The 243793-nt window shown below is 35.8% G+C and overlaps 12 protein-coding genes and 1 long non-coding RNA gene across 17 annotated transcripts in view; 7 read left to right on the forward strand and 6 right to left on the reverse strand.

Annotated features, from left to right (window-relative positions):
* The window catches only part of LOC112044906 (vesicular glutamate transporter 1), a 74925-nt gene extending 14870 nt beyond the window's left edge, over positions 1-60055 (reverse strand). Inside the window, exons 1-4 of one of the 2 annotated variants that reach the window (XM_052883710.1) lie at positions 59907-60055; positions 44514-44673; positions 43309-43426; positions 1388-1500 (exon numbers count right to left, since the gene is read on the reverse strand). In XM_052883710.1, the coding sequence (XP_052739670.1) occupies positions 1388-1500; positions 43309-43376 (181 nt within the window). In that variant the 5' untranslated portion in view covers positions 43377-43426; positions 44514-44673; positions 59907-60055. Of the gene's footprint in view, positions 1-1387; positions 1501-43308; positions 43427-44513; positions 44674-59688 lie in introns of both variants that reach the window. The other variant, XM_024080912.2, reaches the window with a different exon arrangement.
* Positions 60056-85814: 25759 nt separating this feature from the next.
* Positions 85815-109867, forward strand: LOC112056509 (piwi-like protein Siwi). 2 transcript variants are annotated; one of them, XM_052883712.1, is made up of 18 exons: positions 85815-85922; positions 86287-86584; positions 89946-90071; positions 91551-91710; positions 92695-92803; positions 92972-93097; positions 93520-93621; positions 94046-94264; positions 95998-96258; positions 97356-97498; positions 97582-97727; positions 98654-98765; positions 99600-99729; positions 100710-100947; positions 101074-101150; positions 101599-101771; positions 103817-103916; positions 105550-109867. In XM_052883712.1, exons 2-18 carry the CDS (start codon positions 86296-86298, stop codon positions 105712-105714), a joined length of 2676 nt encoding a protein of 891 aa, XP_052739672.1. In that variant the 5' UTR covers positions 85815-85922; positions 86287-86295; the 3' UTR covers positions 105715-109867. The 2 variants fall into 2 exon arrangements, with proteins under 2 accessions (XP_052739672.1, XP_052739671.1); XM_052883711.1 differs by lacking the exon at positions 85815-85922 and adding an exon at positions 86062-86180.
* Positions 109868-114085: 4218 nt separating this feature from the next.
* LOC112056510 (coiled-coil domain-containing protein 170) lies at positions 114086-138321 on the forward strand. 2 transcript variants are annotated; one of them, XM_052883466.1, is made up of 13 exons: positions 114086-114354; positions 118161-118250; positions 118377-119115; positions 119233-119405; positions 119921-120121; positions 120919-121062; positions 123092-123172; positions 124307-124411; positions 125019-125186; positions 129169-129419; positions 131662-131859; positions 134299-134480; positions 135729-138321. In XM_052883466.1, the coding sequence occupies exons 1-12, from the start codon at positions 114277-114279 to the stop codon at positions 134381-134383; spliced, it is 2313 nt and encodes a 770-aa protein (XP_052739426.1). In that variant the 5' UTR covers positions 114086-114276; the 3' UTR covers positions 134384-134480; positions 135729-138321. The 2 variants fall into 2 exon arrangements, with proteins under 2 accessions (XP_052739426.1, XP_023952719.2); XM_024096951.2 differs by lacking the exon at positions 123092-123172.
* Positions 115711-116576, forward strand: LOC112056511 (histidine-rich glycoprotein-like). Its single transcript, XM_024096952.2, has one exon. It carries the CDS (start codon positions 115747-115749, stop codon positions 116485-116487), a length of 741 nt encoding a protein of 246 aa, XP_023952720.1. The 5' UTR covers positions 115711-115746; the 3' UTR covers positions 116488-116576.
* Positions 138322-138377: 56 nt separating the features above from the next.
* Positions 138378-142600, forward strand: LOC112056512 (uncharacterized). Its single transcript, XM_052883469.1, has 3 exons — positions 138378-138538; positions 139213-139526; positions 142310-142600. The coding sequence occupies exons 1-3, from the start codon at positions 138496-138498 to the stop codon at positions 142391-142393; spliced, it is 441 nt and encodes a 146-aa protein (XP_052739429.1). The 5' UTR covers positions 138378-138495; the 3' UTR covers positions 142394-142600.
* Positions 142601-142840: 240 nt separating this feature from the next.
* Positions 142841-162499, forward strand: LOC112051328 (uncharacterized). Its single transcript, XM_024089929.2, has 2 exons — positions 142841-143161; positions 160656-162499. The coding sequence occupies exons 1-2, from the start codon at positions 143129-143131 to the stop codon at positions 162060-162062; spliced, it is 1440 nt and encodes a 479-aa protein (XP_023945697.2). The 5' UTR covers positions 142841-143128; the 3' UTR covers positions 162063-162499.
* LOC128198370 (uncharacterized) lies at positions 147004-160647 on the reverse strand. Its single transcript, XR_008251095.1, has 2 exons — positions 147432-160647; positions 147004-147082 (listed from the first exon to the last, which is right to left on the reverse strand). It is a non-coding gene; the product is annotated as an uncharacterized LOC128198370 (long non-coding RNA).
* An 848-nt stretch (positions 162500-163347) lies between the features above and the next one.
* Positions 163348-188097, reverse strand: LOC112051321 (uridine phosphorylase 1). Its single transcript, XM_052883470.1, has 9 exons — positions 187875-188097; positions 183666-183859; positions 182445-182568; positions 180300-180461; positions 176602-176787; positions 171001-171139; positions 170317-170510; positions 169576-169649; positions 163348-168989 (listed from the first exon to the last, which is right to left on the reverse strand). Exons 2-9 carry the CDS (start codon positions 183836-183838, stop codon positions 168881-168883), a joined length of 1161 nt encoding a protein of 386 aa, XP_052739430.1. The 5' UTR covers positions 183839-183859; positions 187875-188097; the 3' UTR covers positions 163348-168880.
* Positions 188098-189437: 1340 nt separating this feature from the next.
* LOC128198369 (uncharacterized) lies at positions 189438-191804 on the forward strand. The gene is made up of 2 exons (XM_052883467.1): positions 189438-189933; positions 190785-191804. The coding sequence occupies exons 1-2, from the start codon at positions 189659-189661 to the stop codon at positions 191668-191670; spliced, it is 1161 nt and encodes a 386-aa protein (XP_052739427.1). The 5' UTR covers positions 189438-189658; the 3' UTR covers positions 191671-191804.
* LOC112050769 (uncharacterized) lies at positions 189960-192342 on the reverse strand. The gene is made up of 2 exons (XM_024089113.2): positions 191810-192342; positions 189960-190745 (listed from the first exon to the last, which is right to left on the reverse strand). Exons 1-2 carry the CDS (start codon positions 191982-191984, stop codon positions 190102-190104), a joined length of 819 nt encoding a protein of 272 aa, XP_023944881.1. The 5' UTR covers positions 191985-192342; the 3' UTR covers positions 189960-190101.
* A 12510-nt stretch (positions 192343-204852) lies between these two features.
* On the reverse strand, positions 204853-213634 carry LOC112050076 (tetraspanin-13). The gene is made up of 7 exons (XM_052883471.1): positions 213297-213634; positions 213057-213224; positions 212126-212224; positions 210809-210934; positions 209818-209949; positions 207877-207977; positions 204853-204989 (listed from the first exon to the last, which is right to left on the reverse strand). The coding sequence occupies exons 1-6, from the start codon at positions 213354-213356 to the stop codon at positions 207903-207905; spliced, it is 660 nt and encodes a 219-aa protein (XP_052739431.1). The 5' UTR covers positions 213357-213634; the 3' UTR covers positions 204853-204989; positions 207877-207902.
* A 1771-nt stretch (positions 213635-215405) lies between these two features.
* Positions 215406-218896, reverse strand: LOC112050075 (transmembrane protein 177). 2 transcript variants are annotated; one of them, XM_024088209.2, is made up of 4 exons: positions 218655-218896; positions 217609-217745; positions 217042-217133; positions 215406-216379 (listed from the first exon to the last, which is right to left on the reverse strand). In XM_024088209.2, exons 1-4 carry the CDS (start codon positions 218672-218674, stop codon positions 215792-215794), a joined length of 837 nt encoding a protein of 278 aa, XP_023943977.1. In that variant the 5' UTR covers positions 218675-218896; the 3' UTR covers positions 215406-215791. The 2 variants fall into 2 exon arrangements, with proteins under 2 accessions (XP_023943977.1, XP_023943976.1); XM_024088208.2 differs by having other exon boundaries at positions 218540-218896.
* A 323-nt stretch (positions 218897-219219) lies between these two features.
* On the forward strand, positions 219220-241781 carry LOC112055094 (condensin-2 complex subunit D3). The gene is made up of 22 exons (XM_052883609.1): positions 219220-220056; positions 221370-221530; positions 222408-222527; positions 222683-222826; positions 223538-223631; positions 224674-224807; positions 225147-225335; positions 226101-226262; positions 226584-226724; positions 226948-227100; positions 227552-227733; positions 229421-229577; positions 230221-230350; positions 230753-230833; positions 231621-231755; positions 232358-232532; positions 233086-233235; positions 234546-234679; positions 235753-235968; positions 238566-238639; positions 239750-239887; positions 240694-241781. Exons 1-22 carry the CDS (start codon positions 219405-219407, stop codon positions 240907-240909), a joined length of 3738 nt encoding a protein of 1245 aa, XP_052739569.1. The 5' UTR covers positions 219220-219404; the 3' UTR covers positions 240910-241781.
* The last annotated feature ends 2012 nt before the right edge of the window (positions 241782-243793 follow it).

Genomic DNA, 243793 nt, shown 5'->3' on the forward strand with positions numbered 1-243793 from the left:
AGATGTAAAATTCATATTATATCTACTCTTATACTTATACTCATGATTAATAAATCACAATAAAGTAAAAAAGAAGCACGTCTTTTTTATAATTTCGATAATTTTTTAAGAACACAACAATACAAATTTATTTTTAATAATTAAATGTATTGAAATTATCTTTATCTATTCAGCCTACGTTATCCGATATAGAAATAAGAAATATGAAAAATATTATCTCGCTGTTTGTGATACGTATGTATCATGTAGATGCATTTGCTGATAAGAAAGCATGGATACAGACATAGAACACTAACTTAATTATAGAATTGGATACAATTTAGGTAAATGAGGATATCTAAAAAAAAATTGGGACTCTTGTTCTGGGCATCATATCAAAATCATTTAAGTGTTTATTGTTAGCAAGAATTACATAATTTAAATTCTAACAAGTATCACTAAATGGGCACTATTATCATTTTTTAAACGTCTTCATCTCAATTCGCGTATGTATTTTTTTCATGTTACTTCATAACTTCGTCATTTATTATCCAATTTTAAAAATTCTTTTTTTGTTGAAAAGAGTATACTTCCAGATTGGTCCCATTTCATTTTCATGAAAATCGGTTTTGTAATTTTGTTTTAAAATCATAATAACTGAAATACGTTTTTGAAGTCGGTTCCATTTTTATGTTAAAAAGATTTTATACATGTGTTACAGTGGTTGACGGTAGAAGCAGTTGATCACCTGAAGTTTTGTTTTATTTGTTTCGTGCGATCGTCAGACTATAAGCAAAGACGTTGTAGGACAGTTAGTGAGTGAAAGTCAACCTTCCCAGCGGGAGAAGCTTCATCAATGTTTTGGGTGGCTTTCAGTTAAAAATAATCCGTCTTTTTAGGCCGGCCGCATTTACTTGTTTTCCGTATTCGTTTTCCTAATGCGTTATTTTGATTTGGAATTCCGTTAGACTATCGCAGACTTTACATTTTTCTTCATTCGGAATGTAAATTACCGCAAGGGCTTGCATTCGTTACATACGCGCAGAATTTGTTCTCGAAAATGTACGTCATCTAATGTATTTTATATTGATTTCATGCATTCGATTTTCCGAACATGGAAAACGGATTCGGAAAACGAGTGTCTACGGCCGGTCAGCGTCGAATCGCCTGTGGCATTGTCAACTACACTGCCAGGCGTTTCGGATGGTTTGTGATTATATTTGTTGGTTGTGCTACTTGATCTTATCTCCTCTTTAATACTTGTCATTTGGGGATGGTAGAGAGGTGTATAACCTGATGTTGAGTGCAAAACTATCGCCTTTAAAAGCGGCAACACACAACAAGTACTATTCTATACTATTAAGTACTATTCAAATTAAAACAAAGCTTATAATATACGCGTATGTACCTATATGTCTCGGAGGTGGTCGCTCGGGAGACGGCGGTGTCTCGAGGTCCTCACCATCGTACATCTGATCGTAGCCCTTCTGTTCCACGTGAAAGTTTTCATACTGGGTGTTTCTGTAACAAAAATATCATTTATAATTTACTGGTACACTCCACTGGCTTGAAATATTCTTATTTCTAACCGGAATACATTTGACGTGATGTTAGGTATTCTTAAGATATTATCAACTACCCCATTCTAATGAGAAAACTATTCTTCTCTAAATTGTGTTAGTTGTTGTTGTGTAGTAATGTGGGTGACATTTTTTCTATGATTTATTAATACCGCGGCAATGCCCTCTTTCTTAAGTGTAAATCTTGATATTAAATCGAACGTATTTTAATTCCAAATAAATAAATAAATAAATATACTTAAACAATACACATCACTATTTAGCCCCAAAGTAAGCATACAGAGTAGCTTGTGTTATGGGTGCTAAGATAGTTGATATTATAATATTCATATACATTTATATACTACATATAAATACTTATATAATGTATAAATACAATTCCAATCTTCCCATTAAAAAAAAAATCTGTTAAAACTAATTAACTTCAACGAAGCAAGTATGAATGTTCATTATGTATCTATGAGTATAAATATAGTGATCGCTCAAGTGCATATTGTATTACGCAACGTGGGGAGCGCACCCCGCCTTGCCTCTTCACGTCTTATCCAGAAGCATCTTCGAAAATTGCAGAAAATGATGCCGTTTATGCCTCAAAACGATGAATTTATTAACACAAGAACCTAGTAGGTAAATTGATAATAAAAACGATAAACTAATGGTAAATGAATCTATTAAACTAATGTAACAAACATCACGTGTCTCAAACGTAAAGGAAAACATCGTGAGGAAACCTGCATATCAGAAAATTTTCTTAATTCTCTGCGTGTGTGAAGTTTGGTAATCCGCATTGGGCCAGCGTGGTGGACTATTGGCCTAACTCCTCTCATTCTGAGAGGAGACTTGAGCTTAGCAGTGAGCGGATAACGAATAAACATTATTTAACAATACAATTTTAAAATTATTAACAACAATTAATAGCCACAAAAATGTGTGATTGAATAATCAGTGACTTTTTAAAGAAAAACAATAACTTAGAAACACAAGTCACTGATTGTGCGTAGACTCTACGAGAATGCTACGCTTCTACGATCGAGTGTTTATATTCTTTATAATGTTGTCTCTCATATTTCATACTAGCTGCCGCCCGCTACCTCGTCCGCGTGAAATTTAGTTTTTCAAAAATCCCTTGGGAACAATAGATTTCTCCGAGATGAAAAGTAGCCTATGTGTTAATCCAGAGTAAAATCTATTTCCATTCCAAATTTCAGCTATATCGGTTTCTGTAGTAAATAATATATATAGTCATTAAGTAAATTTCAATAATTATAGTGTATTAGCGAGTTGCGAAGCTGAAGTGGCAATGGGTGGGTCACATAGTTCGAAGAGCCGATGGACGTTGGGGCCCCAAGGTGCTGGAATGGCGACCCCGCACCGGAAAGCGCAGTGTTGGGCGACCCCCCACTAGGTGGACCGAGGATATCAAGCGGGTTGCAGGGAGCCGCTGGATGCTGGCGGCTCGAGATCGTTGTGCTTGGAGGTCCATGCAAGAGGCCTATGTCCAGCAGTGGACGTCTATCGGGTGATAAGGTTAGGATAGTGTATTAAAAACAATATAATTTAGATAAAACATTATTTTTAAAAAAATGCATGCTATTTTATAGCAAATTGTATGCCAACATTTATTGTATCAAGATCTGTATTTAAGAATTTGCAAATAAAGGATTACGAATTATGTAATTGCGCTGTTAAAGAGTAACGAACATCCATACAAACTTTCGCGTTTATTATATTTGTAACTTGTTGCAGTGGACACACAAAAATGACATAAAATAATTAGATAAATTGAGTTAGTCGGCATAGTATCAAATTTTAAATTAATTCAACTTCTAAGCCAAACTATTGTGTTACAGACTGAAGAAAGTTTTGTACGGTCATGTCATAGCGTTAGAGAGGACAAAGTTAGTTACGAAAGTTGGAAGCTGAGTGAAAGTCGGTCAGCGCTAATTACTGCCCAAAATTAATTGTTGCTCCTTAGTGCATAGCATAGCCATGATATACCAGTACAAAGTCATTTCAGCGAAACTGTCAGGAAACCACTATGTGAATGTTTAAATGAGGTTTGCTTCAATTTGAGAAATTGGTATTTATTATTATAAATACGTTTTTCATATTTCTATCCTTTAAAATGATTTCTAAAATGTGAGTTAAAGTTACATTATTCTTTGATTCAGTCTATAAATATCACACTAATATTGTATAGGTGAAAGTTTGTGTATAAGTGTGTGTAAGTGAATATGTTTGACCTCCTTTGCGCGCTGCAACTACTGAATCGATTTGGCTGAAATTTGGAAATAGATTTTACTATGGATTGAGGCTACTTTTCAGCCCGGAAATTTTCATGATTCCCGCGGGATTTTTGAAAAACTGAATTCCACGCGGTGAAACTGCGGAGCGTCGGCTACTCTTTAATAAATTATTCTTTAGCTACTTTAGCATGTGTTAAGTATCATTCAAAAAAATTAAAGAAGAAGCCCCATTTTTCCCCAAGAATTTCAGCCAAATCACTTCAGTAGCCGGAATGTAAAGGAAGAACAAACATACACACTTACACACAAACTTTCGCCTTTATAATATTAGTATGATTAGTACTATTATTATACATGCTCACAAATACTTTTTATAGATAATGATCAGGTAGACATTTGATAACTTTCAAAATTATACGTTTTATGATGTAAAAGCCAGGGTGAAACAGTAATTATGGCATTTAGTGTGACGTCACATAATTACAGACAGCGTATAGGGTGCATTAGCGACACAATAGTTAAACGATCAAAGGGGAACCGCCTGATAACAGATAATCTGTGTTTTATTCTGTTTCCCTGCATGTATTTACGTGTATTTAATCATCATTGTTTTGTTTAGTACGAGTATAACTGCAATATTTATTTCTACATGATGTATCTACCTACCTACTTAATTGTGATTAAATCTGCCTAGATTTATTGCATACAAACATTTCTCCGAATCATTTCACCGCGGCTAGTTGCTTCTACTGGTGACAGAAGCGCTGGTTCATATTTTGCGCAAAGGATCATAGGGCCTAGTGGCAGTTTGATACTGTTACTATCGCGTTAACGTAACGCGAATTTCTAAGGAATTGAAACAGCGCCATCTAGTGGCACTACTCCACAGTTGTTTCCATTCTATATAAATTCGCGTTTATGTTAATGCGATAGTAACAGTATGAAAATATTTAAAACTCCCGCTAGTCACTCTGGTCGGCTGCCCAGCGCGAAAATGTAGGCAGTATTTTTGCCGTGGGCATAATTTGTATAATTGAATTTGGATGACTTAACTTAAGTTCCTTATTGTATTCTTTTTCTCTAATGATTTTATGGACGTGTCGTCGCCTGATTTATCAGGAAAGAGAAATAAGACTTTAACTATTGAGGTACTATTGAGAATTGATCAACTATTAACTCAGTAATCTCATTATCTACAGCATTATGAAGAAACCACAAAATACAATTGTAAAATCTTCGTAACCATCCTCTTCAAACTGACACCAGTGCTAACCAGTCTAATCATTGTAGGGCTTCCAAGGACGAATTCTATACTACTAGCAATCATACAATTGTTCAATATAATGATAAAGCCTAGATGTGACGTCACAATATGACTGCTGACGTGGCATCTCGTCCAGTCAGAACTAAACGCATTATCGGAGCTCGCGACAGGGGCGTCGAGCGTCGCGCGTCGTTTCCACTTGGTTATGCCTTTTATCCGACGATTCATTACAGCAGGGGGAGCGAACAGATAGCCACATTTATTACTTTTGTCAGCGGAAAAATGAATTTACACGCCAGTAACCTTGATTTTATGAATATTTTAATGCGTCTTTTCATCGCGTCGATTTGATGTCTTTTTTTCGTTTCTAAATATTATGGAAATATATTTCTAATTAACTAGCCACAGCGTATCTTTTATTTTAAGTGGTGTATGTATATTTTTGATAAACATATTGCATTTTTAAAGGATTATTATATACCGTTAAAGAACGACAGTCGCTAGGTAAGCCATGGGTATTTCCGAAGCTAAGACTCTGGAATAAGAAAACTTCTTTTTTTATTTCGTAGTTACATCTGAGATTGAAGTAAAAAGAATAGTTCTGTATTAGTCTTACTGATCTTTAAAATCCAAAATCCATCCAATTAAGAAAATCTAAATTCTTAAATTGACGTACGAAAATCTTCATCAATCGATTTCTAATAACTATCGAACCAATAAGCTCCCAGTTATAAAAAAAAAAACCAAAAGTAAAGTTTTTTTGAAGTCGGTCAAAAATATGAGCATTATCGCATAATGTGCCTTTATTCTAAGCGTACCTTGCTGGCAAAGTTTATTAAATTGGCGTCAGTGCCTCTGTATGTCAAAGTTGGTGGCTGGTAAACAACGAACAGTGACAGAAGGGAGAGTGCACTAATTCAATCACGACGCTTAATGGGTCTTTGTATTTTGAATACAGAATTGTTTATAAATAAAATTCATACACGAGGTTTAAACTCTGAGCTTAATTTTGAAGGTAGAAGCTGTTGTTGGTTAACTTTTTGTACATTTTCAAAATGCGTCAACATACAAAGCTCCAAGGCTCAATCGATTTTCATCAAACATGTTTAAGAACACTGGCACAAAAGTCACCAATCCAAAAAAGAACTAAATTTAAATCGCTTCATCCGTTCGGGAGCTATAGTGCCAAAGACAGACTGATAGACAGGCAGACACTTCACTTATAACACCCCTCTTTATGCGTTGGGGTTAAAAAGAAAAAAGTTTAACCTGAAAAATATAGTATCACATACCAATCTTTCTGTCACAGTATATTTAAAAATTACAAAAGGACACACTTTTTTTCTGACTTAGCAATTTCATAGGAAGATTTTTAAGTAACCGTTAAATAAAAACTCCTAATCATCTGAGCTGAGCTGAGCTCAAATCTCCTCTCAGAATGAGGGGGGTTAGGCCAATAGTCCACCACGCTTCACCGTTTGAGTCACGTGATATTTAATTTCTTAATATGTACCTAACTGAAAAGTTGGAGGTGCATGCCCCGGACTGCATTCGGACCAACACCCTCCGGAATCGGAGGCAGAGGTTATATCCACTAGGCTATCATGGATCTCAATAGCAACATCAGATTGTTTTATAAAAAAGGTAAAGTTTCTAACAAGTACATCGCCGGTAGCCGGTATAAAATTACCCCCATAATGCAGTTCAGTCGCAGGCTCACACCTGCATGCCTCATATTTTCCGTCGGCGCATTTTAATTCCATTTTCTTGCCAAGTACGTTCAAGCGAGCGTTTTAATTATCGGAGAATAACGCGAAATATCACGCTCCTGCAGCCTACGGCCCAGACATCCGGACTAATTCCCCTCATGTATCTTGTATGCTGTATCCATAGATGTATGTAGGGTATTCACGTCATCGCTACTATCTTTACTACTCGTATAAGATATTACAGATAATTTTTTAATCGACTTCCAAAAAGGAGGAGGTTTGCAAAAAGGAGGAGGTTCTATGCTGTATATGTATGATTTTTTTTTAAGTATGTCCAGCGATATTTCCGTCATTTGTGGACCGATTTTGAAAATTCTTTTTTTGTTCGTTTCGTGATAGTAAGGATAAAATTGAATTTTTAACAAAATTCTACTTCTCAGTTTTACAAAATTAGTTTTAAAAAACTCTGTTGATTATTCACACTATTAACTACTATGATTAGTGAAACAGGGTAATATTTGAATAAGACTATAAAAATATATAACTATAGTCTTGCCAGTTCATTGATGACACTCCCACGATATGCGTGCGACGGGGGGGGGGGGACAGACTGCGCGGGTGTGAAATCGTGCATGCGGGAAAATGAGGTGCACCAGTCGTGGATTATTCATTCATCGCTACACGCCGCCTGGCCCGCGCGGACTATCAGGAGTGTTACGAACGAAGTTGCCAAACTATAAATACATACACAGACTATATTCACAAAATCAGATATACGACTTTTTAGACAAGCATCTCAAGAACCTATACCTAAATAGATATTTGAAAACGTTTCTAAAACAAGTAGGTATAATTTAACTAATAGGGGGTATATTTTCTTCAAATTTGAAAGACATTTCTGGGCAGGACATTAAGAGCGAGAGGGGGCACTTTACGTATCACAATATGCACTTCAATACTCGCTATGAATACCTTTACACAGGGAGGTACTTTGTAAAATGTGATAGTTCGAATTTGAGTTTAAAGATTACCTATCACTACAATATTGGTTAATCATATATTCTGATAGTCGCACTTTAAGACAGTAAATTTCTGAATGAAAAAAGAACATTACGAAAACTGCGTTGAACGGATTTTGATGTAAATTACTTACGTTGTTCGTTAACCTATCTTTTATCTGGTTTTACTATTCAATTGGAGGAGAGTATTATATGATTTAAGTGAATAAGATGATATGAGAAGAATAACTAAGTTTAGTTGAGTAAAACTTTGAATAAATAACAGTAAATTTACACATTTTTTTTATAAAATTAATAGACAATTTTGTGTTGTTAAACAAGACTGGTAATAGACAAGTAGACTTGGTGTTACAAGTATGTGGATAATCAATAACAACAAATATCAACCTGAGGCAAATATGTCATTTATAAACCGTGCCCATTAGCTTGTCGCCTGGGTACCAAACATATCCATATAAACAAACTAGCTGACGCCGCGCGGTTTCACCCGCTTGGTTCCCGTTCCCGTTGGAATACTGAGATAATATATAGTCTTCCTCAATAAATGGGCTATCTAACAGTGAAAGAATTTTTCAAATCGGACCAGTAGTTACTGAGATTAGCGCGTTCAAACAAACAAACTCTTCAGCTTTATAATATTAGTATAGACTATAAACATCATTCGAGCCAAGTGTCAAGTTAATACGCACGAGCTATATGTCTCTGCACTAACAGTCACGTCTTTACACCGCTACCTGCTAGCAGTAAACAAGCATGGTGGTAGTACTTCCTATTACAAGTTTGAACACAAAAAGTTCTACTACTATTAACAAATGTATCATTATATTTATGACATCTTTTATATAAGTGGCTAAAATACGCCGATAGTACATTATTGGTTGCTTGCGTAACTGTACTAGTTAATGCGGTGAAGTTGTCAAATTGAATAAGTCAAAGCGTAGCTTGACATTGGTCCGTTCGTTTTTCATAAACACTTTAATTACATTACAAAATAAACATTTTAATTGCTATTTCTGTACGAATGACATAGGGTCATTCGTTTTTTGTTTAATTTTTCTTGTTTTTGTTTTTTTTACTGTTGTGTTTTGTTTCTTTTTAATTTTTAGGTATCTTCTTGTTTAGTGTTAATGGATTTGTCCATACTCACTTATAAATAAATAACAATTCTTCCTTCCAATGAAAGGTTCAATTTCTAGGACGAATTTTTCAAGTCACTCGTACAATTCCCTAATCAATACAGACTATAACAGGATGTTATAAGAATCCAAATAAAGGCATTTGCATTTTTTTTTGTTTACACTAAAATTTTCCAACCTAAAACACCGGCCCTGGTGAGAACTTGGGTGGAGGGGTAGCTATTACACCCCGGGAGTCACCCCCCGTAATTGATTTACAATTGTCGGTTGAATTTGTTTCCCGACCACCCAGTGATCGGGCCCGTAAATGTATAACCACCGTAAACCGTGGACGGAGTCAAAAAGTTAACGAGTTTATTAAATTACTAACGGACGCCCGCGACTTCGTCCGCGTGGAATTCAGTTTTCAGTTCAAATCACGCGGAAACCATGGATATTTCTGGGATGAAAAGTAGCCTATGTGTTAATCCAGAGTAAAATCTATTTACATTCCAAATTTCAGCCAAATCGCTTCAGTAGCCGTAGCGTAAAAGAGGAACAAACATACTTATTACACACTTACACAAACTTTCGCCTTTATCTTTATTATATATATATCTATAGTCTATAGTTATAATCAAATAAAAAACTGGTCAAATTCAAATCAAATAAAACTTTTGCTCAGTTTGAAACCATAAAATGGAAAAGGTTGTAGGATACTTTTTATTGCGAAAATAAAATAAGAAGGGGGTGAAATAGGGGTTGAAAGTTTGTATGGAAAGTCCTTAATTTTTAAAGTTAAAAATTTGTTAATAAATCATAAAAAAATACAAAATATAATGTGATTTAAATTTTTTTTAAATTCAACCCGTAAAGTGGTGAAATAGGGCTTGAAAGTTTACATTGATTCCCACTCGCGGGCGTCGGCTAGTTTAAAAATAAAACAGAACTATTCGCTTTATTTAAATGTAAATGAGGATGGACATGAGTTAGACTGAATAAGAACTTTAACTGAATTAATTAATTCTTTCCCCTTTAAAGCTTTTCCGTTCACTGGAACTTTGCGAAATACTTTCTAGAAATTTCTGAAGAGAATTCAAGTATGTAGCAGTTTTGTCCATAGGAAATTGTACGTGAATACTGTGTCTGTCAACTTAGGAGAGCCGCCTGGAGTGAATAAAACATGTAATAAATGTAAAAGCCTTATTAAGAATCTACGGAATACGCAGTAACGCACCTCGCAAATTATTTTACACACTCTAATAAGTAATAGGCTAGTTGACACTTTTGTAAAGGGGTTTTAAATTCAAATCATTAGCGTTCTACTAAATAAAAAAAAAAAAAAAATTTTTTGCGAGCCAAAACGCTGTCGGCCATGATGGTCAACTTTTTTTTCTTTTCCATGACGCCACGTTAACACTAAACCTTAACCAAACGGAGTGTTCGACAAAATAATAAGTTAGGTAATACTTACTTTACCGTTTATTCCTTTAGTGAGATCAAGTAACATCGTGACGTCACAAAATGGAATATAGCGTTTTTGACGCTTGGATAAATTAATTAAATAGACAAATTTTAAATTAAGTACGTTTATTCATTTTGTGACATCAAATAACATCGTGACGTCACAAATAGATTACAGCGTTTTTAACGCTTGGATAAATTAATTAAATACATAATTTTTAAATTAAGTACGTTTATACCTCTAGTGACACCAAGTAACATCGTGACGTCACAAAATGGACTACAGCGTTTTTGACGTTTGGAAAAATTTATTAAATATACAATTTATAAATTAACCTATGAAATGCTTAACTTTTATGAACTCGTAGCCAGCAATCGAATACTAGACCACATAAAGACAATAAAACTAGTTAATGAAAGAGGTTGTAATGTTGATACTTTTTAATTAAGAAATAACAGCGAAGCCAGAAACCTATCAATAAATCAACGCGGCTCGTACATTCTCACATTTCATCCGCGGACATAATAGAGTTATGACAAAAATGGCGATGCCTCCGAAGAAATATCACTCGGTGAACCCGAGACGCTTGTTAGCGTCTTCGTTTTTATTTATGGCCAGATTTATTTTATGGCCGGGGCTGAATACCGGCCGAATCGAACGGGACGGAAGTCTGTGAAGAAAACAATATTCAACCGATTTGGGGTGTAAACGGAGTAAATTGCTGTAAGAAACTGCTGATACTTAAATACCAAAGGCTTTTTCTTTCAAATAAACCTGTCATCACTAGTATCTATTGCTTGACATCTAATCACATTGTCATATATTAATTGTTATTAATATATCAATTGTCATATATCAATTGTCATTTATCAATTATTGTTATATATCAATTGTCATATATCAATTGTCATATATCAATTGTCATATATCAATTGTCATATATTATTTGTCATATATCAATAGTCATATATCAATTTATATTTCCAAAGTGGGGAGTATCGAATCCAGGGCCTATTTGTTTACCATATCTGAAAACCAAGTGCGACAGAAATTTATAATGATTTTCTTCGTTTTCTTTCTGGCTATGGCGCTTTGTACTGCCTATCGTAAAGTTCATTGTCCATTGTCATATTTTACATTAATGTTTTGAACAAAAACAATAAACAAGGAAGTAAACAAAACGAAGATGTTTAAGGATGTACAATAATAGAAGTTCAATTGAAAATTTAGAAAACCCCCGAAAGCCATGAAATTAACTATAATATAAGTGTCAGTCAATTCTTTCCATCATAGCAGAAAAGTTTAAATAGCGGTCCAATATGTGAGATATATCAAATAAAATTATTTACTAACTGGCTTAAAAAACCGTATCGAAATCGGTTCAGCCATTTGAGAGCTACGATTCCACAGTCAGACATCAACGTTAAACGTATAACATAAAAAGGTATTGTTTTTGAACACCCCCTAAAACTTTTAGTAGCTGTGGCTTACTAGCATTACTTAAATAAATATAAAACAAAATACAATATAACTTACAGTCGAAAAACAGCAAAAAGTGAAACCAAACAAACGAAACGTGCTTTCAGCCACCTTTCAGCGGAACAGTATTTCAAATTTTAATTTTATTTCTCTCGAACAACGGAGTTTATCAAATAGAAATATCATAAAAATGGAAAGCAAACAACACAGCGTGTATTTGCGATGATATTTGGTTCGGATTCTTATTCTCTTTGTCGGTAATCTGGCGGGAGGCGCGCCGCGCACGTTCCGGCTCGACCTTTATTGTTTCTTGAATTTCTACGATCGGTAGACATCCCTCCTATACAATACAAGTACGTATACTAACCGTGTACTGCGTATTGATTCTATCGCGTTTGACGATCAATTAATGGTTTTTTATTTTAGTTTGTTAACTAACTGGCGTGAATATAGTTAAGTAAGCTATTAAAATAGGGCACATATTGATTTTTTCTTTTTTTGAAAATCGTATTTTCATATGAATAATAGTCATCATTTAGTCTTGACGTTTTGAGACCCTAATTAGCTATCCTGACTGTCGTTTTGATGTTCATTATTTGTGCAATATATAATCCATACGTAGTAATGAAAAAAATACAATTAACCTGATTTTTTCTTTGTCCTCAAATAGAGCATTTCGTATTTTGTTTTACTGACATGAGACATCTTAAAGTATTTAGTAGTGAGCTGCTTCTGACAGCCCTGTCTAAGAAAGTACTACCATAATGTGTATACATTTGGTATACACGTTATACCTATATGCCGACAAACAGCAAAATATATATTTGGTAGTCTTAATGTAGGTTTATTCACTCAAACCCCCATTTTTAAACATGTCATCACTACATTATAACATAATAATATTAACACACTAATATTATAAAGGCGAAAGTGTGTGTATGTGTGAGTTTGTGTGTGTAAGTGTTTATGTGTGGCTACCTATGCGATTTAGCTGAAATTTGGGAATGGACATAGATTTTACTCTGGATTATCACATAGGCTTACTTTTCATCCCGGAAAAATCCATGGTTGTGAAAAACTGAATTCCACGCTTAGGAAGTCGCGGGCATTCGCTAGTTATTAAATAATGATAGAACAGGGTCGGTCGTGCTGGATCAGCTAGTAAACTAAACTACTGAAGTGCAAAATACTAAAATGTACGCAGTATAAAAATCTGCAAAATAGCTTCAGATCATTACTCTCACCCCTTGAGTGTACACAATTCGTTCGCACCGTGTAAACCATTTACACCCTAAGCCAGGGTATTTGCGTAATTGATATTTACAACTAACCTGGATTTCAAAACGCTTTTCGGGGATTAAGCGGGGATTTGTACGAGCTTTCGTTCCTTGAGAGTTCTCTTCAATTTATTTACAGTGTGCCTTACTTGCAATTGATTACTTTTGGAGTCTACTATATTTCCATACTAAGGTAATCTTAACATAAGATAAAACAAAGTATTTTTGCTTAGATTATATAACAGGATTTTCATGTAGCTTTCATCAATAGATAAAAGATAAATAGAAAATTTAATACATTTTCTTCAATGTAAAATTTAACATAAGCCGTGATAGCCCAGTGTATATGACCTCTGCAGCTAATTCCAGAGTGCGTAGGTTTAACTCCAGTCCGGGAAACTATGAACCCATATTCTGCTGCTGAGCTCGAGTCTCCTCACAGAATGAGAGAGGTCAGGGTCCACCACGCTAGCCCAATTGGCAGACTTCACACGCGCAGAGAATTGAGAAAATTCTCTGGTATGCTAGTTTCCTTACGATAAATGCACACAACTGAAAAGTTAGAGGTGCATGACCCGGACCGGATTTGAACCCACATCCTCCGGTATCGGAGTCAGGGGTCATATCCACTAGGCTATCACGGCTCAATAAGTACTAGCAATAAACAATTTAAAAAATCTTCTTTAAAAACATCAGATCATAATAAATCAAAAAAAAAACAGAACTCAGTAAAACTTGTTAAAAAATTGTGTATTCTTAACATTAAAGTCGGGCAAGAAAAATTTTAACTAATGATACGATTTTAAGAAGTCTGAGAGACGAAAACTTATAAATACACAAGGAAATGTAGTGTTATTGTCACAAATCCCAGCAAGGGATGCTAATTAAATGGCTGAGTTTTCCGGAAGTACTCCATTGGTGCGGTCTTAATTAGTGTGAAGCCGTTGCACAATAACCTCTAGACATCATAACATCTATGAAATATTAATTAACTCTGGTCTATTTTGGGGTAACTTTTAATAAAAGAAAGTATGGTGATGTTATAAAGTATTGTACACCAAGAAATTAGGCGTGCTTTGTTCGGTTAATGGTTCGTTTAGCTTAGCTAATCATAATTCTAAATAAATTGGTCTGAAGTATACCTATTTATGTCAATGTACACATGTCCACAAAGGAAAATATATGAAAATATTGTAGAATTACAAAAAACGACATCTTAATTTCAACATATTTAAAGAGGCCTAATAATTTACACCACGAAGCGAAGAACCACCATAAACAAAATCAAAAATCATTCATTTCGAGTAGGCTCAGTTTACAACCACTTTTGACACGTCAGTTGACTATTTGTAAAGATTCTACCACCGGTTCGGAAGGCTGGTTCTGTTGAGAAGAAACCGGCAAGAAACTCAACAGTTGCTATGTTGTCCTAATGTAGATTGGCAGCTTAGTATTATATTGTTTGTATTTATAACGATCGTTATGTTAATGATAATGACTAGGAACGGCATAATGTGGTCTCCGAGGCACAAGGGTGTAATACCAACAACTTCTCAACTCCGGGCTGAGAATTTTTAATGAGGATTTGTTGGAAGAAAGAAAAGTCTATACTACTAATATTATAAGCGCGAAAGTTTGATGGATGTTTGTTACTATTAAACGGCGCTAATACTGTAGTAATTTAGCTGAAATTTGAATCGGGAATAGATTTTACTCTGGATTAACACATAAACTACTTTCATCCCAGAAAAATCCATGGTTCCCGCGTTATTTGTGAAAAACTGAATTCTACGAGGGCGAAGTCGCGGGCGTCCTCTAGTATCATTATAAATATACAATCCGGGAACGCAATACCTATGTCTAAACATAGATCCAAAGCGTTTCACGTAACACAGATTTTTTCGCAACATAACTCTCAAAAAAAAGATATTGAAAAGAACCGAATATTGGCATAAATATGAACAACCACGAGGAAAAGATGACAATAAGTACGAGACTGGCAATTGGATGGCAGTCCCACGGGTACAGTCCCAATGATGTGCCTACAGATTGAAATCGTTACGTAAAGACAATTTTAATACTCGTAATTGTGTCACGGGGTACCGTTTCGTATCGATTTTCATCACAAATTTGGTGCTCAGCAAAATTATTTTTAACTTTACTTTGCTCACTTTAACTGATTGGTATTTTTATTAAAATAAAATTAATAATAATGAAATTAACTCAATAAACAAAACTGCCTCTTTCGTCTTAATAGTAGATAGTAGTTGTGTTTGGACTGTGAAATCTAGCCTATACCTAAGCCTGAGATGCCAAGCCAAATAAGTAGGTGCTCATATAGAAATGCTTCTAGTAGTATAACATTTTGTTTTTTTTTATTTTGGTGCCTTTTAACCGACCAGTAGATAGCACATGTTTAGCTTTTTATCTTAGTACATTTTTGTTTTTTACGAATCTAGTCCGTTGAATTTTTTCAAGTTACTATTGCATCAACTATTTCTTTAAAAAAGTTATTTTAACTTTCTATCTGAACCAAATTAAGGCTACTACTAATATCAACGTACTTAAATAATAATTTTGATACATTTTGACAGGCATCGTAGATCGCGAGTTTATCTAGTTTTGTGAGTTTTCTTTAATGTTTAGAAAACTACTTAATCAACAACCAAACGGCATTTTTGTTACAATAATTATAACCAATTTTTAGTGTAAATTACACATTAAACAGACAAGCCTTTTACGAGCAAAAAACCAAAACGTGATTAAAACGAAATTTTTGAATTGCTATTTACAAAAATATAAAATGGTAAGTTTGTTATAAGGCCGTGATAGCCCAGTGGATATGACCTCTGCCTCCGATTCCGGAGGGTGTGGGTTCGAATCCGGTCCAGGGCATGCACCTCCAACTTTTCAGCTGTGTGTATTTTAAGAAATTAAATATCACGTGTCTCAATCGGTGAAGGAAAACAATGTGAGGAAACCTGCATACCAGAAAATTATCTTAATTCTCTGCGTGTGTGAAGTCTGCCAATCCGCATTGGGCCAGCGTGGTGGACTATTGGCCTTACCCCTGTCATTCTGAGAGGAGACTTGAGCTCACCAGTGAGCCGAATATGGGTTGATAATGACGAGTTTGTTATTCAGAAACTGAAGTTGTTTATGGTAATCATTTTCAAACATTTGGTTCAGAGAATTAGTCTACAATATATTTTAAAGTTTAGGTATTGTCGTCATTCAACTTTTGCAATCCCCTTTTAAGACCCGAATGATATTACGTGTGTGCGTAGCATATAAATATGAACAGAGCATGACATTATTATTCACGTCACACGATAAAAGTGTACATCATTATGTTGATATATTAAAAGCTTGCATTTTTAGTACCTATCGTTGATAACGTTTTATTAGAATCATGGGAAATCACGGAATTACAATTTATATGGATATTGAAAACAAAATTACTTTTTTAAAATATTTACACCTATATTAAGTCAATATTATGTATTTTGTGTCTCAAAAACTGCTTCTTTGGTTAGCAAGTGTAGCTTCGGATCACGATATCGTGAGTTCGAGTCCTGAGTTGTGAGGTTTCTGTTTTCTAAGCAATTTTCAGTAAATATTTTTGTGCCTAGGAGAGCACGTTAAACAGTTTGTCCCTAGTGATCGTAAAATAGCTTAATGTTATCCTAAACCCACCAAACCGCATTGGAGGAGCTTGGTGGTCCCAAGCTCCATATCCTCTTTCCTATAATGAGGGAGGCCTGGCTCTGTAGTGGGCTGTTAGTAGGCTCTCTGACTCTCTCTATGATGATAATGATAATGATGAATCTATTTTTCTCTTTTAATGACATGGTTTTGCACTCTTAAGCAAAAAAGTCGATTTTCTTACTCCAGCGTGCTTATTTTTATGATATGAAAATTATTATTAATGACTCGTTGTAAAAACTCAATTTTCATTTTCTTTTTTTTAAAGAATATTTGCATATTTTTTTTTATATGACCAATATTCTCATTCCCCTCCAACTAGTTGGGAAAGACTGTAATAGGAGTGGGTACGATAATAGACCAACAGGGCGGGGATCGAACCACCACCCCTCGGTGATGAATCCGACCACTCTCACCGTCTTACCGTCGAGGCTCTAAACGAGTAACTCTTTACGAGTAACTATTATAAAAAAATCAACTTGAAACCTTTCCATGTAATGAAAAAAAAAAATTTTTTTCGAGGAAATGTGATTTAACAACACAACACACTCATTGAAATAAAATAACAATAGTAATACAAATAAAATAAATCTCACAAAACAAGTTGGCAACTTTTCTCCCTGCTAGTTCAATCATAAAAACAAATTGGCAACGCTGACAACGTAATACCGTCCCTAGGGCACCCGCGTAGGGCTGACTACGGCCACGATCACATACTACGATCACGAAGGCATAAAACTTAACTATGACTTGATATACCGTAACAAGGGTCGGGAAATTACTTGACAATTGAGGACATTTCGAGAGGTAATTGTGACCCTTATTGTAAGAGTACACAAAATCACATATTCAATGTATTTTTCCACTAGTTAATTAGCGTCAATAAATAACTCTAAAAATACGCTACTGAAATTGCTGATTAGATATATTTACACGTCCAATCAGTCGCTAGAATGTAGGTAAATTCATATTCTTTTCTCTCATATATTCATATCATCTAGAGGAAAACATACGTGATAAATTTGGTGAGTGAATCAATTTTCATGCATCGACCAAGCTATATACGAGTATATAAATAAATTAGTAATTTTTGCATCTCTCGCAGATTTTGTTAATATTTAAATAGATAACTGTCTTTAGTCTAAAAAGTAATTTCTTGAATACTTACATTAGACGACGCCAAAACATATTTCCTCGGGGGTTTCTTCACTTTGAATCAACAGGTTATACTAGAAATCACACCCTTCGGTTTCCTTAACAATTTACCACCTTATTCCCTACGCGTAGGGTATCTATTTCAATTACAAATCCCAGGGGTAAAGCAAAACAACCTGTGGAATTACTTAAGTATATTAAATAAAATGCTTTTGAAAAGGAGAACTCGTCGGATTTGTATTACATTTTCAGGTAGAACTGTTTAGTGTGAAATTCTGTATTAGTTAGCTTCGTCGGTTATTGGTATTGTTTTATTACTGTATTTTTCACTGTTCTAAGTAACACTGCGAGAAGACACTTTGTTAAATGGTTGAGTAATTTATCGTGTTAGATCGCGAGCGACGGAGCCGTAGTGACGTCACGGGAGCTGATATCAAACTAGCCAGAAATGCGTGCCACGCTCCCTCTGTCCTCACTCGCAGTGATATTCTGCAATAATTTCATTTTCTCTCTTATCTTTAAGATAGTATTTTATAATTGAAACTGACTGATATTTGTTATGACTTTTACGACTTTATGTTACATTTTTGTTGTAAAGAGCTCGATATGTTATTCATAAAAGATACTTAAACATTTTTTTAAACTTTCATAGCTGTAATAACGCTTTGTTTTGTTTAAGATACCCGTGTGAACACACAAAACTAGTTGACGACATTTTATTTTTTGGTCAGAATTTTGTCGATAAATCCAAATTTTGTTGTCTGTTGTTGTTAACAAAAATATTCTTTGTGTTAATCTTCTCTTAATTACTAACTACAATTCATTTAAAAGTACTTAATTAACAACTTATTAAACAACCAAACACTAAAATACAAATATTTATTTGCATTTTAAATCCTACGGAATAAGTCATTCAATGCAATTCAATAAATAATATTGGGATAAATTATTTCTAGTAATATAATTTTTATGACGTTTTCCTACCAAGCAATATAATAATTACGTAAAAATTTGCCGAATCGCGCAACTGATTGATCTTCTATTCCGTCGGCACCCAGTTTATCACGAAAGCTGCGGGTGGGAATGAAACGACAATAGCTGAAGAAAGGGAAAAACAAAGAGATTTCATTCGAGATCAGCAATCTTATTAAGGAAAGGTTCCTGTAAAGGTTTAATAGTCATTTTCTATCAGATGTTATCTTGTTTTATGGTGATCTCATTCAATGAACTTTTCTTGCATTGCTACAGTAATATACTTGATTGCTTTTTGGACTTTATTTGTTTGAAATTTATAGAAGTGTACCTTTAAGCAATGATTAAAATAATATGATGTACAATAAAATTATTATCAATGGTTAAAATGCTTTTCACTTTAATTTCACTCTACGAAGTTCTATGAACAAATAAATTTTCTATAAGCTTAAGGTCTAGCTATAATTGAGTCTATTGATTTTAAGTATCAACTGTTATCTATAATTATAAAAAATATTTAGTTTAACTTAAACAAAAAAAAAACGGCTGGTTGAGCCGAATCGAAGATTTTCTGTTTGTTGTTACTAACAATATTCTCAAAAAACACTAGAGAATAGAAAAATCATAAATAGTTAATTTTGTTTGAGAATTCAGAAAAGTTACAATACAAGAAAGTTTCAGTTGTGTGCTTTTTTATTTATCATAAAAAAATCAAAAAAATGATAAAAATATTAAAAAAAAATCTATTGTAAATGATGAAAATTTTTCGCAATATTTTGCAGAATAGCGTAGAAAGTCTTGCGAGTGCTCCAGATTCACAGACAATGCCCCAATTTATATCCAACTCACTTACTAGAGCCAGGCGAGACGGGATAGTGGGCGAAAGGGATGAAGGACTTCTATTTCATACTGTTCATTACTTTAGCACACGCTATATCTGAATCTATACATACTTTTATTAAAACTGTAACAGATCAAATTTTTTACATTGAAATTTTTTGTTGGAGGGCAATAAATATCGATACTGAAGTCCATTTTAGTATGTCTGTCCGTCTTTTTGTTGACTGGACAAAATAAATCAAAATTCACTCAGTAGTTTCAGTTTACGCTGAAACTACTGAGTGAATGTAAATGAAACTTGGCATGGTTTGAGACCATGATATACGAAGGATATATAGAATTCAGAAGGGTATGTCAAAGGGCTGAAATTTGTAAAAATTGGTATGTGTACAACCAGAAAAATACTGTACTTCAAAATTTTTCAAAAGTGTTAATTAGAGTTTGAAGTTTTTTAATGTAAATTGTTCATATTTTGAGTTATTTTTTGTTAAGTGATTAGTGGACTACTTATTATATATAAAACATGCGAAATATGAATAGAAGGGGGTGATATAGGGGTTGAAAGTTTACATCGACTTTCACGCGGACGAAGTGTAGACATATGAGTCTGCGTTATGACTGATGCTATTCAGACACGTGTTTATAACATAAAATAATTATTTAAGCAAGTTAAGCAAGCGTCACTTTCGATTACTGTCGCTATTATCTTGTAGGAGTTTGTCTGGGAGAGATTGCTATAGCGATAACAATGTCTTTGCCCGCTAGAAACATATATAATTTCTTTCCTCGTAGCTTTAATTTTAAGTTTTCGACTTTAATTATCACCATTAAATAATGACATAACTTGACGTTTCGAAAGTGCTTGTAAACTTAAGCCTAATTTTGTTTTACAACCCACTATTTAGGGGTAGGGTAGGATAGAGGAGGGTAGGGATAGGATAGGGGTAGGGTAGGCGTAGGGTATCGATCGATCAATTTTCACGCGGACGTAGTCGCGGGCGTCCGCTAGTGAAATTATAAATGTGAAAGCTGCTATATTTTTATTTTCGATATTGTTATCTTTAGTTGTGTTTCGGCTACACCGGAACAGCTGATCAAATTTGAATAGTCAACATTGTCTTGTCTGTGTGTCTGTGTATTTGTTTGATTGTTTTTGTTTAACTAAACCTACTGTTTGTACCACAGTGACTGTAAAAAACTCTATATTAAGCTAAATCCAACAATCAACATGTTTGTTTTTATTAAAAAAAAAGTATGCCAAAAAGAAAATTAATGCGAACACGTGGTGATTATACTTACATATTCATCATCAACATTAAAATCCCATATTCGGATCACCGTTGAACACGAGTCTCCTCTCAGAGAGAGAGGGGTTAAGCTAATAGTTCACCATGCATGCTGGCCCAAAGCAGGTTGATATACATTTTTCAGGCGAAATTCTTTTAAGTAATCATAATAAAGTGATTCAGTATTCTTGCAATACTCCAGTTCTAAATACAAACTTTCAAAATATGCAAAGCACATGGATTCTCTATTTAGTACAAGACCCGAATATTTCGAACAATATATATTAGTAAAGTTATGCAATTAAGTTAATAGACGTATACTCGTACCAACGATATATAGGAAGAATGTTAAAAAACGCCACAAAGCCAATTACATTAAAACATTCGGTCGGGACAAAGAGCGGCAGAACAATGGCTCCTGCGAGAAGCCCGCGATATGTCTTTCAATGCTTTTAACTTTCCACTGATGGCGTAGCGAGGGAAAAATGGTGACGGCCGCGACAAATACCCGTGACGTAGTGATGTGCGGCGGTTTATCGACTGTTATAAATCTAACTATAATAAATTATTTTTACGGTGAGCGTAGTATTAATATTTATTACTATTAATACTATGCTCACTGGTTCAAGGCTTCTTGAAGTTTACTCCTTAAGAATCGATTTTTCTGATATAGCCCCCGATATAATAACTCCACGGTAAATGGGCTGGACTCAGCGAAGGCTGGACTATTATCGATCCCACTGCTAACACAATCTTTCTTTTCTTATCGAGGAACGGGAAAATTTGAAATATTTAAAAGACATAGCATTTTAACCTGTTAAACTGGTATATGTTATATAGCTATACTTTTAAAAAAGGTTATAATTTATTTTCCAAGTAAAAACATAGAAATTTATAAAATGGGATATCGATAGTTACGCGTTGCATCCCTAATAAAGAAGTGAGACGTAACCAATGGGGTATCACGGGTTGGTTGCACCGCAAACTCATTTTATAAATCGTCCGTCCGTTCGCCCGGAACCACGCGTTAAGTCACCCTACTTCGATAATACACCCCCAATGCACTAAATTTTGTAAATATAAACTTTCATAAATGTAGAACGGAACAGTAAAACCATATGAAGAAAATACACAGAGCATGAAATACAACCAAATGCTTATTTTTAAAATGTGTTTTATTATTAGCAGTACTCGTCATCAACCCATATTCGGCTCACTGCTGAGCTCGAGTCTCCGCTCAGAATGAGACGGGTTAGGCCAATAGTCCACCAGGCTGGCCAAATGCGGATTGGCAGACTTCACACAGAGAATTAAGGTAATTCTCTAGTATGCAGCTTTCCTCACGATGTTTTTCCTTCACCGATTGAGACACGTGATATTTAATTTCTTAAAATGCACACAACTGAAAAGTTGGAGGTGCATGCCCCGGACCGGATTCGAACCCACACCCTCCGGAATCGGAGGCAGAGGTCATATCCACTGGGCTATCACGGCTCTCTTATTATTAGCAGTACAATAATGTTTTATTAGGGCTCCTGCATACGGGCCACCGGCTGCAACCACAAACGCCGCTACCGGCATATTTTCTGTAGTGTTCATACATTTTATATGGACTCGCCGCACATGGTTGACGCCGGTGGCAGCCACACGCTACAATCGTCGCTGCTCGCTTCTTGTGGCCCGCACCACTCGCGCGATTATGATCCTGCATGTATGGTTTAAATAAGTAGCAGCCACCGACCACAAGTGTCGATTACCGGCCACAAGTGGCTGTCGCGCGCTTCAGCTACCTTTGTGGCCCCTTTTTGCTTCTTGTAGTCGCGTGTGGCGCGTGTACGGCGACACTTACAGTAGGAATTTTATTAGAAAACATCAATATATAATAAGTGCAAGCATGTAACATGCAAGTGAGACATGTGACATATTTATTTCCAAAAAAAAATAAAAATAAAGAAGTAAGCAAATCATATTTATACATCTTAAATTAAATAAAAAATATGTATGATGTCATTGCTAACAAGTGTAATAAATGTTCTCGTAGAAAACGAAATCTCAATATCTTAATGTATTTTTTTGTAAAATTAAGGAAACCGGTAAACTCATTTCTATAACATAACCTATTTTTACATTTTTAACCCACTATAACCCTTGGTAGGAATAAAATGTTATATTACAAAAGCTCCAGAAAGTTGAGCTTGAATTTGAAATATAAAGATTTCTGTTCAAAACATAAATAGGTACAATGCAAATAAGCCACTAAAATCTACACTTTAAACCTTTGGATCTTTTATCCAAATTTTACTCAACTTTAGAGTATAAGGCATCAAACAAGAAAGTATTCCAATTTATCTCATTTAAAAGAGGAGTAGAAAAGTCCTCTCCTTTATTTAAAGGGACACTTAGCGACGGGCAACACGTCTTATTATTCTTTTATATAAACTACGGTCCGTGAACCACTCGCTTAATAGACAGTATCAGGCCAAAGATCTTAAGTAAATCAAATCGCCCCATGAATGGGGAATGAACCCGGGGCTTTTCACGGAGTTTTCTTCAGATGGGTATCACAATGGGCGGGGATCAAGGCAACTTATCTCCGTAGAGGCCAAAATGTTTCTTAATGCTTATTTAAGTTGCTCCCATTTTGTGATATCAAGCTCGTATATCCGTATTAGGAGCTATCCTCTCAAATTAAAGTGTCTAGACATTAATAATCCCTGTTGAAAAACTTGGAATGTTTTAAGCCACTTAAGTTTTCTTTTGTTAAATGTAGTTTGAAATATAAACTTAATATTAAGTTTAAGTTTTTATACATACTCATGCGATAAAATATTATTTATTTATTATTATTGAATAATCAGAATGGTTACTGAGTAAAATTATTAATTAAAAATTCAGAACTATATGAAATTGAATCCCCGTAACTATCGTAGCGTGTCTAGTTAGATTATTATATTCTACATTGCTCTTGCCAGATTTTTTTACTATACACAAATAATTCAATCTGAAATTCGTTTTTTTTTTTATTTTTATTTAAATATAAATGATTAAAAACTAAGCAATAAGTACGATAACAGATCAAACCCAAGATCTTATCTGTTATACGGCTAGCCCCTTAACAATAAACGTTTTGAAGCTTTAGGCTTTCAATCTTACTGAAAAATACATAAGAATTAAAATAACAAAGAAACACGGCTTATTGATCATTTCCGCGAACTCATCACAATAAAAAGCGTTATACATCCAACGCGGATTTAGTAGGAATCAAATTTACATTTTTATGGATCCTAAACACTCAATAAAACGACCGCAAATATAAAAGCAGCGAGATCTTACAAATCTGTAAACGCTGAGCGCTGAGTGAAGTGAGTGAGTGAGTGAAACCATACGAAACCCCTTTCAGTTGGGCGAAACATTTTACCGTTACTATGGGCTTTGAAAAACAACAATGGTCCACGCCATACGTATGTATGAGGATACGCAATATACTTTAAAAGTACGCCGATCATAGAGTAAGGAATATCACAGACATGCTTCTACTTGAAAGTTTTTGGTTAGCTTGTTATGTGTCGGTTTAATATTGGAAGTTAAATCTTACCAGTTTTTCTAAACTTGTGAGGGTGTTTTTCAACAACACTGGCATGAAACTTACCATGTACATTGATTATACATATATTTATTTATATGAAATCTTGTTTTAAAACATATATTTATATATTAATAAATGATTCTTTAAATGCAGTCAAAAAATAACTATGATTAGATCAAAGATTGTATGACCGATACAGACAGATACAAGGACAGTAAATTGAAACGTTTAATTTTTAACTAGTGCACATTTTTCGGAATGATTATTGTATGTTTATAAGTATAAAAACTCATTACTGGTTGATACTTACGAGTATATTTCCTAACTTTCTTGATATCTATTTTTGTTATAATAACAATTCTAATTTGTTTGTAAAAAACTAATATTTGTAATTTTACTTATTTTCAAAATCTTAATACTATTTGTCCAATTTGTTTTAATTAGCTTAACATCTCATGCAAAGTAGCTACATTAGGATGAATAATTTCGTAGTCCATAAATCTTTTTGCGTCGCCATTTGTTGTACTTTATCAAGTCTGTACAGAACCCCTCTCAGTTTGAGAGCCACGCTATTTTCATGTTTCGAGACTACAAATGGAAATCCATTTAAATACTGAAGCAACGTTTTAATACTATATCCTGTAATATATACTGAGATGTAATGTACAATTGGTACTCTGACAGGTTGATTTGCATTATGATCTTGCTAGGAGTACCGTGGACAGGCATTTTGTTCAGAATACAAATCTGATGTAAAAATATCGTTATTTTTCATTCTTATAATAATAATGACGTAGGCAAACTTTAAAATTTTAAAATGCAAGGATAGATAAAGGGATGTGTTTAATGGATAGTCGGATTTATTTGAATTAAAGAAAACTTTAAAATTAAATTAAATTTTATGTTAAGTTTAATTAGTCATGCAGTTCGACTCCTATAAGTGGGCTCATCAACACCTTGAAGTTATGGGAAATACTCCTCAGCACCCTGTATAGAAATTCTCTTTCTTCCCATGATATTCTCAGTAATAGTTCATTGGGAAGTCACTAAGTCAAGGAAGTCCCACACCCCTCTTATCTCGGAAAGCACGTTGGTTTTTACAGGGTCAAACATTATTATCGCCCTAAGCCTGTTAACCCGCATAGGAACAACGTTGTGGGTTCAGATTCCATATCCAGTGGCGTGCACAATATTTATAACTAAGGTATGCACTTTTTGTACAAATTAAACAAAATTGGACATTCATTCTTCAATACTTAAGACGTTAAGACTATTCATGGTAGGCAGCGCATTTATTCATGCACTTCAGCAAACCCCTATCCTATGTGAAATTAGCCGAGGTCCTATTTAAAATATATTTGTTTTTTTTACAATATTGTAAAGAATTCGTGATAAGTGATTTTTTATTTTTTTTTTCGTTTTAAAACTTTATAGCGAGTAGTATAAAACTTATTATGCATACTCTACCAGCTTAAACTTAAGGGATGTGGGCAGAGTTAAGTAGATCGTAGTTAGAAAGAGACGATAATGTAAATCAATTTAAAAGGAGAATTTATAAATACAACTTATTTGCACAGATAGTAAAAATAATTTTAATTTACAAAAAACACTTTATTACCTTGTTATTTTTAATTTATTCGGACTATTTTCTAAACAAAACTTACTTGGGTTATAACATGGCTTTGTTACGAGAACTATTTAAACATCTCTTTACATTTTAAAAAGTATTCATCCTTTATATGAATCCAACATATGAAGCCTACATGCAGAGAGATAAAGTAGCGTTCACAAAGAACTTCGTTAGTCCCAGTTGCGAGCGCGTCATACGGAGCCAGTCGCTAAGCACTCCGTCTGATCTTCAGGCTTCTCTTTGAGCAACTCAGTTGAGGGGCTTACATGAAATGGATTCGATTGTGCCAGCGATATAGCTTATTTGTTTGCCGTTGATCGACTACTGGAGGCAGGGGGTGCAATACGCGTATCGAAATGTAATTTAAATGGGGTGCACGTCTAGGAATATCAAGTTTGCGACGGTTTTATGTAATTACTAGCGGACGTCCGCGACTTCGTCCGCGTGGAATTTAGTTTTTCACAAATTCCTCGGAAACCATGGTTATTTCCAGGATAAAAGTAACTCAATTTCAGCTAATTCGGTTCAATAGTCGAGGATTGAAACAGTTACAAACATTCATATCATCAAAATCATCAGTTTTCGCAAATCTCTAGAAACCATGGATTTTTTCGGGATACAAAGTAGCTTATGTTTTAATTGAGAGTAAAATCTACTTCCATTCCAAATTGCAGTCAAATTGCTTGCAATAGCGGCGTTAAAGAGTAACAAACCAACATCCAAACATCCATACAAACTTTCACGTTTATAATATTAGTAGGATTCACGAGGCTTATCAACTGTTTTCTTTACTGCTATCTGCAGGCCTACTCACTAACTTTAGTCTATTAGCCACCTATTAATTAATCGCATTTTTCATATTTCGTACATTGTTAACGAAAATCTCAATGACAAACACAGTGTTTAGTAATTTTGATCAGCAATAGATTTATATTGAATACGAAATTACGTGACTTAAGAATCACTGACAATAGCTAGTTGGTAATTTTCGTTTCGTGTATATCCACTACAGTTATTGAAAGTTATAGGCCTACTGGAATCTAAATCAGAGTATTATTATTTATCACAACACAGTACCGTTTGCTAATCCACATTTGGCCAGCATGGTGGACTAAGCCCTAACCCCTATTCAGTGAGGAGACTCGTGCTCAGCAGTGAGCCAAATATGGGTTGTCAATGATACTGATGAAAACACAGTACTAGATAATTTTGTAGACCTATGCCATTGATATTATGATTTTCAAAATGATTTAATGGAACGATCAGATGACTCATTTTATATTTTTGTGGCATACCAAAAATCCTATCACAGATCTTGAGGGAATTGCCCAACAATACACTGAGTTTTAGTATTTTTAATATTTGTTTATTTAAAGTATTCGAGTACTGATACATTAAAGTTTGGAAACATGAAGCCCTCAGGGCATTGCAAACAAATTAATAGAGTTGAAATTAATGAAATATTAATTCTAAACATTCAATGCTAAATTGCAGCAGGAGTAGGAATAAAGGCAGTATTTTATACTTTCGGATTTCTACGTCGTTAAAAAATACTATTATTTTTTTTAATGTTTTTTTTCACCACAGTTAATGTTCATATGGATCCGAACATTTAACTTTTATACTGATAAAGAGTTAACTTATTGAATACGCTAGCCATGTTTCCTAGTAATGAAAAAACAAACTGACCGATAGATAGTGATAAAGTACTTACTAACACTAATAAGAAAATTATTGAGGCTACTTTTCTTCCAAACTCTCCCGGGAATAAATAAGTCGCCGGTGGAAACTATTCGAAATAAATTTCCAATCGAGCGTTAAAATTTCCTCATTGTCACCCGGCCAAAGTAGCTTACGTTGTCGCGCGATGCTCCGTTAGCAACAAAGGGTTGTGCTGATTGCTTAATGGAGAGTGAAGGCTGATATGCGAGTGATGAATCACCAGCGTGATTACTCGCCCATTATCTAAAATCTAATCTCGGGGGCGACAAGTTGCAGAAAGTTAAGTTGATGACGTAATTAAGACGTAAGCTTTTGAAAGCTTACCAGAAACAAAGTTATAATTTAATATAAAAACTTTTGGTTGGATATTTCATTCTGTAACAGAAACTTAAAAGAAATTGCGCTAATAAAATTTTACGTAAAACAAAATTTTCTTTACTCTAATATTAACGTCATAGTTAGGAAAACCTACCCTTACACGGGCCCACGACCTCTGTGTTGAGCCCTTTTACCGTTGAGTAATTGAGGGTTTTGAATCTAAATGTATATAGGTACAGAAATATATTATAGTCTGGTATAGCAAAAAAGCTATTTGTCCAAGGAAATAGGATTCTTGCAGGTGTAACCGCGGTACATAGTTAGTTAATTAACAACAATTGACAAAATCAAACAACAAACGACAATTAATAGCGTATTTATACAAGTTAATTTTAAGGACATAAAAGTAACTTTTACAAACAGATCTCGGACAGACAAACAAAACATTATATGGGATGGTTTGTTAGGTTAATATTATGATTCATATAATGGTTAATTTACTGCCAAAGATAGATCCAATAATAAACCCATAACGAGCGCGTCACCATTGGCTACGCCTGACGGATGTCTGGCGCCACACCGGTAGACTCGATGGCGTCTATTTATTTCGGGATCGGCTCCTTCGAGCGTCCGAATTATTACAGAGTAGCTCGTTATAGAGAGCTTTGCTTTTTTTATGTCTTACGCTTGTCTACTGTAGTGTTTGTGTATACTAAATACCTACCTACAACACTACATACACTATCTCATGTATATGTCAGTATGTCACCAGTGTTCGACCTGAGTGGTCGTGCGTGCTTGCCTTACTAGTGTAGAGATGAGCCAGTGTTTAGCCTCTCTTATAGTAAGGGCGACGAGTTGACAACCCTACATCTACAATCATGCCTGATGGAAAGCAGTGTCAAAAGTAGATACAGAAAAATCGTTAAACATGAAAAAATAATTAGTCCCGTTTTTTTTTTTTTAAAAAAAAACTCAGTTTGTAGATGAAAAAATTACGTTTCATTAGTTGAAACAACTATTCAAAATTAATTAGCAAGTATAAAATCAACACTTAAGTAATTTTTTAGCATGTGGCAGGACAGAATTTCTCTGAAGGTAGGGATTTTTGTATTTTGTACAAAAATCAATAACTTAAAAACCGTAAAATTTCAGCTAACATATATTGCATTATTTTAGTAGGCCTTGATGTCAGCAATCACCCTGTAGAGTATAGAGTATGTTGTACTATTTAAGGGACATTTTGTATATCAAGTCAATATGCCTACGCGCGTTTACTCACTCGCTCGTTAAACGCCATAAGGGGCAAACAGGCAGTAAGCCAATATTGACAATTAAAGTTTCTTAACTGACAAGTTTAGAATTGCACCAAACCTGCTATTCAAATCACTTTTTATAACAAAAGTATAAATATATGAAATTTCATGTTTAATTTCAGTGATGACTGAATTAAAAGGCTCTCTGACTCTGTTTTGTATTTATTTATACACTAAAAAAGCACAATGTTTGAACGTGCTTTGCACACCGGTATACATACAGGTTACAATAATACTACTAATAAAATAAATACACTAATATGATATATATGTTAGTCAATAAAGCAAAAACCACTAATCAAATTTTGATGAAATTTGGAATAAAAATAAATTAATAAGCTACTTTTAATCTCCACAAACCAAATAACTTCACACGTACAACAATCTTCAAACAACAAATAGCGTAATAGTAAAAACGCCAATAAAGGTGCCAAGGTTATAAATAAAAAAAATATAAATATATTCGGACAATACACACAACACTATCCAATATAGCCCCATATAAATAAAGCGTAGCAACTAGCTTACATTACTGATGATACTTAAAAGTATTTTAGGCAAATGAAAGTTCTGTGTGTAAATTGATCTGTGTCAATCGCCCAGCAGCCCCCCGTAATACCGCGCCGTCGCCACTAATGTTCTCGCTGTGCAAATATTTAACTTCGGCAAGACTTATTGATCACGACTCCGCAGTGCGATCATGACGGCTCGCACTCTACTCGCTTCCGTCGCGTGTGGAGTGCCTGTAAGCACCTTGCGCGTGCAATTTTCCTGTCTTTAACCACTCGTTGAGGGGTTAATAGACATTTCAACTAGGTTGAGGAGTGGATATGTATTTCAACTTTGTAGCGTAACATCCCTACGTCATTGGCATTCCTAGAACTCGTACGAAGCGATTTGGTTCTTCGTTTCTTATTCGCATGGCTAGGGTATGGAACTCTCTCCGGAAGCCAGTATTTCCGCATTCTTACAACCAGGGCATCTTTAATATGTAAATAGGCATATTCTAGGCAAGCGCATTCCACCTTAGGCCACATCTACACTTACCATCAGATCGTGGTCAACTTCAAGATTTGGTTTTGTAACATTATCTGCCTCGTTCATATAAGGATTTTAACCAATGCGGAAACACCTTATAGTTCTAGATTTGAATCAAAAAAAGCTCTGTATAGCTGCCGGGAGTTAAGAAGTCGGTAGTATTATACAATCGTGTTTTGGAAGACCAGATCATACTCATTAACGACGAATTAGCACTGACGACTGATTATGATATGGGAATGTTGGTCATATTAAAAAAAAATATGACAAATATCCTTTAAAAAAAATACATGATCTCAGTCAAATAATCAACTCCGCATTCAAATTGTTCCGCATTCAATTTTCCTGTCTTTTACCAATCGTTGAGGGTTGGAGAGGCATCTAACATTCGTCGTCTTTAATTTTTAGAAACTATAAGCCACACGTAACATGTGAATTTGTCGATTTCTTGGTTCTGATACAAGCTTTCATATTTCACTCTTGAAGATTTGATTTTATACCACACGGTATATTATTGGCGGTATATTTTTGACGGCCTCCTTGCCGCAGTGGTATGCGCGGTGGATTTACAAGACGGAGGTCCTGGGTTCGATCCCCGGCTGGACCTATTGAGGTTGTCTTAATTGGTCTAAGTCTGGCTGGTGGGTGACTTCGGCCGTGGTTAGTTACCACCCTACCGACAAAGACGTACCGCCAAGCGATTTAGTGTTCCGGTACGATGTCGTGTAGAAACCGAAAGGGTGTGGATTTCATCCTCCTCCTAACAAGTTAGCGTGTTTCCATCTTAGATTGCATCATCACTTACCGTCAGGTGAGATTGTAATCAAGGGCTAATTTATAAAGAATAAAAAAAACACTACTCTCCGCGTCGTCCGTCGATTTTTTTTTAGTATCAGAGTTATACGAAACATCGTAACAGAATATATTTGCAGTAGTTTAGCCGTGATAAGGCAGACAGACAGACAGTCAGACTTATAATAGCATTTATTATATTAGTATGGATGTTAAATTAGGTCAAGCGTCGACATTCGATCCGAGAGACGCGACACTCGATTGAATTTCCGGCCGGTAACGACGTTCCGCCGAAACGCCCGGAAATACCGCTAATGCATGCCAATTGTGTGCCGTCACTTTATTACTAAAATATTCAAAGGGAACGACGCTATTCTAATAAATAAATAAATTTGGACGATACACACAGCGTTATTTAGCCTAAAATAGCCTAGAGTAAAATAGTTAAATAGCTAGCAATTATACATATAATATCATCATCATCATCATTAACTAGTTTTATTTTCTTTATATAGCCGTGATAGCCCAGTGGATATGACCTCTGCCTCCAATTCCGGAGGGTGCGGGATCGAATCCGGTCCGGGGTATGCACCTCCAACTTTTCAGTTGTGTGCATTTTAAGAAATTAAATATCACGTGTCTCAAACGGTGAAGAAAAACATCGTGAGGAAACCTGCATACCAGAGAATTTTCGTAATTCTCTGCGTGTGTGAAGTCTGCTAATCCGCATTGGACCAGCGTGGTGGACTATTGGCCTAACCCCTATTATTCTGAGAGGAGCTTTGACAACCCATATTCGGCTTACTGCTGAGCTCGAGTCTCCTTATTTAATTTCTTAAAGGTATGCGTATGAAGGTAGTCACCACCCACTGAGGCCCTCAAAAGAGACCGACCATTTTAGGCCCAGCACGTTACAGAATAAAAAAGTGACGAAAAACCTTTTATTATCTTTTTTTTATTCTTTACAAGTTAGCCCTTGACTATAATCTCACCTGATGATGCAATCTAATATGGAAGCGGGCTAACTAGTTAGAAGGAAGATGAAAATCCACACCCCTTTCAGTTTCTACACTACATCGTACTGGAACGCTAAATCGCTTGACGGTACGCCTCATTTTTCGGTATGGTAACTAGCCACGACCGAAGCCTCCCACCAGCCAGACCTAGACTTATTAAGAATTAAGATGTCGTGTAGAAACCGAAAGGAGTGTAGATTTACATCCTCCTACTAACAAGTTAGCCCGCTTCCATCTTAGATTGCATCACCACTTACCAGCAGGTGAGATTGTAGTCAAGGGCTAACTTGTAAAGAATAATAAAAAAAAGCTGTTTCCGAATTAAAGAGTAGTGCAAGTGAAAAAAAAATATTTTACTAAGCAGCGTACTGTAGTTTCTTCAATTTTTCAGTGTAAGAGTAGGTCTGTAGGTCTTAGCAGCAGATCTCAATGATTTATACTTATAATTCACTTCTTTAGACTTCTTTGTGATTGATTTGTTTACAGACTATAGTTAAGAATTTAGCGGTGATAGATCCCCGTGTATCGGAGAGCAAGTTAAGCCGTCAGTCCCAGACAATATCAAAATATAGCGTTCACAGACATAAAAACTTGTATAATGAATATCATATTGTGCTATGAATACCATGCTAAACAACAGTTTTATATCTATAAAAATCACGAAGCTCTCATTATTCACATTTTGTGCTGAATTTAAGGTCACAAGCATCCATGGAATACCTTTGCTTCATAACATAATGATCATATTTCTAGGCATAGATACCCTACTTTCTTATAATGAAGGGGATTTTAACACATATTAAAGTTCCTCCTGTCTGAAAAAATTAAATCCGAAATTCATAGCGAAGATATTAAGTATTTTCTAAAATATTTATCCTAAATTATTATTTCCAGATGGCTGCTGATGTCCAGATGGGTAGACGTATTCTGGAGTGGAGACCGCGTACCAGCAAACGCAGACGCTCTCCAGCTACATGGTCCGACGACATCAAGAAGGTAGTGGGAAGTAGCTGGATGAGGAAGGCGGAGGATCGTGCGCTCTCCTCGGAGGATGTCCAGCTGTGGACGAATACAGGCTGTTGTTGATGATGATGATGATGATGATGATGATGATGATGATGATGATGATGATGATTATTTTTCAGTGGTCAACAGAAATGTTCGCCTTCCAGTGTTCGTATATAATTTTTTCCGCAGATTAAAAAGTCATCAATACATCTCTGTTAATGAGAGAGTGTAATTCCAGTACCTCCTTTGAAGTTGGAATTAATCCGGCGGCGGGCACCGCCCTCTTTGCATCCCGTCGGCCACCGCAAATTAAATTCTGTCCTTTTAGAGGATTCTCATTACACTTAACAATTAGTGCCGAGCTTCGCCGCTGAACAATAAATAAACAAAATTAATTACAAAAATATAATAATTTATTATTTCAACTCTACCTTCTCTCGACTTTACCTATATATTTTGTAATTGAAACGAACCGAAAAATTTTTTTTAGCGCACTTGATGACAGGTTCATTTATAATAGCCGCAGTATCACCCGCGTTGAGTTTCTTGCCGGTATCTTCTCAGCAGAACCTGCCTTCCGAACCGGTGGTAGAATCTTTACAAATAGTCAACTGGCGTGTCAAAAGTGCTTGTAAACTGAGCCTACTTGAAATAAATTATTTTTGATTTTGATTTTTTTGATTTTGTTTCAACTTACAAAGTTACGTGATACCAAAAGTTTGTTTAAACTTTTGGTAAAAAAAAATTCAAAATCGGTTCCTTAGATCCAGAGATTACCCCCTACAATACCACAAATTTTTGTCACAGACTTTGCAATGCAGTCATTATTTTTAAAACAGGAAAACAATAAAAATAACTTGAGTCGTTAAGTTATGTAAATTTTCTCAAATCTTGCTAATTTTCTTGGCACTAATTGCAAACTTGATATTATGAAAGGCAATGAGCAAGGCATTAGTCAGATTTAAAAGGAATGTCTGATATAAAAGAAGCACTTGAAAATGCTAACCATATGGCACATTTATTACAAACGTATGAGTAAATTAGGTTGGCAAAACTGAAGTATTATTCGTGTTCAAAAAAAACTGACATAAGTATTAATATTAAAAAAAGACATTTGAAAAAATGGGTAGTCAGTCTTAAAAGGTATTTTTAACTTAATGAGAAAATTAGGTTGGCAACACAAAGTAGGTGGAATAAAGTAGAGAAATTTAAAAAAAAAATAGCTTATATGAAAAAGTGGCTAGTCATCCTTAGCCATATTTATGACAATCGGGTTGTTTATAAGATTCCCGGAGCGCCCCCCAGGCGCCCGCCGAGGCGCCGCGCCGTCCCGACGGACAGACACTCCGGCTCCGATATATCGATCTCTGCGGATGACGGATACAGCTGTACCCCAATGTCGTCATACTAAAACTGTTTCAAGGATGCGATTGGTGTAAGTAGGTAAAAAGTTGTTGTAACACCGACTTAAACACCAAATTTTATTGTATGTCTATTAGTAAATATGTTTAAAAGATTATTTTATTTATTAATATTAATAGAGCTGTGATAGCCCAGTGGATATGACATCTGCCTCCGATTCTGGAGGGGGAAGGTTCGAATCCGGTCCGGGGCATCCTCCAACTTTTCAGTTATGTGCATTTTAAGAAATTAAATATCACGTGTCTTAATTCTTAAATCTTATTACAGTGTTAAATATTATAAAGAGGATAAAAAAGCTTGATATTGAATTGCACTGACTGTGAACTTAGTTCTAGATAAATTTGTAAAATGGTGATAAAGAATTAAAATGAACCCGGCTATTGTTGTGGGCTCTTCTCGGACCAAGGCAAATTTGGAACTTTAATTTTAAGTTTTCGACCAGTTATTATCATTACTTATATTGATTTTCACATTAATTATTATTAATGTGAAAATCAATATAAACTTTCAACTTCTATTAGGTATTATTTATATTACTCGAATTTTTTCGTTGCCAAAGTGAACAAAATAGCTACAGTTTCAATTACCGTGATATCTAAAGCAAGGAAAATTCACATTTGCCATTCTGTTTCTATTTAGCATCCCTTTAGCAGATATTAGCAAACCGTTTCACCAGCCATGTCTAATTGGCCGTCCCCACCGAAGCGGGACCACAAAAGGACTGCTCATTAAATTTAATCAAGCCTACAGGCTCCATAGTCACCGATCAGAAATGCAACACCGACTGTCAGTCAAAGAGCGAAGTCAGAATAGATCTGATGATCATGTTTCGTACGTTATCACACTAATATTATAAAGGCGATAGTTTGTGTGTAAATGTGAAAGTGTGTAAGTGTAAAGTGTGTAAGTGTAAAGTGTGTAAGTGTGTGTTCCTCTTTTACGCTGCGGCTACTGAAGCAAATAGGCTGAAATTTGGATTGAAAATAGATTTTACTCTGAATTAACACATAGGTTATTTTTCATCCCGGAACAATCCATGGTTCCCGCGGGATTTGTGAAAAACTGAATTCCACGCAGACGAAGTCGCGGGCGTGCGCTAGTTTAAAATATTCTAAAGAGATAAAATTTAATATTATGATGTATGTTTGATAGATCTGGCAATTTTTGAGTTAATTACTCTAAAACTACTCGACCGATTTAAAAAATTCTTTCGCCGTTAGAAAGCTACAACTCCGTTGAGTAACATATGCTATACATTATCCCTATATTCCTACGGGAACGGGAACTACGCGGGTTAAATTGACCCGACACATAGTGACATAAATAAAATACCACCAATGAACTGATGAAATAGGAATATTAGCATTCCAGTGGCCAGTAGTCTTTATGAGAATAAAATATGTATAAACAGTATACCTTTTCTTTTTTTTTATTCTTTACAAGTTAGCCCTTGACTGCAATCTCACCTGATGGTAAGTGATGATGCAATCTAAGATGGAAGCGGGCTAACTTGTTAGGAGGAGGATGAAAATCCACACTCCTTTCGGTTTCTACACAACATTATACCGGAAAGCTAAATCGCTTGGCGGTATGTCTTTTTGGTAGGGTGGTAACTAGCCACGGCCGAAGCCTCCCACCAGCCAAACCTACCTAAATTTAAAATATCTAAACTTTTATGGCTCATCCGGGGAAGTATTACTGACATGCTTGTTTCTGCCACCAAGCAGCATTGCTGTTATGGTTGACGGTATAATTACAGACACACTTTTGGATGGGACACAGGGCGGCACTTTGATGGACTTTTTTCTCGCATATCCTACAAAATGTTCCTCTATTGGCAAAGGTACAAGTATCTGCTAGGTCTATCAGTTATTTGTTACAAGAAAAAATATTTATAATACAAAAAATATAGTCTATTTATGAGTTATCCACCGTAAATAATGTAACCTAAGTCTCGAACCTCTATGACACGTATTTAACAACGACCAACAGTGATTTTTTAAGTAGGGTATGCTCGTACAAAATGGAAAATTCCTTCATCAATACGGGTTCATAATGAGTCCTCATGATAAGTAGTGCATATATTCATCTATGAAGTGCACGCCACAGCCAACAAGGTAGTTTTTTTAAGAATATTAATCATATTTGTTTCTATATGACCGTTTATGAGCCGCTGGATGCTCGCAGCTCGAGACCGCTTTGTTGGAAGTCCATGCAAGAGGCCTATGTCCAGCAGTGGACGTCCATCGGCTGTTAATGATGACTGTTTCTCCAATTAGTCGGTATATACTGTGTCAGGACAATAATACGACAATAATAACAGCAGGCGGGGATAGATCCACCTCTCTTACCTCTCACCTCTCGATAATGAGTTTTTCTACCGTGGAGCTGATTAACTAATAACGACCATTACTGAAAATGAAAATTTTCCCAATAAAAAGAAAATATCACAATATAGCAACTTCGCGAAATCCAATTGTTTTATGACTCTATAGGTATTATCAGGATAAAATAAAACAAAGTGGCAGAGAGCAATTAATTTAGGGGCTCATGCAGCTGCCTGGAGACTATGGACCAATCCGGTAATTGTCGTCGGCAATATTCAAATGGCGGAAACAATTAGCGTGAGTGCTGTATACGTTTAGTCTGCCCCAACGCCCCAGGCAAAAATGAATTTCACGTGATTAATCGCTGGGATGATGATTATTACTAATTTGTTATGTTTTTTGTAATATTTTAGACGCTTTTTTTATTCTTTACAAGTTAGCCCTTGACTACAATCTCACCTGATGGTAAGTGATGAATGAAGTGATGATCTAAGATGGAAGCTGGCTAACTTGTTAGAAGGAGGATCAAAAATCAAAAATCAAAAATTCATTTTTTTTCAAGTAGGCTCAGTATACGTCAGTTGACTATTTGTGAAGAACCACTGGTTTGGAAGGCAGATTCTGCTGAGAAGAAACCGGCAAGAAACTCTTGCTCTTTTTAAAAAAAATCACACAATAATATTATAATTAAAATTGACAACATTACAATTTCTTATAGTTTTACTTCCTGTGTGAAGGTGGAAGCTGATCCAACAAATTCACAATATTTGACAGGAGAATTTAATAAAGAAATCAAAATGTAACCCTTGAATAGACCTTGAGCAGTCCCAGAGGCTTGTGAGTCTGGGTGCAGGTTCAAGGGATCCCTTTGAACTAGCCAACATTCACATCCACTGTACAAGTTATTCTCCCCGGCAATCCCAAGTAATCCATGAAGGATTACACAACAAAGGATGTAGAACGATCGATCGATCGATCGCCACTAGGCCACTGAAGCCGACCTTATATCACCAGTCACTTCCACCCGATCGCTCCCACTCTTTAACTCCCACTCAACTCTCAACACCTAGCGGCGGCACGTGCCAACACGAGATAGTCGGGTGTCGTCATATTATTCTCACACTACTCTTTTCCAACTTTATATACTACATATGAATACTTATAAAATATATAAGTACACCAAGACTATTTGCAATTGACAAAACACTGTATCTAAAACACAAATTACTGAAAAATCGCAGTTTATTGTTATTAGTCCCCTACCTACTATTTGTTAGGATTAGTTAACAGTGTTTTTATTAATGCATTTCTAAGAGTATTTTTGAGACCTAAATGAATTATTTAGGTGCCAGTATTCAGTAACCACAAGCGAGGAACTCATTTATGGGTGTTACCACAGAATACCGTATCTGAAGATACGGTGAATTGGCATGGCTCGGCAACAACTGGACAACACACATGCTCAACACACACATTCCAGATATGGGAATCGCACCATTTCCCGCAATGCGGAAAACAGGGTAAGTAGCCACTGAATCACACGGCCGTCAAATAAAAACAAATCTTTTATCAATCACAAAACAATACATTTAAAATGAGTACGCTATTCGTTTGCATCGAACGCATAATCCTCCAGCAAGTTATATCTATACGGTGATATGAAGTCTCATAATTGACGGGAAGCTCCCCCTGTCAGCTTGTCGAAAATCTCTTTTGTGTACTGCGATAACGCTACAAAGCCTACTAATGTCTTTTAAGGACTTAGTGATTTAAACGGACTAAATAATGAACCAGCTACCCTTTCTCTCGCAACGCAATTTATGAGCTTAAAACGTTAGGGATGTCTGGTTGAAACAAATAGAGCACTGGATATATTAAATTGCAGGGATTTAACATTTAGTCGACTGCCTCGATAGTCCAGTTGTTTAACTTACCGACAGGGGTGTGGATTTTTATCCTCCTCCTAACAAGTTGGCCCGTTTCCATCTAAGACTACATCATCACTTACCATCAGGTGAGATTGTAGTCAAGGGTTAACTTGAATAGAATAAAAAAAAAACTTATGTACCTGGTTCCAGTTCTGTATAAACTACTGAGCTGTTCTTTCTTCTAAGAAATCAGTAAGTAAAAAGCCCGATGTTTAAAGCTCTCATGACTCGGAGAGCACGTTGTTTTGACTACAATGTTATTGATATGATAAATGATGATGCAATCTAAAATGGAAGCAGGCTAACTTTTTAAGAGGAGGATGAAAATCCACACCCCTGTCGGTTTCTACACGACATAGTACCGGAACGCTAAATCGCTTGGCAGTTGAAAGCGTTTGCGATCGTAGAAAGAGAATCGACGTGCCACTTGGCTATAGGGGCAGGTCTGGTCTGGTGGCTTTGGCCGTGGCTAGTTGAGTTTAGTGGAACGTTCCAGTACGATACCGCAAAGAATTCGTCAGTGGTATGGGTAGAATATACTAGTACCTTTTCTAAGTAAGCCCGCTTCCACCAGTCAAGGGAAAACTCCATTATAACCATATCGTGAATATTCGATTTACAGTTGAGCACGAGTCTCTTCTCAAAATGAGAGGAGTTAGGCTAATAGTCCACCACGCTAGCACAATGCGGATTGGTAGACTTCACACACGTAGAGATTAGAGAATTAAGAAAATTCTCAGGTATGCAGTTTTCCTCACGATGTTTTTCCTTTAACATTTGAGACACTTCATTTCTTAAATTGAGATAATTTCTTAAAATGCACATAATTGCAATTTAATTAAAAAATAAAAGTTGGAGGTACATGCCCCGGGCCAGATTCAAACCTATACCCTCTGGAATAGGAGACAAAGATCATATCCACTTGGCTAACAGAACATACTTGCCATAGAGTAAACATAATATGTACCTAATGCGATTAGCTTCATAGTCAGCATTGTAGACAGACGATTAATCACTATATTGTTTTATTTTTTCAAAAAAGGCCTTGTCTACCAAATCATAGCGGCTACAAACATCTCCCGGTGTGCATGACGTCACAAATCCGGATCTGTCAGTTTGTTATCAGCGCAAGGCAGTCGCGGCGGCTAGGGCTGCGAGCCGAGTAATCGCATTATTTGTGACTTTCACTCCATTGGCCACCCAAATACTCCATTTGGGTTTTTTGATAATTGTCGCTCATCTATATCTATATAAATAAAACCGGCCAAGTGCGTAAGGGGCCACGCGCAGTTTAGAGTATTAAACCCTTATTTAATGCACGAAAATACAGATAACGATACCGCACACAATGGGATAGATGATAAAAAAATCATCTTCTCTTTGCATTTAGGGAAGGAACCCCAAAACTTTTTTTACATTTATTTTTATCACTAGAAGTAATTAATATGCCATAAAACTAACACTTGTAAAATTTAGCAATTCTCGCAATCAGTTATTCTACCGTAAAAAGTTGTGAGATCCATGTAATACCAAGTCGATTATTATATATTCTGTCCGTAATAAAGAGATTTTCTGTTTCAAGTTATTACGTAATTAGCTAACCGAACAACATAAGTGATCGTATCAATGATATTAAAAATCTTTTATTAGAGGAAAATGCCTTTATGTCAATAATATGAGACTGCGATGTGTAGCAAAACCTAGAAAATGACCCAAGATTATTATGAACATACTACATGACCTTTTGTAAATAGATCATGTAGCGCTCATTTACAACTGGAACCGCAGTCCAGGTGCCACCATGAACAAAGCCTACACAACCTTGCAATAAATAAAATGAAGTACATCTATCACAGGCTGGAAATCCATCAGGGAAGTGTTAGGGTAGCTTCTAAGATTTGATTTGACCCAATGCATGTTTAATATATGCTTGTAATAAACATGAGAAAAGTGCAAACCCTGCACTACAAAGTATTCGCCGAAGACAAGTTCGAAACTCCACCCTGTAGCTTATTTCTATTGCATCACGTATTATCCGCTGTCGTCGATGTTATTGACGATCGACTTGCAGCTTCTTAGTTCGATTGTTTTATTGTTTTCTCTATTTTGGAACGAATTTATTTTAAGCGGCGTACAGTAAAATGATTTGTGATAGCCCAGTGGATATGACCTCTGCCTACGATTCCGGAGAGTGTTTCAGCTATGTGCATTTTAAGAAATTAAATATCACGTGTCTTTAACGGTAAAGGAAAACCATCGTGAGCAAACCTGCATACCTGAGAATTTTCTTATTTCTCTGTGTGTGTGAAGTCTGCCAACCTGCATTGGTTGTGGACCATTTGGCTTAACCCCTTTCATTCTGAGAGGAGACTCGAGCTTAACAGTGAGCCAAATATGGGTTAGTAATGATCAATGATGATGATAATGACAGTAGAGGGAACTGGCAGTAATTTTTACGTTACGCAAAAGAGTTGACGTACGAGGATTACAACGAGTATAAAAAGTTAATTTATACACTCTCTAAAATGTTTTACTTTTACGGAAAAAGCGTTAAACAGACGCTAAAATAATTTAAAGCGTCATCATCATCATTATTATCAGCCGATGAACATCTACTCTAGGCCTATTGCATGATTTTCCAAACGTAACGGTCTCAAGCCTCTAGTATGTAGGTTGGACCTATAATTTTGTATTTTAAATAGGAAATTTATAGTTAAAAAAAAAAATTGCAAAGTTTACTAGTTCTCCATAATTAATTAATTTCCGTGCGTATAGAATTATAATTGCAATTACTTAGAATAATTTCAGACTTGGTCGCTAACTATGGGCCTCATAAGAAGGCTCAGAGTCACGGAACGAGCTATGTTAGGAGTATCTCTGCGTGATCGAATCAGAAATGAGGAGATCCGCAGAAGAACCAAAGTCACCGACATAGCTCAACGAGTAGCGAAGCTGAAGTGGCAATGGGCGGGGCACATAGTTCGAAGAGCCGATGGACGTTGGGGTCCCAAAGTGCTGGAATGGCGACCCCGCAGTAGTAAGCGCAGTGTTGGTCGACCCCCCACCAGGTGGACTGACAACATCAAGCGAATCGCAGGGATTCGCTGGATGCAGGTGGCTCAGTATCGTGATGTTTGGAAGTCCCTACAAAAGGCCTATGTCCTGCAGTGGACGTCCATCGGCTGATATGATGATGATAGTGATGATGAATTTTGAACTTCTCGGCACACTGTGCTTATTTGACCTAATTTTTATTGAAAAACCCCTTCGATAACCCATCTGGCACAGTTAAAAATGTCAATTGGTTTATAATCGAGTATATACTGGATGCGATTCTGTATTCAATAATGACGACCTTTATTTTATCTCATTTACCATGTCAGAACGCAAATGACTGCCGACCGAAGCATTACAATCGCTGTGACGTCACAAAATGAAATTTAAACAACATGAAGAAGCTCTAATAGACAGGGAATCTATATTCATCAGAATTAAATGTCAGGAGAAAGTCTTTCCCACTCGAACTGAAAATGCAAGTTAAAATTCTCATTGCTTATTTTTTGCGGGGGTCATATTTTAAGTTATTCTCTATTAATCCATGGACTATTTCCGTGACAAATTTAGCATAGATATGTTGGCCAATATTGCTGATAGCTTTTTATGCTCCCTTCTAGAATAAGATCTGTAACAGCCAGATTCAATTGAGGCTTCATTTCAATTATTTTATTGGCACAAGTATGCCTCTCAACGTGAATGCTGATAAATTTTCCAAATTGTTGTTAATTCTACTCTAGGAACGATTAATTTTATTTTGTAACTTTTCCCTTAATACTGTTACAATTAGGTCCCCATGGCATACTCATACATGGTTAATTAAAATAAAACCCTATTCTAAAAAAATATTTAAAACTTTTGATTACAATCATTAAAGATCCAACTTTTATGCCATATTAGCTATTGCTCCAAATAGCTAATTCTAACGAGTCTTGCCATTTTTTTTTGTTGGCTGGTACTTTTAAAAAGAGCCTAAAATGTATGGAGCGTGAATGATCTCCATTGAGTACTTTTTTACCCCTAAAACACGGTGCTGTCAATAGAAAATGAAGCCACTAACCTGAGCAAAAGGGGTTTGTTGGCGAAGAGGCCAGAGGCCTTCTCTTTCGCGGCTTGGAGCCCCTGCATTTCGGAATGCCGATCTTCCTCATGTAATCCCACTCACACTTCGCTAACACCTGAAACATATATTAAAGATAAAATATTGCTTGACATTTAACTCCAAGTAGGTTGCAAGGACATAACTAATTTGAAATTCAAGACAAGAGTGAATAGGCAATATTTATTTCATTTGAACTTCAGCACTACTTTCCATTATACTACTGTTTTAGTCAAACGCAACATCTATCATAATGGCGCTGGATTTAGATGGCTCTGAACCGTGGTGTTTGGAAATGGAATTGGAAACCATACAAGAGGCCCAAAATCACCAGTAGACATCCATCAGCTGATTATGATGATGACATCATTTTCATCATCATTTACAGTCGATGGACGTCCACTTCTGGACATGAACCTCTTGCATGGACTTCCAACAAAGTGGTCTAGAGCCGCCAGCATCTAGCCAGCCAGCATCATTATTATTATTAAATTGTTATCATTATCTTAACCAATATTACAAAAGTAAATGTACGTTCAATAAAAAAAACTCTGATCTGACTCTGAGCATTCAAAAGAATGTTCAGTCACTTCGTGGACGAAGCTGTGGTCTGACAAATGCGTGATTAAATTAGAAATAAAATTCTTAGTAGAACCAAAGCTATCGACATAATATTATACTCTTGTGAGCTGCACAGTGCCAAATAGTTTGACGTATCCTTGGATGTTAGGCACTTTGGAAGCTTTTAAGGAACAAATTAAAATACAACCAAATACAAATATAAATTTGAATTTACAATCAAGCATACTCAGACTATAAATGAATTACACTTATAATTATAAAACGGTTAAACAATTTTCAAATATTACTTTTGGAAAAAATATCACATTCTCTAAAAACTTCATATGATTACGTAAGAGCACTCGGTAATCTTCTAGTAGTTTACTTTTAGAAAAATGAAAATCTGAAACCGGAATGTCAAAAAAAGTGTTACGTAATCCAAAGCATTGACTATACATACATATATAGATACATCTATAGGTGGTACCTGCGAAACTAGGTCAACCCGATCGAAATTGATAATAAAATCGCACCAAAAATAAAATCATATAATTTACAAAAAAAAATACAGTGTACTGATTGTTTTATTAAATTAATTTACTTACATTTTTTCTGTTCCTAGGCGTAGCAGGACCGCCGTAGCGTCTGTCGATCGTGTAGCACCCCGCGCGGATCTACGCCAGGTCTACGGCTGCGCGTAGCCTCGCGTCCCATTGGTCGATACTGCTACGGAACTAGACCCACATCCTCCAATAACAGCCTTCACTGTAAAAGGGGCGGGGTTTTTGTAACATTTCAGAAAATTTTCAGGAGGTCCAAAAGTACATAGAGTTGGTATCGACCCCATCAATGTTTCCACTTGGATTTGCAAGCAACGCCGACACTAAATGCAAAGCTTATGTCATTTAAAAAGAGCACAGAGATCTTTATTTATGGCTTATTAAATAATCACTTTTTATCGAATTTAACGTTCTATCTACTGGCAAGACAGCATTATTGCAATAATGAATAAAACTACTAATAATAACAAAATCAATGATATCCAGATTGAATCATTCGTAGTAATCTCATACTATTTTCATAGAAATGATACTAGATCATAGTTATTAAAATAAAATAATAACCATTCTCTTACAGATCAGGTATCCAAACATAAAGCATAAAATAAGTACTACGTAAATAACAATACAAAAATAACTATAGCAACACATAAAAAAAAAAATCAAAAAAACACTAACTACTCGTTATAAATAAATTCGTTACAGTTTACTTATTTTTCAATTTATATCAAGCACTACAGCATGCAGATATGAAGGATACGAGAAAAAATCACCACTGCACTGCACCGATGTAGGTTTGGGGTCATATGGCTAACATGTAACAATGTGAGATCTTGTCGTTTATGATGAATCAACTGGAAGTTATGTTCAGGCTATTGTAGTGACCGTAAACACTACGTAACATACTATTTCATTTAATTATAATAACTGCTCAACCAAATTTTATGAAAAATTTACGGGGCCAATCTGGAAGTATACTCGACCTAATATAGAACTCGCTGCTCTAGAAGTGCAGCTAGTTCTATATTAGAACGAATATCCAAAGCTGCTCTAATAGGATCTTACCAAATTTGGCTAGGCAGGAAGAACGACACGAGCAGAGAATGGGGAGTGTTGATCGACCGTCAAGGAATTGCTTAACCATACATCCTATAGTCACAAGTTCAGGACTCTGCTCGGAGTTTTTCTCTCTATGCGATGTACCCGGCACCCGCACGGTGAATCTATGGAATGCTAAGATATTCGTCTCACTATACCCCCTTACCCTTTCTAACAATGTTGAAAAAAAAGACAAAGTTGTTAGGTATCACATTGAAAGGATTCGACCGTTCCAGAGAAAGCGCAGACAGACAGATGAAAATTAATAATATAAATTTCACCTTGTGAAAATCATAGTCTTTAATTTCATGTTAGACCGAGTGCTGTGAGGCATCAAGTGTGCGAAATTCGAACACATTTTGTCTGTTTAGCATGCAGATTACGATTCTGTATGTTGCCAGGAGGTTTGCCTTTGGTGTCGAGTAGGATATGGACTGAACAAATCTTTTGTATCAGTTTTATTAAGAATATCCAATTTTTAAAGATGACATTACCACAATAATTGGCAATATTGAATTCTATCTAATCTATTAAAAACACAAGAATTACACAAGTTAAAGACAAGCATTTTTGAAATATATCACTACGAAACTTCTAGATGAATTCAAATGAAACTTGGTACAGTTTGAGTAACTACTACGAAGAAGGTTATGGGATACTCGTACTTCATGTCTTTAATGTCATGTCATGTTTATAAATAGAAAGGAGTAAACGCAATGCTGTCCTCGAAATTTGCACACTGAATACCTCACAGTGATCTATGTATATTTATTTATATATTAACTAGCAGACACTCGCGACTTTGTTCGCGTGGAATTCAGTTTTTACAAATCCCACGGGAACCATGGTTTTTTCCGAGTTGAAAAGTAGCCTGTGTGTTAATCCAGAGTAAAATCTATTTCCATTCCAAATCTCAGCCAAATCGGTTTAGCAACCTCAGTGTAAAAAAAGAAACAAACATACTTACACACACATGTTTACAAACTTTCGCCTTTGTAATATTAGTGTGATAGGGTTAGTTGCTTTCAGGCAAACACACCTTTCTTATACATATAAACAAAATATAGAAACATCAACATATTATAAAGCCGAATGTTTGTGTGTGTATGTTTGTTCCTCCTTTATGCTGGCTACTAGAGCGATTTAGCTGAAATTTGGAATGGAAATAGATTTTACTCCGAAATAACACATAGGCTACTTTTCATCCTGGAAAAATTCATGTTGCCCGCTGGAATTGTGAAAAACTGAATTCCACGCGGACGACGCCGCGGGCATCTACTAGTATCAAATAAAAACAATACGAAATACCACAAAGAAATAATAAATGAACATCGTTAAACATACACAAGTATCTAAGTATAAACCTCCTCAACTTTTATGACGATTAAAAACGAACGGTAAAAACAAAAAGGCATCGTTTATAGGAAATAAATTTATGCTGAGCGCAGACAAACGAACCCGGGTCCGCTGACTTCGCTAGAATCGGCCTGACTTCATTTCACGGATAGAGGGTTTCGCAAATGAAGTTTCCACGGTCCACCGGTCGCAAATCTGAATAATATTTTATCTATATAATCGTATTTTTGTAACGGATACGGCTTTACAAAAGGATTTTAGAATAGGGTTTTGAAAGTACTGATATTTTGAATCATAAATGGTAACTAGAGTTATAAAAGTAAAAAAAAAATTACTCTGAATTAATGAAACTTGAAATTGTACCAGAGTAAATTTCAGTTTATTTAAAGTTTTTGGGTAGGACTGTATTTTTGACGAGACAACGTCTTATAATTCGATGGATGGATTCGATTCGTATTTTTGACGAGACAACGTCTTATAGTTCTGCACACTCGAAAAAAGATGACGTCATGCGTCGTTCCCTCGCTCTAGGGTTGCCAACTTCTTATACAAGAAATAAAGTATTTTCTGGTCAATGATGATTATTTAACAGTATTTTAGAAAAACGAACATTTTCTTTTGAAAAATGGAACCATTCCATCAGTATTTTCTTATGACGTTGTATACTTAAGGATGGAATTTGGAAAAAGACAAGCCGTCCCAAAGAAAAGGAAATTCATACCACTTGATACATAGTTATTAATAACAATAATCAATATGTATTATGTATGGATTTTTAAAAGATAACCCGGCGGGAATCGGCCTATATGAACTCTTCGCCGCTGCTAAGCAGACGTCCGCTATTATGTAATTAAATATCACGTGTCTCAAACCGTGAAGGAAAACATCGTGTGCAAACCTGTTTAAATGAGAACTTTCTTAATTCTCTAAATGTGTGAAGTCTGCCAATCCGCAATGGGCCAGCGTGGTGGACTAAGGCCTAACCCCTCTCACTCTGAGAGGAGACTCGTGCCCAACAATGGGCAGAATTGTTAATGATAATGAGACGTCCGCTAAGATCGAATTTTGTAACAGGGCCGGATTAAGAAGTCTAAGGGCGTACAAAGTCGCGGGCGTCTGCTAGTCTATACATAAAAGCGTATAACATACGACGCAAACTAATCACACGTAAATTTCTTCAAGCTAACTTTGCTTGACAAACTGCGGCAACCCTCTCTGCCTTGATTAATGCATTCTTTTATAGGTTGAAAACATCGGCGGGGGGTAAAACGCAATCTAGTTAAATGCTGAGCTTGTATTTTGTTCCCTTTTTTAATTCACCACTATTCAAGAACCACACAAAATATTAAAGCCAAATATTATTAATTTTTGACAAAAGAAAACGAAAAAGATGCTAGATTTAGGTGAATTAAAAACGTGACCTGAAAAAACGCAGCAAATTCAAAAAAAAAACTTACAATGGTTAGTGAACATCATGCAGATTTTTTGAATTTGCTGCGTTTTATGAGGTCACGCTTTCGTTGGCGGAGTTTAAAAAAGTAGCACACTGTAGCTATCATTTAGAAGTATGTACCTATATACATACAATATACGAGTAATTTATGTAACCATACGTGAGCTACTTAGTCGTCTTTGTAACTCTTAACTTAACTTAACTTGAAAAAACTTTTCAAAATTTTGTTGGTACATCGTGAAAAAAATTATAAAAAAAATATCTAAAGTCATTTATTTCAAGTAGGCTCAGTTTACAAGCACTTTTGATACGTCAGTTGACTATTTGTAAAGATTTTACCACCGGTTGGGAAGGCAGGTTCTGCTGAGAAGAAACCGGCAAGAAACTCAACAGTTGCTCTTTTAAAAAAATCATACAATATTATAATTTACAATTGATGACATTATAATTTCTTATAGTTTTACTTCCTGTGTGAAGGTGAGGCCTTCAAGCATCTTTATTATTAAGGAACTCATCTTTGGTGTAGTAACTTCGACTAAGTAAATGTTTTTTAACACATTGCGTAAAGCAATATTTTATTGCTTAAAGCATATTTTTCGTCACCTACATTTAAAAAACAGATCTTTTAGTGCAAAACATTTAACGTACTACGATATGTATACATGTTTAAGAGGCGTCATTTCGCCTCAGCAAAAGTGGCATCGAACGAGCACTTAACAGCGTTCGACCACTTTGAAAAAGCGCACTCAGCGCTTATCGCCTTTCAACGTTACCACTTTAGAAGCTGAGAGGTATTGTCGGTAAGGAATCTTTACCCGAAAATATTTTCCAACCCCGATACAAAGATAAAAAATACTAAAATCAATGGAAAAATTAATTAGTATTTTGGATCGTTTTGCTTTACAATTTAGACTTCAGATATTTTTTGTATATTATTCGGGTAACAAAGACCCTTAAAAGTAAGAGTACTTGTAACTGTGGCGTTACTAATTAAACTTATTTTCAATAAAGTCCAATCAAATCAAAATATAAATTATTAAATAACGACATTTATATAAACATTAACGAAAGGAACAGCAAGGCATTTGTTAGTTAAAGGCAAGGCGCTCCTGGATAGGGTTTTTACTCACGCCGTCATGATAGAGTATTATCATCATGATAGAGTGTAAAGGAGTGACTGCAAGTAAAAGACAAATTTTGAACTCGTAGAATTAGGTTCAATATTAAACTTTACAAGCAAGCCCTATTCAACCCATACGATCTGCAACTGATTGGAATCTATTTATGGATAAGTATGAAAAACATATAATTCTATATCTACATCGGACCAATTCCTTTGTTCTAAGCAAATTAAACGTATAGTACTTGTATAACGTACTATGAAACGTATTGTACTTACTGTGTCGGGCCTGCTGGGACAAATATCCTTATAGACACCAAAACAAATCGTTTAATATGTTGACTTGGAAGTCCCTACAAAAGGCCTTTGCCCTGCAGTGGACGTCCATCGACTGATATGATGATGTTGACTTACCAAATGAACTAACTAAAATTGGTCATGCGGTTAGTTTATATTGCGTGGAAGTGGATGCGAGAGGCATACCAGCAAAATCTCTCTATAACCTGCTCTTTAACCTTGGGCTCACTAGAACTGCAGTATGTTCTGACGGGTATCCAAAACTGCTCTAGTAGGATAATACTAAATTTGTCTGGGCAGAGAGAGCAAAACGATCGGATAAGGGGAGTGTTAATCGAATATAAAGGATACTATAACCCTACACCCGTCGGTCAGAAGTGCCCGGTCTGCTCGGAGATTTTCTCGCTGCCACACAATGGACCCGGCATCCGCACGGTGAATCCATGGAATGCAAAACTAGTAAAATCTCTCTGTAACCTGCTCTTTAACCTTGGCCTCGCTAGAACTGCAGTACGTTCTAACGGGTATCCAAAGCCGCTCTAGTAGTATAACACTAAATTTGGCTGGGCAGAGGGAACAAAACGATCGGTTAAGGGGAGTGTTAATAGGTTTTAAAGGATACTATACCCTACACCCGTCGGTCAGAAGTGCCCGGCTCTGCTCGGAGTTTTTCTCGCTGCCACACAATGGACCCGGCATCCACACGGTGAATCCATGGAATGCAAAACTAGTAAAATCTCTCTATAACCTGCTCTTTAACCTTGGCCTCACTAGAAGTGCAGTACGTTCTAACATCCAAAGCCGCTGTAGTAGGATAATACTAAATTTGTATGGGCATCTAGTAGGATGAACTATCTTTGGCTGGGCAGGGAGAACTATACGATCGGTTATGGGGAGTGTTAATCGATTTTAAAGAATACTTAACCCTACACCCGTTAGTCACAAGTCTCGAGCTCTGCTCGGAGATTTTCTTGCCGGTGTAGCACCGAGATCACCCGGTACCCGCAAGGTGAATCCATGGAATACTAAGATATTCATCTCTCTTTTAAGTAAGCTATACAAGTACTAGTGAAAAACATATAAGTCAGTTTATTCGTTAGATATTATTTTTCCTTCAATTTAGTTTCCCTCTTTGACGTACCGCTCTGTCCCATTAGGTGGGATCATCCGCTTTCCGATATATTCTACCCACTTTGCCTTGCCTTAGCTTACGACTTTCTGTTTGGTTCTCAAACTTATGACGTGCTCTTGTTATTTTTTACTTTTTTTATTTATCGGTACCTTACTTACCCGACGATAAATGATGATTTAGATTTAGAGCCTCAATAGCTCAACGGTAAGTGCGGTTGGACTCATCATCGATGGGTGGTGGTTAGATCCTTGCCCCGTTGGTCTATTTTCGTACCCAATCCTAATACAGTCATTCCCGACTAGTTGGAGGGGAATGGGAATATTAGTCAAACTTAAAAGATATGTCAAATATTATTAATAAAAAGAAAGATGAAGCACTCTAAGATGTAAGCTGGCTATCTATACATCTGACAGTTTCTACACTGCATCATACTTAACAACGGAGAGAGCTCAGTGGTTATGACCTCTGCCTTGGATTCGGAGGGCGTAGGTTCGAATCCGGTCCGGGGCATGCACCTCCAACTTTTCAGTTATGCATTTGAAAAAAATTAAATATCACGTGTCTTAAACGGTGAAGGAAAAACATCGTGAGGAAACCTGCATCATCATAATTATCAACCCATATTCGGCTTACTGCTGAGCTCTAGTCTCCTCTCAGAATGAGAGCGTTTAGGTAATAGTCCACCACTCTGGCCCAATGCCACACACGCAGAGAATTGAGAAAATTCTCTGGTATGCAGGTGAAACAGAAAAACAGAAACCTGCATATGTGAGAATTCTTTTAATTATTTACGTGTATGAAGTCTGCCAATCCGCATTGGGCCAACGTGGTGGACTAACACCTAGCCCCTCTCATACTGAGAAGAGATACGTGCTCAACAGTTAGAAGATATGGATTGTTAATGATGATGATGATGATGATGATGATCATACTGGAAAACTAAATCATCTTTTGCCGATAGAGTGATAACATGCCACGGGTTGAACCTACCGCCTGGCCATACCAACTGAAACTTAGATTCAAATTGAGAACCTCCTCCTTTTTGAAGTCGGTTTAAAAATATAAAATACTAAATTAACCCGAGCTAGAATTCAAACCAAGGACCTCTGTTGGAGACTACAGATTACTAACTACCCTTGAGGGTTCGTCAAATATTTAAATACATAAGTATAAAATATTAATAAATATCTAAATCTTAGGTATTATATAATATTTATATTTACACACGAGAGTAGTTAATAAGCAATGGAAATAATATAACTTGTCTGATGACACCTCGCGACTTTTGCAGAAGCACCTTTTTCCACACGATTGCGTTGTACCACCTATACCGGGGGGTTGCATTCGTCCCTTTCTAACATACACAAAATCCGTTCTACCTGTCCTCGTCTCGCTTCTATTTATGACTTATTAACTTCTCTAAGGTATCATGGCAACCCGCCCGCTCACAAACGCTCTACGGATTTAATATAGGAAATTGTGAACTCAGCCGAAAGTCAGGAGCAGTTTATTGAATCTGAAGTTATAATACACCCTCTTTAATATTCATCATTAACTCAATAATTTAAATTGACAGACCATTTAAATTGTATCGCTTTTTTTTGGTTTGGTGCTAAATTGAGCATAATATTTCCATGGGCCACAAAACATTTTGACATCCTCATTTGCTCAGTTATTGGCGGACTAACTAAAAAAGAGGATTCCAAGATACGATACTGTGTCATGGGATCCTTTTTTTTGTTTATCTTTCTTTCAAGAAATTCTCAGTAATAGCCTGTAGGAATCGGAAAAATGATAGTGTTACATACACTCCCGTGTCTTGGATAACACCGTCGGAAAAGTCGTCGATTCCGGTGGTGGGCTAAGCTTCCTCGCCGTACTTGTACTAATAAGGAGATCATCAAAAATTACTGTTACTTGGTTTTTAACATTAGAACGAATACAACAGTAAATAAGTTTTACTGTTGACAATCCCAGCATAATGAAATTCATAAACTGTGCTTGTAACGTTTCAGTTTAAAAGTAAATCATATTGTAGTATTTACTAAATCGATACTTAAGTTTATTTTCCGATCTCGAACAGCAAACACACTACGTGACCGTCGCGATCCGGCGGAGGATCGCTGTGTTTGCCCGCAGATCGCTCCTTGGGGACGCGAATCGAACGGTACTCACGTTCTCGATGCAATAAAAATCAAGATACAGAACTATTAGAGCCTGCAATAGCCAGACACTCCTCATTTTATTATAGCTGAAAGTTAGTGTCTTGTAATTTTTTTTTTGTTTTTTTTTTTATATTAAGAAAGAATACATATTAGCTAACTTATCCTAATAACTATACAAATCATCGCCTATTGTAATACCGCGCTAGACAGCCAGGTTGATCCGTTGCGCAAAAAATGAGCCAGCCCTTTTGTCACCAGTCGAGGCAACTAACTAGCCACGGTGAAATAATTCGGTAAAATTTTATTTATTTATACGGATAGATGCAGTATTTACACTAATTATTATAATAGGTATATACATCACTGTAATTTTATAGCAATTTTACACAAAATTACAAAACAATATTTATCTAAAAAAGAAAAAAATTAAAACAACTAAGAGAGAAAATATACAATTTCTCGCATAATTGCAAGATATATTTGCACAATTTCATTCAATTATGTGCAAAAATGCTAATGTGTGGAGACTCGGACAACAGAACGTTTAGAGCGGTCAGAGCCGGTGGTATTGGAGAATGGGCCCGCGAATAACAAAATTAAAAAACACTTGGACGGTTGAGAATCAAGACACCGGCTTCGGTGGGAAAAATTCATTATTATTACCCTATTTTAGCCTCCTTACAGCAGATCTGGCTATTACAGGCTATCCATACCACATAATATAAAATTGAGATTTTCTCGCTTTCAAAAAGTTGTCAGTAACATAGAATATAGAAGTAAAATGGTGCAACAGTTCCGTGCTTGGAAAGCACGTAAGGTTTTGGATCAATTACTATTATCATTAATTAGTTGATTGTAACAGAGACAAATAATCCTAAGAGCACCAATCTATATCAAACAGCTTAGTTGGTCTAAGCTCCAACTGCGCAGAGTCAAGTTTCTTCCCTCAAGATAGGCTATACCTAAGGAAAGAGGCTTAGCCCAGCGGGTCACACACAAACACATGCCGAGAATGTGGCCGAGGAAGCCGAGCATGTTCAAGCTTCGGGTACGACTCATTATATCCGTTTTGATAGGCTTCTGTGTTGCCAAAGGAAAAGTTTCTAGTGCCTCGTAAGACACGAGAAGCAAAGGAAAAATTAGTCGTCACCCGAATTTTAATCGTGATCATGGATGGTTGCTGCCGACAGCCACAAATAACAAACAGAACTAGCTCATGTTTAAGGGCCCCGTATGGGCTCGAAACTAGTCCGTAATACTCCGACGTTGCATCACGTGAGTGAGAGAGTGAATCATCGTTTTATAATAGAGAAAAAATCGAAACGTTTACCGTAGCTACAGCAACTGATCACATTATTTGCCAACCGATCGCTCCTCGGGGACGAGCGATTTCACTCGCGGCGCAGTGATCTCAAGACGATTTCAACAAATCAGGAGTTTCAAAATTGCGCAGACTGTTTTATTCTGAGAATTAAAAGAAAAGAAAATCCATTTTTTACAATTTTAGTGATAGTTACTCCTGAACTAGCTTTAGGTTATAACCTAAAGACTGACCTAAGTGCCCGAGGGCACCCGAGTTTTTATGTTTTATCATTCATTACAAATTCCTCTTCATTTAATAGCCGACGCTCCGCGGTTTCACCTGCGTAGTTTCCGTTTCCGTGAAAATACGGGGATAAAATAAAGCCAATGACAGTTAAAAATAACTTGACTTTCTAGTGGTAAAAGAATTTTCAAAATCGGTTGACCAACAGATCCAGAGATTACTCTACAATAGGTACAACAAATTTTATACCTCTTTAAAATATTAGTATAGATTTCTCTTCTCAGCAGATCCTCTTCACGTAACGTTGATGAAGTCACTACAGACGGACATACATGCTGGTCTATTCACTATTTTGATATTTGATATCAACCTGTTAAAATAAGCAATCAATTGAGATATGTCATCTACCTACTGTATGATATCCACCAGTAGGCACCGGATGACATTTTGTTACATTAAATCTCAATTTCGTAGGTATACCTATGTCAACTAGCATACGTAAAAGATTAGCCTGACGATGTTCCAAAAGTGCTTGTAAGCCTACTCGAAATAAATTAAATATGAAAACATCAGATGCAGAAATTTTAAGAATGTTTATTTTTACAATATTAATTGTCTCATTCAGTTATATAGTCTCGCATATTTGACTGAGTTTTATGAGATAAAGTGCCGTCGGACCAACGAAGTACTTATTTCGTTTTACTGATAATGAGTACCTATTTTAAATACTCTACAAATTAATTTATCATACATTTGTTATGATAATGAGCATCGTAATAATTTGATCCCCTTAATCTAAATGAAATCGTTAACATTTACGATATCTCTACACACATTATGAAGATCCACTTTTTTTTAGGACAAACTGAATTTCAGTTTTTTCAAATCTAGTGGGAACTATTTATAATTTTTTTCGGAGACAAAAATGTATATTATAAATGTAGCTCAATAGCATTTTCTATCTACAAGTGAAAGTCACATTCAAATGGGTACAGTTGACGGAGAAAGAAATTTTAAAAGAGCTTGATTTTTCTTTAGTATCGTGTAAATGACTATTTACTTAGTAAACCTAGTTATTTTAATACCACTAACAAACACTTCAATGTTAATTATATGCTCGGACATATCAAAACAATTAATAACAAGGTACTAACATTAAGTCCAGCTTAAACGCACGTAATATACGGGAATATTTGTTGCATATCTATTATAATATAATGCAGGGTTTGTGCGGAAAGCGGTATTACGTCAACAAGGGTAACCAACTTTCAAACGTTAAATTGCGGGACATGAAAATGAAAATAATAATTAGTAGAGATGCGCCGAGTAACACTTTTGCCGAGTAACGCGGTTCAATCAAATTCCCATTGCGCGCGCGTAAACAAGTATTAATTCAATTCAAAATTGTTTTTTTCAAGTAAACTTAGTTTACAAGCACTTTTGAAACGTCAAGTTTGAGTATTTGTAGTGACTCTACCACCAGCTCAGAAGGCGCAGTCTCTTGTTGAGAAGAGCGACGAGAAACTCAACAGTTGCTCTTTTAAATCTTTCATTTTAATTTGATTGAGATTTTCAAAGATTTCCTAAATTACTAATAAATACTTTTTGATTAACACTGTTGTTTAATTATATGTACCTAAATAATGCTTTTCTTAAAAAAGGTATACTCGGCATTCACCGACCGAGTTATTCGGCCGAGTACGAGTATTAAAAAATCCGCCGAGTACGCCGAGTACCGAGTATCAACCGAGTACTCGGCCCATCTCTAATAATTAGCCAAAGATAATTTGAGAACCATATTAAAAAGTTAAAAACCACATATAGATCATTACATAATATACAAGGTAGATTAGGGTTTGCGATAATAGTACATTACCGCAGCTGCGGGCCAGAGAGGCATTGATGGATGAATGTGTGAATGTGGGCCGAAGCGAAGCCAAGGCACACATATGTAAGTCCATCAATGCCTAGTTGCGGCCATGGCTTGTATAGTACTTTTCTCAAATAATGCGCGGAAATTATACTAAGTAGTACAATTCAGAACTTTTGTTTGAAAATACAATTATTGAATGTACATTTCATAAAATTTAATGTGGAGTTTCCGATTCGAATAATTTGAGTTATGTTGGTTTGATATAATTCTAACGAGGTTGAAGTTTGTTGTATACTAGTGTCTTCCGCGTGATTCTGAATTTCAAAGTTATGATTATGATGATGAGTTTTTTACGCGCCGATATATTTTTTTCACTAAACAGCTTTTTATGTGCAAGATAGATCGAAATTTAAATTAAACCTTTGATAAGTTACCTCTATAGTCGCTCCGTTGCGGAGTAGAAGATCGTTCTATTTTTAAATTACACGACAAATATGATTTTACATATACTGATTTGGCCGCTAAACACTACAGATATGGATTTTCATACAACTATTGCCGGCCGCTGCTCGATCAGCAAGTTCGATTTATCTCGTAGAAGAATAATGCTCAAATTTCCAAGCATGTTTGAGAAAAAACGAATTGCAATTAATTGTAAATAATTTTCGTCACACAAAAATTCGACTAAGGTATAAGGCTAGCACTAACCAATTGCCACCGAAAGAAAATACGTCTCAATTTTTTTTTTACATTATTTATCTCGGCAAGCTTCCTGTCGATACCAAATATACTTTATTACAAAATGAAACTTAACATCATTGAACCATGTTGGGTCTTTATTTCCGAGATACGAGTGTACCTACTTGTATTCAGACTACCAATAAAAGTCAGAACTATGAAATATCTATGAACATGAAGGTACTCTACTTTTTATGCACAAAACTTTTCAGCATGAGGAAGTGTACAAGTGTACAATACTTTATCATTATTATGGTTCTTCTTGTCACTTCTTCTTCTTTAAGACCTTTTACACCTGTCGGTGCACAGGGCACCTAGCCGAAAAAAATTAATTGCTGCTGTACCTGGCGGCAACTTGGAGGGGAAATCTAGTCAGTGGCGATCACAATAGATCGGAAGCGGTCACCGTGGAGACACGCAGAGCCGCTATATCAAGAAGATAGGACAGAGGCCGAAACAAACTTTTTCCAGGTCTACTATCACGGACTGCCCTCTTGAGCGAGATCCAGGAACTTGTTACTTAACATGTCAATATTTCGTTAATATGGATGTCTGTATGAATTTAATAAATTTTTTTTTTCAAAATAGCGTGATATCGTAGATGTGCCTTAAAGTTTGCAAAACATTGGCATAATTAACGACTAATGTCTAGGACTTCCTAGACGGAAATGAAGAATGGCGGCCCTAGTGAATACTAAATACGTTTGTGCAGGTGAGCGGGCGGGCCTCGCTAGGCTCCGCCCAGCTCCCATTGTTTCATCGCTAACTCGATCGAAATTGAATAAATTAAAGGCAAATTTAATAACTCTATTAAGTTTCTGCCGACATAAACAACTCTTGACGTACTGGCGCGGACGTTATCTGGGGCGATTTTATTCAATTAGTTTCGGATGCTTAGCGTGGGGGTTGTTGAAAGCTTTTTATACTGGTTATCATCTATACTGTTTTGTATAGCAACCATTTTGTTTCCCCCGGGCTTTGAGCAATATTGTTCAAATTACCTAGTCAATCAATTCCAACATCTAAACCTAAAATAACCCTTTAAAAAACTTAAGGTAAGGAGACCGAGTATTTAGCACTGATCGACACTGACGAGAAAAATGCAGTCAGTAAAATTTTTGTCTGTCTGTCTGTCGTTCTGTATGTTTGTTATAGAAACAAAAACTACTCGACGGGTTTAAACGAAACTTAGTACAATTATTCTTCATACTCCTGGGCAGGTTATAGTATACTTTTCATCACGCTATGATCAATAGGAGCCGAAAAGTGAAGGGAAATGTTGGGATAAGTTACTCCATTTTTACAGCGTTACTACTGTAAGGCTGGATTAAAGAGGTCTAAGGGCGGACGAAGTCGCGGGCGTCCGCTATTAGTTTATAAATGCGGAACTATCATAGTGACGACATTGACTACGAAAAAAAACCGATAAATAAAATCTGGTACGCCGATTGAGATAATACTAACATAGTTTTTTAGATGAAAATTGTTACTAATCTTACTAACTCTTCTAGATAAATTTTCAATTCTATAGCGTAAACTGAAATAAAAAGTTATTTATTTATTTATAATAAAGTACTTCCAATCTTTTGCAGCGTAAAACAAGTCAAACCAGTTAGTGTATAAATATTTTAGAGCCATGCGAAAACATTGACAAAAATTGCACTCTTAAACTGCGAAAATCTCTTTAAGATCATGATTTAAGTTAATATCAGGTAAAATTTTATTCAAATCACACTATTGAATATGGATACAGTTTTCAAAAGTAAAGTAAGACTAATTGAAATAAACGAACTTTACATTGACTTTACAAGTACGAAAAATGCAGGCTTAAACTATTATTGGGCTAAAACATTTAACCAATGTATTTTATTCAAATAGGCCTACCATAGATCCCTAAAAACATTAAAGTTTACAAAAAATATATTTATTTTAGTGTAATTGACAATTTTTTATTTTAATCAATTAATTTATTAATTCAATATTATGCAGGAGTAACATACACAAATACCGTAAATGGTCACCATAATCAAAGTTTATCTTTCTGTTTTGTTTGTTTGTATTAAATTTGTGTACATAATATTATTGCAAAGTTTTCGCAATGATGTTAATACTCTGCAATTATTCCCTTCACATTTTTCTAGAAATAAAATACATGAAAATCTCACACAAAATTGACAAACTTGTAAGACTTTTGAATTAATTATGACCTTTTAATGTACATTATTATACAAGTATCATGCATGTGCCAAATCCGTCTAACTTTCCTTTAAAAAATTAGAATAATACATCAATCAGAAAATCACAGTACATGCAACGATCTTTCGTTCACTTGTTAACGAAATAAAATAATAATTGTGACATGCTATTTATTGAAAGGATTTAGATTGTGATGCACATCCATTTTACAATCCAATTCAAATTGTATTGATAAAAAAAACTCACCAAACTTGCATGTATACGAAACTCGAAGAAGGAATATCTATCACTAATTAACTAATAATATCATTATATAATTAACCTATCATATGTGCTAGATATGCTAATTTAAATTTGATATGTCTCATACTGATATTCATTTAGATTGGTTGTTGTATTGGATACAATTGTATGATGTTATCAGTATAACAATGCCAAGCGTTTGATTAGGTACATATACATACGTTGATACAGAGGTCTAGCCGGAGGACATCACTCTTAAGGATTTTATGCACTTAGAGGAACTTCGTACAGTTTATGAAACACTTTCACTGAGTCTGTTGATGTTTAGCAATGTTATGCTCTGCTCCTTGTAGCGATAGCACCCTTAAGAGTGATGCGCCCCCGGCGAACGCCACGTGACTGCCGGCTTTGCACAACCTTTGTGTTTACATCCCCCCACCCCCGCCCCGTTCCGCCACTTTTACACCCTCTCCCGCTGCGACCATATTTTTCCGAGAACTAAAACATATTATTTTCCTTTTAAAGAAAATGCGCTGCAGTAAAAACTATCAAATGTTTGAAATATGGACAGAACTGATTTATTTCTTTTCCACATCACTCATTGTCTATTTTAAGTGTCCACTACAAGGCCAGGCCTCCTTTCTTGTAGGAGAGGGAATATGGAGTCTATGCCCATCAAGCTCGGGTAATCGAGCCAATCCAATACGGGTTGGCGGGCTATTTTCTAGATATTTTAATATTCTATTGTTATTAATGTATCAACATCATCATCATCATCATCGTCATCATCATCATCATCATCATCATCATCATCATCATCATCATCATCATCATCATCATCATCATCATCATCATCATCATCATCATAAATTAGCCTATAGTCGTCCACTGCAAGAAGGGATTCCAAACATCTCGATCTTGAGCCGCCTGCATCCAGTGAATCCCTGCGACTAGCTTGATGTCGTCAGTCCATCTGGTCCACCAACTTTTTTATAATATCTATACTCTTTAATAATAATGTATAATGTACGTTATCAGTATATTCTTCACTTTATACAGTTTTTTATAGTAATAATTGACAAAACAAACAGATGGACCACCTTATATTAAATGGAAACCATCATCCATAACTAACTAACTAAACCACTACTATTAATAGTAATAGCGCATTTTACGACGTGTGCCTTAGTATTAACTTTTTGCTCTGTTATAGATGTGGTCCATCTGTTATCCATCCAATTATTACTATAAAAAATCTATATAAAGTGAAGAATACTCATAATGTAAAGAGTATAGCTATTATTGGAAATCGAAGTGTTCTCTTACTCTTCAAACTAGTATACAGTCATGATACTTTACATCAGTAATATTATATAGAGGTTATAATTCAGCATGTTAAGTCAAAACATTTTTTTTTAACTCATACTATAAATGATTGTTCCAAGTCCTATTACAGTAATGTAATAATGGTAAACATTTATGATTCTTTACAAAATTACTGGCGAGGATTCCAGTGGACTGGAAACTGAGATAAGGAGCTTTGCGCCATAAACTGTGTAGGGGGGACCGGGGACAAATGGCTCACCAGTAGGTAGAGTTTAATGCTTAATACAAAATATACAATTTGCTACATTACATACTATACTTTGTGATAGACAAATAGTAGAACTCCAAGTAGGCAGCGAAATTACATATGAATTATCTTGTTCTTTTAGTTAATTATCTTCTATCGGAAATCGGGTGTTAACCTTTATGTTAGGGATACTAGCACTGGATCACTGCTGCCCGAAATAGAGATCTGGAACTAATTTTAAGCCAATGGTAAATTCTTAAGCCAAGATGTAGATAAGTCTAAGATTACCCCTTACAACACCACAAACTTTACCTCGTTATAATATTAGTATAGACAATAATACGAAATGCTTATTATTTAACCTATTTTACATTTTTTGACGGCCTCTGTGGCGCAGTGGTATACGCGGTGGATTTACAAAACGGAGGTCCTGGGTTCGATCCCCGGCTAGGCTGATTGTGTTAATCTTAATTGGTCCAGGTCTGGCTGGTGGGAGGCTTCAGCCGTGGCTAGTTACCATCCTACCGACGGAGACGTACCGCCAAGCGATTTAGCATTCCGCTACGATGTCGTATAGAAACCGAAAAGGGGTGTGGATTTTCATCCTCTTAACAGGTTAGCCCGCATCTTAGACTGCATCATCACTTACCATCAGGCGAGATTGTAGTCAAACATCTTATCTATTACATTAATCTACAGGTATATAGACATTACATTTTTTATGGTTTGTAGCTTTCCATTACATTTCCAGTACGATGAAATGATAACATGCAGCATGCATCACTAATGGGTTTAAACCATAAAGCAAAGCTTTTACGATACTGCGATTATGTTATTATTATAAAATGTAACACGCAACAAACGTAACATTATTATAAAACAGATTTTAATTTCTATATTTAATTATTTACCATACATCTGTACGATTATTTATTACTAGCGAACGCCCGCGACTTCGTCCGCTTGAAACTCGATGTAAACTTTCAACTACTCCTACCCTGCCACTACCACTACCCTACCCCTACCCTATAACCTTACCCTACCCCTAAAATACCTAAGAAATTTTTTGGTGGGAACCCTATTTTTTTCCAAAATATAATTTATTTAAATATAATTTATATTTAATTTAGTTATTTGTGAATAATGTAGCTTTCGAATGGTGAAAGAATTTTTAAAATCGGTCTAGTAGTTTTTGAGCCTATTCATTACAAACATACAAACAAAGTTTTCCTCTTTATAATATTATTATAGACAAGCGGACGCCCGCGACTTCATCCACATGAAATTCAGTGTTCCAGAAATCCCGCGGGAACCATGAATTGTTTCGAGATAAAAAAGCCTTTAAGTTGCTCAGTAGCCACCAGTCCCATTTAAAGCGGTTCAATCTTTCCAGAGATTAGCCCGAACAAACAGAACGACAGACAGACAAAATGCGTGATGCGTATCGTGTAAAGAACTACAAGCACTTGAGAAAACATGATTAAGTATTTGAATTCTAAGATAGACACTTCAATTTTATTTATATGTATTGATTATTTACAATCTCTGTTTTATAAACTTACATGAAAACGTTGATAAAGCTTTTTACAGAAAAGCTTTTTACATAAAATGCTTATTATATTGGCCCTCTATACAGCTTTCTCATGGAAAACAGTAAAACATATAATTGCATGTATCAATTGGTACAGGTCTTGCTGGTGGGAAGCTTTGACCTTGGCTTGTTACCATCCTATCAGACGTACCGCCAAGCAAGATTTAGCGTTCCGGTACGATGTCGTGTAGAAACCGAAATGGGTATAGATCGTCCTCATCCTCATCCTCACATGTTGGCCCGTTTCATCAATATAGATTGCATCATCACTATACCATCAGGTGCCTGTCTGTCAAGGGCTAACTTTTAAAGAATATTACAAAATACAGGTTAGGAAAACTAAAATATACCTGCAAAAAGTCCTGTTGGTCTGAAGTCTGAAGCTAGAGCTACAAAAGTTGAGCTATTAAGGCGTAATATCAAAATAGAAAAAAATATCAACATAATATTATTTGATTGAATATTGTACGCCCCCTTCGGCACGGCAGGTGGACGAGCATTAACGAGGCAATCAAAGCTGATATTTGCGACTCTTCAAAGGCACCAATTAGAGCAGCTTAGTGTATAAGAAGCTTTACGTGGGATGCAAACGTGAATATAACTACGTGAATATAAGTGGCATGTCGATTCTCTTTCTACGATCGCTAACACATCGAAAACTAGAAAAATGTATGGGAATGACAGATCTTGATCACGTGACCTGTCGATAGCAAATATTTTTTCCATACATCTTTCTAGTTTTCGAAGCGTTAGCGATCGTAGAAAGAGAATCGACGTGCCACTTGGCTAGGGGGGCTGGAATATCTACCTACTGCTGTACTGTTTCTACTCCATAGAAGTGTACTTTGCCGATGCTTCAAAAAAATTGTTGTAATTATATTTCTTTTAAGCTTAATGTCATTTAATTTTAATTTTATTAATTGAACATTTGTATAGGTACCTATTAATGGTGAAACATTGTTACTTAATACATAAGAACATCTGTGTATAACTAAATTTAATGTTCCTTGCAAATAATTGATTCTGATTCTGATTCTGATTCTGCCTGCCTTGTAGTTAAAGTTGTTAGCCCGGCTACGATTTTGAGTTCAGGAATATATTTACCTGGCGGTCGCCCATGACTTCGTCCGCCCTTAGACCTCCTTAATCCGACCCTGTCGCAAAACGCGTTCTTAACGGACGTTTACTGACTATAAACTACCTCCCTAGCAAAATGTTTTATTAAGTGTTGTGTTTATAAGATTATTTTAAAAATTCTAACTATTTGGATATTTTATGTTATTTACATCATTTATGTCATTGTACCTAGGGAAGTCGCGGGCTTACCTAATTTCAGGTAAGGGTTAAGAGTCAGGACGTCATTGTAATTTGTGTACAGAGCTATTATTTTAGGTGTCAAAGGTACAGAGTTTTTTCAAATTAACAATTCTTATTTCCTTTTTGTACGTCAAGTGTTGTTTCATATTTCGTAATGAATGAGATGAGACTGTTTCGCTTTTTTAAATTAAAAAAAACTTCTTTATATTTCTTTCGAATTTGGAAGTATGTGGTGTTACACCACGTGCCTCGATGCTTGGTCCCGGTCATTATCAATAGCTAACATCTAATAGTGATCATTGAATAGTTAAAACAATATCACCCGCCAACCCTCATTGGAGTAGTGTGGTAGGTTTGCCATATCCCGATTTTGTCGAGACTCTCACTGGCCGATAGGTAATGTTATAAAAAGTAAAATAGGCTATATTTTATACCTGTTTGACAACAGGAACGGGAGCTACGCGAGTAAAACTCCAATCAATCAGTCAGTTGATGTAAATGGTAAATGTATCTTGCCAATCTGGCATGCAAATTATTTATTAAGTATGTGTTATTAAATTAATTCAAATTACAATTTCGTCATTTAAAAAATTACATCTTTACAATAATTTTATAAGTAAACTCCGCCGCTAGTTGTAAAATATTTTCTTTATCCAATCCCCCAATTAAAAACTCGAGCCCTTTTGAAATGAAATTATTTGTGATATTTCGTACCCCTTGACAGACATACATATTGAAAGTAAAACTGCCTGCGGACACTTTAATGTGAGCCGGTATTCATCACCATGGTATTGAGGACGAATGAATACCGATTATAATCTTTCTATCGTCCACAAAAATTGTACTCGTAGATGAAAGGAGGTGGGGTCCGATACAATTTTCCGGAAAGTATTATCTACATAAATGTGGCGAAATGAGGGTTAATGTTTTTTGATTGGTGGGTTCATTATTTTTTTTTTATTATTTAAAACTACCCGATAAACTAAACTGAACTATAATTCTAAAATATTGTTATTTAATTATTTTATTAAATATTGTTATTTTATATTTTTTATTAAAATATAGTTAAAAAAAATAATCGACTACTTTACTGTAATGGAGATGTACCTACCTTTTTGCATTCATATTTTGATAATAGCAATATTAGATAGAAATTTGAGCAAAATCAAATTGAAGCAAAAAAAAAAAAATATGTATACTCGTAAGTGTATATCTACTTTCATTACATAGGTGTGTATATCATACTTTATGCACTCCATCTTTATATAGATTCAATAAGTCCACGGTAAAAGGATGAGTCGATGGACGTTTGGGTCCCAAAGTGCTGGAATGGCGACCCCGCACCGGAAAGCGCAGTGTTGGTCGACCCCCCGCTAGGTGGACCGAGGATATCAAGCGGGTTGCAGAGAGCCGCTGGATGCTGGCGGCTCGAGACCGCTGGCTTGGTTTGGTCCATGCAAGAGGCCTATGTCCAGCAGTGAACGTCTATCGGCTGATAAGGTAAAGGGGTCAGACTCAACGTCATACACTTTTTAATTTGAGAAATAACTACATCATTTCATGTATTTATTTTCCGATCATTTGCCATTTTGTATCTTACATTAAGAAATTTATTTCATCTCATTCTTCACAGAAAGAGGTCATTAGTTCCATACTCACCCTCTGATCTATGGGAATATTGGTCACATATAAGATATGGCCAAATATTCTTTTATAGAAAAAAAATTAACTTTCACTGTACCAAACATAAGTACCTGCCTACTCATTCGATCGAATAAATGTCGTAAATACTATGTGTACAGCGTACATAAGTTTTGTTCACGCATCAATATCTATACAAATTAATATAGGTACCTATATGATACCATTCAGGTTAATTTCGTAGAAATGTATCCTACTACCTACATAATTTTTGGTTGACGAATTAATATACAGAAAATACGGGATAAATTGACGTATATTTTTGTCCTCGTCTTACTCAACTGAGCGGGGCCTGAACAACAGCCTCGTTACGTCGCTTCCGTCGGAAGTCGCCTCGTGATGCATTGTCGAGTTGTCGACGCCTCGGAGGGTGGACAGCGATGTATTCATTTTCATCGCAAACATTAATATATTCGTAACATTTTTCTGTCCCTTATTTGTAGAGGCTCATATCCTGTATTGGACTAACAATACACTCGTATCGTTGAGTTCTCAGCTTCGCACAGATATGGCCCTGATGTATTAGATTGTATTATTCCATTCTTAGCCAATAATATAATCATTTTCTTTGGCGTTACTCCTGTTTTCTTGTGTTGTGTGTTACTATTAAGACATGAATACTATTTCCTGACATTTTCGACAAAACCCAAACTAAATCAGATTTTTGTAGTAGTTTTTGGGCTTGGATTTTAGTAAATAAATACTTATTTACTAAAACCCTTATACTAAGCGTTGCGTTTAACCCTTATATTAAACGAAAAATGAGAAAGGCTTATTATAGTGTTAATGATTATATTAATGATAAAAAAGCTTGATGTTAAACTGTATTATACGACTGTGTGCTTAGTTTTAAATAAGTTTGCAAAATGGTGGTAAACAAAAAACAACCTTGCAACCTTACCACCATTAGATTAAAACAAATTATGACATAATCCTGACCTTTCAAAAGTGCTTGTAAACGAGCACTTTTGAAAGGTCTCGAGCCGCCAGCATCCAGCTGCTCCCTGTGATAATATCGTCCTGACCGAATTTCACAGTTCGGTCGATCTTCACATCAACAATCTACAAGAGATATTGCACAAGTGTGTACACAAACACAGTAACCTCTCATAATCGTAAAGTGGTTAGTATGGGTATCTGAACTAGAAATTCACGTTTCTGGGAGTGCAGTCTGAACTGACAGTGTCGTTTGCTAACTCTGTGTTCGCCTGTGCATAAGACAAAATTTTCTAAACAGTCTTTCGTTGTGCAAGCTTCTAAGTAGTTAGTGACTTTGGTTGCCGTATGTTCAAAGGGAGAGCACCTTTGAACATACGTCACTGAATATTTTTAAAAATGCCGTTAAGACCCACTATCTGTTGCAGTAACGACGAGACAAAGATCTGAATCTATTATTTATACTCAAGATGACTGCATAATAAATTCATTAGTATATTTTGTAAATATTCATTACTGAAGTATTATATTCATTACTGACTACTGACGACGCGCGGTCACACCCGCGTGGTTCCCGTTTCCGTAAGAATACTGGAATAATATATAGCCTATAGCCTTCTTCGATAAATGGGCTATCTAACACTGAAAGAATTTTTCAAATCGGACCAGTAGTTCCTGAGATTAGCGCGTTCAATCAAACAAACAAACTCTTCAGCTTTATAATATTAGTATAGATTGTAGGTATTTGTATAACATTGTTTATCTATTAGTATGTAAATTATTTGTATGTATGTATATACCATTACATAGCTGAGTATTTATTACATTAAATACTCAGCTACGTAAGTTGAGACCTAAGCAGTAATATTGTGATCCACAAAACTATTATTTAACAATTAATGTCAAACATAAGGGTCGTCTTAAGCTGTGCAAATAATAATTAGAGGAAATAATTACAGTTCTCAGAGGCTCTCCCGGCTGTCAGGGTATGGGAAAGTAATAATGTGGATGCATGCGAGGTGTCTTTTCGGTCCGAGCCCCCCGGGAAATCACGGTAAGCCGCGACGTCGACAACGCGGCTCAGCGGCTAAATCTGTCGATCAGACTAGTGATGTATCACTTGTCGATATTCATGTTATAACTTTATCGATAGTGATATTCTATTATGTTTTTTACCAACTTCAAAAAAAGGAGGAGGTTCTCAATTCCACGCGTATGTTTTTTTTATGTTTGTTACCGCATAACTTCGACATATTTTGTTAACCAATTTTGTAAATTTTTTTTTCTTTGAAAAAAGACCAATCTGGAAGTATACTCTATACTTCCAAATTCCACGACCGAAACATACCATCAGACCAGAACTGAATCAATATTGAAAATATAAAATTCTAAAGCGACGTCTTTCCGTACTGGGAGTTGCACCCAGGACCGCTTTGTTGAGAACCACAACCGCACAAATATTTTCCAGTTGTGGTAATCGAACTCATGGACGTTCACAAAGTCACTGCGCCAGGCGACCGGTCTATTATATCAAATAATTTATTGTACTTCTATTGCGAAGAGGATTTACAAGACGGAGGTCCTGGGTTCGACCCCCGGCTGGCCCGATTGATGTTTTCTTAATTGGTCCAGGGCTGGCTTGTGGGAGGCTTCGGACGTGGCTAGTTAACACCCTACCGACAAAGATATACCGCCAAGCGATTTAACGTTCCGGTACAATGTCGTGTAGAAACCGAAAGGAGTGTGAATTTCATCCTCCTCCTAACAAGTTAGCCCGCTTCCAACTTAAATTGCATCATCACTGACTGGTGAGATTGTAGTCAAGGGCTAACTAGCAAAGAATAAAAATAAAAAAAAACATACCGCTATCACATAGCACATCCCTACATAAACCGCGTTTGAATCCAGAGATCGCCGTGAATGGGATGTGATGAATCACGCCCGTTCACGTGGAACGATGTACAACGCATTACGGACGATAAGCGGCTAAAAAAAGGGATGGGAAGCGTAAATATACAAAATGGTAATGGTTATTTCTTAAAGCTTTAATATATTTTAACGAATTTCCTAACTTACCTGCTCGTATCAACAATCCAAGGAAAGGAAAGGGACAGGACTTGGTTAAGTTTAGCGTTTAGACTATCCAACACTTGCCTATATGGTCGTGGTAGCCTTAAGTATTTTAAGCTAAGAGAAACCAATCGTTTTTACACTACTTAATCATATTATATATCACACTAATATTATAAAGATGAAAGTAGAGATTCGAGAGCAGAAGCGACGGGCACAACCGTCGCTTCTGCTTCTGCCTTCAGGCCCCATCAGGCAATGCTTACGCGCTTGCCCAAAACCCCTGATGACGGCGCTGAGGTCCCATTACGAATGAGTCCTAGGCACTTACACAATCAGGAAAAAAAATGTGTAAGTGTGTATGTTTGTAATTTCTTTACATCGCAGCTACTGAACCGATTTAGATGAAAATTTAACCTAGGATTTTTATTTTATTTTATTGAAAAGACTTAACAATTATCTATCATATCTATAATCTCGCCAAACTGTACAGGCAGTTTTTTTTTCTTTATTTTAAAGAATATTTGCCATATATTTGATAATATGACCAACATTACCATTCCTCTCCAACTAGTCGGGAAAGACTGTGTGGGTACGACGATAGACCAACAGGGTCAAGATTGAACCACCAACCCTAAGGTTTGAGGCTAACCGCTCTTGCCGTTGAGCTATTGAGGCTTTAGAGTTTATTGGGGAGTATGTCTATGCGAGAATTTTTAAAATATTCTATGATCGTGGGAACAGGATTTCAATTTGTTAAATATTTTTAAAACTCAAAGACGTTGCCAATTTGTCACATCGCCGAAAAAATTAAAATAATGAAACCAATTATAAAACAAAATACCAAATACGTCACTGTCATGGACTTTCTTGTAAACGACTCGACTCAGCTCATAAGCAAAATGACAATTATTAGTGAAGACGGTCGGCGGACTCATAAGTCTTCATTACCCGAGCAAAAGTTACGGAAACTTTGAAAAGTCGATAATAATCAAGCTTTGCGATATAGTATCAGTCTTTCCCGCAGCTTTGCTCGCGTTAATGATGATTTTTTGAAGACTTTTAGAAGATACCTATAGTCAGATCGGGTAGGTATTTTAAACAATGTAAATAAACAAAAACATATGATTCAGGGGTGCTCAACATTTTACTAAAGCATTATTCACGAATATTGTCATGAAATAAAACTTCCTTTGATAGACAATTTTTTTTATATTTTATGTTCCTATAAACTGTTATTTATCGAACAGATAATATTTCACTTATATTTAGGGTTCCGTGGTCAATAAAGAACCCTTATAGTTTTGTTTTTTTATTATGTATAAGCAAGCACCGCTTAGCTGTACGCTAGATTGTAAGCTATGAGGCAGCCTTTGATAGAACGCGCTTGCCTAGAAGATGCCTATTCACTCTTGACTTGAAGATACCCATACCCATGTCCGTCTGTCCTTCTATCTGTAACTCAATTACTAATAGAAAACTGTAGCTTGACTATGAAAATTATGTACGCGATTATAGGCGTAAATTAAAAACTTGACAAGTAGTTTTTACTCGTTTTCTCGTAGTGTGGGTTATTGTTAGATATACGTTTTTATGTAGAATTTGATGAGTTTGTTAAGACACTACTTTTCAATTTAGGCCTCTATTTGTAAAATATTAAGATTTAAAGTGCTAATTTAATTTCGCACTAAACTAAATAAAATTAAAAACAGTAAACGAACAACAAATAACAATAATAAACAATAACAACGAAACGAGAACAAAACGAAATAACAAAAATTATAAGGGAAGAAAATACGCACAACAAACTGGATTTAGTTAACGAATACTGTGAAGTAGGAGTATTAGTCACAGACAAAAAATAAAGTAGTGTTCTGAGCTGTGAAGTGTGAACTGTCAAATCTCAAATCTTCTTTCACTTAATACAAAATCAAAAAATTAATCATAGTTTAAGGTAATTCTGCAATAAATGAAATATTTTATTCACATTATAATAAAAGAAAACATCATTTGAATTACAACTTCTTTCTTCTTTTGATATGATAATACGATAATACGATTTATAAAATTAATTAAAGCTCTTATTTAATTTTATAAATGCATATTAATATCCATAAAACTCAATCTTTGTTTTTCAAAATGGTTTGTGACTCATGTCTGCTTGGGGTATTTAAGGTTCTTTTTATGTCGTTTGTGTTGTATTTCTGCAAACTCTATTTAATTAACATAGAGGAATTAGACATGGAAATGCATCGCACCCAAATGCAGCAACAAAATTGTCTGTCGTTTTTAGAGGGGGACGAGGTAAACTCACACATCGAAAAAATTTAACAAGAATAAATAATAATTATAATCTGTACACAGAATATTCAATTAATGGATCAATGTTTTGCTGTTCGTTCGTTCGTTAGAAGAATAGAATCGATTTTTCTTGTATATATTGTTTTAATTTATTATTAATTATAATTATGTTTTTGACGACCTCCGTGGCGCAGTGGTATGCGCGGTGGATTTACAAGACGGAGGTCCTGGGTTGGATTCCCGGCTGGGCCGATTGAGGTTTTCTTAATTGGTTCAGGTCTGGCTGGTAGAAGGTTTCGACCGCGAAGGCGTACCGACAAGCGATTTAGCGTTCCGGTACGATGTCGTGTAGAAACTGAAAGGGGTGTGGATTTTCATCCTACTCCTAACAAGTTAGCCCGCTTCGATCTTAGATTGCATCATCAGTTACTGACTGAACATCAGTTACTGAGTGAGACTGAAATCACCATGAAGGGCTACCATGTAAAGAATAACAAAAATAAAATAGAAATATTTTCAAATTAAACTTCACGTCATCTTTTAGTGAATTAGAAGTTGTTGACCGTTTTTCATGCCATTGACTGACTGACTACTTACTACACAAACCGGAATTATTAGGGAGCTTTTTAGACGACGAAAACGATTACAACAATGAAACATCGATACAATCGATAACGCGTTAGATCGTTGGTTGTTTGACAGAGAGGTAACGTCTTGCGGGGCAGGTCTTTCTATAATTGGTCTGTGATAATTAATTTGTTGTATGTGAATCCGGACTCAAAAGGGCTAGAACCCAGAGCCGTAAAGCTTATTATTAAAAATAAAATGTATGTGAATCGAAACGAAAAGTGTCGCTTAAAAGAACCTTTTTGAGTAGTATTATTGTTGTGTAAAAAACCTAAAGTTGTGGACTATAGTTTTTTATTCCTTAGGGAAAAGTGTAATAAAACACGGGGACGAAGTACTTATAAATTTAAACCTAAGAACTTAACCCTACAGTTTCCAAAGTTTATATACCTACAAAATTAACAAAGTTTTGGTCCCATTAATAATTATGGATAATTTTGTAGTTCAACGACAGTGGGATAATGTTACCCTATTATAATCTATTCCTTTAATTTATCTTCGATATTCTATTACAAGGATCATCATCAATAACATATTTATATTTTAAAATTTTTTTGTTCATTTAAATGTAGGGGAGACCGGGTACAAAAGTAACATTTTGAACATTTACATTGATTTCTGGTTATAGGTGAATATTTTATAGAAATGAATAAAACCATTTAAACATCCCATTTATGGTCTTTACATCGGTATCTCAATTTTGCTTTTTATTGGTCATTTGATATGAATCACACAGACTCGAAAAAAAATGGGAAGTTGTTACTTCCGACCACGTAGGCAGGACGAAAGTAACACATTGTGGGTCAAAAGTAACAGGCCGAAAGGGTTAGTAAAGAAAACAGTATGACATACTAAATCAACATATTATTTATTTAAAGTCTTTGTATTCAAAGAAGTTGATTCAAAATGCTTAAAAACTAAAAAAAAAATATTTTAAGTTAACAAAACAAATTATTATTTCTTCTAGTAATGAGATCAGTAATTTTTTAACTTTATGTAATCATTTTTATAATCAGCATTTTATTAGCATCATCATCGACATATTCGGCGTGTGACCACATTTTGCACGAGAGACATTGAACCCACTGTTCACTTGGCCGGCTATTGCCAAAGGATTTTAAACAAAGGAGACAATAACAATCTTCGTTGTCTGAATTTCTTTCCTTCTCCCTTCTTTGTCTTTTTTCCTTTTCCCTTGCCTTTCGTACTCTTCTTTACTTTTTTCGTAACTTTTTCTTGCCATTTCAGTACCAGGTGGTAAAACCCTTCCCTTAGCTTTAATTTTTTCTAGGTTCTGTTCTTCCTCAATTGCGTTTTTTCGGGCGTGTCCGTCCGTCAATATTACTGTCTTACGTTTTTTACATCCTCTGCTTTCTGCAACTGGAGTATTTGGATCAACTTAGGTAGGGGTTGTTGCATCAAGAATAGTCAAAACGCCATTAGATAGAATTTCACTGTTTATTTGTAGAGGCCGATCAGTATTAGACGATCCTGTGAACACACAACAATGATAAGCAAAAAAAGTTAGCAAATCAGTACGGGGACAAAAGTAAAAATGTTACTTGTGTACCCATAGGGCTATGTTACTTTTGTACCCGACCACATTTCTGTTAAAATATAAAAGATAACCTTAAAATGAAATGTGCTAGAGCAAAATGAATTAAAATACTGTGTAATCAATCTAATCAAGAATCAACATACAAATATTCAGATTGGTTTCATTTTTAAAAGACTACGAAAACACTAAATAACAAAACAACAAAATACTTACGTTTGATGTGCGAAATCACAAAACGTCTTCTCACTTAACCAAGCAGCGCGAGGCGCGCGTGGCGACTGAACGCAAGGAAGGCGAGTACCGCCCCGTTGTTAACTTACGACATCGACGCGGTGTTTGACTGTTGGATATCCTTACAGAGCATTTGTTACTTTCGACCCGCCGTTACTTTTGTACCCGGTCTCCCCTACTCGTATTTCAATGCATGTGATTTTTTTTTCTTTTCAATTTGTATCTATATTCTTTTACCTATGTATAGCTGTAAAACTGTTTAACTTTAATTAGTATTATAATTATAAAGATAACCTTAATGTTTAGTGTTAACCTATAGGTAAGTGGCCAAACATTTTGCCTTGTTACCTATGTTATTAAAATATTATATAGCTTGTAAAAAAATTAAGGTTGTTGGTTAACCAAATAAATAAAAAAATAACCATTAACAATCTATTTTAATGATGCACTACAAGGCCAGGCCTCTCTCCTTATAAGAGAGGGGTTATAGAGCTTACATCCATGACGCTGCTGCATTGCGGGTTAGTGGGCGAGTTATTCAATCGAGTTTATGTCACACAGTTAAGTTTTACTTAGCAATATTTGAAAATGTACCTATATCGATATTTAAATAAATAAGAAATAAAATAAAAATCAACGATGAAATTATCGGTCCCGGTTATTATAAACACAATAATATTACAAAGAGGATTTAATGGGCTCCGAAACCACTAGATTTTAAAAACTCTTTCACTTATGGAAATCTACATTATCAGCGAGTAACGCCTGCGACTTCGCCTGGGTGATACCCATTCTATATTATAAGCCTCTAAATATCGCACATAACACCTTGCATTGATTTGTTAATTATTGTCATATTTCAATGAAAATACACAAAATCTTATAATCATCATATATATATAAAGCTCCCTCATAAATCAGAGTGGTTTATGGTGAAAACCACTTACGATTTAGCGTTTTCTGTAGTAAAAACTGCATGAAAACCCGTTAAGTAATTTTCATGAATTTTAGCGTTTTCTATGCTCTGTGGTAAAAACGGCATAAAAGTCCGTTAAGTAGTTTGTTTTATAATATTTAATATGTGTAGATGTATACATATTTGGTAATATTGCGATTATTATACCTTTAGAAACATAGAGTTGAAGCTTTTAATATAAACGCGCGCTATTTGCACAGCGTTCCATTAAAAGCGCGGGTAAATTGCAATAAATCCGACACAAAGCTGTTTGAAGCACGCATCAGCAATCACGGTCCATCATTATCATATTGGGCGATAGAAATGCGGAAGCAGGGATTGCCGGGAGGCGCAGCGATATTACTGTTTGCTCTCGACAAATGTTTGCCCGTCGGCCCGCCCCGGTACTTACTGGAGTTATATCAATATTTAAATTATTTCAAACTTTGATTAATTTGCAGACGTTATTGTTTATACTGATGTCGTCAGGGCTAATGCTAAATTATTGTATCCATTTTTTGACGTGACAACGTCTTATAATAGGGATGATGATAGTTTTTTAAATTGTATGTAAATTAAGAGTACGCAAAAAAGCAATTTTGTAAAAGGAACAGGGTATCTGCGATCATTACTTTCGGAGCTACAGGGATTTCAGATTTTCGGCGCTGCCGCGGATCTCTGAAAAACGCCCCATACAAAATGGCACGAACTAATGACGTCGTAGGCAATGTAATGATCGTTAGATTTGTATGAGCGTCCAAACAAAATTACTAATATCTTTGTTATTTGTGCGTTTATGTTTATAGTTCACATATTAAAAAATTTAAATGTCACATTTAATGTAAGGAAGCTATAACTGTGTGAATTTTCATCTAATTACGATAAAAGATTTTCAATAGATTTTGAAATTTTATAATCTCATTTATTTTGCAAATGACAATCTTTGCTTTTTATATATAAATTAGTTAACAATGACCCTATTTACCCGAATGTATCATAAAAATCAATATATTCAAACCTAGTCATCATCCCCATTCGATGGAGCCGGCTGCACACTCAAAACATGACGTCATTTATCGTTCCCTCGCTCAAGGGTTGCCAACTTTTTTTTACAAGAAATAAAGTATATTCTGATCTATGAAGATTATTAAACAGTAGGTATTTTAGAAAAACAAACATTTTCTTTTGAAAAATGCAACCATTCCATCAGTATTTTCTTATGACGTTGTCACGTTTAACTATCGTCATCTTTACAGACAACCGATTTAATTTTTATTCATCATTAACAACCCATTCTCGCTCACTATTGAGCACAAATACTTCTCTCAAAATGAGAGGGGTTAGGCTAAATCCATCATGCTGGCCTAATATGGATTTGCAGACTTCACAAACTTCAGAATTAAGAAAATTTTCAGGTATGCAGGTTTCCTCACGATGTTTTTCCTTCGCCGTTTGAGACATGTGATATTTAATTTCTTAAAATGCATATACCTGAAATGTTGTAAGCAGCGCCGGCCCGAAGTAAATTTTTAAATGGAGCGAGGTCCAATTATGGCTCCTCTCCTATTTGCTCCTAATAATATACAGATACCTATACCAAATTATGAGTGTAAAGTAGATCTTGACCATACTCTGGGGTGACCAATTGAAAATCAGGTGCAATACCGTCTACAGTTGACTAGGATTATCATTTAGGCGCTCTCTAGGAGTTGGCGCCTGGAGCGACTGTTCCGGTTGCCATATGGACGGGTCGGCCCTGGTTGGAAGAGCATGCTCTGGACCGGATTCGAACTGGAGGCAGAGGTGAATCCACTGCGGGCTATCACGGCTCTCATATACAGATATACTTTTTATTACGAATTCATAATTATCATCATCATCGTTAGCATTGTTCAAAAGTTAGCCTAGAGCAAGAGGTCGCAAGTTGTAGTACTGGGTTGGGATAATAAATATTGAGCATTTAAAAAATGAAAAAAAAAAATTCAAGAAATTCTTAGTAGCAACTCAGAGTCGGGAATTTTATTCAAAAAAACAAAGCCGTTTTAGTTGATCGCTATCACCCTAGCGTGCGAACAACTTTGTAGATGCAAGCACCATATCCTCGCCCATAAAGTGGAAAACCTTGCCAGGGCCTGATCCAGCAATTTTGCGGCCCTTTCCACACCACCACAGCAAAAATGCTTTTTTAGGGTTCCGATCGTATGTACGTATAGAAACGGAACCCTAAGTAAGATCTCTATCTTGCCGCACTTAATTTTTCCCGCTCTGAGCAAATGCCCCCCCCCCCCCTGTATTGTGGCTTCAATCTTGCCCTATATTGGGTCATTAGAAATAGACTGGTACTGATGACGATCGTGATCCCATTGTCTTCAATCTGAAACGTTCAGTATTGTTTTAAATATGCATTGAACATCTTACTCTCTAAACTGTGGCTATTAACCGGTTTAGGGCGTGAATGTTTTATGTCCCCCGGTGTCACGTCGCTCCCGAGGGAAGGGTACATACTAAACTCCACTAGCACTTAATTATGGGGAAGAGACGAAAGGACTGCGTTTTAATTAACTATACACAAAAGCTCTCGATACGTCGTTGTATGAAAATTGAAAACTATTAATTAATTTATTTATTCTACAATAATTATATATTATATATTCTACAATATAGAAATGAAAAAAAAGAACAATCATTAAATACTATACGAATTTGTGTTGTAAAACAGAGCTATAAATAAAAACCGTACATATTTTAAATTTAATCTTTATCTTACTTTTGAGTACTTATTTTTATTTAATTATTTACCTTTAGTTCATTTTAGTTGTACTGTATTATTATTATATCTATATTTATTTAGTTTCATCCTCTTAAATGAATAACTGAGTCTACAAACGATTTTTGTAGTATAAAAAGTAGCGTGAAAAAACAGACAAATGGTGTTGAAAATTCTCTACTTAACGCCATAACTAAATAAATTACTTGTCGACGCCCCGCGTAATAACTATACCTACTCGTGAGAACAGGGGGATAAAATATAGCCTATGACATTCACAAATAACGTGGCTTGCCAGTGGTAAATGAATTTTCAAAATCAGCTTAGTAGATCCAGAGATTACCCACAATAGCACAAACTTTACCTTTCTCTAATATAAGTAAGTATAGAAGTATACTCGTAGATTGTTATCTTAATACAAAAAAGCTCACGGACGGATTTTGCGAGAAGACAAGATTAAGGAGGTTTATGGGCGGACGAAGTAGCAGGCGTTCGCTAGTGTATTATAAAATATTGAATACACGCTCTGGTATTCTACTCGATAGAAGAAAAAGAAATACAATATGTACATAGTTGGTTAAGTGAACGATATCTGAATACAAAATCAGAAATATGTTTCAGTAACAAACGAAGGAAACTCTAACCAACTCACTTAAGACATCGGTAGCGTGAACAAAGTGCCCCGGAAAAGGGAATATTCTTTTAAGAATTTAAATAAATTTCACTATAGGGAGAGCAGCGTCCCGTTACAAAGAGGAAAGCGGGTGCTAATAAAAATGCCGGAATAAAAACGCGCAATTTTAAAGCAGTGTCAAATGGACATAAATCCCTACTTTAAATTCACTTCCTTGTAACAAATATGGCAATAAAGAGGGTTGGAAGTAAGGCAAAATAAGTACTTAACTATTATACAACATTCTTTAAAGATTAACTATTTGTTACTTAAACTAAAAACAAATAAACGAGCGAGATAATTATGTTACTTTATAAGTTTCCAATTTCTTTTAATTTAACCTAAACGTATATCTATCTTTAGTGACTCAATAAGTAGTATTAAGACCAGGTTTCCTTAAATATTATTGATCGATTACTTCTTCACATTTGTTTTTTGTTCATCTTTTTTCTATTTGTTTAGTAAGTTAATATTTTGTCTTATGAACGCAATGTATGTTGTGTTTGCTTCAAATAGGCACAAATACATGAGGATGAATATAAGCTATTTTTTAAATTTATGTTCGGTTAAGTTATTGTGCCAGTTTAGCAAACCAATAAAAAAAATATAAGTACTCACCAATAAACCTGGAATTAACTTATTTACTTGCAGCTTTATTGAATGCACTAGCTGACGCCGCGCGGTTTCACCCGCGTGGTTCCTGTTCCCGTAGGAATACGGGGATACTATATAGCCTATAGCCTTCCTCGATAAATGGGCTATCTAACACTGAAAGAATTTTTCTAATCGGACCAGTAGTTCCTGAGATTAGCGCGTTCAATCAAACAAACAAACTCTTCAGCTTTATAATATTAGTATAGATTGACGCTGAAATTCATAACGAAATGTCGTTGTCCTTCTTTTAAGATACATTAAATGATGAGAAATGTTGACTAAACCTACGTGATTGTTATAAGCATATCTTCAAAACTTACAAAAAAAGGCAATTCCGATAAGCAAGCAAGCTTTACAAGCTCACCAAGGCAAATAAAACTCGAAAACTCAATAATGGCTGGACGATCATCTCGTACATACCAGTGTATAGAGCACAAAATACGACCGACGGGCCCATATTGGCTTTGCCCATATTGCAAAAAGTCTCATTAAAATTCATTCAGCCGTTCCAAAGATTAGTCCGGACAGAATTGTGCTTTAGTATCGTCCAAATGCCGCTGGATGTTTGCGGCTCTTGACGTAGTGTTTGGAAGTCCATGCAAGAGGCTGCTATGTCCAGCAGTGGACGTCCATCGGCTGTTAATGATGATGATGATGAGCCTGTGCCTGAGTTCGGGACTTGGGTGCCCTGACACCCTTTCTAAGCCGTCGGACCCAGTCCCTTTATCGTAATAGTATTAAATGTTTTCGATTTTATACCTTGATATCGATTTCTTTTTTAAAAAATATTAAAATAGATCCAGTAGTTTCCAATTTAGTATTGGTTACAAACAAAAAGTCTTACCCTTTATAGTAATAATAAGTGTAGATAGTGTAGATGTAGAAGTGTAGGTTCGTACACGTGAAATTCTTTTTATCACAAATCCTGCGGAAACCATGTATTTTTCGGAATAAAAAGTAGTCTATGATATATTGCTGCTTAATCTTCCCTATCCAGTAAAAGTCTCTTTAAAATCAATTCAGCCGTTCCGGAGGTTATCCCGAACAAACAGAAAGAAAGCCAGACGGACAGACAAAAATTTGTGTGTAGGTATGTGTATTGATTAACCCATTTTAAATAGTTTAGTACTGCTAAAACCTCACGAACACTATCACAATGTCGAAAATAGTGCTACATTAGGACGCGGACCGCGGCGATTCGTCAAGGGGTCACGGAACCATTAATTTCTATAGAAAAAGTCCACTGGACGCTTTTACAGCACTTTCGATAACATCAAAACTACATTAGAGAGTTATTTTTCAAAGGACCTACGACCTGAAACCTGTATTTTGGAATACTTTGCTGTGGAAAGTATAGCATTGCCATTTGCCTCATTGGTACAGTGACTTAGTTATCTACGGAGCATGAGGTTCGAGACAATAAAAATTATATTTCACAACTCTATGAACCACAAGTAAAAACTGTGTTCTACAGTAGGTAAAAGGTGGCAGTAAGCAAATGAACGAGTTACTTTAAAATCTTTAAACACCTTTAGTGTGCTTACAAAAATTAAGGAATTCTCTCGATTTCACTGAGATTCAGATCAGATTTGGATATGATGACTTGAAAATAAAAAATAAATATATCCAAATCGATTTATGCGTCTTCGACTACTTAATCGCTGAACATTCATAAAAACAAAAGATTGCGACGAATTGAGTACCTTCTTCTTTTTTTTTAATCGGTTAACAATCACAATCTTTCGTATTTCTAATTTTAATTTGATTGAAATTTGAAATTTGAAATCTACATCTTCAATTTGACTATTGATGAAAATAAAATGATAATTTTTAACTGACACGATTTTTCAATCATACCTACGTACCTATATTGGACGTTCGAGCTAAGTTCCACTAACTACGAGTGACAAACAGGCTTTCGGTCTCCGTTAATTATAGACTAATATTCACCTTGACTTAACTTACGTAGTTATTTATCGTGGCCAAACAATAAAAAAACATTAAATTTATAACTGAAAATGTTTGGTCAACTTCCCTCATCTGTTATTTAAAAAAAACGCTCACTAGGTAAAACAGAACTGAAAATACACAAGTTGCCTGCTCCCAAGATGACTCAACTGTATGGTTGCCTAGATTTTAGTCCACTGTATTTATATACAAACTACTACGAGTATATTTGAATGCAAGATAAACCGAGAAAGCTGAATTTGAATAGGAGACCGCAAAGAAGCTTAACTTCAAATTCCCGATCAAGATTTCTTATGTGCATTTTCCGCCATCCTAAAAGAAGTTTTAAATCTAATTTTTACAATAACTCTTTTCTCCGTTGAGATACAATACTCCTTTGAGATAGGGGTACGGCAGGGGTAGAGTAGAGGTTGGAATAGAGTGGGGGGTAGGGTAGAAGTATTGTAGGGATAGGTTAAGTGATATGGTAGGGGCAGGGTAGAGTAGGCCAGAAGTAAAGTTCACATCGGTAGCGGGAAGGAAGGCCAGTGAATATAGGAGGTGTAAGTCCATAGGGCGCCGTGTATCGATGAAGTCGAACATCGTTATCTAGGGCTACCTGGATTTCATCCATGAGGATTTCCTCCTACAATAAAAAAAAATTTCGCTTGGGTATAATGCCCAGCCGTAGCCACGATCGGAGGCCCTATTACAAATCCCCGACCGAAGGCCGGCGTATAATTAAGTGCGCAGGCGAAGGCCGCGCGTTTTTTGCGCTAGGGTTAAATGCCCAGCCATAGCGGGGGGGTTACTATGAGCTCTTAGAGCAGGGCAGTAGTTGAACTGCACTGCTTATTTGTACTATGACATCCATAAAGCAGGTCAGATGCCTGGCTTTTTGCGTTGACGTTTCAAAAACCGTTCACCTTTTTTTGTATAGAGTTTCATACCATGACGTGTTATTTGACAGCGGCAAAACGTTTGTTGAACGGCAACTGCACGTCCGTTACGTCAAATTATACCATCCAACAAAAGTTACTAATTTATCAGCTTTTTCTGAATTGTTTTGTAATTTTGATTATTAACAGGAAATCTATTTACATACAATATACTAATGGGAATGATGACTAGGTTTGAATAAATAAGGTCAATGTTAACTAATTTATACATAAAAAGCAAAGATTGTCTGGATATTTGCAAAATAAATGAGATTATAAAATTTCAAAATCTATTAAAAATATTTTATTGTAATTAGATGAAAATTCACACAGTTTTAGCTTCCTTACATTTAATGTGACATTTTTTTTAATATGGGAACTATAAACATAAACGCACAAATAACAAATATATTAGTAATTTTGTTTGAACGCACATACAAATTTAACGATCATTACATTACCCACGACGTCATTAGTTCGTGCCATTTTGTATGGGGCGTTTTTCAGGGATCCGCCGCAGCGCCGAAATTCTGACCCTTTAAATCCCTGTAGCTCCGAAAGTAATGATCGCAGATACCCTGTTCCTTTTACAAAATTGCTTTACTATTAGCATACTCTTAATTTATATACAATTTAAAAAACTGTCATCATCCCTACTGTGGTCATAAAGTAAATTCTATATGTATTGTATTCATAAGTGGATTGTTACATTTTGAAGTAATGGTGTTATTTACTGGGTCACAAGGTCACAAGTACCAGCAACATCACTTTTAGACTTCTTTTTTTAGATGGGTGATGAATATGAAATTTTTTAACTTAGAGAGAGTGACTACCTACTGTATGAGTTGAAACAAGGAAAGGAACTGACATGTAGACAATAACAATAATACATTTTATGTTGTCTACGTAGTCTACCACCATAAAATTAAAGTAGGTATACAATGTTAAAGTCGGAGCAAGCTGAATTTGTAACTCAAAATAGTGAATTTCTTATTACTCCTACTTACACTAGATAGGTAGGTACTAATCAAAGAGTATAATAATTAAATGTGAAGTTAGGGCGTTATCGCGTTGGTAAGTACCTACTTCGTTAGGTAAAAAATAACTTGCAAACTTTGATTATATTTACCTACCTGCGATTGTAGTATAATAAGCGACGTGTATATAATCAAAGTATAAAAGTAAAACTGCAGTTTAAAATAAATATAAACTAAGAATCCTAATTACTAATCTCAGCTGCCAATCGCCATTAAATACGTAAAGTCCTAAGTAAACAACTACAGCATACAAATTGGGTTGAGGCCTGAGAGTTGCCCAAAAGACAACTGTCAATGTAATTTTAAATGAACGCGGTAAAATTACAAATACTTTCATCGACTGTCGTCTGAAAACTGTTCATATCTTCAAAGGTAATTTCAAACTCAAAACTTAAGGTTTTGATACTTTATCAAAACCTTAAATTTTATGAAGTTTACGTAATATGACAAATTGCAATAAATTATCTAGTAAAAGTTACACACATAAAATATACACTACCACAGAAAAATCAATTTTAAATTATTAAATAAATTATTAGGTTAAAGATGGAATGATAAGGAAGCTATATGGAAGTTTTTGAACGTTAGTAAATAACCATAAATAACAAAAGACAATGTCATTACAGCACTTAGACTATTAATAACTGGACTTGGTTCGCACCCAAATTCACCAACAAAAAAGTCTGTCATTTTTTGAGGGGGACGAGGTAAACTCACACATCGAAAACATTTAACACCATTAAGTAAATTCTGTGTCCATACACTACACACAACTATAAATTTGACTCGCAATACACACACGCGTAATTTTTACACACACTAACAAACACATTGCCACAGTAAAATATATACAAGCAGTATTGTAACTCGGCCGTATTTTTGAAATAAATACCTACAGCCGCGCGGTACGTAAATATGTGATAGGGCTGCCCGTCTCCAGCATTTTAATTAAATTTGCCAACATTGTGTTTTCATTTAGTTTTGAGATTGTAAATATACTTTTTTTATGTAAACAATTAAAATATTTTGTAAATTGTAGTAAAATAGGAAGTGATCAATGAAATGCATGTTGTTTTTTGATTGGTAGATTTAAATAAGGCTGATACTAATCAATGATCTTGAAGGATAGATCGTATTCATATGTTTATTTTGGTGATGCCATCTAGGTATTACCTCCACACTACGTGACCAAATAATAAAAAACCGGTCAAGTGCGTGTCGGGCCACGCGCAGTGTAGGGTACCGTAGATTATGTTAGCCCTTTAATCCCTTATGTAATGCACAAAAATACCGATAACGATACCCCACACTATAGAATAGACGATAAAAAATTCATCCTGACTTGGCATGTAGGGAAGGAACCCCAAAAAAATTTTTAACCATGTTTGGTCTATAAACTGAGCTAGGGCTTTTTTACTCGATATAAAATTATACAAAATATTGTGTTTACGAAAATGAAACATTTTCAGTTCTGTCTTACATTATTATAATATAAAATTCCATACAATCGATTTTCTCATTAAAGTGTTTTGTATTTAACACAGATTAATCAATAATATACAGTTGGAGCGTACGGAACATAACGGTGTCGTACCCGCTACGAATATGAAATTCAAAAACGAATACGTTCTCTTGTCAGTACGATACGAACCGTCGCATTAGTAATTTTCAATATTATTCAGGAAAAATGGCGTCATGTTTCTAAATATTTTAAAAACTATTCTCAAAAACTAAAGAAATAAGATAGAGTATTTTTTTTTTGATTATTATATCAATTTACATAATTGTTTTTATATATTTTTATATGCAAATGTCAAGGAGACGCGTGACTTTTGTTTTTTTTATCGGTTGCACCGGAACTCTGTGGTATTTAATAAACATTGTATAGTATAAATTATTTAAACTATACAATGTTTTGTATTGTAACTGACGATCTTTGGCCAGTGTTTATGTCTTGAATGTGTAACGATTACTATCAGATGAATATGATGTTGTCCTAGACCACCAGCCTAATACTAAACTCTCCAAGTCGCACAGGTCATGCACTGAATCCTCAAGGCAATAGGAAACAAAAATCGTAATTCATTAACAAATGTTTTTTATGGAAGTTGCAAAACTTACAATTTTTGATACAAGGTAATACGAAATCTGAAAAATATAAAATATAACTATAATTATAGAACATAAATTATTTATTAATTTATACGTTTTCGTTTATTTCTATGATATAGCGAAATAAATCAATTGTTCGCTATTCATAGATATTGTAAACAATACTTTCCCAACACTACGTATACGGTAAAAAAAATCTCGTGAAATAATTCAATTTTTTAAAGGATTGCCCATAAAACCACGTATTGTAAAGCTTTGAATTAGTCAATGGGCCTTTATTATTATTATATTGAATTAGTCAATTAGCCTTATTAAAAAAAAATACCTTTAAAATGCTCAACATCAACAGAAAAATCAAAGATTTTAGTACTTACTTGTGAAATGAAATTCCCCCGCCCTGAGTTCGAGGTGCGTAGGTATAGCTCGCTTTTCGACTTCTATTTATTACTATATATTTTTTTAAATTATGCTTTTAGAATATTTAACTTTGTAAATATTTGCGACCACCATTTGCTAGGCTTTTTTTCTTAGTCGTCATAATTAAAAAATCCAATACACCGTGCGTTCGTCACTGCGACACAGTCGTGACTGACAGCACCCCACGCACGCCCCGAGTTCGATTTGCGTAGGTATAGCTCGCATTTCGACCTCTCGTATGAAGTCAAACTACTGCTTGTATATATTTTTACTGTGGCGTTGCTTAGACTATCCACAGATTAAATACATAGAATATTCGATTACTGATCAATGTTTGGCTGTTTCGCCAAAAGAATCGATTCTTTTTATAAATTGTTTTTATTAAAAATTTGATAAAATTAAGGTTTAAATACTTTCAAATGAAATGTTACTCCATCTTTTACTAAACTACAAGTTTTTGGCCGTTTTTTAATGCCATTTAACTGTGTGTTTGTTAGTGTGTGTAAAAATTACGCATGTGTGTATTGAGAGTCAAATTTATAGTTGTGTGTAGTGTATGGACACAGAATATTTTTATTAGTGTTAAATATTTTCGATGTGTTTGTTTACCTCGTCCCCCTCAAAAAACGACAGACTTTTTTGTTAGTGAATTTGCGTGCGAAACAAGTCCAGTTATTAATGGTCTAAGGTTTATTAAGTCGCTCTATGGTATAGGGTCCATAAACTACTAGATTCCAGAACCGTAAATTAAAAAAAGAAATACTGTATTGATTTTGGTGTTTGTTTTTCATTTCCGGTTTTTTTGCTGCTAAACGTTGGCGTTGATACAACGGTAAGAGAAATTATTGATATATTTTTAATATTTTAGTATAACAATAAAAGTTTAGAAAAATGTTAAATCAATTTCTTTACTTCTATGAATTAATGTTACTTAATTTTATTGAAAACAATGTTTTCCAGCGACAAAAATAATAACTTTCTATTATTGCAATCCGCCATTTTTTAACAACATTCGTTTGCTTACCTTGCTATTTGAATACAAAACGAACTTATTACGAAAGTTCACGTTAAAAAATAAAAAAAAATAAAAGTAATAATTGTTTTATACTCTTTATGTTTCTATAAACAAAATTACGTCGTCTCAGTATTCCTGATGGAATCAATAATAAACCTGTACATTGTTTTGGTTTACACAGAAAAAAGAAATGTCCGAACGAGGGAAAGCAAGAGCACGTGGCCGTCCAGGCAGAGGCGACGGTGTGGGGCAACCGCCGAGAAGGCCTGGGGAGCAACTTCAGCAAACAAGCCAAGCCAGAGCGTCGGGGCCGCGCCCCCAGCCTCCGTCAGCATGGGGTGCTCCATCCGTGGCCCCGTCGGCCCGTGCCGTAGCCCCTACGCTAGCTTCAGGGCGGGCATCACACCGCAACCCTGCCGCACCACACGAGCATCCCGGAGATGTGGATATACAAGCCAAACTCAAAACGTTATCCATAGGTATGCACTTTTTTTTACTTTGTTTATATCAAGGTCATAATTCAAGGAATACAGGGGTTTACAACTTGGTAAGTATAATCGATTAATGCGAAATAACACAAAAAACATGTTATAACTTTTAACTATCAAGTTGGCAAATGAAATAGAAACACTACTTTCAAAAACAATTAAATTACATTACATTTTTTTATTTTATCTGTCACCTTATATCCTAATAAGGTTCGATATGACTGCACACTGAGCAAGGAGGGATGTACCCACACACCCTTCCTACTAAAAATAGGATAGTTTAACAACTACTAAACCAACGTTCACAGATATATTAAGCTAAGTCTGGAGTAAGTTTCAGACTTGTTTCATAAATATCCTTTTTTTTTCTTGGTTTATCTGCGATCAGTAACATAACTATAAGCAGATGTGTGCTGTCATAACTTTCATAAAGATGGACATGAGAAAAGAAGTACTGCTAAAAATCCTTTTCCTAGTTTGTATATGTCCACCATTTATTAAACACTGTTCTTTTGTTAGTAAAATTTTGTTATTGTTAATAATAAGCATAATTTTGTCAAATCTAAAGTTAGGTTGGTCAGAACATACAAACCTCAGGAGTCCGGCTGTAGGCTGGGCGATTACATATAATTGAAACACCAAGTTTCAATTATAACTTAAAGTTAGTTCAGGATAAGGGTACCTATTGGCTTTTAAAGTAACATTTATACATTATCAATAGATGCCAGCGGCGAGTAAATATTGTAAAAATCTAATGTTTGGTTAGACTAAATAAAACAGAGACCATGGGTGCCCTTAGTGCCACTTGGGTTAGGGTTTGTTTGTTGTTAAGTTAGGATTGGGGTATTGGGTTTTATACTCCAAGATAAGTATCAATGGACACCTGCAACATTGTGTTTTTGGAGAACTTTTTCTTACATGCGATTGCTTGCTTCAGATTTTTTGATGATTTTTTTTTTCCTAAGAAATACGTATTTTCGCGTGGTGGGATTAGTAGGGAGGGGGGTGGGTACTGTGGGATATCTCATATGAAAGTCTGCCAGGGTCCAAGATAATAAAAAAAAATTGAATGTTAACAAGAAAAGTCATTTAAGTATTTGTTATTCTTGTAAAAAGCCGTAGCCTGCGTTTTACCAACATAAGATGTGTGACATTATTTATTTTAATTTATGTTTAGAATAGTAAATACTCTTTATAGGTAAATCCAAAAAGTGTTTTGAAAGTTTCATATTATATTTACTAGCCTCCTGCCCAGGCATCCCACATTTTAGAATCGCTTTCATACCAACATAAGGTATAGTGGTATGGCCAGCCGGTTGTGTTGCCATTAGTTAAATTTTGTCTATTTAGAGAAATAGACACAAGAACTAAGAATTTCTGGACTCATCTGAAAAATATTCGGAATAAAAATAGCGCTTACCCTTCAGTCATGACCTTGAATTATAAAAAAGCAAGTAACACTAAGTCTATATGTGAATTATTTGCGACTCACTTTTCCTCAGTATATGAATATGATAATACAGAAGACAAAATGAAACAAGTTTGGTAAATTTCAACGACTATGATGAAATAGATAATCTTAATATCTCCCGCTCAACTATTTTTAAAAAATTAAAGAGACTTGACCAGTATAAAGGAGCTGACCCTGACAACATACCCCCAATATTTTTAATTAAATGCGTGTGGCCACTATCTTTTCCGCTTTGTATGATATTTAACAGGTCCCTGAGAGATGGTCAGTTTCCTGATGTTTGGAAAGAAACTAGAGTAGTTCCTATTCACAGGTCTGGTAAACAAAACGATGTTAAGAATTATCGCCCTATTTCCATTATATCGACCATGGCAAAAGCCTTTGAAGCATTACTTTACCAGCACATGCATTATCACTTGAAAAATACATCAGTGACAAGCAGCATGGTTTTATGTGCGAACGCTCCATAAACACTAATTTATTACTGCATGTAACAAATATTGCTGAATGCTTAGATAATGGTTACCAAATGGATGCTATTTATGCTGATTTCTTTTGACAAGGTAAATCACAATCTGTTACTGTCCAAGCTTCATGCTCATGGTATCTCAGGCACTTTGTTAATGTGGAGTAAATCATATCTTGCTAACAGAAGGTCAGTTGTGGTAATCAACGGATTTAAATCAGGAATGTTTATAGCTCTATCAGGGGTACCACAAGGATCCAATTTAGGGCCTCCCTTTTTCAATGTTTTTATTAATGATATATCCAAAATATTTAAAAACAGTAATGTAAGCCTATTTGCAGATGACCTAAAATTAACGAGAGTTGTTCGGAGTGAAACAGACATAAAATTGCTACAGGAGGATTTGGGTAGATTAAGTTGTTGGTGTAAGATGAATAAAATGTTTTTAAACATCGAGAAATGTCACCACATAAAATTTACAGGAAACAAAAATAAAATATTATCATTGTATGATATTAATGGCAAGCAATTAGCTGAAGTTGATACAGTTCGTGATTTAGGTGTTATTTTTGATAGCAAATTGAGTTTTGTACCCCATATAGATAAAACTTTAGAATTAGCTAATAAATCCTTGGGATTTGTACTGAGAAGTTCAAAAAACTTCAAGCACAAGTCAACTATAATAAGATTGTTTGACTGCTATGTTTGGAGTAAACTCGAGTATTGTTGCATCGTCTGGTCACCATATATAAATTAGGCAAATTTTCTCCCATTCCTCGGATGTCGGACCTATATAATGAGTGTGTGAAACATCAAAAGGATATAGATTTATTCCAAAATAATCTCAATAATTTTAAGCACTCAGTAATTGATGTACTGAATGCTAATACTTAATAATAATATTGTGACATCCTATAATGACTACTTAAAATTAATAATTTCTTCATATTGAAATTTAATATTAATAATAATTTCATTATGTAAATATTATTGTATTGTATTCTTAATGTATTGTAATTTTTAGATATAATTTTCTTGTTTATTTATTTATTTTTAATTTTATGTGACTTATTTTTTATTTTAATGGCTTTTAGTTTATTGTAATCCGACATTTTTAGATATTAATTTGCATTGTATATTTTGACATTTCATTGCTGAAAACTGTAGTTTTGACATATGTTATTTTAATTAGTGAATGCTGTGATAACCTGTAATTAGCTGTGCAATAACTTAGTATATTAATGTAAATTATTGACATGTGACATTGTATCAGCTGTTGGTTGTCCTTATTAAATAAATAAATAAGAAGAGTCACGAGATTTTTACTATCATAGTAAAGATATTAAAACTTCAGTGATTGTATGTGTTACAACCTGAAACTGTTACAATATACTGTCTTGTAATTTTTACAATAGATCCAGTGGGCGGTGCAGGAGGCGATCAGGGTAATCAGAGCCGTGGGTCTCACCGTGGAGGTGGACGTGTGCTGTCTGAAATGACCATATTACGGACTCGTCCAGTCACAGTAACTTCAAAAAAAGGTTTGCTCTTCACTTATACTAATGCCTAAGTATATAGCACATAGAACGCCAAAGTTAATGCTTTAGCAATAGAAGGACCAAGGGGGCAGGGCCCGCATATCCTCATATATGAAGATTTGTGCAAATGTGTTTGTATTATTTTAAAAAAAAATATATAAAACATCAGAAATATAAAATTTGGGGACCAAGATGAAAATTTACAAAAAAATCTTTTTTTAACTGCATCATGTGATACATCAAACAAACGAGCTCGGTAAGAGGGTCGTAAATATAAGTTTTTTGTAATTTTTAAATAAATAGTTTGAAGAAATAATCTCTTAAAGATATTCAAGAAAATAGACCAAGAAAATAGGCAAGATGAAAATTTCAAAAGAAATCTTTTTTTAACTGCATCGTGTGATACATCAAACAAACGAGCTTGGTAAGAGGATCGTTAGTATAATTTTTTTGTAATTTTGAAATAAATAGTTTTCAAGATATTCAAGAAAATAGACCAATTCACCCCCCCTCCCCCCTCCTTTTCTCCGAAACTACCAAACCAAAAATTTTAAAATACAGAAGTTATCTTCCTACCTGAGGATTTCTGGAGATTATTGAAACTCTTAAATTTTTATTAAATGATAAACCTTAAATTTTTTCTAATGTTTTTTAACTAACATGGTAAATCATTCAATATTGTGCTTACCAACTTGCATATTATTATTAAACCTATTCATTAAAACCAATGTTCAGTTTTGTTAATTTGTTAAATACTAAATATAAAAATAATGTTAAATTATAATGTTTTTTATAATGATATTGCATATTTACCAAATTCCGCCTCCGGCGATGTTTATTTCAATAAGATCTGACTGTAACCTGAATTCGCAATAAATAAATTTTGATTTGATTTGATTTGATAATAATTTTAAGGTTTAGATAAATATTTAACGAAACAAATAAGTCCATAAGAAACGAAAAAAATTATAGGTATAATTATTAACAATCTCAGGTCAGTTTTCAAAAACATGATAAAACAAGATAGATAATAACGTTTGGAACCATCGTCACGCGAGTTCTTTTATTGTCTAACAAAATACGCGAGGCGGATGACTATAGGTGCGAGGTTTATAAAGTGAAGTTTTAGAACACCTGAAATAGACTAAATTTGATATTGATTATAAAAATCAGACAAGTGCGAATCGGATTCGCCCACCGTAGAATTTTTTTTAATATTTACTTAACCGCGGTTGGACGTATACATTATCGTTCTTTGTAACATGCAACAAACGTAACAAATAAATCCAAAATTCACCATCTGTCGTAACTAAAAAGTGTGAAATAAATAAATTAATTAAACAAATAAAAAAACCTGACTGCATAAATTATAAAAAAACTGAAAAGAAAAAAAACAAGCTCAGTCCAGAAGTGTAGAAAGCAATTAGAAAACAGTAATTAGATAAAAGTGCAGCTGTTTTATATAGAAAAATTATTCTACAGGAGCTACTGGACAACCACTAAATTTGATGGCAAATTATTTCACTGTGAAGACCACACCTCAGTGGTCTTTGTATCAATACCATGTTGATATAACGCCTGAAGAAGACCGGACTGGAATAAAGAAAGCTTTGATGCGTATCCACAAAAACACATTTGGCGGGTAAGTGTTTTGTGTTAATTCATCTACATATTCTGTCTCTTGGTTTTTACGTACATTTGCGTTTTGTTTTTGTCATGACTTTACTTTTGGTAGTGTTCACGATGAGACCTACTCTTTGGCTTTCTGTTGCTATTTTTTTTTCCTACTTGAGCGTTTTTAACGGCGTCCGTGGCGCAATGGAATGCGCGGTGGATTTACAAGACGGAGGTCCTGAGTTCGATCCCCGGCAGGGCCGATTGAAGTTTTCTTAATGGTCTGGCTGGTGCGGAGGCTTCAGCTGTGGCTAGTTACCACCTTACCGCCAACCGATTCAACATTCCGGTACGATGTCGTGTAGAAACTGAAGGGAAGGATTTTTATCCTCGTCCTAACAAGTTAGCCCGCTTTCATTTTAGATTGATTGCATCATCACTTACCATCAGGTGGGTCAGGATAACGGCCTTTAATAAGCTACCCAGTAAGTTGCAAGCAATGCATCACCAAACTTTTAAGAATGAATTAAATAAAAGGTTGCTCGAAAAGAGGTTTTATAAAATTAATGAATTTATTAATTTCACGAAATAACATACATTAGCAATACAATATATTCATTTTCATCTTTGATCTATTTTTGTTTTTCATATATCATTTTAAAGTTTTGTTCTGTAAATAGTAAAATTTTATTTATGGTTTGCTAGTACAATGACAATAAATATTGTAATACAAATCTTAAAGTACATGAAAAAAATCTATCCAATGATATATCGCATGTTGTATTGGATTCAATATTTTCATTTTCCTGACAAGTCAAAATTTAAGACATTAAATTGCCCAGCGATCTAAATTCAACGCATTGGTACTTTTGAGCCATATCTGTACACTTTTTTATTAATCAGTCTACTCAATATTATAAATTGAGTAGACTGATTAATAAAAAAGTGTACTGACAGTAGTTTTTTATTATGAGTGACAATTCCGACTGCATATTTAATTTTTTTGTTATAGTTATCTATATGACGGAACGGTGTTATACACCGTCAAGAAACTTCATCCAGATCCATTGGAGCTCTATTCTGACAGAAACGACGGTGAAAGAATGAGAATAATGATAAAGGTATTATTATGATTATTTGTTGCTCAAAATACTTTACATTAACAACAACTCAATTGTTGAGAACATTATTACCCTTCTTTTTTTTTGTTTCTCTGATTGTTTAAGTGCCATTGACTCCATAATGGGACCTCAGCGGCGTCATTTTGTTAATAAATTTTTCTATTTCAGCTTACTTGCCAAGTGAGCCCCGGCGATTACCATTATCTCCAGGTTTTCAACATTTTGATCAGGAAGTGCTTCTCGCTACTTAATTTGACACTTATGGGTAGGGACTTCTTCGATGCAAATGCCAAGGTATTTATAACAAAAATATTTTTCAATCTATTTACATACTATAGCAGGCGCCGCGCGGTTTCACCCGCGTGGTTTTCGTACCCGGAAGAATACGGGATACAATAAAATATAGCCTATTATAGCACTCCTCCTTAGTGTAGCTTCCCAACAGTGAAATAATTTTCAAGTAGTTTCAGAGCCTATTTAATGCAAACAAACAAATAAATCTTTCCTTTTTATAATATTAGTATAGATTTAATGTTTTGTTACATAGTAGTGTTTAATAAACATTGGTTAAGATTGATGTTGTGACCAGTATGGGCAAAACATTCTCTAACTATCAATAACAATATGAAGATCAATCTGAGAATTATGGGTTAGACCAAATTTATTTTGGTTGCTCTGTTATCCATTCTTAAAGATAAATTAACTAATTGTTACAGGTGGATATACCAGAGTATAAATTGCAAATATGGCCAGGTTATAAGGCCACTATCAATCAGTATGAAGATAAATTGCTGATGGTGACTGAAATTGCTCATAAAGTAAGTAACTTTTTTTATAGTGGCTTATATAAATGCTTTATCATCATTATCAACCCATATTCGGCTCACTGCTGAGCTTGAGTCTCCTCTCAGAATGAGAGGGATTAGGCCAATAGTCTACCACACTGGATGCGGTGGACTATTGGCCTAACCCTCCAATGCGGATTGGCAGACTTCACACATGCAGATAATTCAGAAAATTCTCTGGTATGCAGGCTTCCTCACAATGTTTTTCCTTCACCATTTGAGACACGTGATATTTAATTTCTTAAAAATGCACACAACTGAAAAGTTGGAGGTGCATGCCCCAGGCCGAATTCAAACCCACAGCTTCAAGAATTTGAGGCAGAGATCATATCCACTGGGCTATCACAGCGAATGCTTTATACATTAAGTTTTTATTTATTTTTTCATTTATTTATAGGTACTGCGAATGGACACTGTTCTTCACATGCTGCGAGAATATATCGCGAAATCTCCTAACTACAAACCTATATTCACAGAAGAACTCGTATCAAAAATAGTTATGACCGACTATAATAAAAAAACTTACAGAATTGATGATGTTTCATGGAATGACAGCCCCCTGTCAACATTCAGGATGAAGGACCAAGATGTTTCTTATGTAGAATACTACCAGAAGGTGAGTTAACTCTATATTATACTTTTTTGTAGGAAATCTATCCTGACTGCTTTTACAATGGTGTATGTCTTTAGCGTCCGACCGAAGGTTCGGTTTTGGTCGAATTTCGGCCAAAAATCAAGTTTCGGCGGCTCGGCTTCGGTTTCGGTTTCGGTAAATCGAAACTGATTTCAGAAGTTGTCGTGCGCCGTTCGGATACCTCTGTATGTAGCAACAAAACTTAGTGCGTTATCGCGCGATGCAAACATTCTTTAGAGGTTTATGTTTTGATGGAAGTGATTATTTTTTATTCTTCTAAGTAAACAGAATAAAGAATAAATCCAGAATGAATGTTTACAAGCAGCGTGGTGAAGCCAATGAAACCCATAAAAAACAGTCGCGTCTCCTTCACGTCCGCATATAAAATTTATTCATAATTTGTATTTTAAAATTTAACACTAATTATAATTAAATTAATATAATAATCAATAAAAAAAAATATTTAAAAACATAAGATGCCATTTTTCTTGAATAATATTGAAAATAACTGATGCGACGCTGGTGTCATACTGACTCGAGAATGTATTAGTTTTAAACCGACTTCCAAAAAGGAGGAGGTTCAACGTTCAGCTGTAAGTATGTTTTTTTGAATTTTGTGTTTGGAGCGACTGTGACACCTTCATGTCCCGTGAATGAATAATTAGGTTAAATAAATGATTAAAACAAACTTAACATACTGTGTTTCCATTTTATGCCCTAATTAATGCAGAATAATGGGTAAAACGCACCAAACTTCAGTATTTTAAGGAATTTTATACTGGACCACGTGAGTTTCGGTTTCGGCCAGAAAAAAGTTAAGTCTCATTCCATTTGAATTGTTTATCAGTATTATACTCAGAAATATAGCAGTAAGTTGGTCCAGAAACTCAACTGATATACTCTTTTTTTTATAAAACGATACAGAAGAAAGAACGAAAAAACACTTCATTATACAGTGAACACTACAAAGAACATACAATGTAATAAATCTTATATTTTCTATAGTTAAAGTGGAGTCTTTATTCATGATTATTTTATTTATACTACAGCCGTACTGTTTACCAACAAACAAATTAAAAATGAGGGTATAAATCACACTAGTCGTTTCACATCTAACAATAATTATAATTAACTTGTTCTTCAATTAATGAAAATAAATTTGATTAATAAGCCTAGAACAATAAATTATGGTTAATATATTGTATAGTATAACATTTTATAAGCAAACCATAAATAATTTAAAATAAATAAGTTATGAAATGACATGCGTTTTCTACCTTCATTTCTAATTTCTTTGTTGGTAAACAGCATGTTTAGATTAATAAGCTAAATACGTAACTCAAAACACAGTCATACGACGTATACAAAACGTTAAATACACAACATTCATATTGCAAGCTATCACACAACAAACATTCGTTTAATATGCATACACAATGCACACACGCACATCTATCATTAGTAAAACAGCCAATAAGTATTAAATCAGTCGCAATAAAACCTTGTCAAAGTGCATACATATTTTTTTTAAAACATCTCCACTACCTGCAGGCGGAATTCAACCTTAACGAGTTCAACACAGCTTTCATCAAGAAAGGCTGTAGGGTATGCACATAAACTTGTTTCTGTAGTTGATTGCTATTTCATCTGCACATTAATTAGCTGTGTTCACTGTACATTGAGCAAGAGAAGTGAAAACTATAATTTTTTTCTAGAAATACAACATCAAAATCACGGACATGAAGCAGCCTCTTCTGATCTCCCGCTCGAAGCCCCGCGACATTCGCGCCGGAATGCCCGAGCTGGTGTACCTGGTGCCCGAGCTGTGTCGCCAGACCGGCCTGTCGGACAACATGCGCGCCGACTTCCACCTGATGCGCTCGCTCGACACGCACACGAAGATTGGGCCCTCCATGAGAATACAGAAACTGCTCAACTTCAATCGCAGACTCACGCAGACCAAGGAAATTGTAGAGGTGATTTTATATACATACTAGCTGACGCCGCGCGGTTTTACCCGCTAGGTTCCCGTTCCCGTAGGAATATGGGGATAATATATAGCCTATAGCCTTCCTCAATAAATTGGCTATCTTTATTTATTTTTTTTAAATTCATTACTATTGTGCAATCAGCTGCAACAGCTTTAAGCAAATTGCTTGTGGGTAATTGGCTATCTAACACTGAAAGAATTTTTCAAAATCTTTCGTTGAATCAAACAAACAAACAAACTCTTTAGCTTTATAATATTAGTATAGATTTATTTATTTCACTGGCAACACGCACGTTGCCAGTGAAATAAATAAATGACCTATGATTCTGAGAATTGGTCGCTAATTATGATAGGAGTATCTCTGCGTGATTAAATCAGAAATGAGGAGATCTGCAGAAGAACCAAAGTCACCGACATAGCTCAACAAGTTGCGAAACTGAAGTGGCAATGGGCGGGGCACATAGTTCGAAGAGGTGATGAATGTTGGGGTCCAAAAGTGCTGGAATGACGACCCCGCACTAGTAAACGCAGTGTTGGTCGACCCCCCACCAGGTGGACTGACGACATCAAGCGAGTCGCAATATCTTAGCAATCCGACGTAAAAAGCTTCAAGTTAAATTAAGGTATTCTTCAGTGTAGTTTATTTAAAAAAATTGTTCCTTAGCAGCCCAAATTTTTATTATTGAATTATAAAAGCAAGTAAATATATCGTCGTCGTCGTCATCAACCCAAATTCGGCTCACTGCTGAGCTCGAGTCTCCTCTCAGAATGAGAGGGGTAAGGCCAATAGTCCACCACGCTGGCCCAATGCGGATTGGCAGACTTCACAAACGCAGAGAATTAAGATAATTCTCTGGTGTGCAGGTTTCCTCACGATGTTTTCCTTCACCGATTGAGACACATGATATTTAATTTCTTAAAATGCACACAACTGAAAAGTTGGAGGTGCATGCCCCGGACCGAATTCAAACCCACACCCTCCGGAATCTGAGGCAGAGGTCATATCCACTGGGCTATCACGGCTCAATCACGGCAAGTAAATATATATGGTAAGATTATTTCTATACAATATTGTTGTTTCAGGAATTGGGTGCTTGGTCCCTCAAATTGGACAACGACTTGGTTCGCTTCAAAGGAAGGCAACTTCCACCTGAGAATATAGTTCAAGGTGGCAATGTCAAATATCCTGCAGGAGATACTACGGAAGGTTGGACGAGAGATATGAGGTAAAAATATCATTGTAATTTTTTTTGTTCCAAAAAAAAATTAATTTAATTTAAATTTTTAACTATCAATATGTGACTTGCAGATCTAAAAATCTATTTTCTCTCGCTCAATTACCGGCTTGGGTAGTGATTACCCCTGAGCGCCAGCGCAGAGATGCTGAAGGATTCGTGGATCTCATCATGAAGACAGGCAGCGGAGTGGGCTTTAGAATGCCTCGACCTGAGATTGGTATGATGTGAATCTTTTTAACCTCTTACGTAAAAAAGAGTAGTGTTAAAATGGGGATGATGACTAGGTTTGATGAATATATTGACATTTATGATACATTCGGGTAAATGAGATCAATATAAAATTTCAAAATGTTTTGCAAATCTTTTATCGTAATTAGATAAATATTCATACGGTTTTAGCTTCCTTACATTAAATGTGACATTTTTCAATATGTGAACTATAAACATAAACGCACAATTAACAAAGATATTAGTAATTTTGTTTGACCGCCAATACAAATCTAACGACCATTTTGTATGGGGCGTTTTTTAGGGATCCGCGGCAAATCTGACCATTTAAATCCCTGTAGCTCCGAAAATAATGATTGCAGATACCCTGTTCGTTTTACAAAGTTGCTTTACTATTAGCATACTCTTGTTTTATATACAGTTTAAAAAAAAACTGTCATCATCCTTATTGTCATGTTCAATTCTACTCAAATTTGGCACAGAGATATTATTTTATTAACCACAGTTTATCATTATATTATTGGAAACGGTTGCAAGATACTTTTTATTGCTGAAATTAGTATATATAGTGCTTGCGGAACTAGTCAGACTTCGCTTTGACTTATGTGCATATATTTATTCCCTACCTCTACACTAAAACCTATGCTAAGAGTCCATCACGAACAAACATCATAATTTATATATATATATATATATGTATATATTTTAAAGAATATGTGCCATATTTTTTATAATATGACCAATATTCCCATTCCCCTCGCAACTAGTTGAGAAAGACTGCTAGGAGTGGGTACGACAATAAACCAACAGGGTGAGGATTGAACCCACCACCCACCACCCTTCAGTGATGAGTCTAACCACTCACCGTTGAGCTATTGAGGCTATTATTTGTAAATTAAGATTTTTCTTTTTCAGTGACTATTCAACGTGATAGCCCACAGGATTATTCGAACATGTGTGAGAATGTGATTGCAAGAAAAAATCCTGCCATGATATTGGTTGTCCTCGGCAGGAACAACCCAGAAAGGTAAAAACGTAGACTAGACATGTAACAAAGAAGAAAAAATTTCAAGTTATATTATCATTATCATGGACGTCCACTGCTGGACATAGGCATCTTGTATGTACTTCCAAACAACATAGTCTAGTGCCGCCAGCATTCAGCTCCCTGCAACCCTCTTGATGTCGGCCCACTTGGTGGGGGGTCGACCAACACTGCGCTTTTCAGTGTGGGTTTCGTGTAGTACATGGAATAAAAGTCCGAAATATATAAATATCAAAAAATAAAAGTGCAGGATTTCTTTTAATCCTTGATTTAAATATCACGTATTTTTTTCAAATATTTCAAACGCCAAAAACACTGTCGTCCATTTTGTGACGTCACTAACACCCTTGATGTACTAAACTTCGAAATAATTGTTAACTAATATTTTTGTCAAACGCTCCATTTGTGTGGGATTTAATGTAGTGACGTCATGAAACAGTCTAACGGCCAGTTTCTTCATTGCAAGTAACAGTAAAAGTAACATCATAAATCAAAAGTGAAGGTCTTATTCACTGAAAAATAACTTAGTCTTAACTAGTCTTCTTTACTACTTACTACTTTTACTGTTACTTTAGCTTTACATGAAGAAACTAGCTGTAAATAGAGATTTTTATGGCTGACAGCCGTTTTGGCTCGTATTGTTAAAAATATATTTAAAAACAAATATTTCCATGTAATCAAAAACAAACAAAAACGTCTCAAAAAAATATGAAAAATTTTTAGTCTAGTAGAACGATAATAAACGATCTAAGAACATTAAAAAAAAGTATCAACTAGCCTAATATATGAGTGTTACACAAGTTGCGTATTTCACAGATACGGCGCCATTAAGAAAAAGTGCACAGTGGACCGCGCTGTGCCGACGCAAGTTGTATGCGGACGGAACTTGTCCAGCAAGTCTGCCATGTCTATCGCTACCAAAGTGGCAATCCAGATGTGTTGCAAGGTACATTTTTATATTTACAATATTTTATTAACCAACTTCAAAAAAAAAAGGAGTAGGTTCTCAATTCAACGCTTATGTTTTTTTTTTCATTACGTTTGTTACCTCATAACTTCGTCATTTCTTAACCAAATTGAAAAATTCGGTTCAGTAATTTTGTGTTAAAATGAAAATAACGATATGGCTCGTACTGTGGCGCTTGATTTCTAAATGCTAGGACATACTAAAACAGAAAAATTTGATCTTTTTAACAAAAAAATTTAACTGACTTCAAAATTATAAAAATAAACTAAAAAGCGAAAAATAACATCGTATGTGCTACCTTCTGATCACTTCAAGGCGGTGATGCATTAACTAAAGAGGATTAAATCATTAACTTTTAGGATGTAGAGACAGTTCTATCCCGTGGTTCTTTCAGAAACGGCTTTAATTTTTTTTTTATTTAATTTAAAATGTTCAAGGAACATATGTTCTAAAATTAATATTTTTTGGGGTAAAATGTGTCCCTCCCTTATATGCATCTTTATAATTACGACGAAGCCAAGTTTGACGTTATTTAAAATGCAAGGATAGATAAAGGGGTGTGTTCCATGGATAGGCGGAATTATTTGAATTACTTTTGAAAACATAAAACATTTAAATTTTTTAGTAAAAAAATTTATCAGTTCGGCTCCTCTAAGTGGACTCGCCAACACCTTGAACTTATAGGATATACTCCCGAGCATCCTGTATATATTATATCGTATTATAGTCTACTATATAAAAAAAAGTCGGGTTTTCCTTCCTGACGCTATAATTCCAGAACGCACGAACCGATTTCCACAGTTATGCATTCGTTGAAAGGTCTCGGGCTCCGTGAGGTTTATAGCAAAGAAAATTTAGGAAAAATTTCAACATAGGGTAAAGTAGTTGAAATTTTACATCGAGTTTCACGCGGACGAAGTCGCGGGCGTCCGCTAGTACTAATATAAATGTTCACTCAGCTCGGCGGTGCGCCTTGGACGGTGGAGATCCCGCTGCCGACGCTGATGGTGGTGGGCTACGACGTGTGCCACGACACGCGCAGCAAGGAGAAGAGCTTCGGCGCGTTCGTGGCCACGCTGGACCGCGCGATGACGCAGTACTACTCCAGCGTGGACGCGCACACCTCGGGCGAGGAGCTGAGCGCCCACATCGGCTTCAACATCGCCTGTGCCGCCAAGAAGTACCGCGAAAAGAATGGTAAGCGTCCGTTGTACAGATTCTGTATTTGCTCCTTGAGGGTATAAATAAAATAAAAGCGATCTGTTTTGTTCCTCAGAATAATGAGCTATTATAAGTTATGTATGTAATTAATTCTTGTTGCAGGAGTCTTGCCGGGACGTATTTTCGTTTATCGAGATGGCGTTGGCGATGGACAGATTCCATATGTGCTCAGTCAGGAGGTAACGAAAATTTATATGTATTCAAATGTGTACAAATTTATAATTTACCAGCTGACGCCGCGCGCGATTTCCCTTAGGAATATGGGGATAACATATATCTTATAGCCTCCTCGATAAATGGGCTATCTAACACTGGAAGAATTTTTCAAATCGAACGGATAGTACCTGAGATTAGCGTGTTCAATCAAATAAACAAACAAACTCTTTAGCTTTATATATTAGTATAGATTAAACAGGAAGTTAATTAAATAAATATATATATCAGAACTTTCTTTTTGTGATTTCAAGAGAACTTTGTTTTCACAAGTGCTAGTAATTAATTCTTGTCTGTCTTTCTGTTTGTCCGGGCTAATAGTTTGACCTCGCGGGAATTGTGCGAAACTGAATTTCACGTGGACGCAGTCGCTTCCTTCCGCTAATTTTATATTATTTTTGTTTCCATTGACAGGTGGCTGAGATAAAGGCGAAGCTTGCAGAATTGTATGGCACAACTGAAGTTAAGATGGCGTTCATTATAGTGTCGAAGCGCATCAACACGCGCGTGTTCGTCGACACCGGCCGCTCTGGCGAGAACCCGCGTCCCGGCACAGTCATTGATGACGTCGTCACATTGCCGGAACGGTCAGTATACTTTTCACCTTCAGTTAACCTTTAACCCTAAAGTGGACGCGTCTTTCTACACAACATCACAGTGTGCGCGTGGAGAGCGTTTTGCCGCTACTTTTCATTGACCCTTTTACAGGAAAACAGCAATTTTACAAATCGATACAGCAATACAAAACAGAACAAACACAGCAATACAAAACAGAACAGAAAAGGAAAACAGCAATTTTATAAATCGATTTTGTCAGGTATATTTAAAATACAAACAAATGATATAGTAACATATTTATTTAACTTTATTTAAGGAATTTTGGACTGTGTAATAATAAATATTTTTTTTTACTTATCCTACGTTTGCCCTTACTCAAACATATGGAGAAAACTAAACAAAACTTTAAATTTTCTACATCTACAGATACTTTGACATAACAGTCTACAGATAGGTATGTGAAACGTTCATTGCACAGTAACTCTTTGCTTCTGCAACATCCTTTTTTCGTGCGTTTTTTTCTTTGTTGAGCATATTATACTGCATTTATAGGTCTATTTAGAAGAACAACCAATGTAAAAAAAATCGAAATGAGATTTTTGTAGAAGCGAAAAACCATATCGACTTAAGGTCAAGCGGTATTAGCTGTTGAACTTTCTTTGATATTTGGATATTGTTTAATCGAAGTCAACATGGATTTTTGCTTCTAGTATAAAATTTATCAGAATTGACAGTGGCCGTTTTTCCGAATAACCCTTCATTTGCCTTTTTTATACTTAAACTGCATTTTAAGATGATGCTTGTATAATAGGCACAAAAGTCAGCAATTTGATTGAGTATATATTATGCTTCATAGAAGACCTGGTCATTTTTAGGCCTAGCTAGGAATATGTAAAATATTTAAATCCTAAAATAAATAGATTTTTTTAGTTTTTACAATGAATGCACCATAAAATATAGTCTAAATTTCAACTTTACAAAAAATATATCATACAATTTTTATCTACATCAGTAGGCGTGCGGTGAGCTATTTGCCGCTAGGCATTGCTTCCTTGTAACAACCTACTACTTACGCTGCCCCCTACGCACTGATGGTATCTAGCTTTCTACCACGTTGCGAAGGAATATAGGGGCAGCTACTAAAAAGCGCAAACGGACGTTAATTTTACACATTATTAATGTTGAGGGCGGCAAAATGCTCATGGCGCGCCGACTGTCAATACTTTAAAATGAGACCTTGTTATATGCACAAATGTTAAAAAATATTTATTTCAAAAATTGTGCTACACTTAACCCCTTAACACTATTGTAGTGCCTGATACTCAAACCACTGAGTCTAATTGTCACACCACTATGTCATATTTGGCACAAGCTTCCAAAAGGAGTTACAAACTCGCATTCCCACCATGGTCATTTATAGGCATTACCTTTCATGAATACAACCAAAACTATCTATATCTAAACTAATTAAAGAGGTAAAGTTTGTGGTACTGTAAATTTAGAAAATTCTTTTACTACTATGTTAGTTGTGAGACTCATGAGCTAATGCCGATAGTTTATCGTTTACTTTCGTATATATACTAGCCAATGAGGTGCAGATGTAGGGGGTCTTTTATATGGACTACTTCACTATCTTTAATATAAAAATAAATCGCTAAATGTGTTGCTAAGCGCAAATCTTGAGAACGGCTGAACTGATTTCGCTAATTCCTTTTATTCCTTACTAGCAGACGCCGAGCGGTTTCACCCTCGTGGTTCCCATTCCTATAGGAATACCGGGATAAAATATAGCCTATAGCCTTCCTCGATAAATGGGCTATCTAACCCTGAAAGAATTTTTCAAATCGGACCAGTAGTTCCTGAAATTAGCGCGTTCAATCAAACAAACAAACTCTTCAGCTTTATAATATTAGTATTGATAATACTTCTTGAAATAAGAGGATGGTTATTACAGAGAGTTTTTTTCTTTTGTAGGGATTTAGAAGAAGTGCACATAAGCGAAGTTTGACTTGACTTGACTAGGCTATAATATCAATGCTAAATGTGATAATTTATTCATTTTTTTCTGTTGCAGATATGATTTTTATCTAGTATCGCAAAATGTCCGCGAGGGCACGATTGCCCCCACATCATACAATGTTGTATACGACACATCCGGATTGGATCCTGATAGAGTAAGTTTTGTCTGTGCTTTATATTCTACTTTTCACCTATTTATCAAAATTAAGTTACATAGGCTAGATTACGAAATACTTCAGGCCGGTGTCGGGCAGCAGCGACATCGGCGCGAGTAATCTAGCACTGCGCTGACCAACCCGCATGCCCAGCATGGTCAGTACTGGGCAAAACTTAGTATGGACTAGAAAAACATTACACAGCCCCTAGTCCCCGGCAGCCCCGCTATTCCTGGCTCTGGCAGCGGTTACGGTAACGGCGGGGCAAGGGGTGTTAAGAATCTCCGGCAGGTAGACCCCCCACCAGGTGGACTGACGACATCGAGCGAGTCGCAGGGATTCGCTGGATGAAGGCGGCTCAGTATCGTGATGTTTGGAAGTCCCTACAAAAGGCCTATGTCCCGCAGCTGACGTCCATCGGCTGATATGATGATGATGATGGTGATGATGATGATGATGAATTAGTTAAATTGTGCTATTTGTTGACATGACCAATTTGAATATTTCATTTTGTTTTGGTGTGCAACTAATACAAAGGGTGGTAAAAAATAAATAAAGAATTCCCGGAACAGCTGAATGACATGGACCTTTTGTAGGGATTTCCAAACATTACTATCCTGAGCCGCCTGCGTCCAGCGAATCCCTGCGAATCGCTTGGTCTAGTCAGTCCACCTTGTGGAGGGTCGACCAACACTGCGCTTTGTAGTAATTAATGTTGTAATAATCTTTATAACACATTTGCTCGTAAAGTATCGCTTATTTCACCAATTTCAATATTACGCACATGTGCCGTAATGTAAAGTAAAATGCACATGTGCCGTAATGTAATGTAAAACCTTTGTCATCTGTCTAAAAACGATCGGTACTTTTTTAAATCTTGGGAAAGAGTTTTTATGTCAGAGAAGTGCTCCACATTTTATGAATAAAATTAACTTTGTGAGGTAAAATATAATAAAAAGCCATTTAATTCTTTAATTTTAATAATTTTGACCATTTAATGTCAACCATTTATTTGTATCAGAACACGAAAATATTAATTTAATTTATTAGTAATACTGGCTGTTTTTGGTACATTTGTCTAAAAAAAACAAACGCTGGTGTGCGCACTTCGTTATCTGTGCAAAAATTACAAGCGTATCAAAATAAAGCATATGTTCAATAGTTATCATATAGCAAAAACAGGCAAAGATGCAAATGTGTGTTCAAAATGTGTTTCTTCGAAAATGTGTAATAAAACGTCGTATGGCATACATGCACTTTGATAATTACGGCCTCTGCTTCCTTACTATAGCAATAACGCCTCTGCTGTAATTTTCAACTTATCGCACCTATTCATAATGTACTATTGTCATTTATACATAACTAGCGGACGCCCGCGACTTCGTCCGCGTGGAATTTAGTTTTTCACAAATCCCTCGGGAACCATGGATTTCTCCGGGATAAAAAGTAGCGAATAATTAACATCCAAATATCCATACAAACTTTCGCGTTTATAATATTAGTGGGATATACTTTTCCATGAAATTAAATATCACGTGTCTCAATCGGTGAAGGAAAACATCGTGAGGAAACCAGAGAATTATCTTAATTCTAATGGGTTGACTTTTCCATGACAAAACAATGATAATTTCAGATCCAGAGGCTGACGTACAAGTTGACGCACATGTACTTCAACAACTCGTCGCAGGTGCGCGTGCCGTCCGTGTGCCAGTACGCGCACAAGCTGGCCTTCCTCGCCGCCAACAGTCTGCACTGCTCGCCGCACGTCACGCTCAGCGAAACGCTCTACTTCCTGTAAATGTAAACGATACACCGTTTCTGTACCACCATTGTATAGGGTACACCTGACATGCGACCAACGACATATCTCATGAAGAGAAATAGATAGCGGCGAAAAGTCCTATCTCTTTTATACGGAGAGTCAGCGACAGTCAGACCTTCGTCATTTTTTATATAAAACCCGAAAGTTTGTCCTATCTCTTTTATACGGAGAGCCAGCGACAGTCAGACCTTCGTCATTCTTTCTATAAAAGCCGAAAGTTTGTCCTATCTCTTTTATACGGAGAGCCAGCGCAGCAAGACCTCCGTCATTCTTTCTATAAAAGCCGAAAGATTGTCCTATCTCTTTTATACGGAGAGCCAGCGCTGCCAGACCTTCGTTATTCTTTCTATAAAAGGCGAAAATTTGTCCTATCTCTTTTATACGGAGAGCCAGCGACAGTCAGACCTTCGTCATTCTTTCTATAAAAGCCGAAAGTTTGTCCTATCTCTTTTATACGGAGAGCCAGCGACAGTCAGACCTTCGTCATTTTATAAAAGCTGAAAGTTTGTCATCTCATGCTCCTACCATAGGTAAATACCGTAACTAACAGCGGAGTTTGGACCGTGGTGGCCTTGGTACTTTAGAGAGTGGAGTATAATTTCTCATAATATGCCGTTAAAAGAATTACGGTTGAGGATCTTTATCCTAGAAACCTGCTACCTCCCAAAGCCAACACAGTCCATACTCCATAATTGGCTACCGTACTTATGGTTGGAGCATGAGCTGACAAACTTTCAGTATTTATAAAATGATGAAGGTCTGGAGTTTACAGGCTATTGGGTTATTTCATTGTGCTGCAATATTTGTTGACTTTATACTTTCTCTTCACGAAATACAACTTTTGGTTGTATGTTGGGCTTACAGGATCTGAGGAACACTATTACAATTAATCACTATCAAGTAAATTTTCCAAGTCAAGTTTGTAAATAAAAGCTAGGATAACCTCTTTATTAAAATAAGGGGGAGGTCATCAACAACCACATTGTGTTACGAATTGCATGGTACGTTATCCCTTTCCAACGGCTAATAGAATGAAAAAAAGTTGACACTTTTTTTTAATGGTCATAAATACCTAGTTCATTATCGCTTTACTAGACTAAAAAAAAATCTCATATTTTTTTGAGACGTGATTACATGAAAATATTAGTTTTTAAATGTTTTTGACAATACGAGCCAAATCGCCTTTCGGCCATGACGGTCTATATTTCAACTGTTTCATGACGACGTCACTACAATAAATCCCATACAAATGGAGCGTTTGACAAAAATATTAAAATATTAACAACTAGTTCGACGTTTAGTACATCAATGGTGTTAGTGACGTCACAAAATGGACGACAGCGTTTTTGACATTTGGAAATTTTGAAATAATTCGTGATATTTAAATTAAGTTTTAGAAGGAATCCTTAACTTTTAATAATTAATATCGATATATTTCGGACCCTTATTCCATGTACCTACTACACGAAATTAATATTGTTTGTATTAAATTTGATATAAGTCAACTACCCTATTGCGTGCTACGTTATCCCGCTCCTAATGGGCCAATAGAATTGAAGAGTTTTCGTAAATATACTCAGAGGCACAATTATCCGCCCACTTTCATATACTTGCGTCATATTAAAGTGGGCGGATAATTGTGCCTTTGAGTACATAAAAGTTTGGCTTCTCATTAAAATTAAGCTACTCACGGAAAATTACCTTGATAGTAATAAATTGTACAAATTTTTCCTGATCCTAGTAGACTAACGGCCGTTTACAATAACCTACCCAAGATTACGGATAGATAGCTATCCTCGATTATTAGTAACAGTCAAAACTATCTTTACATAGTCAAACTATCTGTCAATAGGTTATTGAAAAGCAGATAAGAACAGAAAGATTTTCTTAAGCGAAATGGCGGATAGATGAATATTGAAAACGACCGTAATACTACAACACTGGTTAAGAGTTAGCCAGCTTTGAATTTAATTCACTTTCAGACTTTGGGCCATTGTGTTCCCTTATATCGTATTCTTTATTACTCCACAAAGGAAATCTTAAGAGTTTATTTCTGTTCTGATACATGTTTGTGTCACTTACATAACCCTATAAAAAATAATTATTTTCAGAATTTAATCTGGTTGAGATTAATGATTTCAGTATTTGGTGGTGTGACTATTCACAAATTAAGGATTATTGTTTTTTTTTTCTACTTGTCTGGATGAACACAATAATATGGTAAACATAAAAAATTAGTTGAATTACTATATCAGTAATAAACTGACTTGTTTGTGGTAAAATGCCACTCTAAAATATTGCCAACCATGACATTTGGTTCACTTATTAATTGACACTTTAATTAGTAAGTGTTCATCCTTAGTTTATAAGTACGAGAAAACCACCTGCACAAAGTGTGTACTGTACTAAGTGCATTTATTATTTGTTATGTTAGTATTAAAACTTCTTAGCTACTTTATATATTTTTTTTAATAATTTCGCTCAAATCGGGTAAAGCCTCTTGTAAACATTTACAAATTGAAGTAAACTTTGCAAGAAGCACTCGTTTGCACTGGCTTTTAACTGGAAATTATGAACAATGATTAGTACTTTTTTTTGATTAAAGCCTGAATGCAATATGCAGAGGGCCTTACCATAGTTTCATAGAAAAAGATTTATTTTTGTTTAATTTATGCCAGTGCAGTGATTTAGGAATATGTAATTTTGTTAATTAGTTACATAAATAAGGTTCCTATTTTTAAGTATTTACGGGTTTTCATTTGTTAAACATAAATTCATTCATAAAATTTACTAGAACGAATGGTGATCACCAGTTTCTCGCATTTCCCAGTACCGTGAGGTTACCATACCATAGTTTGCAATAGTTCTTTAAAGTTAATTTTAAATTTAAGAATAATCGGCCCATTTGTGAAAGGAAATATATCTCAGGTTAATTAGATCTGTTAATTTCTAATTTCTTTGCACCGTCATTATTAAAATTAATGTTTTAGTTTTGAGTTTAGAGCAGGGTGATCTATATATCTAAGTCTTTACACCATTGTGGTGAATTTCTAGTGGTTAAGATTTATGTGACTGTGATAGGGATAAATAGATATTGAAAATTGTATTTTGTGTCGACTTGCAGAAGTGTAATCGAGAAAATGTGTCATAATTTTTAAAGGGAAGAGTAAACCCCGTCTAAGTTGATGTTTGCCTTCAGTGTGTTCTTCACGAGGCGATTAGTGTGTAACATTAGTTTAAGGTTTTAGCCATCGCATAGCGGGCCAAAGCAATGCGCGTTTATTATTGTCTTACTACTAAGCATTAAAATGTGAACCTATACTGTACAATATATTCTATTTACACTTATATATTTATATAACACTGGCCACCGATTCAGAAATAATAAGGTTATGTAAATTATTTTTATCTGGCAACTCAAAACACACTGACACATGTTGTCTGTGTAGTATAGTAACAATGTTAAGCCGGATTTACATTTGTCTGACGTGTCGTGTTGTGACGCATCAGTTTCATACATTTTGTATGCGGCACATCAGAAACCATCACGACATGTCACAACACGTAGTGTAAACATTGCCATATAAAATGTATGATACCGATTCTGTTCTGATGCGTCAGACAAATATAATTCCGCCTTTAGAGGTGGCACTAAAAGTGATCGTAAATGGCAGCCTATAATGAATAAAACGACGTGAGGTGAAGCAAGTGAAAATAATAAATAATTTTATCAGCGGCGTTTCGATATTCCGTATACGTATTGTACCTACCGTTTTGCCATAGACGCTGTACAGAATATGTGCAGTGATTTAATGTTGTTATCGGTGTTAATAGTGTGGAATTATTGTATACCATGTACTTACATGACTAAGATTTGTGTACTGAGTGGTATCACTTATTTTATATATTTTAGACCATTGCACAATGTCTACTAGCCTCCGACAATTCTGTATACGACTCTTTTCGCTCTAAATCAAACAGCGTGACCGGCGACTTGGATAATGTGTAATCGGTCTAAAAATGTGTAGTTAAGAAAAGTATCTATTGCTTGTTGAAAGATTTCGTTTCTTGAAAATTCCATTTGTTTTACTGGAAGTCTCTTTTTTTTTAATAAAACTTATTTTTTTCATCTCGCTGTATTATTTTGGATTCCCATTTTCCTATCGACTTACAGCCAGTTTAATCATGTAAAGCTAAAGTAACAGTAAAAATAGTAAGTAGTAAAGAAGACTTTATTTTTCAGTGAATAAGACCGTCATTTTTGATTTATGACGTTACTTTGACTGTTGCGATGAAGAAACTGGCCGTTAGACGTAACACATTCACAATTAAACCAAGAAAAAGGAGTGACCACTTTAAAATACTAATTTTTAGGGTTCCAAACCTCGAAAGGATAAAACGGAACCCATATAGGATCACGTCGTCCGTCAAGACCGTGTTTCTCACGTGTAATCAAGCAGTTTATGTTATCAAACTTTAGCCCCCCTAGCCAAGTGGCAAGTAGACCGCTAACGCTTCGAATACTAGAAACATGTATGTGAATGACATTTGCTATAGCACACAATGATCAAGATCTGTCATTCCCATTCATTTTTCTCGTATTCAAAGCGTTAGCGATCGTAGAAAGACAATCGACATGCCACTTGGCTAGGGGGCAGGTCATGACCATAAGATCAGTCAGGTCTACTTACTGTCCCTTAGGGCTGTGTAAAATCAAGCTTCAAAGATACAGCCGTTAATACCAGCTACAATATTTCTAACCTATAGAGTACTATGGTACGTACTTCCCTTAAAGACTACACATTATGGGTGCTTTTCCACCAGAGATGACCTTGCTACGCTACGTTGCTATGCGTTGCTATTGCTATGGATGCGTTTGATATCCACCAATCATATTCATTGGTGCATATACTCGTAGCTTAGTACTGGTGGAAATGGATTCAACTATAGTCAGATCGGGTAGGTATTTTAAACAATGTAAATAAACAAAAACATATGATTCAGGGGTGCTCAACATTTTACTAAAGCATTTTTCACGAATATTGTCATGAAATAAAACTTCCTTTGATAGACAATTTTTTTTATATTTTATGTTCCTATAAACTGTTATTTATCGAACAGATAATGTTTCACTTATATTTAGGGTTCCGTGGTCAATAAAGAACCCTTATAGTTTTGTTTTTTTATTATGTATAAGCAAGCACCGCTTAGCTGTACGCTAGATTGTAAGCTATGAGGCAGCCTTTGGTAGAACGCGCTTGCCTAGAAGATGCCTATTCACTCTTGACTTGAAGATACCCATACCCATGTCCGTCTGTCCTTCTATCTGTAACTCAATTACTAATAGAAAACTGTAGCTTGACTATGAAAATTATGTACGCGATTATAGGCGTAAATTAAAAACTTGACAAGTAGTTTTTACTCGTTTTCTCGTAGTGTGGGTTATTGTTAGATATACGTTTTTATGTAGAATTTGATGAGTTTGTTAAGACACTACTTTTCAATTTAGGCCTCTATTTGTAAAATATTAAGATTTAAAGTGCTAATTTAATTTCGTACTAAACTAAATAAAAACAGTAAACGAACAACAAATAACAATAATAAACAATAACAACGAAACGAGAACAAAACGAAATAACAAAAATTATAAGGGGAGAAAATACGCACAACAAACTGGATTTAGTTAACGAATACTGTGAAGTAGGAGTATTAGTCACAGACAAAAAATAAAGTAGTGTTCTGTGCTGTGAAGTGTGAACTGTCAAATCTCAAATCTTCTTTCACTTAATACAAAATCAAAAAATTAATCATAGTTTAAGGTAATTCTGCAATAAATGAAATATTTTATTCACATTATAATAAAAGAAAACATCATTTGAAGTACAACTTCTTTCTTCTTTTGATATGATAATACGATTTATAAAATTAATTAAAGCTCTTATTTAATTTTATAAATGCATATTAATACCCATAAAACTCAATCTTTGTTTTTCAAAATGGTTTGTGACTCATGTCTGCTTGGGGTATTTAAGGTTCTTTTTATGTCGTTTGTGTTGTATTTCTGCAAACTCTATTTAATTAACATAGAGGAATTAGACATGGAAATGCATCGCACCCAAATGCAGCAACAAAATTGTCTGTCGTTTTTAGAGGGGGACGAGGTAAACTCACACATCGAAAAAATTTAACAAGAATAAATAATAATTATAATCTGTACACAGAATATTCAATTAATGGATCAATGTTTTGCTGTTCGTTCGTTCGTTAGAAGAATAGAATCGATTTTTCTTTTATATATTGTTTTAATTTATTATTAATTATAATTATGTTTTTGACGACCTCCGTGGCGCAGTGGTATGCGCGGTGGATTTACAAGACGGAGGTCCTGGGTTGGATTCCCGGCTAGGCCGATTGAGGTTTTCTTAATTGGCTCAGGTCTGGCTGGTAGAAGGCTTCGACCGCGAAGGCGTACCGACAAGCGATTTAGCGTTCCGGTACGATGTCGTGTAGAAACTGAAAGGGGTGTGGATTTTCATCCTCCTCCTAACAAGTTAGCCCGCTTCGATCTTAGATTGCATCATCAGTTACTGACTGAACATCAGTTACTGAGTGAGACTGAAATCAAGGGCTACCATGTAAAGAATAACAAAAATAAAATAGAAATATTTTCAAATTAAACGTCACGTCATCTTTTAGTGAATTAGAAGTTGTTGACCGTTTTTCATGCCATTGACTGACTGACTACTTACTACACAAACCGGAATTATTAGGGAGCTTTTTAGACGACGAAAACGATTACAACAATGAAACATCGATACAATCGATAACACGTTAGATCGTTGGTTGTTTGACAGAGAGGTAACGTCTTGCGGGGCAGGTCTTTCTATAATTGGTCCGTGATAATTAATTTGTTGTATGTGAATCCGGACTCAAAAGGGCTAGAACCCAGAGCCGTAAAGCTTATTATTAAAAATAAAATGTATGTGAATCGAAACGAAAAGTGTCGCTTAAAAGAACCTTTTTGAGTAGTATTATTGTTGTGTAAAAAACCTAAAGTTGTGGACTATAATATGTTTTTTATAAGGAAGGATGAGTGCTGCGAGCGGGTCTTAAATTTTTTCAAAAACTATCTTACGTTCAATTCCGAATCGAATGACACTCAACCATTTTTATAGGAGACGGAGAACTTTTTTCTTCTAAAGAGCACATGTGAATTAGAATAAGTAGATATTGGAAAAAAGTTGCGTAGTCGCCGCTCGACTCGAGAACGGCTGAACCGATTTGCCTAAAAATTGGTGGAGAGATAGCTAAGAACCAGAAGAGGGACAGGATACTTAGGGTTAGGGTAGGGGTAGGGGTTAAGTAGTGGTAGGGTAGACAGGGTGGGAGTAAAAAAGTATAGGGGTAGGAAATGCGTCAAAGCGAAGCTTGACCAAGTCCGCTAGTTATATAGATAAAGTTGTCAATAAGATAACTCAGAGCCTGTTAGAACTAGTAAGCTGAAATTTGGCACTGGTATGCAGGTATATTAATTACGTTCCAATAGAGGTAAAAAGAAAAATAGTTTTTGGGGTTCCTTCCAAATCGTATATGGTATGGGGTATCATTGGGAAGTCTGCTAACAAAATAGCTACTTTAACCACAGACGATTTCAGGCTAATTAAAGTATAAGTGACCCTAAAATATTTAATTTTTTTAGTTTTTCATCATCATCATTATCAGCTGTATTCGGCTCACTGTTGAGCACCAGTCACCTCTCAGAATGAGGTTAGGCCTTAGTCCACTACACTGGCTCAATGCGGATTGGCAAATTCACACTGGAGAGAATTAAGATTTCCTCACGATTTTTTCCTTCACCGTTTGTGACACGTGATATTTAATTTCATAAAATGCACATAACTAAAAAGTCGAGGTGCATGTCCCGGATGCTGGATTCAAAAACTGGCCAATTTTGCTTTGGCAGTTTTAGAATTATTGGTAAAGAAAATTATATCTAAAGGCCTTTAGATATAGTCCAATATTCAATAAAATCTCAAATTCAAAGCAAATTCAACCTTGAATAGAGTGCCAAGAAGTTGTGACATTTTTGTTGGCACTCATTGAGTCGGGACGTTTTTTGGTCGATGATTGTGCATCCACTTTTTAACAGCTGATCGATGATACTGACATGCACCTCGACTTACTACGCCCGCCAAATCAAAGACACGAGGTCATATTCACTCGGCTATCATGTATCACGTCTCTCTTTCTAGTTTCTTTTCTACTTTTCTAATTTTTATAAATCTATTTATATTTCTATATAACTAAACGAAGTAGGTACCTACCTACATACGAAATGTCGCATGGCAGTTAGGTGCATAACACCGATTCCTTGTTATAAAATCGATTGTTATGTTTACGTATGTTTAGACCTTAGCAACGCTGTTGTATCTATAGGTTAGCTTTGGTTACACATTTACTTCAAGGTCTCATACAGTTTTTTACTGAATATTCCACTGTTACTGTTAGAAATTTTCAAAAAGTGCAAGTTACAACGCCATGGAGGAAGAGAAAAGTAAAGAGGAGATAGAAGATTGGAAAATATACGAAATGTTACGAAGCAAAAGTCCAACTCAGGTAGGATAAACAAAACCTCTCTCATTACTGTTAACTAGTGCCTTCGTAACTACCTATTTATTATGATGGTTCGTTTTCACTTATTGATGTACCTACCCAAAGATTTTATCTTATTAGACATATCACTGAAGCGAGGTTGAGGCACAAAGGTGGCTAATTGTCTTAATTTCATTTAGTCGCATAGCAATCAACGAGTTATTTAAATAAATAATACCTAAATATAGTCTACAATTTTGAGTTGTATGTTCAGAAAGTGTTAAAACTATTATAAGTGCCTATAACTTACTATAACTTATTAAATACCTACTCAGTGGAGTACCTGAGTTTGAATCACTTTTTGCATTGATTTTGTATGCACGTACCTAACATATCTATAGTATAAAATATCGTTGGATGTACCTACATACCTAAAGGCTTGTAAAAAAAGCGAAAAGAAAGAAAGTGAAAACACAAGCTTACCTACCTACTATTTTAATGGCTTACTGCAGGGCTAGATCCCTAAAGTACCTACCTATATTGAATACTTATAGGGACCTTATTCAATGTAGGTACTTTTTTATCTAACATAGAAAGAGTTGAAAGTTTTTGTAGAAATAGGTTATATTTTGTTCTGCTAGGCAGCAAAATTGATTTTTATGGTAAGTGCGCGTAGGTAACAGGTAAGTATATCGAATGTCGAGCAATATGGAAGTTGGCACACCCCCCTGCCTCGGAGAACACGTATAGCTATCGGTTATGCGCCTGCCCCCTAGCCAAGTGACACGTAGATTCTCTTTCTACGATCGCTAACGAAAGATGTATGGGACATGGACATGACAGATCTTGATCACGTGACCTGTCGATAGGGGGGCTAATCTTTCACCGGTCGTGTCGGTCTGCCGTTTTATCGGTCTAGAGAGTGCACCTGTGCTTGCACACACTCTTGTGCACTATAAATATCTCCTGCGTACATGGTCTCAATGATATTGGACGCCGCGCCGTGGCCAAAAAAATTAATAATTTGGTCAGGAGGAAGTCAGGAATAATTATTATTAAAGTGTAATTATGGGGGAAAAGGTGAAAGTTTAGCTACATCGATTATGTACAAAGTTGTGTTATGTACAAAGTTGTGGACAAAGTCGCGGGCATCCGCTAGTATTTACTCTGTAATTCATACAGAAAGTGCAAAGCTATTGTTTTTTTTCTATAATAGCCGACAAATGCCTGCAATAGCGGTCTATTATTTAATTAAAATTAAAAATGGTATGCAACGGAAGTGGAAATCTGTTATCGTTCATTTACTTTTTCAACCTTGACAATACGTCGACATCAAATTTCTTAACCGTAGCGGCTGACTAGTATAAAACCGCAGGTCAAATTTTAATTCAGCAACAGTAACTTGTCTGATCAACAATGAGAAGCCTTCTGGTGTTGTGTGGGCTCGCAGCCCTCGTGGCTGTCGTATCCTCCAGGGAGATACGGGAGAAGAGGGACGCTGATCTAGAAGTAGCGGCTTCCCATCACCACGGGCATCACCATGGTCATCACGAGGGCGGTGGTCACGAGGGGCATGAAGGCCATCACCACGACCACGACCATCACGACCACAAGGGACACAAGGGACACCACGAGCACCACCACGGACACCACGGCCACCACGACCATCACGGCCACAAGGGACATCACGGTGAGCACGGCGGCCACAAGAAGCACCATCACCACGACGAAGGCCACCATCACCACCACGGCCACGGAGAGAAGGGTCACCACGGTCACGGACACGACGAGCACGGCCACTGGCACAAGGGCCACGACACGAAGGGCCATCACGGCATCGAGCACCACGACGAATTCAAGAAGGATAAGCATTTCCACGACCACCACGGAGAGAAGGGACACCATTCCCACCACGGCGGTCACCATCATGAGGGCGGTCACAAGAAGGGCGGTCACTTCCACCACGGCCACAAACACCACGGCCACCACGACCATGACCACGGCAAACACCACCACCACGAAGATGGCGGCCACCACCACCACCACAAGGGACACCACGGAGATCACGGCCACCATGAGCATCACCACCACCATCATGACCATGGCAAGAAGGGCGATCACGGTCACCACAAGCATTGGCACCACAAGGGACACTAAGCCAGTACCAAACATAATGTTAATCGTTGAATTTGTTAATTTATGTTTTGTTATGTTTTTGTTACCAGAAATAAAAAGTTTTTATACTTAATAAAGTTATCTTTATTATATACATAAATATACCTAGTATTTGTAGTTTATAACATTTAAATATGCAATTAAAATTGAAAAAAAAAGACATAGGTACATACCTACCACAAAACATCCTCCTTTTTAGAAGTCGGATAGAACTAAAAGCTAAAAGTAAACATGAAGTGGAAAATTTATCACTCCATTTTGTGAAATTAGCTACTTATTGCCTGGCATATTTTCATCAAATTACTTCGTTACTCGGTTCAACTTCCTCAAAGCTCGGTTCGTACCTTGCACACATTTCTCCGATTACAACTTCGAGTTACTTTGCTCATGCTGAGTTATCTCCGAATAAGTCAACACGCCAATATTATTTTTCAGGGTTTATAAATTTTTAGCATTCCTAACTGATTTATTCTCTATATAAAATCCCGACCTACTTATGTATCTACGACTAACCGGGTAAAAAGAAATATCTAGCTGAGTTTGTTTGTACTTGTCTTGTACTTTATAATATTATGTATTATGGCTGAGTCTCAATTATGGCGCTTTTCAAAGGCTTGATGATGATAATAGGGTTAACACTTATGCTCGTAAAATAAAATACCAAATTTTACCTCCTGAAAATGCTAGAAATGTCTGAAGTTTTCCAAATTCGAAAAATTAAAGCATAGGTAGGTATACTATAATATGCTTCTTTAGTTATTTACTCTATATTTAAACATAATAATTGTTAAAATATATATGTAATAAAAACAGGTAATATATGAAGAAGGCGACCTTATTAATTAGTCTTAAGAAAACATTAGGAAGTTCATCTTTTGGCGGTGTAATATCACTTAATTATCTACGGAATGAAAGTTATTTTATTACATGGGAATTTGTTTCTATCCCACTGATACAAAATTTTAGAGCCTTTCCTACAGGCACCGATTGTCACAAGTTTTCCTGACACAATCAATTTACATGCAAGCTATGTAATGATTGGAGGGTTACCATGGCTATTACGTAAATTATGAACTTATACTGTGTAGCGGAGTACCTGTATCCGTACCCAACAAAGAATCGTGACTGTTTGCTGCGGGCTTGGAATAGCTACCCCTATCACGCTATCTTATGAACGAAGGTACTCGGTCTTACTGTAATGCCTAGTCGTCTTTTGCACGCCACTGAAAAGCGTCCCCGTCTCCCAAAACAATTTCGTTCAAAATTTTTATCATGGAAGTGTGTAAGTTACTTACATAAATATTTACTATCGAACAAATCATAATATTTATAATAAAACAAAAAAAAGTAATTTAAACTAAGTGCCTACTTTTAATGGTGCCTAATACCTATATATAAATTGTATTACGAATGAAAGATAAAAAACGTCAACGATCAGTTTCCACTCAAAGGAGACGCTCGCAGAGAGTCGTTCCGCCCATCTCTTCTGCTTCTGCCTTCGGGCTTCGTCAGGCTATGCTTCTGCGCTCTCCCAAAACCCCCGGTTACCACCTGAGAAGCCTACGGTACTTACACAATCAGGAGAAGACTCAGATTGCAATTCCTTTTATAACTCGTAACGAGTATTGTTATTGATTTGCCTTACTGTGTTTTAGATGGAAGCAGACATAGATAATGACGTTGTGACAACTTTGAGAAGTGATTTAGCTGGACTACAGTATAAACGCGATAAATTAATTTCTGAAGTAAGTTTTACCCTCGTACTTTTTTTAAAGGTGTAAAATAGCAAGAGAGCATATTATTTTAAAATTACTTTAGTCATCTTTAATTTATGGAATCTAATATTAACTTAGCATTGCATAACATTGTAGAATAGCGATTTGAAGAACCAAATGTTGTCCAGAGATCAAAGAATCCTAGAGCAGCAAGTCGAGATTGATCATTTGCGTGAACAAAATGCGCGACAAAATGCAATTATATCGTCTCTCAAGAAAAAGATACAAGATCTGGAAGAGTTTCAACGTAACTTACAAGCTTCGCAAGGTAGAAGCGAATTGACAGTACAAACATTGCAAAGGGATAATCGTTATTGTGAAGAGAAAATCAAAGATTTGGAAAAGAAATTAAGATCTTTAGAATTGGAATGTCACAACGAGGAACAACAGAAAGAAAATGCTCGTTGTCAGTTTCACGACCTGGTCAGAAGACTGTCAGTTGCGCTGGATGCAGATTTCTGCGATACAGCACACACGCACTCGCCGGAGAGCCTTATAATCAAAGCTGCTGAACTTGTTCAGGAAATAACAAGACTGAAAAATAAATGTATGAACACAACAGAAAACTTGTCGACGATTGAACAAGATCTCAGGAGTTGCAGAGATTGTTTAGAAAGAACGAATGCTGATAAAGATATTTTACAAAGACAGCTTTCTTCCCAGTTGCTCGATATTGAAAGACTAAAACAAGAAAAAGAATCACTCTCAGTTTCTAATAGGGTCTTGGAAAGAGAGTTGCATGAAGCAAGAGAAAAACTATCACATTGTACGAAAAACCTAAATGTTGTTACTGATAACGTCAATCAAAATGAATCTATGATTATTCAACTGAAAGGTAATAAAGCCAACAAATTCAGTATACCTATTATTCATTTTACTATAATAGTACCTTAATTTAAGTTAATGTTGAAGCAAATGTTCGTTTCAAATCACTTATTTATTTAAATTACAGAAGACTTAAGGCATCGGGATGAAAAATACCAAAGACTGCAGACAGATTTTCGAAACACAATGGAATCAATTGCGATATTACTTAGTCTGCCGACACGTTTTGTAGAAGCACATGAAAGCACTATCAAAGACCGAATACGAGAACTTTTAAGTGATAATAAGGATAAATCAGTGGTAGGTAGAATTTACAAAAAAAAGGAAATATACCTGAATTGGGCATTACTATTTTCTAAAGTAATTAGCCGACACTTTGCGCTTTCACCCGCGTAGTTTACGTGCCCGTGTAAATACAGGAGTAAAATATAGCGTATTACACTCACAAATAATGTGGCTTTCAAGTGGTAATAGAATTTTTTAAATCGATTAAGTACTTACAAATGCAATACAACAAACTACCTCTTTATAACATTATCTAGTATAGAGGTATAGATAAAACCATGTTTACATTTAAACTATTAATACAGAAACGAGTTAGATATTAGATTTCAATAGATACCAGTTTATTTTCAAACAATACAAGAATTTTACAATTAGATTTTCAATCGCATCTCCCAGTAGGGGAAAACAATTTTAGGAAATGTACAGACTATATTGTTTCAATATCACATCTGAGCTGAAATGTTAAGTTATAGTAATTACCACAGAAGATAATAGATATAAGAGCTGCGGTAACTATAATTATTTTATAGCAATTGGAAGCTTTACGCGAAAAGTTAGGAATGGAATCCCAGCAACTCGGGAGGACGGCGCATCTGCATGACCAAGCCACGACTCGTGTCCGCATACTGGAAGATGAAAGGAACATGCTGGAAGGAAAAGTTCATAAACTGGAAGCAGAGCTCAACTCAATAGAAATATCACGAGATAATCTTCGGAAAGACAAGGCTAATGTAAGTGTGAATAATTTTTTTTCCAGAATTGCAAGACCTTTTAATGTTAATTTTTTTTAATTTATATTATCGTTTTCATAATTTATCAGCCTACTTTAACGGCTCATTAGAGGAGCATTAGGAGGCCTCCCTCTATATAGGAAAGGGGTTATAGAGCTTAGACCCACCACGCTGCAACAGTGCGGGCTACGATAATGTTAAAATAACGGCTTCCACTATCACTATCAGTTGTTCATGAATTTGTCCGGATCCGACAGCTCCGAGGTCCATTCCGATTATTATTTATCTTATCAGCCATATGAGATGCTATGAGAGCCGTGATAGCCCAGTGGGTATGATCTCTGTCTTCAATTCGGAAGGCGTAGGTTCGATTACGGGGCATGCACCTCCAACGTTTCAGTTATGTGTATTTAAAGAAATTAAATATCACGTGTCTCAAACGGTGAAGGGAAAACATCGTGCGGAAACCTGCATATATTAGAATTTCCTTAATTATCTAGATATCTACGCATGTAAAGTCTGCCAATCCGCATTAAGCCAGCGTGGTGGATTATTATTAATCTAATCACTCTCATTCTAAGAGGAGACTCTTGCTCAACACTGAACCGAATTTTGCCTGTTAATGATGAATAAACCATACCCATAAAATTATTTCAATATAGTAATAAATATTACTTTAATATTTTTGCAAGTTATTATTTCACCGCGGCTCGCTCGCTAAGACCACAAATAAAACATGGTAGACCTTTCCGTTGTGATCCCAACAGTGGATTCGTACAATTTATGTATTTTTCCAGTTCGTAGCGTTCCTAGAGAGACTGAGCCGTACTCTTAACATGGATGAGTTGACTCAAGACATAGGCATAGAACTCCACACTGACTCCATCATACACCGCGCCGAGCAGCTCGCGAGACTTGAGAGCGATAAAATTGTTGACAAGGTCAGTCTCAGTAGCGCACCGCGTGAAAGGAAAAAGATCATGAGATCAGCTTACATTCCTTTATGCTCAATAATTTTGTTTAAATTTATGAGACAGTTCTATATTGTAAAATGTTAAAGGGTATGCAGACAAGTACCTAATAAGGTTTGAAAACAAAACCGTATAAGGAATCTAGGGTTGTAATATGATCTTCCTTGCTGTGAAATAGGTATGATACGTATAATTTAATTTGAAAGTATTGAAAAATCGGAACACATACTATATTTAATACTGTATGACAAGGTTTCTCAAAGTGGGGTACGCAAACCCCTAGGGGTTCGCGACAAGATTTACGGAGAATGGTGGCTTGATAACTGATACCAAGTCAGAATTAAGGATAAGATTGTCCAAAATTACTCATAACATCGAATCCATTTGCAACAAGAAACAAGCACACCAATCACATTAATATTAACTTATTTTATACTTTTTTGTCATTAGTTAGTCGGTTTTAACTGGGGTTCGTGGAGCCGAAAGTTTGATAAACCCTGCTGTATGACGTTCACTTCCTACCCTGCTGTACATCCTGTCCTATGTACATATTTTTTTTACCGACATTGAACCCAAAAGCCATATGCCGAAAACCTCGATATATAAGCCAAAAACTTTGTGCTATACCAATTTAACTGCAGCTGCTACAATACAGATACCTACAATGCAGCTACAATACAGATACCTACAGCTGACAATCAGCTGTGACCTCTTGCTGGCAATTCGAAAGATTTTGCACAAAACGACGAAGATCTCGACATTGTTAAGGCAATCAAGCGGAACCAACAAAAAGAAAAAGTGTCTGTTACTAGATTGCACAAAGTACCTCGATACCTGATTACCACATTAATTCCTTTCATCTTCCTTCCGATTGCAAATATGCACCTACTATTTAAATAATTATTATTAGTTCATTATGTATAAAAACCTTAAGTTATAATCTTATGTACTACCTACATTACGAATCCGACCTATTCATAGAAGCTAAATATTATGTTTTGAGCAAAACAAAGTCTAAACCTACATTTCTACATCCTATCCAGTAGGAACTTGGTTCGTGATATTTTGACAAATAGGTCAATAAAATCACTATATCGATATATCTACAAATACAAACACCGTTCGCTTTTTGATACAAATAAAATTAGTACTAATGGATCATTATGGCCACCGCACACTGAGGGTGGAACAGCACGATTTTTTCTTTTCTAACTTAATTTAATTTATTACTTATCCAATATAAAATTGTTTGTCGCTGATCAACCTTGGACTGTCGCAGAACTGTTTTATCACACGAGCACGCTGGAAAAAGCACAGAAGATAAGAAGACGTCAGCATACTGCAGTATTATATTTTTTTCGACTGCAATCGCTAGTAGAATGAACGAATTCCGACGAATGTCGCAACATACTGAAGGAATCAGATAAGCTCGACTCGCGAAGATTTATGCTCGGGCAATCCATTTTCTTTTTTTATTAAATCTCTGAAAAACTTCTGCCGTCCACCATTGTGCGTTGGCCATTAAACTACTAGCATCAATCTCCACGGTTAAGGCCAGAATGAACCCTGAGAGGTAGTAGGATCGATTCCCTCCATTGGACTATTGCAGTACAGTCACCGTACGAAATCTTGTGTTTACGTACTGTACTAACACACAGTTCATACGACTAATTTTAGGGAACGGTAATCGTATCAAGAAAAGATAAGGCTAACTATCTCAAGATAAGAAACATTAATAAAGATGTCATAAAGGATCAGATACTCTTTTCTTACTTTTATTTATTTAGATTAAAATTTTAGATAAAAAATAATTCTTCATCCTAAAGATTATAAAATTTAAAATATATTTCCTATCTATTGTTATATTTGTCTTTTAATTATTGTACATACCTTTATTTAAAAGTATTTATTTGATTGGACGTACCTATGTATATATGTATAATTATTTATTATAAATAGTTTGTTTTTATTATACGTGTGTGATGTGTGTTTTGTATAGCTGCTATATTATGGATACTATGGGACCCTCCCGCGGCTGCGAAGGGAACGGTCTTTCCATGATTTGCCTTATCTCAAAGAAGTAAGACCCAGCGTAACTGTACACAAATAGCATGACATTACCTTAGAATATGCGACTCGTGCTTAAATATCGATTAATTCCCCGCAAATAGTTTGTACAAATGACACCTAACGATGTAGATATAGGTCGAAAGCACCGTAAGTGGTTTAACCTACCGAATTCACGCCATTTAAATATAATTAACGAATTAGTTGTTTTTATCAATAGTTATTTCTAATTAAAACTGAAGCCTGTTGTATTTGTTCCAAGAAATTAAAATGCAGCGCACTAATCACACTGATATTAAGGCGAATGTTTGTGTGTGTAAGTCTGTACATTTGTAAGTCCTTATCACCGCAACTACTGAACCGATATCTATGTCTGTTTACACACACACACACATACATAGGCTACTTTTTTCTCGGAAAATACACATTCTTGCGGGATATGTGAAAAATTGGTTTTATGCGATAGTACCTACATAAGTAGTGAGTAAGCATGAAGAAGATTGGTTATAATTGGTTATTGGAGAAAGGTAGATAAAATAGTAAAAAAATCCACGCGAACCAAGTTGGGCTTTGGCTATATTTTATAAATTCGAAATATAAAATGAAAATTTTTAGTAGCTTATTTACCATCATTAAATCAATGACAATCAAAGTTGTTTATTTTATCTTTCAGTTAGTGGAAAAAAGTAGGAATGCACCTTTCAGACTACATCACTAAAATACGTAAAGGTTGTGTCACGTAAAATGAACACTAGCGATAATATCAGTACATGCCAGTAATACAATTATATTAGCTTGAAATAATAGTTATTCAGAAGTTATTTGTTTAAGCTACGTATAATATTCTAATTTAGAAAAAAAAAGTATCATGTGTGTTTAACTTTAAACATGAATGTAGTTAATAGACAAAGAAATATAAACTCTTTAGTAGAAGATTAATTGTTTATTAATTGTCTATTCATAAACAATTAATCTCGATCATTCATTACGCTTTCAGATCGTTAGCGTATTTTTGCGTTGCATTTATTAGCAATAAGTAGGATCGAATAGTAAATAGTAATGCACTGATAGACGTATTTAATCGTAAAATTTAAATAAAACTTTTTTTTTTGTTTAAATACTATGTTAAAGAGGGAAACTATTTCAGACTGCTGTCGTGTATCAACTGCAACGCCGTATACGTATACTGAGAGAGCAGCTGCAGAGGAAAGACTTACATTTAGACTTGCTTCGAAGAAAATTAAGCGTTCAGGTACGAGTACATCACTTCGAATGTTTATTGGGTATATTCTAAATAAATTTTCATAATCAAATAAGACTAAACTTCCACAGTGAAACATGAAGTGTACTTTTTACCTGTCACTTACTATATTGTCAGTAAATAATAATAACAATTATTAGACTGTATTGTTTGATATTGATCTCGAACTCCCGAAGAATTCGAACTGAACGAAGAGCTCGAGACCAATAGGTACTAACTAATTCAATATTAGCTATATAAAGCCGATTAAATCATAAACTTTTAGGATTTAAAGACAGTTCTTTCCCGAGGTTCTTTCAGAAATGGCTTTAATAATTATAAATTGCTTGGTACCGCCTTAAAAGTGATCAGAAGGTAGCACATACGATGTTATTTTTCGCTTTTTAGTTTATTTGTGTGATTTTGAAGTCGGTTCAATCTTTTTGTTAAAAAGATTATATTACATTACATTTATCAATACAAAATACGAGTCGCAGTCGCGAGCGTGCGCTTGTAATATAACATACATAGGTAGTACCTATGTATATGTAGATTTTTAATATGAAAGAATTTATTGTCTATCTTAACATTAATTAATGAATATTGAACTATAATTTAGGATGAAAGTTCCCGAGTGCGGGCCGTTCTTCAAGCGGAGCGCGACGAAGCCGTGGCCCGCAGCAAGAAGCTGGCGCGACAGTGCGACAAGCTGAGCGTGCAGCTGAGCGAAGCGCGCGCGCAAGTACGAGATCTCAACGCGCAACTCGCCGATGCCGCCGAATACAAGGTACTGTCACATTGCACGGCTGCTGGGGCGACTGTGCTACATGTTGCGCGTGCAGCTAAGTAAACCGCGCGCGCAGATGCGAGATCTAAACACGCAACTCGCCGATGCCGCCGAATACAAGGTACTGTCAAATAGCACGGATCCTGGCGAGACTGTGCGACAAGTTTAGCGTGCTGCTGAATAAACCGCGCGCGCAGATGCGACATCTCAACGCGTAACTCGCCAACGCAGCCGAAGACGAACAACATTTGTGTCTCAGAGTGGTCGTAGTTACCTACTATCTATGCTACGATGCGATGCACCTATACCTACCTAAAATGTAACGTTTTAAATAATTTTTTTTCTCTGAAATAGTTCTACAAAAAAAATGTTCCATAATTAAATCGTCTTTATTGAAAACAAAATATGTAAAAAGATACTTAATTTGAGATACAAAAAAAATCAGATACAACAAGAATAACTGCGTAATAGAGACTAGCTTGGATAACCGTCATGCCTACTATAAGTGGATTTACTGGAATAATTGACTAGCAAGGTTAAAGTTATTTACTAGTTAGCTACAAACGTGATCATATCGAAAGATATTGTATACTTATTGAACTTACTCGATTGTTCCTTGAATTAAGTTTAACTAAAGATAATTAAGGAGTGTTTTATTCGAATTAGACAAGATGGTTGATGTACGAATTGAGAACGTAATAAATTAATATGCGTGAACTCGGAATTTTTAAAGAACGAAAGAAAGAAAAGAGACTTTATTTCTATGTTTTGTATATCACAATGCACTAATTGTAGTGTCTAATGGTCTAATCACTTGGACATGTCGAGACCATCCCGTGACCCTCGCCCCGAAAATAATTTAGGGGTAATACCGGGTAAATTTTGGGGCGGGTCACATCGAGTCTAGGACCTGTCGCGTTTTGCATGTTCTGCTACTCTATACTTTCGCCATTGAATTAGCACCCTGCACGTTTTATATCTTCAGCTCACCCAGAGGGCTTAGGCACTTAGTTACGTGGCAACCCTTTGAAAAAAAACCTCAATATATTTTTCTCTCTAGCCAGACCGCTAGAGAAAAAAATATGCTAACTAGAGGTATGATTCCTTATAATACCCTGTGCAAAGTATCAAATAATTACGTTTTGTACTTGGACAAATGAAGACCTTGAGTATTGAAACCTTTTGAAGCCACTATGGTCCAAACTCCGTGTGATAAGAGCATGGGCTTCAGCCTTCCTAAAATGATGTATGTCTGGCTATCGCAGACTCTCAGTCTATATCAATAACTAATAGGTTGGCATAATATCACGTTGTGTAGGAACTTGCTTCCCTACTTACATCCTACCTACACACTGACGCATTTTTAGGGTTCCATCGTCAGCCCATAGTTTCGCCATGTCCGTCCTTCCGCGGCTTAACGAAGAAACTACTCGTAATAGAAAACTATAATTTAGCATAAGTGTGTACATTAAATACATCGACATAGTCGTACAATACGTTTTGAAAAAGAGTGTTTTCTATTTTCCTGTTTATTATATTTATGTAAAGTGGTGATTATTTTTCACTCCTTTATCCCAAAGTAAGAGGTGTATTAGTATAGGTCTTTAAAACATACTGTAGGTGTGTTAAATCCAATTTGCAATTTGAGGATCTGTTTTGAAATATTAAAGTTTAAAGCGTTAAATTTGTTAAAATCGAGGTGCTGCCACCCTCTACCAGCTTAACGGTTGTTTATGGATACATGAAAAAAACATAGAAGTAGTGTAATCTACGCGTGAAATAATTAAAACAAAACCTATAACAGCTAAGTAGGAATTGAAATGTATAAAATTGTAAACGTCGACCTAACCACCAACCAAAAACTACCATTCTTAGTTGGCATTGGTGACATACAACTGCGGAACCCTGCATAACGCGTGGCGCGATACGCACTTGACTGTTTTTTTACACTGAAATACTACAACAGTCATTTTAGTATATGTCTATAATTAATATAACTAAATATAGTGCCTCGGACTGGTATGATAATAGTGAAACACAATTCCTGGTACATGCCGCCGGCGCAATTATAAACATTGTAATAGTGCGCTTCAATGAGGCCTTGGTTCGGATAATCGTATTATAGTTTTGTTGTTGACTAGTTATGCCCGCGGTTTTGCCCACAGCTTGCATTCCTGTAGGAATATAGATAAAGTAGTCCATTTTATATTCCAGACTACATTTATATAAAAAAAATCATGTGCAATATACCTACTTACTTCACGATGTGCTCATGGTTCTGCCCGCGCAGTTCGCTTTCCTTTAAGAATATGGGTAAAATAGTCCATTTTATATTCCAGACTACATTTATATAAAAAAAATCATCCATAAATCGTAAAAAATGTGCAACATAGGTACCTACTTCAATGGTAAATCGAGTTAAATATAGGTACATAAATATTCAATGCGTTTAGCCGTTCAGGAGTACCTAAGTTATTGAAATTATCTGGTTTTCTGTGTTTCGTAAGAACCTTCTAAAGTCTTAGAAATCAAAAAAATACAAATGAACTCAGTGAAGTTGTCAGTTATTTAGCACAAACAAAATATGATCTAAACTAATATTAAAAAGGTTAGATTTGATTTTATTGTTTGTTTGTTACATCAAACTATCAATTTGAAATATTTCTCCATTAAAAGCTACATCTTTATTGAGTAATCCTATTAAAAAACACTTCTCAAAAATATAATATTTCTAACACACACAAACAAACAGCGCCGTGTTATTTTTTAAAAAAGTAGGTAGCTGCACATATTAGCGATATTTAAGTGACTCAAATCAATTATCTAATAATTGAAATAGGAAACGTAATTATTGATAAATTATTTTTCATTATTTCATTTGGCCGAATTTATAGTTGCTTATTATTTAAACGCTACTAAAGTAATAAAATAGGTAAGTAGGTATACTTCCAAATTAAAATGTTAGTATAATTTGTTCTACCTAAATAAAATGTTTGCAACACCTGTCCAATGTTGCTTCAAAAACTTCCGAATTAATAAGTGTTTATTCTCAAAATTTAAAGGAAATCTTTATTTCAACCTATCGTTGTTTCAAAGGTGCCAAATAATAATTCGTTTCAAAAGTAGCATATAAAATAGGTTTATTTATAAATTTAAATTTTTACGTTTATTTGTGTTTGTATGTTTCTTATTCAATTACTCTAAAACTGCTGAACGATTTACATAAAGTAACATAGACATAGTTAATTTATGAACTGAACATTTGGTTAAAACCTTTGAAAATTAAAATCCAAAAGTTTATGACGTGATTTTCATCGATAGATTAATGGATGCTACAACGGTCCACGGTCATGTACTTATATTATACTATTTATACATTATACTTATATTATAAATGTATTAGTCTACAATATGTTTTAAAGTTAACGTATTTTCGCGTTTTAGCTTTAGTTGGCCCCTTAAGCAAAACTTTTATATTTAAGTTATGTATGTATTTTTTTAGTTAGGTAAATATTCTTATTAAACGAAAGAAATAAAGAAAACTAATAATTAAAAAATATATATATTAAATAAATCTAAAAATTATGTATATGGTACCAAAATGGTTTTTTGACGGTCCCCGTGATGCAGTGGTATGATCCCCGGCTGGGGCGGTTGAGGTTTTCTTAATTTGGTCTAGGTTTGACTGGAAGGAGCTAGTTACCGCCCTACCGGTTAAAAAGAACTTCCAAGCGATATAGCGTTCCAGTACGATGTCGTGTAGATACCGAAAAGCGTGTGGATTTTCATCCTTCTCCGAACAAGTTAGCCCGCTTCCATCTTAGACTGCAACATCACTTACCATCAGGTGAGATTGTAGTCAAGGCCTAACTTGTAAAGAATAAAAAAATACTACTTTTTAAGAAAATTGCTTTAAATCAATAAATCCCAACTAAATATGGATATTACTGTCAACTAATTTGGACTGTATGAAAATCAACAGATAACATCACTCGAGCGTGCGCGCAAAATTGAAGAGCTACAAAAGAAACTAGACGAAGCGGAACTGCTTCGTTCGCGCTACAACCGCAAAGTGAACGTTCTGAAGGATCAAGTGAGAGCCACCGGGGAGACCTTCGAGCAAGAAAGGACCAGCACTGAACACCAGATCACGATGCTCAGAGACGACCTCGCAAGAACAAAGGAGGCCCTCGCTGAGTGCCAAAGGAGGGAAGCCCAATTGCTCAGCTTTAGGTGAATCTAATAAATATTTTTATATACGTAGGTACACATAAAAATAATTATTTATAAAAAATCGGATCGGATACGGAAGGAAGTGATTCTTGAGACGACGCGTATTGTAAGGAGTTTCCTCAATCTGGAACCCTGGCCGCAGGTTGCTTGGGCACTCAAATAATAATAATATTTTATTTAAAGGTAAAAACCCAGTGTAAAACAAACATAATAATAATACAATAATACAAAAATAGTAATTAAAATTAACATTACACTAATTTCATTATCTAACTAGTATAGGTATCCGTATTATCTATACATACTCGTATGTTCTGCTACTTTCTATTAGGCTCCTGGTGCACTGAAAGCCAATGCTTGTAGATTGAGCAGTCCAGACACTCAGCCAGCGTGGTGAGAATCAAATGTCCCGCAGCGGGAGGGTTGATTGTTTTTATAATTTTTTAATAGTGTTTTGTATTTTACTTTGTATTGACATTGTTAAAAATTACAAAAAGACTAACAAATATCATAGAACATATAAGACAATACCAAAATTCTTTTTTCCTTCCAAATAAACGAAATAAGAGTGACAACATACTACGTTTCGTATAACGAGGCGTTCGAATTCTAGACCTCTTGAATTTGAGTTCAGCCTATTCACAGTGCAGAAGAATTATTTACATTTCATCTATAAAAATAGAAAAAAGAAGAAATTTATAAAATGATATTTTTCGTAAATACGAGAAAAAACTAGCACTGCACTTTACTTGTTTTGGAATAGACAATTTCGTTTGTGTTTTAAGCTACAAAAGTACCCATTACATTAATATAACTAGCTGACGCCGCGCGGTTACACCCGCGTGGTTCCCGTTCCCGTAGGAATACGGCAATAATATATAGCCTGTAGCCTTCCTCGATAAATGGGTTATCTAACACTGAAAGAATTTTTCAAATCGGACCAGTAGTTCCTGAGATTAGCGCGTTCAATCAAACAAACAAACTCTTCAGCTTTAGGTACATATTAGTATATACATTAGTATAGATATAATGTTACTAAAGTAAAATCTAATTACTTTCCTGGCTTTATCCTGGAGCCATTAGGATTTGACATTATTCTAACTCTATTAGAACACTTTTAATACGAATATGTAAAGTTCATTTTAAAACAAAACATCTATAGGCATAATAAGTACTCGTACGTACATCGTACTTATTTGATCTTCACTAACATTTTATTATAAGGAAAAGATAACACGTAGATAATCCGATATAAAATTTAGGGCTACGTATCGCCTTCGCACGCAATATTACTTCATTAGTTACCAGAAACCAGTGGACTTGGACAGTTGTCCCACCCTTGACCTTGATGATTTAAATGCAGGCCCGACGGCCGATTACAAAGTCGTATTGCATAACTTTAATACTTTCGGAGACAACGGAACTCGATAAAAAGCTATTAGCTTGATTTATCGATTTAAATGTTATTTCGAAATAATAACAATATGTCAACAACTTTATTGTATGTTCATATCAATTTACTAGCGGACGACAGCGACTTCGTCCGCGTAAAATTCAGTTTTAGACGAATCCCGCGGGAACCATGAATCATCGGGGATAAATTAAAGGTCAATGGTAATCCTTGGATCTATAGCACCGATTTTGAAAATTCTTTAAAGCTACGTTGTCTGTAAATGTCATAAGGTATATATTATCCCCATATTCTTAAAGAAACGGGCACTACACGAGTGAAACCGCGGGGCGTATGCTAAAATATTATAAAGAGGTAAAGCTTTTGGTATTGTAGGGACTAGGGAGTAATCTCTGGATCTACTGAACCGATTATGATAATTCTTTTACTATTAAAAAGCCCGCTATTCCTTAGTGTCTTAACCTCATATTCTCACGGAACTACAGGGGTGAAACTGCGAGGCGTCAGCTAGTGATGAATATGTCTGTATCACCCCTACTTTCCCACCCTTAGAATAAAAACTTTTTTTTAACAATTGTGGAACTAATTTTGAAGTCCTACTAATAAAAAAAACAATTATTAAAATCAGACTACACTATACAACAACGGCAGTCGGCAGCTGAATACCCTGGTTCTGGTGTTTTCTGTATTCTGAGCAATATTATAATAGTATTCTGATTCAATTTAAAGCAGAACCCTTTTTTAATAATTGATATTATTCTATATTAAAAAAACGATTCTTCTGAATTTGACTGCTTAAACAAATTCACTGAATGGTATATTTTTTTTCAGGAGCTCGATCGCCAAACTGCTCGGTATATTAGTGCCGTCATCTGTATCGGACTTTGAGATGGTATCGAGGCTACAGAAGCTGATCGATGCGCATCACGACTTTACCGTAGTTTCGCGACGATACGATGATCCTGCATTGCTACGAGCTTCGTCCAGATCTCCACCACCTTCCAGATGCAGAACTCGGACACCTGATCGGTAATACACTTACGATACACATACGATACGTACGAGTACAATACACACCTCGAACGATACATATACGATACGATACACATACGATACGATACACATACAATACGTACGAGTACAATACACACCTCGAACGATACACATACGATACGATACGATACTTACATACACACCTCAATCACCCAGATGTGCATTCCACAACCAGGGATACGGCGGCGTAAGACTCATCTAACCCAGCCTTCAAATTATAACGGTCCCAACATCAATTTGAGGATTGAAGCTCTTAGTAGACTTAATGACCTCTATGGCGCAGTCTGTAAAGCTGTAATTTTCAATAGAGAGGACCTGAGATCGATACCCAGCGCGGGGCGAATAGGATTTTATATTTGTTAAATTGCCTCAAGTCTGTTTTGGGTAGTAGAACGTGGCATGTTACTACTGTACTGTAAGACGCACCGCCAAGCGATTTTGCGTTCTGGTATGATGCCGTGTAGAAACCGTCAGAGGTATCATCATCATTATCAACCCATATTCGGCTCACTGCTGAGCTCAAATCTCCTCTCAGAATGAAAGGGGTTAAGCCAATAGTCCACCACGCTGGCCCAATGCGGATTGGCAGACTTCACACACGCCGAGAATTATGAAAATTTTCTGATATGCAGGTTTCCTCACGATGTTTTCCTTTACCGTTTGAGACACGTGATATTTAAATTCTTAAATTGCACACAACTGAAAAGTTGGAGATGCATACCCCGGACCGGAATCGAGCCCACACTCTCTGGAATTGGAGACAGAGGTCATATCCACTGGGCTATTACGGCTCAGAGGTATGGGTAGAATAAACTTATACCGCTTCCGAGTTCCAAGATAAGTTTGCTTATGTTTCCATCTTAGACATCGTCACTTAACATCAGGTGAAATCCTAGCCAAGGGCTAACTTGTCATTTAATTTAAAAAATAAGATAGATAGATATATTCTTTACTGCACATAACAAAATATATAAAAATACAATATCCAACAAGAAAAAAAATAGGTAGGAATATACACAAAGGCGGTCTTATCGCTAATAGCGATCTCCTCCAGACAACCCGCATTGCAAGATTCAAGCTAAAGAAAACGGATAGTGCAATACTACTAATAAATAAAGGAATAAAGGTGATGCCGCTAAAGTCAGCCATTGACAGACAATTATTCTCACGTCTCTGCAGCGCAAATGGCAGCGAAGACGTTTCATAAGCCGAGCCGTCATGCACGCAGCGACCAATACACGATCAGTTATAGTCGTGGGTGCTGACGAAACGTGGGAATAATTGATCGTAAATGGCGTGCATAAGAGTTCCATTCCCTTCTGATGCTGCTTCGGTCCGATTAATTAACAAACACAATCAGAATAAGGTAAGAGTATACCTATAAACAAGTTAATATTGTCAAAGGAAAACCAGATTACTTTTAAAAACATCGGAAGAACCTTACCGCTGTTCATTGATTTAAAAATATGTTGTTTAATTTAAATTTTATCATTATAAACAATAATAATTAAGATCTTATAAAGAATATCACGCTGGTTTTAGCGTCGCGCCGCAGGCGTTGTGTGTTTTCCGACAATGTGATCTATAGGGACGTAGTGAAAAAACAGGATGTAAGAGTGTGTTGCTCCCAGATATGAGACCCCTGCGCTGCGGCCATGGTACAATGCCTGTGGATACAACTATATGCTGTTCGGTACATTATTGACTTAATACACTTTCATACTATAGTAGGTATAAGTATTGATTTCATTGTAAGAAATTTTCAGTCAAATTCTTAACCTGGAGTTGGCAAGTCTTAGCAACACTGTGTGTTAGTAACACTAAAACCCTAAGCCCAACGCCTTGTAGTGGGTCAGTGTTGTGGGTATAAGTGCCATAGCCCTTTTCCTGTATGGAGGGAGGCCTGACCCTGTAATGAGCCGTTAAAATAGGCTGATAATGTTGATGATGATGATGATACGAACTTTAATTTAAAGTTACTCGTAGACTCCGCATCGAATGAATTCCCGCGGCTAAGCCTGAACTAAAATTGACAGTGGTCTACACAATTGACAATGAGCGCCATTAAGACATTAGCGCCGCGTCTAAGGGACTAACATCTTGTTTCGTGGACAGCGTCTTCGCCGGCGACGATGAGGTCCCCGGTATCTAACGTCACCCGGATGTAGGCTTTGTAACTCACGATCTTGGGGGCGTCCGGACTGATTCACTCAGGTCACGGTTGCACCCTCCCGAATGGCCCTCTAAACCGACGCCCGAGTCTCATAGGAGACGCCCTTAGAGAGCCGTTTCGTCCTCTGTCTTTATTTCAACCGTCATGCACCAGGCGATGCTTCTGCGCAAAATTGTTTCGTGGCGCGGAGTCTAGATAGATGTTGTACTTCCACGCCCTCAGTCTAAATGCTGTTCTTCCAGGTCCCTGCGTTACGATGACTCCGGATACGCAGACCCCGCGTTCGACCTCGAGGACGATCTGTACAAGGGGCGTGCGGCATTGTGACAGTCGCGTCGCCGCGCCCGCTTCTAGCCGCCACCCGGATAGGCTCGGCGACACCTAAACCCACACCAACCTTCAAGGCGGATACATGACTACGCAGGTAAAGTGCTATTCACCGAAAGTCGTCATGCGTTTGTTATGCCTTGGCCACACACACACACCTCGACAACATTCGTTATGTTTAAAAAAAGATTACCAACTACTTCAAAACAGAAAAATAATATTTTCTACTTACTGGTCGCTTTGAAGGAGGTACCAAGCCGGTGATCTATTAGTTCAAGGCGAACCTATCATGAAAATTTTTGTTTCTTAGATATTTTTTTTTTTCATGTTTCTATTTTAGTAATAGACTAAAATCAACACCACACGGAATTGGCACGACTGAGTATTTTTTTTATTTATATGGGACCAAATTCAAAGTATACCCTTTATAATAAAAAAAAATCTTGATATTTTTTATACCGCAGATGTTTAACACACATCACGATAATCCGAATATTCCCGCAACGTAATGTAGGCTTTAGTAGGACGACTCGTGACATTGTAAACAACAATCTAATTTCATGACTTACATGAACTTTTTACCAGACAAGTGATTATTCATCTTCTATGGTTAAGCGGATCCTTACATCCAGTTTTACACTCATACGTGTAATTTTATTAAAAAAATATATTTTCTCAGGGCTTTTGTTTTTTAAAAATAATGTCAGCCCTATCGTACCCTATTTTTTTTAAACAAAGATGTGTTAGTTTGTAATGGCTACTATAATGGGCAAACAAGTATGTAACCAAAGATTTTATACTATTAGATATGTCACTAGCGCATCGAATAAGAGGCGAACTAAAATGCCTAATTGTCTTAATTTTATTTAATCGCATAGTAAACTACGAAAGTTATTTTTACAAATAATACCTAAATATCGTCTATAATGTCGAGTTGTGTGTTCACGAAGTGTAAAAACTATATGTAGTATATGTACTATATACATTAAGTAATATATAATGTAAGTAAACACACAATCGTACATTGCGTTCGGTAGCTAAATTCGGATCACTTTTTGTGGAACTTACAATTTACATTATATATTCAATAAATTTCAATTTAATTTTAATTTTTTATTTTAATTTTATATTTTTAATTTATATAATTCATTATATACCCTTTTTGTGGTGATTTTGAAGACACGAAACATATCTAATAGCAAAAAATCTTCGCGTATCACTGTAACAGGGGACAAATGATTATGTTAGTCGCTCGATCATTACATAAAATCTACAAATACGATATTTGTTTCGGAAAGATATATTTATCTATCTACTATCTTTATTTAATTTATTTTGGTTACAGAGTTTGATGGAGAAAAAAAAAACACAAACTTACTTAGTCAATGTAATACGCAATCATCGAAGTGGCATCGTTGGCAATTCTTCTAACAGTATTATATTTAGTTAATAAAATGTATTAGATTAATACCATTATAGTAATAATATGCGTAGATACTCATAGATTGTAATCATCCAATCTAAATTAGGAACACACTCGTAGATAATTATCAATACTAATCATACATATCACTTATTTTAAGTAAGTACTCTTAGTCTTTTAAATGGTAACTTAATGTAAAATATTATAGTTTTTATTGTATTTTAACAAATAATCAGTGTCGAGTAATGTTTATTTAGATCATTGTAAAATGTTAAAAAATCAAGGTGAATTAGTGATTTGTTGCAAATAAATTTCTATTGCGTGTTTCAATCATACTTGTAAGTGTTTAGATTAACTTGGATATTTTACTAGATCACGAAAATACAGTAAACTAACGCACTTACTTTCTTTTAACGATAACTGTAAGATGTTATTACCGCATTAAACCAACTAATTTTTAATAATAGTAATATGATCCCGACATAATTTTTCGAGCAAGGCGGCCAATCTCATGTTGAGATTAACCGTATACGCAGGAGATATTAAAGTGCAAAAGTGTGTGCGCCAACACAGGTGCACTCTCTATTCACTCACTATCCTAGTCAAATGGGACGGCAGACCGACACAACCGGTGAGATATCAGGCGCAAGACCGACGGCTTTAAGTGCTATCTGAGGCACGGGGGTGTACTATCACCGCCAACTTCCCAACTCCAGGCTGCCATTAAACTTTTTCTTGTAAGAAAAATCTCAATAACGTATTTTTTGTTAGTTTGACCCGGGATTGGAACCCAGGACCTCATTGTCCGTAGCCGAACCAGATTTCCACGGGACCAATGACGCCAATGAGTTAGTTATTTTCAGTTATTAGTTATACTCATTTTATTACCTTTAACAAAATTATCATATTTTAAATTATTTTTAGTGTATTATGTTTTATGTGTTTTGTGTATCTATACTGTTGTTTTACATGTCGTTTACTGATTGCGAGCTTTACATCGAAATGTTAAAAAATAATATTTACATATAAATAAATAAATAAATAAATCATCATTAATAATAATCAGCCTATTTGAATGTTACAGTACAGCCCCTGTAGCTAAGTAGCACGTCGATTCTCTTTCTACGATAGCAAACGCTTCGAAAACTAGAAAAATGTATGTATGTTACACAGCTGAATTCACCACTCGCGACGGCTACCTGAGAATTAAAAAAAAAATTGAAGCATCAATAGCTCAGTGGTGAAGGAGCCGGATTCATCACCGTGGTTCGATCCCCGCGCTAGTCTGTTATAGTACCCACTCCTAGCACGGTCTTTTCCGACTAATTGGAGGGTAACGGGAATATTGGGCATATTTAAAAAAAAATAACTATGGCAAATATACTTTATAAAAAATATTACATAGGTGCGAACGCCCTAGGTACAATTCGTTTCATGTAGGATGGTGCGCGTGGCAGTTCGTTCCACTCTGGAAAGTTTGCCGCGATTCATGATAATAGTATACGTATTATGACTGTCACCGTACCCATGCTATCTGAAAAACATTTTAGCACTCATTTCGACTTTTTGTTCACTTTATTATAATGGCTGTTTTACTGTTAGTTACCTATAAGTTTAAATGAAAATTATGTAATTAAAATAGTGATTGTTATTATTATTATAAAATCTTAATCAAATAAATAAAATTGTGGTGGTGTGTCTGTGATTTCATAACTACTGAGTTTTCTCAAGTAGGCATACGAAAACACAAACAAACTTTCTATTTGTCCAGATCCGGAAATATCTCTATACCGATTTTAATGGGACTTCCTCTGGAAGATAAAGGAGGTTATTGAGCAATATTATTTAAATTACAATAAAGAAAAAAATCTCGTGGTTCAGGGTTTCCATGCGGACGAAATCGCTGGCGTCCGCCAGTTTAAATTGAAAAATATCGACCGAAAAAACGTTAAAAAGGTTAAAAAAACCTGATGAATCCATGTTTAAAGAAACGTTTATTAGGAGTAGAAATAACTTCGCAATAAAAGAAGTACAAATTCGGTAAGAATTTTTTTGAATCCACACTTGACTTAATTTCATCTGCAATCTACAACAAATGAGATGGTCCATTTCAGGTCCATTCTTGTACCCCGTACCATTAAAATTTAAAAAATACAAGGAATTTATTAAAATGTATTAAAGTGAATAAATCTAACTAAATAAAAAGAAATAAATGAAATTAAAACCCAAGTATCTTATCACCATATATCTTCCTTTATTTCCGCCAGGGTACAATGACTGGACCTGGGCTCCATACAATTTTGGACCATCTACTTTACGTAAAATGTACGCAATTCGAATCTATCTATATCTCATAGGAATTAATTTCGGGTATTACTATTATTATCATAATCTAAGTATTTCAGTTACTAATAAAAAATCTATAATATAGTATTTCGAAGACATGTACCTAACCAGAAAAATAATACACCGTAAAAAGTTTGTAGTCACTAAATTGAATAAACAATCGTAAACATTTTGCAGTTTCATTTCGTAAAACAACGACCATAATGTGACATTGATTGAGATCATAAATTGCGGGTAGTCTTTAAATTGTTTTCTCGTCACATATTTCAGTGCCACGCCACAAGAGTCGTTCCTGCATCGTGCTGTTTAAAACTTTGTTAAGTTGTACATTTCTTGTTTAAATATGATTATTGTGCTCACATTTACGTTATTACTCGTCACTTCTGGTAAGTGTGTTTTATTTACAACATAACTTCACTTAATGATCGTTAATAATGAATAAAAAAACCCAATATGGTGAGAGATATCTTTGTATAAGTATTGAACAAACTTAAATGCTTTTCTTGGTATTTGATTACACATTTTAACCTACACGTAATAATATAAAATAATATTTAATATATATAAATATTTTTGTACAGTAAACTGACTACCGTTAAAAATATCTGAAAATAAGATGCCGTTAGGTACCTACCTATATTTCCAAATTACGTTTTATACAAGAATAACCGTAGTGGAACCGTACTTTTATTGTGTTTAGTGGGAAATAACAAATAATTATATACGAAAATAGGTATTTAAACTTCATTTTATTCCATGCGGATTTGAACAAGATAACCTAACTTAAACTAATGTTATACAAAAATAACATTTATAATTAACTTAATATAATTTAAGACCTAGAATTTAAAGAATTAATGAAATTTAAATTTTAAATAAATAAAATAATTATAAGAAATATTATAACAGTGTTGCAGATAATTAAAGAGGTTAACAAGACCTGTCAATTATTAAGAATTTTTTAATACGTCCACTCCATGATTCAAAGCTGTGGTTAACCTCTGGACCAAGGAGTAGTATATCATTAATGTTCACACGCATCATAACTATATTTTTGTAGCCACGTCGAGACCTAGATATGCTGAGCTCGACGAAGATGAACAGCAACTATACCGAGCGGCATACGAAACGCCATCCTATGACCAAGACCAATACGAAGAACCAGAGGACTTGCAACCGGGGAAAATAGATCTCCTCAAAGACAGCTTGTGGGCTATAAAGGCGAAGATCAATGAACTGAAAGCGTTCAATAAGGCATTAGCAGCTAATTTACTCTCGACGAAGCTGAAAGTTAAGGAACTCCTGATTAGCAAGATGATGATGAAAAAACATCACGATACAGTCGATCACAAGAAACCTATGCATAACTATCAGGTAAGTCATATACACATCATCAACTCATATTCGGCTCACTGCTGAGTTCGAGTCTCCTCTCAGAATGAGAGGGGCTAGGCCAATAGTCCACCACGGCCCAATGCGGATTGGCAGACTTCACACACGCAGAGAATTAAGAAAATTCTCTGGTAGGCAGGTTTGCTCACGTTGTTCTTCCTTCACCGTTTGAGATAAGTGATATTTAATTTCTTAAAATGCACACAACTGAAAAGTTGGAGGTGCATGCCCCGGACCGGATTCGAACCCACACCCTCTGTAATCAGAGGCAGGGGTCATATCCACTAGGCTATCACGGCTCTTAGGTAAGTCAAATAAATGAGGCCGATTGAGGAAGAATAATAATAAAAAAGAGACAGATGGCTTAAAGTGGTCTCTCTGCTTTCCGAGGCACGGAAGTGTAACACCATTACAGCACTACACACTCGAACCTATGGAACCCGAGATGCAAAGCTACATAGGCCAACCACTGGACGGTAGTTTTAAGTATAAGTAGGTATAAGTCGGTATCCTCTATAATGTGGGAGTTTACCTTGCCCTTCAATTGAATTAATTAATACCTAATACTTAAGTTGGTATACGATGTAGGTATTAAATTGTCTTACAAATAGAATAAGTAGAATTTTAATATGAGTCTTGCCGTCACAAAATGTTAAAATGGATTTAAGGAAGTACATACCTACCTACTTGGCGTAGGTTATTTGTAAGAAAAAAACCAACGAGAAGATTTAGTGCGTACCTACATAAACCAAAAAGGCTAGAGAAATATTTGCAGCCGTTAACCAACATTTTCAATCTAGTAATAGACTGTGATATTTTCATTAACCGACTTCAAAAAGGAGGAGGTTCTCAATTCGGTCGGTATTTTTTTTTTTTTTTTATGTATGTACACCGATTACTCGAAGACGCCTGGACCGATTACAAAAATTCTTTTTTTGTTTGAAACGGTATAGTCCCCATTTGGTCCCATTGCCATCATGTCAAGATCTGATGATGGATTCCTGGAGAAATTGAGGGGAACTTTCGAAAATTATATGGGTATCTAGTGTGTTCGTGAACTTTTTCATTTAGTACTTTTAAGTACTACAATTTCATGAAGGTTTAAAATCGATCTGATGATGGAGCCATAAAACAGACGAGGGAACTCCTCGGCGATTTACACCAGTTACCTTGTGTTTGGGCTTGATTAATTTGTATTAATGAGAACTTTCCACATAGATAGGTTATGACTGTCATTTAGGGGTTTGGTGATGAAGACCAAGGACAATTAAGGGAACTCCTTAACAGTTTACAGTAACTACCTTGTGTTTGACCTTGATTAATTCGTATTGCTGAGAACTTTCTACCTAGATGAGTTGTGTCCGTTATTAGGGGTCTGATGATGAAGACCAAGGTCAATTAAGGGAACCCCTTAACGGTTTACGGTAGTTACCTTGTGCTTGGGCTTGATTAATTTGTATTGCTGTGAATTTTGTATCAAGATGGGTTGTGACTGTCATTGGGGTCTAATGTATTCGTTTGAGATGAAATTTTACACTAAAAAATGGAAAAATAATAAAAATTTTAATAAAAAAAATACAACCGACTTCAAAACCTAAAAACGTATCCACTAAACTAAAAAGCGAAAAATAACATCATAATATGTTCTACCTGCTGATCAGTATGAAGGCGGTGCTTAGCCGGTGTTGTCTTAATTTAAGTCATTTCTGACAGGACCACATGAAACAACACTTTCTGCAAAATCTAAATCTATAAGATATTCTCACATGGCTTGAATTAATACATCACCGGCTTAGCACCGCCTTCATACTGATCAGCAGGTAGAACATATTATGATGTTATTTTTCGCTTTTTAGTTTAGTGGATACGTTTTTAGGTTTTGAAGTCGGTTGTATTTTTTTATTAAAATTTTTATTATAAAATATGTGGTTCACCATTCCAAGTAGTTGTTGTTTTTGAAAATGTTATCAGCAGAGAATACGTATTATTTTCTTTAGACGCTAATCTAAATCGAATATCTGGTTTAATGCGAACATGAATAATTGTCCTCGATAAATTAATCACGGAGTCACCACGCTATCGCGGGCTGAACGGAAAACCTTCACCGACTACGATATGAACAAAAAGCCTACAGTACACGCGTCGAACAATAACTGACATTTAAGTCCAATCCCAGTGTTACCAACTCTCCAAAATATTTATCCCTAAAGTTTGTGTCAAAAACCCCTAAAATCGCCTTAATTATTGAGTTGTCCCCCTAAAAAATATAAATATATAATAATTTAGAAATAATATGGTGTGATATGTATCAAAAGTCTATATTTAATACAGACAAAATATTCCGTCTTCATCTGAAGATTCAGATTTTTTGATATCACACATGTTGACATTGAATTAATTTAACAATTTTTTTTGTAATGAAAATAATGAAACTTGTCGCCAGTCGCCTCAGAGTGGTTGTAGAATAACGTATTATATGTCGTTATAAGTCGCTAGGTCAAGAAAGAAATATAAAAATTATCATCAATTTAAAAATATTAAAGAGTCAAAAAATCCCTGAAAATACCCCTAAAAATTTCAGACTCTTAAAAAAATCCCACTTCACTTATTTTTCCCCTAAATCTGGGGGGAAAACCCCTAAGTTGGGAACCCTGTCCAATCCGCTCGTTGACGCACCGAACGCATTCCACATTATTGATGTCCTACCTCAACAAGCTGCCGAATAAGGATTTATTGAAAGTAATGGTGATTTTTAACTGTTTCAGCCTCAACCTTATCCAACATACGAGCCACAAATGCCACAATACGGTGCACCTCAATATGGACACGACCCTTACTATGGAATCTAAACAATGAAGATATGCACACGTTGTACTTTCATACAATCTCTCTATCTTCTTCAAATAGAAAGAAAAAAGAGCTGATTAGTCTATTACTTATTAATAAATTATTTTTTCTTTATGTCTAAAATTATATTTCAAATAAAAAAATTGTTACTTAATCTAATATATAAAATTCTCGTTGTTATTATAAATTAAAGTTTCCACTGATGTTCAGTTTTGTTTTTTTGCGTATAAGAATTAATGTTTTATATTATTTCAAATAAAAAATTGTTACTTAATTGTTATTATAAATTAAAGTTTCCACTGATGTTCAGTTTTGTTTTATCTGCGTAGCTACAGCTAGGGCATACGTCACAGCTCTCAACTTCTTTAAGAAAGTGCATTACATAAATTAAATTGTTAATTGGGAAGGTCACAAGTTAATGTTTACTGTTGGGCAGCGACTAGTGTAGTTTACCGCGGCGCGCGCGCAGGCCACACGTGTACTAGAAGCGATCCGCTCCTTCCGATTCGTGGATCGAATAGAAGAATAGCAGCCTCGCTTAGTTTTACACAGTGTTAACATTACATGCCGCCCGAGTTCGTGAAATATAATGATAATAACCAAAGCATAGACATTATACGATAATAACACCCGAAATGATGTTTTTGATAAATATTCCAGTAAAAGTGGACATGTCCTTATCGATACAGTAAAATCGATCAGCTGTTTGAGAGAGGAAGCCGTTGTTCTGTAACGAGATGAGGATCAATTTTAAATGGATAACCTTTTTGGTATGAACACATTATGTACGAATTATGCTAGGTTTACTTTACTACCTTTCCCTTGGTTATGATTATTGGGTTGGTTTTTATACAGTGTTGTGAAACAAACCACCTATCGCTGCGTCGATTAATTAGATCAACCTGTTAATGGGTGCAATTAAAATATTTCCATTGCCTTTCCGTAGTACTGCAGAGGTCTAGGCGCACTGCCCACGACTGACAGCCTTATTTCGACCTTCAATGTCAGAACAAATACTTACAGATTTCAAATGTCCACTGTGCAATATGGCTCAATGTTCAAGACAGATTTGGTGACTAAGTAGGTACTTATATAGTCTTTGTAGTTTTACAGTCTTTTCTAAAAGTATTTATAACAGTATTATGAAATATACACGAATAATTAAATGTATAGCCTCGTGAAAAAATTTAAATATTAGGGTCAAATTGGTTTCGGTGGTAACTAGCCGGTTAGTTTTGTATTAAAAATCTTTGGCTACTAAAAATTATTTGACGTCATAATTTAAGGCAAAAAATAAAAATAAAATCGTCTATATTGCCCTAAATACTACTGCAGCACTAGATAAAATATCGCTTTGTTAATAACAAAGGTCAACGCAACTGAATGACCGATTGAGAAATTTGTACTAATATTATAAAAGATTGATTTTTTGTTTATTTGCATTGAATAAACTCTGAAACTACTGGACCAATTTGAAATTTTTTTTACCAATGCAAAGCTACATTATTAGGTAGTAGAATAGGCTATACTTTATCCCCGAATTACCACGGGAATGGGAATTATGCGGGTGAAAATGCAGAGTTCTGCAAGTTTAAAACATGTTTAATGTTGATAATACCGACATATGTATGTCGGTATTACTCGAAAAATTATACTCTAAAAACTACGGTACTCTAAAAATTCAAATAAATTGCTCACATATACATTATGCTCAACTCTCACAGGGGGGTTAGTGGCAAAACGGTTTCAAACCCATCCTGGGTTCTTAACCATAAGCTTCTCATTACACCAGTTTGATAAATATGTAGCATTTGTATGAAAATGTCTGGTGTTTTCCAACAGTCACGTGAATGTCAGTTTTGGATGCATGTTTATAGCCAACCGACACACTAGGCACAACGGCTTAGATTTAGATAAAATTTGCCACAGATATAGATTATTGTCTAGAAACGCAAATACATACTTATAAAAGAAGAGATCTTATGAGACTGCTAATTTGAACTAAATCAATCAACTGTTCATTCACCAACCTGTTGACTTATATTCCATTAATATAAATTGCCCTTTCCATAATACTGGGTTAATTGTATATGTAAATGAGCGTTGCACTTGAATATGGCCATTAATCGCAGAGAGCTAAGCGCGATAGAGAAGTAACTCAATGCTCATTCGCCCTGACCCTGAGCTAGCATGACGCTAAAGTCGAGCGTGTCAGGAATCCAGTCTACACGCATCGCGGCTTAATCCGTATTTCCCCATGCTTTTTAACTGACTAAATATTATTAGATTTCTATAGCATTTCTTATTTAAGGTAGCCTGGAAAGCCTACTATTAATAAAGTTGACTTTGCTTGTTTATTTTTATTATCATCATCATCACTATCAACCTCAGACCTGAATTATAGAAGGACCTGTATCGCACCCATAGTCACAAACAAAATTGTCTGTCATTTTCTGAGGAAAACGAGCTTAGATTTGGTACATATCTTATACTAAGCTAGAAGTTTTTTCCCGTTTTTTACACCATTCAATTACACAAAAAGATATTTTTACGGAGCTCTTTAACCGACGAACGCGATTACAACTATGAAACATCGATTCTATAGACACTGTTTTTATAATCGCATTAGATCGTTGATCATATACTTTGACAGAAAAGGAACGTTTAGCGAGGCAGGTCCTATACAATAATTGGTCTGAGCTATCAACCCATACCCGTTTTCCTTCACCGTTTGAGACAGGTGATATTTAATTCTTTAAAATGCACACATCTGAAAAGTTGGAGGTGCATGCCCCGGACTGGATTTGAACCCACATCTTCCGTAATCGGAGGCAGAGGTCATATCCACTGGACTATTACGGCTCATATACTTCTTAATTTTTGTTATACTGTCTCGTAATTATATACATCACCTAATTATCTGAAACTATTTTGATTAGTTTTGAAAAAAATCCGTAAGGAGGTAAAGTTAATTTATTTTCGGATTTTTATATGTTTCTATCTGGAATCTGCTTTTCAATGCTGTAGTTGTTGTTATTAACATTTTAAGGATCTTATTAATCTGTTTTATTGTCAAATATTACGGATTGATTGATGGATACGAATTCCATTGCGTAGTTTTAAAGATTTAAGAATATATAGGGACAGAGAAAGCGACTTTGTTTTATACTATGTAGTGATGCATAAGGGTATATATTATATATTTTTTATGTTACATAAACAAACGAACTCGCGATTTATATCTTTTATTCATAATACTAAACGATGCTTGCGACTTCATACATACATCACTAGAAAATAAACAAAGCCGTGCAATATACACCAACGATTAATATTTACATTACAATTTATTTCGTGATAATTATCAATAATTATTATATGTTAACTATCTATTAGTTGCTTAGCGACAGCATTAGTACTTAAAAACTATACAATGCTAATTTTGTTTGTTCATGTTTTTACTTACAATTGCAGACTAAACATGATGTCTCAAGCTATTAAACTATTTTAATAGTTTTCCATAGATAGTAAATTCACCAAAAGATCACCTAAAATTTAATTTTGAAAAAATTACTGTAGAGTCTGCTCTCAAAATGTGAGTGGTAAAAGTCCACCATGCTGGCCCAATTAGGATTGACAGACTAGACAATCGTAGAGGATTAAGAAAATTATCAGGTATGCAGGTTTTGTCACGATGTTTTTCCTTCACGGTTTGAGACAGGTGATATTTAATTTCTATTAAAAACCGCTGCCTTCGGTTCGGAGATTCGTAGATTCGAATCCCATACGGGGGCATGCATCTCAAACTTTTCAGTTATGTATATTTTAAGGCGATACTCGTAAGTTGGTGGAAATACAAATTAATACTATTTGAATATTATATCGCAATAGTCTGACGAGTAATAAAACGAATAGGTTAGGTATTCCCTATTTAACATTTCACACAGATGGGATTTCGTTGTCTCAATAAAAAATTGCCACAAATGGATATCTCCAAGGGATTTCCACACATCAAGATCTATTTAAGTAAGCTGTTGCCGGCTTCTTACTATTTTTTGATGTCGCCTCATCAACGTAAATTACGTTGCCCTGGTTACGGTATGGGATAACCCTTACATACCTAATTGGTCTTAGGTATACCCGTCGATAGGCGGGGAAAAATAAGACTTTCTGGTTTCATTGTTTGTCACCGCATGCAGCACCACAAAGAATTTAGTCAGAACTTTACGAGTATATCTATATTGTGATACTTGTTTTTTTTTTCAGTTCATAACGCTTAGGCAGTCGGTTTTTTTTTAATAACAATATTTTTTTTTGTTTAAATATGTATGTATATATAATGTATAATTTGTTATAGATATATTTGTTATTTTTTTTGTTTTTTGCTTTTAATTTGTATATTTTTATAATTATTTTTGTTTAAATTTCTCATTTTTTAGTTTGTGGTTTGGCTTTTATTTTTTACTTAATTCAGTATTATTTAAATGTTTAAGTTATTTTAATGATATCTTGTAACTTGGGGAGACGAATTAGATAACTGTAATGTCCTCTGGGTTAATGTATGATAAATAAATAAATAATATAAGTTACAAATAGAATAAGTAGGCAGATATTTTGTTAGCGATCTTATATTCCAGACAGTAACAGACATTCCGATTCGGTTCGCTGAGTCGTGGTATGAAGTCCTTCACCTGAAATAAACCTCTGATAATAAGAAATAATAATGCTCAAACAGTTTGTAAAATATTTTATACATATGAATCGATTGATCGAAAGTAAGGTGATTCAGCTCTAGCCTAATTTCTAGTTTTTGTTTTTGCGTATTTATCAGTGAGAGTACAACTAAGAGTTATAATATGTCCAACAACTTCTTAAATCTCCCTTTCAGCTTAATAACTATGATGAAGCTAAAATAAAATAACAAAATTCTGTTGGAATTCTTGTCATTTACTTTCATTTGTATAGCATTGCTTTTTATCACTATCTATACAAGTAAGCTTTTTTTATTCTCTACAAGTTACCCCTTGACTACAATCTCACCTGATGCTAAGAGATGATACAATCTGAGATGGAAGCGTTAAGAGTAGGATGAAATCCACACTCCTTTCAGTTTCTACACGACATCGTACGTAACGCTAAATCGCTTGGCGGCACGTCTTTGTCGGTAGGGTGGTAACTGGCCAGGGCCGAAGCCTCCCACCAGCCAGAGCTGGACCAATTAAGAAAACCTCAATCGGCCCAGCTGGTGATCGAATCCAGGACCTCCGTCTCGTAAATCCACCGCGCATACCACTGCGCCACGGAGGCAGTCAAGTATCTATGCCGTGAACTATCTATACCTACAAGTAACCGATTGACTACAGTCGTGCGATGTTGCAGTCGAAGAGATGTGCGTATAGTATGTGGTAGGGACTTACTCGACATTTATAATGTATTCCGCATGCATGACAAAAAAGTAACAAGAAAATTGGACCGATCTTGCATGACGTCAATACAATTATTTATACACAGGCATCAGGTATTTCCGTCAAAAACACGGGTTAATGGAATGTACATAAAATAAAAATACTCACACATCTCACAATTACACTGAAGTAATAAATGTCACTGTGCTCTTTAAAAGCAACAAGATCGAGCGACGAATTTTTAATCTACTTGAGGGCGAAACTGGTCTAGGTAGATCACTTCCTTGAGTTTTTGTGTACCGACCTCAATTAGCTATGTGGAAACATTTTTTTTTTATTTTTAATGCTTTGTAAGTAAGTAATAGACACGTTTTTGTTTTACACACTTAGTGCTTACCTACCTAATAGGTATCTGAATAATTTACTACTTTCCGATCTAGCTAACAGCGGCAATTTATTAGGGTAAAAAAATACTGGATTTTATTTTACACACTTGGTACTTACTACGTAATAGATATCTGAATAATTTATTACTTTCCGATCTACCATCATCCTAACATAACAACGGCAATTTATCAGGGTAAAAAAAAATACTGGATGTCAGTTTTGTATAAAAGTATGGCATAGTTTTCACTCGATTGATTTTTAATCAGGTTCAACAAAAAAAGCAAAAAAGGGTAAAAAAATATCTTTATTCTTTTTTTTGTTTTATTTTTTTCTTTTAGATAATAATAAATATATTGTAATTTTGTTTAAATTTTTGTTGTGATGTTAATGTATAGTTAAATTGGAAATAATTTGCAAATGGATTTGTCCGTACTAATTAATAAACAAATAAATATATATCTAATATAATCTAATATAAGATGCGGACTAAGATTAATAAAATTTTTCATTTTAGGTATAGGTACTTAACATTAATAATTTATTAAAAACCCAATAATACATATGATAGGTACATTAACGACTTTTTCGATTGAATTACCAATTTTTCGTTGTTTTCCTTATTCTTATCCTTATAAAAAAATGTTAATAATAATTTAATTAAGAAAAAGCTAGTCGGTTCCTTACCATTATCTATAGTGAAAAATAGTAAGCAGAATGAGAACCTCCTCCTTTTTGAAGGCGGTTAAAAAGCGGCAAAAAATAACGTATGTTGTATGGGATCTCCTTAAATATTTATTTTATTCTGTTTAACTATAACTGTCTACTAAAAATGCAACCATTTCTTTCTAGGTGTTTTTATTAGTCATATAAATCGCATCTGAGCAAAATAAATTTTCAAGTATAGAAACAGAATTGAAATCAATTTTAGATATATAATAGAATATAAAAAGAACAAACCAAAAAATTTTTTTTTTCTTAGAGGCCATCGAAATATAAAGCGGATTGGCAAAAACCGCAAAACCTCACAGTAAACAACCACCGACCTACCTGCCGATAAACTTTTCTTTGTGGTTTCAAGTTCGCCATCATCTCTCAATTTATTTGCATTCGATTTTAAAATACTTCACGATCTGGTAAACCAGAACTGGTTTCCCGCCTCGCGCTGCACGATTGAACCGAACCATATAAAGATAATAAAAACAATGTAGTATTAAACAGAGGATCAGAAATATATCATGACCTTCATTATAATTTTTCCACTGAGTTACAATATTTCTGTTTTAGTACTAACCCACTTTCGACTAAAAATTCTTCAACCTAGAACTTTGTTCGATACAGCAAATTGCATACATTTTTGTTGGCTGTATTTATATTTATTACGATAGTAGAATTAAATACATACCTATTCATAGATAAAATGTAATTCAAAGCAAGTAAGTAGTAGTACTTACTGTAAATAATTAAATATATATATTTTACAAATTGTTTTGGTAGCTTTTTTTTAAATATGCACCTATAATGATATGGACCTAAACATATTTTCTTTTTACGGAAAACGAAAAGGAAGGAAGGAAACGGAAGTCCCTTTTGATTAGCTAATACTTTTCTGGATATAAGTGAGACAAACATTCCATGTTTTCACTTTCAGCCTTCTAACTCAAATCGTTCGAGCAGGATTTCAAAAAATGTTCAAAATTAACAACATTAAATTCTAAAAATCTAAAATTTTCAAAAGAAATTAACCAAACTGGATGGATAAGAAATTGGATGGTTGATAGTTCTTGGAACGTTTTTATATAAATAAAAATATCACAATCTCAATCAATGAGATAAATATATAGGTGGCAAAATAATTCCTATTTAGAAATCGCAAATAAATAATTATGTACACTGCACATAAAAATGAACCTAAATAGTGATGTGACAGGTTTCACGATACTATAATATACAACATGACGAATCTGTAGAAACATTATCACTTCTTTTCTTTAATAGTGGTATTGTTATCCAAACTTTGTACATATTATGTTGTAGCTCAATTGCTCAATTTAATCTGGTTTAGGTATAAGGTTGCACTGGCGCTGTAGCTTGTCAAGTTTAACAAGATAGTAATATAATTAGGTACAAGAAGTAAGACTATTAATAGAGGTCTTTGGTACCTACTTGGTATTTATTTCTATAGTCTATTTGTGATGTACACGAATGCCTGCGTACTCATCCGCAGTAAAATTTGTGTGAGCATATATACATACATACTTACGAGTACTTATCAGTTTAGTCATTTAGCGAATAAAAGGTCAGTAAAACATACAGAGAGACAATTAGATTGACATATATATTTTCGTATTTATAATATTAGTATTGATTTCTTCATCGATACGATCTAAGACTACGATCTTTTAATCAACAATCTTGTTAATTAAAATGTAATGAGCCATATCTTCCATTAGGTGGAAAGCTACTTTTACACATGCTCATTTCAAGCACAAAAGCATGCTACTATTGAGCAGTTGCTACTTATTAGCATGTGTATCACAACATTGCTAATAATGAGCATGCTTATTTCGAGCTTGCTCAAGAATCAACAGTCGTGCGATTTATGAGCATGCTACTTGTTGCACGGGTGGAAGGGGATATGCTTTTAGCGCATCTGAACAGGTTTGCTTATCTTCACCTTCATCTCTCCCTTTCTAACACGATACTATAGACAGAGAGCGATAGATACAAATTAGCATGTGTAATTGGAACGTTTGCTTTGAGCATGCTTATTCAGGAGCATACCTAAAAATAGCATGCTTATTGCTAGCAAATATAAACTGATGAAAAGCATGCTCGTATGAAGCATACTTAATAGCACGATTTTAGCATGCTATTTTAGAGCATGTGTAACAGTATCTTTACTATAGATAAAATTAATTTAAGTTATGGCTAAGGACATTCCTTTTGATAAAAGGCTTCCGAAGGCCGTCGAGTGCGTGTGCGTATTATAACGTAAACCAATTAGATAGTAGCACTCGACTGTGTCACCTGTGCTCGTGACAATCATATCTAGTTGCCAGTTGTTAGAATAACTATATTTTGCACTCGCAATTAATTGCAACTATTGTCAAAATATCATTCAACCAATAACCTGTATTTACACGTAGGTCCAACCAATAATCTTATCAAATATGGAGTCTATATTTACCTATGTATATACTATACTTATTAATTTCCCTGTATTCGAGGAAGTAAGAAATTTCAGCTAATTTGCCAAACTCCTAGCTGAAAATCATTACTGAAAGTTCTTAGAAATAAGAAAGGTTAGAAATAGCAAATAAAACGAGTGCTATACCATGTTTGTGACTTCGTCATAGTTATACTATGCGGGTTTCCTTACGTTGTTTTTCCTTCACCGTTTAAGACACGTGATATTTTATATCTTACAATTTACATAACTGAAAAGTTGGAGGTCCTAGCCCTGGACCGGATTCGAATCTACGGCGAATTTAAGGCAGACGTCATATCCACTGCGCTATCACGTCACTTATAAGTAACTTGTACTAATTTAGAAACCCATTCCATACATGTGGATTACTAGTATTTCTCACTACGATTTCACTTCAATTGGATGAATTCCTAGAGAAATAATATACAATTAAAGTAAACTTATTTTTATAATAGGTTTAGGTAGTTAATTTAGTTAAATATTACTGTTTTAAATGTTATTGTAAGAAATTATAAATAATTCAATTAAAAAAAAAGTTTTTCACTTTTATAATAATAATTATTATAATGAACTTGTTCTTAAATTAATAAAAATAAGTTAAAGTAAATGGTTTTTATATTTATTTTATATTTACTATAATATGCATATATTGCTCAGTTAAATATACGCAATATATTTGTAAATTACATAATACACATATGCTACGTTGCTACAAACTTTAGGATGTCGCACATCCATGACCCCGTTGAGCTCTAATGTATGGCCCGTAGACATCGATCTACGATATGTTCGTAGACGATTTTTTGATATCGAGAGAAAAATAGAAATAAGCTGATTTTTTTCATTTATTCGTTTGTATCGATGTTAACATTTATTGATCAATATTTAATTTTTTATATCTATTAAGGATTTAAATCACGTGTCTCAAACGATAAAGGAAAAGCATCGGGAGGAAACCTGTATACCAGAGAATTTTCTTAATTCTCTGCGTATGTGAAGTCTGCCAATCCGCATTGTTTACTAAAGTGGATGTGAAGTCCTTTCTCCTTTTTACCATAGAACAGCCATATACATCGCGAGCGGTGACATATTCGACTAGTATATAACATTATACGTTGTAGATATTCAGGCAACTCGTACGAAACGATTTGCATTCACATTTCTAATTCGCACAGCAAACATTTGGAATGCCCTTCCGGCATTTGTGTTTCCTGACACTTATAATTTAAAGACCTTCAAAGCAAGAGTGAATAGGCATCTTCTAGATAAGCGCGCTCCAACTTAGACCGCATTAAAGCTTTCCATTAGTAGTCATATTGTAGTCAAGCGCAAGCCTATATTGTATAAAAAATAAGCATATACTTATCAAATGATCCCTTATACACTACTACACACATTCACAAATTATAATTTTACTAGTGGACACCCGCGACTTCGTGTCTGTGATATTCTGTTTTTCACAAATCCCACGGAAATGATAGATATTTCTGAAACAAAAAGTGCATAAGTGTAAATCGAATCAGAAATGTGGAGGTCCGCTAAAGAACCAAAGTCAGTCAAATATAGCTCAGCGAGTCGCGAAGCTCACGCGGCAATGGGCAAGCCATTGGGGTGCCAAGGTGCTGGAATGGAGACCCCGCACCGGAAAGCGCTGTTAGTCGTGCCCCACTAAGCGGATTTAGGATATCAAGCGGTTTGTAGGGAGCCGCTGGATGATCTCGGCTAAAGACCGTTTGTTTGGAAGTCCAAGCAAGACGCCTATGTCAGGCAGTGGACGTTAATCGGCTGTTAATGATAATTCTCATGAAGTGTTAATCCTGGGTGTAATCTATCTTCCTTGCAAACTTTAGTGGAATCGGGTTAGTTGTTGCGGCGTGTAGGTGCAAAAAATACACGCGAATTTTCGCCATCATCATCATTAACTCATATTCGGCTAACTGTTGAGCACGAGTCTCCTCTCAGCATGAGAAGAGTTAGGCTAACAGTCCACCACTGGCCCAATGCGTTATAGCAGACTTCACACACTATTTATTGTTTATCGAATTAAGAACATTATCAGATATGTATTTTCCTACACCGTTTGAGAAACGTGATATTTAATTTCTTAAAGTGCATTAAACTGAAAAGGTGCAGGTGCAAGCCCCGGACCGGAATCCAACCCCACGCCCATCTAATCGAAGGCAGAGGTCATATCCACTGGGCAAAGTATGAGTGTGAAATGTGATATTAGGTAGTGTGATAATTTAATACATATGCATAATACGAGTACTCGTACAATATTGCTGCGTATTATACAGCACGTCAACAGGATATTATGTTATCACGTGAACATTACGTGAACAAGTTCTATGATCGACTGAATAATTGTTGTAGTTTAAATTTCATTTTAAATTAATTAATTATTACTTTTAATGAATCGATTTCTGATGCAAACAATTGAACTTGTGGTTGTACTAAATACAATTTGAAGTATTTCATACGGTACAATGAATGAACGAGTATGACGTATTGTGGTAGGCGTCCACATATCCGCACGTATCGGACGCATCGCATCAAATGAATCGTAGTATTCTTTGTATAGAAAGTCCTGTACAAGTGCGTCCACTGAACCGCATCGTACGGATCGCACGAATCTACCTTAGAATTAAAGATCGCACGAATCTACCTTAGAATTAAACATCCGTTTAATGTGATGCGCATATGCGAATCTTTACGCGATATTTAGACTTTTCATAAATCATAATTAAGTGTATAAAAAATTATTTACCTACAAAATCTTTTCATAGATAACTGAAGGTTAGTTAGATTCATCAGCTTTCTTTGTAGTGAAACATTTATAATGATCTAAGATCTAGGTAGAGGTATATAAAACTACCTTCATCAACCTATCTACCGGTTGAAAAGTTTTTCGTATCAAATTAAATATGTCAATAAATATATTTCCAATAGGTTGCCTAAAAAATTCAGTTCAGAATATGATTCAATAATATGTTTTATTAACTTTTTACAAACTTTAGACAAATTTCATACCAATCGAGCGAGTATATAGTATTCAGTGAAAGTAAGAAGCCTATTATATATATATATATATATATAGAATATGCAAACGTTAGGTTGGCTATTTTTTTCTTATCACAATTCTTGGGTAGTCAGGTATAAACAGGACTAGAACTGGTCTGGCTAATTGATTTAAAGTTAAGTTGAAATTTGATTACGAACACGGTGCTACAGGGTTGTCTGTCAGTCAAAAATCAGTGCTGGATTCCGGACATCAACATAATCATATCCGACCTATAAAATAAAATAAAAAAGCCATTTATTTCTTACAAAACTACTAGTTTAGAATTTGGTTAAGTTAGTGTAAAAAAAAGAAATAGATGTTGATTATTTTTAATAGTTAGTGCTTTTACTTTTGTTAAATTGACAATCGGTATTTCATTTATAAATCTGTAGAGAGAGAAATCTGATCGCTGAAGGTCGCTTTATATTCGAATCCTCAACTATAACATACATAATAATATTTTCTTACATTACATAATAAAATTTATCAATCAATTAGTAATTATGGAATGGAATATTTTTGAAGGTTTCTTTTAATCAATGAACCTCGTTACTCGATCAGTAAGTACATTAATTCAAAATTGAATACTTAATTAAATCAGTTAGAATGATGCCTAACATTCATTATTCTATTGTTATATCGGTAAACAAATTACTTAAACATATGCGTATAAACGAATCACGGATCTATGGGTCATAGACACGGCAACAGTAAAAAATCCGCAACTCGCATACTCGTATTATAAGTACGGATACCGTAAGTTAGTCGATACAAACATAGCAATAACCACGACTTCATTGTCACGACTCTGAAGTCACTCCATGCTGATATTGTAATCAATTTTGCAATGTTTCTACACACATCTCAGGATGTACACTAGCTATGTTTATTATGGCGGGTGTCGTGCATTGTAATCTAGATCTAGGTATCGGGTCTAAAGATTACGATTAATCTCAGGATCTACTGAACCGATTTTGAAAATGCTTTTGTCTGTAGAAAGTCACGTTCTTTGTGAGTGTCATGGACTATATTTTTTTCTCTTATGCCCACGGGAACGGCATATACGCGGGTAAAACCGCTGGGCATCTGGTGCTATTATATAAATAGGTATATTTTCTATAGCTACTATTTTATGGCTGGTGGGAGGCTTTGGCCGTGGTTAGTTACCACCATACCGACAAAGACGTACCGCCAAGCGATTTAGCATTCCGGCACGATGTCGTGTAGAAACCGAAAGGAGTATGGATTTCATCCTACTCCGTCCTAACAAGTTAGCCCGCTTCCATCTTAGATTGCTTCATCACTTATCATCAGGTGAGATTGTAATCAAGGGCTAACCTGCACAGAATAAAAAAAAGGTACATTGATGTACAGATTGCAAAGAAACGTAACGTAACTCTAGCGGAACTGCAAGTTTTGATAAGAGCTACTTGTATTAATTAGTAGGTACTTAATTACCTACATACTTAAACTATCAAGGACAAACAACAGTCACCATATTAATAATTCAGTAGTTAACTGTAAAGTTTAGCATTGAAAATTAGTATAAAAAATCTAGTTCGGGCAAAATTGAAATTAATATATTGACGGTAATATACCTCCCATAATTTATTTCAATAATCATTTATCAATTGAATATATATCCTACTAATATTATAAACGCGAAAGTTTGTATAGATGTTTGGATGTTTGTTACTCTTTAACGCCGCTAGTACTGAAGCGTTTTGGCTGAAATTTAGAATGGAAATAGATTTACTCTGGATTAACACACATAGGCTTACTTTATAAAAAATCCATGGTTTCCCGAAAACTGATGATTATGATGATATGAATGTTTGTTACTGTTTCACGCCTCGACTATTGAACCGAATTAGTTGAAATTTGGTATTGAGATATATTATAGCATGTATTCACACATAGGCTACTTTTTATACCAGAAAAACCAAAGAATTTACCCGCGACTTCGTCCGCGTGGAATTTATTTTGTGAAAAAATAAATTCCACGCGGACGAAGTCGTGGGCGCCCGCTAGTGTTTTATATGGTTTTTTTTTCAAAAACTACTTCCAAATTAGATATTTAGATAGAATTTTGTTAATTTGGTGAATATATTTTTAGGGTAAATAAAGTTTTAGAACAGTAAACATTAACAGCTACATACGTACCTACCTATACGTTAACTTTGAAAAATAAATTGTATTGTAGTTTGCTTATTGTCCGCTATTTACAGAAACACGTACAAAATAAACATTGATACTATAGTAATGAGTTATTTTCACTGATTACTTTTAAAGTGGCCAAAATTCGTTAATTACCTTAATGATCAAAAATAACCAGTTACGTATAAATAAACCAACTAGTTAATTGATCATGCAATTAAAAACTTCAATCATTCTAAAATGTTTTGTACAAAATTATTGTAGGTATCATTTGTTTATAGTAGATGCCCCGCGGTTTCACCCGCGAAGTTCCCGTTCCTGTGGGTATCTGTACTAATATTATAAAACTGAAGAGTTTGTTTATTTGATTGAGCGCGCTAATCTCAGGGTCTACTGGTCCGATTTGAAAAATTATTTCAGTGTTAGACAGCCCATTTATCGGGGAAGGCAATATGCTATTTATTATCCCCGTATTCCTACGGGAACGGGAACCACGCGGGTGAAACCGTGCGGCTTCAGCTAGTACGGAGATAAAACAGCCTATTTTACTTGCTGATAATGCAGCTTATTAGGTGAAAGAATTTTAATAATCGGTTTAGTTATGCGTGAAAGCGTAACAAACAAACAAACTCACATTCCCATTTATGATATTAGTTACTACTAACGGATGCCTGCGACTTCGTCAGCGTGGAATTCAGTTTTTCACAAATCCCGCGGGAACCATAGACTTTCCCAAAATGAAAAGTAGCTTATGTGTTAATTCTGAGTAAAATCTATTTCCGTTCCAAATTTCAGCCAAATCGCTTCAGTAGCCGCAGCGCCTTTTGACGGCCTCCGTGGCGCAGTGGTATGCGCGGTGGATTTACAAGACGGAGGTCCTGGGTTCGATCCCCGGCTGGGCAGATTAAGATTTTCTTAATTTGTCCAGGTCTGGCTGGTGGGAGGCTTCGGCTGTGGCTAGTTACCACCCTACCGGCAAAGACGTACCGCCAAGCGATTTAGCGTTCCGGTACGATGCTGTGTAGAAACCGAAAGGGGTGTGGATTTTCATCCTCCTCCTAACAAGTTAGCCCCCTTCCATCTTAGACTGCATCATCACTTACCATCAGGTGAGGTTGTAGTCAAGGGCTAACATGTAAAGAATAAAAAAAAAAGCGCAAAGGAGGAACAAACATATGGACTTACACCTGGTTACACACACACAAACGTTCGCATTTATAATATTAGTGTGATGTGATGTGATAACAGTACCTCGCGGTTACACCCGCGTACTTCCCATTATCGTGGGAAAACGGGGATAAAATATAGCCTATGCCACTCCTTGCTAATGTAGTGTTAAATTGGTTAAAGAAATTTTCTAATCGGTCCAGTAGTTTTGAGTTTATTCGTTACACTAGCTGACGCCGCGCGGTTTTACCCGCGTGGTTCCCGTTACCGTAGGAATATGGGGATAATATATAGCCTATAGGCTTCCTCGATAAATGGGCTATCTAACACTGAAAGAATTTTTGAAATCAGACCAGTAGTTCCTGAGATTAGCGCGTTCAATCAAACAAACAAACTCTTCAGCTTTATAATATTAATATAGATATATAAATACATACTGTGATCTTTCCTCTATACGATATTCGACAGATTTGTCGTTCACGATTCTTTTTATTAAAACATATGTTGCTGATTGTACTGATAGTGAGGCGCCCACGTTTTTGCCTCGGAATTCCAATGAAGAGTTTTTGCTATCAATTTGACATTTAGGATCTTGTTACGCATTCAGTAATTTATAATTATGTCTATGATGAGTATTGTATTTTAATTATCAAGATTATTTTTTGACAACCTCCGTGGCGCAGTATGCGCGTTGGATTTAAAAGACGGAGGTCCTGGGTTCGATCCCTGGCTGGGCAGATTGAGGTTTTCTTAATTTGTCCAGATTATGCTGGTGGGAGGCTTCGGCCGTGGCTAGTTACAACTCTACCGGCAAAGGCGTACCGCCAAGCGATTTAGCTTTCTGGTACGATGTCGTGTAGAAACCGAAAGGGGTGTGGATTTTCATTCTACTTCTAACAAGTTAGCCCACTTCCATCTTAAATTGCATCATCACTTACCATCAGGTGAGATTGTAGTCAAGGGTTAACTTGTAAAAAATAAAACAAAACATAAAAGAAAATATAAATTTCATACATAAGACTTCATATTGAAGATGAATTGATATTTAGTATAGCTAATTATATCATAATCTAAAACAGTGTGGACAAACTAAACTTAGAACAAAATATCTCAATGCGAAATATGCCATCCTTCTTCAAAAAAACTTGCCAGTGTGCCTGTGCCTAGGCCGTCTACTAGAAATAATCAGTTTCACGAATCTACTAAAAACTTATACGGAGATACGTACGAGCCTCAGAATAAAGTGGTACGAGTAGGGTTCCCAGATCGCCGAAATTAAAAGCCGGACAGTCCAGTCAGTTTGGCCAGACATTTGGGTAATAAGGCCATTGAGGTGTACGTCAGTATTAATAGATATTTACGAAGATTTTTTGTTCATGTAAAATCAAGTAGGTATTCATGATTTTTACCATATGTTCATTTGGGTAAAAAGGCCGGACAGCCGACATTATTGAGGATTTTACTACAAATATTTTTTTACTCTGTAAAATCAAGTATTCATAATTATTACCGTGTGTTTCCAGACACACTAGTCGTTCGCTCGTTAAATTTAAAGCCTAACAAAAGCCGGACACCGTTTATTTCGGCCAGACATGGAATAGAAAAGCCTAACTATGTCCAGCCTTATTCGGACACCTGGCAACACTGTACGAGCATAGAGATAGTTGTGGAGCGCACTGCATTTGACTGCACAAGGCCGCAGCGGTCACTGACAGGCGCCGCCCGCCGCGGTTACTACGGCACTCGCACCATTTCCGCTCTGGTTATTAGCTCTTCGAACATACTTTGTTTAATACCATTAAAATGCGCTGAACAGCCTTGTTGGACCATTGTGCTCTTGGAATCTTGAGATTCTGAGATCGAGCTGGGTCGGGCTATGAAATATTAAGTTTTACTTACCTCCAAATTGTCAGAACAGCCCTGTACTTGACATTTCGTTTAAACTAGTATGCAACGATATTGTACACTATGTAAAAACTTTATATCTTTTTGGGATCAAAGTACTTTAAAGAAATTGAAAAATAAAAACGATTTTGGATGACAAAACAATTTATTTTCTCTGACTGCTCATTTGCGTAGATCTCTCGAACTATTACATTGGATTGTCATATATTTTTTTGATAATGCGAAGTCTGAAACAACATTTAGCCTAGGCTTGATAAAGCTTCAGCAAGCAATGAATAGTCAGATCCGAAAACCAGGGTTTAATTACGTACTAGCCAACCAGCTTTGCAGCAATTCACAAGTTTACCCAGCTTGAAAATATGTTATATGTTTATAGGGTGCTAAATCCTTTACTTAATTCATGTAGTACAAGGTCATAGACAAGTAGTTTAAGGAAGTATCAGGAGTTTACGACGGAGATAAAATTTATTTCTTACTTTATAAAAGTTGATCCACCGTCTGTAATGGGCAATTATGAACCTATATCCATAGATATATCTTGTAATTTCGTCGCTATAATGAGCGTCGAAAACCCGAATAGGGTTTTGAAATGGTTGCTGCACCATCGCGAAAATTATCGAGATGTGTGTGTCAAGGCATATGAGACGAATTATTTGTCCTTTGGTATAATAAAGAAAAACTATTTTTAAATATTAACTAAGAAAAACAAGTTTTATTCATATAACTTTAAGGCGAAAATATAGAAAAAATTGCATAATTGACTTGCATGAATACCTGGACCTCGGCGTACAACCCAACAGGCAAAGACGAAAAGCGACTCCAATATAATTGAATAAACTGTACCTACACTTCCGTTAGGGCCCTAACAAGATGTTACTGCATCCTTAATTTTAGATGACATCGAAGACAAACGTTAACGTGTGAATAGTTTAATTTAATACATATTATATTAAAATGAAATTTATTTTTTTCAGACCTTGCCCTACGTGTTGGTGACTTCACTACCGGTGCCCAACCCAGAGAATCACCAGACAAGCGTTGAAACTAATCCTGCCTTCGTGCATCAACAACAAACTTATGCTCACAATATACCAAAGCCCGACGAAAGTTCGAATGATGACGAGAAAATCATATCTGTAAGAATAACTTCATCTGTCGCCGTTGGCAGATCGAAGGCAAAATCCTCTCATAAAGGATCTGATCATATCAGAGACAACGTACAATCTGAATTTCATACAACGACACCTACTGTAGTACATGTAGAACCTACTACAATAATTTCTGATATTCTTACGACTACTGTAAAAACGACCACTTTGGAAGATGTTGAAATTAAATCTGAAGTACCGCCTAACCTTGTTGGTGCTAACTTAGAGTTTCTCAAACAATTACAAGCGAAAAAAGGAATAAGGGGTCTGAACAATTATGAGCGTTTACATTCTTTCAATTCAGAGGAAGACCTGACGGATAATGGACCTAATCAGACTAACGATTCAGTGGCGGAGTCATCCGTACAGTCAATTTTTAGACAAGAAGAACTATTGGAGGAAGTACCATTGGCAAGATCTGTGCCGCTATCTTACAACTCCCAAAATTATATTCAAGACCCACCACAGGCAAACTCAAGGTTAACAAGTATAAATTTTAACGTAGTACACGATACACCAAAAATAAATAATTATAATGATAATTTGGGTACATATATCAATCCCACACAATCAGATCAAGAAACACAAGAGTTTTATAATCAACCATCTAAAATTTACAGTCAACCTGCGCAAATATATAGTGAACCGGCAAAAGTTTATAGTGAACCAGCAAAAATTTATAGTGAACCTGCTAAAGTGTACAGTGAGCCAGCTAAAGTTTATAGTGAACCTGCAAAAATTTATAGTGAACCCGCAAAATTTTACAGCCAACCAGCTTCTTTACATCTTAATGAAGGTGTTAAACAAGACGATGTTCCTTGGCAACAAAAATCACCTACCGATGGCTACAGTAGCACGATTGTTTCAGCGCCTCCTACTACATCATCTCCATACCCCGCACATACACAAGCACACAGGGGACATGAGCCTGAAAAGAATTACGAAGTGGATGAAAAGGTCAGTGTAATGACGGATGGCAGAACCCACGGTGAGCAGCCTACCAATCCTGAAAACTGTAAACAAGAAAATTGCAAAGTAGGTTATGTTGTGGAAGGTCGCCAATTCAGGAAATATAGAGTAGAAGAGAGAACCTCAGATGGTTTTATCGTAGGAGAATACGGGGTAGTGAGAAACGAAGATGGGGCACTGAGAGGCGTCAGGTATACAGCCGACAGCGATGCTAGTCCTCGTCTTATACATGACGCACTAATGAAGTTCCTGCAGTTAAAATAGGTTATTTGGTCAAATAATTTAGTTATTTGGTGATAAAACGTTTGCTCATTTAATTTATGTAATATACTATGTAATTTTTCAATGCTTTATAAATGCTAACGATTCTTGATTGAAAAAGACTGAATGTCATGATTACTTTTCATATGAAAATGATAACAGAAAACTACGATATGCAGTGTGTTTTGTTCATTTCACAATATTAGTCGATAATTGCATTCGTCATTTTTTGTAATGTTTGTAACATTTACAAAAGTGTTGACATACAAAACTTTTGTATATTCTACAGGCATTATATTATAGATATTATCTAACTGGACTGAATTTTTTCATGTTTCCGTGTAAATAGCTTCTTGCGAATATCATGGCCGATCACTTTTGTACAAGTTGAATGCACCAGTTATATGTTGAATGCAGTTTTTAATAAATTTGTAATCTGATTTGTATTTTTATTTACTTAAAGAACCTTAAATAAATAAGCTACATTGACATTTGGGAAATTCATTTTAATAATAGGTGATATTAAACTTACTACTAGGTACCTGCTACACTGGTAAATAATGACAAAATTATTATGCCAACTTGAAAATAATGTGGAAACTTGTTTCGACAAAACTGACATATATTGATTTTATATCTTAAGACGGTTTAGTAGTAAAGCATTCAGTACAATCAGGAATACCTACACTAGAAAAGAAAGTCAATTAAGTGTACACGATTTCATATACATGGAACTTATTTATGGAAAAATGTAGATTAGGACCAATAATACACATATATTTTTATAGTGAGTGCCTACAAGCACTTACTATAAAAATATATATAGTAATTTATAGCTTAGTGTTTTAAATTATAATGTAAGTGTTTCTTAAATGTGCCATGAATTGTTATAATAATATGTCCCTTATATAGATAATGAAATTGTATATAAATATATTTTACGATTAAATATGTAAATAAAACGTACTTATTTTTTATTACTTCAACTCTTAGTTAAATCACTAAAAAATCTTTAACTTGTATATGCTATAAAAACATAAAAATAGAAATAAAAAGATTTTTTTTAGCGAAGGAAATACACATAGTAGGTATATACTCATAGCTACCTTTGAATTCACTAAGTGACTTTAAAATACGATTGATAAACCAAATAGGCACTATAAACATTCAATCTGGACAATTTTATTACATACTTACTTGTCAAACGAGATGTAGGTAGGTTAATAAATACAAAGTCCAAATACCTATTAAAAACAAGTGTGTGTAGGTGCAGAAATAAAAAAGGGGCTCAGAGGAAACGAACTTTTTTATTCAATATATAACACATGCAAGCGGACCCAGTGGCTAATCTCTGTCACATATGCCCAATATGTAATATAGATACATTATAATATGTAACAGACAATTGTATAAAAACATACAGTTTCCAGTTTCGCCAATTTCGTTATGAAAACAAAATGTTTTACAAATGCAATGACTGAAGATACATTTCTTAAGAAATCAATAGAAAAATATTATACACAGTGTACATATAACCTTAAGGAACGAGAGCTTATGATAGTGTTAGATTTAGTATGTCTGATTCCTAATGTTATATAGGCTGTAAGTTTACTGTCAGCTTATAGGAACATACTTTTTATCCCGAAAAAAATACATGGTTCCCGTGAGTTAATGACACACGGAATTTCTCGCGTACTGAGTCGCGGGCGTCTGCTAGTTATCCATAAGTATAAAACGTGATTTATTTCTTTTTTCTATGGAACATCATGAGGAATAATGTCCCTAGTCGCCGGACAATATTTTTTATCTCGTGGCAACACTTCGCCGAAAGACCCTTTAAGTTCTTTAATTGTGTTTTTCAAAGGGTTGCCGGGAAGCTAAATGACTGGTGGCAGGAGATATGATTTCTCATAATATAATATTTAAAAAAGATATGCCTCATACTTGGACAGTTGAAACCAGCTGCATCATCCAAAGACACCACGGTTCGAACTACTACTATAGTCGCCTGCCTTACTTATAATAGCAGTCACAGAACATATAGAAAACGGTAAATATAACGCTTAGGAGCATTGGCTGACAATTTTTTACCTTTCATTAAATGGGATATGTCGTTGACGTTGACTTACAGCCAAATTCAAGATGGTTGCCTTCAACAAAAGCATTTTATATTTAAACTGAAGTTAACTAAATGTATAACAGTTTTTGGAAATTAAAAATTGCCGAGTCTCTTGAAGTAGATTCACTCACCGAACCGGTAAGAAGTATCAATCAATATGCATTAAAATCAGACCGACAAACAGTATGTTAATATAAATAATAAATCCACTTAAAAATGGAGTCGCTCTCATTAAAATAAAAGGAAGAAATATATAAGATACGAATTTTAAGGAGGTACCTAGTTAGTGTTAACATAAAAATCGTAGGCGCAAAAGTTTTACCAATCGGGCAATTGATTATTATAGTTACATTAATACACTTGTTAGGTACCTACCTCAAAATTTGTCTAATAACGGTTGGCTAAACATTTCATACAAAAAACGTTTGCTCTGATTTGTACATAGTTTTGGCATACGTAGATTCAACTTCAATAACTAACATGCTCAAAATTGAATATAATAGTTAACATTTTATTTTCATACCTCATACTTTATATTGACACAAAAAATAGGTCAAACCAATCGAATAGTGCAATTTTAACCATTACATTTTAACTACATTCTCTACCAAGCATTTAACATTTTATTTTATTAGAAGTCGCTTAAACCTAAAGTTAATAATAATTTATACTATTTAATATTGGTGCCATAAGTATAGGTCACAAAGTCGTCATGACTTAAATACTTTGTAATCTTAACTCGCAAATATTACCTAGACAGTTAATATTAAGATACAATTTAATTAATCCATCCCTTAACTTGTACTTACGGTATAACATTATAAATATTCAATTATTCAAACATCATAATATTTGTGAAGCAATATTAAACAACCCTGCAGCCAGCTATCTCCCTCAGCAGATTCACACATATAAGTAGGTACTGTCAAATTAATATTTCAAGTACCAACTTATGAGTGGAGATTCAATGTGCAAGTAAGTACATTTGAGCAAACGTATTCCACTGTAAGCAGGGCTATTTATAGGCTTAGTTTCAACATTTACTATAATTAAACAGTGAAACTCTAGAGCTACTTTGACAACAAAAAACTGTCCATACAGATCAGCATTAGTAGCGGAGCCGATGAAGTGATTTTGGGATTTACTCGAGCGCGACAGATAAACATGCCCTCGCGCGTAGTTCGTTCCCCGGTAAGTAGGGGGACTTATTATAATAATGGTGGGTACACTTAAGGCAAAAAAAACTCTTCACAAATTCTCAACCAGCATGTTTAACCAGATTAAGATAAAGTTGCTAGTTAATAAAAAAGTCTGCATTTCTAAAATATGATGATTTGAACGTAACCTCAGGGCTACGTTACGACAACGGCAACCCTTAGGTACCCTTATCTTGACGGTAACGGTACCCTTCTCTAAGGGTTACAAATTTGCACAATATAATCGTTGTCTTTTTATTCTTGAGCCACGAGAGCGGTCATTCTTTCATTTTAGGTAACCAAAGTTGTCTTTAAAATCTGCAGACGCTTATGAAAGCGAAAATATTTTATATTATATAATAGTAGGTTACACCTATATGTAACCACCTTCCCATCGTCTGCCAAATCTTATAGATCCCCGTGACGCTCGAAGTAATTCTCTTTAAGCATCATGGACTCCTCTACTACATCCTAAACTTCCAACCACACTGGTGCACAAACTTACAACAACATTTATCTACTATTCACTCGTGGAAGCACATTAAATCTATCAGACAACCAACTTGTCAATCGGTATCTTCAACTTCGATGTTCATTGTCATAGTCAGAAGGAGTGATATATTTCCAGCTAAGTACATAAGCAAATGTGGTAATAGTAAAATATTTATTATGTAGATAATTTTTATCATAGAAAGATAGTCGATATATAATAATTCGTCTTTATAAAAAGAATTCAAAGAAGAAATTTATTCAAATTGTAAACCTTTCATAATATTAGGCAGTTCATAAAATGTAAATGATTTTTCAGATGTAGATACAAAGATACTAAATAATTTAAGTCACCAACGAAAAGGTAGTCAGTGTGTCACTGTCCTTATGAGATCCTAGTCTCATTGCAAATGCAAACGCCATTTTTCTATTAACAAGATTTTTAAGACAAGAATAATTATTAATATAACTTTCTAAAGGGATGAATTTTGAAATTAGTAAGCACAAATGTAGAGAGCAATACTCGCACCTACTATAATAGGCTGCGAAAGGTTTGTTATTAGGTAATCCGCCACTACAACTTATAATACGTAACTAATAAGCAGTTATAAAAGAGCACTAAAGCAAAATAAAACTGCTTACTTACTTTGAATATTTAATATGTTTAAGCATCGTCGTCATCAACCCATATTCGGCTCACTGCTGAGCTCGAGTCTCCTCTCAGAATGAGATGGGTTAGGCCAATGTGGACTATTGGCCTAACCCATCTTATTCTGAGAGGAGACTCGAGCTGGCCCAATGCGGATTGGCAGACTTCACACACGCAGAGAATCAAGATAATTCTCTGGTATGCAGGTTTCCTCACGATGTTTTCCTTCACCGATTGAGACACGTGATATTTAAATTCCTGACATCAAACCCTTTTGATATCCACATCATGGGGGTGGATTTCAAACAGCAAGTCCGCCATCTTGGGGAGGCCGTCATATTGGATTTGTATTTGGATGACGTTTCTTAGCTAGTCATGTATTGTCATCAAAACTCAGAGCGTGTGCAAAATTTCATCCTAATTGAAGACCGGGAAGTGGGTCAAATTAAGATTCTAAGATTTGATTTTCTTACATACATAGTTTCAAGTGAAACTAATATAAGCGTGTTAAATACGAGTACATATGCGTAGTCGTAGATAATGGATATTATCAAACCTTTTTTTTTACCTTGATAAAATCCTACAGAATCATATTTGAAAGTCGCGCGCATTAGCAACCTTTCACTATTATTATTAATATTCTGATAACAAGAATTATGGAATGCAATATATTAGCAATATAGACAGTGGGCCTTTTAAATTGGTTATTAACAAAATATTCGCTTTATTCGTTTGAAACACTCTAAAGATCGTGTATGTAATTAAGTGCTAGTATAATTTGTAGGTAGTATTACAAAAATATCTCTTGATATGTACGAGATAACTATAAAAAATGTTTTTTTGAGTTAAAATGGTTACATATGTGTTATACATAATACAGTATTAAAGTTTCTATAGTTAAGCAATAAATTATGTAATTTTATTTTATTTGTAGATAAATATGTTAGAACAGTGTTAAAAGAGCTAATAATTAACGTGAAATAACTTAATTTAGAAGGAATAAATAATTTTAAGCCATTAAACGGATTTCGATGTCCACCTATATCTCTGTAAACAATTTAACAACGCGTTTGCAAGGTTGTTAAACCATAATACATCCAAGTCTCCAAAAAAATTTAAAATCTTTCACTTGGTATTTTTTAAAGTAGGTTAAATACAAAAATATAAAAAAAAATCAATCTTTATTTTAGAGTTTTAACTTTTTTAAATAAACTCAAGTATTAAAGAAAATGTGATGAAGAAAACCGTTCAAAAAAACTATGTAGATACATACGAGTACATGATGCCAATACTCGAAACTCAATCCTATTGATATAATATAATACCATCATCTAAGTAATTTAAGTAATTATTGGATATGTAATAATTATCGATATTTCACCGAAGCGAGCATAAAATTTATATTAAAAAAAATTACATGAAATGAATAATATCACCATATCAAAGGTAAACTTACCGATTATAAAAATTTAACAATAAATACAAAATATGTAGTTAAATAGGCAGTAACACAACAATCGTCGTGCCAAAATATATAGAATATCGAATATAATCTAGCTTCATAGCATGGATTTTTACAGGTCACAGTACTTAACCAGAGAACAAAATATTTTTCCAGCTGCAACATGTACCAAGAATGAAATCTTGGTAAAAAAAGTAAAATAGGTAGTAAGGTGAATTAATAACAAAAGTATTTCCATTCCAATTTTTTTCAAGATATAGAAATGCAAACGTAGACACATTTTGGAAACACAGGAAACAGTTGCATACAGTTTGATTGTACTCCTAAAGCTTCCTACGTATTTAATTAAACAAAACAAACAAAACAAAAAAGCATGAAAATTAAAAAATATTTTAGATAAATTATCTGAACCAAACATATTTTTTAATATCATACAAACTTTAGTTTCTGAAGAATCAAGTTTTATGGTTTTGTAAATTAAATTTCATTTAGAAGAAATTATTGAGCAACATATTGGATACTTTTTATATCGGAAAAATTCATGGTTACCGGTTGATTCTTGAAAACTAAATTTCAGATGGACAAATTCACGGGCATCCGCTAGTAAATAATAAAATACTCGTACGATATTCTATTATTGATAAATCACAAAAATAGAGAAACTCACGATCAGCGGCCCCAGTCAAAATTTAATTAAAGCAAATTTTTATTATTATTTTCTTTTTTTTACATTAGTAGAATAGTAATAAAGTCTTATAATTAACAAAAAAAAATAAAGAATAAAATAAATAAATAAAAACGTGCCTACGTTTGAACAATACCTTTTTTTAATCTGTGACGATTCACCTTTTAAGGTTTGCTGTTTGCTACAATTTTTGATTGCACATTCTCAAGTTGCCTTACTCATTAATCATAGGTTTCGGATTCTTGCTGCACTAGTTTGAATCGCCTTGGACTTTTCACGGCGATTGACCCGTGTCCTTCCAACGACAGTCGTCCTTTCATTTGCAAGTACCTGAGAACAATATCCAAATATATATACAGGGTGTCCCGTAATTAATGGATAAAACGCAATACACCACCTAATTATCTAAAACTAATTTGAATAGTTTTCCAAGAATTTCCCTAGGGTGACTTAGATTTTTTTTCGGATTTTTCAAATTTTTCTATTTAAAGATCGCTTTTTTGTTAAACATTACGGATTAAATTACCAGTGTACATTAATACTATTTTTGTAATATTTTATTTGTTTTGTAGAAGAAAGCTTTGAGTGCAAGAATTATTTTATTTTATACTACTGAACGTCCGCGACTTTGTCCGCTCTTAGTCCTTCTTAATCCTGCCCTGTCACAAAATCCGTACTTAGCGGACAACTAACTATAAACTACTAGGTAGTTAGTAGATTTATAGATAGTTTACAGTTAGTAAGTTTTCGAGATTTTGTGATAAGTGATCTTTTTTTATACCTATTTAGATAATATACTACTTTTTATCCCTATACGCAACGAGATCTGAAAGTAATAAACCACGGCACACAACTATTTAACGATTATCGTTATCGTAATAAAGGATATTTACAGATAATATTTTCTTATACTCACTTTTTAATATACCGGCAAACAAGTTTCGTTGGACGCTGCTGCCACTCATCCAGAACTTCTTTGGGTGCCAAAACCTACAAGAAATAAGACTACATTAATATTTATATAACTAAAAATTAAAAAAAAAAGGCAGAGGTCATCAAACCTCTGCCATTTTTTTTAATTTTTAGTTTAGCTTTAAATTTAACTGGCCGAATAAAAATAATGGGGATGATGACTAGGTTTGAATAAATTGATTTTTATGATACATTCGGGTGAATAAGTTCAATGTTAACTAATTTATACAAAAAAAGCAAAGAATGTTTGGATATTTGCAAAATAAATAAGATTATAAAATTTCAAAATCTATCAAATTTTTTATCGTAATTAGATAAAAATTCATACAGTTTTAGCTTCCTTACATTAAATGTGACATTTTTCAATAAATGAACTATAAACATAAACGCACAAATAACAAAGATATTAGTGATTTTGTTTGAACGCCCATACAAATTAACGATCACTGAGTGCCTACGACGTCATTAGTTCGTGCCATTTTGTATGGAGCGTTTTTCAGGGATCCGCGACAGCACCGCAAATCTGACTCTTTAAATCCCTGTAACTCCAAAAGTAATGATCGCAGATATCCTGTTACTTTAAAAAAATTGCTTTACTATTAGCATACTCTTAATTTATATACAATTTAAAAAAAACTGTCATCATCCCTATTTTCTTTCTTTCTGGATAGATACAAATCTATACCTGGTCTCCCTTAAGCCTATCTAGCAGCGTGACACATATGACAGCGGCCTTAATGCCGGCGTGGTGGGTGAGAGCCGCAAACGCGAGCGACTCCATCTCGATGTTGACGACGCCAGCCTTGTGAATGCTCTCCAAGTACTCCATTTTGTCGTTTTCGGTGAAGTCACAGAAAGCACCGTCGAGACGTCCTTGACCTGAAAGTTTAGATTGAAATTCAAAGACCAAAGACAAACGTTGATAGCACTTGTTTCTATTCGATCTTGCTACTTGATTTTTGTTGAATTTCTATTATGTAGGTAATGGCAATAATAGGCAGTGCTGGATTTACACAATTGCCGCCCCAAATCTATAAAATGTTTGCCGCCCTAAATTACCTCTACAATTATATACACGTTAATTCGTTTTTAGGCAATAATCTAGTTACTAGATTAATTATTATTATTTATACAATTCTTGGGCAGGTATATTTTTACGCCAAGAAAAGCTTGTTTATACTGTACTACTAATAAGATGTGGTGGGTAGGTAGGTATTGTTCGATACTGCTATCACCGCAATTTTGCCGCCCTAAACTTCAGCTTTTTCAGCTTCTATGGTTAATTCGGCACAACAATACGGTAATTCTCGTACGTCCACGTACGAGCTGTGGCACAGAGATTCTAATAGGATATTTGCTAAATATGTACCTTCATAGAAGTCGTAAGTGCACATGGTCTTGCCCGTGACAGTGTCGTAGGGATCTTCGGGATCAGAGAGCGCCTTCAGCTCTCGCACTAGCCTCTTGTCCAACTTCGCCGGACGCTGGATATTCTTACCAAGTACCGTCTACAAAATAATTTAAATTACAATTAAATAAGGAGTATTTTAAGAGGTCAGAATAAAAGAATTTGAGTTTTAGTACCTATTTTTGTAACGACTTGCTCAAGAAAATGCAAACCAATAAAATAATATTATTAGGTAACTACCTACGAGTATTTTATAAATAAAGTGTGAAAGAACATGAGAAAATACAGATAATTCGAAATCACAGACACATGTATTTTTATGTAGGCACACATAAAGTTATACCTAATTATTTATTTATTTATTGTTCTACAAAACACATATTTAAATTAAGCCTAACCATGATGATATATATATACATTGACTATCGTTAAAATGTGTTAATAAAGGAATGAAAGCTCATGCGGGCTACAGACCTTCAGTTTTAACTGTACAGTTGTATCCACAGAACAGAGATCGTTAAAAGCTAACGCTTTTAGCAATAGAAGTAGCATAGGGGCGTGGCCCGCTTACACCCGGGTGTGCGGAGCTTCGCAAGCCTATCCGCGCATGTACTAGCAGTCTTGTTTCGTTGACCGACACGTTACGTCCTGCGGTTGTCAAATTCGGTAATTGAAAATAATTAAAAACGATTAGAAAAATGCTGTATTGTGCCGTTTTGGAATACCAAAATGATAGCCGCCACAAACATGTATCAAATTATGGTGTTTCGTACTAACGTTAAGACGTATTTTATTATATTTTCATTAAAATATGAAAAAATAATTTTACTCAAAGTCACAAACTAAAATGAACTTTACGTGAATAGTACTAAAGTTTACTTTATTTTAATACAAGTTCGATTTTCTCGAAGATTCTGTTGACACCAGTGGGCATACATTTACTGCGTCAACAACAACAACAAAACTATCATAAATCAAAAATATACAAAAATGATTTTATTGCAATAATTCTTCTTATCCGAATTAAATGTATTAATTATTAATATTAATAATCCTTGTTATTTTATATTTAACGAAAACACCCATTGATTTTGCATAAAATTAACAACAAGAAATTGTAACCATTTGAATTTTGAATTGTCATTGTTAACGTGCGAAATATAATCTAAACTGCTATATTCTGAGTTGCGCGTTGTCAGTCGAACATTAATCACAAAATAATCTGTGTTAATTTTTAATTAAATATTTAGGAATGCTCCAGCTTTAAATAAAGGCTCATCATGGGAATTTTTAAATGACCTTTTTATATTATTTAAAAACTGGTTGTTAGGCATATAAAATGTACCTAAACGAACATTTTCTTTCAAACAATTTTAAGGTCAAAATAAACTCAAGAGACAGAGTGTTCGTTTTGCCTTTAGGTCCGTTAATTGAATTTCTCTGTCGGTCCCTCATGACTGACAATCGGTACCACCTTGGCGAGTCATCTTTCGATAAACACTTGTTTCTATGAAAAAATCCGACCATTGGATTGGAGATCTACCTCGTGGCCGTTTTCCTTCTAAATACCACCACGTTTCCACTATTATGACAGAGCTGTGAATTAATAAAAGAAAGACAGAAATGTAAGCGTTGAATCAGTAAAAATTAAATTACGTGTACGTGTACACCACCGCAGTATAAAATAAATAAATAAAGAAACACAAGCGGCGAAGGGGAATGTTTATTGATTTGAGATGGTGAAACAAGATTAATACGATTATTTTATTGTCTCAAATCAATAAGTAGACGATTATTTTATTGATTAATATTCGAAAGGTTTCAATAATAAAGCAGCATATTTTATGCTTTTAATATCTCCTCGAGCATTCAGTTTATCAGAAAACTGCAAAACATTTTAAAAATATGATTCCAATGTATATACACTATATTATGCTTTATATAAAATAAGAGGAAAAATAGACCAAAAAATAGTTTTTATTTTTCTTGTTTTAGTTCTCCTGAAAAAAGTGTAATTTTGATTTATGTTAGTTTTGAATTTAAGCAGCTGCCATATGTCATTTGGCTATTCATTTAGGGATGTCGCTAATAATATATCGATATTTTATATCTACTACTATTATATTATGATGACACGATAATGATGAAATTTACGAAAAATTTTTTTAGGAATCCGGAGAGGAAAAAAATTAATCGAGGCGACTAGGAAGCAAAATTTGTTTTATGCAAAACCGCATTGTAATTTGTTCCAAACATTTTACGCAGTCAGACACGTTAATGTAAAGTGGAAACAGAAGATATTTAATAGTCACGGCAGTGCCAAACAAAAAGATTATTTTTTTCTGAAAGTCGTATTCGTGTCTTTTAGGATACAAATAAAATGACTAATTGACCTATTGACTACTAACGGGTTGGAAAATAATCTACTGGTAACATTCATCATGAAACTCATTATAGTTAAATAGGAAAAAATTGAGTTATTTTCTGCAAAAACCGACGAATTAAAAAAATATATACTATCGTGTTTTTTATATATTTAGGAACTATTTTTACTTCTTTGCAGAAAAGAGTGAAATATTTAGGAATTAAGTTTACGAAATACTTAGAGTCATGTGTTTCTCAAAACTTAAACGAACGAATTTAGACATTGCAATAATGTGACATTGTGGTGTTTTTCTGATGATATCTAAAGTTGTCAGATAGGCATAACAATACTTGCAGTTTGGTCTATTTTGTATTGGCAAATATTGTACAGTATACAAAAGAATAGTCATGTGAAAGATACGACGACGCTGTACTATCTCGTGTTTTATTTTTTATTATTTGTTTTTATATCACTTTCATTTGTTAGTCAAATTGTCCTGAGAAATTTGTGAAACATTGTTTAACATTGTGAAATATTGTTTAACATCCAAATGTATCACTCCGAAACTACTTAATAAAATCAAATGAAACTTAGCACAATTTAAGCAAATAGTACGAAGAAGGTTATAGATTCTTCATGTTGCGAATAGAAAAATAGAACGGGTGAAATAGGGTTATTCCCTATTTGTTTAGGTTTCTTACTTAATTTTTCAAGTACACAAGTTATGGACTTGTATTTGAACTTCTTTGTTGTGTAAACTCGTATCGTGCAAAGTTTCAGTTGAATTAATGTTTTTTCAGAGTGGTAAATTAAAAAAAATGCTGGTTTTTTACTTTCTTGTGTGTGTTTCTTCATATATTTTAAATTTTTGATTGACCTATGTTGTTTTTCTTAGTTTTATAAAATTCAAACTTTTTTTAAACAACTGACGTTCGTTTTATTTACTGCGAGTAACGAGACTATCGATGTTTAAGACTATCGTTATTTCACATCCCTAGACAACATTAATAAAACAAAGTTAGGATCATTTTAAATCTTATTTATAAGGCAATAAAGCTTATATATAGAGACAACTAGTGACGAGTAGCGGTACTACAGATTTCATTCATGAATTTTCATTCAAGAATTTTCATTTGGTCTGAGACAACAGTAATAAATAATTTTCAACTCTAAAATAAGGGAAATATATTTCTTTTTTCACTAAATATTAAACAGCCAATTAAGTGAAGAGTTTATCAGTGTGATAAGTATTATTACACTATAAATGTGTTTGTAAGGCCACGCCCCCGGGTACGCTGGTTTCAATACAAACAGTTGGCACTTTATAAATCTAGTTACTTCTTATATCTGTGGTTGTATCTAATCAATATTTCAATTAATATCATTAAGAAACTGCAAAGTACTGAGTTTTGCCTACACGCAGAAGTTTTGACTGATCAGTACGACTGTACCTACAGTACAGTTAAAACTGCAAGTCTGCAAGCCTGTATTGCACTAATTTCATTGAATGTCAAGTGGTAGGTGTCATATAATATTTTTTGTATCATTCAAAATTAACAAACAAATTCAAAATGTTAAGAAATTTTAACTTAAACTTTGCCTTTATTCTAAAGTTTGATATTTTATAACTGCAACAAAATATTAAACGAATGTACTTCATTAACTTTAGCATTAAATCTACCGACTGTTCCAGCTTTTGATTGCGCGGCGACACTTAAAAGTTGCAACAATGCACTTGAATATTCCGCTAACAGCACGCTCTGTGCATACGACAAAGAGATGCATCGAACTCAAGTAGGTAAAGTCAACAACTCACAAGATGAATTGAGAGAACTTTAACTTGAGTTTTTAGGCGATTTTCTTGATACTTAAAGTAAATTACCTAATTGTAGCTCCTACAATTACTGTATGTTTATGCCGGTTTATACTATTAATAGGTACTATCTTTAAATAGAGTTGGTAAGGTTTCCGAAAATCGTAATGCTCAGTATCTTGAACGTAGGACGTCGTGATCCGAAGCTGCATAGGGTAACCACTGAAGTACGTAGATGTCAACCTATGTAGGTATAAAAATATGAATGATATTAATATTACTGAAGAGTTAATGTATTCGACATTAACCCTTCAATAACCTTAATATCCAAATCTTAATACCAAACTTTTGCTTGTTTTTGTTTTTTTCTGTCTCTTGTGAAATTATGGGGTTCACCTCGGTCAGTATTTTCTTTATACCAATGCTATCATATTTATTTTTTAAATCTGCTTAGCATTTAATTTAATTTAGTTTAACCATGTTTCTTTTTTTCAATTTCAATCCCTTTCTTAGGCTGCCTGTCCACCAAAGCGGAGCGAGGGAGCGTAGTGGAGAAACGGACTAATGCGGAGCGGAGTTGCTTACTACGTCTATCCACCGGAGCGGAGCGGGGTTGCGGATCGGAGTTGCAGACTAAATAAATAAATGTTAAATTTAATTTATTTAACTCCGCTCCGTTTCCCGGCTCCGCTTACCAGTTTTATATGCATTTTTAAACTAGCTCGCAAGTCCCTGTCCACTTAAGAAGAACGGAGATTGTGTGCAATCCTATTGGTTAATATTTCTCCTTTTCTCGGCTCCGCTGCCTCGCTCCGCTTCGGTGGACTGGCAGCTAGTTTGACATTCTTGCTTTTGACATTGATGACATTTTTCTTAGATTTAAGTTTAATTTAATTTTACACTGTAAGCTTTTAATCGGACTCTGCAGTGCCTGTAAAAGATGGCTGCAGTAGTCCAATTTTGTGACTGATTTATTGTATGTTTAATGTTTTTATGCTGTCATTAATAAATAAATAAATAAATATACATAAACAATACACACTATCTAGCCCCAAAGTAAGCATACAGAGTAGCTTGTGTTATGGGTACTAAGATAGTTGATATTATATACATTTGTATACTACATATAAATACTTATATAATGTATAAATACACACAGACACTGGAAAACACCCATGCTCATCACACAAATACTTTCCAGTTGTGGGAATCGAACCCACGGCCGTGGATGCAGAAAGCAATCACTACCCACTACGCCACGCGGCCGTCAAATTTTATTTTATTTATTTATTTGCAAATGTCATTGTTGGCATTTGCAAAAAAATAAATAAAATACCAAATTACGTCAGTAGGACGTACTTCAAAGCTTCCAATGCACCCTTACCAGCTCGAGAACATTTCGTAGTGCGCCGTCAACAGCCTCTTCGGATATAATGACGGTGCCGCCTTCGTAGCCGATGCCGCCGCACGTGCCGATCCTGAAGAACACCGGCTCGCGGACCTTCGCGTGGTACATCAGCTTTATCACCTCGTGTAACAGGATTCCCACGGACGGTATCCCCATGCCGTGCTAGAAATATAAGATTAGCATATAAGTTAAGTAAGTACTAAGTCAGGTCATGAAATTTTTAATATTTGATATCTCTGGAATCTACTTCATACCCTAACCAGTACATTAGGAAAAAACAGACAGACATTAAAATGTGCGCGAGTGATATTGTAAGAGTTCCGTTTTTGTACTACTTACGTTCGGAACGCTAAAAGGTACCCACTTAACTAAAAAGCGAAAAATAACATCATGATATTATTGTGTTCTATCTGCTGATCAGTTTTGTTTCTTTACAAGTTAGCCCTTGACTACAATCTCACGTGATGGTAAGTGATGATGCAGTCTAAGATGGAAGCGGGCTAACTTGTTTGGAAGAAGATGAAAAGCCACACCACTTTCGGTTTCTACACGACATCGTACCGGAACGCTAAATCGCTTGACGGTACGTCTTTGTCGGTAAGGTGGTCACTAGCCACGGCCGAAGCTTCCCACCAGCCAAAAACGTAAAGAAGTTTAAAAGCGGTACTGAGCCGGTTCGTGCCCACCCTAGAATGGACCTGTGCGCACCCTAGGATTCTGGGCTACCGATATGTATTTCTATTATGATACTAATAATATACTTTATGTCAGGGACCAAGCCCACCCTAGGAAATAATCCTAGATACGCCAAATGTACGAATTCGGTAATTTTTGTACATTCTGTACATTGAAGATATTTTGAAAAATTTTATTTTTTAATTTTCATTAAGGCATTATATAACCGATACTGATGCTAAAAATATTTTTTTTCGCCTTTTTGTCTGTCTGTCTGTCCGTTCGTGTTTTTTATTCGGGCGTCACGCTGTAACTACTAAATTAATTCAAATGAAACTTGGCACGGTTTAAGACCATAATACGGAGAAGGTTATAGGACACTTTTTATTGCGAAAATAAAATGAGAAGGCAGTGAAATTGCAAGTTTGTATGGAAAGTCCTTCATTTTTAGAGTTACAGTTTTAAAAATTTGTTTCATCATCATCATCATCATCAAAATCGCGGGCGTATGCTAGTTGCAGTTCACTCTGTATTACCGACAAACTTTCTCAATCTTGTTAATCAAAGTACAATGAAGAGAGGATAGTACACAGTATACCTACACTGATATACACGCCATATCCAATTTATGTACAATATCTCATAATGTGATCCAGTTCACCTCTGACAACAGAATACATTAACGAACACGACTCGTTTATTACCTCAATTGAAAAGCATCGCCTTGCATCCACATTGGTTCGCGCTACACGAGTTTATCTTTATTGATAAATGGAGTTTGTCTGAAATATGTATGAAGTATGAAGAACAATAGGTCGTTCTGAAAACGACCTATCGATTTTTTCACGATAAGCCGAGTATCATTATACAGCATACTCGTATCGGTATATAATTATACCTAAATATCTCGATAAGGATAGACCACACACGATCTCCAATATCTGATACGATTACACTTTTTTATTTAGGTTTTTATATTAAAGGCATTCAGACGGAAACGCGGTTGGAATGAGAAATCAATACAATGGTGACGTACGTACAACTAATCCATTGTTAGTGAAACTAAGTCTGTCTATTATTTTTTTACGGCTGAATAGAATATTGATGATGTTTGGTGCAGAGACAAACGTGACCTTGGCTACTTCATGAACCAAAAATTACCTACAATCGGGGGAAAAGCAAAATTTCTCATAGACGGCTACGCGGGTAGTAATCTACGTTGTTTATTTCCAAAATGTAAATATGTTTTGTAAATTACTAAAAAGTTGAAATGCATAAAACAGGTTCAGTTAATTTTATCCCCCGAAAGACGCTGAGTTATCGAATAACCCAATTACTTGTACCGTCAACAATTAATATTACAATGAAAAAAAACAAATAAACATTTAGACTTCGTGTATCTAAGTACCGCACGCATTGCGTGTAGGTTTAGACAGACAGAGATATAGACAGGTAAACATGCGATGCGGCGCCGAATCGGTACTGGCGCGGCACTGTCCGATTTTATCTGTCTACACAGACTTACGGTGCAGCGTTGATGAGGCTCTGGCGTCATCTACACAAAGCCTAATTCCATGCAGAGAACAGGCTCGACTTGCGGTAGGAGAAGTGGCTGATGCCATGCAGCGTGGTGCCACACGGCAGCTTGTGGCCTAAAAATTGAATCCATTCACTCACACTGATGCAGAGAACAGGCCCGACTTTGTACATGGAGTAGCGGTAGGAGAAGTGGCTGATGTCCTGCAGCGTGGTGAAACACACGGCAGCTTGTGGCCTAAACATTGAATCCATTCACTCACACTGATGCAGAGAACAGGCCCGACTTTGTACATGGAGTAGCGGTAGGAGAAGTGGCTGATGTCCTGCAGCGTGGTGCCACACGGCAGCTTGTGGCCTAAATATTGAATCCATTCACTCACACTAATGCAGAGAACAGGCCCGACTTTGTACATGGAGTAGCGGTAGGAGAAGTGGCTGATGTCCTGCAGCGTGGTGCCGCACGGCAGCTTGTGGCCTAAATATTGATTTCATTCACTCACACTGATGCAGAGAACAGGCCCGACTTTGTACATGGAGTAGCGGTAGGAGAAGTGGCTGATGTCCTGCAGCGTGGTGCCACACGGCAGCTTGTGGCCTAAATATTGATTTCATTCACTCACACTGATGCAGAGAACAGGCCCGACTTTGTAAATGGAGTAGCGGTAGGAGAAGTGGCTGATGTCCTGCAGCATGGTGCCACACGGCAGCTTGTGGCCTAAACATTGAATCCATTCACTCACACTGATGCAGAGAACAGGCCCGACTTTGTAAATGGAGTAGCGGTAGGAGAAGTGGCTGATGTCCTGCAGCATGGTGCCACACGGCAGCTTGTGGCCTAAACATTGAATCCATTCACTCACACTGATGCAGAGAACAGGCCCGACTTTGTACATGGAGTAGCGGTAGGAGAAGTGGCTGATGTCCTGCAGCGTGGTGCCGCACGGCAGCTTGTGGCCTAAATATTGATTTCATTCACTCACACTGATGCAAAGAACAGGCCCGACTTTGTACATGGAGTAGCGGTAGGAGAAGTGGCCGATGTCCTGCAGCGTGGTGCCACACGGCAGCTTGTGGCCTAAATATTGAATCCATTCACTCACACTAATGCAGAGAACAGGCCCGACTTTGTACATGGAGTAGCGGTAGGAGAAGTGGCTGATGTCCTGCAGCGTGGTGCCGCACGGCAGCTTGTGGCCTAAATATTGATTTCATTCACTCACACTGATGCAGAGAACAGGCCCGACTTTGTACATGGAGTAGCGGTAGGAGAAGTGGCTGATGTCCTGCAGCGTGGTGCCACACGGCAGCTTGTGGCCTAAATATTTAATTCATTCACTCACACTGATGCAGAGAACAGGCCCGACTTTGTACATGGAGTAGCGGTAGGAGAATTGGCTGATGTCCTGCAGCGTGGTGCCGCACGGCAGCTTGCGGCCTAAATATTGAATCCATTCACTCACACTGATGCAGAGAACAGGCCCGACTTTGTACATGGAGTAGCGGTAGGAGAAGTGGCTGATGTCCTGCAGCGTGGTGCCGCACGGCAGCTTGTGGCCGATCTCCGCCATGATGGTGTACGCGAACTGCTCCATGCGCTTCGGCGTGCCGCCCATACACACGAACTGAAAGCAATCCGGTCAACTGTAAACTGAACTCTAATTTTAAACCTATTTTAACGGCTCACTACAGAGCCGAGCCGCTGTTGCTTAGGCCAAAAAGGTATCCAAATTAGTCAATTAAGAAATATTTTCTTACTCTGAGGTCCATCCGTGTCTAATTTAATTAAGCCTTAAATTAAATATTCACAAATAGTCGTCAATAGGCAAGATCCAGCTGGGATATTCTCTAACTTCTGAGTATTAAACACGTAATATAATTAACATCAAATCAACAACAACCGCATTTTTCGTATTCCGAAAAACTCATTGTTAACGAAAATCACAATCATATACACTGGTCACAATTTTGATCAATCAGCAGTAAATTAATATTGAATACTAAATAACGTGCCTTAAGAATTACAAACAATAGCTAATTGATAATATTCGTGTAGTTGGTAATTTACGTGATCGAAGTATCAGGCTTATTCATGTTAGAGAATAAGCCTGATACTGATGTCGCGATATTATCCCTTTAGGAACAAGCCTAATTGTTTGTTTTGTATAACTCGTGCGCATTAACTGGACACTTCGCTACCAAACACAGTACAAACATCATTCGAGCCAAGTGTCGGGTACTAAAATAACAGCTAGCTTATCAAACGCATGGACCAAGTTTCTGTACAACGATAGCGATTTTTTAAGACAATAAATAAATTAAAATAGGGATGATGACAGTTTTTTAAATTGTATATAAATTAAGAGTATGCTAATAGTAAAGCAATTTTGTAAAAGGAACGGGGTATCTGCGATAATTACTTTCGGAGCTACAGGGATTTAAAGTGTCAGATTTGACATACAAAATGGCACGAACTAATGACGTCGTAGGTAATGTAATGATCATTAGATTTGTATGTGCGTTCAAACAAAATTACTAATATCTTTGTTATTTATAGTTCATATAATAAAAAATGTCACATTTAATGTAAGGTAGCTAAAACTGTATGAATTTTCATCTAATTACAATAAAGATTTTTAATATATTTTGAAATTTTATAATCTCATTTATTTTGCAAATATCCAGACAATCTTTGCTTTTTATGTATAAATTAGTTAACATTGACCCTATTTACCCGAATGTATTATAAAAATCAATTTATTCAAACCTAGTCATCATCCCCATTCTTCTATATCTGTCTAGTGCTTATTATTGTTAACATTTTTCCAACAGTTCACGGGATATAAATTGATATGGGAATTACAAGCGGAAGTTATAAGTAATTAATTATTGATTGATAATGGGGTCATATGTTTGCAAGGTAAAGAGCAAACTCGACATGCACTTACGTCATTGTGCGTATTTGATCAATAACAATACGTAACGCTTTAATGAAGTATTTATTAGTAATAGTATAATTAGCTGTAATCAGATAAAAGTCCGTGACCTTAACCTTAAAAATTCATATTACTATACACATTAATTCACCTATGTAATGTAGCTACGAAGTCTCAGACCAATTATAGAAGGACCTGTATAGCACCCATAGTCACAAACAAAATTGTCTGTCATTTTCTGAGGAAAACGAGCTTAGATTTTGTATATATCTTATACTAAACTAGAAGTTTTTGCCCGTTTTTTACACAATTCAATTACACAAAAAGGTATTTTTACGGAGCTCTTTAACCGACGAACACGATTACAACTATTTAACATCGATTCTATAGAGACAGTTTTTATAATCGCATTAGATCGTTGATCATATACTTTGACAGAAAAGTAACGTCTAGCGAGGCAGGTCCTATACAATAATTGGTCTGAGTACGAAGTAGTCTTTCTTCACGAGTTATTTTGCAACATAGTAGATACTGCTTGTTGCAGTTCCCAAAACAGATAGTTAGCAGTTGAGAAGCAACCGATAAGAAACTTTGTAAGAACAATTAGGTGGTTAAAGTCAGAAATCTTGCTGATGTTTGAAAAAATATTGAAGTATTATATTCATAACTTACCTTAACGTCACCGAACATTTCGATGAGATCGTGCGAGCCGCTGCCCAGTGCCAAGTGGTAGAGGATGTCTTGGTCCATGAGCTCGATGTTCGGGTTGCGGAGGCGTACCGTGCCATCGGGATATCTAAGCAGACAGAATCCTCTGAATCATATTCATTGTTTTATAATGTTAACTATCGAAAATAACGATTACAAGACATACAAAGTCAAATATACTTTACAGTAAGCTAAGGCAAACGAAAAATTGAGAACCTACATTATTTTATTATTGTGTTGAATCAATAACACTTTATAATTATACAATGTTGCGAATTGTGACAAATGTATTCTTTATTTTGTATTTATATAGTATTTTAGTTGTTATTAATTATAAAATCCGAAAAGTGTAGGTTAGGTTACGTGGTAGGACTATTGTCGTATAAACTCCTAGCACAAACTTATGAATTTGTTGAAGAGGAAAGGGGCCTAGATAGGTAACTACCCATAATTTCGGTGTACCTAATTTAAAAAAAGAACGTCAGTTTGTGTACCTACCTAGGCAATTCTTTTAACTTTAACATCGTCCCCAGTATGTAAAAAGGGGTATCTACCAAATTTATTCGTCCCTTCAAGTGATCATAACTCACTGTGTACGATTTTTCAGCTGCTTAGTTGTCCACAGAAAAAAGTAGTGCATAACGCGGTCTTTGGTGGAGGATACGCCTCCTTGCCTAAAACACCTCTACAAAAGGACAACCTCTCATTCTCATCCAAAAAGGACAACCTCTCATTCTCACCCAAAGGATTCTCATACATTTTTGTCAGTGAACTCAATTCCCATAATCCAATAAATAACCCAAATTCGCTAAATAAAGATGTACTATTTTTTATAATTTAAGCGAATACGATGGAAGAATGAAATAAAATGGCGGCAGACGGTTAATTTTTAGAACGTTTTATATAAACCAGGTTATATAAAAGGCTTATATAAAACGTTATATATTTTATATTCTCGATCCCTATCAATATTATACATATATGCGAAATTAAGTTTGTTTTTTGGTGTGTTTGTTACGTTTTACTTAATTAGTCGACCGGTCATCATGTAATGGTACAGAACAGAACATAGGGTAATTAATTATAATTAAGAATTCCATATGGAAAATACTTTTGCAAACAAACGACTTTTACCTGAAAGTGTTTTACATTTGGAGAAATGTCAAATTGATTAAAAGTAACAACCTAACGCTACTGTCATCCATTTTGTTAACTGCGATCCCTTGGCCTTCAAATTCCTCGTCATCAAAAACTTTCCTGTGCGGTTGGTGACCATTGCGTTGCTCTGCTGAATGCCATCCATTGTTTTGTACACGTACAGAATGTCCGTTAGAATTCGCAGAACTCGTCTGAGGCATCGTGACGTCCGGGAATAAGGACTGGTGAAAAATTAAAAAATAATAAATGAAACTTTTTTGTTCATGACCTCCCAAGTATAAGTGGATATCATAGATTTACGATTCGGTACAAGTACCTAATAGATCGGTGATGCGAAAGAAACAACGTAATGACTACAGTATGTTAGAGGGAATAGACAATAAGACAACAGTCAAACACCCCGAGGCCAACGCGGCCTTATCAGTAAGTGCGCGCAATTTAAATACAGCTATTTTTTATCCAGTTTTCATGTTAGAACTGTATTAATGTTTATTTAGTAGAACAACTAAAGTGGTATAGTGTGCAGTGCCTGGATGTAGATCATCAAAAGAGAAAACCCCTAAAATTCTACTTTTCACGTGTAAGTAACTTGAAATGTGCACTGCACATTTTAGAGTTATTATAAAAGGTTTGTATACAGGTTAGTAGGAAAAATATTGCATTTTACTAAATCAATGGTGTAAATACATAGGAATACCAGTAGAAAAAATATTAAATACGTGAATTTTTACTATTGTTGAAAACAATCAATCTATAGAGATGTGATTGACACAATCGATAGTGAAAGTTATCGATAGGGTTCCTATATCGAGTTAATTTTTCACAAATCTTATATTAACCATGACTTTGTTGGGATAAACAATATCCTTTATGTAATTTATAACAACTGTGTTTTCTAAAGTGCTTACTACGTACCCATTCACATGATTCTAAAACACAATCGAACTTTTTTTTTTAAATAGCTCGTTCATAGTAAGTTCCATTAAACTCTGTCCAGCCATTTCAGAGATGCCTGTATTTTTTTTAAAAAAAAGCTCGATTGTGTTTTAGAATCATGTAAATGGGTAAATAGCAGGTTTAGAATCATGTAAATGTGTAAGTTCCGTTAAAATCTGTCCAGCCATTTCAGAGATTAGCCTGTATTTTTTTAAAAAAAAGCTCGATTGTGTTTTTAAAAAAAAGCTCGATTGTGTTTTAGAATCATGTAACTTTACTTCAGAAAACACAGTTGTTTTGAAACACATTTTTTTTTATTATATACAAGTTAGCCCTTGACTACAATCTCACCTGATGGTAAGTGATGATGCAGTCTAAGATGGAAGCGGGCTAACTTGTTAGGAGGAGGATGAAAATCCACACACCTTTTCAAATCCTACACGACATCGTTCCGGAACGCTAAATCGTCTTTGTCGGTAGGGTGGTAAGTGGTAACTAGCCACGGCCGAAGATTCCCACCAGCCAGACCTGGACCAATTAAGAAAATCTCTCTTGGCCCAGCCAGGGATCGAACTCAGGACTTCCGTTTTGTAAATCCACCGCGCATACCACTGCGCCACGGAGGCCGTCAATAAAATTGCAGTGCCTGCCTTTACTACTCTTCTTACTACTTACCTATTTACATGATTGAATTGATATTATAAAAATACAAAATGAAAAATATTTAATTCTACAATTTACCATGTCTTCTTTTATTTCAGATTCCCGAAAAATAAAGTTGTTCGACAGTTAAGGCTCAAAGTAATCTAGGGAAGACTGGATTCCTAAGATTTATTCAAAAGTATGCAGCATATTAAAACAAAATGTTTTTCTTATAACACCACACAAAGAGCAAAGCTGCGTTCTGGTACTGTACCTACATAATTAATGTCGGTATGTTAATTCGAAAATGATGTATCCTCAACTTCACGCCTGCCTTATGTGCAGAAATATGAAGATTTAGAGCTTATTATTACCTATCAGTTATAATAACCGGAGCCATTATGTCGCCGTGATTAACTTGATAACAAAAAATGACTCGAAATACCAATTTCCAACCTAGGAGTGAGAAATTCTTATGAATCTACAATCATTATCAGCATATAAATGCTGCACTGTTCGGCACACGCACAGCAGGCATCCGTTGTCACAGCGTTGCCGCTTTAACGCATGTTAGCTGGTTAAAACTATGCCTTTCAGATGAGAATTTAACCCAGACCTGGTGATCCGTAGTCGAACATTAAATAAATTGATAATAATGTCTCTTATGAATCACTTTTTATTTTTGCAGGTTAAATTCAAACCAAAGCGCAATGCTTCATTTTAGTTTTTATAAATACTTGTTTATCCCCAATTCTTCTAGGTATTGCAACAAATGTTTTCTATACGGAAAATAGACCTAGAAAGAAAAAAAAATTAAGAAAACTATTGATATTAAAACTAAAATGACTTTTATATTGTAGGTGTATGTATAGTGAATGTGTTTTAGAATGTCTTATTTACATAATACGTAAATAACACGATAATACGCAGCATGTAATAGTTTTGCTATTACAGACAAACACTTCAATTTTATTAATACCGATAATATGTAGATATTGATAATGAAAAATGTCACTTTGGATGTGAGTATGTTATAAAATATTATTTTAATAATAATTATAAAATCCGTTACGATATGTTTAAGTGTTTTTGAAATTGTCGAAGTGAGTAAGTCCAACTAATGACCTCCTTTTTTAAAGCTAGTTAATAAAAAGCGAATAATTTATCGTTTTATTTATTTTTCAATATAAAATTATTAAGTAAATTTCAATAAAATCATACTCCCTATGGGAAGCAACGTCAATAAAACTCGTAATTACAGTGTTGTCGCGATTTACTATAATGCCGATCTCTATTCTTTCATTCGTTTCAGTTTTGGCCACCGGGTTAGAAAAGTTTGTGACATTATAAGTAATAACTTTACGAAAGCCAAGGTGACGGATGACCTATTATCGAGTATCGATAACAATTAATGCATGCACATTAAACACATAGAACATTTCATTTTTCGTCCCTGACTTCGTTATTTGACAGCCCTTCTTGTACATTATAATTCTATGGTGGATATGATGTGTAAAGACTAAAGTTTGGCTAATGAAAGTAGAGACTGAAATCGTCCGCCAATTTAAATTTTTTTAATTTGTTTAAATGATTTTTTAAATTTGGCGGGCAATTTTAGTCTTGACTTTCATTAGCCAAACTCTAACAAATATTGTGGATGACTAACAAGGTAAACATTAATGCTTGTACAGCTGATAATATATTATGTAGGAACTCCCCCACGAGAAATATGTTTACGAAGAAAAATACGTATTAGGAAGAAAAATACGCTTATAAGTCGCAATCACTTATATGTTAAGATATTTTTGTTTAAAATCATAGTTATGACGTAAGACGTAAACATATAAGTAGGTATATTTCATTACTAAAACAATATCAGCTCTTTATCAGAGGTCAAAAATTTAAGCGATACCCCACATGCAATAATAATTGAAGAATGTTGGCAAACAATTCGATCAAGGTTACTGAGATGCTGTTTCATAATATCAATCTACCTACGATTCTATGTACCTCAAATCTACGATCTCAGCGAAGCACAACTAGTACCTAGACCTACGTACTTATAATATAAAGAATAAAGATAAGATTGTTTGTTTGTTTGCATTGAATAAGCTCCGAAACTACTGAACCGATTTAAAAATTCTTTCACTGTTGGGAAGCTACACTATCCCCGGGTGCTATAGACTATATTTTATCCCCGTATTCCTACGGCACGGGAACTACGCGGGTTAAACTGCGTCTCTTAGTTATATACGAGTATGTTATACAGTCGTATAGAACTAAGAGACGCCATAACGCATTTTAAAAATTATTTATGTAGTCCCCAAATAAATTACATGATGTAATGTAAAGACTGTCTAATTTTGGATTATTTAAAACTAGGGATTCGTGAAAAAAGAGTCTCAAGACCACCATAAAAACCAAAATTGCATCATTAGAAATCTAATTATGGTGCAATTTTAACAAAAAAGGCAGGTTTTTCACGATAATAAATTCTATCCTTTCAATATTTTCTTAACATTAGCGTGAGAAATGCAGTACATATCAAATATTAAAATAAACTGATAGACATCCACTTACTTTTGTAATTAAATTAACTTGAATTTTTCAGTTTAATTTTTATTACGTAAAAATATCATAGAAAATGTAAAAGCTTACCTGATAAACAATAATTAAACAACAATATTTAGTATGATTTTTTCACTCAACACAAATAACACCACAGGTAAACTCTCGCACGCAATGCAACCGCTCTACAATAGCGTCGTGAGACCACAGCTTCCCAATCACAATTGCGAATACTGAATAGTCATAGTCGCGAACATGCAACTAAGCAATTATACGTCTACTCATACCTCGCTCACTACACAGTGTAACATGAAATGAATGAGATTTAGTTTACTATGACTATGCATTCCTCGGAAACGCTATATTCCTATTCATGGCTTAAATGACCCGTAACAAAAAAAAAACCAATCAATCATTTAACGTTATCCTTTGAAACGATCGCTGTATCAAAAAATGTTTTTGTCCCGTTTTTTACAAGATCATTGGCATTCCATTATCTCCATGATTATACTTACCTTCGTTCGGGTCAATGGAACAGAATAAGAATCAGGTTCTATTCTAACCTATATGAGTTATTGGCATTTGCCGGTATTTTTAAAAATATAAATTAGAAACAAGGATGTACATTAACTAATTTAAACTATCTTAAGTGTTATTCATGACTAAGGGCCCCGTATGGGTTCAAAACTAGTCGGGCATACACCGGCCTTATATCACGTGAGTTTTAGCCGTGTTTCATAATCAAAGAAGAATAGCATTATTAGTTTTCGTGTTTTCCTACGGGGATGAAGTAAAAGCTTCTCTTCCGTACCGCTGAATTTGCCATAATTATGCAGTTTCCTTTACATTACGAATTGGTTACGAATACTTCCTTACTAATATAAATATCTGAATCGAGTGGATCTAGTAAATGTAAAATCGTAAGGTCATATCATACCTATGTAGTTACGTACTTAGAATCTTAGACATACCTACGCCTACATACATTCTAATGATCATTATCAGTTCTTACGATATAAAAGTACTACGTCGCGAATACTCGCAAGAGAGTTGTAGAAATTAAAGGTCATTCCTACCACAGAATACATATGTACAAGTAGTCATATGTACCTACTAATAATGATCGTTAGAGTACAGTGCGGAAATTGCTACAAAAACTAAGAAGGCAACAAATAGACGTAATAACCTACTTTCGCTTTTGTACCGAATGGACAATTGGTATTAAATACAATCGATAGTTTGTTATTTTTTATTTCGATGATTAACTGAGTACGGTTTCTGTGCTTATTGGTGATTTTTTTTTATTGTTTACAAGTTAGCTTCTGACTACAATCTCACCTGATGGTAAGTGATGATGTAGTCTTAGATGGAAGTGGGCTAACTTGTAAGGAGGAGGATGAAAATCCACACCCCTTTCGGTTTCTACACGGCATCGTACCGGAACGCTAAATCGCTTGGCGGTACGTCTTTGCCGATAGGGTGGTAACAAGCTACGGCCGAAGCCTCCCACCAGACAGACCTGGACCAATTAAGAAAATCTTCATCGGCCCAGCCGGGGCTCGAACCCAGAACCTCAGTTTTGTAAATCCACCGCGCATACCACTGCGCCACGGAGGTCGTCAAATATAACATCCTAACAATAAAGCAGGTATCAGTTTATGCACAAGTTAGGCTGTGTCCCCAGTAAGCAAACTGTCAGCGGCCGACTGAGTGAGCCGCAAATTTGCAGCGAACTGAAATTTGAGTTAGCTGCAGACTCAAATCAATTTTCGTGCGTCGCAAGCAAACTTGAGAGAGTTAGCCGCTTATTTAGCCGACCGACTTAATTATCACTTTACTTTTGTTGTACGAAGGGAGTGGTTGTGTTGGTCACGATGGATATTTTTGAAGTAATTGGTATCTTAGAAGCGCTGAAAGAGGATAAAAGGAAGCACTGGGTTCACCCATTATTCAAGAAAAGGTTGAGCATTGGACAATTTCACACTCTTTATCCAGAACTAAGGAAACATCCAGAAAAATTTTACGACTATTTCAATATGACTTCTCATACATTTGATGAATTGCTTAAATCTATAACCCAGTACATAGCTAAAAATAATATCACAAGAGATACATTATGTCCCGAAGAACGGCTTACTATAACTTTGAGGTAAGTAAATAATTAACGCTTTAGGATTTTAAAAAAATATGTTATTTTTATTGTAATACAAAGTCACTTTCGCATTTATAGTTTTTAATTTAACAATCACTTTTCAAAGTTACTGTATTATTTAAATTGAATTAAGAACATATATGGTAACATTAAGTTGGTAACCTGTCATTCCTCATCTTCAGTGTGGTTTGAATCGCCTCGCAATATTGCTTCTATGTCTTCTATTTCCGCTGAAGAACCTGTAGAGCTATGTGATGGACTGTTTCGAGGGTAGTTTTGCACATTTGGTGTACTGCTGCTTCCACTCGCATAGCCATACTGATGTGGGTACTGGTAGGCATTCGTCCATCCAGTTAGCATCATACCACCGTCATAATTATTATGTACACTATATTTTATATTTTTAATAATTTTCATCACTTCGAACCGAAATTCAAAATTCTGTGTTGGGGACATTGTCTTCATTTCCGGTAAAATATTTAGTAGAAAGTTCATATCTGGATCGTTTTCTCTTTTTTTTTCCATCGAGTTAATTAGGGCTTCTTGAAACACAGTCATCTTTTTTGGTCTTCTTGAAACACAGTGATCATTTTCATCTAAAATAGCGCTACTGTCGCTAGACGTCTCGGCGCTAATATTGCCAGATGTCTGGTTGCTAGCTCTAGAAACATTTAAAAACTGTAACATGTCCAAGTATGGTGTCTTGCGTTTTTTTGTTGCGCCACTTCCGCTTTTGACTGAGGAATCCTTATTTTTTTCTCTGGTGTGATAGTCGCGCAAACCCTTCCATTTTTTTTGTAGGTCTTTTACTGAAACAGAAATAATCGGTAGTTCAATATTCTTTCCAGATTCTTGTCAAGTGGACTAAGTTACAGAAAAATTGCACAAGAGTTTCTTGTTGGAAAATCGACGGTATCGAAAATAATAAGTGAAACTGCATGCATTATATGGGATATTTTACAGCCACAGGAAATGCCGGAACCTTCTGAAGAATTGTGGCTAGAAATAGCAAAACGATATTATAAAAAAACCAACTATCCTAATTGTATAGGATCTATCGATGGCAAGCATATCCGTATTAGAAAACCACCAAAAAGTGGGTCTAACTATTTTAATTATAAGAAGTTCTTCTCAATTGTTCTGTTAGCCGTAGCAGATGCAAACTGTTCTTTTATAGCTATTGATGTAGGTGCTTGCGGACGAAATGCTGACAGTAATATATTTAAAGAAAGTGGTTTTGGCAAAAAATTGGCGTGTGGGTCTCTGAAGATTCCTAACTCAACTAAATTGCCTAATTCAAATGGATTGCCCCAACCTTTCGTGTTTCTTGGAGATGAGGCATTTGGATTACAAAAGCATATCTTGAGGCCTTTTCCTAATAAAAGTTTAAATAAGGAAGAGCGAATTTACAATTATCGTCATAGTCGAGCTAGGAGATGCGTGGAATGTGCATTCGGCATCCTAACAAGCAAATGGAGAGTTCTGCATACACCGATCGCTACTAATGTGAATACAACCATCGCTATCGTAAAAGCCGTTTGTATTTTACATAATTTTGTCATAGCAAGAGAACAAGCACAATATGCACATATTTCGCGACGTACCTCAACAACTCTTACAAGTTCAAGGAGCCAAATTATTACTGTATCAAATTCTGGAAAAACAACAAGAGAAAACTTTAAAAACTATTTTCTTAACGAAGGAAAGCTATCCTGGCAAGAGAAATATTTGTAAGTTGTAGCTACAGGAAGAAATAGTGTAACGGAGTGTGTAAAGCCGTAAATACTATGTAAATTATGATACTTTGTTTTATGTAGTGAGTGATACAAGTATATTGTTGAATAAATAATAAATTCATTAGAATGGAACTTACTTCTTTTTTGTTTAGTGTTTTCTTCTAAGTTTTGCCAATCATCGTATATAATTTCAGCGACTTCATTCCAATTGCTCTGCTTTAATACTCTGTTGCTGTATTCTTCACTCGACATGTTCCATATGCATGGTCTATTCTGTATTTCACTAATGAACCTTTCCGTATCAAAGGACATCTTGGATTTTCAGTGATGTGTGTGTGCGTTGAGATTAGTTAGGTGCGATGCAAAAAAACACGTCCTAACACGATGATAGCTTTTTTCCAACTATCCGAATAATCAGTTTGCGGCAAACTGAGTCACTACGCCCGGCGAACAACCAATCGCCGCCGCCGACTGGAACCGGTTTTGGTGGGAGTCGGCCGCTCACTAAGATAGTCGGCGCGCGTAACGCTGCAAACTGCGTACAGTGAGCGCAAAACTAGCAAACTGTGAACACGCCATTTGAAATATATGGAAGGGCGTACTAAACCGATACGCCGCTAACTCAGTTGGCCGCTGACAGTTTGCTTACTGGGGACACAGCCTTACTGAACACTACGCTGCCACAGTAAATATGCGCTCTTGGAATATTTTATCTAATGATATTTTTTGCTCAAGCCTAGCAGAAAGCTGTAGATCAGCATAAAGTATGTACCTAAATCAAAAATGTAAATAAAATCTTGAAAAATATTTTTTTAGAGTACCTCCGCTACATGTAAAGTGGGATTGAATATTTTTTACTCATTTATATCATAGCGTAAGGTATTGTTAGATAGGACTTTGAAATATATGAGGGGTCTTCTAACAATATTTTTTGATTTTTTAAGGGATCCGATTGTAAAATATTAAGCTTGTAAAATCTATCGGCTAAACGTTGGAAAAAGTTCGGATGCGTGAAAAAGTTTACGAGAGTAGGATATTTAATGATATTATAATAAAAATAATAATAATAAAAACTTACTTCAATAAGGATTTTAAAAACTGCGTTCATTACACAATATCTTGCGCTCAGCTCCCTCGGCCGTTATGCGCTGACCCCAAATTGTAGATTTGAACTTCATATTCATATACCAATCTACCAGCACTGCCCTTGGCTTTGCATATTTAAATGGGCGACCTACCTTTTACCGTTGAATGACCGTGTACATATGAGCAGATAGGACGGTTTTCTTTCTTAACTTGCAGCCCTCATTCGCACGTGAGCTTTTTAACAAACTTTAAAAAAGCGTTCAAACATAGTATAGGTAAAGTTAAATAAAGGTCAATTTCCAACGGACAAAATTTAAAATGCGACACTGCTAGAACAAAGCGTATCGTTTTACAAACGCACGCCAGCGTATAAAACACGACGATTTTTTTTCTAGCCGTGTCCCACACTTTCCCAAGTATAGCGACACATCTTGGGAAATTGGCATTGGAATGCATTTGTTGTATCTGACCGCTTTTAAACGTCCGTTAAAAAAACTCTCGTGCGAATGAGGGCTCAGAGTTACCTACTGCTTTTAGATTCACCAAAAAGATAAAGCAGCTTCGCATCAGCAAGCTGCGAGTCCCTGCACTTTCTGTTTCAGAACAGTGTTACCAATAATCTACCCTGTAAATCTTTTACCATGTCACCATACTACCAATTAGTTGGTTTTCTCTGGTCAGCAACTTGATAGTCGGTCTATCTCTAAATGTAGTAAAATAGGTAGGGCTCTGCTCTGTCCACAATGCTGACCCAATGCGGATTGGCAGACTTCACACGCGTAGAGAATTAAGAAACTTCTCTGGTAGGTATGCAGGTTTCTTCATGATGTTTTTTCCTCAGCGTTACAGACACGAGACATTTAATTTCTCAAAATGCACAGAACTGAAAAGTTGGAGGAGCATGCCCCGTACCCAATTCGAACCTACGCCCTCCGAGTTGAAGGCAGAGGTCATATCCACTAGGCTATTACGTCACTCATATGAGTATAGCTAGGTAAATATGCGTATTTAGGGAACTCCAAATGTGAATATGAATAATACCATCAAAAGCATCAGGTTATTAGTTTTCCTTATTCCTTTTCTGTTGCGTTTATAATTTGCGGTCGGGTTTTCAATTTCACATCATTCAATAAGTAGGTAAATGTTGTATTAATAAAAAGCATTAGCATATCTAATTACTGCCTCCGTCGCAGTGGCAGTGGATAACTTCATAGATGCAAAAAGTAGGTAGGTATAGTACCTACAGTGAGGACTCATTAAGTAAATAATTAGATACCTACCTACTTATACATTGGAGAAGGAATTTTCTATTTTGTATAATCAGTGCCTTCTCAAATTAAAAACTCTCAAATTTTATGTTTGTTTGTCCTTCACTCCAAGATCACAATTGGTTTAATTTCATTTGATTTGGTATTTTAGTGGAGGTAAGGTGCGGGGGGGCTTGTTTTAACAGGGGTAGGTTTTAAACCTAGCAATATAAACGGCATTTTGGAGATCAACATGAAAGACGAATACGTTGCCTAAGTATATAAACAACAAGTTTAGAATTGCAGGAGACAATTATGTGCAGAAGTTTAAAATTTGTTAATACAGGCCCCCTGTTCCCCTACCTATTATTCTACTATTATTCTACTGAGTTCTACTAGTAAGAAATATTTTTTTTTGTTTTTTTTATTTTAATTTATTTTGTTTTTCTTTTTATTTTAAATTATTTTTCTTGTTTATTTTAATTCTTTTACAATTTAGCCCTAGACTACGATCTCACCTGATGATATAAGTGATGTAGCAATCTATAAGATGGAAGCGGGCTCACTTGTTACAGCTAGGATGAAAATCCACACCACTTTTGGTTTCTCCAAAATCACAATTGACATCGTACGAGAACGCTAAGTCGCTAGGTGGTACGTCTTTGCCTGTAGGGTAGTAACTAGCCACAGCCGAAGCCTCCCACCAACCAGACCTGAACCAATTAAGAAACCTCAATCGGCCCAGCGGTAGATCGAACCCAGGACCTCCGTCTTGTAAATCCACTGCGCATACCACTGCGCCACGGAGGCCGTCAATTTGAAACAGTCATTGCAAAAACCTAGCTGAGTTTCTTGTAGAGTTTTCTCAGACCAAGGAGCCAACATGGCATTCAAAAATCAAAATGAACGTATTTGGATAAGTAACCGAAATTTGACTTTGACAACTAGTTCCGGTATTGATTCTATAGCTTCAAGGTTGAACAGGATTTTAAATAACGAGAGAGTACCACAAATTGTTAACAATTTACGAGTAACTTATATTGGCAACATTAAATATAAATAAGTACCTACTCATGTATATTTTTATCATGTGTGCAAAATAAACACATCATACAAGATTAGATACGCATAATTTTGCGCTACTCAGAATTAGCCTAGTAGGTATGCCCGTCCTTTCCAGTGTCGCATAGTACAATTTGTCCTATATATGCCTCTTCATTTGCCTACACCTTAACTAGGTTAGCAGTTTCAAGAGGTCGAATCAAGTTCACCTAGTTTCAGACTTCAGTCTTTTGTGCCTAACTGTTTTTGTTTACCGAAGCAACAATGCCTTTGAACGTAAGTCTAGGAAAACGCAAGTTACGAGTAAAGAAGTACTTTCCTGTTCAGCCAATTAAGTAATTAAATATCTAGTTTCTAGATAATTCTGAAAAATATTAATACATTTGTCACAACTCACGATACGTCGTTATATTTTTTAATGACCTGATTCAGTATCTTAATACATATTTTATATAGGCACTTTAATAAATAAATAAAATCGTGTGTATCGTATAAGTACCTATATCTGCAAACGTTACTGTATTTAGTATATCTTTTATTATGTACATAGATATTCCATTTATATAACAGCTCTAAGTAATGGCCGTCGTCTAAGTAATACTGAAATGTTACTTACTCGTCGCGGAGTTCGTCGTTGTCGAAGGACATCGTTGGAGATACACTAACACTACACTATTGTATAATTGGATTGTCGGTAACAAGTGTGTAGGCGGATCGATGAGTGCAGCGACCTTAGCAAATGCTGCGCGACTGTGGAGACGACGGCCCGGCTTTTCTGACCAACTTCGACAGGGCGCGGATGCGTAGAAAAAGCTTGCGCAGTTGCTTACAAAGAGAAAATTTGATTCCCCCTAACCCAATATGCTCGTACTTATTAAGGTTAATTCACTTTCTAACATTATTTATCGGCGTACGTGTTATGTTTGAGAATTAAATTCAAAAAATCAGTATCTACGAAGGACTAAACCGTATCATCACGGTTAAGCAGATAAAGGAGTTACTGCCGATAATATTTAAAAACTATTCTTATCAAACGCTAATACCTATCAGTTAGATATTAGCCAGTTAATTTTTAAGCTAAGATGCTTATCTAGTCACTCGCGTAAATATATTATTTTCCGATAATATTCTATAGTTTTACTCGTACCTATGCACTTACTCATAAGTCTGCATATTATAATTATTGCTTTTATATATTTGGCTAATTAATCTGTAGACTAAAGTAGCAAGACGTGTTGTGTTTGTCGTAGAATTTACCTAGAGCCGTGCTAGAGTTCGCTCGGAAAACTGCTGCCAAGCATATTTATACGACTAAGCAGCACTGCTATATTCCTTTCTGAAGGGTATGCTGTAATTTACTGGGGCATAATTATGCTTCAGGTTGACCCTACGTCCATCAACATGGAGCATACTTAATGAGTATAATGTCAGAAATACTTTACTTTCCTTAATGATTTATAGCCTCAATTGCAGCAGCAGCTATGTGGTAAAGGGGCCGGTCAATCTCGGGGGGTGTTCATCACCCGGCCTATCCCTGCCCTCTGGACTGTTGAACCCACTCCTAACACAGTATTTTCCGAGTAATTGCAGTGGAACGAAAATATTGGTCATATTTAGATATGGCATTCTTTGAAAAATTAATACTAAAACGCCAATATCTTTAGATTCAGACATTCAGTGTGTATTAGCTAATAACAATCTCGATCATTTCAGCTTTCTAACAAAATAAACCTCATTAATTCGTTTAGTTTTAGACGCAAGAATCCCACGACATACCTACTACACACGTAAAATTTACAACACCCGACGTCTTTACGTCTATAATCTAAAAAACGACTAAGTCCCGACGAGACTAAATTCCCTTATAGCATCACAGGGCCTAACCTTATTATTTCTTTAGAGGCAACCTTACCCTATATACTGTCAAGAACAAGAAAATTGATATTACAAGTGTATAAGCTCCATAAGATGCAGTCTACTACTATAACCTCAGACCAATTATAAAAGGATCACTGATCATTATCGCACCCTTATTCACGAATAAAATTTTCTGTAATTTTCTGAGGTAAAGGATCTTATAGATTTGGCTTTATCATTTACTAAATTATAAGTTTTTTCGTTTTTTACATTAGTCAACTACATAAAAAGTTATTTATACGGAGCTTTTTAACTAACGAACACGATTGCAACGATAAAACATCGATTCTATAGAGGCAGTTATAATTGCATTAGATCGTTGATCATATGCTTTGACAGAAAAGTAGCGTCTAGCGACGCAGGTCCTATACAGTATTGGTCTAAGACTATAACATACGGGCTTAATATAATATACAGTACAGATAACGATTTTAATACAATTATTTCCAAATACTTTAACAGGTACGATAAATAAATAGATATTGAATGCTTAAACACTTTATTGGAAATAGGTTTACATACCAATACAATGGCAATAACACATTATAATATTTATATATTGTAGGTATCATTTGAAAATGGTTGTTAACATCGAGTAGAAAAAAACGAATGAGCTAGATGTACAAAATACATTGAAAATAAAACTCCCAATACATTTCATTTAGATAAAGGTGTAGATTAGTGTTAAAAATATACCGATTAAACTTAAAAACTAAAAAAAAAAGAAATAAGGAGTAAAAACTTAAATCTAAGCATTTAATATTACATGATATGTTAAAAATCATAAATCCTAAAGAACTGGCAAGGCTGTGAAACCTTATTATCTCTTATAGTTCGAAGTAAGAATCAACAATCCAACAAAGAATATCTCATTTATTTAAATTTAATCATGTTTCTTTTATACTATTATCTTCTATTTAATTTTATTCTTGTACATATTTTTATGTTTTTACTGTATTTATTTATGTATACGAATTATTGCATATGTTTTTTCTCAATTTACGCTAATATTTTATCGTCTTTGTTTGTAGGTACTTGTATTTAATATATTTATGAATACAGATATGTATATCATGTCGACATGATTTTTATTGTTATTAATATTATATATTTATATAATAAAGTGTTTAAAACGAACAGATTAAAATACTTAGGAGTTCAATTTTCAGAAGACATTTTTATAGAGTAAAGCTGGATTAAAAAGAAGGAAGAAAATAAAATAATTTATAACCCTGGTGGGCTCAACGTAATAAAAAAAAAAACAGGGAATTTCTGGTTGAAACATTCGCAAATTGCATACCGCTTTATCGAAAAAATGCGGACTTTAAGAGATAATAACATCGCACAAGTACATGTAACAAAAAAATACACACAGCCGATCCTCCTCTTTATCAGAAGTCGGTAAAAAATAGCGCCAATAGTTCATTAATAAAATAGTAAAATTAATACAATTTACTATTGAAATACACATGGATACCTAAAAATGCGTGCGAAGCGGAGTACAGAAAAAAACAACTCAGTACGTTATTGACTAGTAAACGAAACATACAAAACAATAGAATCATTTGGAAATGCTTAGGAAGGTCACTCACAGTCCTATTTGTTACTAAAACCTACTAGAACACAGCTCATATGACTATACTTAAAAAATAAGTTTATACATTAGAAAATGAATATTTACACACTGGCGAGACAAAACATATTGTTTTTTAACTGCAATCAAATCATAAAGCTATACACACAGAGTAAACCAGAAAAAGGGTAAACCACATCGAATCGTTCGTGGTAGCGTCACACCAATCATATCATAGGTTCCCTTGGTTTGAACAAGAGTTTTCTATTTAAAATAAATAAATTTATTTGTTTATTTATTTATGTATAACCCGCGTAGTTTCCGTAGGAATAAGGGGATCAAATATAGCCTATAGCACTCGGGAATAGTGTAGCTTCCAAACAGTGAAAGAATTTTTCAAATCGGTTCAGTAGTTTCACAGCCTATTCAATGCAAACAAACGAACAATAAAATCTTTCCTATTTTTAATACTAGTATAGATAATTGATGACGGTAAAAGTATTTATCCTGTCTTATGCTGGCTGCGGGCTGCCAATAAGTAAACTAAATTCATATTCGTCTTTTACAAGTAGTCTTGGTTTAAGCCCTGTTAAAATTACAAGTGTGTCTCTGTCTCTCTACTGCCGGTCCGCAGAAGCAGAATCTACTTAGAAGAGGTGACAAGTAGCTCAGTAGTAGTTCTTTAAATAAAATCACATTATACCATTTCTAAAGTAGTTGTAAACTAAGAATACTTGAAACAAATTAATTTTGAATGTTTACTTTAATTATTACAAATAATTTTAACTTTCTGTGTGAAGATGATGGTATCATTTTTGTCATAGCTCATATTATGTCACACACAACAACTCTTGCTCAAACCATCGGATTTCCTTAGGCCGTACAGACTACTTTAGTATTTTAGGCGAGTAGGAACAATTTTTGAATTTACCGGCCAAAAATCGTTCGTAAAGGACCAAAATACTAAAGTAGTCCGAACTAGGCCTTAATGGCAAGGTACATCACCTAAAATTCCAACGCAACTTAACACACATAAAGGTGAACGCACACTTATCTAAGCCTAACGAGTCAAATTTTAGAATCCTGTGCATGAAATCCCATGAAACCTAACACACTTCCCCGTGTTGAATCATCTGAATCTACGTTTATTTTAAGTTTCCTTTTTATACAGAATTCTAAAATTCGTTACGTTCGGCTTTTAAGCCTTAAGATAAGGCTCAATTTACATTAGCACAAAATAGAAGCGCGCCATAATTTACATGTCTTTCGATTTTTTATGCTTAGTAATACGAAGAGACGTACTGTCTGCCAAAGTCTGAGTCGAACAAATGTGCGCGTTACCCCGTGCATTAAGATCTGAGTCATAGCCACTATTTGCTTAGTTGCTATCTAGTTATGCCATGAAATAAATTAATAAGAGCATCTGCATAATGATTATTGAAATATATTAAAAGTTACCAAAGCGTATAAGACAGGAGAACAATTTAATTAGTTTTAAAAATAATCTTTGTAGGTTTCTCCTGGACAATGCGTTTTATGACATAAATGAATTTTTAACTTTGACATATATACATATATACTTTTCAGACAATCAGTGCAGACAACATGTTCCTAGTTACAGAAGGTATTTAAAAAAAAGAATTTAAAAATATATAAACAATTTCCTTTTTTATATATATATTGCATGTTTAGGTAGTTATTTGTAATTTAGTTAAATATTTAGTTACTTTTAGATAATGTAATAGTTATAAATGATTATTTTAAATATTTTCTGCACGTCGCCTGCTATAGTCAGTCAGTACAGTCGGCTACAAACCTTTAGTAATGCCTTCATGTACATTAATAAATCGAAATACAGTACACAAAAGAAACATTTACGTGCTCCAACTCTACGCCAATGTAAATAGACCCTTAGTGAGGAATCACAACAAACTTTAGCACACACACATATCTCACACACACATTGGAATTCACCCATCTAACTTTTTATAACTAATCGAGAACAAAATATTTAGAAGTTAAAGCCGTAGAAATAAGACTTGTTTTTAGTATTTATAATCTGAAACTCTGAATATGAGGCGAGTATTATTAACAATACGTGACTGTACTAACTTAATATTAATGTAATTTAATTTATTAATTGTATTTTAATTTAAAACATTCAAAGATATTCAATATTAAAAGGAAAATTTTTACTACCTAATACATGAAATCTTTAACTTAAAACATTATTTTTTTAAGGACTAAGGTCGCTGCATACGGGACAGCATTGAGGCGTGGACGAGACGGCGACGGAACGTGGTATTACGTAAACAAGGAAAGCAGTTGCGCAGAGAATGTATAGTGCGCGCAAGATAACTCTGCGCGTGGCCAAAATCGGAACTAATCAAAAGTACCGCCATCTTGACGTCTATCTCTATCTATCCCTTGGCGAGTAAAAGAGATCACTAACGCTGGCAACACAATTGCGCAGACTTATCTTGCGCACTCTACCGTCGTTTCATGTCGTCCATTTTATTTACAGTACGATTATTAATTCCGGTCAGTAAAATGACAAGTCACTGAAATGTCATTTTAAAACGATTAATTTACATAAGATTATTAATTTCAGTCGGCAAAATGACATTTCAGGACTATAGCTAAATTTTATGTTGGAAGACAGTGGTTTCCTTCTGCGAAACTGTAATGCAGAAGAAGGAGGCTGCTGAACGGAGCCGAGAACGAGCTGATCCAGGTCGAAGACGGCAGCGGGGGACCGTCCCAGGACGGTCCGTCCAGTATTAGTACGAAGTCAGAGTCGCAAGCGGCCAGAGTGGGGGCTTTGGCTGCTCATAATCCGCGGACACTGGAAGATAGCAGCTTAGAGTGGCACAAGCTGCTATGCGTGGTATGACATCATAAAAATATATATATACTCTTAGACGAGCACTAGAGGCGTAGTGCAACGGATGCACCGGCGAGTTCAAAAGAGATCCCGGAGCATCCCAATATGCACTGAGGGTGGCCACCGAGGGGGTTTTAGTGGTAAGTCCCACATAACCCGTCTTGTCCCCAATAAGTCGGGTATCTCACAAAGATATTTCCCCCCGAAAAAAAAAAAAAAAAAAAAAAAAAAAAAAAAAACACATTCCCGTCCGTGCAGATCACGTTAAGTATGCAGCAACCTTTAGACTTCATTTTCAAACTTATAATAGTTATATTTTTACAAATAAGCGTGACACTGAGTGAGTGAAAATTTCTGCTGAATTTTATTCCTAAAGTTTTTCATGCGACACCTTTTACTATTTATTGGAAGCATTGTTGCGACGATATTAGCGTCTTTTTTTAGTCTAATGTGAATTAGTCACAGTTTTATTCAATTTCAAATGGAATTGTAATCATATAAACTGAGCAACCACAAAGTTCTAAAACCTTTCATTCTTGTACTGCTAGAACAACGAATTTTATTTTGAATTAAGAACGGGAAATTTGTTCTTTAATTAAACAGACTTAGAATAATTCTGTACTTTACAATAGGCTAGTTGAAACTTTTTTTTTAAATGGTCTTAAATTGTCCATTATCGTTCTATTAGATTGCCATAATATACTTGTATGATACATAAAAAAAAAAAAATATTTTTCCGTTGGTTTATATATATATATAGTTTCATGACATCATGTAAACATGTTAACAAACAGTTCAGTGTTTGTCAAAATTATTAGATAATTTATATCCTTTAGTACATCAAGTAACATTGTGACGTCACGAAATGGACGACACCGTTTTTGACGTTTGAAAATTTTATAAAATACATAATTTTTAATTAATTACTATACAAAATTAATATTGTTTATATTAAGTTTGATAAGTGTCAACTACCCTATTGTTTATTCTGTAATTGTGATTATAAAAACTATTGAGTAGTTCCAGAAATTAGCGCAGCGCGCATAGAGAAAATATACTTTTCTATTGCCCCAATTAGATTTTTGGTAACTTATTTCAAAATAAGACATACTTGTTTGTCTGCTTTTACTCTATCAATATAAGATTGATATGTCTAAATAGTACGAAGCGCAAAGTTTCAGAACCTAGTGATCAACTCAGTTACATGAACAAAAATATGTCAAATTATGATTGAACCATTATTACTTCCAATAACAATAATAGTGGTATTCATAGACTTTGTAGGGGCACCCCCAGGGGATCATTCACCCGCTGAGTGTCAAATTTTCAAACAATTAGAGGTTAAATTCGACACTCAGCGGCTGAATGATCCCCTGGGGGTGCCCCCACAACGTCTATGAATTCCACTGTAAGAGTCATCTATTGAAACCGTAAAACACAATAGTCTGTACGGAGGAATAAAAAATAACTTTCTAAACAAATATTTGACCTTCACTGCATTGCGCGAGGCGAATGCTTGGTAAGGCCACTTACATCAGCATAATAGATTAAAGCCTTTTATATTTACTGTTTTTTTAAACAATAGTCAAAATAGATTTGTTTTAAAAATAACCAAACATGTAAACAAAGAGTTCTAGCATTATTAAACCGTAACTTACAATTTATTGAGCAATTCACTATGCAATCCATAAACATTTTATATTTTTTCTCTAATTATTATATTTGTAATGTTGTACTGGTTTTAATTTATTATAGTAATAATTAGAGAACTTTTAAAATAATTTTTACATCAATATACCTCTCGCCAAACTTCAAGTCCGCTCTGACATTGTCAGAACATGTCAAAATATGTTATAACAACTGTTATCAGGATGAAATATTTTAATTGTAAAACAAAAGTTGCATACTATAATATATTAAGTAATTCAATAATTTTAAGATCAAAACATGTACGACATTCTATCAAATAAATAATGATTTGATTTTAACTACGCAGCTACTATTAACTCAGCTGGGATATATTTTCGTTTAAACAACCATACACCTCGTGTTCAGGACGAACCATAAGTTTGGCGCCGTCTATACCTGATATTTGTTTACATGTTTGGCATTTCATATTTTAACACAATTAACCCTGCTAATTTGATAATCTATTAGCAAACAACTCACTGCAAAGGATAAGCATGACTTGATATGTAAAACAAACGAGACTTTACATGCAGTGGAACTCTGGATGCGTCAAAACCAATTAGAGATTGCACCAGGAAAAACTGAAGCAGTTGTCTTCAATAGAAAAAGAAATGTTCATGGCATGCAATTTGACTGTGGAGGACAGACGGTTACTACATCAAACAGCGTTACCTATCTAGGCGTAAAGCTAGACTGGGGACTAAATTTCGGGCCGCACCTGAGATCTGTTTGCGAAAAAGCTTCTAAAACCGCAAGAGCCCTGTGTAAGCTGCTCCTTAACACCAAGGGCCCCAGTGACGTCAAAAGAAGGACGCTAGCTATGGTTACACAGTCCATAGTTTTGTACGCGGCACCAATCTGGGAACCAGCTATGAATTTTGCTGTGCATAAAATGCAGGTATTGAAAGCACAACGTATACTAGCGCTCAGGGTTTGCTCTGCCTACAAAACTGTATCCACTGATGCTGCACTGGTTCTCGCAAACTTAACTCCCATCCACCTGCTAGCTGCTGAGAGAGCGATCCGAAGAAAACAAAGTACCGCGGAAATACCAGGAACTCTGGAAAAAGAAACCTTAGCGAAATGGCAAAAAGAATGGGATATATCGTCTAAAGGTAGATGGACATACCGCCTGATTCCTGATCTAGAACAATGGACGAGCAGAAGGCATGGCCGAATGTCATATCGCCTTACACAGTGCTTTACTGGTGATGGCGTTTTTATGTGCTATCTGGCAGGTATCGGTAAAAGACCAGACGCCACGTGCATGTACTGCGACAATAACGACGATGCAATGCACACCATCTTCGATTGTGTAAAGTGGGAAAGTGACAGGCGAGAAGTGTCTGCAAAGGTGGGAGATATAAGTGTAGATAACGTAGTACCTAAAATGCTGGAATCAGAAAAAAGCTGGAGAATTATTACTAACTTCCTTGAAGACATTATAAGGGAAAAGGAAAAGGAGGAAATGAGAAGGAAAACAACAACAATGACATAAGATATAGGCAAAAGTGTTACCGTGTTTTAGGCCGAAAGGCGGGTACACGGCTAACAGGGTGGCAGGAGGGGTTTTAGCCGGTAAGAGTCCGGCACTACCCTTTAGGGTGTCCATGAGGATTTCCCCTCCTGGATGGAAAAAAAAAAAAAAAAAAAAAAAAAAAAAAAAAAAAAAAAAAAAAAAAAAAAAAAAAAGCAAACAACTATAATTCAAACTATTTAACTATTATTTGAGACTAAGAAGATACCTAAAGAAAATTGATTTAATATAGATAATTTTTTCTGGGAAATATAGCATGGGGTTCCTTGTAATTTGGGTCCGGTTGGTTGCGGTAACGTCGGGCGAGCCATACTGCGAAAAGCTGAAAAAAAAACGGTTTCTTTAGTAACAAAAAGCCTTTTTAGGTGGCAATACATATAGACCTTGATAACCATGCAATTAAAAAAATAAACATGTACTAATTATAATGATTTGCTTCAGCTAAACTTTACAGAAATTGTGAATAAATAATACATTACTTTTTAAATTGACAAAAAGAGACTGTAAAAATCATGCAAAAGCGTGCAACTATTTATTTATGTATTCTGCAGTGTATGTTAATAAATGCTATTTATAAGCTGAAAATTTTAAATTTTTAGAAATTAATTAATAAAACAGCTCCAGCGGTCGAACTGTATTATTATTTCAAAAGAAGTGCAAAAAAATTGAGCAATAATATACTATGCACAAAAATTAAGGGAGCAGAAAAAAAATCCAAATTTTTGGGGGATTTTCAACAGGCTGTAACTTATACAAAAATGGTCGTACAGCAAAAAAATAAAAAGCAAATTGTAGCTCTAAGTGTTTAGTTTTTGGATCTGAGTTTGAAAATTTTTTTTTGAAAATATTTTTCGAGTAATCATAAGAAAACCACCGAAAAAAAAATTTTCGAAATTTTTTTGGTTTTTTTTTAATCTACGGACGTGGAAAAATTTTTTTCGACTCAACCTCCATATGGACCGGATAGCTTGTTTATTCAGATTTAATTTCGTTTTTTTAAAATCTCGATACGAGCATTTCTCGCTGAGATATCGATGTTTGAATGGAAAAAGATCATTTTGTCTTTGATTACCAATATCTCAGCAACCAATGATCGCACAGAAATTTTGAGGTTGGTTTCAAAAATTTGAATAAACTCTCTACAAGGGTTGGCAATTGAATTTTGAAAAAAAAATTTTTTTTCAATCATTACATGAATTTGAAAAAGCATCCAAAAAAGGGCTTTTTGTCGTTTTTTGGAAAATCAAGCGCCCAATCAAAAATATTGCGGAAACCACTGACGTTAAGTGTGCCTTTTACTGTTCAATATACCCACAAAAACCCTACAAAGTTTCAATTCAATCCAGCCAACCGTTTTTTTTTCCCACTTGATCGAATTTTTAAAAAAATTAAAGGAGCAAGAATTTCGCTCTGAAAATGTCATAATTTACGCTTTTGTGCTTGCGCACGTGTATGTGTGTGTTCCACAGTATTTTGTGACTCCAAACTCACTCTCCGAAGATGTATGTGTGTGTGTGTGTGTGTGTGTGTGTGGAAGTGACGAACCACAGGGTCTCAATCTCTGATAAAACCACACACATAATTTGGATTTTTTTTCTGCTGCCTTAATTTTTGTGCATAGTATATAAAATATATAATAATAAAATTGAGCAATAGTAAATTAAAGAAAGTTTATCTATTCTACGATTATTAATTCCAGTCAGTAAAATGTCAAGTGCAACTGTCACTGAAAAGTCATTTTACTAGTAAAATGTCTTAAACTGTAAATTAAACCTCTTATAATAAAAGGACGCACAATCATGCTGAAAAAATCACTTAAAACCTGGTCAATTTTGCTAGTTTTAGAATTATTGGTAAAGAAAATTACGCCTAAAAACCTTTAAATATAGTCTAATATTGAATAAAATCCCAAATTCAGAACAAATTCAACCTTAAGGATTGAGTTTAAGGTTGAATTTGCAAACACGACTACATGAATTGAATGCCAAGAAGTTGTGTTTGGCACTCATTGAGTGGGGACGTTTTTTAATCGCTGATTGTGCATCCACTTTTTAATAGGAGATCGACGTATAGAAGAAAACCTACTTACTACACTACTAATAGTGATGTAGAAGGATACGTTCGTGCTTTTATTATAAGAGGCCAATGCTTCTATACCAGTATACTCTGCGAGACGAAACAAGTCTCGTAGACGCGGCGCTAAAGTCTTTATGGCTCTCATTGTCATTTGTATAAGACGCTGTCGATTTTAGTTCAGGTTTTAGCCACAGGACTTCTTTCATGGCGCGGAGTCTACACACGGCACAGAACAATGTTGAATTATAAAATAAAATAAGAAGTGAAGAAAATCAATAAATATGCAGTCATATTGGCAAGCACCATTCATCTTGTTAAAGTAATGAGTAATCAGTGCAAAACATGCAACACAGCACATAATATGCTTAATGGCAAGTTTCTAAAATCAGTCTTTTTGTAATTTGGCGATTAGCAAGCGATATTATTTGTATATGTAAATATTTTTTACTGGGAACATTAACCAGTCGGTTCTGAAACATTAAATATCGCAGTCAGACGATAACCGAACCGAAACCGGACCAAAAACGAACCTAAAGGACTGCGCGAGAAACCTCTCTAATAATAATAATAATTTTGAAACAGACTAGCAGTTACCTCCTACTCTATGGTGTGCACTGAAGCGAAATACGTCGTGACGTCACACTTGAAAGTGACGTCATAGACTTTCAGCATGTTAGTTATATTTTTGAACTCAGAGAAATTTGAACCACGAGAAAGTTAGATTTTACTTGTTCATATGTCGATCCATATGGATTAATGAAATACTGACCATTTAAATAGTGAGAAGTAATTAGATAGAACAACCACAGAATAAGTTTGATTTTAAATCATTAATACCAGCACACTTAATATGTAAAGTGATAAGTAAAATTTATTTATCTCAATATATAAATGCGAAAGGTCATTTATCACGATATTCGAAAACCGTTTGATGTACAAAGCTGAAATTCGGCAGGCAGGTACTTTACAGTTAGTAGTAGATTTTGCGACAGGGCTGGATTAAAGAGGTTTAAGGGCGAACGAAGTCACAGGCGTCCGCTAGTATAGACATATGACATCGCACAAATAATATCGACAGGCTATAGATAATAGAAACTGGCCGTTAGTGTTTCTCAAGCACAGTACTAATCCACCTTAAACCATTCAATCCTTAGAGCATTCACAGAAATGCACTGGGGTTAGCGCGCGGATCCTTTTGGTTACGATATCTTACTGTCAACCACACACCCAGAAACTGCAAATAACCGCCCAATTGTTAGTAACAAAAGTAACACATACAGAAAGACAACTTCATTATAATGTGTGCGCTGTAGCATGGTGAGGATGACAGTTGCCTGTATGACGTTGACATCTGTCAGTCTCAGTACCAATACATCTATGGCGTTACATTATACACATGACACTTTGTTTAAATTTTTCTTTCAATTTGATTTTATTTGTAGAGTAGAACATTCTAGCTGGGTTAAATTTAAGTTACTACAGTTATTAATGATTTAATGTATTACAAATGTGGTACAGCTGAAATATTAAGTCACAATGTTACTGAAACCATCACCCGCACCATGCTACAGCATTTTCATTAAAGATAATAATTAGTTACATTAGTTAGGCAACCAGTTAATATTGAAAACATTAATTCAGTGCTCATAGTATGACGTTACCAAATTCAGAATCTACTAGCCACAAGAAATTAGGCCTTGAAACACAACTCATGTTGCACTAGCTAGCCTAGCTCAAAGCCTAGCCTAGCCTTTTTCGCTTAATTGGAGTATTAAGATTATTTAAAAATATTACTAATTTGCTTTGAGTATTAAAAAAATTTTAAAGTAGCAAATTTTTTTAATTTCATAATTTAAAAAAAAACGTATTATTCCCCTTTCCCCAGTTAAACGAAAACTCTATAGTGGAGTGGTAATCACAATAGAATTGTAAGTCTGATTTTTAAACTGTTAGCATTTTCATTTGAATGTAAGTATAAAAAATATAATAAATGTACATCAAAATTTGAGTCCAAACATAATTTAGATGCTGTATTTAATGCGCCTTCTTTAGAACCAGACAGCCTAATTACTATGTACATAATAAACAAAATAAATATAAAAATTAAATTATTTAAATAAAGTAATATTAAGGAAGATAAGAGAAACCATTATCACGTGGTTATTAATAGCGATTAAAGGCTTATTAAATATAAATTAAATTAATAGTTTAAATGGCGATCAAAATGGTGCTATTGTCAAAGAGACTGATTTGAAGTTAGCAATTAATTATTATCAAACAAAGTTAGCAATTACAAAAGTGAATTATGCGATATTTTAATTAAATTTTCAAGTTTCTCTCTTTTAAAAGTAAATTTTCTTTTCGCAATAAGTAATACTACATTACATACTTTATTGTCTTTAATCAATGATTTATGGTTGGTTTGCTAGTTATTATGTTTATGTCTACATTTAGCACACTTATCACAGTAAACATTGATAAAGTTATCTGTGTTTATGTTTAAACTATGAATTTAGTTGTTTCCTACATTCATGACAATTATGTACTCTAAAGTTGATGTAAATTATAACAAATTATTTAACATAGATTTCTTATAGAGACATATTTACAGATATATATAAGATAAAACCTTTTTAACAAAAAAATTGAACCGACTTCTAAATCAGAAAAATAAACTAAGTGGCGAAAAATAGCTTGGCACCGCCTTCAAAGTGATCAGAAGGTAGCACATAGGATGTTATTTTTCGCTTTTTAGTTTATTTTTGTGATTTTGAAGTCTGTTAAATTTATTGTTAAAAAAAAAATATTTTTCTGTTTTTAGTGTGTCCTAGCATTTAATTTTTGTGAACGAAAGCGCCACAGTACGGGCAATTTCGTTATTTTCATTTTAACACAAAATTACTGGACTGTTTTTTATGAAAATTAAATGGGACCAATCTGGAAGTATATTCTTTCAAACAAAAAACAGAATTTTTAGAAGTTATGCGGTAACAAACATTTAAAAAAAAACATACGCGTCAAATTGAGAACCTAATCCTTTTTTTTGTAGTCGGTTAAAAATAATAATGAGGTACCTCAGTAAAACTGAAGAAAAGTCCAATACCGCCGCATAGTTTGAAAGCGTTGTCAATGGTCTCCTTAAGATTCTCCACACAGGGTTGGCACCAACAAGCTGATGTTATCTCCATATTGGCGCAACAAATTCTCTGAAAATATTTACAAATGATAATTTACAAAGGAGGCAATCACAAATTGACGTCACCAACAACTCTAACAGCCTTATTTATGAACATGGATTATGATTTAAACCTCCTTCAAAGTAAAGTAAACTTTAAAAAGTAGAGATTAGGCCAATTTTACTATGAGGAAAATTAAGGTTCAAATCTCAATAAAAGTTTATGAATATAGGTAAGAATCAAAACAAGTAGACATGTTCTATATCACCATCTAATATCTAACTTTTTTTTATTTTTTTATTCATTAGAAGTAAGCCCTTGACTACAATCTCAGCTGATGGTAAGTGATGATGCAATCTAAGATGGAAGCAGGCCTACTTGTTAGGAGGATGAAAATCCACACCCCTTTCGGTTTCTACACGACATCGTACCGGAACGCTAAATCGTTTGGCGGTACGTCACTAACTACCAGCTAGACTTGGACCTGGATTAAGAAAACCTCAATCGACCCAGCCGGGGATCAAACCCAGAACCTCCGTCATATATGTATATCCACCGCGCATACCACTGCGCCATGGAGGTCGCCAAAACTAAAGAAACAATTTTTTGTGGTAGTCTTGGTGGTGCCAGTTTTAGTGCATGTATGTTGATATCAACACTTGAAAAATGCAGTTAAATAACAAAAATCACTGTACACTTTGCTATTGCTATTAAATAAAAAAGATTAAAGAGAAATTGATAAAATCTAGTGTTGCACAAAATAAATAATTTTATTTTGTTATCTTTCACAAAAAACTAAATGCTTCTTTTCACTCCATAACTAGAACATCTCCAGGAGAGTCAACATTTATAGTAAGGAGGTACAATGAAATGTAATATAAAACCTTACATCAATGTCAGTGCACGAGGGAAAGTCTGCCGTTCCATTGAGGGGCACAGCTCTACTCTGGAAGCCACAGCATTTGTATCTCTTCTGTACTTCTTCCTTCACATCCATATTAACAGTGTGCCAGCCCTAGAACATTAGGTAGTTGTAAAGGTTGTGATGTGTTAAACAAAAGTCTATTGCTACAATATAGACTATGATGTTATTGTTATATATTTAAGAACTATTATAAAAACCATTTTTAGAAACAAATGGCGTAGTATCGGAAACCCACTTCACACAACAGAGCTGGTACGGTACAACTTTCAAAAGGCTCACCGACCGAGCACCACAAGATGTCATGAAATAGACACTACATTATTATATTTGGGCAAATCACTGGATTTCGCACCAAACACGCCATGATTCAAATAATCCTGCTGAATGTCTCACGACAGATTGCAGGAATAATGAGACTAAAAAAAAAATAATATCTTTAAGAAAAAAAATATCAAATGTAAAGGGTGAATTTTGAATTATTTTATTTTAAGAGGGGAGAATTCGGAGATTTGGAGGTTCGCTTGGGCCATAGTGTTGTGTAAATTTTTATTACATTGTAATGTAAAAAAATGTGAAAAAACAGTTAGGATGACAACTACTTTTATTATCAAAATACCCACAACAGTTAGGTATTATAAAATGTAGTACCTAATTGTCTCTAATGTGTATAATTATAATATAACTAGCTGACGCCGCGCGGTTTCACCAGCGTGGTTTTCGGTTCCTTAGGAATATATGGATAATATATAGCCTATAGCCTTCCTCGATAAATGGGCTATCTAACACTGAAGGAATTTTTGAAATCAGCTTAGTAGTTCCTGAGATCAGCGCGTTCAAACAAACAAACTCTTCAGCTGTATAATATTAGTATAGATAATTAACCAGCATACTAGTAAACTCGCCATCCTCACAAAAATTTCAAGTTTATGAGGATGGCTCAAGGTCAAGTAATTTTTTACATATACTACAGCCCTACTCTATGTGTACTGTTTACCAACAAAATTAAAAATTAGGGTTTAAATTGCTAGTCATTTTGCACCTAATAATAACTTGTTCTTATATTAATGGAAATAAATTTGAATTATAGAAGCTTAGAAGAATTAGATAAAGTTAATATATTTTGAAGAACATTTTATAAGCAAACAATAGATAATTTAAAATAAATAAGTTATAAAATGACGTGCATTTTCTACCTTCAGTACATAAGAAATATGACTGTAGGTAACAACTGTAACACTTTTTCGTACAATAAATGAAAAAAAAAAAAAAAGCACGAGTTACCTCTTGCGCCATCATTTGCTGTTGATCAGAATTCACAGCCAGACAAGCACATGCCACAGAAAACTGTACCAGGAATAGCAGGAACAGAATCACCATGTACTGTATATGTCCGTGCTAAGGAATTATTACTGTAAAATATCATTTTTACCAGAAGAGAGAATTAAGTAATAAACATTTTATTGACTCAAAAATTTCATCATCAGAAAGTAGATCAGTAAAGCAATTTATATAGGATTTTTTAGGTACTCTACATTAATTCTCACTCATAACATTAATGTAAGTTGCTTTGTTAAACTTTCATGCCTTAGTTACTCCAAGAAATGAATAACTTCTATATTGTTGACATACCATTAGGGACCTTTCATTCAGGAAAAAGCACTAAGTATTTCTGAGGAATACAAAAACTGAAAGAGGAGTAAATATTTAAAATCAGACTGACAGTTGAAAATGTAGCCTAGCCACATTAAAATGTAGTCATCGTCTGGCAAGTTTTTTGATGACACTACCATGATATGCGGGCGACGAGGGGAAAGACTGCATAAATGTGAAATTGTGCGTGCAGGGAAGTGAGGTGCATGAGTCGTCGGTTTTTCATTCATCGCTACACACCCCCTGTCTGCTCTACCCATCGGGAGTGTTAAGGATAAACTTGCCAAGCTATAATAATATAATGCTGGTACTGTACACTTGAATTTTTTTTACATAATTATAAAATTTAATATATATTTAAAATTTAATATAGAGTTCTACAGAAAGATTTTCATTGGGTAACATATTTTTGGATAAACTTTCAATATCACTGAATTCAATAAAATTTTGTGATACACAAATAATAAAAAATAGACATAATGATACACTAGTGTTTTCCATCCTAGGACCAGGATGTTTAGCCATAGCACAAGATAGGTTTATCATTTTTAACAAAGGATACAAAGAAAAGCATAACTTGGTGGTGTTTCACGGCTCCAGCAAGTCCCAGTAAAGATATGAGAATTAGAAATACTCCACATGCTAGGATGCCTCCAACTATGGGCAAGTTTGTGACCAAGGCAGACGCCTGCCCATACACTGCCACTGAGATGAGGATTGACGCAACCACCTTTAAAAGAAACAAACAAGTTACGATACACACAATAAGTATTACCCTTGATTGTGTACAAATAATACTTACAACATATAGAATGTTTAACGCAATTAAAGCGTTTTTAGAGCAAGTAAAACCTCCACACATCTTGCTAATACTATTCAGCACAGCGATTTTTATCTAACGTATTGTCACTATTGTGTTAACACGATCTGTGAATCAATTATTCCAGTCACATAACACTTGCGCTTATCACAGAAATAATGTTTGTAATTCAGCCCTTTAAAATCTGAAACTAATTCAGTAAATTGAAAAGATACATTATGCACAAAAGCTCATGTCCAAAGCAAAAGTACTTTTACTTTTATTTTAGTAATTCACTTCGACTTCACGTTCACGAATCAAATCATCAAATGAAATGACAAGATAATGACATTGACAAATGACATTGACATACAATAACAATTGATGAAAAAATTACAGATAACAGAATTTTTGCCGACCTTTTATTTTTCGTCTGTGGTTATGTAGACTACTTACGGACCTCGGCCCGGTCACGGTCAACGAGTCAAGCTTCGCTTTGACTTACGTGCACTTCTTCCCTGTCCCTACCCTACCCTATTCTTACCACTACCCCTAAATTCGTTTGTTACAAAAAATGTGATAAATGAAGAACCGCTCGACCGATTTTGTACAAACTTCACATATTGTACCATCTACTAAAATAGTCCAAACAATGCCTAAATATTTGGTTTGGATCAAGATGAGCCCGTTCTTGAGTTTTAAAATTACAATGAAAAGTGGCATTAATTTTATATTCGGATAGATAACAAATCCGGAACTTCGCCTCCGTCTTTCGCTAACTAGCGGACGCCCGTGATTTCGTCTGCGAATAAATATAGTAAGTTTTCATCAACCCCTTTCAACCCTTTACGGGTTTAAATTTTTAAAAATGTTGTATCATTTAATAACTTGTGTTTCTTTCGTGATTTATGCATTTTTATAAGCAACGGTAACTCTAAAAATGAAGGACTTTCAATACAAACCTTTAACCCGTTTCCTATGTACTGCTCGTAGGTACTAAAATTCAAATTGATCGGTACAGCCGTTTAGCCATGAAAAGGTAACAGACAGACAGACTTCTTTCGCATTTATAATTAACCGACTTCCGTCGGTCCGTCATTCATTGATTCATTCATTTCGTCAATCTTAATTTTTATTTATAATGTCATTTATTAAAAATTTTAGGCCTTTATATATAGTCCACTATTCAATAAAATCCCAAATTCAGAGCAAATTCAACCTTAAGAATTTGAGTTCAAGGTTGAATTTTCAAATGCGACTACTTGAATTGACTGCCAGAAGCAAGAAGTTGTGTTCGGCACTCATTGAGTGATTGTGCATCCACTGTTTAATAGGAGATCGATGGCTAGGACAAAGTAAAACACTCGAAAAATACGAAAAATAAAATTCAACAGACTTCAAAATCACAAAAATAAATTATAAAGCAAAAAATAACATCGTACGTTCTACCTTCGTATGATATGTGAAGTTTTAGGAAGTCGGTTGAATTTTATTACTAAAAAGATTTTTACTAGCGGACGCCCGCGACTTCGTCCGTATGGAACTCAGTTTTTCACAAAGCCCGCGGGAACGATGAATTTTTTCGGGATATAATTAGTGTTCCTGTTTATAATCGAAGTACTTAGGTGTATATATTTCAAAGAGTTAATCCGGTTCACATTCATACCATCAAAAACATCAGTTTTTTGCAAATCTTGGAAAACCATGGATTTTTTCGGAACTAAGCCTATGTCTTTTAATCCAGAGTAAAATCTATTTCCATTCCAAATTTCAGCCAAATCGGTTTAGTACTTTCGGTGTTATAGGGTAAGAGTAACAAACATCCAAACATAGAAACTTTCGCGTTTATAATATTAGTAGGATGTAGGATGGATAATAATGTCTCCGAGTGCGGAACATCGAAACTTCCTTACTGCACCGCCGCCGACAGTTTTAAAGTACACATTTGCCTTTATAAACGGTAAACGCTGAAGCGCACCGTGTGCAGTGTTACCAACTGTTGAAAATATTTAAACCTAAAATTGGTGTCAAAAACCCCTAAAGTCGCCTTAATTATTGAGTTGTCCCCCTAAAATTATTAATTCATAATGATTTAGAAATAATATGCTGTAAAATGTTTCAGAAGTCTATATTTAATATGTTGACATTAAATAAATTTAACGGTTTCATTATTGGATAAAAATTGTCACATATTCTAATGTCAATAGTAAGTATTAAATAAATCTGTTTTGGACTAACTATAAAAGGTTCTTGGGCTTCAATAACAAAAAAGTTAACTCTCTATAGTCATCTATATTACCGAGTAATATTTTCATTAGATACATATCATTACAAACATATTGAGGAACAAAATATGAAGTATCATGGTATTTGCAGTCACAGTACAGAGTTACCAAAAAAAGCACAAACACCTTCATCTATTTTCGAGTTTCTACTTTAGTGTCTCACTCATTGACTTAATATATTGCACTTCTTAGATAATTATTAAATTAAAATAATTACAACACTTGACTTTCACTTAAAACATTTTCTTCCAGATTTTCATTACTTTGTTTCAACCTGTGTTCAAAGTATTGTTTTCTATGAACCAAGGCAATATGAGGTTGTCTTATTAAATAGTTTTCGTTGCCATTTATAGTGTATTTCTTTTCACCCTCTTTGCCCATCAATTCTCTTAACGCTTGATTTCTTTGTAATAGTTTGTCATAGAATGTTACACCACTTTTTATGTAATCTGGGCCAAGCTCACACAATTTCTTGTCAGCTACTGTTTCATAGTAAACTTCAGTCATATCTTTCATAAGAAAATAAGTGCCTAAACTAAACAAACCAACAATAGAATATATTACACCTCTAATACCTTGTGGAGCATTATATAAATTATACCTTCTGTTACAGTATTGAGACAAGTTATATGCAAAGAAAAGACAAATAAATGGATAAGAAGACTCAAACATCACTTTATTATTTTGAGTCATAAGTATTTCTCTGCATATTGCAAATTCTTTAACTTTATCGGGTAAGATGAGAGCTTCACCTAATTTATTTCCAATTTCTGATTTCAGATTAAGTGTTTTTTGATTGACCTGAAATTAATAAAGGTAACTTTTATATATTATGAAGATGATAAAAATATATATTATGAAAGTACCTACTACTGGAATAGTAAGTATAGATAATATTCATCATTATCAACCCATATTTGGCTCACTGCTGAGCTTGAGTCTCCTCTCAGAAAGAGAGGGGTTAGGTTAAATTGTCCACTATGTTGGCCAATGCGAAATAGGAAAATTCGCAGGTATGCAGGTTTCCTCATTATGTTTTTCCTTCACTGTTAGAGACACAAGACATTTAACTACTTAAAAGCACATAACTATAAAGATGGAGGTGCATGTCCCAGACCGGATTCAAACCTACAACCTCTGGAATCAGAGGCAGAGATCATATTCACTGCAACAATAATATTGTAAGCTCATTGCAATCTTTATGACATCTGCGAAATAAGCCGGAGGTGTCTCCAAGTGCAGCAAATACATAAGGTATGCTAAAATCAAAACATGTGAGGCGACTTGGTGGGTGGAAGGCGCGCAGGGTGCCGTTTTGCCGGTTAACAGGGGTGCCCTGCCGCCGCACCCCTGTTAACAACTATTAATTTGGAAATTATTGCATACATTATTCATGTGTATGACTTTTTAATGTAGATATTTATTTGTATTTATAATTATACCTTAATGTAAAAACAACAAACCTGGATATTTTGCTTTTCAATGTCTTCCAAGTTTTTATATGTAAAATTCACAGGAATTCCAACTAATGCACCAAATCTTGAACTGGTGCTACCTAAAATTTTTAAAACCTTAATAGTTATTCCAGTTTAAAAGAGTAAAATAACAAGGTTATTAACACTTCCAATTATGGGGTGCTGTAATAAGGTAAGGTGCTCATGCCTTAGTAGTTTATATATAACTAAGCTAAAAAAAAATTGACATATATATACAAATATTACATACAATATAATATAACATTGTTATGTAAACCTTAATTTAAGGTAACTAGAATTAACAAAATCCTCATTTAAGTAGGTTTCCTCACAATGTTTTTGTTCAACATGAAAATAATAATATTGTGAAGTGTTATTCATATTAATTGATTATGAAACACGGCTAAAACTCACGTGATATTAGGTCGGAGTATGAGTATGGGTTCGAAACTAGTTGGGCATACTCACATGATATTAGGTAATATCATGTGAGTTTTAGCCGTGTTTCATAATCAATTAATAAAATAATAATAATAGTAAGTTAAAAAAACATACCAGCATGAAATAGGTCAAATCCAAATACACTGAATGGTTCAATAAGTTTCCGGTGTGTTTCAGGTAACTTTAGTAGATCCATACATTTCTGGTATGTCTTATGTAGATCATTTGGAAGCTCTACCGGCTTTCCTTCACTGTAATCAAATGCCAATTAATAGTAATCAGACTTTTTCCATACAAACATAAATAATTTAAAGACAACTTGAAAAATTATCTTTTTACTGATGTTACAGATATTAAAATATGCATGAAATATTGAATATAAAATGCATCCTTTTAGCATACATTGACTACAAGGTGTGATCAGACCAAGTGGAAAACCATCATACTATAGAAAAAACACACAGACACACTGGTGTGTCATTAACTTCACCAGAACTAAGTATACCAATAGGGATGATGACTATAATAGGATTGAATATATTGATTTTTATGATAAATTAGGGTAAATAAGGTCAATGTTAACTAATTTATATATAAATAAATAAGATTCAAAATCTATTAAAAATCTCTTATCATAATTAGATGAAAATTCATAGTTATAGCTTCCTTACATTAAATGTGACATATTTGAACTATAAACATAAACACACAAATAACAAAGATATTTGTAATTATGTTTGACTGCCTATACAAATCTAATGATCATTATGTACCTACGACTTCATTAAATCATACTATTTTGTATTGTGCGTTTTCAGTGATCCACGGCAGCGCCGCAAATCCGACCCTTTATATCCCTGGTGCTCTGAAAGTAATGATCGCAGATACCCTGTTACTTTTCCAAAATTGTTTTACTTTTAGCATACTCCTAATTTATAAACAATTTATAAAACTGTCATCATCCCTATTCCCTTGAGACCGAAACACAGTGACTTTGTGACCATGATAAGAAATAAACATTCTGATAATACTGTCCCTGACTTACTTATAATAATGTACAAAGTCTTTGTAATTCTGCAAGAAAAATGTGTGAGGAGTAAATTTTGCTGCAGTAAGAACGAGACTGGTGCCAGTTATTAGTGAAAATGAAAACTTTCGACCTTTTTCTGTTAAAAACCATGATACAGGCCGCTTTGTAGACATATTTAGATTCTTCCAATAGATCCTACTTTATAATGAGATGAATAAATATAAAATTTGTAATATCATCAAATCAGTATTTTTGTAATCAAATCGATATGCTAAAGTTAATAAATTATTAAATCCTCTAAATTATTTATATTTTTTTAAAACTCTTCACATAACCTTAAATATTTTTTTTGACGTTCATTGACATTGACGTTCATGACAAGTAAACTTTTTTTATAACTGGCTTTACAGCTGAGGCCTGAGGGTTCTCATCGTTTTGAGATGGAAAACTTTTTGTATTTTTTTTTGTTTTTCTCAATTGGTTTCTTTAACTATTACAAAATCAAAAATCTCTCCCCTTTACAAAAAATATGCATAATTATTTTTATAACTTAATGGATACTATACTAAAAATACCGTAGCTAGTTACTAGATGGCGCTATCACAGGCGTTCCGAAAAAAGTTAGAGTGGCCTATCTATTTCCAATAATACACTGTAATCTTTGGTCTGTCGCGCCAAAGTCTATAGTGATCTGTGGTGCCAAATGCCAAGCTAAACGTCACTGTCGCCGTACCGCGCTAAAATAAAATAAAATAATTGTCAATTGGATTTGGAACTGATTGAAACGGAAGTAAATAACAATAACAAACAAAAATTAAGAGTACTATTGTAAGATTTTAGAGTTTAACAAATAAAATAACTATTCTTTGAAAGAAGAAACATGGAAGACGTTTTAGAAAAGTTCAGTGAATTGAGACTGGATTGTTTAGACGAAGAATGGGTCCAGGCAATATTTTATTCAGAATTCATGGAATTTGGTGAATTGCCCGATCAATATGCAAGTATTTTAGAATCTATTGAATTAAGAACTACTTTCCGAAGTATAATTAAAGTAATCAGTAAGTGGTTACTAAGCGAATCTGACGAGGAAAAGTCCTGGACGAATTTATCGGATAAAGTGAAACACCAAAACATGCTAGTTTCTTTAGCATACTACATACATTTAGGCGGCAAAAACGTTACTTCTAAGGAGCACAGAAACAATGCTATAATGGCCTGTCGTGTATACTACAAGTTACTCTCCATCCCTGGTTACAAGGCATACCATATTTATCATTCACAGTTATTCGCTCATTCTCTAGTATGCCTCAGTTATCCTAAATCGATGTGCGACAATGAAGATAACTATTTTAATACAAAGGAACTGACCCATGAAGTAAATTCAGTTATAAAAGAATTGGGTCCTTATGTAAGAGACTTGAGAGCTATTGTACAAGACTTACAATTAGGTCCAAATGATATGAACTTTGAAGATATTTTAAGTAACTTGGTAGACATTACTGGAGGTGCCATTGTTAACAAACTTAATATAGGTGAGTAATGCTAGTGATATTTTTGTTTTTTTATAAAATAACTAGCGGATGCCCGCGACTTCGTCCGCGTGAAACTCGATGTAAACTTTCAACTACCCCTACCCTACCCCTACCCTACCCCTCCCCTACCCTACCCCTACCCTACCTCTACCCTACCCCTACCCTACCCCTACCCTACCCCTACCCTACACCTACCCTACCCCTACCCTACCTCTACCCTACTCCTACCCTACCCTACCCCAACCCTACCCCTACCCTACCCTACCCCTACCCCGTTTGCTAATTATTATTAATATGAACTTTATGCAATAACAATAAAGCTCAAATTGACTACGTTTTAGTTACAAATCATTTGTATGTATAGTTTTTAATTAACAAATAAAATATAAGGGTTGATCGTAGAGGGGTGAAAATTTAGGGTTGTATGTATTTTTGTATGCTGTGTCATAAAAAAATAAAAACAAAAAATTTTGCCTAAAAAATAAAAAAAAAAATTTAGGGGTGGACTACCCTTAACATTTAGGGGTTTGAAAAATAGATGTTGGCCGATTCTCAGACCTACTAAATATGCACAAAAAATTTCATCAAAATCGGTCGAGCCGTTTCGGAGGAGTTCAATGTCGAACACCGCGACACGAGAATTTTATATATTAGATAGTTAACATGACAAGTACATGGTCTTTCTCATGTTTGTGGAGAAATGACAATTGGAAAAATATTGCCTATCACAGGGCAAAGTGTTCTAGAAAAATTGATGAACCTTACAATGTGCTGCCCAGGAGTATCAGTGCTGTAAAATTATAGGCACAAGGCTCTAACACTTTAGCTTGACATTGCATACAACATATAGAAAAAAAGAGATAAGAAATAGAGAAACCCAGTAGAAATATGTTGATAGTACTTCAGACAAAAACTGTGACATAGACATTTCTAGAATATTCTTGGTCTATTTATTGGTTTTCCAGTGTAAACATCACATAGTCTCCAATAGCTATTTATTAGAGACCAACCGAAACTGAATACAACAACCGACTACTTCCAAAATCAGTTTCAGTTTTGGCAAAAGGTTCTGCCTATTTTGTCCAAACCAAAACTGATTTTTGGCCGAAACTCGGCCTAAAGCAAAACTGAACCTTTGGTCAGACACTACTATATGTATATACTGCAGTATTCAGCCCACTGTCTGAAAGTGTCTTATTTTTTCCACTTTACTGCTTTTAATGATCATTATAAATAAGACTTATTAGATTAGATACATTAGAAGCAATTAAAAATATCTAAATGTTTAAAAGAATAACAATTATTTTCTTTAGATAAAATTGAATTGGGAAACATATCTAAAGTAATATATGATATTATCAACATATTAATATGTGATGCAAATGGGGACCCAAGCTCTGCTGCTATACAGTTACTATTCAAATGTTTATTGCCCAAATTTATTGCTGCATCACTGGATACTCGAAATGTCAATGTAAGTATTGTTTTGTATAAATTCTGTATTTTATACAATCAGCCTTTAGTCAATATACAAAAAAAAAAACAAAAGTCTTCGAACAGTGTGTGATGACCTATGGTTTCGAGACTTGGTCACTAACTAGCCTCATAGTCACAGCAGGCAAAGGAACGAGCTATGCTCTGAGTATCTGCATGATAAAATGAGAAGTGAAGAAGGAGATCTGCAGAATAACCAAAGTCATAGCTCAACGAGTTGCAAAGCTGAAGTAGCTATAGCAGGGCACATAGTTTAAAGAGTCAATGGATGTTGGAGTCTCAAGGTGCTGGAATGGTGACCCAGCACTAGAAAGCAGTGTTAGCTGACCCCTCAACAGGTGGACTGACAACAACAAGCAAGTTCCAGAGATTCACTGGATACAGACAGCTCAGGATTGATATAAAAGATGGTATTTCTTTCTTATTAATTTTTTCTATAAAATCCTCCAATAAAATATTGTTAAAAATGTCTAAAATGATGATTTTTTCAGCATACTTAATCTATACTTATAATATTATAAAGCGTAAGAGTTTGTTTGTTTGATTGAACACGCTAATCTCAGGAACTACTGGTCTGATTTGAAAAATTCTTTCAATGTTATATAGCCCATTTATCGAGGAAGGCTACATTTTATCCCCATATTTCTACGGGAACGGAAACCACGCGGCTTCAGCTAGTTTGATAATATTTGACTCTATTTAACAATGATTACCAAATGTTTATGATTATGACCTTAATGTTTGTGACATGGGGTGTAGCCCCACTAACTTTCTAAGTCCATGCCACTGCTGGACAATTTATAAAAACCTCAAAATTACATCCCTAATAATCATTCTTAATAAACACTTTGTTTTAGAACATTGTCAGAGCCTCATATGTAACTTATTCTGGCTTATTACTGACTAAGTACGGGAAAGCAGCTTTATCTGGATACACAGTGCTTTTGCAACATCTGTGTTATACTTCAGATGGACTTGTAAGTATTCAACATAATTTCTATTTACTCTATCACTTGTATCATTACTTAGAGTTAAAAATAACAATAATAGTAATAGTATTCCCCTGGAACTGCAGGTGAAACTGAGGCGTTTGCTAGTATACATTATACATGAATTTTACTAAAATTTTTAGGAGAAGGCTGAAGTTCGCTCTGCACGAGTATCTCTAGTAGTGGGTTTGATGAGCTTATTACCAAACAAGTCATACAAAAAAATTGTGAAATGGTTGATGACATTATCTACTACAGCAAAAGTTTCACATCGTCAAATTGCATTGGTAAGTTAGAATTCTATATTGTAAGAAACAAATCTACTTATTGTTTCCTCTTTTATTAATTTATTAGCCTATTTTTATTTTAAACTAGCGGACGACCGCGACTTCGTCCGCGTGAAACTCGATGTAAACTTTCAACCCATATTTCACCCCTTTCTATTAATATTTTCGCATGTTTCCTATTAATAGTCCACTAGTCATAAAAAAACCTTCAACCCCTTATTTACTCTGTAATGATCACTTTTTATTATTATTATTAACAACCCATATTCGGCTCACTGTTGAGCACTAGTCTCAGAATGAGAGAGTTTTGGCTAATAGTCTACCACGCTGGCCTAATGCAAATTGGCAGACAAAATTCCTATGTGCAGATTACCTCACAATGTTTTTCTTTCACTATTTGAGAGACATGATATTTAATTTCGTAAAATGCACATAACTGAAAAGTTAGAGCCATGCCACGGAGCGGATTCGAACTTACGTCCTCCGATTCGAAGGCAGCTATAAATGGTCACTATCACAAGATAATGGTAGTTGACACTGATTTTACATGCTCTCCAACGCAAAACCTCTGGCAACCAATCCACTTTTACTGTTGAGAATTTATCCTAATATTACATAACCTCGTCTAAGACTAACCATTAGAACATTAAAGCAGTTTTTTAGAAATATACAATGGATATCCGTGTGTCTGGATTTTATTACAAATTTCAGGAAATGTTGGCAAAACTTCTTAACAATGAACCTGAAGAGCCTAAACCCACACAGCCCAAAGAAAATAATGTAGCAGAACCAACTGAAGGTGAAGGTCAATATTTTTTCATTTAAGTAAACTCGCGATAAACTTGAAAAATCCTGAACCGATTTTCACGCGGTATTCACCAATAGATAGAGTGATTCATGAGGAAGGTACAGATCTTCTGTAAATTTTATAAAACATCACTAGACGCCACGGGGTTTCACCTGAATAGTTCCTGTTCCCATAGAAGTACGGTGATAAAATATAGCCTATTGTGACGTGACGGGTAACAGTGAATGTACCATAATTTTGTAGTAGAGGAAAACACTTTGAGCAGGACACAGGACTTGTGACCTTGGGAGTAGTCTTAAGGGATCCCTTTAGAATGCAACTACACTCACCTTCCTGCCAAACATGTTTCTTTATGCCCGCACTAAATAATTTATGATCAATAATTACAACACAAAACGTTATTGCACAGAATCACTAACGCGACTCAGTTGTTTGTTAGGCAGCGTGAACACCGTCACGCTGTCTAACAAACAACTGAGCTCAAGTCATCAAATACCCGCTTATTTAAACCAACACTGGAACCTATAACACTAAAGCACCTGGGGATAGTGTAGCTTCCGAACAGTGAAAGAATTTTTCAAATTGGTTCAGTAGTTTTGGAGCCTATTTAATGCAAACAAACAAACAACTAAATCTTTCCTCTATATCATCAAAGGACGTCCACGGCGTTTACGAGCGTTAACATTTCAAATAACTCGGATAGTTGAGAGTTGAGAGTGTCAGAAAAAGTCAAGCCTCCTGAAAGCTTTCATCGAAAATGCTGCCGTTCAAAATACAACCAAACAATAAGCCCTTTTTATAGATCTACAAAAATGTCTGCGCTGGCGCATATCGGTACTTTAAGGATAGCTTACCATTGTCTTTAAAAATATGGTCACATAATAAAAGCTTACACCAATTTACTCGCTGTCGAAAGAAATTACGGGCGTACGCTAGTTGCGAATAAATTAAAAAATAATAAATGAGTCCCGTGTAGGTACTATTTTAAAATATCTAATAATAATAAAACAAAAAATACTTTTCTTATGTATTATTGTAGCAAACAATGACCAGGCACCTGCAAATCCAGAATCAACTGTGAATCCTACTGATGAACCACAACCAGGTCCTTCAGGAACACAAGATGTTTTAACTGAAGATGAAAGTAGTCAAGAACTGCCTGCACTTGAAAATGTAATGTATTGTATTGTATTTTTTTTTGGCAACAATTTTTCGGGAGCAATGAAATCTAGCCTTAATTTGTATTATTAAATAGCTAGAATTCTATTTAATAGAGGCGAAAGATTTATAGAAATCTAGAATTTCATTTTTAGTCATATTTTAAACAATCTTACTGATTTTCAACAATATCTAAATGGACCGTACTATAATAACCATTACTAATAACCGTACTATTGCTATTTTTTTTGTTGGTTGACACTTAAAAAGGGCCTATAATGAACGATCTCCTTTTTGACAACTCGACCACCCTATTCTACCAGGAATTTTTGAAAATGTTAAACTGAACACCAGGAAGACATAACAGAGGAGGATGTAGCGGGTCTCCTCCGCCAGCGCTCGCACACCGTGTCGCACGGCGCCGTGCTGCGCGCCGTGTACGACTGCGTGTGCGACGTGTCCAGCACGATGCGCACGCGCGCGCTGCTGCTGCTCACCGAGTGCCTCGCCTCAGACTACCCGCCCATGAAGGACGCCATCAAGGTGACACTCACAGGAATAAGGACTAGCGGACGCCCGCGACTTCGTTCGGCATTAGACCTCTTTAATCCGGCCCTATCGCAAAATCTGTTCTTAGTGGATACCTACTAACTATAAATTACCTCCCTGCCATATTTCAGCTTTGTACCATCAAGCGGTTTTCGAGATTTACGAGAGAGACCTTTCGCATTTATATATTAAGTTGACAGTTTTTGTCCCACCCATGAAACTGGGCATGGTTTGAAGGTTATAGGATACTTTTTTTGCGAAAATAAAGTCAAAAGGGGGTGAAATAGGGGTTGAAAGATTGTATGGAAAGTCCCTCATGAAAAATAGGAAATGTTATGTGATTCAAGAATATTTAAAATAAACCCCTAAAGGGTTAAAAAGGGTTCGAAGTTATTTCAATTCTAAAGTTCTCTACGAGGTGAGTTCTCACTGTTGCTGAATTAATGAGATTTGATTTGCACAAAAAAACGAGTGGTTTGACCACTGCACCACACAACTGAAATAAAACTTCTTGTTTCAAAAATAAAAAAAAAACTAAGCGCCAGGCATAACTGCATCGCAACAGGTTCTTGAAGTGTACAAAAAGGGATTGTTTCAAAGTTCTCTAAGAACACCATCTACTGGTAGTTTAAAATAACGTACACCATGCCTGTAGATGGCAGCAAGCATCGCTCGATTACAATGTTCTTAATGCATTTGCCAATTCAAGTTAAGGATATTCAAGTGTTACTTCAATAAATAAATAAATTAATTATGAAGGAGTTCAACGGCGACGGCGAGGTGTCGCGGCTGGCGGGCTTGGGCGCGCGGTGCGTGTGCGACGAGCGCGCGGTCGTGCGCAAGGCGGCCGTCGGGTTGGTTCATCGCCTCACCCTCGTCGCTGCCGACGCGGGCAGAGCGCCGCGAGCGTCAGACTACGCGGTGAGTGCACTAGGTGTCGCGGCTGGCGGGCGTGGGCGCGCGGTGCGTGTGCGACGAGCGCGCGGTCGTGCGCAAGGCGGCCGTCGGGTTGGTTCATCGCCTCACCCTCGTCGCGGCCGACGCGGGCAGAGCGCCGCGAGCGTCAGACTACGCGGTGAGTGCACTAGGTGTCGCGGCGGGCGGGCGAGGGCGCGCGGTGCGTGTGCGACGAGCGCGCGGTCGTGCGCAAGGCGGCCGTCGGGTTGGTTCATCGCCTCACCCTCGTCGCGGCCGACGCGGGCAGAGCGCCGCGAGCGTCAGACTACGCGGTGAGTGCACTAGGTGTCGCGGCGGGCGGGCGAGGACGCGCGGTGCGTGTGCGACGAGCGCGCGGTCGTGCGCAAGGCGGCCGTCGGGTTGGTTCATCGCCTCACCCTCGTCGCGGCCGACGCGGGCAGAGCGCCGCGAGCGTCTGACTACGCGGTGGGTGCACTAGGTGTCGCGGCTGGCGGGCGAGGGCGCGCGGTGCGTGTGCGACGAGCGCGCGGTCGTGCGTACGTGCGTCGTATATATAATTAATATATATGTTAAATAACATTTTTATGAAGAACGGATAGCGTGCGTGGAACTCCATAGAAATTGCAAAGAAACATTTCCTTCTGTGCCATAATATATGTTTTTGAAATCGTAATGGCTAATGCCGTAGATACTGATGGGGCTGTGCCGGGACGCGAGTATCGTGGTGCGCGTGGCGGCCATCAGCGCCCTGGGCGAGCTGGTGATCCACCAGCCGTGCGAAGAGGCTATAGACGCGTTCCTCAACGGCCCGATGCACCAACTATCCGATCCGGAAACCAAGGTATAATATATTTTTTATATGATTTAACATTTTCCTCTAAAGGTTTAAATAAAATCCGCTAGATACAGCACCGAAGGATGTACAAATCGATATATGACCGTCAAATTATAGTAAGCGACACTTTTTTCGTTAGTGTCAATTATAGTATAACTGACATTTTCAAACGGTAAAAATTGTAAATTAGTTTTACTATACCGATATAGTAAAACCTATAACGATTTGAGAGGGGGGGGGGGGGTTTAATAGAGAATAGAGTGTGAGGCTTTTGCCGTGGCCAGTTACCACCCTACCGAGAAAGGCGTTTCATTCCCCTCCTAACAAGTTAACCCGCTTCCATCTTAGATTGTGTCATCACTTACCATCAGGTGTGATTGTAGTTAAGGGATAACTTGTAAAAAAAAAGTTTAAATATCCTATTATGCTATGAATTTCATGTTAACATTTTCTATAGATTCAAGATCAAGTAGTGGCACTCATCGGCGATATAGTTATAAATCGTATTGAAAAATACGACGCAAATAAACAAGAAGACTCTTTGCCTTGGCTGTTCTTGTCGGGTATAGCGAAACACAACATGAAGAGGCATCTGCAGAAAGCTTGCGCGTTACTGCTCAAGTCATCTGGCTGTATAAAGTAAGTGAAAGCCTATTTATAGTGCGACATATAAGAGTAGAAGTTAATAGAACTGGAACTAACAAACTCGCTGTGTGGCAACAGGTAGGGGCACATAGTTCGAAGAGCCGATGGACGTTGAGGTCGCAAATTCCTTCGTAACACTCCCGGTCTGCGGGGACCGGGAGGGGGGACAGACATACATGACAGTAGTATGACAGATAAACCTATAAGTGATGCACCCCACTTCCAGCCTTTGCCCGGTTGCACGACTTTATCCTCGGGCAGTCCTTCCCTCCCCGTCGCCCGCATATCATTGGAGTATCATCAATGAACTTGCCTAGCTATAGTTTAGGTTTTAGCCGCGCTACTTCTTTGGCGCGGAGTGTATCAAGGTAGTAGCAGTCCTAATTGGATGGATTGTCCTAATTGGAGGACAAACAGAGTGGTTACGATAAGAACGACAATAAGTGACTACAGCGCCCTCATTTATTTTCTACTCTATGGTGTCGCACTATACACGATATCATTAACCATCAAATTAATTTAGTAACGTTCAAGTAACAATTAATATATTGTGTTGTCTCTTATAATATGCATCTCTCTTGCTTCGAAGTGGCGAAAACATGCAACTGTAAGTAATTTATTCTTTTTATTTTATTTTATAGCTAGCAGAACTTTACGGTTTAACCCGCGTTGTTTCCATTCCTGTAGGAATAAGGGGATAAAATATAGCCTATAACACTAATGGTGTAGCTTCCCGACAGTGAAAGAATTTTTCAAAGCGGTTCAGTAATTTCCGAGCCTGTTCAATGCAAACAAACAGACAATCAAATATTTCTTTATTAATATATCATTCCTCCTCCTTAATCCGGTTCTGAGGTAAAGTCCGTTTTAAGCGTTTTCGGGGTTCAATCCCTACATGCAAAGTGAGGATGATTTTTTTATCGTCTATCCCAGTGATTCCCAAAGTTGTCTATATCGACACCATCTATGACAACCTGCAAGGGGTCTACATCAGCGAAAAAAAATTTGGGGTCCATGAAATGAAAATGAGGGTCCACGATAGTGGATCTCAACACATACACTGATAGTACCTATTATAGAATATAGCGAGGAAATTTTTAATTTCCTTTCCATCGTCATACCTAGTGGAAAAAGGGTCCAGCGCTATCTCCTAACGAAAAAAAGAAACAGACTGGACATCATTAGCCGAGGAGATCTAAGATTAACCTACAAAATTGACGCCAAATGTTGATAATTTATTATTAAAGCATCAGGTTCATCCTTCTCACTAAAAATATTGACTTATTGCTTATGTTATTTTGTTTATAGTTTATTTATGTTTATTTAATGTTACGTATATTTTACATAACGGATTTGATTTTGAGTTGCTTTAATTTAAATTCAATTAATAAATGTATAAATTAATATGTGTTTTTACTTTAAGTTTTTAACACTAAACTTCACTACAGTTAGAAATTTACAGGAAATCAATATCAGCTAGTAGGGGGTCTACCCAACACGGAAAAACATAGCAAGTTTGGGGAACTCTGGTCTATCCCATGGTGTATCGTTATCGGTATTTTTGTGCATTACATAAGAGATTAAGGCTCAGTCCAGAAAGGGCGAATTTGCCGCGATTCTTTCGCGCGCATTCGCCCTTTTTAATTAATATTGTTAATGTGGGAGTGTTATTATTTTTCAGTCATCGTTTAGTGGATTTGCTGAGCACGCACTTGGGCGTAGTGAACGACGCGCGCGACCTGCAGTGTCTCATCCTACTCGTGAGCGTGTCGCGCCACTTGAAGTACTCTGACGTTGGTTTCCTGCTGGACTACTACTACAGCCTGGTGGATAGGCAGGCGAGTTGTAGTTTACTAAATAATTAATCAATTATATGTTTCATTTATTATTTTTATGGTAAAATCTATGGAATAGCTTAGAATTTTAAATATTTTTTTTTTAAATAATTTGACATCCTTTTTTTAATTCGGAGGGAAGTTCGGATCAGGTCCGGGGCATGCATCTCCAATTTTCCAGTTATGTGCATATTATGGGATTAAATATCACGTGTCTCAAAACGGTAAAGGAATAACATCGTGAGGAAACCTGCATACCTGAGATTATTTTAGATTTTATAGACTCGTGGAGGTTGGAGGAGACTCAAGTTCAACACTGAGCCTAATATGGGTTGATATTTTTTTGTTATTGTTATATTAAATGTTATAATATTAAATAACATTATAGCACATCACTATAAACGTTTCGCAACACTATAAGCCGCGGCGCCCGCGCGTCGCGCATAGGCATTAGGCAGTCGTCTACAACGTTGAATAGCGAACGGACGCACTCCACGACAACACTACACGATATATAAATGCAAAAATCACTTAACTAATCCTTAATCACTAAGTAAACTTGATGATTTTTTTAATGATGATGTTGATGAAAAATTTTTTTTTTTTTCAAAAATAGGTGTAATAGCATGTTCGTTATATGTCACAGGACCGCGACCCGCGACTGCTGCCACTGACTCTAGAGTTGCTGGGCGTGTGGTCGTGCTGCCTCGGCGACACGGAGCGACGCAATCTGCGCGAGCATTTGGTGGCGAGACTGGCCGCCGCTGTTGATGATGGTGTGTTCTGGACAGACGAACGGGCGTTTGCTAGTAATGATAATAAAAGTTCAAGTATAGCTACTAGCGGATGCCCGCGACTTCGTCCGCGTGGAAATCAATGTGAACTTTAAACCACTATTTCACCACTTTAGGGGTTCTATTAAAAAAAATCTTGAATTACATTATTTAAATTATATTTTTTTATGATTAATGAACTAATTTTTAAAACTGTAACTCTAAAAAAACGACCCTATTTTACCCCCTTCTATTTTTATTTTAGGTTCAAAAAGTACCCTATGGTCCCATTTACCATTATTCATCTTGATCGGTTCAAACGTTTAGCCGTAAAAAGGTAGCAGACAGACAGACAGACTTACTTTCGCATTTATAATATTAGTATAGATTTTGTTTCGCGCTAAGGTTGCCGGACGACCATCGCGTCGCTCGCAGCTCAACTGGACCCGGACAACCTGCTGTGGGCCAACGAGCTGTTACAATTGCGTAAGTTATACTTTGGATATTAAGATCTCGTTTTTTTAGCTAAAACTTTATACGCACGCTTTGGGGATAAAACTGGTGAATGCGTTACGAAAAGTGTAATCGAAATGAAACATCGTTAAATTTTAAAAGCGCCATCTGTGGTAACACTGCTGAACCATGACATAACACAAGTAAATCCGTAAGTACCTATATAACGGCTTAATTGTGAACTAACTAGTGGTTGTGAAGTAAAGCAACACGAGAGATGGCGTTGATAAACACTACTAATTTTAAGTTTTTCATTCTCATACATCGTCGTCGTTATCAACCCATATTCGGCTCACTACTGAGCTTGAATCTCCTCTCAGAATGAGAGGGGGTAAGGCCAATAGTCACACATAACTGAAAAGTTGGAGGTGGACACCCCAGACCGTATTCTAATCCACACCCTCCGGAATCGGAGGCACCAATATCCACTGGGCTATCTCGGTATTCTCATACATGAAATATTATTTTTTTTTTTTCAATTCTGTTGGGCTAACTTTTTATTTTAAAAAACAAATGTGGGAAGTGAATAAAAAAATTAATCATCTAATCCGGGTGCATTTTAATTAGGCAACTTGTTTGAAGTGTGTCGGTAGAATATTTAGTAGTGTAGACCATTTGTTATTGTTTCCACGAAATTCGACGTAAACAAGGCAATAAAATTTCTCATCTCAAATGGTAAACAACCCGACATGGGCGAGCGATTATGAACCCCATGTCTGTAGTAATACGGTTGTACGTAACAATATAAATAAATGAACAGTGGAGCGGCGCGCAGTGAGCGGCGGCTCGGTGGCGGAGTGGGTGCGCGCCGCAGACATCTCGCTGGTGGCGCCCGCGCCGCCCTCCGCGCACCTGCTGCGACTGTTCCTGGCCGCGCTCGCCGACCCGCCCAGAGGTACGCACTGCCACTTGTGTGACTGACCATTGACTGTGACTACAAATCCAAAATTCAAATTCAAATTTTAAATTGTAATTCTAAATTTAAATTCAAATTCGAAATTCAATTAGGCTTAGTTTACAAGCACTTTTGGGACGTCGAGATATGACATAATTTATTTTAATGGTAGTAATTACAGTCGAAAACTTAAAAATTAAAGGTACGAGGGTTCCAAACAACCTTATATACTGCCAATTTTGTAACTGGCCATTGTCTGTGACTGCATCCTTACCCACTGCCACTTGTGTGACTGGCCATTCTCTGTGAGCATCTCAGACCAATTACCTTAAATATTTTTGATGTGTGAGTTTACTTCGTCCCCCTCAAAAAACGACAGACTATTTTGTTGTTGAATTGGAGTTCGATACAAGTCCAATAGAAGGTCTCGCCTTAAGTATAGAAAACACCTGTTACCAAGCGACGGCTTCAGCGACCGTGCCACTACAAGTGTGAGTTACACATTTCTACTGTTATATTCACGCGTACACAACATTTCTCGTGTCTTGTTATTAAATTTTCTGTGACGATGAGTGTACTTAATGCGAACACATTTTCCGTAGAGTGGTCGGATGCGGAGCGCGGGGAGTGCGTGGTGGGCGCGGGGCGGTTGTGCCTGCGTTCGCGCGAGTCGGCGGTGCTGCTGGCGCCGCCTCTGGCCGCGCTGCTCAAGGACGCGTGCGCGCCGCTCTGCGCGCGACACAACGCGCTGCTCGTGCTCACCGACATCTGCACCAGGTGACACATTCTAAGTATAGTGGTTGGACGCGGAGCGCGGGAAAGTGCGTGGTGGGCGCGGGGCGGCGGTGCTGCTGGCGCCGCCCCTGGCCGCGCTGCTCAAGCACAACGCGCCAATTATTGTATAGGACCTACCTCGCTTGACGTTACTTTTCTGTCAAAGTATATGATCAATCTATCGTGACTACGAGTGCGATACGGGTCCTTCTATAATTGGTCTGAGGCACCAGGAGATATATGCCATAGAGCCATGTAATATATCAACCAATCAATCAATTTATTTATTTGCAGATACATGCATTATATCAGGTGGTCGGTAGATGTCGATGGTAAATGTATCTTGCCAATTTCGCATGCAAATTATTTATTAAGTTTTTAATGATCAAGACAGCGTCAAAAATATACCGTCGAGCGATTTAGTATTTCGACCCAATGTTCCAGTTCCATTTAACTGCATCGTCACTTACAATCAGCTGAGATTATAGGCAAACATTGTTTTGCTATAAAATTAAAAAAAATATAATATAAAACCATGCCTTGTACTTTTTTTTAGATACTCGTGTATTGTGGAGCCGCTGCTGGAGTCGGTGTGCGGTTGTCTGGAGACGACGACGGTGGCGCTGCTGCGCCGCGTGGCCGCGCGCTCCATCACTACGCTGCTACTGTCTGGATATCTGCGCTTGAGAACGCCGCTTTACTATAAGTCAGATTTAAATGCAAATAATTATAATATATTGAACATATATACATATTTTCAAACAAAAAACGGAGAGAAGATTATCAATTCGCAAACCTTTGCCGATTTTAATAATTCTTTCATTATTGGATTGGGTATAATTCTAAGTTGCTCCTACATAAATTTGTAAAAAAAATCCAAACCTGTATCCCCAGTGCTACAATGGTTAATAAAGTTCAGTTGTATACAATACTTTTTCTGCGACTGTAATAAAAATAAATATGATAAAATACAACGTGGTATATAATATATATGTGTGGGCAAATCTCCTGCTTCCACGCGAATGGATCAGGGGCCCATCAACTGATCAAAGTGGGAAATTCGTAATTCGGCGTTGCACTGCGAAACGAGAGCCTTCAAAGAATTGGTTATATAGGCAATGACTACTTACGGTTGAAATGTCGCGAGTTGACCTGGGTTGGTCGACCCCAGCTGACGGGCTAAGAAGAGTAGGTTATGTGTCTAGTGTAGGTGGATACTGGTGTGTTCTATGTATTACCCATCTGCAGGCCACAGCAATCCGCTTCCAGCTCTATGCCCTTCAATGTCCAGAATAATTTTATCGTCCACTACCGCGGCAAAGTTAGTTGCACACGCGCTTACCTTCGTCAAGAAGGTTACAACTACATGTCTCAACGCAACAAGAAATGGACATACGGAAACCAAAAATCACAAATTCTCCCACATAACTACACGCGTTTTGCTACAGCGGTCAGCCATAGACAACTTCAAAAAAAATGGCGGCCGCAGCGCGCGCGCCACAATGATGTCCGCTCATTTTTCAAAGTTCGCGGCGTAAACAATATATAATTGGCGTTGGGCCTGGCCTTTTTGATTTGTATCAGCGTGGCTTCCTAGATTTTGAGATTTTGCTTCTTCTAAAAAAGAAGGAAGGTAGGAAGTAGGCTGTATTTTAGTAGTAAACATCACGAAACTATTTAAAAATTTAAAAATAGTTAGTTATGCCACTGTCATGTCATGTAATGTAATGTAATGTGATGAGTGCCATTGTAGCACGAGTGATTTTTGTGCAATGATGCGAAGCCGAATTACACAATAGACAGCACGAGTTCTACAATAGCTGATTACGTGCAGTGGCATACGTGACGTCATAAAACAGTTAAAATATAGACCATCGTGACCGACAGCGTTTTGGCTCGTACTGTCAAAAAATATTTAAAAATTATAAATTTTATGTAGGTATTCATGTGTAGAATTTAAGACCCTTAAAAAAAAGTGTCAATTAGCCTTGAGACCTCAAAGCTGTGGTGTGGCAGGTACTGCGCGCTGCTGGCGGACGAGGAGCCCGACGTGCGCGAGCCGGCCGAGTACTACGTGTCGTGCTGCCTCACCGTCGACGCCATCTACCACCACTTCGTCGACTGCGTGCTGCACTACAACCAGGACTCGGGTAAGGGAACGCAGCTTCGTTTCTACCCATCGCCAAACAAAACAAAAAAAAATGTATGTCAGCTCCGACGCGCGAATGGAGTATACTTGTAAGGTTTTTACTAGTAGGTTAGAGAGCTTGAAATAAAAGGCGATTTATCGTATGGAAATGCAATATCGAATGTATTTTCGTATTATTAATATTTACAATTTTAGCTATGCAAATCTGCGAACACACGTTAGTAATAAAACCACGATTGACCAATCACGCGGAACAGGTTTTTCGCTGTGTGATATAAAACTGCTTCGTATGCTTCAGTCCAACCTAAAACTCCACGCAGAGATGTCGTCTATTGACGATCAACGAGGTGCTACATATATATCTCGGCGCACGACGAGCGATCGCTCAGTCTGCGGCAGCGTGCCTCGGCGAACGGACGTGTATGCACAATATGTCGTAGTACGGTATGCATGTAGGCCACTACATACTCTTTCAGATCGACTGTCTAAATAAGTGTATGTTGCGCAGAATAGGTTGCGCACAAAAACGTGGCATATATATCGTGGCATCGCCTATAGGAGCATCAACTGATGAACTTGAAAAAAAATATTGGTTATGTCTATCTGCTCTTTCAGTTCTCAGACAAATACTTAAATCTATCTATACTTATAATAAATCTGTAGAGAGTAATATATTTCCAAGATAACTATCAGGGGGAGATTAGTGATCGATACTGATGCCAAAAACGCAATCAGTAAAATTTTTGTCTGTCTGTCTGTATGTTCGTTATAGAAACAAAAACTACTCAACGGATTTTAACGAAATTTGGTACAATTATTCTTCATACTTCTGGGCAGGTTATAGTATACTTTTCATCACGCTACGATCAATAGGAGCAGAGCAGTAAAGGGAAATGTTGGGAAAACTGGATAAGTTACTCCATTTATAGCGATACTCCTAAGGGCTGAATTAAAGAGGTCTAAGGGCGGACGAAGTCGCGGGCATCCGCTAGTACTGCATATAACTTTAGCAAATAATTAAAGTAACTTTGTTCGTGTGTCACCAAGTAGTTATAACAAATATTGTTTGTCCAGAGAGCATATCGTTCGATGCGCGGCAGCTCATCTACGACGTGATGCTGCAGCGCATGACGCTGGTGCAGAAGCTGAACGTGCAGTGCCGGCTGGCGCGCGACGTGCTGCAGCACGCGGCCGACGTGTGCGACGAGGGCGACGAGCTGCCCGAGCGCCTCAACGCGGCGCTGCTGGACACCATCACGCTGCTGTGCGGCCCCAGGATGAAGTTGCCAAGTGAGCGAAACATTCATACGACGTGATGCTGCAGCGCATGACGCTGGTGCAGAAGCTGAACGTGCAGTGTCGGCTGGCGCGCGACGTGCTGCAGCACGCGGCCGACGTGTGCGACGAGGGCGACGAGCTGCCCGAGCGCCTCAACGCGGCGCTGCTGGACACCATCACGCTGCTGTGCGGCCCCAGGATGAAGTTGCCAAGTGAGCGAAACATTCATACGACGTGATGCTGCAGCGCATGACGCTGGTGCAGAAGCTGAACGTGCAGTGCCGGCTGGCGCGCGACGTGCTGCAGCACGCGGCCGACGTGTGCGACGAGGGCGACGAGCTGCCCGAGCGCCTCAACGCGGCGCTGCTGGACACCATCACGCTGCTGTGCGGCCCCAGGATGAAGTTGCCAAGTGAGCGAAACATTCATACGACGTGATGCTGCAGCGCATGACGCTGGTGCAGAAGCTGAACGTGCAGTGCCGGCTGGCGCGCGACGTGCTGCAGCACGCGGCCGACGTGTGCGACGAGGGCGACGAGCTGCCCGAGCGCCTCAACGCGGCGCTGCTGGACACCATCACGCTGCTGTGCGGCCCCAGGATGAAGTTGCCAAGTGAGCGAAACATTCATACGACGTGATGCTGCAGCGCATGACGCTGGTGCAGAAGCTGAACGTGCAGTGCCGGCTGGCGCGCGACGTGCTGCAGCACGCGGCCGACGTGTGCGACGAGGGCGACGAGCTGCCCGAGCGCCTCAACGCGGCGCTGCTGGACACCATCACGCTGCTGTGCGGCCCCAGGATGAAGTTGCCAAGTGAGCGAAACATTCATACGACGTGATGCTGCAGCGCATGACGCTGGTGCAGAAGCTGAACGTGCAGTGCCGGCTGGCGCGCGACGTGCTGCAGCACGCGGCCGACGTGTGCGACGAGGGCGACGAGCTGCCCGAGCGCCTCAACGCGGCGCTGCTGGACACCATCACGCTGCTGTGCGGCCCCAGGATGAAGTTGCCAAGTGAGCGAAACATTCATACGACGTGATGCTGCAGCGCATGACGCTGGTGCAGAAGCTGAACGTGCAGTGCCGGCTGGCGCGCGACGTGCTGCAGCACGCGGCCGACGTGTGCGACGAGGGCGACGAGCTGCCCGAGCGCCTCAACGCGGCGCTGCTGGACACCATCACGCTGCTGTGCGGCCCCAGGATGAAGTTGCCAAGTAATCGAAACATTCATACGACGTGATGCTGCAGCGCATGACGCTGGTGCAGAAGCTGAACGTGCAGTGCCGGCTGGCGCGCGACGTGCTGCAGCACGCGGCCGACGTGTGCGACGAGGGCGACGAGCTGCCCGAGCGCCTCAACGCGGCGCTGCTGGACACCATCACGCTGCTGTGCGGCCCCAGGATGAAGTTGCCAAGTGAGCGAAACATTCATACGACGTGATGCTGCAGCGCATGACGCTGGTGCAGAAGCTGAACGTGCAGTGCCGGCTGGCGCGCGACGTGCTGCAGCACGCGGCCCCAGGATGAAGTTGCCAAGTGAGTCTATATTTTGCTCACTGCTGAGCACGGCATCCCATCAGGATGAGAGGGGTTAGGCCTTAGTCCACCACGCTGGCCCAATGCTACAGACTTCACACACGTAGAGAATTAAGAAAATTCTCAGGTATGCAGGTTTTCTCACGATGTTTTTCCTTCGCCGTTTAAGACACGTGATATTTAATTTCTTAAAAAGCAAACACAACTGAAAAGTTGGAGGTGCATGCCCCGGACCGGATTCGAACCTACGCCCTCCGGAATCGGAGGCAGATGTCATATCCACTGGGCTACCACGACTCTTATTATGTCGTGGCTTACCAGTGGTAAAATAATTTTTAAAATCGGTTCATTATTTCCAGAGATTAACCCTACAATATCACAAACTGAACCTCTCTATTAGTATAGATAATTACACACGATTTTATAATATTATCATTCACTTGGTGCCATCCTCAGAAGGAAGCGGATAATATGCGCTACCACACTCTCAGACTAATTACATAAGGACCTGCCTCGCTAGACGTAACTTTTCTGTCAAACTATATGATCAATGATCTAATGCAATTATAAAAACTGTCTATAGAATCGATGTTTCAACAACTTCTAGTTTAGTATAAGATGCTCTGCAGATAAATCTAAGCTCGTATTCCTCGAAAAATTACGTATAATTTCGTTCGTGAACTTGTGTGCCATATTAGTCCTCATGTAATTAGTCTGACTCCACAACACGTCTAATTTGTGGGTAGTCAATAATTTATGGGAAAGTACAAAATAATTGCGAACTAATTTTGGTATGTGGTCGTGGGTTCGATCCCATCGGCTGGGCCGGTTGTTTTCTTAATTGGTCTCTGTCTGGCTGGTGGGAGGTAACCACCCTTCCGACAAAGACGTACCACCAACCGATGTAGCGTTTCGGTACGATGTTGTGTAGAAGGGGTGTGGTGTTTCATCTTCCTAACAAGTTAGCTCGCCTCCATCTTAGATTACATCATCAATTACCATCAGGTGAGATTGTAGTCAAGGGCTAATTTCTAAAGAATAAAAAAAACTAAACAGTAAATTACGTATTGTTTTAGAAAAACCTGATAAAAGTGGAGACGCAGACATTGACGAAATACAAGAAAGAGTAACCACCAACATAGTGTCCCATGTAAGTTATATTGTGATACTACTTATACTTTAATTATAATGCACACAACTAAAAAGTTTGAGGTGCGTGCCCCGGACCGGATTCAAACCCACACCCTCCGGAATCGGAGATAGAGGTCATATCCACTGAGCTATCACTCGCAAGAATTTAAGAAATTCAGTATTGCGTGTCTCAAACGGTGAAGGAAAACATCGTGAGGAAACCTGCGTACCAGAGAATTTTCTTAATTCTCTGTGTGTGTGAAGTCTGCCAATCCGCATTGGGCCAGCGTGCCCTAGCCCTGCCCAGCCTAACTCCTCTCATTCTGAGAGGAGATTCGAGCTCAGCAGTGAGCCGAATATGGGTTGATAATAATGACTCCATAGGCTATTAGAATGTTTAATATGTTGCTCGTTCGATAACCATACGCATATTCACATGACTCAGTTTTTGACTCTAGTATTTACCTACAAATCTCACCATATTTGGTGAATTTTAAATTTGATATATTAATGACATTGCAGCTGATTTGATTTGTTACAAATCTCGACATTACAGGAATTTAGACTGAGGTATTGATTGGATTGATTTTTCCATCTATGAATTTTCTTTTTGCCCTAGACTTTCACGGAGAAAGAAAAGGTATTAATGTAGACTATATGTTGTTTATAGTAAAAAAAAAATTATTAAATTAAATGTGTTTATGTGTGTAGAGTAAAAAATATTCTTATAATCTTTCTGGACCCTTCGCTCGCGGAACTTACCTTATATATTGATTATTTTATCTCAGTACATACACATTTACACATTATGCTTCTAATCAACATTAAAAAGGGGATAGATTTGTAACGAATAACATCAAACTACTGTACTGATTTGCAAAATTCTTTCACCAATAGAAAGCTAAATTATGAGGGAATAAATAGGCTATATTTTATATACCATATTCTACGAACTACGACGCGAGTGTAACAGTGAGGTTCTGCCAATATCAATTTACGTAACACGTTGCGTTTCGTGATTTTTACACATGACAAAGATAAGTGTCAGTTCCATGTTGTGTTAAGCTAAATATTATATTAAACGCAACGTTGTCTTCGCTAGTAAATAAGCATATCATATAATGTACAGAAAATGAAGCGCACGGTGGCCGAAGTGCTGGTGCCCGCCGTGTTGCGTCTGTACACGCACATGCGCGCGAGCGGCGGTCAACTGGTCACCTACCTCGTGCACCTGGCCACAGACCTGCTCAACGACTACCGGCACGAGGTGAGTATCGTACCATATGAGAACATATAGGTACGTGTACAGACAATGAAGTGTTGCGTCTGTACACGCACATGCGCGCGAGCGGCGATCAACTGGTCACCTACCTCGTGCACCTGGCCACAGACCTGCTCAACGACTACCGGCACGAGGTGAGTATCGTACCATATGAGAACATATAGGTACGTGTACAGACAATGAAGTGTTGCGTCTGTACACGCACGTCGCGCGAGCGGCGGTCAACTGGTCACCTACCTCGTGCACCTGGCCACCGACCTGCTCAACGACTACCGGCTCGAGGTGAGTATCGTACCGTATGAGAACATATAGGTACGTGTACAGACAATGAAGTGTTGCGTCTGTACACGCACGTCGTGCGAGCGGCGGTCAACTGGTCACCTAACTCGTGCACCTGGCCACCGACCTGCTCAACGACTACCGGCACGAAGTGAGTATCGTACCGTATGAGAACATATAGGTACGTGTACAGACAATGAAGTGTTGCGTCTGTACACGCACGTCGTGCGAGCGGCGGTCAACTGGTCACCTAACTCGTGCACCTGGCCATCGACCTGCTCAACGACTATCGGCTAGAGGTGACTATCGTATGAAAACATATAGGTACGTGTACAGACAGTGAAGACGTCTGTACACGCATTACAAGATTGATAACATACAAAATTTTTAAATTATCTTTTCAATGAAAATCTCAACTTTTATTTGATAACGACATATTTCGGACCCTTATTCCACATATACGAAATTAAATTTGATATGAGTCAACTAGCCTATTAACACGTCCCCAACAGATCGAAGAGCTCATCGAGAACGACGGCGAGCTGGTGAAGAGCGTGCAGCAGTTCCAGGAGACCATCGGGCTGGAGACGTCGTTCGGCAACGCGCGCAACCTCGTCACCGCGTCCGGCGCCCTCAACGAGCCGGAGACGCCGCGCGCGCCGCGCAAGCGCCGCGGCTCCGCCTCCCGCCCTTCGCGCACGCCGCGGAAGCGTACATTGAGGATTTAATCACGCATAGTTTTTTTTTTATTTATATTAGCGGACGCCCGCGAGTCCCTACACCTACCCTATTACCACTTTACCACCCTATACCTCTATCCTATCCAAGTACCATATCCCATAGTGTAAGTAGTAGGCGCAGCGTTTTAGCGGCGCGTGCTGGCATACTTTAGGCTCAGTCCAGAAAGGGCGAATTCGCCGCGATTCTCTCGCGCGTTTTACGCGCGACCGTTACGTCCACAAGGTGCGTACCAACGCGCGAGCATTTGAGGAGGAATTCAGTACGAAATATTAAGTTCGCTCTAGAGTTCACGCAACAAGGCGACCCTAGTACCTCGACACGCGCGCAATACGCGCGAAATAAGCGCGTGTCGAGGGTCTTACGTAGTGCACGCGATTTACGCGCGTATTTTAAATTCGCGCGATGCTTGTGGACGCGATGTATTGATGTCTAGTATTTTGACAACGCGCGTATTTTGAATTCGCGCGATGCTTGTGGACGCGATGTATTGATGTCTAGTATTTTGACAACGCGCGTATTTTGAATTCGCGCGATGCTTGTGGACGCGATGTATTGATGTCTAGTATTTTGACAACGCGCGTATGAATTCGCGCGATACGATTCGCGACGAATTCGCCCCTTCTGGACAAGCTCAATCATATGAATATGATTGCATTACATTTACATCGATCTCAGTTTTTTAAGTTCAAGATTCTCAGTCTGACGAAAGATTTTGAATAAAAAAAAATATCTTGTAGGTATGTGAGATAAATAAAATCGTGCAATTAAAATTAAAGCTATGAAAATTATTGTTTAAAAAGAATTATTGTGTATTAGGATAAGCTAAGCACAAATAAATATTTTGTTATATATGTTAAAATGTGTTACTACTCTTCTACTACTACACTACTCTTGCTCAAAAACACTGTCATATTACCACTAGCGGGGCTAAACAAGCATTTCAGCCTCTAGGTTAGTTTTACAAGATTTTCCATTCACGGAAACAACGTACTAGGGTTAGAAATAAGAATAGTAGGAATAGTACAATAGACCAGAATAGAAATATAGACATGTCGAACGATACAGATACTATTTTCAAGTCGCTTAGATTAGTGCCCGAATTTGATGGTAATCCACATGTCCTGACGCGATTTATCAATCTGTGTGATCAATTAGTATTAACGCATTTTAAATCGGAGCCTGGTAACGATTTATCCAATTTGGCATTATTTAACGGCATCCTTAATAAAGTAACAGGACCGGCTGCTAGGCTTATAAACTCCTATGGCGTTCCAGATAACTGGCACGGTATCCGAAATGCACTAATTAATAATTTTGCTGATCAACGCGATGAGACCGCACTTTATAATGATTTATCCCTTCAGTGTCAAGGCAATAGTAGTCCCCAAGAGTTCTATGAAAGATGCCAAGACTTGTTCAGTACAATAATTACCTTTATTAGTCTGCATGAAACCATACCAACTACAGTCGAGGCGAAAAGGGTATTATATTCCAAGTTGACGCTACAAGCCTTCCTACGAGGACTAAAAGACCCACTAGGATCTAGGATTCGTTGTATGCGAAATAATTCTATGGAAAAAGCACTTCAATTCGTACAGGAGGAATTGAACACCCTCTATATTCAACAACGCAATGACGGTGGACCGCATAAGAAAGACTTGACAGACAGACAATTACCACCACCTACTATGAATTTTAGACTTCCTTTTAATCATTTTAACAATATTCCACCAGTAAAATCTTTTAACCCTCCAATGACACCGGGTTATAATAACATGCCTGGACCATCACGTCAGCATGGCATGACGAGCCAAGGTTCGCAAGGCTGGAGACCTGGTCCGAGCCTGGTACAACCACCAAGGGGTACAACACGTACGCAACAAATGTTCCGTGCACCCCCACCTAATTATAAACCGGGAAGTAATGTGTTCAGAATGCCTCCAAGACCTCAGCATCAGACATTCAATTATAACTCCCCGCGTCCTATGAGTGGTGTAACACCTTTTGTCCAGAGACAAATGCCGATGACTGGACACGATTGGAGACAGCATGGCAACCCGCCGCCATCTAACTATTTCAAATCTCGCGATGTAAATCTCAACGAGCTAGGTTATTTGTACGATTATGATAATGCCTATCTCGAATACGAACCTTATTACTATACATGCGAGCAATACCCTGAATACTATGAAGCGGATTGCGAGTACACTGATAGCATGACAGTAGAGGAAGTAGAGGACCCTTCTTCTACACAGGAGGATTTTCAGAAGCGTCCCAATACAGACAAGCAAAAATAGAAATAAATTTGCAAACGCAAAGACAGCTTATGTATGTTCAGATAAAAGATCCACCTCTTAAAATCTTGATCGATACGGGTGCAAATCAATCCTTTATAAGCCCGCAAGCTGTCCAAACTTATTTCTATAATTGGCCTTTAAACTATGAACCATTCGAAGTAACAAATTCAAATTTTACGAGTTCACATAATCATTCTATCACGTTACCTTGTTTTAATGAATACAAGGAACAAGGCGACATGACTTTATTCGTGTACGATTTTCATAAGTACTTCGATGGGTTACTAGGTTTAGATTTACTAACTGCTTGGGATTCTAACATAGACCTTAAGAATAATGTACTAACAACGAGAAACGCAAAAATACCCTTACAAATTTACGATTCTCGTAACGTTAACTTGTACGAAGACATAATTCCTGCTAAATCGTCAAAGTTAATGAAATTACCTATTAATATCCAAGATGGAGATGTCTTAGTACAAGATGAAATAATGTGTAACTGCACTATTACCGATTGCGTAACCGCGGTAGAGAATAATCGTGGTTGGGTCGAAGTACATAATAATTCTGATAA

The sequence above is a fragment of the Bicyclus anynana genome, chromosome 9, assembly GCF_947172395.1.
Source record: "Bicyclus anynana chromosome 9, ilBicAnyn1.1, whole genome shotgun sequence".
NCBI classification, from domain to species: domain Eukaryota; kingdom Metazoa; phylum Arthropoda; class Insecta; order Lepidoptera; family Nymphalidae; genus Bicyclus; species Bicyclus anynana.

Excerpts from the sequence above, each read along its gene's own strand:
- LOC112056509 (XM_052883712.1), top strand. The coding sequence starts at position 86,296 with ATGTCCGAACGAGGGAAAGCAAGAGCACGTGGCCGTCCAGGCAGAGGC. Across the intron at positions 96,259-97,355 it reads AGACCAAGGAAATTGTAGAG|GAATTGGGTGCTTGGTCCCT; the intron begins GTGATTTTATAT and ends TTGTTGTTTCAG. Across the intron at positions 98,766-99,599 it reads GGCAGGAACAACCCAGAAAG|ATACGGCGCCATTAAGAAAA; the intron begins GTAAAAACGTAG and ends CGTATTTCACAG.
- LOC112056510 (XM_052883466.1), top strand. The coding sequence starts at position 114,277 with ATGGAGGAAGAGAAAAGTAAAGAGGAGATAGAAGATTGGAAAATATAC. Across the intron at positions 114,355-118,160 it reads GAAGCAAAAGTCCAACTCAG|ATGGAAGCAGACATAGATAA; the intron begins GTAGGATAAACA and ends ACTGTGTTTTAG. Across the intron at positions 119,406-119,920 it reads ATAATAAGGATAAATCAGTG|CAATTGGAAGCTTTACGCGA; the intron begins GTAGGTAGAATT and ends ATTATTTTATAG.
- LOC112056511 (XM_024096952.2), top strand. The coding sequence starts at position 115,747 with ATGAGAAGCCTTCTGGTGTTGTGTGGGCTCGCAGCCCTCGTGGCTGTC.
- LOC112056512 (XM_052883469.1), top strand. The coding sequence starts at position 138,496 with ATGATTATTGTGCTCACATTTACGTTATTACTCGTCACTTCTG. Across the intron at positions 138,539-139,212 it reads GTTATTACTCGTCACTTCTG|CCACGTCGAGACCTAGATAT; the intron begins GTAAGTGTGTTT and ends ATATTTTTGTAG. Across the intron at positions 139,527-142,309 it reads AACCTATGCATAACTATCAG|CCTCAACCTTATCCAACATA; the intron begins GTAAGTCATATA and ends TAACTGTTTCAG.
- LOC112051328 (XM_024089929.2), top strand. The coding sequence starts at position 143,129 with ATGAGGATCAATTTTAAATGGATAACCTTTTTG. Across the intron at positions 143,162-160,655 it reads TTAAATGGATAACCTTTTTG|ACCTTGCCCTACGTGTTGGT; the intron begins GTATGAACACAT and ends TATTTTTTTCAG.
- LOC112051321 (XM_052883470.1), bottom strand. The coding sequence starts at position 183,838 with ATGCCTCAGACGAGTTCTGCGAATTCTAACGGACATTCTGTACGTGTA. Across the intron at positions 170,511-171,000 it reads CACTTACGACTTCTATGAAG|GTCAAGGACGTCTCGACGGT; the intron begins GTACATATTTAG and ends CTAAACTTTCAG. Across the intron at positions 168,990-169,575 it reads GTTTGCCGGTATATTAAAAA|GTACTTGCAAATGAAAGGAC; the intron begins GTGAGTATAAGA and ends TATTGTTCTCAG.
- LOC128198369 (XM_052883467.1), top strand. The coding sequence starts at position 189,659 with ATGGATATTTTTGAAGTAATTGGTATCTTAGAAGCGCTGAAAGAGGAT. Across the intron at positions 189,934-190,784 it reads CGGCTTACTATAACTTTGAG|ATTCTTGTCAAGTGGACTAA; the intron begins GTAAGTAAATAA and ends TATTCTTTCCAG.
- LOC112050769 (XM_024089113.2), bottom strand. The coding sequence starts at position 191,984 with ATGTCCTTTGATACGGAAAGGTTCATTAGTGAAATACAGAATAGACCA. Across the intron at positions 190,746-191,809 it reads AAACACTAAACAAAAAAGAA|TAAAAGACCTACAAAAAAAA; the intron begins GTAAGTTCCATT and ends TTTCTGTTTCAG.
- LOC112050076 (XM_052883471.1), bottom strand. The coding sequence starts at position 213,356 with ATGTGTGGAGGTTTTACTTGCTCTAAAAACGCTTTAATTGCGTTAAAC. Across the intron at positions 213,225-213,296 it reads CGTTAAACATTCTATATGTT|GTGGTTGCGTCAATCCTCAT; the intron begins GTAAGTATTATT and ends TTTCTTTTAAAG. Across the intron at positions 209,950-210,808 it reads CCTCGTGCACTGACATTGAT|AGAATTTGTTGCGCCAATAT; the intron begins GTAAGGTTTTAT and ends AAATATTTTCAG.
- LOC112050075 (XM_024088208.2), bottom strand. The coding sequence starts at position 218,697 with ATGTCTACAAAGCGGCCTGTATCATGGTTTTTAACAGAAAAAGGTCGA. Across the intron at positions 217,134-217,608 it reads ATTTGACCTATTTCATGCTG|GTAGCACCAGTTCAAGATTT; the intron begins GTATGTTTTTTT and ends TAAAAATTTTAG. Across the intron at positions 216,380-217,041 it reads TTGAAAAGCAAAATATCCAG|GTCAATCAAAAAACACTTAA; the intron begins GTTTGTTGTTTT and ends TATTAATTTCAG.
- LOC112055094 (XM_052883609.1), top strand. The coding sequence starts at position 219,405 with ATGGAAGACGTTTTAGAAAAGTTCAGTGAATTGAGACTGGATTGTTTA. Across the intron at positions 233,236-234,545 it reads AGAACGCCGCTTTACTATAA|GTACTGCGCGCTGCTGGCGG; the intron begins GTCAGATTTAAA and ends GTGGTGTGGCAG. Across the intron at positions 238,640-239,749 it reads CCACCAACATAGTGTCCCAT|AAAATGAAGCGCACGGTGGC; the intron begins GTAAGTTATATT and ends TATAATGTACAG.